The sequence below is a fragment of the Triturus cristatus genome, chromosome 11 (genome assembly GCF_964204655.1).
Source record: "Triturus cristatus chromosome 11, aTriCri1.1, whole genome shotgun sequence".
In the NCBI taxonomy this organism is placed as follows: Eukaryota; Metazoa; Chordata; class Amphibia; order Caudata; family Salamandridae; genus Triturus; species Triturus cristatus.
Window position 1 is genome coordinate 87,038,857 of NC_140594.1, and position 288,358 is coordinate 87,327,214.

At 46.6% G+C, this 288,358-nt stretch overlaps 1 protein-coding gene and 1 pseudogene across 1 annotated transcript; both read right to left on the reverse strand.

Moving 5' to 3' along the window:
• Positions 1-1,604: 1,604 nt before the first annotated feature.
• On the reverse strand, positions 1,605-44,645 carry LOC146783293 (uncharacterized). Its single transcript, XM_085633861.1, has 3 exons — positions 44,561-44,645; positions 10,426-10,784; positions 1,605-4,169 (listed from the first exon to the last, which is right to left on the reverse strand). Exon 3 carries the CDS (start codon positions 3,645-3,647, stop codon positions 2,571-2,573), a length of 1,077 nt encoding a protein of 358 aa, XP_085489987.1. The 5' UTR covers positions 3,648-4,169; positions 10,426-10,784; positions 44,561-44,645; the 3' UTR covers positions 1,605-2,570.
• Positions 44,646-62,251: 17,606 nt separating this feature from the next.
• Positions 62,252-122,119, reverse strand: LOC146783294 (immunoglobulin lambda variable 5-37 pseudogene; annotated as a pseudogene).
• Positions 122,120-288,358: the final 166,239 nt, after the last annotated feature.

The window sequence follows — 288,358 nt, forward strand, 5'->3', positions numbered from 1 at the left end:
ATGATGCCAGGTCTAACAATGATTCACAGCTGTGAACCACGCACCCGCCCCTTTTCTCTGCCTCGTTTACATGGCTTGTACCATAGTGCCAATATCAGTAACACTCCCCATCCCACCATAAAGCAATCTCCTGAATAAATGAACAGACAAGACACTTTGTTGTGGAGAAAATAGCTGCAGGTTTATTTGCATACCAAATATGCCAACATGGTGGGTTAGCTTACGGGCGATCCAAGGGCAGGCAGCCCCTCTGCCACCTGCCCACCTGATGAGCCAAATTACACCATGGTCTTAGCCAATCGGTGCTTACCAATTCTGGTGGAGGGGGTAACCCCTCCCACTGGTGGACCCCCAGTCCACCCCATTACTCACGCCCCCGAGGGGGCAGAGCGTTCCAGGCAACCCTGGTTGCCTGTAACTCCTCCTGCTACACAAAATAACAAGTTAGCACACTTCTCCCACCCCACCCCTGCACGTACGCTGGGTAAGCGGCAGGGAGGGAAACAGCATCACAGGCAGTGGAAAAGAGGACACCAGGTTGGCGGGAGAGGTACTTACACCTCAACTCCGCCCACTTCTGCCCGGAAATGAGTTAGGCGCCTGGACCCCTTTGAGGTCCCCCAACACTGGGCTGTCTCGTGTGCCCTCATGTGGCACTAAGGCAGCCGCCCTCTTATGAGGGCCCCTTTGTGGACCACGGGCAGCCAACATACTGCCAATATCAGCAACACTCCCCATCCCCCCATATATCAATCTCCTGAAGAAATAAAGAGACAAGACACATTTTTTGTGGAGGAAATTGCTGCAGGTTTATTTGCATAACAAATATGCCAACATGGTGGGTTCGCTTACGGGCGATCCAAGGGCAGGCAGCCCCTCCGCCGCCTGCCCACCTGATGAGCCAAATTACACCATGGTCTTAGTCAATAGGTGCTTACCAATTTTGGGGGAGGGGGTAACCCCTCCCAGTGGTGGACCGCCAGTCCACCCCATTACTCACGCCCGAGGGGGCGGAGCGTTCCAGGCAACCCCCGATTGCTCAGGTCCACAACCACCCATAGGACTGCCGCTCCTCCAGGGTCCAACGTGAGGACATCCCTTGGGAAATTTGGCCTTTGCACCCTTGTTGTACTCCTGCAGAGGGTACCCCTCTGTACCTTACAGCCTCTGAATCGCCCTGTAACTCCTACACAGCTCTGGGTGTGACCACCATCACAACCAGTGCCCCCCACCAAGGTAGGCATTCTTACCTACATCCTGTTGATTCCAGGGCCTCTCCCAGATCCAGCCAGAACATGTCTGCCCACTCCACACAGGTGAACCCCATCTTCTTAAAAACGCCCTGTGGACTTGGCATGCAGCAAGCCATGCCTGATAAAGCCAAACCCCGCTGTTCAGTGAATTTTACGCATGGCACTGTTAGCTCTCCTGCACAAGGTTTCCATGGCCTCCCCTGCCCGGGCTCCTCGTGCCACACTAAACGAGGGGTTGTCTCTGACCACTGTAGAAGTGGACCTCAGCTAAGCCTACCAGTGCAAGGGGTTCGCCCTTCTCTGCACAGAGTCCTCAGACCAATAGGAAGAAGTTGGCACAGAAACTGGAATAGAAAATACAAAGTTTAATAAACCTCATGAGGTGGAACTACATTCACACAGCACCCTTCGGTATTGAATGAAGTAGCACACCGAACAGAAGGAGCATGGTCCTTTTATACCCACACAGGGGCTTAAAAGAAGGCGGTACAAGTACAGAAGAAGGTTTTATGTACATATAAGGTCATATAGAAATGCACAGTCGACAGGTAGGAGGAGTTAACAGTTTTCCAATGCTAGTAAACACATCCTGACAGTTACATACTACTAACAGCTGCAAGGACAGCTGAAAACTCACTGGGCATCTGCAAAGGTGAAAGATGCTAAATATAGTTAGTTTCTAGGCAGATTACAAGAGCAGTCAACACTGAGGGAGGACAGAGCACATGGTGAGAAGGTGGCAGCACATGGAAAACAAAATGGCTGCCAGAAATACAAAATGGATTACACAAAATGGACAAAATAGCCTCTAAATACAAGATGGATTCCGCTAATGCTAACCCAATAGCTGCCACTTTACAACAGACGACCCTTTTAGCATTAGCTGAAGACATTCGTTCCTCAGGGGTAATCAAAATATGCATCCCGTACATCTATTAGCATTATTTCGGCCACCTCTTTATTCAACATTTGTTGGGCCTTTGTTTCTGCAACATTCCTTTTGACAGGTATACAGGCAGAGATACAAATGGAGCAAAGCATTGGTCCACATTGGATACATACACAGCATGTAAAAAGTATCGTAATCATTACACACAGGATAGTCAGTAGCTTCCAGCCCCAAGCAGAAACAAGAGTCAAAAACCATCCAGCAAAAGTCCAAGTACCAGTCTCTGGATGAATTTCTGCAGCAATCTTATGCAGTTTTGATATTGCGTCATATACTGAAGGTGAGTGATCCGGTATGAATACGCAACAGCTGCTACCGATGATGCGACATGCACCACCTCGATCAGCCAGAACCACATCTAGAACCATTCAGTTCTGGAGAGCTACAATCCTTGCAATTTGCAGCTCCTCGGTAATGTTGCCAAGTGCCATAGCTGTCTGATTGGTAACAGCTTCCACAACTCTAGTCAATTGTCTTATTTTCCTACGGGTGAATGCAGCACCCACAAAGAAGAACAAACCTAAATTAAAATCGACATATTGTTGCAGAGTGGTATCAGTTTGGTCTACTTCGTCAGCACTTATTGTCCTTTTGTATCTATTTCTAGAGATATCGTCAAATAATTTAAGGTCCCGGTGGTATGATGCAGGTGCCAGAAACACAGGGGGCAATAGAAAGGACACATAGCACACACCTGACCACCCAGCAGGTAGTTGATAATATCCATGGCTATCACAGATAAAGTAGGTATTATGTGAGGCTATAAAACTACTGTTATTTACACCTTCAATAGTCAGAATTACAGTACATTCGCTTTTCCCCACTGGAATTCTTCCAATACTGCTTATACATAGATCTGCTTTAGCTCTAGTAACAGAAATCACAAATTGTTCATTACTGGTAAACGTTCTCATATTTGTGAAGACATATGGTGTTGAAATATTGTCCGGTTGATACTCTTCCCATTCCCATTTGGTCCCTTTGGCTTGACGATAACCATCTTTATCTTGGTAGCATACTTTATTAAGGCGAAAAAGAAGCCCGCCTACTGTACGTCTTCCAGATGCAAACAAAAGCGCATACCAAGCTTGACTAGAACCATTATGAGAAAAGGGAAGAGGAATAAAAGGTGTTCCTCCTTTCTTTTGATGTGCAGGTATCATCCCACACACCCAACAGTTGGTAGTATTTGTGGCATTATGAGTATGATGCAACATCTGGATAAAGGTATTATTTAAGTAGGATTGTCGATGCTTCTGCTCATGGTAGGGAAGTGTAAAGTAGTGGCGTTCAACTGATACTGGAGTAGTGGCGATCAAAAGCTCTCGAGCAGGAGCCACTTTCTCAACGAACCAGGTTATTACTGCTACAGCCACCATAGCAACAACAATCCCTATAGCACAAATGATCTTTCTCTTAGCAACAGTTGATCTCATTGTGGACATGATCAGTTTGTCGTTGAAAACAATCGTTGGAGCTCTTATCCCTGGGCAGCCGTTGGTTTCTTCACCGAGGGTCAAGACGGGTGTCACTACACTATACAAGACTGATCCCCCCTTGCCACATCGGCATTCCGTTTCACTAACGCTTGGGGGTTGCTCAACCAGTCTATTTCGACAGTTCAGGCTCTTTCCGTTGTCTCAGTTGGTATCGGGATACTCCAGGAATCGTGTGGTCCGGGAAGACTTCCTCAGGTTCGTCAGGTGATATGGCTTGGCCTCTCTCTGTATCCAGGATGTCCAGATGGTCGATCAAGGCAGCAGGATCCACCAAGGTAGACAGCACTTTCTTGCAGTGGGTGGAGTGCACCCAGTTCCTCCTGTTCGTCACTCGGACCGCAGTTCTCGTTGAAAGGAGCACCTCGGTTCCAAGCTGCTCGACCTCTGGAATGATCGGATCATCACCTGGTCTCCAGGTCGAAGTCCATAGCCTTCACCTGCAGACCTATCAGTAAGGGCTTCTCGAACCTGTTGATGAATAGAAATCAAACTGTCAGTCAATTGTGATAGGTAGTCACTCATCAATACACATGCTACATCATGTATGGGACATGGTTTAGGAATTCCCCAAATGTTCATAGGCCTTCCAAACACCACCTCATATGGGGTAAGACCAGATCGCGAATGTGGCACTGATCTAATGGACAACAGTGCCAAAGGTAATGCTTCTGGCCAATTCAAGGATGTGGAAGCCAGTATTTTAGTCAGTTTCAATTTAAGTGTGGCGTTATACCTTTCCACTAGCCCTGCTGATTGTGGATGGAAAGCAGCATGACATTTCTGCTTTATCCCTAATCCCTTCAGGACATATTCGACAACTTGCCCAATAAAATGGGGTCCGTTATCACTCCATAAAAGTTTACAAACACCAAATCTAGGGAAGAATTCCTTCAAAAGTACCTTTGCTGTAGTGAGAGCTGTATTGTCCTTCGTAGGGTATGCCTCTATCCATTTACTGAAGACACATACCACTACCAAAACATACTTTAAGTTGTTACAGCGCTCAAGCTGGATGTAGTCCATTTACAAAACTTCAAAAGGTGCGGTTGGCGTAGCAAACCCTCCTGTAGGAGTTTGTGTCCCTTTACCAGGATTATGCTGAAGACAAATCAGACAAGACTGCACCATCTTTTTAGCTGTGCCAGCAATTTCTGGATGCTCCCAAACTTGCGTGAGCAATTTCGTTATCGAGGAGGCTCCAACATGTGCCGGCCCATGTGCCATATTAATCATAGGTTGTAAATAGGCTGTAGGCAATCTCCACTTGCTCATCTCTTTGTTCCTCCAACAGCCCTCATCGTCCAATGTTCCCTGCTTAGACCATTGCTCAATTTCTTCTGCAGAAACAGATCTCTGCATATCTAGCACTTCCTGTTTGGTATCATGCAAGCGTTCAGCCTGTGACTTTGCTACGTACATAGATGTGGTGCTTCGCTGCATGGCAGTTTCACGGGCTGTTTGGTCTGCAAAAGCATTGCCTTGTTCTATCTTATCAATTACTTTCTTATGTGCGCTACATTTAACAATTGCTATTCTCTTCGGGTATGTTAAAGCAGTCAAGAGATTATGTACTAATTCTCCATGCATTATTTGCATCCCGTGGGATGTAAGAAAGCCCCTCTCCTTCCAGAGTAGCCCAAAATCATGAGCCACTCCGAAAGCATAGCGGCTATCTGTATAAATGTTCACAGAAAAGTCAGTACTAAGTTCACACGCTTGTGTCAAAGCTATTAGCTCAGCTGCCTGAGCTGACTTCTGTGGAATACGAGCTGTCTCAACTACCGTCTGAAGTGTTGTAATTGCATATGCAGCTGACGTTGTGCCATCTGGTAACTTCAAACAAGACCCATCAACCCATAGTTCCCCATCAACACTTGAAAGGGGCGTGTCTTACAAATTGACACGACTCTGTCTGTTCCTCAGTAAGGAATATACAATCATGAGACTCCTGTGACTGAGTCACCGGGTATGGAAACAAAGTGGCTGGGTTTAGTGTCGCACATCTCTTTAGTGTAATGTGAGGGGCCAACAATGTCAATTCGTATCCTGTCAGACGAGCACTAGTTAAATGCTGATTTAAAAGGGCATCAACCGCATGGGGTACTAGCACCAACAGCTTATGTGACAAAACTATCCCTTCACTCTGACGTATTGACACAGCTGTTGCTGCAACTGAACGGAAACACCCAGGTAACGCACGAGCAACAGGATCAAGTACTGCTGAAAAATATGCACAGGGACGCTGTTTGTCACGGTGTGTCTGCACTTAAACTGGCAATGCGCATCCATCTTTCTCATGTACATAGAGTGTAAAAGGCTTCGTATAATCTGGAGTACCTAACACTGGTGCTGAACAAAGAGCTTGTCGTAACTGTCGGAAAACAGTCTCACATTCATCTGTCCATGGGAGGGGCAATGGAGTATCTTTAGTCAAAAGTGCTAGCAAGGGATGAACAATGTGTGAAAACCCTAATATCCATTGCCTACAAAAAGAAGTAAGAACAATGAATTCACGGACATCTTTCTGAGTACGGGGCACTGGTGTGTCTAAAATAGCTTGAATGTGATCTGGTGTGAGTGCACGTCCCTCCTTAGACAGAAGGTGACCTAAGTAGGTTACCTTCGGTCTACAAAATTGCAATTTCTTTCGTGACACTTTGTGATGATGGGAAGCAAGAAAAGAAAGCAAGGACAAAGTACATTTTTCACACTGTTCAGGGGTATGGGCTGCCAACAAGATGTCATCGACATATTGTATGAGAGCCATACCTTCAGGCAAAACGAAAGAATAAAGTTGTCTTTTTAATGCTTGACTGTAAATACTAGGACTCTCAGCATAGCCTTGAGGAACTCTACAAAGTCTATACGATCGATTATTCAAAGTGAAACCGAACAAATATCGGCTATCAGGATGAATAGGGATCGAAAAGAAAGCATTCTTCAAGTCTATCACAGAGAATGTAGTTGCTGTTGGAGGAACCAAAGTAAGAAGTGTTGTTATGTCAGAAACCACGGGGTATTCTGGTACTACAATCTTGTTAACTTCTTGCAAATCAATAATGAATCGGTAAATCCTAGTGTCTGTATCTTTTTTCAGACTAGGAAGAATCAGACTGTTACAAACATTCTAAGGAACTTCCTCAACAACCCCCACTTCAATGAGATCATGGACAATACGAGTGCTTCTTCAACTTCCTGTGAAATTTTGTATTGAGGCAAACGTGGCAGCACAGCGCCCTCCTTGACACTAATATGTACTGGTGGGATAACCATTTGCCCTACATCAGTGTCTGAAGTAGCCTACAAATTACTAGGGAGTGAAGCTAATGCAATATCCTCTTTAACAAGACAAGCTCTCTCCGTCACAGGATGGTTGTCATTCAAGATAACACGTACACCTTCTGGAGTATTCAGGGAAAGCAAAAATGGACAAGGAGCAGTAAATTTATCAACATGGAATGCAAGTGGTTGTGACAGTGGGCTAAGGGAAGGGGTTCCATCGAAACCTATCGATGTAATGGTTAAGCCAGACAGGGGAGCCCTTGGAACCAATTGTTTAGACAAGGCGCTACGAGTAGCTCCTGTATCAACCAGAAACTGATCATCAGAACCCAAAACGTGTGCCGTAACATAGGGACCCCTCTGATCTACTGGAACTTCAACTGATTCCTTACCCCATCCTAGGCAATCCTATGCATAAGCAGAATCTTGACAATCAGACGGCACATAGTCGGACATTTGATATTGGTTCCTTCTATCAAAAGTGTTGAACCCGTCCTGCCCACGTATATTAGCATTAAACCTAGCACGATCACCTGTGCTTCCTCTAGGGCCTGAATATCCTGAACGATTTCTCATTTGTCCCAGACCACGTGGACACTGATGAGCACGCAGTGCTGGACAATCGGAAGCCCAATGCCCACATTTCTTACAGTACGCGCACTGGTCAACAGACAAATTCGAACGAGTATAAGAAGGGAATGACGAACCATAAGATCCACGTCCACCTCTATCACTACCTCTAAAAGGCGGACCATAAGCCTGAGCCAACATAACCTTCGTTTTTAATTCTTTAGTCTTCTTATCCTCATTACCCTTTGCTTCTAATTCATGCCGTTCATAATACTGAGCCATAGTCAAGAGAGAAACCGGAGAAGAGGTAGTCCATGAACTCTCACTGGCTTTTAGACGACTAGCTATTCCTAGCAACAGGTTTGCGACATATTTATCGACAAACAGATGTCTGCCCGTGTCATCTGTCAATGACTGGCCACTAAAATCGTGGAATGCTTCTTCAAAGCGTGTAAAGAAATCAGAGACCGATTCATCTGCCTTTTGCTTACAAGACGCTAAAACAGTCCAATCAATATTTTTAGGGGGAATAATCGTTTTTAACTTAACTAGTATAGCTGCGGGAAGATCTAAAATTAACTGACATGGCTTCTGTGCGGGTTCCCTTTCTACATCCATTTCCTCTAAGTCTTTCCATAACGCCCCAAAAGCTGCACGATCACCAATTTTGCGAACAGTTCTCCGCATATCAGGCGGTAATATCAATCCGAAAAATAAATCAATATCAGGCAAAGTCATAGTACAAGAGCTAATAGCACCCTCAACTTCCTCATAAAAAGCGGCTGGATTTTTCCGCGGATCAGGCGATGCAGTTTTTAGTGCCATGACATCCGTCCTATTCCAAGGAGTGTAAACCCAATTATAAATAAAATAACCCTTTGCATCGATAGAAGCCTTATCATCACTTGTAAGGGTGGGCGTAGTTCGCGAAGTAGCACTTCGCGAAGCTACGCAAAGTGAAGTTCGCACTACGCGAGCTACGCGTAGCACTTCGCGAACTGCGTAGTAACATGTTCGCACTGTGCAAGATGTTGTTTTCAATGATTGCACAGTGCGGACAAGCAACCGGCAGTGTGCAATCATTGAAAATGGCATCTTGCACAGTGCGAGCTGTAGTTTTCTGCTGCTTGAGTAGATTTTTACTCGAGCTTCAGCTTTCTCAACGCGAACTGGTAGTTTCTCAACGCGAACGGTCGCGAGCATACGCGACCACTCGCAATGAGAAACCTGACCTCCTCGCGTTGGGAATCTCGCCGGGAGGTTTATTTTCCATGCTCGCGATCGCCAACTTGCAGTTGCTGATCGCGAACAAGGAAAAAGTCTCGCCGGGATGTCATTTTGCTTGCTCGCGGTCGCCAACTTGACGTTGAGGACCGCGAGCAAGCAAAAAATGACCGCAGCACTACGCAACACTACGCTACGCGTGTTCGCACTGTGCTACGTGCAGTTCGCGTAGTGCGAAGTAGCGCGAACTTCGCAAACTACGCGAGCGTAGCGTAGTGCTTCGCCCAGGCCTAATCACTTGTACCCTATACTTTAGGAGGAACATACAAAGGCGCGGCCTCCCGCATAGGTTTCGCATGAACTATCATAGTCTTATCTGTTCCGAAGATAGAAGCTTGTGCCATGCCGGTCTGAGATGTCTGTGCAGCTACGTCTGCAGCCTTTTTCTCTTCTCGCAAACGGACTGCATCAACACACAGCTTAACCAAACGCCTGATTGTATCAGTCACCTGGGAGAAAACAAAAACACCATCACACATTTGCTTACAATTAACTGCTACATCGTCGGGCTCTAACTCCTCAGAATATTTCCTAAACAGCTCAAGGACCTCTGCGGCAAACACCTCAGTAAAATACAGCTGCTCCCTTTCCTGCCACCCTTTCATACTATCTAGAAGTTCAGAGGCGGGGGCAGTGCTACGAACTGCTTTACGAGCAGCAGATCTAAGCTGGGACGCAGGCTCAGCGGTCAACATAGAACGAGTTTCTCGTGCCTTGTGTTCCTCCGAACTGGAGTCCTCATCTGACTCATGAGGGGCAGAAGGAACAGTATACAGAGGTGGAGGACGATCTAATAATAAGAAATCGTCTTGTGGTTTATTAAGTATAGGATAAATGGGCCGCCGAACAGCGTATTGGCCAGTTACTTGTAAATTGCGCTCCCTATCTTCTCTCTCTTTTAACTCTTTTATTTCTTTGTTTTTCAACTCTAATGCTTTCGCATAAATGTTATTTCGCTGTTCTTTTTCAATCAAGGCTTGCTCACGCTTCATTTGTTCACGCACTTTTTTCTCCCACATTCGTACACAGTCAAACATATCTTGCCTAGTCTTTCGCTTAAACATACATTGTTCCACATACTCAATCTTTCATAAATCAAATGACCCATGCATAGGCCAACGCAACTCAGGATCCTTACGAGTGTATTTATTCCATAATGTGCTATACATTATAGAAGAAAGACCATATTTAATATACATATCCCTATTAGGCCTCCCCTCCGGGCGGGCCGGTTGTGCTTCGAGTCTCAAATTGGTACCACTACAAAAGCAACACATTCTACGAAGTGTGCTAAAAACAGGCATGCCAAAGATAGTGCAGAATTTGCAGTATTATAATAATTTGCAGTATTATAATCAAAGTAGCACTTAAGGTACCTTTAGTACGATGTGCCGTTCAAATCAATTCAGATAGAGAAAATTCCCCTCATTACCTGCCTATATAAATTGCAATTTATATATGAATCACATAGAAATCCAAGTTGGCCAACACAAATTCCAAAATACAAAAGCCGCAGTAAGTGTTACTAAACTACCTTACCGATCCCATGCATAAAAACCAACAGCAAGCGCCGCAGAATGACTCTTACCAATCACTTGGTGCCCAGGTTCCAACTGCCAAGTTCTAAAATCGACCAAATGGTCACTGCACGGCGAATCAACAGAAGAGATATCAGTCGAGGTCCGGCACCACCTGGATGGTCAGATCAGAAAGAAAGGAAAAACGCCGTGGTTGCCAAGACTCGGGTCTCATCGGGCAGCGATTGCGTCCAGAGCGAGATTCCAATCCTTCGTCACAACCAATACTTTGGGCATCCGAGTCGCCGATGAGCCCCACTTGTTAGGAGCCAATTTGTAGAAGTGGACCTCAGCTAGGCCTACCAGTGCAAGGGGTTCGCCCTTCTCTGCACAGAGTCCTCAGACCAATAGGAAGAAGTTGGCACAGACACTGGAATAGAAAATACAAAGTTTAATAAACCTCATGAGGTGGAACTACATTCACACAGCACCCTTCGGTATTGAACCAAGTAGCACACCGAACAGAAGGAGCATGGTCCTTTTATACCCACACAGGGGCTTAAAAGAAGGCGGTACAAGTACAGAAGAAGGTTTTATGTACATATAAGGTCATATAGAAATGCACAGTCGACAGGTAGGAGGAGTTAACAGTTTGCCAATGCTAGTAAACACATCCTGACAGTTACATACTACTAAAAGCTGCAATGACAGTTGAAAACTCACTGGGCATGTGCAAAGGTGGAAGATGCTAAATATAGTTAGTTTCTAGGCAGATTACAAGAGCAGTCAACACTGAGGGAGGACAGAGCACATGGTGAGCACATGGCAGCACATGGCAAACAAAATGGCTGCCAGAAATACAAAATGGATTACACAAAATGGATAAGATAGCCTCTAAATACAAGATGGATTCCGCTAATGCTAACCCAATCGCTGCCAATTTACAACAACCACCATAACTCACCTGCCCCCAATTGGTTGCCTAACTTACACATGGAGGACTTTATTTCTTGAAAAAATCCCTCTTCACCCAGAGTGTCAGATCATTGCCTCGCCTAGGCCCCACAATACAGTCCATGCCCACTCTAGACAGGTAGACCAGTCCTTGTCCACTCTAGACAGGTGGTCCCTATCCTCTACCAAACACCATGTGGACTTGGTATGCAGCAGATCGTGCCTAATAAAGCCAAACCCATTTTGTTCAATAAATGTGCCCAAGGCATTGCTAACTCTCTTGCGTGAGGTTTCCATGGCATCCCTTGACCGGGCCCTAGCCACAATCAATGTGGGGTTATCTCTGCCACCATAACTCACATGCCCCCAATTGGTTGCTTAACTTACACATGGTGGCCTCAATTTCTTACAGCAGTGTTCTCTTACCCAGGAAAGTCCAATTATTGCCTCCCAGGTGTATGACCAAAAAGTTGGGTGGGGAGACACCACCCCTAGTCTGTGCCGCAGCTTCTTCAGCAAGCTGTTCCAGCGTAAGCCTGGCACCCCTAACCAAATTAACTTAGTGGAGGAAAAACCCATACCTCCCTTTCCTGAATTCCACCCCTCGCGCCATTTTCCAGACGCATGGAAGGCCATTCCCCAGACCCTGATCCTGGCAAAAGGAAGAGCTAGGTTGCCAACACCCTTTTTTGAGCACTGCACACCATCCTATACCACTACTCAAGCTTGCACCTAATTTCAACAATACCACTACACCCCATTACCTCTGGTGCAACACAGGGGTGCCTTTGGTATACTCCAAATTCGCTTGTACCTAATACACTTAACCTGTTTTCCGGCTACTCCCCTGTGTGGCTAAGGGCGGGAGTACCTTTAAACATTGGGATTCCCCTCGTCCTACTGGGTGATGCGCTCAGCTGACAAGCCCGCCCAGAACACTGGGTTTGCCACCCCTGCACAAAAGAGTGACTGCAAAAGGGCCTGCCAGGACCCGCATTGCCTGACATATTTAATCATGCCTTCATTACCCTTTCAACCCGAAATTGGGAAGTTGAAGCCTTTTAGTGTTTTAATGCCTTGTTTTTCCAACTATGGGGCAGCTGCACCCTTGTTAGATGTCAGCTTCCTCCCGGCCTATCTCACTGGCTATCCGGGCAAGTAATGTTGTTTAACTGACACAAACTGCAACATGCCCCCTGGTCCCGTGTGCCCTCGCTTTACTGAGTTGGACCAGACCTATTTGCAACCCTTTTAGATTGCTCAACCATGATGAACACATGAATGGTGTCAAATCTGGTTTGAGGGACTGTTCGTATTGTGCCCCCTATTGCAGCCACTGCACCCTATAAGGGGTGACAACTTACACAGCCCCCCAGGCTACCTAGCTCAAATTCTTATCCCAGGATTGCTAGCCCACCACAGAATAAAATCTATGTACAGTTTCCCTTCTAGTTGCCTTGTAATTCCCGCTGGAACGGATTTACTCCCAAGTACAACTTTGGATGTTCAGTGATGACCATGTGTGGTACCAAGAGAAATATGGAACCCATGGGGAGATTCAACTGGCGGGGACAGGGTGAGACTTGTGACAGATGCTGGGTCCCCTGCTGGAGTCCTCACCCGAGCCGTAGCCCACCCATACACACAAATTCATAGGTACTACGCAAGGTGCGCTTAGTTTGTTTCGAATCCACACTGCACACGTATTAGCACCTGGTGTTACGCCAGATTGCACTTAGATTGCTAGAAAGTCATACTGCTCACATATTAGCCCATGGTGTTCCCAACGCACCTAAGTTAATTAAACCACGTACTTACTTATACCCAAGCTTTGGGGTTGAAACTGCTAATCGTATACTGACCCAGCAGTGGAAGATTACTTGCTCCTTCTAATTAGAATTTCCCTTGTTAATGGACATGCCCAGAATTCATATTGTCATTTGCTCTACAATTCCCTCGAATCTTACCTGGCATTACTTCATGCCCAGATATACAAAGCAATAATGACTCTAACTCGGTCAAATGACCCGATAGACACATCATACCCTCAGAGACAAGATGTGGCCCGCTAACCAACCCCAAACTCAGTGGATACAACACATGAGCAGGTGATGACATAAATGAGGGAATCCCCAGTTGTAACGTGACATTTGTTACTGTCCACCCCGATGTGCTACGTAGCGAGCTATAAATACCAAACATATCTCTTCCCCCTGTAAAAATACAACAACCGCTTTGTATTTGAACCGCACCAAGCACAACCCTTTGTCCAGGACCTACCTCCAAAGAGGTAACAACCCCTCAGTCTCTGAACCTCATACTGAGATCAGCTGGCTGCAGCCACGGCTAAAATTAATTGCAATTGGTTGCACTTGGGCCTGTCGAAAGTAAATATTATTCCATTATTACTATTGTGCAAGACCATGAGGTCGAACCCAGCACATGAAGAGGTCCCGGTTTGCTTTGCCAATACCACGACCCCTCCTGATCCCTTTTGAGCTAATCATTTAACTGCAATGGCCATATGGCGGACACCCCAGCGGGACCTGGCAGTCCTGTTTAACCTTCTATATCCCATTCGATATAGTGTGTATGAATAAATGCTGCACAGGAGGTTGAGTTTTTACAGGCAGTGATGTGAAACATTTGAACTTGCCTGTCAAATTTACGTTGGTCGCCTTAGATCCAATTGTGTGTCCAGTGCCCGTGTATCAAACAGAACTGGGTAGGGACACTGGGTGACCCTACGTGAACTAAGGCCGGAGCTTAGTGTGGTGGTTGTCCGAATATTGCCTGGATGTGGCGGAAATACCCCTTCACCCTCTGTAAATTGCTGTACAGATCTGCTCCCACTCCCCAGGAGTGTAAATATGACAATGTGAGAGGCCCACTGACATCAATGTCGGACTGAGATTTCCAGTATATGTTCTGTCGCAGCCCGCATGTAGAGGGTCTTGCAAGGACCCCTCTATCATACTGCAAGTAACCTGGATACTTCTCACTTAACGCATTTGCATGACCTTCCTGAAAACGGCTGGCGACGGCTTGACGCACTGCACCTCAGAGAGTGGAGAATCTGTAGCACCCAACTCTTGACTATGCACCAGCAAGTCCCTATTGAGGGGGCAGCATTTAAGCATAATGCCCCCCAGGTGTGCGCGTGTTGTCCGTTTGGAGTATGGGAGGGCAAACAGACCTCGTAAAGCGTTTCCCATATTCTGTCAACTACTGTGTTGTTCTGCTCACACTCTTCCCCGGCCATATACGTTACACACCATAAAACTGCACAGGTTCTCTTTTCCCTCACCCATCCTATGCCCTTTTGAAAACCACATGTGGTCATCTGGCTGGAAGCCCAGTAGAACCTAGCCATGACTATGAGTTGGTAACTATCCTCTCTGTCAGGGCCTCACTTCCGGTGAGGGTAGAACACCTTGCCTTCCTGAAGGTGGGTTTCTTCGGTTTATCATATGACCGTTATTCTTTAAAGGAGCTCCCCATGTGCCGTTAAAGCTAACGTTTTAAGACCGAGAGGTCCGATAACATGGATATCGGGTAGGGCAGTGAGGTTGTTCACTTCCAATGCGCCTTCAAACTGCAATATCTTGGTACACCAACACCCAAACCTAGAGTCCCGCTTCTGTATCTGGTTGCTCCTGAGGTGACTGTGCTAGTGTTATCAAGGTGTGAGGATCTCCCCAGGTATTTATGCGCACCGTCTCAATGGAATGAGATGCCCTCCCTTCATGGAGGGGAGCGTGCAGTGCTTAATTTGAGCCGGTGGATTCCAGTGCTCAGCACTGGAACTTCTGACGGCCTGCTACAAGGTGGCGCGGCCAAGTTAATCTATAGATGACCACGACAAGAGTTAATCATTAATATTATGTTAATTAGATTCCTGTTACCTGCCTCCAACACCATTCGTACAGCTTAGGGAGACTGAAATAGGCCGAATTGTCACTTGTAGGAGTTATTAGTTGGGTTGTTACTATCAGTGGCAGGGGCAATGTGTGGTGCAAGCTTCAGGCCTCCCACAAGTATCCCCCTGAGAGGAAAGAGGGGAGTGTGGGGCCAGTGTTGGACAAAATACCCGTACCATGCCCGGCTCTGTGATGTACCCCTTTGCCTACGGGGGACCTATTAGGCCAGAATGGCCCTTACCCATGGCCAAGCCTTCCGCAATTTGGGCATCTGTATGCATCGAACCACCAAATTGGCGCTCAAACGCCCATCACACCACACAACTCCAAACAAATTGCCCCTGTAAGTACAATAGAGAGCGATGACCTCAAGTCACCCAGGTGAGATGCGACCAACGGACAAACCTGTTAATTACACTGACATGTCCAGCGGGTGAACCTACGGCGGTACAAACAGGCTGCGCCGCCCATCGCAAACGCACAAGACAGCAGTCCGCCGTTCTTATCAACAAATTGGAAGGACCGTGAACATGCACAAAATGCTGGCTACCACACCCCCTCCTCTCACTCCAAATAAGCTGAATAAATTCTTAACTGAAAAACGCTGTAAATTCGTTTTTGCTTCCGATCGCAGGTTGCATTTAATCGCAGACAATTCAATAACGCTTATGATAAACTGCTTAAAAAAAAATATGCAGAAATTCTGTTCTTCGCATAGTGTGCTGCTCGACACTTTGCTGCTTCTGTCATTGCCTCCAGATATGTAATACACATAACATTACACCTACAACAAGTCAGGACCATTGGCTTTATCAATGGTTGTTAGTTGCATAAGGTAAATAGGCAACGACTATCGCTTGTATATAATATTGCAAATGCTTCAGTTCTAAAAAGATGTGACTGAACGAACTAAAACGAGTCTCTTTCAAGTTCCCTCAAAGGCAGAGAAGAGTTGTACTGCTGCAGAGCGAAGTTTTTGTTTTTTTTCACCCTGAGGGTGAGGGCAAAATTGGGGAGCCCCATAGGGACCCGTCTCAGCACCCGCTTAAAGTCCTGGTGTTAAGTCATCTGAGCTGTAGTAAATCTCATCCACCTCGCACTAGTTATTTTGTACAGTACCGGCCTCAGTGCTGAGAGTAAATTTACATATGTTGGGCTGGTAATACCTTGTATTAAGATTTCTATTCCAGTTTGGACTGGTTGGGCATAAAAAGGCCACGATTGGGCTTTTAAGACGTAAAACAACCTCCTTCCAGTCGCACCCGTCCCCATTTGCCGTGGTGTAAAGGTTTAAAACGTATACATACACTCCTACGACCGGTGTGAGACAGAAAAGTATCCGTTTTAAAGAACAACGTTTTGACACGGTACAAGGGTGCCCTGAAATATATTTAAGACATTTTAAAAGATTGGGTTGAAGGTATGCACTCAATCACCTTATGAACAAATTAAATAAATGTGGCAGTGAAAAGGAGGGCTGTGTTTTTTAAATAACCGCTTCCTTTTTTGGAGACTAGAGTGCTTTATTCTTTGGCTTGTGTTTCTCTTAATCATCTGTGTTGGGTTCTTTTAGATTTCCACAGAGGTTGCCAAGATGCCGCCAAACAGGTTTCTTCCCCGGCCTGTGAATCACAAGACCTTTCTAATTGAATCTAAGTAGTAGGAAAACAACCAAACTACATCCCCGGGCCTTGGAAGCGCCGCCTGCCCCTTAGACATGTCAACTTCAATTCGCCGTGACCCAGGGCCCGTCTGGGGACCAGACAGGCCGCAAGGCAGCACCCCACGGCCACACAAGGAACTCACACAATAGGTCGACCTGACCTGGCCCCGTGCAGGCAATAACCCAGAAATCACACCTCCTTCCCTAGCCAAGAGACATTGACGGACACAACCAAAACGACCCCACACCCTGTGTGATTGTCCGACTTGGGCCAAAGACGTAGTCTGCTATGGCGGTGGACACCTACCAAGCTCCAGTGCCAAACACCATGACACCACCAGGCGCCATCACAAAAGAGGCCCGTATAGCCCCAGTATGTGTACCAACATTGGAAGCATGGCAGGGCAATGTGTGGTGGGAACTGCAGTGACTTATAAAGAGCACTTATTTCATTCCAAGCTGAGAACTTATGCCCCTGTGCATCTATCAGTGGGTAACATTATCGCTTCCATCGTGTCCTTCCACCTGATTTTCCTCGAGGAAAACACGACTTCCAAACCTACCCCTCGAAGTTACCTCCATATTGTTAGAAAACTGTACCATTATGGGCAGCTTAACCACCCACAAGGCCCTAATATGTGGAGAAGATACAGTGCTTATAAAGAAAGCTACTACAATGTGACGGACGCTTCAAAGCATTTCCCCACCAAAACAGGAGCACAAACGGTTGCTACCAGTAAGAGAAAACTGCCCTCGGCCGCGTGACGCATCGTCTGAAAAGCTAAAAGCTCGGTCACCGAATCTATGCATGCCTTCAGGGCTGTAACCATGATAAAAGTTTACAACTGCCTGCATAAATCCCTTTCCCTATCCACAGCCCCCTGTCTACCGACCTCGACGACCCAGTGGCGTAACGAAACTTGAGGGGGCCCCCCTGCAAAGCACATGGAGGGGGGCCCCCTCCCCCCCGCCCCCGGCGGCCCAGCCTACCACCTACCACTTTGCCCTACCACCGAGAAATCTAGTATATTTTGGTTTGAACCCTCCCAACATTTAAATTATATGCCTATATATTGTCTTTCTCTAAGTTCTAATGAGAAAATGGGAAATACTCTTCACATACAAGCTATGCCATTTGTAACAATACTGTCAAAAGCATATTATTTAACTGACCCAGCAATCAGAACAATGCCAAGGAGAGATCCTATTGTTCCAGGAACTGCCTATGGCTGAAGAACAAAGAACAACTATGAAAGGTCTGTAATAGAATTGGCATTAATGGACAATAACTTGAAACTTTGAAAGATAAACCCAAACCTGCAATTCCATAAAAACTCGACTGACAATATACATGAGAAGTACACAAGATATTACTCAGTAGCCTTCGAAAGTCAAGAGAAATAGACTGGTGAATTATCTGCATGCCACACACTAGCGACTGTCAAAGGTTGTGCATGATAACGTGAACTGAGGAAGCAATTTCAATTTCTACCATCATGTCTTTATCAGTAAGCATTGCAAAACAGGCAGGCAAACAAGGCTGAGGAAGAAAACTGTTTGGATGCTTCAGAACATTGATGCAGATGTTTGAGGACGTAATCACTCAAAAGTTGGATGAGGATGGTGAGAGGCAAGAATGCAGGAGTTGAAGGCAGATGCAAGAAGGCATGAACTGAATGGACGGCTGCAAGGAGGCAGGAGCTAAGGGACAGAGCCAAGAAGTCAGGGGATGGAGTGGTTTTGAATTGATATTGTATTGTTATATTTGTAGAGGGCCTACTACCCCTAGGTGGAGCATTGAAGCGCTTGCCTACATGAGTAGCAAGCTACAATAGGTGTAGTGTTAGACCTGGCACCTTGGCGTGAGTCTCCCTTCCACTTTTTGTCGCTGTGCCTCATGTGTTTTGATGGTGTTGGCCGCTCAGAGCACTGTGCCACTGCCAACCAGTGCCACAGTGCAAGTGCTCCCTATTTAAAATGTATATGTTGGTTGGATTCCATGATTGGCTTATTTGGTTTACTGTCAGACCCTAGTAAAGTGCACCAGGAGTGCCCAGGGCTTGTAAATACAAATGCTGCTGGTGGGCTTGCAGCACTGGTTGTGCCACCCACAGAAGCGGCCTAGTAAAATGTGACTAAGGTCTGCCATTGCAGAACCTGCATGCAGTCTGGTACTGTCATGCTGACTGGGCAAGTGCACCCACTTCCCAGTCCCTAAACCTTCCCTTAACTTCATATTAGTCACCCCTATGGTAGGCCCAAGGGCAGGGTGCATTGTAAGCATAAGGTAGGACAAGCCCTGATTTGTGTGGCATGTCCTAATAGTGAATTACAGCCATTTTCGTTTTTCACTATTGTAGGGCTACCTGTTCCCATAGGCCAGAATGGGCTGTTAGAATTGTTACATCCTATGATCCTAACAGACCCAGGGAACATGGTAGAAAATCGAGTTTAGTATGCCTGAACTCAGAATAATAAAATACATCTTTTAGTAAAGTTTATTTTAATATTCTGTGTTTGCAAATACCACTTTTAGAAAGTTGGTATTTGCTTGCCTAACCATTTCAGCCCGCCTCTGCTATGATAACATAACATAACATGTGTATTTGTAAAGCGCACGTTCACCACTATGGGTATCTTGGCGCTGAATAACAGATGTTTATTGTTACCCAACTCAATGGTACTCATTTTATCGACCTCAGATGGATGAAAGGCTGAGTGGACTCGCCGGGATTTGAACCTGTGGCCATGAGGTCGAACACAGGCCCCTGCAGCAGACGCATTAGTCCACTGAGCCACCAGATGTGTATCTGCCTGTCTGGTTTGTGTGAGTGACAGAGCTGGGGAAACCCAGAGGGGCACGGCTAGGGAGCCTGGTGGTGAATGGAGAGATTGACATCCAGATGGGTGGGAGGAGTGCACCTGGACTCTGAATAGGGCTGTGCTCTGCCACCACAATGCTGGCTCCACCTCCTGTGTAGCGGCTGATGTTTCTGCCCTGCACCCTGAATAGAAAGGCAGAGTCATGTCAACAAAGTGCTCAAGAACTGGTTTGGACTGGGCAAAGGCCCCTCTACCCCAGAGGAACAAAGGAATTAGGGGTATAAGTATTGGGACCCTGCTCCCAAGAAATTAGATCCTGCTTGACAAGAACCTCTGCCTGAGGAGAAGGAACTGGAAAAGCTGTAAGGAGGAGTACTGTCCCTGACCTGGGGGATTGGCCTGCAGTGGTTGCCTTACTGCTGAAAGGAGAGGAGAAAGACTACAAAGACTGTAATAATTCAACTTGTGCTTAAAAGATCTCCAAGGGCTTGTGCTGAGCTTGCCCCCTGAACGAAGTCCCAGGACCAGTGGACTTCACCCCCAGCTCCCCAGAGTCTTTTGGAAGTGCCTACTGCTGTTGTTGGGCCTTCTGAGGGACTGCGTGTTGCAAGGAGCTGGAAGCGCGACTCGAGAAGGAGAAGCGTGCCACCGTCAGAGCGGTTGTCGCATCTCGCAAAGGGTGTTGCCGCTGCAGCATCGCATCGAGCGGAAGCATCTCGCATCATTCTGGAAGTATCTCGCAACGCCGAAGAAGCGTGTCGCCATCGCAGCGGATGCATTGCACCGCATCAAGAGAAGTCTCTCGCATCGAGGAAGGAGCGTGTCGCCATCGCAGCCATCGTAGTTGTCGCATTGCACCGCATCAAGAAATGCGCCTCGCATCCACGGAGAAGCGTGCCGCCGTCAGAGCTGCTGTCGTCGCATCGCGTAAAGGGGTGACGCCGCTGCAGCATTGCATCGAGCGGAAGCGTCTCGCAAACATCGGAGAAGAGTGCCGCTGCAGTCGCATCACGTAAAGGGGTGACGCCGCTGTAGCTGACGAATCGAGTCTTCTCGCAACATCGGAGAAGCGTAACGCATCTGGAAGATCTTCACGTCTTTATTTCTTTGCACCAAAAACTTCATCGCATCAGCATCGTTGCAGCACTTTCGTTGCCCTGCGTATCGCATCTAAGGTACATTGACTTAAAGTGTCCCATTTAAGAACTTAAGTGAACTAAGCAAACTTCTACCATCTAAAGTAACAGTATTGTGTATTTTTGTCGTTTAATGGTCTTGTGGTAACTCTATATAAAGAATCCTTATTTTTAATATAAAAACCTGTGTGGTGTCCATCTGTAGTGTTGTCACTTGGTTGCTGTATGTGTTCACAAATGCTTAACCTATAACGCTCCGATATAAGCCTTGCCTGCTCGCGCCAAGCTACCTAGAGGGTGAGCAGGGGTTATTTTAGGAGTGTAACCCCTTACCCTGACTAGAGGAAAGGTTCCCTGCTTGTCACAAGTACCTACCTGTGCCAACCAGAGAACCCGGATTCTAACATGTAGGGTGTGTGGTTGGAAGTGCATTGTATTTGTTTTGATGCTATGTTGGAAGTGTTCCCATTCCATGTTGTGCATGAGGACCACTGACTGGGGTGCCTGCAGCTTATTGTGCAATAGGATGCAGGGCTTAGCAATGGCTTAAGAGGTGAGAGAAATGCACACTATTTTGTTTTTCATCTCTGCAGGTCCCTTTATGGTATTTCTTTTGATCATAATCCCACCTTGGTGATTACTGCACGGAGTCGTCAGTCATCAATTCTGGAAATACTGTGCCTACTGTTTAAAAGCTAATGGTCCTGAGTAGGCATAGATTAAAGAGTGCACGGTGAGTGATTCAACAGTGTGAGAGTAGGGTAAGAGGAGCGACATTAGGGTGAGTGAGGTGACCATATGCAAGTGCAGATTTGGACAAAAGAATGCATGGTTAGTGATGGGCTTATTTGAGTGAGATTGCAGATTGAGCAGTGAGGGGGACAGGTGAGTGAAGTGTGACATGAGTGCAGGGTGAGTAGTGTGCTTGTGTGACTGCAGGGTGAACAGCGCAAGTGCATTGCGAGTGCAGTGTGATTGCTGTGAGTGCAGGGTGAGCATAAATGTGAAGTGCGAGAAAGAGGAGCGAGTTGTCTGAATGTAGGGTGCATTCCCGGACACTTGAAGTAACTCAGCACGTTATTTATGGCGGCGTAGGGTTTCAGGTATAAGTTGAACTATTGTTATTCTGGCATTTGACACCTATGCACCCGGCTTCCCTGGGTTAGGTAACACGAGTACTCGGGTGCTCCCGTGGGTGTTGACATTATAACCTTCTAAGTCTGAAAGGGTTTGTTCCTAGTCCACCGCTAAGTGCCATTAAACTCTAATTTCTCAACCGCGACTTTCTCATAGCATTGTACGGGTATCGCGCCTCTGTTCAGACACTGCACTCGTCCCCCATGGGTCTCCTGTGTCACTACCTTGGGTGGTTCCGTGGGGTCCCAGCAATTCTACATGCTCTAGGCACTGTGTCTAGTCTAGTCGTGGTTCTTATACCACTCATTTAGTATATGGTTCGCCCCCCCCCCCCGGGGCCTGTCGTATATTGTTCAATTTAGTGTGTTTTATTGATTGCAACGTATGTGCTTTGACCTCTAATCCCTCAAGAGATTAGTGGGGAGTGTTTTAGAAATAAATACATATATTTTCTATATATACCTTGTGTGGCTCTCGTTTCATTTGGTTACTCAAGAGATTATAGACTGGTAAGACAAGCTGCTTTACATTCCTTCAAGACTTAGCCTGAAAGCTGCTCTCCATAGCTACCACTAGGATAGCTTTCAATAAAGGTTGTCTTTACCTACCATCAATAAGGGTTGTTTGGACTGGTACAAGGTGCCCACTAGAACTAGTGGACAGCATATACCAGGCCAACTTCTCACATGAAGGAAGAGACAGTGGGGGGCCTTTGAGAGGTTGTTCTGGTGCCCTGAGGGATGTGAGTCCCTGGCTAACCTTGTATGTGAAGGTAGAGACCGTGGGGGCCCTTTGAGAGGGTGTCATGGTGTCTCGAGTGGTGTGAGCCCCTTGCTAACCCTCTGACCTCACATGTGAAGGAAGAGACAGTGGGGGGCCCTTGAGAGGTTGTCATGGTGCCCCAAGGGGTGAGAGTCCCTGGCTAACCTTGTATGTGAAGGAAGAGGCGGTGGGGGAGGCGTGGGAGGGTGCATGGTGCCCCAAGGGATGTTAGTCCTTGGCTGACCCTCTGACCTCACATGTGAAAGAAGAGACAGTGGGACCCCTTGAGAGGGTGTCATGGTGCCCCAAGGGATGTGTCTCCCTGGCTGACCTTGTATGTGAAGGAAAAGACAGTTGGGGCCCCTTGATAGGGTGTCATGATGCCCCAAGGTGGGGTGTGAGCCCCTGGCTGACCTTGTATGTGAAGGAAGAGACATTGGGGGCCCCTTGAGAGGTTGTCATGGTGTTTCGAGGGGGGTGAGTCCCTGGCTGGCCCTCTGACCTTGTATGTGAAGGAAGACACAGTGGGGGCCCAGTTGTCATGGTGCCCCAAGGGGTGAGTCACAGGCTGGGGGGTGAGGGGGTTCACATTCATTACTTGGCCTTTCTGCTGAGACCGCCAGGTGAAGTGCCAGCTGTGATTCTGTGGGAGACGGAATACCGTGACCCCCATCATGGCCGTGAAGCCACAGTATTAAGTAGCCCTCGGCCCTGTCAAGCATCAAGCACACCGCCGCAAAACATTTGACTACCACCACACAGTGACAAAGTGCTGTGTAAACACCAGAGGCAGGTGCAGCCTTTATTGTCCAATGCAAAGCGCCATCAGCCCTCACAGACCCCCCCCCCGCCCGACCAGGAAGCACCGACGCCCCAGGAGACACAGCACCTCTGCTCTGGCAGTGTGGGTCTTACAGATGTCCTGCCCCCCCCCCTTCCCTCTTCGACCCTATGCGAGCACAGGCCCCAACCCTTCTGATCTTTGTGAGGCGCGATCTGAAATGACTGACTCTGCCCCCAATCCCCTGATCTATGACTCTGCTCCCACCCCCATGATCTTTGACTCTGCCTACAACCCCCTGATCGTTGACTCTGCCCCCAACCTCCCTGATCTGTGACTCTGCACAGTTAGCGCCATGCTCGAGGTGCCCCCACGCTGCCAAACCTCCTGCAAGAGGTGAGAGGCCTCCCCGTTTCGGCAGTGCCTATATGGGCAAAAAAAGTCTTCACAGAAGTTGAAGTGCAGGAAGCACCTGCCAGTGAGAGGAGCGGGCACATCTAAAGAGAAGTGAGGGCTGTACATAAAGTCAGACAAATATCTGATCCCCAAGTTGCCCGCTACATGCTGGAGCACCCATCAGCAGCCCAGCGTGCTGCCAGCCGTCTCGGGGAGAATGGAGGGAGAAACGCCTTCTGGTGCATGGCTAGTGTTGGCTACAGAGGTGGCTGCTGAACGCCACCTGTCGTCTCGTTACCCAAAGAAGCTGACCAACAGTGAGAAAGGCGTCCTGAAGTAGCTGACCACCGTGGTGGCCCTGAAGAAGCTGACCGCTGGGGCGTAGTGCCAACCGACCTGCCATCCGGGAGAAGACAGCTTGTAGCACCCTCCCGCCCCCCCATTAAGAGCAAGCAGCAGCAGAGGCTGTCGATGGAAGAGGCTGACCAGCTAGATGGCTCGGCCTCGGAGTGGACGCAGTGCAGACTCGGACTCACCTAACCCTAGGGCTGGGCCTCGCCTGCAGCTTCAGTTAGGCGCGAGCAGGATAGGGACAGGGCAAGGTTAGCCAGGTGTGGGGGGGGGCTAATAAATGTATTTAAATTATGGCCGCCGGTGACTGTCTTCGACAGTCCTGCTAGGAGCGGCTGCGTGGCTGGGTCAATGCGCATGTCAGGAATCAGACAAATTCAAATCAGGGCATTGGTCCAGAGCCCTGCCCCACCCCCCACCCTGAAGAGCGCGCACACGCGTCGCGGAAGCAACTGCGCGCCGCCTTTTCGCACCCACCCACGCACCATTTATTTTAAAGTGCCTCAGACTGAGGCCCCGACCAGGGCCGTACACCATTTATTAAGAGCCTCAGGGGCCCCGACCGGGGCCGGGCACCATTTATTAAGAGCCTCAGGGGCCCCCAGCGCGCGCGCTAGTCTGGGCACTGTGTGCAGCAGTTGTTGTTTCGCAACTTGCGCACCATTTAATGATTATTAGCTTCTGAGGCTCGGCGGGGACCCAGGCATGCATGCATGCCTTGCGCACCATTTAATTTATTAAAGCTGCCGTGGGCACTGCGCACCGCCACGCACCATCCCCATTATTAATGATTAAGTGAGGGGGCCCCTGGAGCGCGGGGCCTGTGTTACGCCCCTGCGACGACCGACCTCATGAATCAATCCGTCGCCGGCGGGTTTGGCCAAGATTAACTCTCTGGAAAATTGTAACGAAACAAATAATCTCTCATACTAAAATAAATGAATTTCCCAGCTCTGTGAACCAAACCGCATAAGTATCACTGTCGATGGGCAGGGGAAACGCACAAGGCCTCCCCGAGGGACAAAGCACGCAACCAAACGGCGTCACGGGCAGTGAAATTGAGGACGTCAGGTGGGCGGAAGAGGTACTCATACCTCACTCCCCTAGCACTCCTGCCCAGAAATTATGTGGGCGCGTGGACCCCTAGGGGGTCCACCAACACTGGGCTGTCTCATGTGCACTCATGTGGCACAAAGGCGGCCGCCCTCTTATGAGGGTCCCCTTTGTGGACCACGGGCAGCCAACAGATAGTGTATGGCGAAGAAAGCAGCAACAGTACAATTAAACATTAAAGTTAGCACGCCAGGACAAGTTAAAACCTGATTATGCATCGATCACAAACATACACAAAGACTTGTCTCCAAGGCCTTACAAGTGCCTCGTGTTGCCTGACTCAACAATACTCCTCATATTAACTTTGGAATGATAAACGGGTGAAACAGCTGCCATTTGAACCGGCGACCGACAACCTACACACCGATACTTACCTATGGTGCCCCACACTGTCGCCTTTCTCTCAGCTAGTGACTCGTGCTTTAGAGAGCCCGATTTTATCACGAAACAACACTGATTCTACCACTTCGCAAATGGGAGGGGCGTCACTTCCGGGCCTCCTTTGGGTGAGGGGGGAGGCTATATAGCCGTCCCCCACCATGCTGGAGACCTCTGTTCGCCTCGCACGCCGCATCCCTCCCTACCGCTTACCCGGCGTGGTGATTGCAGGTGGGGGTGAGAATGTTGTAATGTTTCAATTTTTCGTTGCAGGCGGAGTTACAGGGCGATCTGGAAGCAGGCCGGTACCAAGGGTACCTCTGTCTGGCACCATAGGGGGTGCCAGAGCCAAATCCGAGGAGCCTCATGGGAGGGTCCTGGAAGCCGTGTCGGCGCCCTGCTAGTCCTTTGGGCGGTTGTGGGCCTGAACAACCGGGGGTTTGCTATGCGACGCTCCGCCCCGGGAAGGGTCATGAGTAGAAGTTACCAACGGTTACGTGATCCTGTAAGAGAATCACTTGGACGGCAGCAAAGGTGAGGCTCGCCCCAGTGCTGCCCGGCTCAAAAGGCAGGCAGGCGGCCCAGTTGGTTGCCTGCCCTTGGATCGCCCGTAAGATAACCCACCTATTACATAATGGTGTATGTAATAAACCTACAGCAATTTTTACCCAATCAAACAGTCTGTGTGTGTGTTATTATTGGGTATGAATCCTGTTGGAGGGGGGACTGAGGGGTGCCAATGGCGATACTATGACGTTCTGGCTGCTGGTCCTGGTAAGTTCAAACATGTGTGTTCCTGGTTCTTTGTTATTAACCTCCCACACACTTCGGACTTCTTTCTGTAGGATGCCAGGTGTGGCCCTGGCTCCCTGCACAGCATGCCGGCCTTCTGCCTATTAGATCATCTCCGGAGGTAACTTGCTCTGTTTTTCCTGCACTGGCAGTTTTTCGTGCACTGGCATCCAAGCCAATGGCGACATCCATCAATTTCCTCTGGCGACATAGCTGGGAACTGCTTGTCCCAGTCGCCTTCATGGCTGTGCTTGTGACCAAGCCCTTTCTTCTTGATTGGGTCCTTTGAATCCAAACTCCCCCGGTCATTTGCTGACCCTTTCCTTTTTGCGCCCTTCCATGCCCTGCTGCTTCCGTGCCCTTTGTCTTCCGCCCACAGAGGAGGAAGGGGGGGGGGGGGGGGTTAGCCGCCCTCTCAATAGGGAAACAGGTTAAGTGTTAGGTGAACATTTTTATGTGTCCAGCATTGTCTTCAAAGAAATATGTAGGCAGTGCAGTGGTCAGAGTGGGGGAAAAAAAGTAGGGGAACTGTGGGCGGAGAATAAGAGGGCGGGAATAACCCGTGGATTGCATCAGTAGGCGGAGTCAGCAATGTGGCAGAAAGAGCAAAATATACCAATTTTTAGTATTTGTTTCCCATTTCACTAACCGGTTACAGTTTATTACATTATTTAATTTAACCAATGGATACACATGTTTATTTATGATTTAATATGAGTTATTGACATTAAAATACATCCACAAAGTGGGATACGTTTCCAATCACAGAATGTCCCAAATAACCTTAAAAGTGGAATCGCAAGCCATTTGTCTTTCAGCCATGGAGTTTCTGTCATCAGCACTTCTCCCTTTCTCCACAAGAGCAGTTCAAACATTAATGGAAAAATATTCTAGTTTGCAATCGTTTTCCACATAATTATGGATGTGCCATATTTGCCACATAATACATCATCTGCTGCATTATCTGACGATTTTAACTAATATATTGTTTATAGCTCAAACGGATCAAAAGTTACAAAAAAATGTGACTTGTGCTGCTGTGAAGTGGCGGACCCTTTGCAAAGGTTGGCTGGTCACCTTTCTCACTGCTGCAGTTGTATGTTCCACTGGTACTAAGAAGGAGAAATCTTTTCAGAGACTGTTAGCATGTGTAAACATGCCAAAATAATAGAGTATCAGAAAATTTACAGCCCCACTAATACTAGTGTAGGGTGTCAGAGCACTTTACATCACACATATTACACAGAGACAATCAATCGTACGTGTGTAAATCACTGTATAGGAAATGTTACATAACACAAAGGACTACAAGGTGTGGAACTCGCATGACAACCATACTAGTAGGCAGCATAGTTAAATAGTGATAGGTCTGGAGAAACACAGACTCAGAATTTAAAGCATAATATTATGGTTGGGGGTTCTCTTTAATGATTGGAATGGATTTCTACCCAAATGAACCCTTTTTTGCACCATTAGGATACTCAAAGCCTGGGGGAAAAACATAATGCTTTAATGTACACATTGCAGTTTTCTTACAGCTCTTACGTGACAGTTAATAGCTCACTGGTCTATGTTAGGATTTTAACTTATTAACTGCAAGTAACAATAGGGTCTCTCTGACCAAAGCAGTAACCCACTGACCTATTTACATTATGTGCACTTTGTGATCTGCATGGTACATGTTCTTAGCAGCAGGCACATTAACCCTCTATGCTTCCTTTCCATGAGTCAAAACGTCCACTACACAAAACACCATCTCTCTCTACAAAGAACATAAATCACTGGAGTTATCTTGACATTTTTAATGTTGCCGAAAATTGTTGGAGGCCAGGAAGGAGGCAGCAATTGCTTTTAAAACCATATAATAATAATAATAATAGGGTTTTGTAGAGCGCATAGTAACCCGTAAGTATCCCAGCGCTAAGACCAAGACAGTCGAGAGGGGGGAAGTGTGAGGGAGAGAACAGAAGAAAAGAAACGGGGATCAGGGGAATAGGTGTGTTTTCAGAAGAATATTATACTTGCAAACACGACGCCCCCACCTGAATTCAGCGCCAGCCGAGGTCGGTGCTGGTATCAGCAGTGGAGCGGTGCAGCCGGGTAAGTGGTGATTTCGAGGGACGATGCAGAGGGAAAATTAACTTTTTATTCAATTTCCCTCTGCATCATCCCTTAAAATCCCCCCTTACCTGGCCCCTCTGCCACACCGCTGTTACCTGCATGGACTGTGGCTGGTCAGCGCCTGGTGCTGTCTCACTGCCCTAGAACCACTCTGCTCAAGGTTCTTGTGACCTCAGTGACAGATTCACTGTCACTCTATGGTGTGCTGCTTCATAGGCCTGCCTGCAAGACTGGAGGTGAACTTCAGATTGAATTGTGGTGTACTAGCCTTTAAGGTTAACCCACACTTGCCACTGCAAGGGTCCACCTGCTGGTGCTAACACACCAGGGCTTTTAAGATCATGCGGGGCCTTTTAAGGTCTAGCATGGGAATGCTCCCTCAGGAGAGTGGTCTGGTGGACTGGTCATGAAGGCTGAACCTGGTTCCCCAGTTCAAAATTCAGCAGCTGTGACCATAGTGTCACATTCTCTCCCCCACTGAACACTATACTGCCCCACTGAGAGAAACTTGCACTGCACTGACCCGCTATAAACAACTTGCTGTGACTCAATTCAAATTACGCACTAGACAAGAGGAATATGCTACCTAAAAAAAAAATTAACAACATCCTATAAAAGGAAAATACGATTAGGGAATGCAAGGTTAAGTAAAGCATGTGAAATGTAAGCAGGAACAACATGGTTACCTTTTTCTTTTTACAGTCATTAGTCTGAAATGCCCATTGCTTATATCCTTACAAATCATAAGCAGTATGGTTTAAAAAGACCACATTCATGAACACACAGCCGCTGTACACATTTTGGGCCAGATGTATGATGGAAAATTCCATTCTCAAAAGGGTTTTGCGACCCGTTTGCGCTTGCAATTTTCCTCTGGGCCATCTACTAACACGATTTTGCGAGTCACAAATAATTTGCGGCTCACAAAATAGTGTTTTGCGACTCGCTATTAGAAAGGGGTGTTCCCTTCCTAATAGTAACTCACAAGCCATGTATGAATGTTTTGCAACCACAATTGCGGTTGCAAAACACTCGCAATTTACCACCCTCTTCAAGATGGTGGTAATGCAATCGCTAAAGGGAAGATGCAGGGGAAAATATTTTTTAGGGCTAGGCAGAGGACCCAGGGACCACTACCTGCCCTTAAAAAATGAAACGAAAACGTTGCATTTTTTTTTTTTTTAAATGGATCCCGTCCTTCTTTAAGGAAAACAGGCTGCATTTAAAAAAACACTGCTTTATTTAAAAGCAGTCCCAGACATGGAGATCTTCGGAGCCCAGCAGGCCACCATCCCAGTGAGGGCCAGCCATTCACAATGAGTAAGCAAATTGCGAGTGCCTCAATAATATTCATGAGGCTCGCATTTTGCAACCACATTGGGAATCGCAATCAGTGTCTCAGACGCTGTTGTACATTTGAAATTCCGACTCGCAAATTGTGACTCGCAATCAAGTGCAATTTGCGAGTTGCAATTTCAAATGGTCGCACATCTGGCCCTTTGTTGTCCAATTCAACCATCGAGCAGGTATTTCAGTACATCTAGGAATAGTGCACTTTCCCACCCAGGAAAAACAATGTTGTTCAAAGAGAGGCGAGAAAACAAAAGTAGTGCTTCACAGGCAAACACTGTAAAGTGGCGCTAATGTGTTTAGGTGTGAATAAATTAATCTGGCCACCTTGCAACCACTTTGCCTTGCTTTAGTTAGTTAGTTATTTAAATTTTTTGATTGTTTTATTTCTCTCCACCCCGAGGCTGCAGTTAGAAATTGAAAAATGTCAGAAAAAGACGATGTTTCCAGCAAAAGTGTTTTTCTTTTTTGGATCCATTTCACAGGGAAGCAAATAAAGGAAAGGAGGAAAGAGAAGGGAATACCCATTTCTTGAAGTCTTGGTTTTCACTAAATGAGGAAAAGCGAGGAGGGAAGAGAGGGGAAACAAAGGGAGGGGGGGCAGGTGCCAGCGGCAGGAGAACTAGACACTGTCCTTGTCTTCTCAGGGCTCAAAGGAAAAGACAGTCCTTTTCCTTCTCTGCCTGTTCCGCCCGTCCCCGAAAGCCGAGCCTTAACTATCGTCCTTGGCGATTTCTGCCGTCCGGGAGGCATAGTGCCAATATCGGCAACACTCACCACCCCGCCCCTTCTACAGCAATGTTAGAGAAATAACCAGACACAACACCTTTTGTGTGGAAAGAAATATTGCTGCAGGTTTATTAGCATTACAACAATGCCAAGATTGGTGGGTTAGCTTACGGGCGATCCTCCGGCAGGCAGCCCCTCGCCGCCTGCCACCTGACGAGCCAAATTATACGGTGTTTGCCATATTAGGGGGAGGGAAAACAACTCCCCCCCCCCGTGGGACAACAGCCCACCCCCTTTGCTCACGCCCCCTAGAGGGGCGGAGCCTGCCAGGCAACCCCCGGTTGCTCAGGTTAACAACCACCCGTGGGACTAACGGGGCGCCGTCGCTCCTCCAGGGTCCAACCCGAGGACCTCCCTGTGGATATTTGGCCTTTGCACCCTTGTTGTGCTCCTGCATAGGGTACCCATATGTCCTTTACAGCCTCTGGATTGCCCTGTAACTCCGCCTGCAACACAAAAGAATATATTAGATAAAAACCCCCACCCACACCCTGCTGTTACGCCGGGTATGAGGTAGGGTGGGAAAAGGCGTCAGGGTCACGGCAAAGAGAGCGCCAGGTGGGCCGGGTAGGTATAAATACCCCGCTCCCCCACCTCCTATCCCCGGAAGTGACGATACCCTACTGGACCCTAGAGGGTCCCAACGACTGGGCGGCTGCTTCCTGTGCCTTCTTGTGGCACGAAGGCAGCCGCCCTCTTATGGGGTCTCCTGCGTGGACCCCGGGCAGCCGGCATAGTGCCAATACCGGCAACACTCACCACCCCGCCCCTTCTACAGCAATGTTAGAGAAATAACCAGACACGACACCCTTTGTGTGGAAAGAAATATTGCTGCAGGTTTATTAGCATTACAACAATGCCAAGATTCGTGGGTTAGCTTACGGGCGATCCTCCGGCAGGCAGCCCCTCGCCGCCTGCCACCTGATGAGCCAAATTATACCGAGGCCTTGCCCAACGGTGTTTGCCATAATAGGGGGAGGGAAAACAACTCCACCCCCCCCCCGTGGGACTACAGCCCACCCCCTTTGCTCATGCCCCCCTAGAGGGGCGGAGCCTGCCAGGCAACCCCCGGTTGCTCAGGTCAACAACCGCCCGTGGGACTAACGGGGCGCCGTCGCTCCTCCAGGGTCCAACCGGAGGACCTCCCTGTGGATATTTGGCCTTTGCACCCTTGTTGTGCTCCTGCATAGGGTACCCATATGTCCTTTACAGCCTCTGGATCGCCTGTAACTCCGCCACAGATCTGGGTGTGGCCACCATCACCCCAGAGCCCCCCAACATATCCCTTACTTACACCCTGCTGACCTTAAAGCCTCCTCCAGGTCAAGTAAGAACAGGTCCATGCCCACCCTGGACAAGTGTACCCCATCATTCTCCCAACACCCAGTGGCCTTGGTGTGCAGTAACCCATGACGTATGAAGCCAAAACCCCTTTGCCCGGTGAATCTCCTCATGGCGCTGTTGATCTTCCTGCGAGAGACCTCCATGGCCTCTCCTGAATGCGCCCTCTGCCACACCAACCGTGGTGTTACCTCTGACCACCAGATCTCACAAGTCCCCAGCTGGCTGCTCAACTTGCACATGGTTACCGTCATTTCCTGTAGTAGTGCCCTCCTGCCCACAGATGCCAGATCGTTCCCTCCCAGGTGTATCACCAATACATTAGGAGGGGGAATCCCTCCCCCCAGTCTCTGTTGCAACTTCTCCAGTAGGCAGGTCCAGCGCATGCCTGGGTATCCTAGCCAGACAATGTCTGTGTCTTTGAGACCGTGTCTCCATTTCCTGCTCTCTGCCCACCGTGCCAATCGCAACACGCCTGAATGTCCAATCACCCACACCGAGGTCCCTGGCAATTAAAGAAATGAAAGATTGCAAGGTTTTATTGACTTAAACCACATTTAAAATTACAATTTACATATTGCACTTCAACGCACGCCACCGGCTTCATGGGCCGCAAAGTTGTTCCGTATGTCCATCAATTGTTCACCCAACATATATTGCCTTGTAGGCTTGTCTACAAAATTCCTTACAAATCACACCACCAGCCAAAATAGCCGCAAATTGTTCATGTTGTTCCACGGTCGTCACTGTCAACCCCTTCCTTAGACCCCAGCCACGTGAAAAGGTCTTCAGGGACGGATGAATTTTTTGTAACATTGGGACTCCCAATGCCCCACTTGCTTGATGCGTTCAGCTAACAGCCCTGCCCTAAATGCTGTGGCGGCTGCCCCTATGCGGAATGAATGTCTGCATAAGCATTTACCCTGTACATTATTTCCTGACAATGATAAACACGCCTGCATGATGCTATGTACTTGGAACTTGGTGAGAGGGGTACTGTCTTCATGTATCAATAGATAACCTTCGGATGCTGGGCGGAGCGCTAGGTAGGCAGACACCAGGCGCACCGGGCAATATCTGTCTATCTCAAGCTGATGCAGCACAATAGCCCTCCCTTCCCCAGCTTGGTCTGTCTTTGACCTCCTTAACCAAATTGTGAGGGCATCTCCGGCCAGGCTGGCATCTTGCCTGGTCAACGCAATACCAGATTTGTCCAGTTTGGACCTCGCAACCAACTCGCCTACTCTTAAGGCCCCAAAAAATGCCAAGCTGAATGTGGCTGAGAACAAAGCTGCTTCAAACTGAGAATTTATGGCCCTATGCACACAGTCTAACATCCCCTGTAGTGTTTCAAAATCAATCGGGGACCTAGTGTCTGGTGCTCGAGGATCGCACCTGGCCCATCCCTTTAGCGCAGCCCTGATTAAGAAAGATTTTGTTGGATCCTCCTGCCCCAGTAGTCTTGCATGGTGGCTTATTGCTGACAAATGGCTCGCTATCCAAGGGTGGCTCTTCCCTTCGTCTCTGGCCCAAATAACAAACTTCTGCACCCTGCACTGTAGAGATGCTTTCCCTCCGTCCCAGGTTCCAGTTACTACACAAAACTTTGCCACACGCGCATGGTAGCGCTTACTGGTCCTTGGCGCCAGGGACAGCATGCCCAGTCCCCCTCAGTCGCCTTAAAACTTCAGCAGGAACCAGAGGTGAGGTGGGAAAGGTGTCATGTTCTCTCTCGCTCTCGGCCACGCCTCCCGAAACCGGCACCACTGAAAACGAGAGAGAGCGTCTGCTGCAATGTTCTGAACCCCTTGGATGTGTCGCGCCCTGCATTCTACATTGTTGATTAGGCAAACTCGCACCAACTCCCTCAGCAAACACAAAACTAGGGGACAAGTCGCCGGCTGTGAATTGATGGCCTGGACCACAGCCATGTTGTCCAACCAGAAAACTACCTTTCGTGCTGAAAGAACTGTCGGCCAAAGATGCAGAGCTAACACGATAGGGAACAGTTCAAGGACTGTAATGCGGGTCGTGATTTTCTTTTTGCGCCAAGCATTGGGCCATTTCTGCGTGCACCACTCCCTGTCTAGGATCACCCCAAAACCTTCTCTACCTGGCGCATCTGTATAAAGCGTAAGATCAGTGCTCTCCGCCCAGGGCGCCCTCCATATCACTGAGCCGTTGAAACTTTCCAGAAAAGTGTCCCACATGGAAAGGTCCTCCTTCATACCTTTACTTAGCTTTACCACGTGGTGTTTCTTCTTACCTTTGCTGTTGCCCTGGCTAGTTTACGTGCAAACACTCTACCGGCCGGTATAACCCTGTCTGTAAAGTTAGGTTTCCCCAGCAAGCTTTGAATGCAACCCAGGGATGCCTTGTCCTGACCTCAAAAAAACTGAATCTGGTTCGCTAAGTCCTGGACATTGTCAAGTGGCAACCTGGATTCTCCTTTGATGGTGTCGAGTTCAATCCCTAGGAAAGTTAGTACCTGGGCCGGACCCTCTGTTTTTCCTGGCGCGAGTGGAACCCCCAGGTGACGAGCCAACTCCTCAAAGTTTTCCAGAGCCTCCCTGCAATCCGTAGTGCCCTCACCTCCTATGAAGAGGAAGTCATCAAGGTAGAGCGTAACGCCTACCACCCCGTACCTAACTTGCAGTGCCCACTGAAGGAAAGTGCTGAACGCTTCAAAATAGGCACAGGATACTGCGCAACCCATGGGCATGCATCTGTCATAAAAGTATCTGTCCTCTAGCCTGAAACCTAGCAGGTGTTGGCTGCTCGGGTGGACTGGCAGCAAGCGAAACACCGATTAGATATCCGCTTTTGCCAACCACACCCCCTTGCCCGCCCTCCTGACTAAGTCCACTGCTACATCCAGAGTACAATACGTGACAGAGCAAGAACCCTCCTCAAGCCCATGGTTGACAGATTCTCCCTCAGGGTAGGACAAATGATGGATGAGCCTGAATGACCCTGGCTCCTTCTTGGGCACCACTCCCAGAGGAGAAACAACACAATTCTCCAACGGTGGCCCCTGAAAAGGTCCCGCCACCCTGCCCATAGCCCTCTCCTTTTCCACCTTAGCCCTGACTACTGCTGGATGTTCCCTTGCTGACTTAAGATTGTCTGCCTCCCGACTCCCCAGCGTGCCCACATAGAGAATCCGGAAGCCTTTACTGAAGCCTGGCAGCAGTAGCAGGCCGTCCTGCTTGTTGGGGTACTGTCTAAGGAGAGGAGAGATGTTGGCCAGGCTGACTGGTGAAGGACCCTTGACTACCTGCCAGGTAACTGTGGTGGAGTCCCAAGGGAGGGGGGTATAGCTGGGGGAGACAAGGGAGTCAGAAGTGTGCTGTTGCTGGGAGAGGAGAGGCTTGTGACTTGGTGATTGGTTGTGCTTAGGTCCTCAACTATCTTGCTTGCTCTTTGTGGCAAGCAATTTCTCCTGTTGAGTGTGACACTTGACCGCAGGGTGTGATCCACCGCAAGAGTTGCATGCGTACTGGAATTTGCACGGTTTGCCCCAAGAGCATGACCCCTTTTTGAACAATCGGCATGTCCCTGGGGTACACTTCCTACCACCTCTGTGGCCACCCCTTCTGACCCCCCCCCCCAAAATGTTTGTATAAAACCATGTGATTCCCAACGGAAAGGACCTTTACCGGTCCCCCGGTCTGTATCTGCCTTGCCTTGCGTCTCAGTGGAATGGTGTGCACAGGAACCCATGTGGTCTAGCCAAAGCTGGACCTCCTTCTGGTCCCAAGACATTTCCGTACACATGGACATCTTCTTCCTGAATTCTCTGTCGTAATTCAACCATCCACTTCCACCCCACTTCAATGCCTCCTTGTGTATTAACCAACCATACTCCAGGAGCCCCTGCGCTACCTCAGGTTGTTTCTCTATGATGACTGCCGACAGAATCGAGAAAGCCTCGAGCCAATTTTCTATGTTCTTCTCAGACCAGGTCTGAAACTTTACCTTTTTGTCCTCTTCCTTTACCCCTGCTTTCCTGGCGTCTATGCCATCCTGGCCAAGTAATAACAGCGAGAAAATGTCTATCAGTTTGTGCCTCCAAATAGCTTCCTTGGGCCGCCTGAGGCACCTGCAATGCCAGGGAGCAACGGTCAGAGAGCAGTGGCGCTGCAGAAACTAACTGTGCGGGGCAGGGGGCTTGCACACTTGCTGTGGAGATACCAATGCTGGCACAGGACTAAGAAGGGACCCTGCAGTGAGATCGCTCGTTCCCGAAAGGGGACTACCACTAACAGTGCAGGTGGGCGGAAATGGCCCCCCCTTTGCTGCCGGGGGGTCTATGCCTGTGCTAGCTGTCTTCATGCTCGGTAGGCTGACTGTAGTGGGAGTACATACACCCCCCCCCCCATGCCCCAGCCTGATTAGGCGTAACTTGGTTAATCTCCCCTGTAGATACCAGGGGCGCAATAGCAGGGACCGCAAGAGGTGTTTCTTAGGCCGCAACCCTGGTTACCCCAGGCCGCCGCAGCCACCCGCGCCCGCCCTGTATCTAAGCCTGGCTTGCCCACCACCTGGGGTGAGCTGGACCCAGGATGACCTGCTCTGACCTCTGTCATGAAATCCTTCAACGTGTCCAAGATCGTACCCAGGTCTTCCTGGGTGGCGAAATTCGCTGCAGCCGGCACGCTGTCTGGAGAGATGGACGGAACCACGGGCGGGGAAGCGATCGGCTGCGAACCAGTGTCTCTAGTCGCAGGCGGAGCCCTGGTCTTGGGTGGTGGCGGATCAGCCGGGAAGTCTTTAGACGTAGGCTTGCGAGCTCGCTTAGGCCTAGAAGAACCAGACTCCAAAATGTGCTCTTGCTCGGGAATAGGAGTGTCGACGCCAATCCCAGAGTCTTCCGGGTCCCTTGCATTCAAGTGAGCCGTGGCCCTTGCCAAGCCTTTGGTCTTGGCCATCAAGATAAAAGATGCCCACTGAGCCTCCTGGGACGTTTCGGGCAAGGAGTCTTCGACCTGGGACGTCTGCGTGAATAGGGGGGGGGGGACCCTGGCCTTCCATGCCGCCTCTCTGGCCCGACCGACACCACCTATGCTTAGAATAATCCAGTGGACCTTTTTTCGTATGTGCCCTTAATCCAGATTCCGTGTGTGCTGTGCGTGCGGAGATGAAGAGAAGCAGGTTAACATACGCCCCCGGGTTAAAACCGGAGTCATCCCCCGCAAGTGACCTGCCCCCTTGCAGTGTTCGACCCCCCTAAATAGCCAAGTTTGCCTGCCTGCCTCCCCCTTCATTATCACCCTGTCCATAACTGTCCTTGATTTCTGTCAACGCTTCACTGCGTAGTGCCTCTCTCACACTCTGACCGGTTCTGAAATTATAATCAAAACATTACAACACTCTCTGCTTTATTGTGCCCCGGTCCTTGCGATCCAGTCCGGTTTTCACTTGGCACCCCTTTCCAAACTTCCTGATCCCTGGTCAGCCCAGGCTGTGACGTTTGGCGCCATGCTTGTCACTCTCTTGAGAGTGCTGAAATGCAAACCAACAGAAATTAACATACCTCCATACCTAACTGTTGGACTGAACCTTGTCACTTCCCTTTTCGTAGTAGAAAACAACTGTACCCCTTAACCCCTGTTCATGCATGGGAGACAAACAAAGTTTTTTTTTTCTTCTTATAGTTGCCCCCATTTGCCCCTTGCCAGATGTCCTATGTATCCATGGCATTGGCCATTCCCGCACAATAGCCCTGACGTCAGGAATAATTAGTGTGCCTGCCAATGTAGCAGGAATAATCTCTACTGTACTTTATACGTTTAAAACATGCACACATGACATTAGAAACACCACATTTCCAAATATTACCCTAACTAATGTACGTATGCCAATGTCAAACCTGCCCAAATCAGTTTGCTCCTAACTGACCCGTGCTTCCCCTCTAGAAGGCCCTCTAACACCCATGGTCAAGCCCACGCGCAGTAAAAGGAAGTGCTTTGTCAGTTAAAACGCTCCATTTCCCCCATATCATGATCTATGAGTGCGCATGCGCACGTGCCGCGCAGGCCCACTGAGCAGCCTCCCATACTCAACAGGATCTCCCGCATTTTTTTTGCGCATATTTATAAAGCGCGAACTCGACCCGAAGGTATTAAGCGCTTTACATAGCACCGTAATACATTACACATTCAGGCACGGGGAGATTCAGTGATTTGCCCAGAATCAGCTGGATGTGGATGCGACCGAGGCTCGATCCCTGGTTACATGCTCCGGAGGTGGCAGCGAAGGTATAGCGCTTACATAGCACCGTAATTACATTACACATTCAGGCACGGGGAGATTCAGTGATTTGCCCAGAATCAGCAGGATGTTGACGCGACCTCGAGGCTCGATCCCTGGTTTCATGCTCCAGAGGCGGCAGCGCAGCGATGCACCGCCCGCAGATAGTACCAGGCAGGCGCTCCCGCTGCACGCCTGCCCCACGCCGCCCCCGCTGCACACATGGCCGCTAGAGTAAAAGGCAGCACGAGAGGCAGCGGCCACATCCGCTGGATCCCCACCGAGCAGGGCAGCGCTCCCTGGTGAGTCTGTGGCGGCAGGGTGGGATAAGGGGATCGGATAGTCCAGCGTCGTGTGACCCTCGCTCCGAACGCCCGCAGAAAGGCTGGGCGCCTGGACCAGCACCCAGGACCCACAAGCCCCCCCCCCCCCCCCCCCCCCATTCCCTGCACACGACTGATCGACCCGCGCGGCAAAGTCCGCCCCCCAGCAAGGCCAAACGTGCCCCAGCACCGCCGCAACCCACCCCAATAGTGCCCGGGACACACGAGAGTGCCATGGCCCGATCCCAACTAGAGAAGATTAGTAATATACCTTATCACAAACCCCGCACCCCCCCCCCCCCCGCGAGCCCCGGTGAAACCTCGTCCCAGAGACCCAGCCCCGCCGCCCCCCCGCCCCTCATCCGCGAGCCCCCGAACCAAAACACACGCACAACACTGTGCAGGGAAGTGACGATACCCTACTGGACCCTAGAGGGTCCCAACGACTAGGCAGCTGCTTCCTGTGCCTTCTTGTGGGACTAAGGCGGCCGCCCTCTTATGGGGTCTCCTGCGTGGACCCCGGCAAGCCGGCATGTTTAAAATAAGAAAGTAGGGGAACGGACTGTATGAAATTAAAGAAGTAAGGGCATGCAGTGCCCTGCTGATCACGCACACTTCGACCACTGAGGCAGTAGCTATATCGTTCTTATTACTGCATGACTTTTCACCCCGAGACAGTTCATCTGGGAGGTGTACAGTTCAGAACGAAGGCATAAAAGATAAAACAAAGTGCGCCCATGAAGGACAGAGTGAAAAAGAGACCATGCAAGATAGAAGGTCCAAGGGCTGAGAGGCATTGTGAATGTCCCTGTGGTTAAATGGCACTTATTTGGTCAATCGGTTTTATAAGGGATTCGAATGCCTGCAGATAAAAGAACATAGGTACAGGTTCACACAATGTGTCAAAGGGGCGGAGCTAGGATTCAATTCACAAACATAGCTATGCACGTTAGTTCAGGCGTGCAATGCCCATTGGGCTCAAAGGGCTTCAGCCCCCCCTCCCCTCTCTTGTGTGTGGGCCCAGGCTGAGACAGCCTCCCAGGCACAGCCGCACCCGAGTACTTCACAGGACTTTAAAAGACAATTTACATAAGAGTGAATGGTGCTACGTCGTCCTTTTTTAACCTTCGCCAGGGTACTAGACAAGGGTGTCCATTGTCTCCTCTTTTATTTTTGTTGTCCATTGACCCTCTTCTCAGAATGATTGACGTACATCCAGACATTAAGGGGTTCTCTTTTGGTTCTCATCAGATAAAAACAGCTGCTTATGCAGATGATGTTCTCATTTTCTCGGACGATATTGCACTGGCCATCCCTGCTATTTCTAGTACGATTTCTATTTTCTCAAAGGTTTCAGGTTATACCCTGAACAAAGATAAGACAGAGATGTTCCCCTTAAATACTTACTGTTTCTCCTCTCATATGGGTTCGGCGGGCTTTAAGTGGCAATCTAAGCAACTAAAATATCTGGGTATTTATTTTTGTTCCACCCTTTATGCTACGGTTACTTATAATGAATCTCAAACTATTCTTAAGGTGCGAAGTCTTTTAGAAAATTGGTCTCCGAAGCATATTTCTTGGTGGGGTCGACTCCAAACTCTTAAAATGATGATAACACCTATTATTAATTTTGTTTCTTCTATGCTCCCGGTAAAGCTCTCTGATTCCTTTTTTCACGAACTTGATTTACTTACTTCCAAATTTTTATGGAATGACGGAAGGGCTAGAATTGCTTATAAATTCTTGCGGAAATCCTATGATATGGGAGGATGTAATCTTCCTGACTGGGGGAAATATCAATCTGCTTTTCTGGCTTCTCAGGGTGCGCTCTGGTTTTCCTCTCCCTCTATTCATGTTCCAGCTTGGTTGCTAATAGAACAGGAATTGGCCTCCCCTCTTCCGACTGCCTCTTTTTTAACCACGAATACCCTTTCTATTCCATTCTCTCGATCTATTATTCTAGACACTATTGCTGCGGTTCGCAAGGTTGATAGGAGAGTGGCGATTCCACTGCATAAAACTAGATGGTCATCTATTTGGCGGACTTCCAAATTCAAAGTTAATATTGATCCAGAGTTGATGTCTTATTGGTCTGGGAAAGGTATCTCACTTGTTAAACATCTTTATGATTCCAACAATGATCCTCTCCCTTTCTCTTCCCTGGCTCAACAATTTTCTTTATCTAAGTTAGATTTTTATACCTTTCTTAAGATAAAGGTAGCACTTGCTAAAGTACACCTTCATCCTTCTTCCCCTACGATTACGCTTTTTCAACTATGGATTAGGTCTGGTCATGTAGCATCTAGGATTTATAAATTTTTGTCGTGTTCTACACTTCCTTCTCAAACTGTTGCACAGCAAAAATGGCTGCATCATTTCGATCATAGTGTTACCGATCATATTTCTTCAGACACTTGGCAAGATATTGGTAAGCTCTCTCTTCGTAACAAAATCGCCCCCTCATTAATGCAATCTAAGTTTTTCTCTATTAATCTTCTTCACTGGACTCCCACTCGCTTATATTCGTTAAATCTCAAGGAAGATAATCGATGTTGGAGTTGTGGTCTTACACCAGGCAATTTTCAGCATATGTTCTTTGATTGCTCTCTTCTCCAACCCTTTTGGGGTTTAATTCACAAACACCTCATGATTATCTTTAATATCAAGTTTCAACTCTCTTTTCCATTAATTCTTTTAGGTCCGTTGGCGGCCTCGGTCCCTTTGCCTTTAGATTCCATGGATTTACAACTGTTGAATCTCTTATTAACTATTGCAGTCAAAGTAATTCTCATGGAGTGGAAATCTTTTTCTTCAGTTTCTTACCATACTTGGTGGGCATGGGTTTCCTTTTTACGAAGTGCTCATACGTCAGTTGATCATGCTCATCTCTCTCCTTCTATATCTAATGGTGTGTGGAAGGCCCTAGATACGTACATGGAATTGGCCTCAGAGGGGTTGGTGGAACAATATCCTTTTGATTTGTCTGGTTGATGTTGTCTTGAGTCTTGGGTGAATCCTTTGGAAATCCTTTTCTCTTCTTTCACTTCGTCTTGTCTTTCTTCATCTTTATCCTACTTTTTCCGTCTTTGCTTTCTTCCTTTCATCCCTAAAATAATATCTGATGGTGATACTTATGATAATCACTTCTCCCAGTTATAAATTGCTTCTTCTCTAATTGCCTTTTTTCTCTGATATTTACAGATTAATGAATGTTAAGATGATGCTTTTTATTGCTTAATCTGAATCCATCATATTGTGTGTTTTAGCTGATATCATTTGTATTACTCTTGCTTGTATCCTACGTTTTCATTTGCTCCTTTAAAATAATAAATTCTTTTGAATTAAAAAAAAAGACAATTTACTTTTTAAACCATTAACGGCATCTTTCATATAAAATATTTAGAAATATTCAAATGTTTTACTCCAGTTTGCGTAAATATGTTAAAAATTAGATATAGATTCATTAATGTGAGAAAAATGAGTTTATTAAACTCAAAACTGCAACTCACCAGTGGTGCTCGCCTGCAGTTTTGAAGAGTTTTTAATTGTGAGGAAACAAAAATGAGCCTGTAGGTTTGTAGAATACTTATGACAGGCATTTTACTGGTAGGAAACATGCTTAAAAAAACAATAAGATTATGGTGATTGGGAGAGGTGAGCCAGGCTTGAGTCTGATGTCTGACTCTGGCTCAGCTCGAAGTCCTCCTGTATCCTCAAGCTGAAAACGAGCCGAGCCCACATGTGGCTTCTGCCTTCCACCCACCCCATAATGTCATGTGCCGCAGACAGAGATGCTCATCTAGTGGCTGCGTTGGACAGTGTGAAACTAGAATCACTAGCTCAATTCTGGCTGCCCTAAATGCACAAATTGTGTGATTCTAGGTGAATGCTTTATTTACCGAGCCCTCTTTTTCATCATAATCATATAAGAGAGTAACTTCAAATATAGGAGTTTAGTATGTGCGCTGTACAAAAACCTCTTGTGTTTCATTAAATCGACTATAATTTTTCTCCATGAAGAATAAGAATCGAGTTCATACATCGGATGCAAGTGACAACAGATTCACATTCTTTTTCACTAATGGCAGTGTCAGGGGGGCGCGAAGTGTGTGAACGACTATTTCCAAATTCATGTTGAAAAATTATCACAATTATTAAATGCTTCTGAATGCAGTCATATGAGCTGCTGTGCTTAGGTGAAACACTTTGTTTTTTATCATAGTATATATGGAGTTTCTTGTGCAATTTACATGACCAATATTTTCAGGGCTCGGCTTGTGTGTGTGCACTTAGAATCAAACAACAAAGACCTGGCACTTTTGGGCACTCTCATCAAATTTTTATAAATAGTATATATGGAGTTTCTTGTGCAATTTACATGACCAATATTTTCAGGGCTCGGCTTGTGTGTGTGCACTTAGAATCAAACAACAAAGACCTGGCACTTTTGGGCACTCTCATCAAATTTTTATAAATATGTAAGATTGCTATGGGGCGAGATTCTTATCTTTTCCCAAACTCAGATGTTCTTTTTTAAACTCTAACCTAATCCTCTGTGCATAAATGATTAATATTTTAAAACAACCAAGAAGGGAGAAACCAGTCGTCAGTCAGATCACTCAGCAAACAGCACTCAAAACATGTGTATGTGTACCACAAAGAAAAGTGTGGAGAAAAGAGAAAGTTTCTCAAGTGCACACCACCAGAGGAGCTACTGGCAGGTTCTCACCAGCTTGCCCGCGTACTTGTCATCATCGATAACTTGCTCATATGAAAAGAAGTGTGTGTCCAGTGCGGGAAAGGTGTGAAGACTAAATATAAAGAAAAGATCTAGTGAGAGTTGAGACGCAAGAGGTCTCAAGTAAAAATTGAGCTAAACTCACACACGTGCTCGTGACTTTTAATCCAGAACGTGAGTTGGCCCAATATTATAAACACGGCATGTTGTTAACCACTTTAAGGACGGCCAACATGTTTAAATTTTTCAGGGCAACCGAGGTCGGCAATCACCTACCTGGACATCTAAACATCAATCAAGAGTGAGTGACAAACATACAAAAAGAGAAAAAACAGACTGGTAAACTCTTAAGAGAAACACCACCCAATTCAGACTTTAACTTCAGTACAAGTAATGGTAAAAACATGGACTGGACTACGTTATAACCCCACGTCCTTTTCTGTGGGCAAATAATGATATTTACCTAGTGAGAGCCATGGGCTCTCACTTAGTCGCAGGGGTGTATATCATTTACACTTTTTTTCCCCTTGCACTCAGTACTTTTGTTACTTATAGGTTCATCTGTGGAAACAGACACATCACGTTGGGTCACTCCAGACTGAATGCAACATCATTCGCGCAGTGTTCCATAACCGGGTTGATAGATTAATTCCAAACCCCATCCCATGCTCGATATTCCATCGCAGCACGTAATCACACTTTATTTAAAATTATATCCACTCACTCCTGCCCGGCAACATTGTATTTATAGTCTGTAGGCCACTTCATGGTGCACCCAGCCTGACAAAGAGAAACGCTTAGGAGCCTGCGTCTCTCTTTTCATTTGTTACCGAGTGCTGGACTACTCTGACAGGCATCCTTGCATCCTCATTCCAAGCTCGATATTCCATCGCAGCACGTGATCACACTGCATTTACAATTATACTCACTAGTGGCAGGCAACAACGTATTTAAAATCCATAAGCCACTACATGGTGCACTCAGCCCGAGAAACGAAAGACGCTGAGGAACCTGCGTCTCTCTTTTCATTCATTACAGAATGCTGACTTACTCCAACAAGCATTGTTGCAGCCAACATACTCTTACCGCTTTCCGACTACCTCCGCGTAGTCATTTGTCCCGGCGTCTCACTCATACGCGAGCGCCTTCCATTTTTGAAACACACGTGATTGTCATCCTATCGCGTCACAACGTTGCAGCAGTCACATGATTGCCGTCAAGCACACCAAAAGCATCTGCAACAATTCTGCCATCTTTGACTGTCAATAGATAGTGTATACCAACACATTGTGACCAAAGGAATCTATGATATTGTAAACACAAAAAACAATACAGAATTTTAAAACAGGAACAGATTAAAATAAGGCACATGTAAGATGCCATTTGTCTATTGTGCCCATATCCAAACCATTGCGGTAGTGCTGACAAACCGCCCTCAATATTGTGAAGTTCAATCTGTTCTTCGCCCAGCCCTCACTATCGGCGCCAGTGACTATAGCAACGTGTCAGGGTGCTCTAATCATCCACATCATTCATGTGTGCCAAAGTTTGTACACTCACCCTACAGGCGTCGATAACATCCAAACACGATGCATTCCCCAGGTCGTTGCTAATAGCGCAAGTGGCTCCATGCACCCTGTAAAGGTATCTGTGGTTTATCTACCCCCCTCCCCCCCAAATACATCAATACCACCAAGTGGGATTTAGGCCCTAATATATATAAACCGGGTATTCTGCCCTAAAGCCCAATCGGGATGTATGTATGCCACCACCAATGAGCACAGATCACCTAATTAATTTGTGACACGGCGAAATGGAAGTGGGTTTGTAACAAGACACACCATGATTATTTGTACTGAAGTTAAAGTCTAAATTGGGTGGTGTTTCTCATGTTAGGGTCAGGCACACACGTGAGTCATAACAAAACCGTTTGTAAAATATCTGCTGTAAAAGAGCAAAACAAAAAAAGTATTTCAAAGTACATGCATGTATGAGGTAAATAAATGAATGAGAAAACCCCAATTTTCAAAATGTATACTGAACCATCACACAATGTTTTATGTCAAAAATAGTCCAAAACTGGAATGCAAGCATTTATTTAAAGATTGAAGGATGCTCCAAACCAATCAATAGCATTAAATGAGAAATAATTATTCCACTGAGCAGAGGATAAACTTGCTTTACAATGTCTCTAGCCAATGGCTAATAGATTCTAGCCGAAGAAAGCCCAATGGCCACTCTATGAGTTTTGTGAGCAGTGGGTGTGTGTGACAGCTACACTGCCAAAACCTAGGCCTAAAAAATGGGGTTTTAAAGTAGATGTCAGAAATGCTTAAAAAAAGGAGAATTCCCATAGAAGCCCATGTTCACACCAGGACATGGGCGATAATTTTAACGCTGCCCTTGATAATATGCCCCCACAAGTTTACCAAGGGGTTCTCACTAACAAGGAAGGACACATCTGCAGGTATTCGAAAGCTTTAAATTAGTACAAATTATATAAAATAATTCTGAATTACAATTTCTTGAAAGAACAACTCATCCATAAATGTAAAAAGGATCAAAGAAAAACATGTCAAAACAAAAAGCAAAACACTAGAATGCTAGATGCAAAAACATTAGAACACAACTGAAAGTACTTATCTGTTTAGGAACAGCAAATAAAAGAGGATGAAGACTATATGCACAGAATGCTTATATTTTCTGAACATTCTATGGTTTATGATGTAGTAATGTTGGGGTGCATGTTTGGGCAGCAATAAAGGTTACTGCATAATTGTAGCCTCCGGTCTTGTAATGAAATCTTTAAAATATGGGGCCCTAGTAGGTGAAGATTGGAGAAAGAAGAAGTGCAAGCTAAAAAAACAAAGCGTTTGCTATCTACTTGAACTTTAAATATGTGGTAGTAGCACCTGCATAAATGTTTGATGGACTGATGGAAATAGCCATCACAACAGGAGCACAGCATGTATATCAGATTAGCTAAACAACCCATCCAAACTCATTAACCCCTTCGCTGCCAGGCCTTTCCCCCTCCTGTGCCACGCCCTTTTTTGGCTATTTGGGGTAGTGCGTGCTGAGGCCCCTGTAACTTTTTGACCACATAAGGTATCCACGCCAAATTTGCATCCTTTTCTTCCAACATCATGGGGATTCTGAAGGTACTCAGGGTTTGTGGATTCCCCTGGAGGGGTCACAGAAATGAGCCAAAATACAGCAAAATTTAGTTTTTTTGGGGGGGGAATGGGAAAAACGGGCTGCAAATGAAAGCTTCTGAGTTTTTCCATGCAAGTGTTATCAAAAAAGGGTTTGTGGGGCTGAAATCACCATTTTCCCAGCTTTTAGGGGATACCAGAATTTTGTCAGAAACCCAAAACTTTTTACACAGTTTTGGCATTTTTCTGGGACATAGACTATTTTTGCTATTTTTTGTGCTTTCGACCTCCTTCCAGTTAATGGTAGAAATGGGTAAAAAAGCAATAATGGATCCTGGAAAGCTATACATTTTAGAGAAGTAGACAAAATTCTGAATTCAGCAAGGGGTCATTTGTGTAGATCCATCAAGGTTTTTTTATAGAAACTAACAGTTAAATATAGGATAAATTGAAAATTTGTTGAATAAAAAAGGCTTTTGTGTCAACGTTTTCACCTGTAACTTCTTCTAATTATGACAGCTCTTTGAAAGCAATATACCGTTACATCCGCTGGACATTACTGGTTGTGGGGATATATAGGACTTGTAGGTTCACCAAGAACCCGACGAACCCAGATCCAAAAACTGAGCAGCAACTTGCAATGGTTTTTTATTATGTACCGGGTCGATAGTAATTATTCTGTAAAAATGTGTACATGGAAAATCGGTATGAAAGACACCTCTGAAATGGGAAAAAAATATAGAGTTTAGAAACAGTAGATATTTGCACATTTCCAAAATTGGGAATACTCATATTAGCATGAGAATTATCAGTCGTTTTTTAGAATGACTTCTTTTTTACACAATGTCTTTCATTTGGAAGGCAGAAATGCATCGAAAGTCAATAGGTAATAACAGTTCCTTTACAAATCTGAATTACCCTAAGTCTCCTGATAAAAATGGTACCTCACTTGTAGGGGTAGGCATAGTGCCCACGACAGGAAATGGCTCAAAACCCAACGTGAACACACCACATTTTCACAATGCAAAATTACCCTTTTTTTAGCAAAGTGCCTAGCTGTAGTATTTTAACCCTAGCTCTGCCGGCACCTAGGGAAACCTAGCAAACCTATACATTTCTGAAAACTAGACAACCAGGGGAATCTAAGATGGGGTGACTTGACTGCCTCCCACCAGGTTCTGTTACCCAGAATCCCTTGCAAACCTAAAAAATTGCCAATAAAACACTTCTTCCCCACATTTATCTGGTGGAAAGTTCTGGAATCTGCGTGGATCCCCAAATTTCCAACCACCCAGTGTTCCCCAAAGTCTTCCGAGAAAAATGGTACCTCACTTGTGTGGGTCGGCCTAGTGCCTGCGACAGGAAACGGCGCAAAACGCAACGTGGACAAACCTCAATTTCGCTGTGAAAAATGACCCTTTTTTGGCAAAGCGCCTAGCTGTAGTTTTTTAACCATAGCTCTGCCGGCACCTAGGGAAACCTAGCAAACCTATACATTTTTGAAAACTAGACACCCAGGGGAATCCAGGATGGGGTGGCTTGACTGCCTCCCACCAGGTTCTGTTACCCAGAATCTCTTGCAAACCTAAACAATTGCCCAAAAAACGCATTTTCCCTACATTTCTCTGGTGGAAAGTTCTGGAATCTACGTGGATCCACAAATTTCCACCCACCCCGTGTTCCCCAAAGTCTTCCGAGAAAAATGGTACCTCACTTGTGTGGGTCAGCCTAGTGTCCGCGACAAGAAACGGCGCAAAACGTAACGTGGACACACCTCAATTTTGTATCGAAAAATGACCCTTTTTTGGCAAAGTGCCTAGCTGTAGTTTTTGAACCATAGCTCTGCCAGCACCTAGGGAAACCTAGCAAACCTATACATTTTTGAAAACTAGACACCCATGGGAATCCAGGGAGGTATGGCTTGCGTGGATCCCCCAACGTTTCCTTACCCAGAATGCCCTGCAAACCTTACATTTAGCTGAAAAAAATCACCTTTGACACATTTTTGTGTGGGAAAGTTGTGGCATCACCGGGCTGACACAAATTTCCTACCACCCAGCGTTCCCCCGGGTCTCCCAATAAAAACGGTGCCTCACTCGTATGGGAGGCCCAAGTACCCACGACAGGCAAGGGCCCAAAACGTAGTGAGGCGACATGAAAATTGCCTATCTCAAAACGACCTGGTTTTGCAAGGGGGGTCACTTGGGTTTTTGGCCCGGTGCTTGGCGGCCACCTAGGGAAGCCTACCAAACCCACACAATTCTGAAAACTAGACATCCGGGGGATTCCAGGGAGGTATGGCTTGCGTGGATCCCCCAACATTTCCTTACCCAGAATGCACTGCAAACCTCAAATTTATCTGAAAAAAATCACCTTTTTGACACATTTTTGTGTGAGAAAGTTGTGGCATCACCGGGCTGACACAAATTTCCAACCACCCAGTGTTCCCCTGGGTCTCCCGGTAAAAACAGTGCCTCACTCGTGTGGGAGGCCCAAGTACCCGCGACAGGCAAGGGTTCAAAATCCCTGGCGTCAAGTGGGCTTTCGGCCCCCCCCGAAGGGGCAGATTAGGGGCCAATGCCCCATCTGCCCCCGGGGGGGCAGAAAGGCTGTAGTAATTTGGGGGGGGGGGGCATGGGCCTGCCCGTTTTGGGCAGCCCCCACCTCTATTTTTTTTTATTCCCTGGTGTCTAGTGGGCTTTTTGCCCCCCCCGGGGGGGCAGATTGGGGGCAGAAAGGCTGTAATGGTGGCAGGTGGGTGGGGGTATTGGCGTGCCCTTTGCGGGCAGCCCCCACCCTAAAAAAACCTAAAAATGAATCCCTGGTATTTAGTGGGCTTTCTGCCCCCCCGAAGGGGCAGATTAGGGGCCAATGCCCCATCTGCCCCCGGGGGGGCAGAAAGACTGTAGTAATTGGGGGGGGCATGGGCCTGCCTGTTTTGGGCAGCCCCCACCCCTATTTTTTTTGTATTCCCTGGTGTCTAGTGGGGTTTTTACCCCCCCCCCGGGGGTGCAGATTGGGGGCTAATGCCCCCATCTGCTCCCCAGGGGGGGCAAAAAGACTAAATGGTGCCAACGTCAGTTGGGGGGAGCAAAGGCCCTTGCCCAAGGGGCCGCTCCCCCCTCCCTGGTGTCTAGTGGGTGGATCCCTGTGGCGATCCCCAAGCAGGGATCCACTGGGGAGATTCTCCCCTTTCCAACAATACCTCTCCCGTCTTTCTACGTGCTCAGGGGGCTGAGATAGCCCCCTGAGCACGTAGAAAGTGAAACTGAAATGAGCCTCTTGGCTCATTTCAGTTTCACTTTCACTGTAATGACGTCGGCGCGACGTGCGCTCTGATCGTCATTACAGTGAAAGGGGGGGGGGGGGCCTCGGGAGCTGGGGAAGCTCTTCCCCAGCTCCCGAGGGTATTTTCACTAAAAGGGAATCCCTCTGGTGCCCGCACCAGAGGGATTCCCCAGGGAATGCCTTATGACGAGCTGGACTCGTCATGGGCACAGCGCGACTGTGCTCCATGACGAGTCCAGCTCGTCATGGGCACACAAGGGGTTAACACAATTGCATAAATGCATATACTGCATACCTTTCAAGTAAAATGAGAGGCAAAAAACTGGATTTTGGATGGAAGAAATGTATGTCACAAGTTTCTTAAACAAGGAAGTGGGTTATCTTACAGGTGACCCAAAAGCGGGCAACAATGACACTGGCTACCAGCCTGAATTAACTAAGGCGTCATGGCAACATTTAACTGAGGCAGCACTCAAATGGCCTCTAATCGGTTTTACTGACCTCTGGAGACCATAGTCCAGGGGAGCGTAGCTCCCAAGAAAGGTTGAGTGAACAAAGGCCAGACCCAGCTGCTCTGGCTTGCCACTGCCCCGGAGAATATAGGGACGCTGTTGCTTTCACAGAGGCTCCCCAAATGATTTCAAAGGTATTTTCATGAAGTACCCTCTTCAGGACACATTTTCTAGGATGATGTGAAGTATCAATAACCTAGGATGGTCCTATAACTCTGCCAACGCCAGGGGGTGGCAGCAGCCAGCACTGAAGCCTGCTCATTACATCAACTTAAATAGGCTCCCTTAATTCAGAGAAAAAAAGGGGAGCTGGTTCAGGTCAATGCAGCAATTTTTAATTTTGCCTCTAAAGTGGGTAAGAAACCGACAGGAGCTATGCTACAGGTGTATCAAGCAAAAAGCTTAGCCATAGCAACTTATGGTAGTGAGATCTGGGGATACGCGGTTATAGAACCCCTCCAGGTAGTGAAAAATGGGTTTCTAAAACGTCTATTATGTGTACCGAGAGGAACCTCGAACTTAGAGGTACACGAGGAACTGGGGGTTTCCTACCTAAGTGATACTCTTGCTTTGCGTCCACTGATCTTCTGGTTAAAGTGTTGGCTAAATGAAGATCTAATCCTCACCCATTTGATTTTAAGAGAATGCATGTCCCTAGATAATGTGGCACGCATCCCCTGGTTTAATTATGTAAAAAGAGGGTTTGAATGGATTGGGCGGGGTGTTTTATTCTCCAATCCACATGTTATTGTAAGAAAGGATGTGGAATTAACTAAGATAGCTTTTCTGAGCAGAAGGCGTGCAGACCGGGAAGCAGAAGAGATATGTAAACCCAGCGTCCGATCATATTTATTGCTTAAATCAACACCACTGCCAGAACCATATCTAATGGGGTCTCTGACATCACATGAAAAATTTCTTTTAACCAGGTTCCGGATGAACCTCTTCCATCTCCTGTTAGCAAGACACAAGGGGGCTACCAGAGGCCAAGTGCTAGCTTCCTGTGGCTGCGACGGAAAGTCTCCTCAGGATTTGCTGCACTTTGTTCTTTTGTAAACTGTATGCAGACCCCAGGAGGCACTTTTTAGTTCCTATTTTTAAAAAAATGAATTTTAATCAAATGAGACCAGCCCTTGTGTATCTTCAATTGTTGAAGGATGATTGCATTATTTTTATTGTTGGGTTTTTTAAAGCATCTATGAAATCTAGGCACTGTATGGACATGTAATGCCTGTTCATTTAGACATGTTTTAGAAGACATATTGTGTGGTAACGGAGTCTGTTTTTATTTAAATCCTGTCAATATCTTCTGTTTTTATGTATTGTATTTGTGTAACTTTTAAGGTTTTGCAAACAAAAACCGAATAAAGTTTATTGACTGACTGACTACCTTTGCCTCGAGTCTGCATTGAATGATGTTATTTAAGGAATCTTTTGTGCAACCACACGGTTACCTCGAGTCATGTACCAAATCCATATCAGTGCCTTTTGAGGAAACCTTTTGGGATTTGGAGAAACTAGTCCTGTTGCAATTTGACTGCAAGCTGAAATCCTGTTTAGGAAAGCAGGTCTGAAATTACCATCCAAGTGTGATTTATTTGAGCACATATATGGTAGACTGTCTTGACTACTATATAATTTTTACACCCTTGTAAATCTATGAGTAGAAATTTGCTTTTTAGTCTTCTATAGAACTATCCTTTTGCAAATAAAAGCCAGACTGTACAATCAATTTTTTTTTTTATAAACATTTTTATTGGCATTTTTGGTTTTCTTCTAAGCACAACATAAAACAACCTAACGAACAGGTCAGCACTGATCACCACACCCACCTTGCCCGCCCTCCACCCCCCCCCCCCTCTCTCTCATTACACAAGAAGTCTGTTCCGTACTTATTCCGCGGGTGGCACCATCATCGTCTGTACAATCAATTATTGAGTGTTAAACAAACTACTGAGTACAGAGTTTAGAACCTCAGTGTTAGGCCTTGGACCACTCAGCCTCAAGGGGAGAATGGTTCTTTGTTGGCGATTTGGAGTTTTATTCATCCAGTAACACAATGTTGGTCCAGTGTCGTGGAGGGCCTTGTGTGCTTGGGTGAGCATCTTGAAGGTGACTCTGGCCACTCCCAACACAGTTCATGGCCAAGGAATGATAACCTCAAATAAGGGCTTTCCCAGGAGGGAAGGGGGTTGAGACAAAATAATGAAAGAGACAATCACTTGCGCCTCTCGAGTGTTGTCTGGTCCGCTATCCTGCTCAGGAACACCCAAATGTCTCCATCTTTCTGGGTACGTTTTCTAAGGTATCAGGGAGACCAACTAGGAGGAAGGAACAGCATTGGTCTATGTAAAAACAATCAGTTCAAATAACATTCAAGCAATGAAAGCACTTACAATCGTAGATTTCTATAGCAATACAGAAAAACGTATATTGGACCTCTTGTGGGATGAATTACCCACTCTTTTCTCGAGTTTCAAATAGCAGTTTAAAGTCACCTCCAGGCAGCATTCTATGTTATATGCTTCCACCAATATGACTGTGTTCTTTCAACTCCACCTTTTCCTTTTTTAATTGTTCATAACATTGTCTCTTGAACTTCCAGCAGGTAGCATTGTTATCTTAAGTCCCGAAATGTTGTAGATTTGCAATGGTTGATATTTGAAAGAAAACAAAGAATATGTGCACTAACCTTGTTTTGTTTTCTTTTCCTTTGCTTTGTTTTCTCCTTCATCACAGATTCTGCCATCACAATGCTGGGATGACAAACGGGACCAGGAAAAACTCCAGTCAACCTGATCTTACAATAGGACGAAATTGGAGTAAAATGCTAACTAACCCTAACCTATATGTAACAGCTGAATCCGATAAACTTATCCTAATAGGGGACCCATCGACAGAGCCAGGGGCATAACACAGGCCCCCACATCCCTCGCAGTGCGGAGGGGCCCCCAAGCTGCAGGGGGCCCCCTCCGCCCAGTACTCGGGCCTTAGAGCTCCAGATTAAATCCGGAATGGGGGCCCCTCCGTGTACCTTGCAGGGGGGCCCCCTCAGCTTTCGTTACGCCAGTGGACAGAGACTGACCTGTTTAATGACTGGATGACTTCAGTAGCCAATACCTTGGTGCCTCCCACCCCACACAATAAAAAACTCCCTGATAAAAACTCTGCTCGTGGTTTAGCCCTATCTTAAAGAGCTACAAGGCCAGTGCAACAAAAACTGAATGCGCATGGAGGAAAAACTACAAACAAGAAGAGCTCACCACCTTTAAAGCAGCCCTTAAACAATACTACCAACAAATCAGAATAGGAGAGAGAGAATACTACTCCAATCTTATCAACCAGGCAGAGTCCAACCAGAAAATGATCTTTAACATCGTAGAATCTTATACAGACCAAAAGTGTTAGAACGCGAAATCCCGCCATCACAAATTTTATGTGACCAGATCGCAGAATAGTTTGACAATAAAAAAAAAAAGATCTAAAAAAAGATTTTAAGACAATCAATGCCCCTCCCACAGAAGCAAGGGCCCTAGAAAAAGGAACTGGGCTTAACTGTTTCAAGGAGATTAGCCTGGAACAGTCCCGGCAAGCCATTCTAGCATGTAAATCAGGGTCCCTCTCGATCCTTGCCCTCCAAAAATTCTACATGCTCTGACATCATACACCCCATAATCAATAGTATCACTAACTCCTCTCTCAAACAAGCAAAAGTACCGGCCAACTGGAAAATAGCATTGCTCAAACCACTCAACAAAAAAAAAAAAACTGCCAGACCCTACGACTCTCTCCAACCTCAGACCTATCTTGCTGCTACCTAGTCTGAGCAAAATTACTGAGAAGTTAGTCAATACAGAATTAAATGCCTATCTACAAGAAGCTAACATTCTACACCCCAAACAATCGGTTTTAGGCATGGACATTCAACAGAATCAGTGCTGTTTCATACATCAGAAACCTTAAAATTTGCCTTAGATCAAGGTAAAAATACAGTACTGATTCTGTTGGACCTATCGGCTGTGCTCGACATGGTTTCTCATGACATCCTGACAGACAGACTCGGAGAATGTGGTATATCTCTCAAAGCCCTGGCCTGGCTAATAACTTTCATGGATAACAGGACACAAATAGTAATCTTAGGCAACTTCAAATCAACAGAAAAACTGCACTTTGGAGTTCCTCAAGCTCTGCCCTGAGCCCAACACTTTTTAACCTTTATATGAGACCGTTGCTTAACCTGATTTCATCCTTCGACGTCGAGTCCATCTCATATGCAGATGACACCTAGCTAATTCTCACCCTGGACAAAGATTCCACAACAGCTGAAGACAAATTCCAGATCTGTCTTTCAGCAGTCATGGACTGGATGAAAGCAAACCACCTCAAATGTAACAGCCAAAAACCAGAGATTATGCTGCTTGGAAAATCCAACATCTTCATGCCCAATCAATGGTGGCCGGCCGATACAGCACCACCCCCTAACACAATAGATACTGTGAGAAACCTAGGAATCCGATTCGATCATAAACTATCCTTCCACCAGAAAGCGCTCTCGGTAGCGGGCATGTGCATGCACATAAAAAAAACACTAAAAAAGTTTTTCGACTTACTTCCTTTGACAGCCAGAAAATCAATGGCAGTAGCCCTAATTCTGTCTCGCTTGGACTACTGCAAAAGCCTGTGCACAGGAGCTAAGATTGTAGTGCTAAAAAGACTACAGACAGTCCAAAACAGAAAGCCTGGTTGGGATTAAGATTACCCAGGAGGTCCTTGTCCGTAACATCGCACAAAACCCTCCACTGGCTGCCCATACATAAAAGGATCCTCTTCAAAATCCTAGTACTAATTTTCAGAACCCTCAATAACACAGGACCCACATACCCAAGAAGCAGAATCAAACCATATATTAACCGAAGGCTTCTGTGATCATCCTCGGAAATTCTCCTGGCACCCCCCGCCTTCCACCTATCATCTAGAGGAGGAAAGTCAAAGGCAGTCGTGGGAACAAAGGCCTGGAATGCCTTGCCCACCCACCGGAGACCGGCTCAGTCTGAACCTTTGTTCAAGAAACTCCTAAAAACCTGGTTCTTTGCGGCCCCAGACCAATTAGTGCGATCACTTATCTGACCCTTCCACCGGTTGGTCCTTTTAATTCCTCACCACAGCCCCCGCCCACTTTTTTTTTTATAGCGTCAAGATGCTCCCCGGAGTGAACGTTGCGCTCTATAAATATCACTATTCCTTCATTCACTCATTAATTTCCTGGAGGGCTGCAGCTGCAGAGAGGATTCTCTGCTGTCGCTCAATGGTAGTTCTTTTCTGGAATGCGAGGATCGGAGACATCTTATGGGGAACACCCATCACAACGCATGCATTACATCGCATGTGTTTACGTCGCAAGCGTTACAACGCAAGCGACGTTACGACGCAGGACATTGCTACGGGGCCCTTGACATCGCATGCGCTTTTACAACTCATGCTTTTAAAACGCATGGGACAGAGGCGAGGAAGAGACGACATTGGGACCGGGACCGGGGAAGAGGAACCATGACGACAGAGAGGTAAGGGGGATTGTGCTTAGAGTAGTAGTGTACGGTAGTGTTCGCCATTAGGGCTTAGTGTTGTGTAGGGTACTGTTTTAGGCTTTAGGGCTTAGTGTTGTGTGCCGTACTGTTTTAGGGTTTGGGGATTAGGGTTTAGTGTTGTGTAGCTTACTGTTTTAGGCTTTAGGGCTTAGGGTTAAATGTTGTGTAGGGTACTGGTTTTGGGTTTAGGGTCGTGTCAGGGAGTCATATGGCAGGGTAGTGATTAAGGTTTTAGGCTTCAGGGTACTGTGTTGCTGTGGAGCGTGTGTTTTAGGGTCGGGTGAGGGGGTCGTAGTGTAAAGTACTAATTAAGGATTTAGGAGTTCGGATTTAGGGGGACGGGCGTAGGGTCGTGCTGGGGGTAGTCTGTTATTTCGGGAAAAAAATCACGACCTGTGTGCGTTGTGATTGTGTTTTGTATGCATTTCAATGGGGGGGCCGAAGTAATGGTTGGCGCTGTGAAAGCGTGCGTTGTGAATGTGTATGCGATGTAAAGGCGGCGTTGTGAATGTTCGCGATGTAAACGTTGGCGATGTAGGATCATCATGTTATGAGCCACTCAGAGATGTCTGTGGAGCGCAGATGTAATGCGGCCAAGCAAGGAATCGGGACTCGGGAAGGGGAGGGTTCGGGCTCCAGCAGAGTCGGAGTAAAGTGAGGATATCTCCGACTGGGGTATTTATAGATGGATTGTTCTTTCTAGAAGGGCACGTGCTTAATTATCGCCCAACGGTTCCAGAAAGTGCTTGGCCGCAGGCATGCGCATAATTACCACCAACTGACACAGGGATAACAAGCATTTACAATGCAATGGTCTCGGCATTGTTAAAGTTAGAGCTGTTGGCATTGCTCATGACATTATTCTTGTTTTTGTTTTTAAAACATTTAAAGAAACGGCATTGCCCTTTAAATGTGGCATTTGAGTTGGGCACGCCTAGAACTGAAAACGAGACTTCCCCCCACTTCTTGCAGCTTGCTGCTCTGAACACAAAGCAAGCAAAGTGCAGGCATAGCCAGACGTCTAGGAGTCAACAAATTGCACAGGAACAAAGTCAGCACGTTACACTATGGCAGGCACAAAACCAGCGCACTGAAAGCAACCAGGTACACTATCCAGCTAGATTCCATCTTTTCAAGCAACAAAGAGAAAATGTAGGATGGTGAAAAAAAGGAGCATGATGTGGAATCACAACTAAACAATCTTGCTCAATGGCAACACCAACAGTCAATCGGCTGCAACTTGCAAGCTCCTAGTGGGAAAAATTGGGCGCCTGCACTTACACCTAATAATTTTTAACAAATTAAACACTGTTGACAGCCCCTCCGATCGTTGTTGCTTGGTAAGAAAAGGAAGTTGACAGTCTTAGCGTTATTGTTCTCTCTGTATGCAGAAGCAGATGTAGACGTTTATTCCAGTGTCACCATCTGCGTGTCTGACAAAATAGGTTTTATGATCACTGCTCGATGGCTCCCAGACCTGGAGGGGAAACCTCGGATTCACTGATACATGCCAATGACATTAAAATACCTCATCTATCTCGGAGTCATTTATAATCAGGTGGCAAGGAGAAGACACAGGTGACAGCACCGTGTCAATGCACACAAAACAGCTAAAAGCTGAGGCATGCGTCAGCTGTAGGTGGTAATGGGTAAGGTGGAACACAAATAACTCAAAGATTACTGCTCTTTGGGGTGGTAGTCAGTGATAGGTGACAGCCCAGGATCGACACTCAACAGTATCTCTCGGAGGCCGATAACAATCCCACAGAGTTGTGGTGGGGCATTGAAAGGGTTCCCCCTCCCAAGCGGACTCACCATGCTGGCGGCTACACAGGCGTTGCTGTAAGTAGCTCCTCAAACTGTTGAAACAAGTACTAGGCAGCAGCACACTTTGGAAGATGATAGGAAGTAGGAGGAGCATAGAAAAGTAACACGACAATGGAAATAAAAAGAGGACTAAGTAACGATTCCGAAACGTACTGAGCTAAATAGAAACAGAAGAAGGTGTTATAAATATAGTGGCCATGTTTGAAATCTGCAGAGGTTTAGCGAGCCCCTCTCTTTTTCTACATTCGCTTTGGAAAAAATTATCAATTTCAGCAACTTTCCAAACATGAGGAAGGCGATAATTATTCAATACGTATCATATGTAAAAAATACTACTGTCCTCTGAAATGCCATAGTGTTTAAATATAATAGACTTCCAGAACTTAATAGTTTTTGTACCCTCTTGCGGTCTTCTTAACTCTTCCCTCCGCTCTGATTTAGCCTCGTACTCTGTAAACTGCGGCCACGGGTATTATTAGGGTGTATGTACCCGCACGGTAATTTAATTAGTGGAAACGTACTATGAATAGAAATAAACACACACACGCCTTTCCCCCTTGTTTAATGTAGTAATTTAGGCGTCTTTTGAAGTAACGGGGCATAGATAATTCGCATGTGTGCGGTTGAAAAGGGTGGGCTCGTTTAAATCACTGGTTCGTTGCATCAGGCGACCCGATCCCATCCGGTTGGTTTTGTACATACTCTTCCTTCGAATCGCTTATTTTGTGTGGCCGTAGGTTATTTTGTGGTCGTTTTCCAAATAATTTTCCTAATTAAAAGCATTGTTTGGTGTAGAAGAGACATGACATGCTAGAGGTCTCGATCGTGATGTAATATGGTGGCACGTTACTTTTTCGCATCAGTACATCGTCTTTCTGCTTGAAAACTGCGTGTTTTCTTGGCGATTTCAGCATAGACCCGAGACCATCTTTTCATGAAAGCACCACCCAGTCTCCCGTCCATTTTCCTATGCTCTGTACGACGAAACATATAATTTAAAGCTTCCTGCATTAAGTTGGAGTCGTGCATTCAGACGCCACCGTGGTGCGACCCGTTAACCAGTAGTGTTTGATGTATGGCCTAGTCTATTTATAAGCTTTCCCAAGGAAACAGTGGCACAGGGCGTGTGTGATCTTGGGCGAGTCACCCAGTTTTGTAATGAGAGAATGGCATTCAAATCACTGGACCCGATTCCCATGATAATTGTGTGGGGTCTGGCTCGCCCTCTAGCGACAGTGGATGTTTTGCAGCTTCTGCACTTGGTGATGGGCTAACATGTGGCTGCTGCCTTGATATACTGTGACCTCGGATGCCCCCCTCGGAATTTCCGTGCTGCGGATATGCAACGCTTGGCCTTGTATTCTTATTTTTGCAACAGCCGATGGTGGTTAAGTGTTCTTACTGTCTCGTCTTCCTAGCCCCAAAGCAGGAAAGATGCTAGCATAATTACGGAGTCGGGGAAACCGTGCGGCGCGAAGTGACATGCCTTCCTTTTATGGAAACGAGACCAAAGGGGTCTGTCTGCCTGCAAGGGCTAGTGTGCCGCCGCCCAATATCGCCTCGCCCTATATGGAAAGTAGTGGGTCGTAAGCTCGTGAAGTATCTGTTTGCACCACGATCTGCAGCTGGATTACCCTCTTCGCAGTGTTGTAACCATCCTGGAGTTTTGTGTACTGGCTACACAATTATATGGATTCACGTGTTGAGCTGTACAGTTAATCGCCGATTTTCGTCGGGTTTTCACACGCAGCGAACTAACACAAGTCCGCGGCGTTTAAGTGTTGGTTTTCTATTAAGCCTCTCGGCATATAGATATTGTCAGTTTTTCGAGCAAGTGGTAAAAGGTACGGAGGATAACTTAATCCACGTGGTTGCAATAGAATAGCATCGCCCTTAATTGGATCATGTCTTTTTTAACCGGCAGAACTCAGGCCGTACGCCTAGGCCCTTACACAGCCGGGAGAACTGCAACTACTTGTGGAGTCCCCCAAGGCTCCTCCATTTCGCCGTTGCTGTTCAACCTCTACCTTCGTCCACTCATCCAGTCACTCAGGAATTGGGATATCACGGTGTATAACTACGCCGACGACCTGCAAATCATCTTCCCACTGAACTCCCCTAATGCTGTTAATACCTTCCACTCTGTCATGATCCACATTTTGGAATGGATGAATATTAATCAATTAAAGTTGAACCCGGGGAAGACTGAACTACTTCTCCCTGGTTCCAGTTCTGGTCACTGGGGCCCACAGTTCTGGCCCACTGAATTAGGCCCTCTTCCGGTCCCGCTGAAAACAGTGAAAAGTCTCGGCGTGATAATCGATGCTGAACTTTCTCTAAAAGCCCAAGTGGGGGCTGTCATTTCCTCCTCTATGCACCAGCTCAGGAAGATCCGTAAGATCAGCCACCTACTCTCATCCCCTGCATTAATCCAGGTCGTCATCTCCCTGGTCCTGTCCCGCCTGGATTTTTCCAACTCCATCTATCATGGTCTTCCTCAGTGTCTTCTGCATCGCCTTCAGGTTGTCCAGAACCAGGCGGCCCGTCTTATCTATAAAATCCCCAGGTGGCAGTCGGCACAACCACTACTACAGCGACTTCACTGGCTGCCAATCAGTCAAAGGGCAGCTTTTAAGATGGCGTGCATCATCTATAAAGCACTTCACTGCACTAGCCCTGCCTTCTTGCAATCCTTAGTCACGGCATACCAGCCATCACGTAATCTACGCTCTGCCTACCTCCACTTACTGACTGTTCCCAGAGTCAAAACTAAAAAGTTTGGTGCCCGCTCTTTCGCCCTTCTGGCCCCTTCCCTCTGGAATTCATTATCTCTCCCCATCAAGTCTAGTTCCTCCCTCCTCGACTTCAGGAAACTGTTAAAGACTTCTCTCTTCCCCCCTCCCTGCTAACCTGCCTATTGCTGTCTGTCACCCTGCTGCTGCTCTCATTCTTCTGTCATTAGCGCCAGGAAGCCATTGGTGTCAGTGCGCTTTACAAGCTTCATTTAACATAACATAGCAAAACTACACCTGTTTACCCCCGACAACCCCAACAAGGCAGAGCAAAAGGCAAGCACACCACTGCCTTTCTCCGAGGCAGAGCAGAAATGCCTCAGAGAAACGCAGTGGCGGTTTCGAATTCGGGGGCGTGTTTTCCTTTACTCTCCTCTTGCCATTGGCTGGAGGAGATAATTAGACTTCTTGAAAAAAACACGCCCCCGAATCCGAAAAGGACGGGGCCTAATCGGAATGACGGACCTCTTCTCCAATGGCTGGCCAGCATTCAAGAGGCCAGCCAATGGAGAACAGGGGAGAAGAGGGGCGGGTTCAAGCACCTCTTCTCCAAGTCATTAAATCTCGGATCGAGACTGCGCAAGCGCAGCCTTCGAGCCGAGACCTAATAAACGGACATCAGCCGCTAAATAATGCTTGGCTGTAGACACGAGGCTTGATCAAACGCGAAAATAAGTGCAAACACATGAAACAGAAACATGAGGCTTAGAACAAACATAGGGATAATTACAAGCACGTGGAATATTGCAAACACAGATATAAGGTGAAAGTCTGGCACTTGGCCACAGTTAGCTCGCGCCCAGTGAAAGCGCGAGACCAGCTGAATTGTGAGCAGTGGATTCACTATACAGAGAAAGACAAGCCCTGGCTGCGTCTCTGAACCCTGCATAAAAGATACAGGGAACAACACTTAGTCTAAGATGTCTGAAATGAAGGAATGACTGCATGGTTTCTGGTGCGGTGGGTTGATGCACATATGGTGCATGCTTGTGCGCAGGAATTGGTAACCGTAGCAATGAGATTGTATACATTGGTTCTTGAGAACGTGCAACCCTCTTGCCGAGAGCATTGCCATTACGGAGAATTAAGCCACTTCAAATGACTGAACCAAGCATCTCCGCCCACCTGAACTACTAGTCCCAGAATGCAAAGCAAAAACCTGGACAGGATGAACTACTCACTCATGGAAATGGGAACCTTGAGAGCCCTTTTACTTCATGCAATATGAGACTCTTTGTTGTCATGCACTAACCCCCCGCCCTGAGTAAATTTTGTCCTAAGCATTAGACCCTTTCAGGGAGAACTTTGCAGCCACATGCGATCGTCACTGTCACAAGCTGGATCTGTTGAGCACATCACCTCGGCATTCTCGAGTAACCTTCCATGAGTACAAGATATTCATCAGGAAAACGCCTTTTCACCTCGGCAGACCTCTAATTATTACTTAAAATCTATTGTTCCAACCCCTGGAGGATAAAAAAAAAAGGTGCCCCAGGGATTGATCACTGTAAGTACTGTGAACCTTTACGCTGCTGGGCTGCTGGGAGGGAGCGCGCTTCTTTTACTGCTTGTTCTGCACCTGGTCAGGGTTCTTGTCTCACTTCCCCATCGCTCGGTGTCACCGTGACGTATTGTCGCTGTGCCAGACCTGACTGTAATAATCCGCGTCGTCCTCCCCCAGGGCCCCGGTGATGAGCAGGTGGCAGGTGTTACTGGAGGGGTCCTTGGAGGCCGAGAACCGGTCTGGGGTTTCGGAGGGTCTGCTTAAACCATTAGAGTAATACAGCAGGTACCTGGGGGGGCTCCCGGGCCTCTGTTGGTACCAGAAGACGGTGTAGTCGTTGATGCTGAACCCGCTGCTCATCACACAGGGCAGTCTGGCCGTCTGTCCCGGGGGCACCGACTCCGAGGCCGGCTGGGTCAGCACCGGCTGAGACCAGGAACCTGAAATATCAAGATTAAAAAGTAATATGTGAGCCACGAACACCACATGATTACATGTTATAGAAATAACTATTTAAGTATAAATTGATGTATTCATTTATAACTAGTAGAACAAAAGGCAAAGTATGTGCTCCCTTCACATGTTTTACTTACAGGCACAGAGCGCGCTGAGCGCGAGGAGGAGGGGGGTCCAGGTCATGGCGCAGCTCTGGTCTGAGGTGCAGACAGATCTCTGGGTGGGGCCCCCAAAGTCCTCCTTAAACCCTTGCAGGGGAGGGGTCAGCTAATCTATGCAAACAGACTCGCGGCTCATTGGCTGCTAAAAGACCCTTCTGACCCCTTCACACCCTCGTCACACCTTCCTGCATCTCTCAGGGGCTCCATCACTCGAGTTCACTCTAGGAGAGAGTCACAGTGCATAGTGACCACACCGTCATCCGCTTCAATCAACACGCATGCACAGACGTCACCCAATGATTACACTGACACTTTCTTTGTGGGTGAAGAACTGCTGCAGGTTTATTTCATACAACATAAGTATGACAATAAATGGGTTATCTTACGGGCGATCCAAGGCAAGCAGCCCCTAGCTGCTCCGCCCGCCTGGTGAGCCAGCACGCACGGTGGGTCGATGCCCGGCAGTGCGGCACATTTATTTTCAGATCATCCACTGGGTCACGTGATCTGTCTCCTACTCCCGCCCCTTCTGACAGGGGCGGAGCGTGTTGTGGCACACCCCCGGTTGGTCAGGCCCCCCAACCGCCCGAAGGACTAACGGGGCGCCGTCGCGGTCTTCCCAGAACCTCCTTCGGCTCGTGGACCTTGGCTCGGGCACCCTTACTGTGCCGGACAGGGGTACCCTTACTGTACCGCCTGTCGCAGAGGTACCCTTACTGTACCCGTCTGCCTCCAGATCACCCTGTAACTCCGCCACAGCTCTGGGGAGGCTACCGTCGCTGCCAGAGCCCCCCTTCCTCCCTTTGTTGTTATATGTGCCCTGCCCCCGCGAGCCAGCTTGTCATGGGCTGAATTAGGGGTCCTGTTCTGTAACCCGTAAAAGACAGCATTAATTTGCAACATTACTCAGAAGCCCAGGGCAGACGAACAAAGGATGTCTTTGGGCCCCACTGCCGTAAGCTTAGACGTGACCGGTGTTCCTAACCTTCTGAGCGATGCCACAGCAGATCATCCTAACGTATTTATGGGAAGATCTAGCACCTGCATATGGAGCCAGAACTGAACCATAGCTGCATTCCTCAATCCATCGCTTCCCTTCACATCCTAGCACGAAGGATTTAATTTCCACTCTATCTACAAAGGTGATGTATCGATAGCGTCGTGGTTCCTGAGTTGCTGCTGCTACTGCGAGAATTGCATGATTGCTCGGCTGGGCAAAACATTTTTAACGCCACTGCTAATCGGACGCCTATTATATGACTGACTGAGCTGCCGAAGAATACATCTCTCAGCTCGAGGACCCAAATTTGTGAATGTTTCCCAACTCCCTGGCTCCAGGAAAGGCTGAGCGGGAAGAGCAGCACCTAAATCTGTTTCTCAGGCTGGGAAATATGGCATTGGTAACAAGGCATAGGTGAAATAGGCACTTAGTAAGTTTTAGCCTTTCTACTTGCAAATTAAATTCCATAAAATTGGACGAGTCTTAGAGTCTTATACTAGTCCCGCTGTCCATCCCAATCTTTTCTTGCTCTCCACTGGGACAGCATATCCAATTGCCTCGCTTGTTGAATGGAAGGTAGCTTTTGGACTTTAATGCTGCTGGAAAGGGGTCAATAGGATTGTCTACAGTCCTTGTTATCCCGGTGTTGCTGTGCTATAGGTAACTTAATGGTGGAACTCACGAAATACCTTCAAGATGTTATGTATGACACACAAACCCAGGCCTACAAATTGCCTCAACACAGCACAGGCTGCTGACTTTCCTATATACACCAAGCTGCCACTATGACTGCTGTGAGGGAAACCTTACCCAGTTGTTCTCAGGCTGCTGGCTTTCCTGTATGGACTAAGCTGCCACTATGACTGTGAGTTGCAGAAAACCTTACACGGCTGGTTCCGAATAGCACGGCTAAAACATAAGGCAGCAGCATCTTTTGGCCTAAGCGTGTCCGAGTTGGAGGGGCGCGCGGGAAGCAGAGGAGGAACTGGGCAAGCTGCACGCCTAAGTAGGGGAGCTAGCCTCGCCCCCCCCCCCCCAACGGCCCGACTCCTCCTACACACTACTGGGAGATCTCCTCCCTGGGCGTGGCCTCCCTTGCGAGGCAGGAGAAGGGGGAGGGGGAAGGCTGCGACGGGCGGCCACTAGAGAGCTGCCCTCCTGATGTCCCACTGCGTGGGACGCGGGCAGCGGCAGAGTTTATAAGAGCAGCCAAGTTTCACGCATGTTCAAGCAGATATAATAATACATGTTACATTTTAAAGCTGCCTCCTGGTGACTCCTTTGACTGACAAGGCTGGTCCAAGTTCATCTTTACATTAAACTGATTATGAGTCATTAATGTTTCATGGAGTCGCAGCCAAAGACGATAGGAGAGTGTATGCAGTTTGAAAGATGCGCTCGAAATGGGGCGGACGGGTGTCAATAATAGGCAAATCTCCCATCTACCCTATCTAGAGTCTGTCTGCCAAAGTACACGCACGTGACTTCACCCCAGAGACTTTGCTCAAGACACTGATCCGGAACGTTAAGTCTCAAACATCGGTTAATTGAATGGTGAAGGGCGCCACCCAGTGGAAATTTGTTGAACCCGGGCTCCCTCGCAGAATTCTGCAGTGAATTGAAAAAGCATTAATTGACCATATACTTTTTTTTTTTGCATATTTATATAGCGCGAACTCGACCCGAAGGTATTGGAGCGCTTTACATAGCACCGTATTTACATTACACATTCAGGCACGGGGAGATTAAGGGATTTGCCCGGAATCACAAACTGGGACATAATGGAGCAGTCCCAGTGCACGCAACCCACGGATTCAAGGGCAGTGGTGGTTCCTCCAGAAGAGCGGAGGAGCATCGACCCCTCCCTCACCAGTGGCGTAACAATAGCCCCCACAGCTCCCGCGGTGAGCGAGGGCCCCCCAAGCTACAGGGGCCTGAGAGCTCCTGATCAGGTCTGGAGCATAGGGCCCCCCCTAACGTGCTTTGCACTGGGGCCCACTCAAGTTACGTTACGCCACTGTTCCCCACTGCTGCAGAAAGTGTGACAAATTAAATGGTAATACAATGATTTTATTACCATTTTATTTTTCCAGCTTTCTGCCCAAATGAGTGTGAGGGGGCGGGGCCAGTGCATCATTGCTGATCACTCGCTGCTTCCGCCTTGAGTGATCGCCCCCCTCGCTGCTCCTCACAGCGTGGTATCGTATTGCTGCATTGTAACCAAGTTGTGATATCTGCATAGCTCCATTTTTAGTAAGCTTCGTAATTTCATAGCGCTATTATCCCACAGCGCTTACATTGCTTTGATTGCATTGTTGTGTGTGATTTCCCCCGGCGCCCTGCTCTGACCTCCCCTCCATTTTGATCCTGCTGTTGTTGTGTTCCCCTGAGCCCGCCACGCCTCCCAGCTGAGCCGCCCTCGCCCCTCCCCCTCCGCTATCCATATATGACATCAGTTCCCGCGCGCAGCGTCCGCGCCCAACCCGCGCCGAAGGTGCGCCAAAGGTAAGCCCGTCTACGCCCGTCCGCGCCTGGACCGCGCCCAGCGCCAGACCCCCTGCCCCTCGAGCTGCCCAGCCCTCCCGCATTACCTACGATGCCGCCTCCCTCCTAGCCCTCGACCCCGGTCGCGCCCCCAACTGCGTCCATGCCGCTCCTGGACACACCCATGGCCCTTTCTCCTGCTACTCCTGCAAATTCAGCGGCACCGACAACATCTCTGCTACGTCCACACCACAGATTCCCGACCCCAACCACCTACAATGCATCCTTCTCAACACCCGATCGGTCCATAGGCATGCCATTGACCTATGGAATCTACTAGACACCATTTCCCCGGACATCGCCTTCCTTACGGAAACATGGATGAATGCTTCCTCCGCACCAGACATCACCATTGCCATCCCTGAAGACTATAAGATCACTCGCAAAGACCGTACCAGCCACACAGGAGGAGGAATCGCCATCGTCCACAAGAAATCTATACGCATCTCAACCAGCTCTGACGTCAATCTCGCCAACTCCGAACATCTTCACTTCCAGATCCACATCGACCCCAAAACAACACTCAGAGGCACTCTCCTCTACAGACCACCAGGACCCCGCGCAAAATTCAGTGAAGACATCACGGACTTCATCACCCCACACGCGCTCCCCTCCAAAGATTACATCCTTCTGGGAGACCTCAACTTTCACCTTGAAAAGACCAACGACCACAACACCTCCACCCTCGTGGACAACCTCGCCAACCTCGGACTTAAACAACTAGTCACTTCCCCCACCCACATCGCAGGTCACACACTCGACCCCATCTTCACATCCAGCAATCATATCTCCTTCTGCCACACTACGGATCTCCTCTGGACCGACCACAGCTGCGTTCACTTCATCTACAACAAGCCGAAACCCATCATCCACTCCCAACCTACCCTGCAAAGAAAATGGAACAAAATCACCACGGACCAAATCTCCGCATCGCTCCTTCGAATCTCCCCAGCCCTCTCTTCTAACGCCAACGAAGCCGCCGCCAACCTCACCCTATGGTTATCCAACACCGCCGACACCTTAGCTCCACTGAAAAAACGTCAAAGCAAACCTGGCAGCAAGAAAGCCTCATGGTTCAACGATGATCTCAAGAAGTCCAAGAAACTCTGCCGCTCCCTTGAAAAGGCCTGGAAAAAAGACCCAACCACCAGCACCAAGGACGCCTTCAAAAGCGCCACCCGCACCCACCACCAACTGATCCGAAAAGCCAAGAAAACAGCTTTCAAGGATCGACTTGACAACAACGCCCACAACAGCAAGGAACTTTTCAACATCGTCAAGGAATTTTCCAATCCCTCGGCCAACTCCAACGACATCACCCCCTCTCAAACCCTCTGCGACTCCCTAGCCTCTTTTTTCCACAACAAGATTGCAGACATCCACAACAGCTTTGACAACCAACCCGGAAACCAACCCACCCTACCATCTGCTGACCACCTTCCCCCCGTGAACACCCTTAACGCTTGGAACCCAATCTCCACTGAGGACACCATCCGCCTGATGAATTCCATCCACTCAGGATCCCCCACAGACCCATGCCCTCACCACATCTTCAACAAAGCAGACTCCGTCATAGCACCGCACCTCCGAGACGTCATCAACTGCTCCTTCAACTCCGCTACCTTCCCAGAAGACTGGAAACACGCCGAACTCACTGCCCTTCTGAAAAAACCAACAGCGGACCCCACCGAACTCAAAAATTACCGCCCCATCTCGCTTCTTCCATTCCCGGCCAAAGTCATCGAGAAAGCCGTCAACAACCAGCTCGCCGCTTTCCTCGAAGCCAACAAATCCCTCGACTCCTCACAGTCCGGCTTCCGAGCCAAACACAGCACTGAGACCGCCCTCATCGCAGCAACAGACGACATTCGAACTCTACTGGACAACGGAGACACAGTCGCCCTCATCCTCCTCGACCTCTCTGCAGCATTCGATACAGTCTGCCACAGCACCCTTCTACAACGCCTCAATAACATCGGAATCCAAGGAAAAGCACTTGAATGGATCACCTCGTTCCTCACCGGAAGAACCCAGAGAGTCCGCCTTCCTCCATTCAAGTCCGAGGCCTCTGAAGTCATCTGCGGCGTCCCTCAAGGATCCTCACTCAGTCCCACCCTCTTCAACGTATACATGAGCCCCCTCGCGGCCATCGCACGCCGACACAACCTCAACATCATCTCCTATGCGAACGACACTCAACTAATCCTTTCTCTCACCAATGACCCTAGCACCGCCAAAACTAACCTACACGAAGGAATGAAAGAAGTTGCCGAATGGATGAAACAAAGCCGTCTGAAACTGAACTCAGACAAAACTGAAGTCCTCATCTTAGGTACATCCCCCTCTGCATGGGACGATTCCTGGTGGCCTGAAGCCCTCGGAAAAGCACCCATCCCGACAGACCACGCACGGAACCTAGGCGTCATCCTGGATTCTTCACTCTCAATGAACAGACAAGTCAGCGCCGTATCCTCTTCCTGCTTCAACATTCTTCGCATGCTCAGAAAAACATTTCGCTGGATCCCCCTCGAAACAAGGAAAACAGTTACCCACGCTCTAGTCACGAGCCGACTGGACTACGGAAACACCCTCTACGCGGGTACTACCGCAAAGCTCCAGAAGAAACTCCAACGAATCCAAAACGCATCAGCCAGGCTCATATTAGACATCCCTCGCAACAAACACATCTCTGATCACCTTAAAGACCTCCACTGGCTACCCGTCAATAAGAGGATCACCTTCCGACTGCTTACCCACGCACACAAATCACTCTACGACATCGGACCAGATTGCCTCAACTCTCGACTGTCCTTCTACACCCCCTCCCGCCAACTACGATCTTCCAGCCAAGCCCTCGCCACTATACCTCGCATCAACAAGACCACCATGGGAGGCAGATCCTTTGCATACCTGGCTGCTAAAACATGGAACTCACTCCCCGCCTACCTTCGCCTCACCCAGAACCACCTAGCGTTCAGAAAGCAGCTTAAAACGTGGATATTTGACAAATAATCCTCCTCCCCTTCCTAAGCGCCTTGAAACCCTCTGGGTACGTAGTGCGCTATACAAATTTTATGACTTGACTTGACTTGACTTGATTGACAGCAACGACGAGTGGCTACTTCAGTTTGAGGAGTGCATGTCGGTTTGGCCAGCTACAGTGCTTAATTTGTAAAACATGAAATCCCAGGGCTCTCCTCAGGAGACCACTACCTCTTGCACCACCCACTCCCTGTGCCAGCGCTGCCAATGGCAGTACCTGTGTGTAAGTTTGAAAATTCAGATTACTTGAGGCCCCAAACTATAAAAATGGCTTGAACTGCATGTATTGGTCGTTTTTATTGTATATTGAATTATTTAATAACTATTGTCCTGCTCATATCTAAATAACACAAACAGTGGCCCATGTGGCAGCTGACATATATGTCCGGTGTTGAGAATTAAGTGCTCGTGCTGAGCATCAGAAACCACAGGCTGAAATTAAGCCCTGGTCGGCTATCTTGCTATGGCCAAACCAACATGCACAACTCACACCTTTCCAACTCAGCTTTCTTAGACAGCTGGGTAGGAGAGCAGGCACAGGCCCCCAGTGCGTTTTGGAGCGCTGAGCCGGCCTGCTCTAGCCAATCCAGATGCTTCATTCATGCAGATTACTATTATAAGCAGCATATTAGAAGCTCCTGGATAGGTTAGTTTGGGTATGGGCTTCTGCTCTGGGACACTAGGAGCCACAGTGTGACGTTCTTGTACGTTTTGAATTGTTCGTTTCCCCCCATGCTCAGGGCTGGACTGGTAATTCCGGGCACCGGGCAATCCCCCGGTAGGCTGGATGGGGTGGGGGACGGTTTTCTGACAGGGGGCCGGTTTTGTGGCTGGAGCCGATTTTCGGTCTGTGACGTCACGTGTGCCACTTCATCGATGTCTGCATTCACATGAGATGGTGTCATGTGACTGCAACAATATACATTGTGTCATTTGCCGATAGTGAAGAAAGGAAGTAGTCACTCGTGAGGTGGGCCACGGGCATAGCGCAAAAGAGCGGCAGTTGTGCTTCTTTAGTTTGCGCATGCGTGACGGCGTGCACTGCTCACATTGCTGCCTGTGCCGCCCGTTTATTGGTGCCTCATCATGCTGCAGCGACTGGACCGAAGTCAGAGTGGTCGCACAGTCTTCATCTCAGAGAGACTGCACACACACACAATCTTCATTACAAAGAGACTGCCGGAGACTCGTCATCTCCGTGACTCACTCAGGTCTGTATTACTTATAAATATCATTTAAATATACAGCCTGACTGAGCCTGTCGAAGCTCTGCTACTGGCTGCTCGCGCCTGGCTGGTGCCGCGGCGGGCCGAACTCTGCCATTGAAATAGTACTGGACTTGAGAATATATATTTTTTTACAGCCCTGACTGAGCCTGCATAACAGCTGCTGTTCTCGATCCCCTAAGGCTCTTAAGGAAATCTAAAATCTCATGTTTTAAAGATGAAAACCCAAATGTGAATTGTATTGATAATGGTTTTGCATCAGAGAGGGCACAGCGGAAGGAGTCACACTGGAGCTGACATACTAAAGCCCTGAAATGATCATGTGAGGTGTAGCTCAGTGGGTTTTTATGTTGTTTCGACTTCTAAGGTAGGAACCGTTTTTAGGTCTCGTCTGAGCCAGCGCTTTAGCGCTGCTCTGGCGAGAGCTATAGAAAGCGAGATTTGGAAGTGCAAACTAGTGCTTTTCAGGCCGCCAACTACAGTGCACGTGCGCCGGGCGCGCGCACCATTTGTCAGCCTGCTGATCACTTTCGCAGCCGCTTTGATGTTCTCAGTGGGCCGCGGGGGCCACTGAGAACATCAAAGCGGCCGCAATAGTGCTCACCATATGCCAGCCTTCCTTGTGTTGCTTTAGCACTCACCGCCCCCCCCCCACTTCCATGTCACCCGTGTGGCTCACTTTCTATTTCATGGCCGCGTGGCGTTAATTTCACGGCCGCGCGGCCAATGCTTGTTGTAGAAGGAGATTTTCAAGTGCTTTGAATCGAACCTGCCCGGACTGAAAGTCTCTGCGAAAGTCACCGTTTCTAGCCTTCACGTGTACGCCCTTTATGGCGAGAGAGGTTTACAAGATTAACTGTACTGGCATTTGAGTTATTTGTTTTATTTATTTGTAATTTCCTTGTTTGGGTGAAGTGATGTACCAGTGCAGCTGAGCTGTTTTCTTCGGAAAAAAAGCGTTGGCTAGCCTCACATACTACAGCCGTGTGCCACAGAAGTGCCTGCCCTGGTGATATTACCTGTCACATGAGGGTGATAAACGGTTTGATGTGCAATGTCTAGAACTGTTCGGGCAGATAAATGGAGCAAACTGATCTTCCCATCGGGCTGCGCTCTACAGACGCTGCAAAGCAAGAGAGAACATATCTTCTTCCTTTAAGCTGCTCAGCCGGAAGTTATCACTCTTTCCTTTGCCCACTGATTACTAGTCCCAGACAGAACAAGCATTTGCAATGCAATAGGTCTCGCATGTACGCGAGTTTGAGCTGTTGACATTGCAAATGATAATGGCTTTTATTTTTGTTTTCAAAACCTAAATAAAAGGCATAGTCATTTACAATGCCAATAGCTTAAAGTCTCGTAAATGCGAGTCCTATTGCATTGCAAATGCTTGTTTTAATTTGATTAATAGAGTGCTGTTTGTTACCTCTGCTGTGGTGCAGGGGCCCTTGCGGTGCATTATAGGCCCGGCTTCCCTCTCCTGAAGTTGTTTTCAGTTGGCTTTTGCTTTACACCATGCAGTGCAGCGGCCCGTGCGTTCTGTGTATTTATAAGCAGTTGCAGCCAGGGCTGGGACCGCTTACTTTTGATTTGCTGGTTCCGCCTGCGCGTGAGCATGACATGGGAATCGGACCTTTTAACTATGGCGATGTGGGGCCGCCTCTCTCCTCCGGTGCTGTATTTTCACAAATAAAAACCACATTCTGCCGATGCTTGTGTGTCCAGGAGGTTTATGGCAACAATTAAAATCAAGCCAACATAACTGTGTGAATATTGTTCCTGCTGGATCAAGATCGGTGTTTTGCATATTAGCAGTTTTCACCCATCCTGAAGCAGCACAGAGGGTTAATGTGCCTGAAGCAAAGAACGTGTACATGTAGATCACTAAAGTGCATTTTATATGGGTAGCTCCGTGGGTTACTGATTTTGTCACAGAGATCCTTTTCTTAATCACAATTCATAAGTCACAATCCTAATATAGCCCAATTACTTATGAACTACACCGAAGGGTCTGTATTCAAACTGCGTGTTATAGATTAGAGCTGAGCGCTATGTTTTCCCTCAGACTTTCATTATCAATAATTTTGATAAAAGGTTTAGCTTGGGTAGAAATGTATTGTTTTAAGTAAAACCAACCACGGTGGTACCTTTTAAGTCATGAGTTTGTGCTTCTCCACAAAAACACTTAAAATATATTGCATACTAGTATGGATGAAACGCGATTCTACAACTTGTAATCCTCAATGTTTTATGTAACATATCATTTAGACCGATTTACACATGTATGATTAATTGTCTCTCTATAATGTGCACATGATGTAAAGTGCTCTGACACCCTACACTAGTACGAGGAGCGCTATAAAATAAATGAAAAACATGGACGAGCGATTAGTGCCCTCACATTTCAGGTGCTTTGCAGCAGTTTCAAGATCCTTTTACAGTTTCTCGCTGCTCATATGGGTGTAACTTCTGATATTTATCTGTCTCCATGGACTTCATTGCTTGATTTTACTTGCAAGAAAGTGTCATTTTTAAGTGTCACACATTGGTCATTGAATGTCACTCATAACTACACTGAAACTATGAAAATGTCACACATAAGCAATCTCAAACCTTGGCAGCTATGCTTCATAGAGAGTCACAGTAGTCTGACTGTCTGTCTGAGTCTGACAGACTGAGACTACTACTCCCCTCCGTCTGTGTCTCAGCTCCGCGGTGCAGCCTGCAGTGAAAAAAGCACAACTGCATTGCCCCGGTGCACACCGTGCAGGCAGCCTGCTGCTAGTTGGATTTAACAATCAGGATGATAAGGAGGTGCCTGTGCGCAGCGTGCAGATGCATTGTCTCCTCCTCCGCCGCGTCTGCGCGCCACTCTTCAGTTCACCCTAAGGGTGGGGCTGATGGGTGACCAAGTGTCATGCCACATGCGCATTGTGCCTCACGCAATTAAAAGTGCACGTGACTGCCTGCATCCCAGTCGACTGATACAGAGAGGCAGAGGCACCGTTCGCAGGCCTGACCGTGCGGCCATAATTTAATTATTTCTAGACCCCCCCCTCTCTACTGCCAGCAGCAGGTTAGTTTTTCCATCCACTCCAGTCATCAGCAATGAATGATCATTCATGGTGGGCAGTGGTGGCACTGGGCGGGCATCACGCACAGTGTTGGATTTGATTGTTGTTGTGAGCAGGGCGGAGGCAGGGCGGTGCGAGGTGGCCTGAGCTGCGAGCTCACAGGACCGTCGCGGGCTGTGGCTGAAGGAAATAAATCAAAATTTGTAATCATGATGAATCCATGACGATTGTCCCCGTCAGGGACCGTGACAAACAATCATCATGATGATTAAAATGTTTGATTTGGTGCGCATGGTGCGAGTAGGAGAACGGAGCTAATGCAGGCTGGCTGCTTTGTTCGTTCTCCTACTTTAATCGTTGCTTACTGTGATTCCTAGGCCTCTTGGGGGCTGCATGGTGTGGCCAATGAAAGTAATACAGGCCCAATGAATTTTTTTGCACATACCATCAGATTGGGGCCTAATTTGATGGTATGTGCACATTATTTGGGGCATGGGTGGCCCCCCAGCCTCTCACTCACAAACTGGAGGCTCTGGTGCGGTCGGTCTTGTCTCAAGAGACTCACTCTCTCTGACTCCACTGCGCAGTGCAGAACCGGAGTGAATCATTTCCACAGACAGGACCAGGCCAGGGCTGTGGAGAGATGTTCCCAGAACAGGAATCATTTTCACAGGCATGAACAGACCGGGGCTGTGGATAAATGTTCCCAGAGCATGAATCATTTCCACAGGCAGGAACCGGCTAAGGCTGAGGACATGTGTTCTCGTGACATGGATACTTCCATGGTGAGTAGCAAACTAGGTTGGTGGAGAGATGTTCTTCTCTGGGACCAGTTCTACAGTTTCGAGGTAACTTTGAGGACATTCCTTACCTCCGCCTCCACAGTCTTTTCTGAGTTTGGCTCATGGTCCTTTCTTGGCTTGGCTGTGGTGGTAAAGTTGTGGCTGTGGTACATGTGTGGCTTGATATTGAAAATGCAGTTGTGTTAGTCGTCGTTGTGACTGTGCCTTGTGTCTGATATATGAGTCTGTGTGTGTGTCTGGCTATGTTAAGTCTGGGTGTATTAGATGTTGTGACAGTGGTGTCTTTGGCAGCAACAGGTGTATGCGTGCCACAGATGTGTGTTTTGCTGTGATGTGGTCTCTGCTGCATCCCTGTGCTGTGTGGTGTCCATCACTGTCTGTGCTGCACGTCATGAGTTATGTGCTTTGTATCACTATGAGCCTGTACTGTGTGTTGTGTGACTGTTTTCTGTGCTATGTGTCATTGTGCTTTTGATCTGTGTTTCACTGTATCTGTGCTGTATGCTGCAGTGTCACTATGTGCATGTTTTATGTCATTGTGTATGTATTGTGTGACACTGTCTTTGCTGTGTGTCACTTTGTTTCCGTGCTGTATATACGTCTGATTGACAGCATGTGTTTGACTTGTATACCACTGTGCCATCGTGTGTGTTGTTTATACATATTAATAGTAAGTAATTTATTCAATAAATTTATGATCATTTACATCACCTAGTAAAAACATACTCGTTAAAATACAAACCTAAAAGAAACATTTTACAGCATCATTAATTTCAAACTTACTATACAAAAATAAAAATACATTTTATACTACGTCATTAATATAAGAACAGCTATACAAAAAAGACAATTGCAGTAGTTTCCAAACTACTTAATAGCCATGAGGAGAGTAGTTCTCTTGGGTAGCTAACATTTTACTTACATATTAATATATTTCTTGGGATATAGACATATCTATGTTTTTCTGGCTGTGACGTGTATGTGTGTCTGTCATTGTGTGTACTCTGTCGGTCTCTGTGTGATTGCATCCGTCTGAATCTTTGTGTCTAGCCACATTGTGTGCTAAAGTGGCACCATGACTGTGTCTGCCTCTGTGTCATTGTCTAAATGCTTGTCTGACAGAGCTTCCAAGTGTAATTAAATGTCTGATTTCCTCTTGTATGCCTTTCGGCGCATGTGGTTATTTTTGTGTATCTGTCTGGTGCTGCCGTCTCTGATTGTTTAAGGACATTTGAGTGGGATGATAGTATAGATAAAGAATATTTGATTGATAGTAATAGCCGATACTCATGTTCTATACAGCTATGGCCACATTCTTCAGTACAGCCATGAGAACATTCTGTGGTACAATAATGCACATTTACTACAGTAGGATAACAGCATGTTTTGTGGTGCATTAATGCCTATTCTGTAGGGCAATAATAGCCATTCTCTGTAGTGAAATGATAACAAAGTCTCTAGTACAGTTGTGGCCTCATTTCTTTAGGAGAGTGATTGCATTAGTAATACAATTATAGCATATTCTGTAGTACAGTCATGGGACCCTTCTGTAGTACAATAATGAACATATACCATAGTACGAAACATCATTACATTATTGCCCATTGTACAGTGCAATAATAGCCTTATTCTTTAGTGAAATTATAACATATTCTGTAGTACAATAGCCTCATTCGGTAGGGTAGCAATGACATTCTATAATACACTTATTGCATATTCTGTACTACAATCATTGCATATTTTGTAGTACAGAAGCACGGAGATGGTCATATTCGGTACAAAGATGGCTACATTCGGAAGTACAATCAAGGGGACATTCTGTACTGCATTACTGGGCATATATTGCCGTACCGTAATGATATGTTATTCCGTACGTTGATACCCGTTTTGTTATTTGTATTTGTTATTAAGATCTATATTATCTAGTCCAACGATTCCCTTATTCTGTAGGGAAATAATATTGCATTATGTGGAACAACGATGGCGCTTTGGTGTAGTGAGATTAAAATCATAAGTAAATTAGTGGTATGTTCTGTAGTGAAATTATGGAAATCTCTCTCTCTCTCTCTCCCTCTCTCCGCTTTCTCTCTCTATATACCACTATCTCCTTCTCTCTCCTTCTCTCTCTTCCTCTCTCTCTCTCCTTCCATCTCTCCCCTTTCTTTCTCTCTCCCTCTCTCTGTCGCCAGTAGGTAGTTATAGTTAGGACCTATTTTCCATAGGAAATCCGCAACATTCTATTTTGAATAACGTTGGCGTCGATTGATGAAACTTCGCGAAAGTTTCCAAACTTTTGGCCAGCTCCGGTCCGCTCCTATCCTGAAAATGTCACGGTGATTCGTCAAGCGGGGGCCGAGAAAAAAGGGAGGTCCCAAAACACGTTTTCCCCATGCATTTTCCCATAGGACCTGTTGACGCAGCTACAGCCCGAAGTGCTGAACGGAATTACACCAAATTTGGCAAAGAGGTAGTCCTCAGTTCAGACGCGTGCCTTTTGCTTAAATGGTGTAAATCCGTTCAGTAGTTCCTGAGAAAATCAAAAGTAAAATCTCATATATATCTGGGCGGAGCCTAACCACACATCTCATCATGAGATCTGATTGGCTGTCAGCACTTCATCCAAGAAGTGTCGGCAGCCATCTTGGGACCAATATACATGATAGCACCTCATTAAAAAGCATTGCAGTTAATAGAAGGTTTTAAGACTTTAGTTACATTATAAATCATTTGTTGATGGTACCATACTCATTTTAGGAATTGTGATGTGTGCTAAGGTGATTTTACCATGTGAAAAAGTCTTCTTTGATATCATGAATCATGTTTGAGAGAACTATTTTCTCATGCTTTTCCCACAGAGGTTTGGAAGGTGATCTATAAGCGACACTGAGAGCATATTTTCTGTAAATTCACATTATCTTTCTCAGTCATGTGAGAATGAAGTCTGACATTCTCAGTAAAACATGTACATCCAACAAGGGCAGAGACTGTCAGTTGATTCCTTTGTGTTCTACTGCAGCTTCCCAGAGTGTTCTAAAGAGCAACTAGAGCGCTAACAGTCCTATTTATGACAAACGTATGCCACACCTGAAGCCATCTTGGTTGAAATAAAGTGGTAACTCTTAAAACATTTTATTCAAAAAGGAACAAAATGAGGGGGTTCATTTTGCCATACAAAGTATGATGAGTGCTGCAGAAAGAAAAATTAGGGCACATTTTGAGTGACTTCTCAAATCCTCTTCTATTTCATTAAAACATTCTGACATGCAGACTGAAACATGCACTTTGAATACCAGCAGCAGACTTCCCCGGTGAGCAGTAGCTTTACTACATTGATCTAATAAGCAACTAGAGTGCTAACATTCTGAATTTATGGCAAATGTGTGACACAACTGAATGCCTTCTTGATGGAATCAAAGTAAAAAACTGAAAGTATTTCCTACTGAGGAGACTGTAGTAAATTAGGAAATTAGGAAACATCATAACAAATAAGTCTCCAAAAATGGCCACCAGAGACAAAAGAGCCCAAATGTAGCCCAAATATCACCCAGATGTAGCCCAAGTATAGCCCAATGACAGAATGTTCCAGAGTGTTCTAACGAACAACTAGAGCGCTAACAGTCTTATTTATGACAAAAGTATGGCACACCTGAAGCCATCTTGATTGGAATAAAGTGGTAACACTTAAAACATTTAATTTACAAAGGAACAAAATGAGGGGGTTCATTTTGCCATAGAAATTATGATTAGTTCTGCAGAAAGAAAAATCAGGGCACATTTTGACATCTCAAATCCTCTTCTATTTCATAAACAAATTCTGACATGCAGACTGAAACATGCACTTTGAATACCAGCAGCAGAATTCCCTGGTGAGCAGTAGTTTTACTACAGTGATCTAATGAGCAATTAGAGTGCTAACATTCAGAATTTATGGCAAATGTTTGACACATCTGAATGCCTTCTTGATGGAACCAAAATAAAAAACTGAAAGTATTCCCACTGAGAAGACTGCAGTAAATGAGGAAATTAGGAAACTTCATAACAAATAAATCTCCCAAGATGGCCACCAGAGACAAAAGAGCCCAAATGTAGCCCAAATATCACCCAGATGTAGCCCAAGTATAGCCCAATGACAGAATGTCCCAGAGTGTTCTTAAGAACAACTAGAGCGCTTACTGTCTTACTTATGACAAAAGTATGGCACACCTGAAGCCATCTTGATTGGAATAAACTGGTAACACTTAAAACATTTAATTTAAAAAGGAACACAATGAGGGGGTTAATTTTGCCATAGAAATTATGATTAGTGCTGAAGAAAGAAAAATTAGGGCACATTTTGAGTGACTTCTCAAATCCTCTTCTATTTCATTAAAAGATTCTGATATGCAGACTGAAACATGCACATTTAATACCAGCAGCAGACTTCCGTGGTGAGCAGTAGCTTTACTACAGTGATCTAATGAGCAACGAGAGTGCTAGCATTCAGAATTTATGGCAAATGTGTGACATATCTGAATACCTTCTTGATGGAATCAAAGTAAAAAACTGAAAGCATTTCCTACTGAGGAGACTGCAGTAAATGAGGAAATTAGGAAACTTCATTACAAATAAATCTCCCAAGATGGCCACCAGAGACAAAAGAGCCCAAATGCAGCACAAATATCACCCAGATGTAGCCCACATGTAGCCCAATGACAGAAGCGTGCAAAACACTTATTTTTTGTGTATTTGCAGTTTTATATAGTGCAGACTTATCAAGTATTGGAGTGCTTTACATGAGCATTGGTTACATCACACAAGATCAAATTCATTTTGGTTGTAGACATGGGGAGATTAAGTGATTTGACCATAATCGCAGAATGTTGAGCTGAAGCAGAAACTCCAACCTGGTTCCCCAGTTGCAAAGTCTGCAGCTCTGGAAGTAACACCACATCCTCTCCCCTAGGTGCAACATTTAATCAAGTGGTCAACTGGATAAAAAAACATAAAGATTACAAATAATTTAAAAGTTCTTTGTCGCTATTTGAAAACTCTGAAAATATGTCCTCATTTTAGTTTTTTAGCGCACTAACCATAATTTTGATGCAAATAAGACCCTCTCATATATGTAATTTCTAAAGGAAGTACTCTAGGTATTACAGTTTTGATTACATCAAGATGACGTCAGGTGTTCCACACTTTTGTAATAAATATAGAATGTTAGCAATCTAGTTGTTCATTTGGATACTGTTGAGAGGCAGAGGCCAGGGGCATGGACTCTGAAAATTGAAGGCAGGTAGGAGAGTGCAGAGGCAACAATTTGACCACTCTGGGCTGGCAGGAAGGGCAGTGGCAGCACAACAGACTATGGAGGGCAGTGGAAAGGGGGCAGGGGCAACAAACCAACAATACAGGACTGGCAAGAGAGGTTGTGGCAATATAATAGACCATTGTGGGCAGAAGGAAGAGGCAGTGGTAGTACAACCATACATGCCAACAGACCCGTTTCAGCCAGGAAACGTCCAATGTTTTTAAGCTCAAATTGGCTTTATTTGATCTGTCTCATGTCTACAATCTCCTCTTTTTCAATGTAACTCAAAGGGGAAAATCAATACCACAGTTTTTTTTCAAAATCTCCTTCTTACCAAGTTCAAAATGTTCGCAAGTATGGTACATTGGATCATGGTAGGCAGGAGGAATAGGGGTAGGGACATGGACTCGGATAACAGAGGACAGGAGGGAAATGGAGAGGTGCACCAAACTGACCCCACAGGGCAGGCATCAGGGTTTGCAGCAGCACAATACACCACACAGCGCATGCGGGACAGGAGTGCAGCACAACAATCCACAGAAAGCAATAGGGAGGGGACAGGACCATGCACATGGACAACAGAGAACAGAGGGGAAAGAGGCAATGGTAGCTAGCTGACCATAATGGACAGACAGGAGAGAAAGCTTCAGCATAACAGACCATAAAGGGCAGGAGGGACGGATCAGGGGCATTACAATGGAACCGACAAGCCAGGAAGGAGCGAATAGGGGTCTGCACATGGAAACAGAGGGCTGGGGGCAAGGGGGCAGGGCAGGAGCAGCAAGATGACCATGGAGGTCAGGCAGGATGGGCACTAGAAACAAGACACACCATGGAGAGCAACAATGAGACTATGATGGCATACACACAGACCATGGAGGGAAGGTGGGAGGGGGTCAGGGGCAGCTAGCTGACCACACAGGGAAGGTGGTGGGGGCCATGGCAGCACAGAAGACCATGCATGACAAGCGGGAGGGTTAGTGGCAGCACAATGGCTATGATGGGCAAGAAGGTGGGTGCAGGGGCATGCACAAAGGACCATGGAGGATAGAAGGGAGGGTCAGGACCTGGGCACAGACAAGAGAGTTCAGGGGAAGGGGCCTCACAACAGACCGCGCGGGGCAGGCAGGAGGAGCAGTTGCAGCACAACAGACCAGGGAGGGCAGAAGGGTGTGGCAGTAAAATGGACCATGGAGGACAGGAGGAGTGGTATAGGGGCATGGCATGTGGACAGGCAGGGTGGAGGTGGCAGGGAGAGGTTACAGTCATCTGACAATGCTAGACAGGTGGGAGTGGCAGCTCAACAGAACACTAGATAGGAGTGGTAGGTCCATGGAACATGGTGGGCAAAAAGGATGGAGCAGGGGCATGCACAAAGACATCGGAGGGCAGGGGGAAGGAGAATAGGGCCAGCAAGCTAAGCACAGAGGCTAAGCAGGAGGTCAATGATGGGCCATAGAATTGGGCAATGGAGGGCAGGAGAAGTGGACTGGTACATCATGCTAAATGGAGGGCAGTGGCAGCACATCAGACCATGCATGGCAGGAGGGAGGAGGCTAGTCCATGGATTCAGACAACAGAGGATAGGGAGGAGGTGAATGGGGCAGCAAGCTAATTATTCAGGGAAGGTGGGTATTAGGAACTTTATTGTTTTTAAAATGTGTGTCTGTGCGAACTACTTAAAATATGAGCAAGTATACAGTATAATCTCACTTTTATTCAGGAAGAAGAGGACGTTTGTGACTGTGACTCCGGGCTCACTTGGCAGAAACTCCCCCTGACCCTCCAAGCCCCATCGCAAAATGTAATGCCCGTGAAAAGGGTAGGTGGACGCAGTGTTATATAGAACATAGTCCTGAGAGCAAGATTGAAAATGAAAACTAGATATAGTATATGGTATAAACTATGCACCAAAAAGTGGGATATAAGATGAACCGGGGCGTGAAATATAATATGCAATACATTGTGCGCAATGACAGATTCATTGGAAAGCGCGAGATAGCACAGGCATTAGCGTGTGCTATGCGATATGCGCCTTGGAGTGTAATATGCACAGGGCAGTGTTGTGTAACCTAACTAGTCTCTAAAGTTGTAATATAAAATATGTGCTGGGGAGTGTAACGTTGCATATGCACTGTGACAAAGATATGGATCCCAGATTGTAATATGTATGGCATAGCGCTGTGCGTTATAACATAGGCATCGAGGAAGGCACGTTAGATGGGGCAATATAACCCGTGCGAAGGCAAGTGTGGCATGACATATTCACGGGGTGGTGTTACAGTGCACACGGGCTAGAGAGTGTCATAGCATACGCACTAGCTGGTGGAATACAACACAGAGGTGTGAGGCACTCGGTGGGTGTAACACAGCATTGGGCTCACCCTGGAGCACGCTGTGACTCTCAAGTGAGGTTTGTCTCCTTTCCAGAGAGTAAAATAAAAAGTATTACACATCCGGCGGTGGATGTGTATTTTATTAACCGTGAGGGGGGTTTCTTGCATAGTTTGGTCGAATTTTTGTCGAATCCCCTTTGAATGGCTTGGTGTGCGTGAATATTAAATGTGCACGTCAATAGCTACCCATGTTTGTACAAATAAACGACAAGGGTGACTACTTGGAGAGTACCCACCGGCGGGGGCGCCGGGATTAGGCACGGTAGGGCGTCAGACACGTCAGAGCTTCACTAGCGGTGTAAATGCATTCCATGTGGATTCATTCTATTCATAGTCGCCTTTTAATGAATATCACGCAAATCGTCATGGTGATAGGTACGTACGGTTTGTCCAGCATGTCCTAGGTGTTTCTATAAATATAATTTTTTTAAATAATAAAAAACAAAGGCCGGCCCCGGGGAATGGGGTCCCCGGGGCCATAAATGGCCTGAGGAGGGGGGCAACGCAGCCCCCTCCTAAAGAATAAAAAAAAAAAGGCCATGACCCAGGGGGTGGGGTCCCTGGGGCCGATTAAGGCCTTGGGAGGGCCAAATTAATTTTTTTCAACAAAGAAAATTAGGGTGCAGGCCCTGGGGTATGGAGTCCCCAGGGCCAGTAAATTAGAAAAACAAAGGGGGCCACACATCCCTCCTTCTTAAAAAAATAAAATAAATTAAAGACCGGCATCGCACGCCCCCTCCTTGCAGCACTCTGCAAACGCGCCCCCTGGCCAGTTGTAAGTTGGGGAATTAATTCCCCTTCAATACTGAGGGTCCCTGAGGGCCAACTAGCCCAACAGGTATCTCCAGTATGCGCCAGGGAGCTGCGTTGCAGACAGGTGTTCTGAGGCCACGCCCCTTTTTACACCTCTATGCAACGCAGCTCTGTGGGGCTTACTGAAGGTACCTAGTGGGCTAGTTTGACCCTTGGGACCCTTAGGATTCAAGGGGACTTAATCTCTCAACTTAGAACAGCCACAGGGCGCGTTTACACAGTAGTGAAGGGAGGGGATGGGGTAACATGTGCAAACACGCCCTGTGGCACGTTTTAAGTTGGGGAAATAATTCCCTTTCAATCCTGAGGGACCCTGGGGGCCAACTAGCCCACCTGGTGTTTCCAGTAAGCGCCACTGCTCTGCGTTGCAGAGAGGTGGTGCAGGCCGTGCCCCTTTTTACACCTCTCTGCAATGGCACTTACTGGACGTACCTAGTGGGCTACTTTGCCCCTAGGGATCCTCAGGATTCAAGGGGACTTAATCTCCCAATTTAAACGGCCACAGGGCGTGTTTACACAGTGGGGAAGGGAGGGGACGGGGCCTGAGGTGAGGTGACGTGTGGAAACACGCCCTATGGTGCGTTTTAAGTTGGGGAAATAATTCCCCTTCAATCCTGAGGGCCCCTGGGGGCTAACTAGCCCACCAGGGGCTTCCAGTAAGCGCCACTGAGCTGCGTAGCAGAGAGGGGGTCCAGGCCGTGCCACTTTTTACACCTCTCTGCAACGCAGCTCTGTGGCGCTTTCTCGAGGTACCTAGAGGGCTAGTTGGACCCTAGGGACCCTCAGGATTCAAATGAAAGTACTCTCCCAACTAAAACCGGCCACAGGGTGTGTTTACACAGTGGTGAAGGGAGGGCACGGGGCCTGAGTTAACGTGTGCAAACAAGCCCTGTGGCGCGTTTTAAGTTGGGGAAATAATTCCCCTTGAATCCTGAGGGACCCTGGGGCCCAACTAGCCCAACTGGTGCTTCCAGTAAGCGTCAATGCGCTGCAGAAAGGTGGTCTAGGCCGTGCCCCTTTTTACATCTCTCTGCAACGCAGCTCTGTGGCGCTTACTGGAGGTACCTAGTGGTCTAGTTGGACCCTAGGGACCCTCAGGATTCAAGGGGACTTAATCTCCCAACTTAAAACGGCCACAGTGGGGAAGTGAGGGGACGGGGTCTGAGGTGACGTGTGCAAACACGCCCTGTGGCGCATTTTAAGAGGTAGTTTTAATCGCCTGCCCTAGGGGCTTACAGATGAGGTCATGCTGATCACAGGGGGACCCCAACGCATAGTGTTCCCTAGTGTATGTAGGTGTTTTCACTGTATTCAGAGTGTCTTTTAACATAGCACTGGCTCTAGGACTGGTTAGTCAGACTCAGTTACCACCAGTATCCGTTTGAAAAAGTTGAGGGTACAGGATGATTTTGCAACAAGGCTTCTTTCTGCTCTTCTGTTTGTTCTTTATGCACGTTATCCTTCTTCCTGCACTTTTCTTCGTCTTTGAGGACTTCTGTTGCTTCTTTCTGCATTTCCTTTTTTTCTTTCTGTGCGTTTTTCTTCTTTCTTCACATGTCCTATCTCTGTAGGCATAGTTAGAAATTAGCATTTAAAAAACCTTTGAAATTCACTAAAAAAACATAGGTTTCAGGCACGTTATAGTTAGGAATTAGCATTTAAAAAACCTTAGAAATTCACTGAAAAAAACCATAGGTTTCAGGGGCGTTATAGTTAGCTGGACTTTTCACTCGTACAAAACCATTGAAATTCCCCCGTTATAGTTAGTTCAGCTAACTATAACTCGCGCGCCCGCAATGCACTGCTGATGACGTCACATATTACATCACTCATGACATGGTCAGTGACATCACTCATGACATCACTGATGACATCTCAAATGACATCACTGATGACATCATCTTTGTGATAGAGTGGCAGACCTCCTCTCACCCTAATATAACCTTTGATACACACATTCAAAAATAGAAACTAAAATTTTCAAAACAATGGACATACCAATATCAGTTACAACAACCTATTCAGTAATTCTAAGATCCACATACACATCCACTCATTCACCAACAGTCCTATACAGTCACTCATACATGTACTCACTCATCATATGTACTCATACACCTATACATCCTGTTACACAATGCCACTCATCCATAGAGTTACTCACACACATAGTCACTCATGCTAATAAAGAATCAAACATCCATTTACTTGCATATACTGTTATACACACACAACCACACTTACTTCTACAGAAACTTACACATACTTAGTCTTTTAAACAATCACTTATAGAAACACATACTTATTCATATAGGAACTCTTTCAATCTCTCACTCTCACATATACTCACTTATATACACCAATAGTCACATATACTAGTTAAAAATATATGCAGTTACTCATAAAGACACTATTGAGACAGTCATTCACTCACTAACACACCGATGCAGACACTCATCCACCCATACATTCCTGCACACATGCTGTCTTCAACACATACAAACAGTGAGTCACTCATTCATGCACCTATGCACTACATAATACCCCCCACCGAACCATACAGACACTCAGACACTCATACTGATACTCAAACAAACCAACTAATAACCTATATAGACACTCATGTAGCTACTCACCAACCCATGCAACCACTTATACACAAAGTGAGAGACTGATACAGATATTTACATATTTAAACATTACTCACTAAGCCGTATATTCACTAAGATACACTTAATCAGTCAGTTATTAAATCAATTTTTCAAAAAGAAATCCTCCATTTAGACACTTATATACCCATTTATTCTTCCATCGACCTTGAGATATACATATATAAAACATATGTAATTTTCAGAAAAACACACATTCACTGGATGATGTCATCAGTGATGTCATTTGAGATGTCATCAGTGATGTCATCAGTGATGTCATGAGTGATGTCACTGACCATGTCATGAGTGATGTAATATGTGACGTCATCAGCAGTGCATTGCGGGCGCATGAGTTATAGTTAGCTGAACTAACTATAACAGGGGAATTTCAATGGTTTTGTATGAGTGAAACGTCCAGCTAACTATAACGCCCCTGAAACCTATGGTTTTTTCAGTGAATTTCTAAGGTTTTTTCATTGCTAATTCCTAACTATAATGTGCCTGAAACCTATGGTTTTTTCAGTGAATATATATATATACACCTCTCTCTCTATCCCTCTCTCTTTCTCTATCCCTCTCTCGCTCTCCCACTCTGTGTGTGTCTTTCTCTCTTACACCCCCTTTCTCCCCCTCCATATCTCTCTCCCCCTTTCTCTCCCTCCCTCTCTTTCTCTATCCCTCTCTCTATTTCTCTATCCCTCTCTCTCTCACTCCCTCTCACTCGCTCTCTATTTATCTCTCTCTCCTTCTCAATCTCACTCTCTCTATACCTATCCCTCTCGCGCTCTCTCACTCTCCCTCTCCCTTCCTCTCTATACCATATCTCTCTCGCTTCCTCTCTCTATATCCTTTTCTCTCTCTCTCTCCCTCTCTCTCTCTCTATCCCTCCCTCTCTCTCTTTTCCATCCCTGTATTTATCTCCCTCTCACTCTCTTTCTCTCACTCACTCCCTCTCTCGCTCTCTCCCTCACTCCCTCCCTCTCTCTCCCTCTCTCTCTCCCCTCTCTCTCTCTTTCTCCCTCTCTCTCTCTCTCTCTCTCTCTCTCTCTCTCTCTCTCTCTCTCCATCCCTCCCTCTTTCTCTCTCTCTCTCTCTCTCTCTCACTCCCTCAATTTCTACCTATCCCTCTCTCTCTCTCTCTCTCTCTCTCTCTCTCTCTCTCTCTCACTCTCTCCCCCTATCTTTCCCTCTGCTCTCTCTCGATCCCCCTCTCTCTCTCACTGTCCCCCTCTCTCTCTACCTCTCTCTCTCTCTCTCCCTCTCTCTCTTTCCACCCCTCTCCCCGTCCTTCTCTCATTCCTCTCCTTCCTCTATCTCTCATTCTCTTCCTCTTTTTCTCCCTCTTCTTTTCCCTTTCTCTTCTTTTGTCTCCCTCTCCCCCTTCCTCTCCTCCCTCTCTCTCCCCCCCTCTCTCCTCCCCACGTAAAAATAAAGCCAGACCTATTGCTGCGGTCAGTGCTTGTTCATGCTCCCAGCCTTTCTATATAATATTTTTTGTCAATGAATGTATTATGCAGACGTCTTCATTTATTTTTCATGAATGTTCAGACCTCTCGGCGGATTCGCCTGGGGGTTGGGGGAGAGGGGGCAAGGAACCTCATCACTATTAAGACCTGATGCTCTTTAAGGTCATCATCTACTATTTACTGTGCTTTGAAAGTTGATACAATTGAATATGTAATGAAAAATGTGCTGTAAAATTCACCATTTTGGTCTGTCTTTTTCCAAAGTTTTCTTGGGAGGAGGACGCCCCAAACCTCCCTAGTAGAGGCCGGGCTCACTTGCTGCGCTCGCTTACTCCGCACCGAACGGGGGCTGGTCTGGCAATACTTGCCAGTGCTGCTTTCAGTTCCCAGTCGAGCCCTGGCAATGCTCCTGCAAGTCATTATGTTTTAAGCACCTTTAGCAGTGCCTGCTGTTCTTCAGGGCCGGACTGGGAACCAAAACCGGCACTGGCAAAGTGCTCGGCCGCCCCCCCCCCGGGGATTGGGGGTGTGGCCGATCTCTTTGTCAGGTCCGGTTTTCGACCTATTTTGTTACAGGGCCGATTTTGCAGCTATGCTACAAAAATGGCCCTGTAACAAAAACGGCCCCCAGGGGCTCACAACCGGCCCCCACCTGTGTGGCCGACCGGGGCAATGTCCGGTGCCCGCTACGGCCAGTCCGGCCTTGCTGTTCTCTGTATCTCTACGTTGGAGAACCCACTCTGAAGACTTTTCTCCTCGTCAGCCGCTCTTTTCCATCAGTTTCACTGTCTGCTTCTGGGGCACCATCGTCTGATCCTGCCAGATCGTCTTTATTTTTATGTGGCTTCCAAAGCTTCCAGGCTGCATGACTTTGGGGTAAAAAAGAACGGCTTAGAATCAAACATTTTTATTGGGGTCTGCAGCTCAGCTCTGCAGGTTTTGATTTACATCATGTGAGTCAGCCTCCCCCCTTCTCAGCAGTGGGTCGATTACAATAAGTTTGATGAACAGATTCTTGAATGTTCGCAGAGCAGCTCTGTAGGCTCCCTGTTGGAGGTTGTGCGCTTCGGCCTTCTTAGAATGTTCTCAGTGCTTAATTTGAGCCGGAGCTTTCCGGTGCTGAGCACCGGCACTTAATTGGTTTCTGGTGCTCGGTACCGGGACCTAATTGTCAACACCACACTTAAGGCAGTCTGCCACAAGGTGGCGCTGCTCATGTAATTTAGAGATCAGCAGATTAACAGTTGTTTAGGAAAACAATATACATTAAAACATTACTAATACCTGCCTCTCCAGCCATTCCTTTAGCTTTGGGGACCTAGATTAATCTGAACTGTCGCATTTACATGCGAGAGAAATGGTTAGTTGTTGTTTTGGCAGCAATGACAGGGGTCATGGGTGGTGCAAGCTGCAGTGGCCTCCTGATCAGAGCCCTGGCACATAATATTTTACAAATTAAGCACTGAATGTTCTGTTACGTGGGAAAAGAGTTTCCAGCCAAATACAACGAGGCCGAGTGCATAACCTCCAGCCCTGTGGTCTACTTTGTTGCTCGGATCGCCTTCTTCACAGCCTGCTTAATCGAGCAGGGTAAATACACAACCGCTTGAGTGGTTAAGTAATTTAAAACTAATAGTTCCGCAGTGCTAATAAGAAAGAGTGCACAATATCTGTACTATAATCAGTGAAATGTTTGGGAGCATAAAGCAAGTTCAGTGCATTCGTCACAGTGAGTGGAATGAATTATGAAGGAATACAGAATATTTTCTCCTCAACGATGGTTGATTTTCTCTCTCGTCACGCATTGAGATCGCCGCATTACTGAACCATTTTATTGACAGATTATTTTTAAACTGTCCGAGTGGGTTGGGCTTCAGTAACAGAATGCAGCTGATTCCATTTTCATTCTCCAAGATTGAAAACGCAGAATGCAGCAGGAGACCAGCCCATCAGAGGGACTTCTTGCGTTTGCATAACAAATACAGATGTAGGATAGAAATGTTCTTGTTTTATGACTAGGAAAGGATTAATCTCGTTTTCATAATAGAAACTGAGCATCAAGACCCCAAGCAGGTTGCACGGTAATTTCGCGGCATAGGCAGAGAGACTGACTTAATTCTCTGGTCATTCATTTTTAGTGTAAGTAGGAAAATATTTAAAATGACAAATCTTGTACAGGAAACATTAAACAAATAAGTGAAATGTTAAAACAAACATCAAAAGAATTCAGCTACTAAAATGTGATCATAAGAAATTGTGCTGATGAACAACAGCTCAATAAAAAGTGCTTCAAAACACCAGATCAGGGGTCAGATATACTAACGTTTTTTGAGGGCGGAAATTGGTTTTAGACCCGTTTGCGACCACAAAAAACGAGTGGCCCATGTACTAATCCTATTTTGCAAGTACTCGTAAATTAGGATTAGCAACTCGCTATTAGGAAGGGGCGTTCCAAGGGCATCCCTTCCTAATAGCGACTCCTGAAGCAATGTATGACTGTTTTGGGACCACAATTGAGGTCGCAAAACAGTTGCAGTGTGGTAAACAACTCGCAAAGAGGAAGGAGTCCCCAGGGGACCCCTTCCCCTTTTTTGAGTGGGCCTAAACATATTTTTTAAGGGCAGGCAGTGGTCCCAGGGACCACTGCCTGCCCTTACAAAATGAAACTGAAAAGTTACATTTTTATTTTTAAATGCATCCAGTTTTCCTTTAAGGAAAACGGGCTGCATTAAACAACAAGCATTTACAATGCAATGGTCTCGGCATTGTTAAAGTTAGAGCTGTTGGCATTGTTCATGACATTATTCTTGTTTATGTTTTTGTTTTTAAAACATTAGAAGAAACTGCATTGTTATTTACAATGTCGATAGCTTAATCACTCTCCAATGCGAGACCTATTGCATTTGCACCCACACACAGAGCCACACACACAAAGCCACCCACACACAGCCACCCAAACATACAGAGCCACTCACATAGAGCAACCCACACACAAATAGAGCCACCCACACATACACAGAGCCACCCACACACACACAGAGCCACACACACACACAGAGACACACACACATACACAGAGCCACATACACACAGTGAAAGCTCCAAAGGTCCCACACACCCTCAGCATCATGCCCTTTCTGCCAAGGATATTAAAATGCATGCATCACAACAGGTAGGCAATGGGGGCCTGCACAGGCTACTAAACACTGAAGAGAGACCACACGAGCTAAGCAGTGTTTATCTCTTGTCTGGCTTTAAAAGCAGGAGGTTTCAACAGTCTGCTGCAATAGCCTGAGTCCGAATGCTCTAAGGCTGGTTGGGTCGAAACATGTTGGAAGGGCCGGGACTCCACGGGTGCTGCTGCAGCTTGAAAGATTGGCGTTTATGCTGTTGTCAGTACTCACCAGAGCTACTTTGTGTCGGTTGGGGTTACTGGAAGACCGTAGCCCGGCAAGTTGCTTTTTCGCAAAAATATGTGGAAAGAATTTGGCAGGAAAAGAGGACAGCTACACATTTCCACTGATTAAGCCGAGCTGAATGACAGCAGCGTTTGAAGGCCGATGGGGGATTCTGAAAGCCTTTTTCCCCGTGATTCAGACAGGAAACCGGAGCCTGCGGTGACACACTGCATCGTCAAATCTAGACCCGCCCCTGGTTAGCAGGAACACCTCTACTAGAGCCCAGGCCTGGCTTTGTAGCCAACGCAGTGTGTGTGCCGGGACTTGTCCTAACACACACACTGCTGGGCCTTGTCGGACCGTACTGCTGGGACTTGCCCATAGTACTTCTAACATGGAAAACAACACATTGGCAAGTGGCGGAATGCCTGCATCAAATACTAATCCTGGCCTTTCTATATAGGGTTTCATCGCACACCTCTGCCACTTCTAAGCGCTGTACATAATGTTACTATTGTCCAAATAATGGCACTCAGTTTATTGACGTAGGTAGTATGAAAGGCCGAATCAGACATTTAGATAACTACAGTCATCAGTGACAGGTATTTACTTATAGAGCCGTCCTTTACACGTCATTTGCATTTTGTCTGCCCGAGGATGCTTACTTACCAGAGGCAGGCTTGCTTTTAGTCTATTTTGAGTTCCCTGCAAACGCTCGGCGCCTCTGCAGTGCCAGTAGGGCTGGGCCAGAGTCAGACGTATGTCAGGCCCCTTCCTGCCACAAAATCTTTGCCCCCCGTCCCGCCTCTGTCCTCCGAGGAGCCCGCTTACCAGGCTGGCCTCCATTGTACCCGGCTCTTGGAACCAGCCCCCATTTTGTGGCCTCTTGTGCCGTGGACAGGCCTTGTTATTTTGCTTGCAGATTCCCCACTGTAGAAATGCCCAGAGGAGACATTCTTCGTGCATCAGCCGCAGACGCCTTTGTTTAAGGCAACACTTTCAAAACAAATGCCCTCCCTTTATTTGTGCACTTGGCAGGCTCCGGGATGTTTGCAGTCACAATGCACGCATTTGTGTCCCGTGGGAAGGGACGGGCTGCAGGTGTTCCTTTGTGTGCCTGTCTGAGGGTGACAGTCACACGTACGCGGTGCGCCAGCCCATCTCATCCGCCATTGATGCTGCCCACAGCCATCACCGCCATTGCAGAAGGCACTGGGCCTTGAATTCTGCAGAATATTTCCGCCTGCAGTTTATTCTCCACATTTCTTCGGAATGAAAATCATATTGATCGTTTGAATGGTGAACACAAGGGACTGGCATGTAGACTGATTGCACAATTACTAGCTCAATGTCTCCCATTTTACCGACTTCGGAAGAATGTAGGTTAGGTTTGTCCCTGCCAAGACTGAAACCTGCAATGTGTAGAAATTACTCTATGGCAGGCTCCCAATCCACTGAGCTACTTTCGAATGAAATTGGCAAGTCTCTTGGGTCATAGGAATCAGCGGGATAGAGAGGGAAAAAAACTCAAGTGCGCCACAACCTACGTGAGGAGAATGGAAGCAGCGGCGCCAGCCCGGCAACAACAAACGGCCCGTGGATGCGACGCTCGCGGAGGTAAGCGGGAGACAGTGCAGCAGCCGAACACGGGAGCCGACAGCAGGGGGAGAGGACGCCATTAACACCACCGCCTTTCTCCGAGGTGAAGCAGAAATGCCTCGGAGAAACGCAGCGGCGTTTTTGGATTCGGGGGCGTGTTTTCCTTTCTCTCCTCTTGCCATTGGCTGGAATGTTTACATTCCAGAGGAGAGAAAGAATCGAAAAAACACGCCCCCGAATCGCAAAAAGACGGGGCTTGTTTGGAGCAACAAAGCTCTTCTCCAATGGCTGACCAGCATTTAAGAGGCCAGCCAATGGAGAAGAGGGAAAAAAAGGGGTGGGTTAAAGCCCCACTCCTAAAACATTACATCTCGCGAGCGAGACTGCGCAAGCGCAGCCTTCGCTAGCCGAGACCTAAAAAACTGCTTTATTTAAAAGCAGTCCCAGACATGGTGGCCTGCTGACCTCAGCAGGCCACCATTCCATGGAGTGCCAGCCATTCCCAATCGGGTCGCAAATAATGACAGCCTCATTCATATGCATGAGGCATGAAATTTGAGACCACATTGGGAATCACAAACAGTGTCTCAGACACTGTTGTGAACTCAATTTGTGAGTCGCCAATTGCGAGTCGCAAATGCGACGCAATTTGCGACTCGCAAATTGATGGGTCATACATCTGGCCCCAAATTTTCTAAATGGGAGCAGATTACACCCACTTTCTTGTTATTATTAGTAGCTGAGTAACACCACTTGAGGGCTGAGGGCACTGCCATTGCTTGTTTTCTCTATGCCATTAATTCCATTATAGACAAGATGCACATATGAAATATCCAAAGGATGGCTTTATTTTGTAAAGTTTTAACATGTTCAGAACTTACTTATTTTTCAGTACAACTCAGCATTTCCAAGCAGTGTGGTTTAAATAGTTTTACCTAAGCCATTGTTTAGGAACAGATGGCAAATGAGGATGCAGAAAAGTGTAAACTTGTGTTTTATAAATTCTGGAGGCTGCAGATCTTAATCTTCTTCTCAGAGCTGCTCATCCAGCAGTCGAGGGCTCTACATGAATTTTGAAGCAACTCTGCTAATCCCACTTGGACCCTCATTAGTAGTGGCTGTTGTTTCCAGTAGCCCAGAAAACTGGAGCTACTGGGCCCGACGGATTTACAATTCGGGGTGTTTTCACAAAAGATCTTGGCTGTTGAAAAACCAGTGAAAAAATATGCAGTGACTGTCATTGGAGAATTGGCCAAACCCCTTCTTATAGTCTTGAATAAAATAAAATATGCATCAGTGCATTAAAGGTTTGCTGCAGAACGGATGACCATTGACTGTGGTTTTTGTGTATCAGGGAATATTTGTTCCATCGGCTCATTTGAGAAGCAGCTGAAAATGATATTCTTCCTGTGAATATTAAGCACTGCTAGGCAGTTATTAATTTTAGTGTCAAAAGATTATAATTAGTGATTCGCCTTGCATCTATGCAGTAAACACTTTCTTTCCTTTTTTTTAGATTAGGAGGTATTAGGTAGTGATGACTCTTAGTGTGAAGGTTTGTAACTATATCAGCTTTGCTGTTATGTATTCTAATAATCATATTCTATTTATCTCATTTTGATTGTTGAATATCTTGCCTTTAGCCTATGTACTATTGTACATCTGTTATTTTACATTTCATTGCTATGGTTTATATCAAACACAATAAACAATGCTCACTTATAAGCATCGAAGAACTGATTAACTCATGTTATTCCCCAAAAAGACTGAATACTTTCTCTGAGCTGTCTTAATCACTAATAAAAATAGCCATCTTGAGTCTGTGACTCGTGCCTCCAGGAGGATTGTGGGTAACTTCACATCCACTAGAGGATGCAAGTGCGGTTGGAAGGGTTTGCTTTGATTAACGATTACTTTTGGTTACACTGACAATGATTTTCTAAAGCAAAGGTTTATAACGTACAACAATTAGGACCCTCTTTGCTTAAAACAATGTATATAATAAACCAAGGAACACAAAAATTAAAGGAACACCTGCCTACATATATGCTCTATGTGACAGTCAAAAGCTCTTTAGGTAAGCACTACATTCAGGGCCAGCTTTAGTGTTGGTGGCGCCCGGTGCAACAGTGTTTGTTGGCGCCCTCCCATCCATGGTGGGGGTGCTGGCCACCTCCACCACGGATTCCCTCAGCACTACCTTTTAACAGTGTCCCTCAGGTCTCCATAACCAATTTCTTTCAGATGCATTTAATTAGCTACATAGCACCACTCGTACCAGTGTAGGGTGTCAGAACACTTTGCATCAGACACACATTACACTGAGACAATCAATCATACGTGTGTAAATCTGCATAGAGGAAATGATACATAAGCCAGAGGACTACAAGGTGTAGGAGTGACAAGTCTTTGATACTGGTAGACAGTATGGGCCCGATTCACAGAACTAACTTAAGACAAAATCCTAAACTTACTACCATTTTGGTATTCACAGAAGACACTTACTCATTTCAGTATTCACAGAAGTTAGGAGTCCTAACTTTGGGACTCCTAAATGCCTTCTGTGAATACCGAAAGTCTTAAAGTTAGGATTTTTCTCATTTTAGGAGTAGTAAAGTTGGCCGCACGGAAAATTAGGATATCCCCGATGTGACTGCAGTACGTTCCGCTTTGTCCGACCGCCACGATCACAAACAGTGATGAATGGGAGATCCAGCGGAAGGGCTGTAGCACAGCCATCGCTGCGGACGCTCCGTGAAAAAAAAGGCGGTCGACTTAAAAAAAACACAACAAGGCCACCAAGTGCACACAGCAAACTAGTCCTGCCCCAAAAACACCTAACACATCCCAATGACCCACCCCCTGGCAAAATCAAAAAGTACAAATCCCAGGACAACCCAAACAACACACCTGACCGCAATACCCCATCCTGACACACCCACATAGCTGAGCATAAAACCAGCCTGTAAAGATTCAAGTACTCTTGATCTTGAAGTTCAGATGAGGTTTATTGATTGATTAAGAGATTGTAGTCACAGCATCCCCAGCTGAGCACAGCTCACTTCTGTTGTTCTTCAAACTCTAAGTGACCACTGTGCCCTCGGCCTGGTCGCCCCCACACCTCCCGCCTGCTCCTTACCTGCTGGGCCTCCTGCTGCCACCTGCCGCCTGAGCCACCACAGGGCCGCTGAGCGCCGCCCCAGCCGCCACAGGGCCGCCGAGCGCCGCCCCAGCAGCCACCGAGCCCCCAGGTTACCGCCGCTTCCCACGAGACCCCGCCCCCCCGCCCGGCGATTGGGTCCCGTGCTCCCCGCAGACCCTCCCTCCCGGCTCCCCTCTTAAGGGGACCCTCTCCTCTGCCCCAGGAGTGACCACTGTGCCCTCGGCCTGGTCGCCCCCACACCTCCCGCCTGCTCCTTACCTGCTGGGCCTCCTGCTGCCACCTGCCGCCTGAGCCACCACAGGGCCGTCGAGCGCAGCCCCAGCCGCCACAGGGCCGCCAAGCGCCGCCCCAGCCGCCACCGAGCCCCCAGGTTCCCGCCGCTTCCCACGAGACCCCGCCCCCCCCGCCCGCCGATTGGGTCCCGCGCTCCCCGCCTCCCCGCAGACCCTCCCTCCCGGCTCCCCTCTTTAGGGGACCCTCTCCTCTGCCCCAGGAGTGACCACTGTGCCCTCGGCCTGGTCGCCCCCACACCTCCCGCCTGCTCCTTACCTGCTGGGCCTCCTGCTGCCACCTGCCGCCTGAGCCACCACAGGGCCACCGAGCGCCGCCCCAGCCGCCACAGGGCCGCCGAGCGCCGCCCCAGCCGCCACCGAGCCCCCAGGTTCCCACCGCTTCCCACGAGACCCCGCCCCCCGCCCGCCGATTGGGTCCCGCGCTCCCCGCCTCCCCGCAGACCCTCCCTCCCGGCTCCCCTCTTATGACGCCCCCAGAGCAACCGTGCAGCGGACGCGCGCAGCGGGAGCACCGAATGAGTGCCGAAGGTGCGCCAAAGGTAAGCCCGTCTGCGCCCGTCCGCGCCTGGACCGCGCCCAGCGCCAGAACCCCTGGCCCCCGCAGAGGCCACCCCACCCGCCGGACTTACGAGGCCGCCACCCTCAACGCACTCAACACCGGCCGAACCCCCGGGTGCTACCGAGCCACTCCGAGACGTACCCACGGACCCTTCAGCTGCCACTAGTGCTGCCTGTGTTCTCACCAGTAAGAAGGGAAGAGTGTCTTTCACCCCAGGCACTGCTGCCCCTGCCCTGGTATCCCCTGCTGCCATCAGTGTTGGGGCTATGGACTTTTTCCGCCAGCTGTGTGTGGGACAGACAACTCTCATCAATGCCTTCCAAGACCACAACAGAAAATTAGCACAGGTAGTTGCTTTCATGGAGGGCATGCACTCAGACGTGGCTGGTCTACACGGACTGTCCAATCTTTGTCCTCCGCAGTGACGGCAACCATTCAGCTGGCACAGTCTCAGAGACCAGGTCCAGTCCCTTTGGCCACACCCATGCCAGTGGGTACACCAGATTATGGTAACCACACACCACAGACCTCAGGCTCACAATACAGCACACACAGCACCCAACAGCAGCAGCCCAAGTGGGGCAGAGTGCAGACACCATCCCCCCCAAAAAACCAAAGCCACCCCAGAGCGCAAAGGCAAAAGTCCTTCAGGCGACACTCAGGGGCATAAAGCCAAGAAGCAGACCTCAGACTCACATGGCTCAGAGGCATCCACAGGAAAGGACTCTACTGTCCCCAAAGTGTCTCGCAAAGAAAAGCAGTCAGTTCCCATTCCTGCTGTGAAGCTGGTTCAAGCTAACGGTCCACAGAAAAAGGCTGCTAAGGCAGATTCACCCACAACCTCAACTCCCTTCCAGAGGCCTGTGAAGCAGGTGATGGTGGTCTGTGTAGGGGGCTCACCTGTTCAACAGGTGATGGGGTACAAAAAGCCAAGCCAGGCCAAGCGTACCTCTGGATCAAGCAGGTCCTCAGAGGGAGGGCCACCGTCTGCCCCTGGTGCAGCTTTGTTGGAGAGTGTGCCTGTTGTTACAGCACCAACTACCACTCCTCCCACTAGCAGACCTCCATTAAGAGTCCCCAAAAGTGGAAAGGCATCCTTCCACTTTCTCCCTCCCACACTGTGTCTCACGGCAGCATGACTCCACCTCCCCGTGCCACCTTGCCACCCGGTCCAAGCAGCCCTCCACCTTCAATAGGCACTGAATCCTCTACCTCAGCTGGGCCTCTCTCTCCCCGGTCCAGTCCTCCAACTTGCTCTGACCCTCAGCCACCTCCCAATCCGACTGACAGCCAAGTCTGAGTCCAAATCCCCTCACACACCTGTCTCTCCCACAGCGGTGCCTGGACTGGCCATTGTTATCCCCCTAACTGTTTTGCTGACCATGGCAGTGTACAGTCTCACACATCCCCTGTGCAGCTTCTCATGTACTTACTCTGCACCTTGGACTGGCCACTGGCCTTGCTGTTTGCCCCTTCCCTGTGCAGCTTCTCGTGGACATACTCTGCACTTTGTACTGGCCACTGGCCTTGTTGCTCCTTGCTGTGTTAAATTATTCCCTGTGTAGCTTCTCATGGACATACTCTGCACTTTGTACTGGCCACTGGCCTTGTTGCTCCTTGCTGTGTTAAATTATTCCCTGTGTAGCTTCTCATGGACATACTCTGCACTTTGTACTGGCCACTGGCCTTGTTGCTCCTTGCTGTGCTAAACTATTCCCTTTGCAGCTTCTCAGGGACATACTCTGCACTTTGCACTGGCCAATGGCCTTGTTGCTCCTTGCTGTGCTAAACTATTCCCTGTGCAGCTTCTCATGTACTTACTCTGCACCTTGTCCTGTCCACTGGCCTTGCTCTTGTCTACTTTTGGTGCCTAGCTGTGTAATATTTGAATAAAGACAGTTACTCCTGTTGTCTGCCTTGTCAGTTTCCTTGCTAAATAAAGCATTTTCGGTGTGGGTATGGTTTACTGTGACACATGCTCTATATGCCACTCCAACATTGCCAATGGCTTGTTTCATTTTGTAATGGTTTTAACAAGGTGACAGGCACTTGAGTTCTTCTTTACTCTGAGGCTTGGGGGTGCAATGATGTTGGTTTGCGATGAACTACTGGTATCATAATCACTCTTTGGTCAGGTTAGCTATATTGTACACAGGTCATGTTTGTATGCACTGCCAGCACAAAGTTGGATTCTATCCTCAGTATTGCAGGGTGGCTGGCCAGGGTCATCATGCCTGTGTGATCTTTCTTGATGTGTGCACAGCAGTGTTGGTGTATGCTCATCTAGTGATAGCCAGGCATCCTAGTCACATGGGTAAAATTCAATGTGTGCACTTGGGTGGTCGGAAAGTGTGCAGTGTGAAGGGGGTGACTTTGTCAGTAGTGTTGATGTGTGTGTGCCCCTGCAATGTCAACTGCACACATGTCACCCAGGAGTTGAGTGCCTGTTGTTTGGATTGTTCAGCTCTGTGCTTGTGATTGTGTGCACATGTGGGAGTTGTAGGTTGTGCACTGTGCAGTGTGTTGGTGTGTCCTTGCACTCCTGGGGGACACCTACTTGTTGTTGGTGGCAAATGTGAGTATGCAGAGTGTGTGACTTGCAAGTCAGTGTTGTGTTTTGTTGATCATCCATGTGTCTTGATACTGTTTGTATTCACTGTGCAGACCTGCTCAGCCACACTGACATTGTGGGTGTGTTTTCTCATGCATTGCTGTGAGTTGGTGCTTATTTTTCTCCATTATGGCATGTGGGGTGTGGAGTCATACATCCCATATCTGTGCTTCTGATGCCTACCCATTGTGAATCTGCACTCCATCAATTTTTGTATGGGGCACTCCTCACCTGTCCACTACTGACGTACACGCCACTTTACTCTCATGTCAGCTGTCCCCTTGGGTTGCCAGTGTGTGTGCCTCTCCATCTGTTCATTTGTTACAATATGCTTTGTGGTGCTGATCTGTGCACAGGACCAATGTGCCACTCAGGACAGTTTCCCAATTGGTTATATGTGATTTTCTTGTCTTGTTTTGCAGCCATGGTTGCTCATATGCAGTTCTACTGTTTGTGCTGCACAAGCCTCTGGTCATGTTGTTGTCACCTGGGAGTTCCAGACTTGTGCATCCGTGGGTGTTGGGTTAGCTGTGTGTGTTTGCTGAGGTACTGCTTCACTTCCTGAGTGTGATGTTTTCTGTGTGCTGTGCTGATTAGTGTTGTGTGGGTTCATGTTGTGTCACTCATATCTGTGTGTGACTGGTATTTTTGGTGTGCACACACTGCTTGTCATGCATGCAGTGCTGTGAGTGTATGTTGCCTTGTCCTTGCCTGGTGTGCAACCCCTGGTGTCCTGCTGTGTTTGCAATGTGATGTATTGGCATGTGCATCTGTTGTGTGTTTGGTGTTGACGTGTGCAGTGTTTGGGCTGTGTTGTGATTCCTTCAGATGTGTGTTTCCAGTGTAGTGTGCATTACTTGTGTGTCTGTCACATGTACTTAGGGCTATTCTTGTTCCTGAGCTTGTTTTGGGTGCATCCTTGGGCTTTTCACCTCTCATATGTGACCTGTCATTTGTCAGGATTGTGCATGTGCATGCATGTGGTACACTATAACAACATGTTGAATTGATGGGTGGTGTGGTATGTCTGTCTGTATTTCATTGTAGGCCCATTGGTCCCAGTTTGTGTCCATGATTGTTTTGAGATGATGCACTTCTTGTCTGTGTTGGGGAATGTTGTCTGTGCATTGTTCCTTGACTGATGAGATAGTGTTCTCCTGTTCTGTCTCGGCTCACATTGCCTTTCTACAGTTTTGCTGCACAGGTCAAGTCTGGTCTTGTTGTACTTCTGTGTATGCTGTTATTAAGTTTTGTGTTTGGCTGATGTTTTTGTGCCAGCATTGGTTCAGGCATCCATGAGTGTGTGTGTGATGTTTAAGGATGCCCCCAGAGAGTATGATTGTTTGTCAGTGTATTGACTGGACATTGTAGGCACCCTTCTGTGTGTTTGACACTGGTGTTGTATGCTGAAGGTGTAAGGTTGGGAGGTAGTGATGTGTGAAGGATCCTACTTGTGTTTGACAGCCATGGAGTGTAACAATGGGCCCTGTGTGTTGTGCTGCTGACACACACCTCTCAAGTAGTTGGATGCAGATGTGTGGCTGTTCTCTGTTTGACTCTAGAGACTTCCTTTCATTCCTGGGCCTATGCATGGTTTTCCTTGCTGTCTCCCTGAGTTGTTGCACAGGGGTGACTGTGGTTTGATTTCACTTGTGGATGTGTTCCTGTCCCCACCAGGGTGTCTGGTGTGGACAGGAACCGTAGAGTAGTTCCTAGATCCCTGATAGGCTCTGCGCATTGGAATAATATACACTATAGTTTTGACATAGGACTGAGGTCAGTATGTCTCTATCTAGTACATTAAACCTAATTACTTGTGTGTACCAGCTAACTCAGAGGTCACTAGAACCTTCTTGAATAAACAAGAAGGGATTAGTTTCTGACAACCGTATAAACATGATAACTTTGTTTCCCTTAGAATCTGAACAATCTCAGAATCGTGGAAACGATAGATAACAGTTTCACTCAGTTTATCGTGCATGCTTCGTTTCTACAGAGTTACACAGAAATAGATAGACAGGCTTTTCAATAAAAAGGGTTTATTGAACAGTCTTATGTCTCGTGCAAGAGATATGAACTGCTACCATCGTAAGACAGAATGCGAAGTATAATACGTACAGCGTTAGCAGTAAGATAAAATAATACTGCAATAGCATGGTTTGTAGCAATGACAGATATTCATAAAAATACATACATAAATAACACAGGCTAAAATGTTAATACTCATCTGATGCTTCTAGCTAGTTCTACCCCAGTGTACCTAACCTAAGTGTAGTACGAGGTAAGAATTAGATGCTGTTTGTCTATAGTCTAGTTTAGCTATAGTTGCCAAGATTTGCCAAAAGTCTCTCTAGGTTCTAGTCCGCTCCATACCTTAGAATGAGTGAGGTTGGAATCTCTTTCCAAGTCTCGATCTCTAACACCCCGCAAGGGGAGTCAGAAACACTGGAGCTGGATTCTGTGCGAGGAGGATGACAGCGTCTGGTCAGTGCGTCAGGCGGGGACTTGACTTCCTTCCGAACTTGCCGTGGCGAGCCTCATCGTGCAAGTAGGCAGCCGAACTGTGGTTTGCCATGGTAAGTGAAGGTATATTTATACCTTGAACGTTTTTAGGAATGCCAGTATTTTTTTTTTTTTTTTTTTTTTTTTAAAAACCTTTATTTCAAGGATCAGGACACAGCTATTCAGCCGACAGCCCGGGGGTTCGGCAGCATGGAAAATCAGGCACAATGATGAGTCCTCAGTACAGTACAAGGATTAGTGCAAAAGGTCCAATTTTAAATAAACACAGAAACACTAACAACAAACCCCAGCAAGGCAAGAAACAGTGAAAAAACCCATGGTGAAAGCCCCCAGGGGAGGTAGAACCCCACTCTTCTACTAATTCCAAGACAATGTACGGAGGAAGAAGGGGGACAGCAGAAGCCCAAAACGGTATCTAAGACCAAGCTATGCTGGAATGAGGGTCAGGGGGAAAGCTGTTCCTCTGGCAGATCCAGATCAGGGGCAAGACATATGCCCCCCCTGTAGTGGTTCCACCGCCCCCAGATAGCATGCCATTTCCGGGGGCGACCTCTGGAGCAGTAGACCGTCTTTTCCCTGAACATGCTCCAGTCCATGTTCTCTTTCCACGCGGTCAGTGTAGGGGGCCCCGAGGAGCCCCATAAACGTGCAATGTCCCTTTTAGCGATCATGTTACCCAGGGTCACCCATTGGGTCTGCGCCTCATCAAGATCAGTGGGTCCCCAGACGTTCAGGAGGCAACACCGCGCCTCCGGCTGCACTGCAATGCCCGTCACCTCCCCCATAACTGCATGGACTCTCTTCCAGAACTCCACAATGACACCACACTCCCAAATAATGTGGAGGAAGGTACCCACCAAACCACATCCCCTCCTGCACAGGCCGTCCTCCGAAAAACCCATGTGGACCAGCCGCGGCCCCGTCACATAGACCCGATGCAGTATCTTAAGCTGCACCAGCCTCAGGCGCGACGGGATCGCAACCTCCTTAGGGGAAGAAACCGCCGACTGCCAGTCCTCATTATCCAACTCGAGGCCATCCCTAGTCCACTGTTCTCTCAGCCCCGAAAGCAGGTCCGCCCGGACGTTGATCAATTTCTTATATATAAGAGAGATCGTACTCTCGGGCATGTGACCATCAAGGACCCGGTCCTCAAGGGGAGAGGACTCTGGCACCTTCTCGCCCTCCACGAGGACTGATCGGAGAGCGTGGCGCAGCTGAATGTACCTAAAATACTCGGAGGGCCCCAGCTCGTACTCACTCTGCAGCTCCTCAAAGGACTTCACCCTCCCCTTATGTAGCACATCTCCCACTTTGGATATACCTATCAGGTCCCACTTGTCGAATCCCTTCGTGTGCCTGAGCCTCCCCATCCTCTCCGACTCAAACAATGGGGTAGCGAGGGTGAGCCTGTCCTTCCAGCCCAGCGAAGCAGTCGCCATCTTCCACACCCGCACCGCCACGCCCGTGGGTCCCGTGAGGGACGAATCCAGGGACCGCGAATACAACGCCCTGTAGTAGTTGCCACCACGTAGCAACCACCTGTCCATGGCATATCCAGGGCTGAGGGCGGGGCCATAAAACCCATGGTTGATCGCGCTCAGCTGCGTGGCCCAGTAGTACCGTCGGATGTCTGGGAGCGCAATGCCCCCATCATACCATGGGAGCGTCAGTTTTGCAATGGCTATTCGCGGCCGCCCATCCCACAGCAACGTCCGTTGGAGGCCTTCGACCTCCCGAAAGTATTTGGCCGGCACCCAGTCCAAGGTGTTCTGGAGGGCGTAGAGGAAGCGGGGAAGAGACATCATTTTGAACAGGGCCGCACGCCCAACGAGGGAGAGCGGCAGCCGCCGCCAACCCTCCACATCGCGCCTCAAGCGTGCCAGGGGGGGGAGCAGGTTCCTCTCATAGCGCACTGCAGGGTCCAGGGATATGAAGATCCCCAAGTACACGAAACCCTGCTGGGCAACCTGTATCGCACACGTTCTAGGGATCGGGGGGACCTCGCCACGAAGAACGTACAAGTACGACTTGCCCCAGTTAATGACGAGCCCCGAGTTCCTTCCGAATGATGCAAGCACATCACAAACCACAATAAGCGACTTCTTAGGTGAGGCAAGGTATAACAGGATATCATCGGCGTAGAGCGAGATACGGTCTTCGTGATCGGGCGACCACCGGAGGCCCCGTATTTCAGGGTGCCAACGTATCCATGCCGCCAACGGTTCAAGGGCGAGGGCAAACAACAACGGCGACAGGGGGCAACCCTGCCGAGTTCCCCTTCCAAGCTGAAACGAATTAGATGCCCGACCATTCACCACCACATTCGCAAGCGGCCCCTCGTACAGCAACCTAACCCAGCTCACAAAACCGCGTCCAAAACCAAACTTTGCCAGCACGGCCCATAAGTATGCCCACTCCACCGTGTCAAAGGCCATCGTGGCGTCAAGAGACGCCACAACCGCCGGTTCCTGCAACGTGTCCGCCCTGGCGATAACGCCATGGAGACGTCTGAGGTTTAGTGCCGTGTTGCGGTGCGGGATAAAGCCGGATTGATCAGGATGGACCAGGTCGCCAAGTACTCTGATCAAACGGGTCGCCAGGAGTTTAGCCAGAATTTTCGGCTCAGCGTTGAGGAGCGAGATGGGCCGGTAGGAGGCGCACCTATCCCGGGGCTTACCCTCCTTATGTATGACCACGATCGACGCCAGTCGCTGGTCCAACGGAAGGATCCCATCCTCCCGCGCCTCCAAAAACATGGTGCGCAGGTGGGGGGCAACTCTATCCGGGAACAGCTTATATAGATCTATCGACAGTCCGTTCGGTCCGGAGGCCTTACCCGAGTGCAACGCACGGATAGCCCCCGCCACCTCGTCGACCGTTATGTCACCATCCAAATCGTCCCTATCTATGTCAGAGAGGCAGGGCAGCTCGATATCACGGAGGAGGGCAGCCGAGTCCTCGGGCGGCCTGTCCGACACAGAGGAATAAACCCCACGAAAGTACTCCGCAAAACACTGCACAATCCCCTCCGGTTCCACAATCACCTCCCCGTTCTCGCCTGTCAACTCCGGCACCACTCTATTGACCCGTTCTTTCCTGTCCAACCACGCCAGGAGTTTCCCTGCCTTATCACCGACGTCATACAGGCGGCCCTGCTGTTCCATACTGAGGGTCTTGGCGGCGTCCGTCACCAGGTCCCTATATTCCGTCTGTTTCAGGCAAAGCTCATGCAGCGATGACTCCGTAACCCCCTCCTCCATAGCCCCTTCAAGGGCCGCGATCTCCTCCTCTACCTGCCGTACCTCTCCTTCCTTCCGACTCTTGGCAGCCACCACCAGGGAGAGGGCTTCCCCCCGAAGCACGGTCTTAAAAGCTTCCCACAGCGACACCGCCGAGTCCACGGTACCCAGATTTTCTTTGAAGTAACTATCTACCTTCTTTACCAGGGCGCTGCGCATCTTGGGGTCTCGGAAGTACCATGGGTTAATGGGGGCCACCCTCCCTCCTCCCTCCCGACCTAGGTCTAGCCGGATCCACACTGGTGAGTGGTCGGAGATACCGCGTGCCATGTGCCTCGCCTCGGACACCAACGGGGCGTGCGCGGCCAAAGTGAGCAGGTAATCAATCCTGGAGAGGCTACCATGCGCACCGGAGTGAAATGTGTATTGGCTCTGTGTGGGGTGCCGGAGCCTCCAGCAATCTATAAGACCAAACGTGTCCAGGAAGTCCGGAAGCCATTTCTGAGCCCCCCCTGTGTCCCTGGGCGGGTATCTATCTAACAGTCCAGAGCCTACTGCGTTGAAATCCCCTCCCACTACCAGCGTGCCCCCCGGGAGAGTCAGCAAAGCCCCGCCCAGATCAGCAAATGTGGAGGCCTGCAGGGCAGGCGGGACATAGACCGAAACCAAAACCAAAATTCTTCCTTCCCACCGCCCCGCTACCGCCACAAACCTCCCCCTATCATCAGCAACGGTGGAGTCCACCTCAAAAGGCAACGATGCCCTGACGAGGATACCCACACCCCTGGACCCAGAAGAGAATCCCGAGTGTGCAACAAGTTTATACCCCTTCCTATTCAAGGCATAACACGTATTGCCTATGAGGTGCGTCTCTTGCAGCAGGACAACATCAGGCATCGAGCGTTTCAAGAATTGCAGAACAATCCCCCTCTTGATACGATCCCCCAAACCATTAACATTCCAGCTTATCACATTTAAGCCTCTACCCCCCATCCTCAAACGGAAAGAGGCCCACCCCGCACCCGAAGAGCCACCATGGAACAGTCCTGAGAATAGTCATCACGCCTTGCAAAAATAAACCCCCCAACAACAAACTCCAAACCCCGGCAACTCCCCCCACCCTGCACCCCTGCAGCAGCTTACAAAGCCCCCCCAACTCGCAGTGTGCCTGTCGCCCCACAAACCAAAAATCTACAAAAAGTACCCTAGGGGAGGAAAAGAGCCCCCTTCGTCCTCCCGCAACCCTCCACAGTTACTGCACTTAATTCAAGTTCCCAAGTATAGCCAAAGCAAGTCAGTTCAGCACGAGGTTGTCAGCCCTGTCCATCCTGGCCACCATCTCCATGCTCGACCGTGTCGGCACCCATCCCACGGCGGGGCAAAGCGTCCAGCCATTCGTCAGCCATAACAGGAGAGTCAAAGAAAAATGTCCGGTCGTCGTGCACCACACGTAGTTTGGCAGGGAAAAGCATGGCATACTTCAGATCCAGTTCCCGAAGCCTCCGCTTCACCCCCAGGAAACTCTGTCTCTGTCTCTGCACCTGCTGGGTGAAGTCCGGATAAAAATTAACTGATGCATTCTGGAAGGGAACTGGGCCCGCCACCCTCGATGCTTGCAGGATAGCATCCCGGTCTCGGAAATGGAAGAGCCGGGCGACAATCGGCCTTGGCGGGGCACCCGCCTTGGGTCGCCCACCCGGCACCCTATGGGCCCTCTCAACAGCAAAAAACTTTCCAAGGCCCCTCGGCTTTAGGTGGTTAAGGACCAAATCCTCTACGAGTAGGTCCACCGATGCCTCATCCGAGGACTCCGGGACCCCGATGACGCGCACGTTGTTGCGCCTGGCCCGGCTCTCAAAATCCTCCAGCCGGCGGGCGACGAGGTCACTCTCGGTCCTGAGCTTACGGACCTCGGTCTGAAGCTCCGCGACATCGTCAGTGAGGCCCGTGGTCTTAAGGTCCAGGCTCTTAACACGCTCGTTGGTCTTGCCCAGGTCCGAGCGGATCAGGTTGACATCTACCAGGATGGCATCCACCTTATGTGCCAGGGCCTCGAACTGTCTCCCCATCGAGGTCTGCATCCCGTCGAGCGCGCTCATGACATCCTGAAGGGAGAGCTCCTGTGCCACAGGCGAGTCCTCTTTCTGGGCCTCCGGCGCCTGGCTCGATCCACTCGGTGACGCTTTCTGGAGAGCATAGCGGTCCATGATGTTGGCCTGGGTATACGTCCCCCGCCTGGTCGACTTGGTCTTCAGCCGGTCCCCTTCTGCCTTGCCCGACATAGTGGGCTCCGGGCAGTCCAGTACAGTTAAGACCGATCCCTCTCAAAGAGAGGAGGAAGGAGTGTGCGGTACTGCCTTATGCTGCCAGAATAGCCCGCCGAGCGGCCTCGGGGCAATAAAGCCACCCAGAGCTCTCCAGTGTCCGGGCAGACAAAGGGAACGAAACCGAAAGTGAAAGAGCAGAGACCTCCGTCCGACCATTCACGCCTCGCCTGGCCGTTGTTGATCAACTAGGAGCCGGGCTTCCTGCCAACTCTGGCCCCTGGCATCCCCGGGAGACAGGCCGCAATCTTCCGCCAGGTGTAAGTCCGGTTCCCGGTGGGCGATCCGATCACAGGTGGCATCAATCGTCTCCCTGCCTTCTCAGCAACACGATGCCATGCATACCATCAGGATTAGAGACAGGATAGTCGACGGAGGGCGCGAGGGTCTCGGGAGCTCTAAGCTCACGCGACCATCTTGATCAAGCGCTAGGCTCCTCCCACCAGAATCAGGAATGCCAGTATTGACGTAAAAGTCGGGCAGAAGAACGTCATGAATGAACTCCTAAGGAATAGATGTTCATGCATAATAAATGAGTTCTTGGAGAAATAAATATCCAAGCAAGGGGAAGTCCTAAAGGCTTAAGAGTCTGGTTTTCCAAGAACTCGTTGTGACGTAGATGAAAGGATGTAGGTTGCCATGCCTGTATTTGATTAGCATGGATAATGCCTAAATAAGGGTAGGATTTCTATGCATAAATATGGGCAATATGAATTGTGCCTATATAAGGACATAAATCGGGAAACCTATATACGGTATCTAAATCGACACACAACACCCACTCCACTTTCGTATGAATGACATTACTAAATTCTAAACATGCTAAACATATTTGAAATATAGCTTCATATGGATGGCTAAGAACATGTATAAAAAGACATTGTAAAATGCATAAAAACTGTTGCCATGCATAAAAATGCATTGGTGTTGTACATATTAAAGCAATGTGTCATTCCAAGCATATATTTACATTGAATGCTAAATGAATGAACATACATATATATACACATTATGAAATGGCTCGTAAATACATAAGAAAAAAGGCCGAAACCATTTCATGTCAAGTTACATAAATAAATTGTTATTGACAAGGTGGCATATTGTCTCTGAAAGTGTATCAAAGAATTCTGTTCTCTATGAATAGTTCTACTATAAGCAGATTACTGTGATATGAAAAGAAAAATTAAAATTTTGGAAAAAAAAATCATAGGAAAAAGTTCCACGTTTAGTTTTGTTTTGAAAAATGAATGCCAAATTCAGAGTCTTCCCGGTTAACTGTGTGCTGAATCAAAAGTCATTGTATGGGGATGGAGAAAACATGAAATCTTCTAATCCTGTAGACAAAAAGTCATCTACTCTTGTAGGTGAAAGTTGGATTACCTCATCTAGAAGACTAACCGCACATAGATGAGAAGCATCGCCGTCAGCATTGGTCGCATCAGCAATGTTCGTATCGGATGTTACCTGCGTGACTGTTGTTTCCTCTCGTACCTCAGCAGTAGCAATTTGCGTCTGTGAGATCTCAATGAATGCCGTCATCAGGATTGGTAGCCGCTGGGGACAATACACAGCAAAGGCCGTTACCGGGTCCAGCAGAGTATCGATATCCTTAGGCATGACTCATGGGAGCGTTAGACAGATGTCTAGCACGCATTCTTCACCGCAAAACAGGCAGCGAAGTACAGGTAAGATGCAATCTTGCCAGATTGGTCTGAATGACAGAAACCATGTGGTATTTAATTCTCGTAGACACGGTAAACCTAAAATTTGGACGACGAGCTCACGACACTTCATCTCCAATAGAGCTCACTCTATGGTGCTTGGAGTGACGCTGGTGATGTGGCTTGCCATATCGGAGCAAAAATAGGATCCCTGCAACAAGTCCAAAAAGTAGTGGCAGTCCGCGAAACACAGAGTGCACAAAGTTGGGAATTATTCAGAGGACTGCTTGAAAAGGTGCTAACAGTCCTGAACACACGGTCTTAAATACATGTACAATACCGCTCGTATCAGACATGTTTAATATACGTTCTAACATTTCTGAGAAATGTATAGGGCAGTTTGTATTCAAAAGGGCTTGTATCTCGGCAGAAGCCTTATCAGTCCTGAAGGCAGGGTGCTTGGTTATATGTGAGAGGGTGCCCAGGCATGAGCTGAGCCCCTCTGCAGCCTTCGGAATCTCTTCTCCGGGGTTGTCAGTGGTGCAGCCTGACCATATCCTCTTAAGTGCATTATAACCAAACGGTAAATGCTAACTTTGGACTGGCGACACGGAAACATGTTGTGTTTGGTGTCAAACACCTTGAAATCATACCCCCACACCAGTAACTGGTGTGGGAGTATGATCCCATCCTTCTAGAGGGAGAGACATGGCAGTACTGGGTTACCCGGTAGAAACTTAACAGAGCCCTGGCATCACAAAATGGATGCTGCAGCCACAGACACGGGTCTGGCCTTCTGCTCATGACCAAAACTCCAGCAGGGGAGGCCTAGACAATAGGTTTCCTGTCACAGGAAGGTGTAACCACCCCCCAGACAAGCTTATGTGTATTGGGGCTGGGTGGGAGTACTCTCTGAGTTCTTTGAAGTCCTGCACTGGGGGCACATTTGGTGTCCCTGTGCATAGTCCAGCTCAAACCGGTTCAGGGGCTTCCAGCCCCTGCTCTGGTGCAAAACTGGACAAAGGAAATGGGTGTAGACACCCCTCTTTCCAAACCCTCCCATAGGTGGGTCCCTAGAGCTAGTCCAACCCCTTCCTTAGGTATAAGTAAGGAACCTCTGTAACCAGAACTTTAGATAACCCTGGATGAAACTCTGAAGCTGAATCTTGGAACTTTGATGCTCTGCTCAAGACCAGAGGACTGAAGAAATCTCCCTTGGGGTCAAGGAGTGACTCCCCTGCTTGGCAGGCACCAACAAAGCAATTTGCCAGCCTGCATTTTCGAAGCTCTAACTGGAGTCTGAAGTATTTGCAGCCCAGGAAGAGGATTTCCAGACATCTCCAAGGCCGACCCAAGTCCCTAGCAAAGCTGAGACCCGCACCCCTCGTGAGTAGCGTGGAACCAAAACTCCTGGTCACCGAGCACTTTTGCAAGTGGATTGACTTCTCGACGTCTCTTGAAGTCGTGCTTGAGCTGACTTATAGCCCCTAACTTGAGCACAGAATTCACCGAAGATTGTTGGCCTAGTCAACCCGAGTGACCCGTGGGCCGCCATTTTGTGTTTTGCCTTGAGGTCCCTTCGCGATCCCTGGTCTGTTGACTGGTGGGTCCCTGAGGGAGTAACTTTGAATTTCCTTGGGCTTCCCTGGTTTCGCCAGACTTCTCTCAACTTCCTACCAAGAGGTGAGTCCCTCAGACCTTGCTGGTCTGCACCGAAGCATTTCTTCTCTTTCTGCATGGGTTGCTGTTGCCAAGGCTTGTTGTATCCAATCCGGACACCGATGCTGCAGCACTCGACATCCTCTATGGGACAGCTGGAATCCAGCTCCTGGTCATCCTCGACACCTCTGGTCCTCGTGGATGAAGAGTCAAGCTTCACCTCCTTCACCTGAAATCACCCAACCTCGGTGGGCATCTGCCTATCACCTTCCTGGTCATTGGCTAGTGACACAGACTCTGTCCCCTCTGCTTTCAGGTTCTTCTCATCTTCGATCCAGGCTTGGATCTCTCCGGACACAATGCTCATCTCCCAGGCAGCAGAACTTCTTCACCAGCTTCCATTGAAATCGTCGACTCGACCCGACATCATTTGATACCTATGCACCCGGCTTCCATTAGTGAGGTAACATGAGTACTCCAGTGCTCCCGTGGGTGTTGATCCTAGATCTTCCTAAGTCCCAAAGGATTTGGTCCTGACTCAATTCTAAGTGTCCCTAATCTTTAAAAATCTAACCGCAACTTTCCCCATAGAAGCTAACGGGAGCTCCCGACTGTGTTCACACACTGCACACGTCCCCCGTGGGTCCCCTGTGTCACTACCTTGGGTGGTTCCTTGGGGTCCCAGCGATTCTACAGGCTCTAGGCCTTGTGTCTAGTTAAATCGTGGTTCTTATACCACTATTTTAGAATATGGTTTGGCTCGCCACTAGGGCCTGACGTGTATTTGTGCTATTTTACTGTAACATTTGAAGTGTAACTTATGTGTTTTAACCTCTAGTCTCATAAAGATACTAGGAGGATGTGTTTAGTAATAAATACATATATTTTATATATATTCCTGGTGTGGATGTCTTTCATTTAGGCACTCAAGAGATTATAGACTGGTAAAACAAGCTGATTTACATTGCTTCAAGACTTAGCCTGAAGGCTGCTCTCCATAGCTACCACTAGGATAGTTTTCAATAAAGTTTGTCTTTAACCTATAACCAATAAGGGGTTGTTTGGACTGGTACAGGGTGCCCACTATAACTAATGGACAGCATATACCAGGCCAACTTCTCACATCGACCACCCCTGCATAGTGCTATTACTTGCAGGTATAGGTATGGTTGGTGTGTTCATGTCTTTTATCTTAGCTAACCCAAGGCAAGACGTTTGTTGGACAGTGTCATTCATAAACATAATTTGCTCAGGGAGGATACAGGCTCTAAACAAAGCTTCTACCCCCTGCACTTCCCAATCGTTTGTACCCCAGACAGATTTTGTCTCAATGTTGTCTTTCCAAAAGTCTAACCCCTGTCTAGACAGTTGGGCAATAAAGGCTGCAGAATAAATCTGTTTTGTATTGGTTAACATATTTTTCGTTCCTGTGTTGTTCATATTCTTAAAATAAAACAATTCTGGATTTGATAAGTTGAACCCTGAAAAATATGGAAATTTCATTGCAAAAGTTTTTGAGCTACCCTTTGGAGGTGTAGGACAATGTTCCCATTGGTTATACATAAATACATTTCTAGGTGATGCAGTTTTATGAAAAAAATGATGACCATAGTGGGTATAACAATACATTTGTTCACAGTCGGATGAACCCTCTAAATATTCATGATTTGTGAATACTGCAGACCTTTCTAGATCAGACATCATGTTATTAATAGTCTCGAAGTCCCACTCATCAGAAAAGGTACTAGAGGTAATAAAGTCACTTAATGAAATTTTAAATAAGTTTGGAATCTTCAAATGTTCCGAAGGGCCAAAAATGTCATATTCAGTTCTGTCCCAAACTATACCATCTGGTATAGGAACGGCTGTGATGTTCACTGCTGACAAGTCTCTTGCTTCACGATGGGATGATTTGTGTGGTTGGAGAAGTAAGTTCACTCTTTTACTTGCTGTGTCCATTTGAATATATCTTCCATTTATCAGCATACCCAGAGTTATTATCAGAGCTAACCAAAGTAGAAAGAAGAATATTCCCAAAACAATCCATACTTCAATCCATGGTGAAACCAGATAAGTCTTTGTTAGGAGATGAAAAAAGTATGTTGCTTGTTCTTCGAAAGTTCTTTGTGCTGGCGTCATTTCAGGTTTGTTAGGATCCCCAGAAAACGTATCAAAGTTATTGAAATAGCTAGAGGCAGTTCTGTCAATGGTTGGAATTGCATCAGGATTCGTTGAAATCGCTGGAATCAGTTGATCACTTGTTACTTCATTGTAGACAGGTGTATCAGGACGAACTGTTATTTGGGTCTCAAAAGGGACGAGTTCCATAGCTTTGTTGCTTAGTCCTTCATTTCTCACTGTAGAATCTTCAAAGGTGATGAGTCTCTCAGTTTGAACCTCTTGGATTGTAGCTAGTGGAGTGAGTCTTCTACATTGTCGGAGTCCATTTGGCCTACTGCTTAATATCGGCCACATAGTATGGTTTGATCAGGTCGATGGACACAAATCGTTTCTCCTTTTTACCAGCAAGGGGTGGCAGTAGTATTGTTCTCGATCCATGGATTGCTAGGACAGGTACTGGTTGTCTGTAAGAAAGCCCAAATTATTTCTTGTCCGCGATCTTTTCTCTGACTAGATCACCAAGCTTTGGGATACAGACAGGCATTGCTGGGATGGTTGGTTTTTCCCCAGTGGATGTTGGCTTCAGGAACACGTTGCTTTGTTTCGATCTTAGTTCATTTAAGTCCTGTAAAACAGCCAAACGATCTTTGATATCAAACTTTTTATTTTCCACCACTGTGCCTTTCATGTCAAGGTCCGGAATCAACATTCTAGTTCCAAATAGGACTTCATATGGAGGGACACCCCCTAGAGAACTTTTTGGCAAATTGTTTAATGAGCATTGGACCCCATAAAGATGAGTGACCCACCCATCACCCGAACCTAATACCCTAGCTGTTATGGATTGCTTTATGTCCTGTTTTTTTCTTTCCACAACAGAATTTCCCTCAGGATCGAATGGAGTAGCATACCGTAATGCTACGCCGAAAGTGACCATGGCTTCTTTGTAAGCTTGAGTGCTAAACGCAGGACCATGGTCAGAATGTAGTGTGCCAATTGTGTATGTGCCGATAAAGACTCGCAAATCTTTTATAACAGTTTGAGCGTCAGCCGAGCTCTGAGGCCACATCCAAAGGAACCTTGAACACGAATCCACTGCGACCATGATATATTTATAGTTACCATCCTTTTGTAAGGTGCCGCAGTGGTCCAGGTAAACACATGCTAATGGTTTATCTGATATTAACAGGGGCGTCTGCGCGGGATGTTTCACAGTAGAGACTTTCTTCTTCTGGCATATTTCGCAGTCCAAAACATAATTCCTGGTTGTTTCTGTCAAGGGTTCAAGAGTATTCTTTCAGTAACCTTGCACAGGAACAGAGACGCTGATTCCCAACTCCCCTTCAAGGATATTTCTGCGGTCCAGTTTAATTTCTAGACCCACAAATCTACCCCCAAGGGAGAAGGGGGAGTGGATAAAATAATAAACAAGAAGAGACTGGTCCTGAAGCTTGTCTTCTCTCTTTCATCTACTTCTTCGTTTTATCTGCAGACTGCGTGTCAACTGAGAGAATCTAAAAAACCAAGCATTAAGTTATAATTTCTTACACTTAGCTGAATTTCTATATTCTATTTCGCTCCTTGTTCTTTACCTACCCTTAGCTCCAAGCACTGTGCCCCTCTTCTATTATTCTTGTTACTATCTCTCTTTCTGTTCTTTCTTTTTTCTTGAAAAGGCACCTCTGGAATTTACCTGTCAACAAGATATCACTAATGTATTTATTTCCTATTTACCCCTTGAAACTCTCTTACACTTTAGGTAATCTAATTCACTTACTTGAGTGTGTATGCCTTTATCTTTGTAAGGACTCTTCTTAATAGTATCTATTTTCTAACAACTTTTCTTAACTGTTCTGGAACTCCCTTTTGACGACCTTTTCCTTCTTAGCAGGATATTGCCGTTAATCTAGATTTTTCTGGTAAGTACTGTCTAGTCTCCAACTATATACAACATTTTATTTTACATTTCATTCAGAGTAATTCTATAATTTTCTTTGTGACTTAGCTTATGAGTTCTTTCTCCCTTCAGGTTCTGGTAGCGCTAGGTATCCATCGACGAGTTGCTTTCACCTGCTGAAGCCGAGAAATTGGGAAGAGGCGCCACAAACTGTTACCTCAGCAAACTTCTCCTTCTCAACCTTGCTGCGAACTTAGACTGCTTCTGACTACTTCCGACGGAGGTAGCGGACGAGAAACCGGGCGAAACCCGACGAGGTTGCTCTCTGACTAAATCTGAGGAGCCTACGAATTAACCTGCGTGCTCTGAAACTTCCTCAGTGAAGTGCACGTTGGTTCCAGCGCGCGCGCCTCAAGCTGCCTCTGAACACCTGTGGGGAATAAATAAACTAGACCGCTGCGATGATTAGAAAGCGGCGGCCCTTCTTCGGTTCCATTTCTGATTCAGCCTGGTCCAGCCATTGCCTCTGGCCCGCATTCTTCTTCCTGACCCATAACTTCTGCCCAACACTGTACCCGCTATTGTCCAAGCGCCCCTAGGAGCCCTGACAGTTTCCTAATGCCTGGCCACCAGTATCTCTGTTTTAATAACGATACTGTGGCAGAAACACCTGCATGGGCAAAGGCGATCCCTTCATGTGCTGCTAGGATTAGTCCTAATCTATGTTCCATGTTTGGTATTACCCTATCCCCCACTCCAGGGATTTGAGCAAACGGAACATTGTTCACATCAATTATATATGAGTATTTAAGTTGAAACCTTTTAGGTAACGCTGCACCGCTGCCTTTGCTTGAAGCATTGACAGCCAATATTATTTCACTGTCTATTTTTGTTTTTGAACGAGTGATTGCAGCTACGGAAGGCGTTTGCACAGCCCCTTTTGCAGTTTTATCAGACAATGAATTCCCTTCAGTGTGAACACCATCACGTTGATGACTCAGCGTGTGTATCATGTGAGTGTTTTGTAGTCCGTTTCGCAACTGAACTACTTGTTCCCAAAGCGTTTTATCCTTGATTGTGCCACCTTTTGAATCTCTGAAACCATTTTGAAGCCAATTCTGTAAATATTCATTGTATGATTGAACACAATAAAAAGAACTGCACACTATGAGTGTGGGGAATTTGCGATCCGTATTTTCAAGTGCCATTTTAAATGCTTGTAGTTCAGCTCGCTGAGCTGTACAATCTCCTAGAGATTGCGTTTTTGTGACCATTGGTCTAAATTTGCCATCGAGAATACGACCTTTAACGATCGCGCATGCTGCACTATAAGCTTGCTTACCAGACATAGCGGGTTGTGCAGATCCGTCAGTCTAAATTATAAATTTGTACTGGTCAAGAGGGAGAATTTCAGTAGGCAGAGGAAATTCGTGTTCGTATTGCAGGAATGCTTGTGTTTTTAAATAACGATCAAAAACATATTCAACATCAGTTGCAGCAAGAGAATTAACCCATTGTATCCATCTTGGATGTAAAGCTTTTGCATTCGGAATACTCGCTTTTGTAACTGCCTCTAAAGCTGGTACAGAGGTTACGACCATAATACGTTTCCCCTGTGCTAGGGCTCTCTCTTTTGCTACAGCGGTTTGAACTACTGTCAGAATGTTTTCCGTCGATGTAAATTTCATTTCTGCTTGCGTATACAAATGTGATTTGTATGCAATTGGTACTTTTTCACCTTCGTTAAAAGTTAAGTAGGTGAATCCCCATTGACCCAGAATGATTCAGATCACTAAGTTGCGTATGTTTACGCTTGTTTGTAAGTGTTTTGTTGCTAACATGTCAGCTTGAAGTGAACGCAGGATATCTGTGTGTTCCTGTGTCCAATGTGTGATTTTAAAATCAGGTTTGATTAATTCGTAGAGAGGTTTAACCCTTTCTGCGTAGTTTAGAATGTATTTTCTTCCAAAATTTAGGAAACCTAGAATCGACTGTAAGTTTTTCAGTGTTGTTGGAGGTTGCAGCAGCGCACACTTTTCTAAAAAGTTTGCTGCCAGACTTTTACCTTCACTTGATAGCTCATTTCCTAGGAAAAGGACGTTGAGATGGGCAATTCTTGATTTTTTTAAATTGAATTTACAACCTTCAGAGGTGATGCCCAGTATAATGGTATTCACCCTGTTCAAGTGCCTGTTCAGGTCGTCTGTCAGATAGATATCATCGACATATGACAATGCCTCGTCATCATAAATTTGTAGTAACTCTGTTACCCTTGCTGAGAATAACCCTGGACTATTCTTGAATCCCTGAGGGAGACAACAGATTTGACGCTGGGTCCCCATTATTGAGAAAGCTGTGAAATACCTAATTTCAGGTGCTATGTTTTGACAAAAGAAACCGTTAGAAATATCTAAAGTGGTTTTATATTTTTTACGCACAATATTATTCATTAATGCTGTACTATGTGCATTTTGAACTGCAAATGTTTTACAAACAGAGTTTAGGTGTCTGTAATCCAAAACTAGACGATATGTGTTGTCTGGTTTGGAAACAGGAAACAAAGGATTGTTCATTGATGAGGTGCATGTTTCAATCACCCCCTGGTATTCAAGTTGATCTAAAATCTCCCTGACCTGTTTTTTAGCTTCTTGCTTAATTGGATACTGCCTTTGTGCAGTTGGTTGATTTTGTAACTGGATCTTATGGTGAGGTGAGTCCTCATCCCATCCTACATGATTTTTGTATAATGCTGGGGCTTGGGCCACTCCCCATTTCCTAGCATAAGTATATTTTAAATGTAATGGAACATGGTTAGAGAAGGCTGGCATAATGATGTCTTTGCCATGTGGGCACTCACTGACAAATTCTGGCGGCCAGTCCCGTTCTGCTAGAAGTATATCTTAACCCTTTGAAAGTCGCTCCCAAAAGAGTGCTTTCACTTTTCTTGGTATGTCTCCCTCCATCCGGAGAGATATTTCATATAACCTTTGTGGAGAACTAACCCTTGTGTCTGCAGTCTCAACCTGAATGTCTTCATTTAGGTCCACTGTCTCCAGAAGTCCCTTCAGGTTCTGGCGAACTATTGATACTTCTGCCGCACTGTCCAACATTGTCTGAGCCCATTCTCCGTTCTTGAGTAGTGTTCTCAGAATCCTCGCAATGTCTAATCTTCAGACCTGCTATTTTCTTCTTGGAGAATTGAGGTTTTGGTTGATTTTTCTGAACGTGTTGATCGTCTTTGGACTTCACGCTTTCTTCTTTTTGATCTGACCGTCCTCTTCTTTTGGATGTCTGTGACGATATCTCAAAGGTATGAGAGGAACGTGTATCAGTATCTTGATACCTGTCAGGCTTTCTCAAATTATCCCTATTCCTGAGGTTATACCTCCTTTCAGAGGGCTCCTTTTGAGGAGACCTACCTCGGGGTTGAGAATCTTTCTCTGTTGAATGTTGTTTGTTATTTTACCACTTCTTTTTAGAAGAGGTAGGATTGTTTTTAGTAAAGGCCTTTTCAGGACTTTCAGACAGTTGTGGTTTAACTGTGTAATTCTATTAAATTTTGTATCTGATTAAGTAATTCTACGTTTGACATTGCTTCAATGTCAGGATGATGTGTATAGCCGGCTAAAATCGGCCATGTTGCTCCTGGTCTACCTAGTGGACCGAGCATGGTAATGTGATTGTAATGTTTTAGGGCGCCTTTAAACCAGAGATCATGCTCCTGGTATGTGAGTGGAATTTCAATATCCTCGAAAGGAATATATTCCTCAGGTGGTTCATCTTCTTTGTAGAAGTGAAATGTTTTAGTTACTGGATTTGATTCTGGGAATACCATCCATGAATAGAATACCTCTGTCTGGTGAGATTCATGTGCCTCTATCACAAAAACTGCTCTACCACCTCTTGCTGTTAGGCCATGTTTTATAAGTTTTAGAGTGATGGCTCTCCTTAAATTTGGAGCGATGATTTTCGCATTTTCATCGGTTTCATTAAAACCTGTATAATTAAAAGCTGCTGCGACATCGTCGGGTACAGCTCCACCGGTTCCGGTGTTATTATACCCGTTTAGGGACATTGTTTAATGAATATTGCAGAGCAAGTTTTAAGGGAACAAAGATAAGGTGCACAATATTTTGGAACACTGTATCCTTCAACGTTGAACAAACCAAACAGCTAATACATAGGATTTTTGTCCTACTCAGCTATGGCGGATATTATCCCTACCCACTCGAGACGTCTTATGGAGTATTATGAGTAGGGGTTTCTGAGAAAAGCACAACTGAGTTACTTCAGTATCCAGTGTTAAATTAGTGCCTTACCAAACAGTTGGGCGCCATGTAGTGTAGTTCCTATATCCCTGATAGGCTCTGCGCATTGGAATAATATACACTATAGTTTTGACATAGGACTGAGGTCAGTATGTCTCTATCGAGTACATTAAACCTAATTACTTGTGTGTGCCAGCTAACTCAGAGGTCACTAGAAACTTCTCGAATAAACAAGAAGGGATTAATTTCTGACAACCGCATAAAAATGACTACTTTGTTTCCCTTAGAATCAGAACAATCTCAGAATTGTGGAAACAATAGATAACAGTTTCACTCAATCGTGCATGCTTCGTTTCTACAGAGTTACACAGAAATATATAGATGGGCGTTTCAATAAAAAGGGTATAATGAACAGTCTTATTTCTCGTGCAAGAGATATGAACTGCTACAATCGTAAGACAGAATGCGAAGTATAATACGTACAGCGTTAGCAGTAAGATAAAATAATACTGCAATAGCATGGTTTGTAGCTATGACAGATATACATTAAAATACATACATAAATGTTATGTTATGTTATGTTATGTTATTTGGTTTGTAAAGCGCTCAAATCACCCTGGGGCATCTCGGCGCTGCATATTAGACTAACAACCAAAAGGAAGACAACAGGTCGACAGGGGGAACTAACAGAGGAATCAGAATAAAAAGGTTTTCAGTTTTTTCTTAAATAGCTCGTATCTGGGGATGGATCGTAAAGTGTAAGGAAGCTGGTTCCAATATTTTGGGGCCAGATATGAGAAAGATCTGCCTCCCGTTCGGGAGAGACGAAAGCGAGGGACTAGTAATCGGCCCTGGGAGCTTGATCTGAGGTTCCTTGAAGGAGACTATTTGAACAATTTTTTTTGTAGATAGATAGGCCCTCTATTATTGTATGCGATATAGGTGAAGCAGCAGATCCTAAAGAAAGATCTCTTTTTCACCGATAGCCAATGTAGTTCTCTAAGTAACGGTAAGGAAGGAGTTCCTGCAGGTTGGTTTAAAATCATCCTTGCCGCCGTATTCTGAACAACCTGTAATTTGGCTAAGAGGGTCAAGCCTACTTCTGCCATCAGGGCATTTCCATAGTCCAACCGGCTTGTGACCAAGCCTGAACTAAGGTTCTACGATGGTTAGTAGGTATAAAAGGAAGAATTTTCCTCAGAAGCCGTAGACAGTAGTAACATGTGGCAGATGTGTTGATGATATGTTCTTTCATCGACAGAGCCCTATCGATTTTTATTCCCAGATCATTGACTGAAGCCTTAGGAGTGGGGGCCACACCTAATTGGGTGGGCCACAAATCATTTGCCCAGACCTCCGCTGCTCTGCCTAGTAACATGATCTCTGATTTATCTGGGTTTAATTGAAGATAATTGGCCGTCATCCAGTCATATATAGTCTTTAGGCCGTTAGCAAAATGGATTTTCTCATTCTCTAAATTATTTCCAATAGAGAACATGAGCTGCGTATCATCTGCATATGAGATGATATCGAAGCCCAGCGGTTCAACTATCTTCGCCAGAGGAGACATATAAATGTTAAAGAGGGTCGGACTCAAACAGGAGCCCTGCGGAACGCCCCTCTTTAGCGGCATTTTTGGCGAGGAATAAGGCCCCACCGTAATTACTTGAGATCTTTCAGACAAAAAATGTATTAACCACTTCAAAGCCGTACCTTTGATGCCGCCATCGACTAGTCTCTCCGCCAGCTTTTTGTGCGAGATGGTATCAAAAGCCGCGGAGAGATCTAGAAGAATCAGAATCACTGAACCCCCTGCATCAACTAAGTCAGTCAGTTACTGCCAGTACCGCAGTTTCTGTACTGAAACCTTTCCGGAAGCCTGATTGTGAGGGGTCTAGAATACCATTCTGTTCAAGGTAGAAGCAAAGTTGTTTATTTACCATGCCTTCGAGTTGTTTACCCAATAATGGTAGTAGGGATATAGGGCGATAGTTGGAAAGAATAGTCGGGTAAAATGTTAATACTCATCTGATGCTTCTAGCTAGTTCTGCCCCAGTGTACCTAACCTAAGTGTAGTATGAGGTAAGAAGTAGGTGCTGTTTGTCTATAGTCTAGCTTTGCTATAGTTGCCAAGATTTGCCAAAAGTCCCTCAAGGTTCTAGTCCGCTCCATACCTTAGAATGAGTGAGGTTGGAATCTCTTTCCGAGTCTCGATCTCTAACACCCCTCAAGGGAAGTCAGAAACACTGGAGCTGGAGTCTCTGCAAGGAGGATGACAGCGTCTGGTCAGTGCGTCTGGCGGGGACTTGACTTCCTTCCGAACTTGCCGTGGCAAGCCGCGTCGTGCAAGTAGGCAGCCGAACCGTGGTTTGCCATGGTAAGTGAAGTATAGTTATACCTTGAAGGTGTTTAGGAATGCCAGTATTGACGTAAAAGTCGGGCAGAAGAACGTCATAAATGAACCCCTAAGGAATAGATGTTCATGCATAATAAATGAGTTCTTGGAGAAATCAATATCCAAGCAAGGGGAAGTCCTAAAGGCTTAAGGGCCCGATTCACAGAACTAAATTAAGACATAATCCTAAACTTACTACTTTTGGTATTCACAGAAGTTAGGATTTTGTCTTAAGTTTGTCTTAAGACAAACTTAAGACAGACTTAAGACAGTCTTAAGACAGACTTAAGACAGACTTAAGACAGTCTCAAGACAGACTTAAGACAAACTTAAGACAGACTTAAGACAGACTTAAGAAAGACTTAAGTTAGGATTTTGTCTTAAGTTTGTCTTAAGTCTGTCTTAAGACTGTCTTAAGTCTGTCTTAAGTTTGTCTTAAGACAAACTTAAGACAAAATCCTAACTTCTGTGAATACCAAAAGTAGTAAGTTTAGGATTTTGTCTTAAGTTAGTTCTGTGAATCGGCCCCTAAAAGTCTGGTTTTCCAAGAACTCGTTGTGACGTAGATGAAGGGATGTAGGTGGCCATGCTTGTATTTGGTTAGCATGGATAATGCCTAAATATGGATATGATTTCCATGCCTAAATATGGGCAATGGGAATTGTGCCTATATATGGACATAATTCGGGAAACCAATATACGGTATCTAAATCGACACACAACAATTTCAGCCCATGAGTTGTGTGTTGTGGTTGTGTGCGGAGTTGTGTGTTTGCGTACCTGCGGCATCGTCCGTGGCGGTCCATGACTTGCTGGTAATGTATCATTTTTCAAGTCTCACTTTTTTATATTTTGTTTTCGTTACCGTCTGGCTTTTTGGCAATATTTCACGCAGTTGATATAGATTCACTCATTCCAACATGGCCACTACACCATTGATGAGTAGCACATTCCCTTTTTCACTTTCTACTGCTTATAACCGCGGCAGTCAATGGCCGCCAAGTGAACATTTTCAAACAACCAGCAGCACACAGAACGGTATCTTATTCACATTGAGGTATGCACATTTCTGTTCATATATTTTCCTGTTACCGGATTGATATTAAGATTTTCTTCTGGGATTTCGTCGTTTTTTAAACGTTGTCTTTGCACGGTGGCTAACCTTTTTTTCGTGGTTCTGATACACTTTCTACACGCTGTGCTATTGATCTTTTAACCGCTTGCGGACTCACCTAACGGCCTCTTCACTTTGGAGCACTTCTTTACATTGCCAAGGCAAACGACTTTGGGTGTTACTATATCACAGTATGAATCACCTTTAGCACGCTTAGATCGGGTTTTAGTACTCATTCCTTCTATGTATTTTTTTCTAGTTTCTTTTTATTAACTCACGTGACATCCACCTATAAGGCACCAGCATGATTAACATTAGTTTGATCATAATAGGCCACCTCAATTCACTCCTATCTTTATGTTTTTTAGGACCATATCCCCTGACGAAGGGTAATCGCCATACCCGAAATGCTTTGGGGCTTAATCTTCAGCTGCTTACAGTAATTTGAATTTCTGAATCTTTACACCTTGGACAATCTCATGATTACAATGTGGATTATCCGACAGTGAATTATTAAGAATAAATTTTTAATTTGCAACTTTCGATTCAATTTGGTTTGCGACGTTTTCGCCTACAAGTGGTTGTGCTCAGGAGGGACACCACCCATCCCAGGGTGGTGCAACTTTCAATCGGTGCGAGTTCGCCCGAGGTTGTAGGACGCCTTAAACAGCCCCGTAGTTACCTTATCCGTCAGGGCACTGGGAGAATAAGTGATTTGCCTACGATCACAGGGTGTGGACGCGCCTAAGAGGTTCGCAGCCTGCAAACCGCACCTTTGGCGGCTGCGCGACATCCTCATCGCGGCGGGTGCGTCATTGCCCTTTTTTTTTTTTTTTTTGCGCGGGCATCAATCTCGCTACCTCTCGCCCGCTGAGCTAAGCACTGCACCGCCGTTTGGTGCTGCGCCCCCTGCCTTCTAAATTCTCAAGGTGTCTGACCAGAGCTATATGGTAATTATTGTTTAGGAATTACTGCGAGCCTGCACCCAAGGAGCAGCTGAGCTCAGAGACCATTTTTATTGGACATGATCACCTCTTACTGGGACATGTTCACCTAGACCGGAGGTGCCGTACAAACCACGCCGACACTGGGGTAAAGTGGAGAACAGAGTGCACGAAGCACAGTGTGATTGTCAGGTGAAAACGTCTTTGACACAATACAGATCCGCATACTGTACACCTGTTAGGTAACACATACTTATACAAGATGAGGCATACAGTGACAACATCATTTGCCCAGAATCACACCATTTATTGTACTTATCAGAACCAAGGTGGCCTGATACGAGATTACAAAAGTGATTTGAATAGAGCCACCAGGACGTTACTGTTGTCCACAACCAGACTTCAAGGTCATATGCATCAGATGGGGTCAGCAGGGGAAACCGGCCCACCACGTTACGGTTGGGTGACGCAACCGGTAACACGCTGCAAATCTAAAATCACTTGCTAGGCCCCTGGATACCTACCCCTGAACAACACCCTTTCGTTGAAACGGTATTGCCGCCTACGACCTACATAAGGCACGGTGCCGCCGCCGCGAGGCCCGTAAATTAGGCCTGCTGCCTACCCCCGCACCCTCGGCGTCCTCGCAAAAAGGGGGGGGGTGTAGTGCACAACTGGGCGACTTCAGCGCGGGGTGAGAAAACCGGAGTATCCATGTCCCACCCCTCCCCCACAAGACCTTTTACTGCATAGTGCCACAAAGAGCCCTGTAGGACACCAGGCGCGAACACCACTGTGGTTCGGCAATCAATGTGCGCGTGAACCGGTCGAGTGAGGGGGCAGGAACACTCCCTGATAATACGACGGTGTAGTGCATGGAGCCACCGGGCTTCTCAAATGTTTAGGGGCTCGCTCCCGTGAAAACAATTAAAGCCGTAGGGGGCGGGCATGCAGGCATGGGCATAAGAGCCTCCTGCTTTAATAGTAGGCCACTCGCGAGTGCAAGCCGCGCTGCCCCGAACCCCCCCTCAGGACCTAGCGCGATGCGCGGGTTGAGGCCTGCAGGCTTGATAATAAGAGCCTCAGGGGCAGGCGCGAAGTGCGGGGAATGAGTAAATGTTTAGGGGCTCGTGAATAACCAGTAAAACGCGCCGGAGGCGGGCCTGCACGCATGATAATTGCGGGCATTGGTCCCGATAATTAATGTTTGGGGACGAACCCATGACCTCACCATTTCCTACTCATAGCACTAAGCCACTGTGCTACCTTCGCGTTAACTATTAAAACGGGGTTACAATCAAAGTGGTGTATAGCGGGCATTGGTGCCGTCACACATCCCCCCCTACATTGCTCTAAGCCGTCCACCTAAGTCGCCAATCGTGCCTCAATCTTGCGCCCCCTCCGCCCGTGGCGATCCTCGCCACAGGGCCCCGTCGACCTGGTACTGCCCAGGGACAGGGCCGGGGCGGAGTGGGTGCTGCAAGACTCACCAGAACAAGAAGCGTGGAGGCGATGATGACCAACAGTGCCGCGGGGGCCGGAGGCGCACGAGGACGGCGCGGACGACAGACCGATGCTGCGAGGTGAGGTCAAAGGCGAGGTGGGCGACAAAAGAGGTCGCCAGTGAGGGTGGGGGAAGGCTAAATAGCCTCCCCCTCACACCTGGGCCCGGAAGTGACGCGCATTGCGCGTCACTTCCGGCCCTGGATACGGAGGGGGGCACCAGTCTGTGTCCCTGCCCCCACCCCCCCCCCCCGAAGGGAGGGAGTGGGGAGGGGTGACCGGGGCCCCGGGGCCACTAAGGCGCCGACCGCCGAGTGGCCCCCTGCGGGGGCCGCGGTCAGCGGCAAAGATCTGTGAACCCCGCTCGTTACACCCTATCTTTTTAGAACACAAATGATTACACATAACCAACCAGGGTATTTATCAAATACCTTCATTTCGAGGCCGTGAAAGGGCAATTCATTATGTTCTTGCAGAAATATTGCAGCAAAGCTTTTGATTCATGTTAAAGTTAATCAAACCAAACGTATTACTAACCCAAATAAATATGTTTCTGGCACCAATGAAGCCTTATTCGAGACTGTGCCTGCTGCACAAAGGAGCGCGCGATGTTTTATTAATGTGAAGATGATCGGATAAAGAAGAGAATTTGGCAAGCTGTCAAATGAAGAGTGCAGAATAAGCCTAAGTGCAGAATTATTGCAATCGTATTATAGGCGTCAGTATACGACGCCTTGCATATCATTAAGGAAGAGTGTGAACTTTGCTGTAAACGTGGCTCCCACTTTCTAAATCCCCTTTCCCCTCCCTCAAAAATGAAAGAAATAAGGGGCATATTATCAAGACAGGCGATAAAATTATCGCCGCTTTAGCGGCAGCAAACTGCCGCTAAAGTGGCGATAATGGGCTTGATAATATGCTCTATGGATTTCCAATTGAAGCCCATGTTAGACGTCCTTCACATCTAACATGGACTTCAATTGGAATTCCATAGAGCATATTATCAAGCCCATTATCGCCGTGGTAGCGGCAGTTTTCTGCCGCTAGAGCGGCGATAATTTTATCACCTGTCTTGACAATATGCCCCATGAATCTGTTCACAACACAGAAATCACGCAGGGTTAACCCTTCAGATCCTGTTTCAAGCACAATTCGGTGGGAAAAAAATCATGTCACATGACAAATTGGGCAGCAAACAAACAGAAGCTTGTACTGTTAAATTTAAACCCAGGAGAGGGCACGGTCACAGCCACGGCAGCCCAGAGAGAAGCAAACTCGCGGCAGCATCGTGGGCATGCAGGAAGCAATAAGCAACACTACTGCCCTCACTTATGTTTCACTTGGAGCATTTGTAATCATAATTATAATAATCAGTTCTCAACAGTCGCCCGCGTAACCAATGAACCGACACGAGCTGTAAACACTGCTCTGACTCGTGCGCAACAGACCTACATGGCTGCAAACATGAAATAGACAAACATTTACAAACAATTGTCTCTCAGGGAGCAGCAGCATGTTAGGTCAGCGCCAGCACCTCTCCCTGCTGGCTCCAGGCTCTCTGAGCCGTGGCTAATCCTCGCAACGGGAGAAGGGAACACACCCATGAAAATAACAAATGTAAGCTACAGGCTACATTTTGAGCTGAATGCTGACAGCTATGTGGGCTGCCCTCTCCAGCTCTGGACTCATGCCAGACTCACATCTAAATGCACAGACAGGGCCCGACTGGGAAAGGAAATGGCACCAGCGCCAAAATTAAAGTAGAATGTAGAGAATCAGATGGCTAAAAAACAAGCCCAATCCCTGTAAAAAAAGAGCCATTGTTGTAGTCTGACACCCTATGATGACCTCCAACCACCACCATTTTAATTGATTTTAGTGTGTTATGCTACCCTAGCCTTAATGTAGGATGGCCCTACATATGCCTCGTTCTCTTTTATTCTGTAATCTTGATGTCTTTTAGTGGGAGCTGTTATGGAGTAGAATAGTCTTGCCAAGAATAGAAGGTGTGGGATGTCGAAGTGCAGTGTTGTGGGTGGTGGTGCACACATGTGCTCAATGTTGTATGCTGAGGGATAAAGTCTATAATGTTATTTGGGTTATGTGAAAGTATGACTTGAAATACTGCCTTTGACATGGCCTTACGTCATTCGGTTTTCTGACTTTACCTTGCTTTATGGCAGTGCTTACTATTGGCTTTGACATGGTTTCATGTCATCCTTGCTTTCTGATTCCATCTTGCTTTGGGCCTTTCTGTGTGCATGGCTTAACTAACTCCATTTTCTTGACTGAAGCTATTTTCTGTGCTTGCACATAGTTGCAAAGTGAGAAGGGCATGTTCAGCTCCTCACTTGTTTTTCACACTTTAACGACTGGAGAAAAATGGATTTTATCAGAGGAATGTGCGTACTCTGTCTTGAAGCCATGGCAGAAGCCTGGCCAACGGATGCTGTGACCTTGGTGCAGACTGGTACAGGATCTCATGAGAAAAAGGGGCAATGCTTGCTAGAAGCTTCGCTATGTTTTAATTTGTATTTAAGCAAAGCACTTGCTGAGCTCGGTGGAAGTTCACGCTGTGGAGCAGACGTGTTGTCACGGAAGAGTGGGGGCTGGTGTCACCTCTGAGCTTTCACCCGGTTCAAGCAATGGACTCCCCTTGAGCGAAGTGGGGTGAAATGTTGAAGCAGTAGGTGAGGTGTCTCTGCTACTAACTGTCTCTTGATTCTTTACTGATTCTTTCCTTTCCTTCTTATTTTCTGATTCTTATATCCATACATATATATTTCTACATATATATAAATGCTTTGATTGTGTATTTCAATCGGTTATTTGATATGTGAGAGTCTGCTATGATCAATATATATTCGGCCTGCCCGTGATTGAAGTATTTTGTTAATAAATGGATATATTCCAAATGTTTGAATTTGTCTTTTCCTTGTCGTAGGAGGTGATGAGTGTGCCCTCCTGGCAAGTGATGTGCACAGTATATCTCGCTCTAGAGAAGTGTTGTGTGTGTTACCTTGGTCTATCGGAGACTCATATGATATTGTTTTCTTGCCTTGCCTTTGGGGGAGTGTTGAAAGTTTGCCCACCTTAGGAAGTGTTGTGTATATGTTATATTCCATAAGTTTGGAACTGATATTCTCGCCCTGGGAAAGTGACGGTATATACCTTGGTCCAGGGGAGATCTGAGACCTTTCATTACAATCCCCCTTAAGAGGAAGCCCAAAATGAAATAAATATCCTACCAAAAAAAGCCCAAATGCTGGTGCACATTGAAAACTGCAAAAAGGCAAAAAAATATACACGCAATGGAGCGAGAGGCATGGCGTGGGAGGTAGCACTAACACAACTGTGGTATTAAGAGGAGGTGGGAGGGAGGAATGCTATATTTACATGTAGGCAGCTTTGGCGCTGAGGCTGAACACACGCAAACAGTAACAAAGCAGGAAACAAAAAAAAAAATAGTTCCTCCAAAGAACAGATAAAGAACCGTAGTGAAATGAGACAGAACGTAGGGGCATATTATCAAGAAACGGCTTTAAAATTATTGCCGCTTTAGCGGCAGAAAACTGCCGCTAAAGCGGCGATAATGGGCTTGATTATATGCCCTTGAGAAATCCCATAGAAGCCCATGTTCTGGTGTCAACATGGGCTTCTATTGGAATTATCTGCGGCATATTATCAAGCCCATTATCGCTGCTTTAGCTGCAGTTTTCTGCCGTTAAAGCGGCGATAATTTTAACGCTGTGCTTGATAACATGGCCCTTAGTCCTTTGCTGCGTGGGAGGAAGGGAAGAGAGAAGGAGGGACAAAGAGGCAAGACTGACCACTAGCATGCAAGAATTTTTAAAGGACAGTGAAACAAACAAATCAAAAGCAGGGAGTGGCTTTAAGCCCACAAGAGAAGTATACTAAAGTATACAAGAGTTCCTACCCCTACAATTTACCTAAAAATGACAAAATAATGAAGTAATACTATAGAAAAATATGGCAGATTATGCCATATAATTTGTCTATTCTTGCTGCATAATTTTGTGAATGCTGCTGCTTTCATTCATTCATTAACAACTTTATTTGGAGGTATTAAACATCCATAAAAGTGTCATGCAGTGCAAAACAAACATCAAAATACAATTCATAGCATAAAACCAGAGTTTATACACAAAAGTACAATATAACAAACAGGCTAAAATTATAAAATGGCAGCAAAATTTCAGATAACATAGACCAATATACACGTGTAACTAAATTTTTGGGAGGACCCAATATGTGGTTCGATTTCCTCGTTAGATAATAGCTATTGAAAGTCTTAAAGCCAATCTATGTCGATCAATATTAAAATGTATAAGCGTGGCCCCCCAGCACCTAATACAATGGCACTAATATCCTCAAGACAACCTGAAGGTAGACGAACATGAGTCGTAAGACGCGCAGGGCGCCTAACCGGGAGTTGTCGAGATGGGGATATAATAACAACAAACGAAAACCAGGGTCAAAATTCAGGAGCCAATACCTTCTATATAAGCATCTTAAAAGTCAGGGAAAAAAAGTCAGGAAAAAAAGCACAAAAGTGAACAATATCATTGATATTGAATCCCATCAGCCACTAAAAGTAGCGTACATCATCATTTAGGATTCGACCATACACTCGCCTCCAGTCCAGGAGAACCATGTGATGTATGAACAGAGAAGAAGGATCAAATTCACAACTCCAGATCTTATATGATGTCGCTAAAGTGCATTTAGATGTGGTTGATGGTGTTTAAGCAGTGCAAAAAAACTAAATCAGTGAGTGCAAATGTTAAAAACATCTACTGGGTCCGTACAACCATTTTATTAATAACTGACCAAGTGATGAGACTAAAAAACAGTGCAAAAGCAGTTTGAAAGAATAACTGCTAGTGTCCTAGAATTGGTCTACATGTTTCAGCCTAATGATTGAAAGACAATCAGGCTTTCGTCAGGACCAGAATAACCATGCTACTGCTGTATAGTGCATTATCCCAAAATGAAATGAAAATACAAAACCTACTTGAATGCAGGTTCTGAAGCACTCCCGAGTATTCGTGGAGTAATTCTCAAATCCTGAAAATAACAATAATGAGAATTATAATGGAAATAACAATGGTGTTCACAAGCTTTTTTTCACAACATTATCTCTGAAAAAATATAGATGCTTACAAAGCTCCACTAGGTTAATAATGGTGTCAATCATTTAACTTAGATAGACCAGTCTGTAGCAAATTGTGCTAAATTCAGAAATTATTATTCCAAAGTGAAAACTTATTCAGTAAAACGCTTACCCCTCAACATTGGGCAGGACACTCTACCAAAGACTCTCTTTTCATATAAAAGAGGTACTAATCTGCGAGACACCCTTGTACACACTAGACCCAAGACTGTCTCACCTGTCAAAGTCAACACATTGTGGGATTTACCGAGGGTTCAAGGACATTTTCCCTGTGGTACATGTACAGCTTGCCCACAGACTACACCAACCAAAGAGGTGGATATTGGGACACAGAAACCTTGGGTAATTTGAAAACACACTAACTGTAACTCTGAAAGAGTTATATACCTCATTACTTGCCCTTGTTCATTGAGATATGTCGGGATGCCGACACGCAAAGTTAAGCTGCGCATCAATGAACACAAAAGCACCATCTTGTATAAGAAACAGGCGACTAAATTGACTCAGCATTTCCTCACCTATCAACACAAGGCAGAGGAATTACAATGGACGGTATTAGAACAACCGTTCATTCCGACACGTCAGCGACATTACTTGCTTCTTATTCAAAAAGGAACAAAAATGGATTTATTTACTCCAGAGCGACACACAAGAGTTAAACGATGATATACCTTGGACTAGCCTCTAAGTCTAGGAGGCAACTCTTTTTGTGGTTACACGACTCAAATAACCTTTAAGTCCTTGTTCTAACCTTTTTGCTAGCGGAGTATATTTAGCCAAATTGGGGTCTGACGTTTCGGTAACGATAAGTGTACATCGCTATATCGTGCCTTGATGTCTTCATAATGGTTATGCCTTGCATTTATGAGCAGCTGTTTACACTATGATCAATGCTGCCACCTTCGCAATGTCTGTTCGTATTTCCATTTTCTATTTTACATCATGGTATATTCCAATCATGTTGTGTCATCGACTTACATTGCTCTTAATGGGTAATACTCCATGTATTATGTTTGTCACAGTGTTCGAGTTCAACTGAGCACTCGACAATGTTTTTGCCTCTGCTTAAATACTTCAACTCCCATAAGTCTCCTCTTCTGTTGACGCATCGGTTACGGTGACGCGTGCTAATTTATACGCGTCAGTTTCAAAGGTCGGTGCCTCCCCGTCCAGCTCTACACAGCCAGAGGTACCGACGGATAGGTAAGCGTTTTTAGATATTGCTCCGCTTACATTTTGAAGCTACAGTTAGTGAGACTAGATTGTTATTGCAGCGGTCTCATGGGCACTTCGATTTGCCACTAAGAATCGATGCATAAATCCTTTTTGCTGCATAACACCCCTGCGAGACACGTAACATTAGGGCAGCAAGAACAGGCTTAAATTTCCACCCCTCTTTGCTCGACAATATTGATTTACTTTGATTTTTGACTAAAGGAACGTATCGACAAACAAAGAAGTAGCTTTATTTCTTTCAGCCTGATTCTGTCGGCATATTCACATATGAGACTATACTCGAGAATGCAGGCTCTAGAATGGTCCGTTGTTTTGTTCTCCATGTTCCTGTAGAAAGGACAAGCACGTAGTGATTTTTAACATTGACAGCAAATATTGTTTTGCATACAATATGTCATACCCGTTTATTTTAAATACAGAGTGGGGCCTCATTCATCTGAGCGGATGCCAGGTGGGGTGAGGAGAGACCCCCTACGTTGAGGGGTAAGCATTTTACTGAATAAGTTTTCATTTTGGAATAATAATTTCTGAATTTAGCACAATTTGGTACACATTGGTCTATCTAAGTTAAATGATTGACACCATTATTAACCTAGTGGAGCTTTGTAAGCATCTATATTTTTTCAGAGATAATGTTGTGAAAAAAAGCTTGTGAACACCATTGTTATTTCCATTATAATTCTCATTATTGTTATTTTCAGGATTTGAGTATTACTCCACGAATACTCGGGAGTGCTTCAGAACCTGCATTCAAGTAGGTTTTGTATTTTCATTTAATTTTGGGATAATACACTATACAGCAGTAGCATGGTTATTCTTGTCCTGACGAAAGCCTGATTGTCTTTCAATCATTAGGCTGAAACATGTAGACCAATTCTAGGACACTAGCAGTTATTCTTTCAAACTGCTTTTGCACTGTTTTTTAGTCTCATCACTTGGTCAGTTATTAATAAAATGGTTGTACTGACCCAGTAGATGTTTTTAACATTTGCACTCACTGATTTTGTTTTTTTGCACTGCTTAAACACCATCAACCACATCTAAATGCACTTTAGCGACATCATATAAGATCTGGAGTTGTGAATTTGATCCTTCTTCTCTGTTCATACATCACATGGTTCTCCTGAACTGGAGGCGAGTGTATGGTCGAATCCTAAATGATGATGTACGCTACTTTTAGTGGCTGATGGGATTCAATATCAATGATATTGTTCACTTTTGTTCTTTTTTTCCTGACTTTTAAGATGCTTATATAGAAGGTATTGGCTCCTGAATTTTGACCCTGGTTTTCGTTTGTTGTTATTGTATTAAGGTAAAGGGATTGGAAACCATAGGGTCAGTAAATATTCTTCCCTTTGACCCCCCACTCAAATTTCTTGTTGTTATAGAGATGGGGATATAGCCTTAAGAATCAGGCTGCTGGGGTTGAAGGTGTGCAGTAAACGCCAGGCGAGTAATCAACATAGGACGAAGGATTCCTCTCGCAGTGCGCTTTGCTAAAGTTTAGAAATATATTCAAACAAGCACAATGTCAGCTGATGCGCTAAAGGAAAGGGAAGCGGCGGCAGCACATATGTTTAATAACAAAGTCTTTAATCTTGACTCAACTCCCCAGCATGCATCACAGCGGGCACGCAATACCATCATAAAAGACAAAATTAAACAACTGGTTAATAAAGTTAATAAAATCGGAACAAAACGAATGGTGAGAGGCGAAATCCCTCCAAAGTTACCTAGATGTTTGAAGAGTGCCAGGGGGATTAAGAATTTTAACGGCCCAGAGCTACGAAAATCCAGACAGAGATATAGTGAAGGAGTGGGTGGAGACCAATCTGGAATCATCCAGGTGCCTAATAGTCATTTTAGTAAGGTATGCCGAAAAAGACCGTTAAAATTACAAGAACAAATTGAAATACTTAATGCTGAATTAGCTACAATGGAATGTAATGATGAAATCACACAACTAAAAGATGAAATGAATATAAGACTAGGAAAAGAAGAAGATGAAATACGTGAGAGAAAAGCATACAAATTCCATTGTGATCGCACTGATTATGAGACGGGGCGCATTTTGACGTTCGTCAAGAAGCATGATTCATTAAAGGTATCAAAATATGGGGAAACTGGAGCCGGTAAAATGAATGCAGGGCCAAACAAAGTGGGGCCATGTACATCATCTAATTCAGAGTTTAGCTCTGCATTGGAAAGTGAAACAGAAGATAGTGACCCCAAATTGTGAAATAAACAAATACCAGCCAAAATTTCCCGAGCGGAGGAGGTGAATTTTTTAGTTTACTAAAGGCATAATACATTGCACCCAAGAACTCAACAAAACAAACAACAAAAACTAGATCCACCAAGCACCGCGAAAGGCAACAAACAAAATCAAGAAGACTCAAAGAAACAACAGACAGGCTCACCCAGACGCAACTGGAGACTTCAATAGAAAAAACACATAACGGAAGCCATACTGCCATTAACCTTACCGATCTTGATCTGAACAAGGCGGAGGAACAGCTGCTAACTTTGGGACTCTCCTACTGCCCAGTAAGCTCTTTTGACTATCCGACTAGGAGACATGACGTTTTCAAAAGTATCAGGAAATTAAAACTCAAGACATTTTATCTTCTAAATAATAACAGAATCCCGGAGGAAAGAACGCAACAATCTAATCCTCTGACGACAAATACCCTGCTTTTCAATTTGACAGCTTCAGACCAGCCACTTCTGGATGATTTGAAAGAGTTGGCAAACGAAAATAATGCCTCTGACAAAAACATTGGGATGGAAAATACAGCCGATGGGGGAACAGAAACGACTAAAACCACCACTCCCTTCAAACCTGTTTCTAAATTCAATCCCATTACAGTGAGAGATTCAATTGACATTTTTCAAGAACCAATAGTAAGGGGCATTAAGCAATTAAATCATAAAGTGCAAAGAGCAAATAAATATAAAACAAACAAGAAAGAACTCCAATATCATCAACTGATGGAGAAACTAAAAACAAACAAAGACATCATTATCCGCAATGCTGATAAAGGCGGAAACTTGGTTTTGTAGAAAAAGAAAGACTATATAGAAGAAGCCATGAATCAACTGGCAGATACAGCATGTTACCGTAGAAGTGAACATCCAGAACTGAGATCTACGTACAGTGCATATAATATGAAATTGGCAGCATGGAAAAATGCAGAACTGTTAACTACCCAGGATTACAAGTTTTTGAGGAATGAAAAATCAGTCACACCAATCTTGTACTTCATCCCAAAAATACACAAGGATGCACTGAAACCTCCAGGAAGGCCGATCATTGCGGCACGGAACAGCCTCCTGGAAAAAATGTATGGATTATTATTTGCAGGACTTTGTGCAAAAGCTGCCATCATATATTAGAGGTACCGGTGACTTTCTTTGAAAGATACAAAACATTGAATGGCATCATGACTTTTTGCTCATTGCGATGGATGTGACATCATTATACACATCCATCAACCATCAGGATGGTCTTCGAGCACTACAACACTATCTAGGTAAAAGCACTTACGAATTTGTACAGCATAATACGATGCTTTTAAATATGGTTGAGTTCTGCTTGCAAAATATTGTTTTTTTATTTCAGAATGTTTTGTACCAACAACAACGAGGTGTGGCCATGGGTGCAAGCTTCTCCCCCAGCTAAGCTTGTTTGCATATGGGATGGTGGGAGGAGCTGGTACTCATGAAGGAGCACACAACTACAGTTAAGACTAAAATTAAATGCTGGTTGTGTTTTATAGATCACTTGTTTTTAATATGGCAAGGTAACACAGAAGAAGCAGAACAGTTTATCAAAGAACTAACCACAAACAGTCTCAATCTGCACTTTACAGCCTCCATCACAGCAACATCAATTAATTTTTTAGATGTTGAAATCTATGTTAAAGCCGGCCAACTTGAGACAAAGCTACAAAGAAATCCCACTGCTGGCAATTCAATATTGCACGCAGGTAGCTTCCACCCACAGCATTTGATTCAAAGCATCCCCTGCGGGGAGATGCTGCGACTCAAATGAATATGTAGCCGTGAAAAGGATCTGAGCTAAGCCCAACAAGCCTATGCAGCAAGATTTTGTGCAAGGGGTTACTCCAACAAATGTATAGAACAGGCCATTAAGAAAAGTTATGGGGTGACAAGGGAGAGTCTAATCAACAAGGATAACAGGGATGAGGATAATCAGATACAAGAATCTTCCTCTTTTAGATTCATCTTAAAATACAATAAGCAAGATAAACAAATTAGAAAAATCATTTGAAAAAATTGGCCTCTTATTCTAGATGACCCTATCATTGGCCACACACTCCCCAAAAATGCCTCCATAACATACAACAGGGCTACGTCGATGAAGGACATCCTTGTTCAAAATGACCCCTTTACTCAAGTAAAAAATACTTGGCTGTCTCAAAGAAAGATATTCTATCGCTGCAAAACATGGAAAGCGTGCCATTTTGGAGTTAACAAAACAACGTATGACACTCCATTTAGCGATCTAGAAAGACCAATAGGGAAGTCTTTAACTTGCAAATCTAACTTCGTAGTATATGTCTTGGAGTGTCCATGTGCCCTACGATATGTAGGTAGTACAATACTACAAGGGCACAAAAGGATACTGCAAGACATCAGAGCCATCAAAAACAAAGACACTACTTGCCCCGTAGCGAGACACTTTGGGGAAGCACACAATGCGGACCCCAAAGAACTCAAATATTTTATATTCGATTCTATCCCCCCACACAAACTGGGTGGGGACAGAGAAAAGGCACTCAGGCGGCTAGAAACTAGATACATTCTAGACCTCGATACTAAATTCCCAGGAGGCCTTAACATTACAGAGGAATTATACACCTGCCTATAGCATGGTTTAATGAAAAAAATCCCAGATTTACAGAAATATAAAGACTAAAGGACTCTAGGTTATTAGACATCCTGCTGCTGAAATCCCACTTTTTAAAATATATTTTACACTATTTGTACACGGTTTTTAGACGGGTTCTATAATCTTAATACACTTTTTTAGCATATTTTTACACTGGTTTTTAGATAAGAATTTTTTATATATTAAAGGCAAATTTTTAGGATGTAAACATTGTTTTGCAGGTACTGTAAATTGCACTAGCACTTTATGCATCCAATTGCAAATATGTTTAAATATGCATTTAAACCTGGATGTTACAAAAAAATAAAAAGTAATGGTACATGATTTGAAAAGGTATATATATATATATATATATATATATATTCCACATGTAGAATCGTGCCCAGCTTCCAGCACAAACAAAGTCCTCCTGTCGGAATAAAGGTAAAATCTGATTTTATTCATAGCAGACAAACCTTCTGGTGCAGCATTCTGATACAGCATGATGCGTTTCTACCTAATGGCAGTCTTAATCATATGCAGTGCCGAGCAACTGCCGTTCTCCACTTATATACACTGGATTAGTAAACAGCGAGTTAAGACACCATTCACAAAAGCTCGGTTACAATGCAACATTTACACTGTTGTGTTCATTACACAATATAACTTGCATTCGGGCTTCTATTTCATAATAGTTCTTTACGCATAGTGCAATCGTTTAAAATAGTGTCCAAATTCAAAATGTTCCACTCATAGTGATATCCGTGAACGGACTACAGCCCCCATGATGCATTGTAATTGTATTGTAAAGTACACTCTTGTGACCACATAGTCGGAACAGTCTCAAATTCATATCTCACTTAGTAGAATGGGAAGAGAATTGCACATCCTTATGTGCATCGCGGAATAGTTCAAATTTTGCTGATGACCATCAATTCCCATTTTACCCTGGCACGCTCGGTTTCGTTTTTGCGAGTATTCAATGTTTGACACCAGTGCGGCTGCCTGCTTTATCTTTTGCCTTCTCTGAAGTCTAGAGGTAAAAGCACTTACGAATTTGTACAGCATAATACGATGCTTTTAAATATGGTTGAGTTCTGCTTGCAAAATATATATATTTTTTTTCAGAATGTTTTGTACAAACAACAACGAGGTGTGGCCATGGGTGCAAGCTTCTCCCCCAGCTAAGCTTGTTTGCATATGGGATGGTGGGAGGAGCTGGTACTCATGAAGGAACACACAACTACAGTTAAGACTAAAATTAAATGCTGGTTGCGTTTTATAGATCACTTGTTTTTAATATGGCAAGGTAACACAGAGGAAGCAGAACAGTTTATCAAAGAACTAACCACAAACAGTCTCAATCTGCACTTTACAGCCTCCATCAGCACAACATCAATTAATTTTTTAGATGTTGAAATCTATGTTAAAGCCGGCCAACTTGAGACAAAGCTACAAAGAAATCCCACTGCTGGCAATTCAATATTGCACGCAGGTAGCTTCCACCCACAGCATTTGATTCAAAGCATCCCCTACGGGGAGATGCTGCGACTCAAATGAATATGTAGCCCTGAAAAGGATCTGAGCTAAGCCCAAGCCTATGCAACAAGATTTCGTGCAAGGGGTTACTCCAACAAATGTATAGAACAGGCCATTAAGAAAAGTTATGGGGTGACACGGGAGAGTCTAATCAACAAGGATAACAAAAACTGTTCAACAGGAACAAAAAATGAAAAAAATTATGGGGTGGAGCATGTGTGCTGCTGTATTTTGTTCTCTATTAGGTTAATGCTGCTATATTAAACATATTAAAACTGTTCAGAAACACATACTCAATGGATGATGTCATCGGTGATGTCATTTGAGATGTCATCAATGATGTCATGAGTGATGTCACTGACCATGTCATGAGTGATGTAATATGTGACGTCATCAGCCGAGGATTGCGGGCGCGCGAGTTATAGTTAGCTGAACTAACTATAACGGGGGAATTTCAATGGTTTTGTACGAGTGAAATGTCCAGCTAACTATAACATGTGTGAAACCTATGTTTTTTTCAGTGAATATATATATTATCTACTGGCGGTCGCCAGTAGATAGTTATAGTTAGGACCGAGTTTCCATAGGAAATCAGAAAATTCTATTTTGAATAACTTTGGCGCCGGTTGACGAATCCTCGCGAAATTTTTAAAACTAATGGGGCGCTCCGCTCAGCTCCTACCCTGAAAGTCTCGGGGTGATTTGTCAAGCGGGGGCTGAGAAAAAAGGGGGGTCCCAAAACGCGTTTTCCCCATGTATTTTCCCATAGGACCTTTAGTCGAAGGTACAGCCCGAACGGCTGAACAGAATTACTTGAAATTTGGCAAAGAGGTAATCCTCAGGTCAGGCATGTGCCTTTTGCATATATGGTGTCAATCTGTTCAGTAGTTCCTGAGAAAATTGCAGTTAAAAGTACATAAATATCTATAAACGCGCACCGTGCGCGCACGGTGCGCGCACCATAACGTGTGCGAGCGTAATTCTGATTGGTGGTTACATGTCAGTCAACATTCGAATCGGTCGAAATCAGGAAGTGTCGGCCGCCATTTTGTGTGTGACAGTGAAAAAGAAAGGTGGAGAACGTGAAAAGGAGGCAGGGTAGAGAGTTCCTGACCCCCTAGCCTTTGTCAGGGGGTCCCTGAAGGATCCCGAATGGTGAAAAAAAACATTTTATTTTTTTTCAAAAAATCGCGGGGTGCGCGCACGGTGCGGGCACGGCTGCAAAAAATTGGTAAATAACATAGAATTAAAAATCATGTGTAAGTGTTTAGATGTTGGTTGGCTCTAAAAAGAGCCGTTGTGTTCATTGAGTGTTTTTGGTACCTACAAGTAAGTACCGATGCACAGTCTAAAGTTCTAGAGGAAGACTCTGTTCCCTTCATCTGTGAAATGTACACCATCTTCTCTATAAATATCACTCAGAAGCATTAGTTCATAGTAGTTTCTGTTCCAGAATCTTCAAACACCACACCCACTCCCCTCACTATTTCTTCTTATTTGCTGGGACAAGGAGCTGAACAGCTTTTCCAGTACTTGAAAATGGCAAAACAGCAGTCTACTTCAGGGAGTGAGGAGGAGACCTGGATGCACTCAGAAGTCTGTGAAATGTACACCATCTCCTCTATAAATGCCACTCAGAAGCATTGGTTCATAGTAGTTTCTGTTCCAGAATCTTCAAACACCACACCCACTCCCCTCACTATTTCTTCTTATTTCCTGGGACCAGGAGGTGAACAGCTATCAATTTTACTTGAAAATGGCAGAACAGCAGTCTACTTCAGGGAGTGAGGAGGAGACCTGGATGCACTCAGAAGGTGTCTTTCAGTAGAATGGCAATATGAAAAGAAAGATAGCTGTAAAATGGAGGCTTACATACTTTGTTTGTAATAAAAAGAAATCATTGGCTGTTTCAGACCATTCAACACTAAAAACTAGGCTGTATGTTTACATTTTTAAAAGCATGTTTTGTATTGGTTCAGAAAAATTTGTTCCCACAGAACATTACTTTGGATTTGCTCTTAGGTTTGAAAAGTCAAGCAATCTTGCTCTTTGGATTAGAAACATTGTGTGCTGACTGCTGAACTTCTGACATCTCTGGTCACACCAGTGTTCCATGATCTGTTGCTATGCTAGCAGGCAGAAGTCATGCTGGGGGTAGGAATCATTTGGAAAGGGTTGAAATTTGCAACCAATAGAAATGTGTGTTTTCATTTAAAAGAAAGGTGGAGAACGTGAAAAGGGGGCAGGTTAGAGAGTTCCTGACCCCCTAGCCGTTGTCAGGGGGTCCCTGAAGGATCCCGAAGGGTGAAAAGAACATTTTATTTTTTTTTCAAAAAATCGCGGGGTGCGCGCATGGTGCGTGCACGGCGGCAAAAAAATTGTAAAAAAAATAGAATTAAAAATCACATGTAAGTGTTTAGATGTTGGTTGGCTCCAAAAAGAGCCGTTGTGTTCATTGAGTGTTTCTTGGTATTTACAAGTAAGTACCGATGCACAGTCTAAAGTTCAAGAGGAAGACTCTGTTCCCTTCATCTGTGAAATGAACACCGTCTTCTCTATAAATGCCTTGCATGTTGTACCGCAAGTTGTTGTGGTATATAGAACCCATACCATAGTCTCTGAGGAAAGCAGAAACAGACTTATTGACGTGCTTTCTTGCTTTCTCAATCTGTGGACAATATTGGTTGGACCAGTTCCACTTTTGCCTTTGGCATATATTAGAATATACAAAGGTAGTTTGTAGAAAAAGTGACATCAATTGCACAAAGGTGTCCTTAACAAGCATTTCCAGACCTACCCCAGTTAAAGTGCCTAGGTCATTTCCACCACAGTGCACAATTATAAGGTTAGGCTGTGGGAGATGTAGAAAGGATTTCACCAAAGGCATTAATTGGTGCCACTTTAACCCTCTCTGACCAATCCATTTAATGTCTACATTTGGCAAAGCAAGGTCTTTCACAATACCTCTTTTTTCTGCATACTTTTCACTCCAGAAGACATAGCTATGACCTACAATCCACACTGTGAACATCTTTCAAGGAGATCTGGATGCACTCAGAAGGTGTCTTTCAGTAGAATGGCAATATGAAAAGAAAGATAGTTGTAAAAATGGAGGCTTACATACTTTTTTTTTAAATAAAAATAACTCATTGGCTGTTTCAGACCATTCTACACTAAAAACTAGGCTGTATGTTTACATTTTTAAAAGCATGTTTTGTATTGGTTCAGAAAAATGTGTTCCCAGAGAACATTAGTTTGGATTTGCTGTTAGGTTTGAAAAGTCAAGCACTCTTGCTCTTTGGATTAGAAACATTGTGTGCTGATCTTCTGACCTCTCTGCTCACACCAGTGTTCCATGACCTGTTGCTGTGCTAGCAGGCAGAGGTCATGTTGGGGGTAGGAATCATTTGGAAAGGGTTGAAATTTGCAACCAATAGAAATGTGTGTTTTCATTTGAAAAAAATGTGGGAAGCAAAGTGATTTGAAGTTAACATGTATATGTGTGAAAAAAGAGAGGGAAAGTTTGACATTTACTGGTTCTGCTGGAAGGAGTACAGCTCAGAGATTCTGGCTCTGATAATCTGCTGTGTGAGTGCCACATTTCTTTCTCAACTAACTACTTTTAAAGGTGAGTTATGAATTTGAGAGGGGGTGTATGTGGTGCATTTTGATATAAATAATATAAATTTGTTTCTTCTTTTAAAGTTGTGTTTTACATTTTATGTTTTGGAAGATATTTAACTGCCTTGAACTTGTAAGATATTATGGAGTATGTCTTCACCATAACTTAAGGTGTACTGGTATCACCCAGGAATACTGTTTGGTGCCTAGAATCATATCATGAGTCTGTGTGCATACAGGAATTCTTGTCAGAGATTTAATTAGTGTTGCTCTTGTTCTGTAAGACTTGCACTCGTAGGAAAGGGGCAGCTTGTTTTCTTGAACTGTGATGGTTAGCATTCAGCACAAATCGATATCTCACAAATGAAAGGCAAATGCTAACACATTTGAAAACAACAGGATAGATTTTCGTTCCACTCCTGCAATGGATGAGGTAGTTCCTACATGTTCAAAACTCAAATTAACCCTTACCACACATGTACTCTTACATACATCTCTGCAGTCTTCATGCAGTTGTGCAAGCGTCCATGCAGATCTCTCTTGCACCTGACAATACACAGTCTTCAGAAACACACTCTTAGCACACAGGCAGCTGCTTCTCCTGCACTCCCATGCTTACTATTCAGCACTGTGTGATATTTCAGATAGCAGAGTGTAATGCTAACACATTCAACGTCAGCAAGGCTCATTTCCTTTGCTCTAGTCTAATCACTCACCCAGGTTTCACATGCTCATCGTCTCAAGTAGCTGTTAGGACATGTGCTCTTTTCTGCCTCTCTAAACTATAGGGAAAATGTGTCAGGCTGTTACAGTAATTATCACTTGCTCTACCACAGTAGTAAATGTGCTTTGAAATTGCCAATCAAATATCTTTTTCTGCCTAGAATCTCGCCATGAGTCTGTCTGCACACAGGAATTGTTATCAGAGATTTAATTCGTGTTGCTCTTATTGTGTAAGACTTTCACTTGTAGGAAAGGGGCAGCTCATATGATAGGATTTGAAAAGCTCAAAAAAATATAGTAATATATTTAAATTACATAAAGGTATTTTTTTTTTAGTTTCTTTTAGGTATTGCTGAACCACACTGAAATAAATTAAACATGCCTATAAAATCAAGAAAGAGAAAAGAACAGCAAAAACATCTATATTTGAAGACAACTGGAGAACAAAAATTAGTTGAAGAACCTCATGTTGGAAAAAAGAAAAAGGATTCTGGTAAGCAGACTAAAGATTTTTTTTAAAATATCCTCAAACATAGAAAAAATGTAAGAAATATATCCACTGCAAATAGTGTTTCAAGTAGAAAACAACAAGACAATAGAAAGAAAGTACTAAATGCTAATGTACAATCAGAAGCAAGAAAGAATTACTTTAAAAGAAAAACTGTATTTCAAAACGTTCGTAGAAAAATGTTTCAGAGAAGAGTGATGTTCAATTTGCTAAAGGATGTGAAAAAATATAGGAAGAAAGCACATTTTTATAAGAAAAAGAAACATATTGAATCAATTGTTGCAAAGGCTTTGGAATTAAAAAGACAACTATTCATTTTAATTTTGAACAGGATCCATACATTAGATAAAATAGTCAATGTAATGAAGTCAAAAAGCAAAAGGAAAAGAGTAGTGAAAAAAAAGAACTTTTGTAAAGTGTTCTTAGGAGAATGGAAGCATAGTTCAAGTACTGAACCATTTTTTAATGAAGAGAGTTATCTTCAAAGTAATAGTTTGCTGCATGCAGTTGACACCAGTGGTTGAGCTTATGAAGTTAAAGATGGTTGTGTAATGGAAAAGGAGAAAATGGTTTCAAGAAATGAGGAAGAAGTGTTAGCTGATGAGGTTATGGGAAAACGTCCTAAAGCCCCAGTGTACACTCGGAATTGTAGTAGTATTTGTACTGTACGACAAGAATCTATTGAAAAATTACGTGACTTTCTAAGAGAATATAGTAAAAAAAAGTGTTAAACAGAAGATTAAGGTGCTTCAAAGACTAGATCCATGCAGAGTGAGAAAGAATACTGGTTTGCAAGGACATTCTCTGGCTTGTATTTCTAGGAAAGTTTGTCAACGTGTTTTTCACCATTTTAGGATGCTGGCAGTACATCATACTGAAATGAGAAAGTTTGTGAGAAGATTGTATTTTGCTAAAAGTCCAGCACTAAAGTTAAATGAGTTGAATAGTGCTCTGTTCCGTGGATCTGTATCAGATGTAGAGAAGGTTACTGATGATATTTAGTTTTGTTACTTTGGTCCAGAACAAGAAAGTGCAGGAATTGACAAAGTTATTGAGGAAAATGTGGAAGAGAATGTAGAACTCACTGTTAGTAAACATTTTGAAGATCAAATGACAAAATTTACTATCATCTCTAATGAAAGACCAAATATTACTTGTATTTGTTGCCGGAGAAGCCATTATAAAACTCAAACAAGGAATGTTGATCTCTATAAAAAAAGTGAAAAAGAAAATAATTATGAGTGGAAGGATTTTGCAACATATTTATTTCTTGAAAATTGTTTTGATTTGGGTGAAGATCAGCGTATTTGTAAATACTGTTATAACAAGTTAGAAGAAAATAAAATGCCAGCTAGAGCTGTACATAATAATTTAGAATTGGTTGATATTCCTCCAGAACTTTGTGATTTAAATACGTATGAGTCTATACTCATTCAATGTGTTCATCCGTTTCAGACTATAGTTCGTATGGAGCCCAAAACAGGTAAATTACCTCCTTCAGATTTACAAAGAGGTTTAAAAGGAAGAGTTGTCTATTTGCCATTAGATTTGAAAAAAAATATTGAAACAATTGATGCAGATAGTTTGAAAACTGAACCATTAGTTATTGGTTAATGGTGTACCTACAAAGAATAAAGAAAATTTGGCAGGAGCTAGTAGATGTACGAAAAGTACAAAGAGCAAATTTATTTTTGAAAAGAAATAATAAATGGTATGAATCAATTTATATGGATGAAGATGAAGAAGTTTTACTAGCAGACACAGGAATACCAACTGGGCAAGTTGAAAAAGTGGATAAGTCAAAAAAAGAAGAAATTTATGAACATTTCAGCATACATCCTATTCATTCTAAAGAAGCTATGGGAAACACTATTGATCTGTTTCAGATGAAAAAAGCAAAAGGAATTCCCGTGAGTGTATGGGAGGAGAGCTTGGAAGCTCGTTGTTTTCCCCAGCTGTTTCCTACAGGAAAAGGTGGACGATATGATGAACGTCCAGTACAGATGCCTGCTTCTGAGTATTGGACTACAAGATTATATGCAGAAGATCCAAGATTTCGTCAAAGTATTCCTTATTTGTTCCATCTTTTATTTAAAAATGACTTGTCTGCACTATCTTATACAGTAAATCACATTTTAAAAACTGGAGTACATCTACATAATGTGTCTGCAAAGGATTTTATGAACAAAGTGCAACAGCGAGATGATCATTTGGAATCTCAATTGATTAATCTGATGGCTTGTCAGCGTGGGACTAATGAATATTGATACCGACGCCATGGAGAATTGAAATGTATGTTACGGAATTTAGGAACTCCTACATGGTTCCTTACCCTAAGCTGTGCTGAGTACGCTTAGGATGATTTAATGGATTTTCTTCGAGAGGCAAATTCAAATATTGAAAACATCCAATACAAGACAACAGGAGAATTGTGCTCATTGGATCCGGTTAATGTTTGCAGATATTTCAGTCATAGATTTGAGGCTATGATGTCCTTCATCTGCAATAAAAAAAATCCACCTCTTGGAGAAGTTGTGGATTTCTTTTGGAGAAAAGAGTACCAAGCAAGAGGTGCTCCTCATATTCATATGCTGTTGTGGATCAAGGATGCCCCAAAATTTGGAACAGATTCTGATGATGCAGTTTTATCTTTCATTGAAGAATATGCAACATGTGCTATACCTAAAAGCACAGAAGAAAAAAACTTAAAAGAGCAAGTTTTACGTTTCCAAAGTCATCGGTGTGGAAAATACTGTCGACGAAAGTACAAGAGTAAAGATAAATTCTACACAAAATGTCGATTTGGATTTCCACGACCTGTTCTTTCAAAAGGAAGAGTAAACAGTTTTATGTCAGCTGTGCGACATACCATTACAAGAAAATCTCCGAAAAATACCTACAACCTAAGAAGAAAAGAATAGTCAAAATATATAAATGACTACAACCCAGTCATTTTATCCACGTGGAATGCTAACATGGATATTCAGTATGTAGCTGACAATTCTATTGCTGTTGCTCGGTATGTCACATCTTACATCACTAAATCTGAGAAAACGGAATTGAAAGACATGTGGGAAGAGATTTCTCACGAGAAGACTGTCAGTAAAAAGCTATACAGTTTCAGTTTAAAGATGTTATCGCATCAAGAAATTGGGTCATACGAATGCTCAGATAGGTTATCATCTGCAAGTCTGTACTCCAAATCCAGAAGAATAATTTGGGTAAGCTTAGGCCTTGCAGGAATGCAAAATCGGGTACCGAAATCTATTCGAGAAATTGAATGTTTACCAGAGAACGAACCAGAAAGTACAGACATTTTGAAAACAAACATGTTGGACACATATTACCCAAACAGAAGTCATCATCTTGAGAACATGTGTCTCAATGAAATGCTGCAGAACTACATTTTTAAACGGAATGCCACAGAAGACATCAACAATGGAAAATATAAAGTCATTGGTAAGGAAAGATGTTTGGTGAAACAAACAAAAGGAAGTTTGATTAATCACAGGAAGCTGAGTTGCGACACTACTGACAAAAAGGAATTTTACTACTTAGCACTTTTACAGCTGTTTAAACCATGGCGTTCAGAGGGTGAATTACTTGGAGATTTTCAGAGCTATGAAGATTCCTTTAATGCATGCAAAGATAGCATAGAATGCAGTACTTTCGCAAATTATGTACAAATGTTAAATGAAGAAATTGAACAAGAAGCTACAATTGCAGCTGAAGTAGCTAGAGACAGTTCTCAAGACAGTCAAAGTTCTGGTACGCTCAGTCAAGATCCTCTAGGACAACCAATCGTAGAAAATGAAGCTGCAATAGCCATGACTGAAGTGGAAACAGCTATGAATCAAACTCAGGAAGATTTAATAAACTTACCAAATTTAGAACAACAACTGAATGATGAACAACAACAAATTTATGAAGAAGTCACAAAACAAATTGATCATGGATTACTACATGATAATAAAGAGTGCTCATGCACATCATTTGAACCAATCAGAATGTATGTGAGTGTACAAGCTGGAACTGGAAAAAGTTTCTTAATTAAAGTAATTAGAAGCTACCTACAGAAAAAAACGGATTCAACTTTGTCTTGTGTTGTTATTGCTCCAACTGGGTTAGCAGCATATAACGTAAAAGGAATTACCTTACATCGTTTGCTAATGTTACCAGTGGAGCATGAGAACAAAATAGAATACCACAAGCTAACAGGAGAAGCATGTTTTGAAGTTTCAAGAGTGTTGAAGAAAATGAAGGTTCTCATTATTGATGAGATAAGCATGGTATCAAACTTAATGCTTGCCTTTGTGCATTTAAGAATGCAGCAAATTCTAAAGACAGACTATGACGTGTTATTTGGAGGAAAACATGTTATAGTTTTTGGGGATCTACTGCAGCTCACTCCAGTTAAAGTACAACCAGTATTTAATACTCTTACACATGAAGACACGAAAAAGTCGTTAGGAAGTATAGGTAATGTGAATATTTGGTCATACTTTGAGTACAAAGAACTCATTACCAATATGCGGCAAGCAAATGATGATGATTATGCAAGTATTCTCAAAGATATCAGAATTGGACTACTCACAGAACATGGCAGAAAAGCTTTACAGAGTTGATTGCTATGTAATTTATTTCCAACAGAACAAATAGTTCCAGAGAAAATATACAAGAAAATTGCAGAAAAAAATACAGTAATCTGCTTAATGCCAACACTACATGAATGCTCTATATTCAATGAAGAACTTTTGAAATTGCAAAATGAAGAGATTATAAAAATGGAAGCCGTGGATAAAATACAGCATGAAGGAATAACTAATATATTGGCAGGCAAATTGAAAACTAAATTGGATTCTCTTGAGAAAAACATATTGAATACAGCTGGTTTAGAAAAGAATCTTTATGTATGTATGAACTGTCAAGTAATTTTAAGACGTAATTTGAATGTAGAAAAAGGTTTAGTGAATGGAGCTATGGGTAAAGTTGTGGGTTTTGTTAATTACCAGAAAAAAGATGGAATTGAATTTTTAAAAATAAAATTTGAACAGATTGAAGAGGTTAAAGACATTAGTCATTGTTCAGTTCGTTTTTTGCTTGTGAAAGACTCATATGTACGTAGGAAGCAGTTTCCGTTTTCTCTAGCATATGCTGTAACTATTCACAAATCTCAAGGATTAACTGTAGATAGTGTTTTTGTAAACATTGGATCTACTGTGTTTAAAGAAGGTATGGCATATTTTGCTTTGTCACGAGTGAAAAAATTATCTGGTTTATTTATGATAGACTTTGATGACTCAAAAGTTAGTGCTGATGCAAATTGTGTAAATGAGCATAATAGATTAAGAAGAAGCTATGCTCCTCATTTAGGTCAGTATCCTGTGTTTGAAAAACGTGTTGTGTGTCGGAAAAGGAGAATTGAGAATATCTGTAATGAGGATGTACAGAAGAGAAAACAAAAATAGAGTGATGTGATTGCAAGCAAAAAGAAAAAGGACAATGTTGAAGAGATTGTTGGTTGTCATTTTGAAAATAGCTCTGGTGTCAACTGCTACGCTAATGTAGTGCTGAATGTTTTATTTTATCTTGAAAGTTTGCAAGTGCAGATAATACTAAATCATGAAAAAAGATTTTGTTCTCTGCTGAGTTTCCTTTATGAGAAGCTGAGTAATGATAAAACTAAAATAGAAAGTGCTTCTGATGTTAGACATCTTTTAGATGTATGCTCTGGATGTACACAGTTTACACAAAATGTCCAGCGAGATGCACAGGAATTCTTAATGTATATGCTTATGGTACTGGAAGATGAAGGGGTAGAAATAGAAAATATGTTTGGTCTCTCTTATAAATGGGAACATTGTTGTGAAAACTGTATGAACACATGCAGCACTAATGTTGATTCTGAAAGGTTCATACATTTAACATTACCAGAGAGTAAATCAGTGACTTTTAGTAAATTAGTTAAAGATGCAGATCACAACATGGAATGTTCTCAATGTAAATCAGAAATGTTATCAACGTTATTTTTAAAGAAATATGGACAGTATATAATTTTAATGATACAACGTTGTAGAGCTGATGGAACAAAATTGGACACTTTAATAAAGAAGTTTGTAGAAAATCAATTATCAATATCAGGAAAGACTTTTGTTGCAGTTGCAATAATTTTCCATGATGGTCCTTCTATAACTTCTGGTCATTACACAGTTTATCTAAAATGTGAAAAAGGCTGGACACTGTGTAATGATTCTCAATTGATTTTCAAGCAACGTTTGCCAGCAGAATTACCAAATTGCTACTTAATTTTAATAAAACCAAAATTTTAGACACAAATTGCAGCATCTGAAGAAACCATTATTTCGATTTTATAGGATTACCATTGGATATTTCACTTAAAAAGGATTTAAAAATTACCATTTGGCCTCATGGAAAGGTAAATGTTTCTATTGTGGACTTCTTTGACAGATATTATTTTGGTGTATGTGCTTAAGCAACAAGATTTACAGACGTTATTTATTGCAAATAGTTATTGTCCTTAGAAGATAAATTGTGCTTGCATTATAACGTGAAATAAATCTTTCTTATGTATAACCAATACCCACAAGAGTAGTTAATAATTACATAATTCAGGGAAAATGTACTTAAATGTTTATAATGTAGAACATAGGTGTAAAAAACTTTTTGTACTAAGCTAGTTTAGGTCTCAAGATCCCACCATTTCAACATTTGCTGATAGCTTAATAAACGTTTATTTAGAGTTAGCTTAGCACCAGCACCAGGCTTATGAATTTACAGACTCATGCGATTGACTAGGCTTCCTCACTCCATATTAGATAATTTACCTGAAGACAATGAGAATTGGTGTAGTTGCTTTTTTAAATAAAGATTTGGGACATTTATGTATGTTCACTTAGAATATGTTGATCATTTGACTCATCTTTTCAAGACAGGCCTTTGTCCTCGTACTGAAACACATAGAGCATCCTTTAGCTTAGGTAAGAAGGTTCTCATGAAAACTTTACTCCATGTTTGCAACAGTATTATACTAACATGAATGTCTCTTGTGGGAATCGAGGGAAGGAACTTTGGAAGCTTGACGACACCATCGGAGGAGAGAATATCATTTGATTAGAAGGGTCAATGTCTACTAATGTTTGCTACAATATTTCTCAGTTAATATTAATGAGTGTTCCTATCTAGTTAGTTTAGATGAAGCTTTGAAGAAGCCCGAATGCGGAGCTGATAACCCTTCATCACATGTGTATTCATTTATGCTCTCACTAATGATTTCTTTATTGATTTCTGTAAATTGACTAATTTGAATAAAACTACAAAAACAATACAAATCTTTTAAGATTAATAAAGGTGTTGAAACTTTTGAAACTTCTCATCATTGACTGAATGTCTGAAATTCTAATTGTCGATGATATAGGCCGAATTTATGTTTTGTTCAAGCTCCATTCACATCACGGTGTCATTGAGTTCATTGACCTTGTTGAAAGCCATCAGGATTTCCCAAGGACGAAGTCTGAAAGTTGGGTGTTAAAGTTTGAAATCATGCCTTGCTAATCCTCAGGCTTTCCCGCATGGCCCAGATTATTACAGGGCAACTTTATGTTATAATAAATCACATACAGTAGGTGGTTGTACAACTGGTGTTCTGAACTCACATAATTGCAAAGGCTTTTATACATGATAATGAAGAAAATTGAGTTTTGGAGAAATACAATATTTGCCTATGATCACACAATTTAAAGTGGAGAAGCTGCAATTTATCCAGGTTTTCTTCTTTAACTTTGTAGAAATCAGCAGCTAAATGGGTATCTGTTTGTAGTTCCTTTTGTTAAGGCTTTGTTGTTACCTCTTTGTGAATTTTTCTGCAGTTTATATATAGAGTAAACTCGACCCATACGTATTGGATATGAGCACCAGTGACATTACACATGGTCACATTCATTTGTTACAGGCACAGGGAGATTAAGTGATTTGCCCAGAATCACAGGATGTTGAGCTGTTGTCAACACTCCAACCTGGTTTCCCATTTTCAAAGTTGACTGCTCTGGCTGCAACACAACAAACTGGGCAGAGAAAGGGAGGCAGGCACAAGCCAATGGAAGCTCAGCTCGTTATGTGCTCGATGTTCCAACCAGAGCTCAAGCCTAGCCAGATCCAATCTTCAGGCTCGAGCTTGGCTTGAGCCTTCCGATGGCTCACTCACCTCTAATGCTCCCCTCGGATCTTCACTAATGTCTCATCATTTGGCAGAGATATGAAGAAGAAACAGCTTTTCCGACAAGAATTTACTTTGCCTTAAACGGCAGAGATTACTACCTACCATTCCTGTACCACGGCCGCCATGAAGTTGCACTCGATGGCACAAGAGTCTCACAAAAAAAAAAATTAAAGCACTGGATGTGTTCTTCTTCCACCCCACAAAAATATGGGCAAACTGTGGGTCCCTTTAAAACAATTCCCACTTATAAATTAAATAATTACCTTATTGGTTAGCTCTAAATTATTCAAATAATATCCTATATTACAGATCAGTGTTACAAAGTCAATGAAGAATTAGACTTGCCAATAATACCTTGTTTTATATAGAGCATGTGAATTAAGATTTTTTTTAATGAGAGTGCTGTATTAAAAGCTACAAAGTAGCTACTTAACAATGACTCCTACATCAGTCCTTGTCTGTTAGCTAAGATCATTTTACACCTGAAACTAGAAATTTCACTTTAAACACCTTAACATGGGCTCAAAAGATCCAGCATGCAAACCCTGTTAGATACAACACCAGTACTGGCTGAATGTGTCATTCATCACGAGGCCTTATGCCAGCTGGTCAGCAATTCGTGAAAAATAGTTAAAAACCTAAATCCAACAAGGAGATTTGTTCTTTGTATTCAAGCATCTTACCACAAGTAAGGTCCATTGTTAACATAGGTTTTAAAATTCAATAACATTGGATAGAGAATAATCTAATCTGAACTGAATGTCTGGTCAAAAGCCTTTGTTTGAAAATAGTTTTCTTTCCTTAAACCCTGTCAATTTTCTGCATAAATCTAGAAGTGTTGATTAGTTCTGGATAACCCACTGGGAAATTTTGATGAACTTTAAATTAATTAAATTAAATGGGAAGGCCAATGTTATCATTATGAACATTATTAAAAAATAACCCTTTTAAAACTTCTGAGCAAAGCATTTATTAGAGCCTGTACAGTAAATGGAAATCACTAGCCATATCAAAAGGTCGCATTTGTCTCGTCCACTAACTGAAGGCATGGCATGGACTGTAAAAGACACAAAACCCTCTATATACCAGGCTATAGAAGGCCATGCTTCTTGTGAAATAATAGTACAAAACTGCTTAATGCACCCTGTCCAATATTCATCTTCAATTTTGGAATGTAAAAAAGCTGTGCTCTAAGAAATACAATTAAAATAATTGTCTGGGCATTCCACTACACTTTCCCTGCATCATGCGAATATCTAATAGGAACACGAAAATGGGGTAACGCTGTTGTTTAGGTTTAAATTGAATGGGCAGTCACTAAAAAGAGGACACACATTGGAAGAAAGATCCTTTATCAATGTACCATCACAGGTTTCAAGCAACCTCGTTCTACTCCCCACCCACCTCTCCCCACCAGCAAAAGAATGTGAGCAGGACAGCCTAAATGGCTGAACTACTGCTTGACCACCAACCAATTATTTTAAACCAAATTCTCAAGAAGGGTGATCTTCTAAAGTTAATTAAAACATAATTACCTTTAACAGTCTTGGGTTAGTTGGCAACCTGAAAAACAAGTACCACAGCATTCACTACAACAATCAATCAACATGAAGTGCTTCCACATTTCTTAATAATTTACAGATCCTACAATTCAACAACAAGAGCCAAGTATTTTTTTCTCGTTGAAGCTTGTATTTTCAGTCAGGAAAAACAGCCGGCACATGTTTCGGAACACAAGTGACTTTTTCAAGGCTATAAGCAACGGTTCAGTATAACTGGTCCTGTATTTGAAGACCACTAGAGCGGTCACGATGTATCATAGGATAAAGTCGTATATTCCAACGACCCCCTGACGGTGCATGTAGTTTGTCCAGCTGTACCAAAATAATATCCTGAATATGGGGAGCAGTTTTAAATGGGTGTCGTATATAAGATGCTGGTAGTCCTTGTACAAGGGGGATGCAATTACGTCCCACAGTTGTAAATCTTATCAATCACGGGGAGAGAAGAGAAGAGCCATTATAAGCCCCCAGTATTGGGTGTATTGTCTCTGCTACTAGCCCAACCTAATAGGCACGTTTAACCATGTAAATCTGATCAAAACTCACTCTTATGTATCTCAATTTATTGCTTGAGTTGGTTTTTAGGTCTCGCCTGATCCAGCACATGCGCTGGTCTGGCGAGACTTATTGAGAGGGCTCCAAAAAGTGCAACCAGGCCAGCCTAGAGCTACAGTGCATGTGCGCGGGCGCGCGCGCCACGCTTGACCGCGATTACTTTTGCGGCCGCACGGCCGCTTTGATGTTTGATCGCGATCACTTTTGCGGCCACACGGCCGCTTGGCATAGCAAATAGGTCTCACTTTTAGGACCTTATAAGTATTTAGTTATGCAACTGTTGCATGTCTAAACACTTATAAGATCCCAAAGGCGAGATCTATTGGCTATGCCAATGCTTGTTCCTCTTTCAGTGCGTGCTGCATGCTACAGCACGCATTGAAAGAGGAAAAAGCCTCTTGTGATTGTTTTTGTGCAGGAAGGTGTCCCTTCCTGCACAAGAACAATCTCCCCACCACGCAGGCATCCTTGCACCATGGTTCAAGGGAGCCTGCGCCAGCGCATGGCTGCAGTTTGTGCGCCAGCGCAGGGGAAGCATAGAGATGCGACATATTCTTGTAAATATGTCGCATCTCTGTGCTTCGAAACTAACGCAGCACGGTGCAGCAAAATTACTTGCTGCACCGTGCTGCGTTAGTTTGTTATAAATCTGCCCCTCTGTTTCTACCACTCCTCCTCTCTCCATCACTCATTTTCCATCTATGTTAATTTTTTAACCTTCTCCGTCATTCTCCTTCCCTCACCTTCCCTAACTGTCACTATCCTTTACTCATAGTCACTCCTATTCTTCTACTTCACTTCCTCCTGTCTGTATCTCACCCCCTTCACCTTTTCGCATTCTTTCCTTCACTCTCCCTCACTCTGCTTTGCACATTGAAATCCTGACTCCCTTTCTCTCACTCCAGTTTCCTAAATCCCTCCAGCCCCTCACTCCCCATCTCTCACTTTCCCTTAACCCCTTTTCTAATCCTCATACCTGTTATCTCACCATCACTCCACTTCTCTTACTTTCAATCCCTTTACCCTGCTGTACTTCATCCGCTTCATCTGTTACTGTCTTTTCCTATCTCCGTCCCTTACTCCCCTTTTCTCACTCCCCCCCTCACTCTCCATTACTCACTGCCATTCCCTTACTCATTCACTCTTCTTAGCTGTATCCTCTACCCTTAGTTCTTTTGTTGCAGTCAGTCGATACGAATAACTTTATTCGATGTAGAAAAACATCATAAAAGTATTAAATAAGTTAAAAAGGCTCTTCAATATTTACACACTTTGTACAGTATAATGAATTAGTGGCCACTTTCCCCAATGTAGCCATACTATACATTCGATAAAAAATATGATATACATGATGAAAGTAATACAGTGGACAGATTACAGTACATTAAAACCCAGCCACATCAGCTGAAATAAAATGAGGTTAGCTCACACCAGACTTATTTATCGATTATTTCATTTTGATAATCTTTTGTCTTATCCTCCATGCGTTTCCAAGAAACTTTGCTGTACCACAGATTACGCTGGAGATTAATGTCTCGTATGTTAAAATACGTAGAGCCACCCTATAGGATGAACAACCCAGATTGATACAGACTGGTTTTAACCACCTTGACCTCACTTGACTATATGCCCTACAAGCAATCATAAAGTGTGCAGTGGATTCCGTGGGGGAAGCACAGCCCGGGCAGCCCATATCGTTTTCCTTCTGGTCACTTCAGCCTCTTTGAAAATCGCGGAGAGGAAGTGTGCCGTACCTAAATTTTAGGTAAAGCACCCTGTCTCCCGGGGACTCAATGAGGTCCAAGAAAGGTTCCAATCTCGGGACAGGTTTAACATCTAGGAATCTCTCAGACAAAATACCGTTCTGGTTCTTACTAGCAGTAGCAGAAACCCAGTCCCAGTACAGCTTTTTTACTAGATGTTTAGGCGGAGGCATCTGGCTCTCCCATGCCGAGTCCAAACCGATTGCACCCACCAGTTTTTTCAAATTGGACACCCAACCAATTTTATAGCCAGCACCCAGATGTAACAATTCGGTTAGGCCAGAGGCATAGTGGCTTAAATCAGAAGACCTCCTAAGCCGGGTCCAGTATAGCAGGGGGCGCAGCCTTGCCACTTCATTTATAGGGTGTCTCCCAAGGTCGTAGCGGAGCGGAACTAGGGGGGTCGACAGAGGGAGCGAGACTAAATCGCTATAGAATTTATTCTCAGATCTTACTAGCTCAGAAAGATTTTCGAAACCCCACAGTTCTGCCCCATAAAGACACGCAGGCAAGGCCTTGCCCTCGTACACTTTAATAGCTGGGGCTACGAGCCGGCTATAGGAGAGTCTCTGGTGCCTGGCTATGGCTCCTGAAATGCGTTTATGGTTTAAAAGCATTTTTGTCAGATGGGGAGACCACTTCATTTTGTTATTCACCCTTACCCCTAGATAGTCAAATGCCTCCACAAGCTCCAAAGGGCAGTCATTCAACTTGATGTTGTTCCTGAAGCTTTTTGATGGTGCCAGAGCCATTAACTTGGTTTTGGATGTATTAATTACCAGGCCTCTGGCTTCACAGAACTTAGTGAATCGATCAAGGAGTTTCTGCAAGCCCATGGGGCTTTTTGAGATCAGGAGGGTATCATCCGCAAAAAGTAAAGTCGGTGTTTTTTCTCCACACAGGGTTTGGGCATCGGCCATGTCCTCTCTCAAATGGTCCGCCACCCCATTTATATATAGAGAGAGAAGAGGGTCGGCGCCAATACACAACCCTGGCGGACCCCTCTCTGGACTGCTATTTTCTCAGTCAGCTGTCCCTGGCCGCCCCACCTCACTCTAGCAAAATTATCTTCATGGAGACGTTTAACAAGATTCAAGATCAGGGGAGGGATTCCAAGGTCCAGCAAAATCTGCCGTAACTTGGAGAGGGGGACCAGGTCAAAAGCTGTTTTTAAATCAATAAATGCCAAGTAAAGGCTACCCATCTCGATGATTTCAGTTTTCCAGTAGATCAGGCAAAGTCTAAATACCTGGTCCATTGTACCAACGCCACATCTAAACCCTGCCTGGAAATGGGACAACACACCCTCCTCATCAATCCATTCTTTCATCCTCATTAGGAGGACCCTACCAACCACTTTTTGGGCGACATCAATTAAGCTAATCGGTCTGTAGTTGGCAGGGTCCTCTCTATCCCCCTTCTTAAAGATAGTCACCACCTCCGCCCCTTTCCAGGAATCAGGTACAGGGTGGCCATTCGCTATAAGATTTAAAGATCTACAAATAAATTGGGCCCAGAGATCTTTTTCATGGAGCATAAGGTCTCCTGGGAGACCATCAGGTCCGGCTGCTTTACCGGGCACAATCAGAGCAATGGCTGCTTGTACCTCATTGAGCCCAAACTGCTCTCCCTCAAGTGGGAGTACAATTGGCTCTGGATCACTCCCTTGCTCCAATGGTACGGGCCCTTCGCCACCCATGTACAGTTTCTGGAAATGGTCGTACCATTCTCGCCCTGCTATATGATTCGACATTGGGTCAGCCCCCCTCCTCGTGCTAACATTGATGAGGTCCCTTACTCCCCTTTTCTCACTACCCCCCTCACTCTCCATTACTCACTGCCATTCCCTTACTCATTCACTCTTCTTACCTGTCTCCTCTACCCTTAGTCCTTTTGTGGCAGTCAGTCTTTCACTTCCCTTTCATGACTGATCATACTTTCCTTTTCTCACTCATTCTGTCAGTCCTTTCCTCCTCTTCACTCAGTCGTTTCAATCATTGATGTATACACTACACATTCATTCAATAAAATTACAACACAGTATATTAGGAATATAGCTCTTCTTGGAGACGTGAAGTGAGTTCTGAAAAGAACTGTTTTTATTGTCTTTTTTGTTTTGTATGTTTTTTAAAAATTTCGTATTTTTTTTGTTTTTTTTACTGCAGCAAAAAAAAAGGGAATGAAAGACTGTTCAACAGGAACCAAAAAAAAAAATGAAAAAAATTATGGGTTGGAGCATGTGTGCTGCTGAATTTTGTTCTCTATTAGGTTAATGCTGCTCTCACCATAACAGAGAACAACATTGCACACATTGCACCATATATGAACCTTCTGGAACAGAGGGTGGATATCCAGAGGTCTTGAAGCAGGTGATTCTGCGGCCGCAGATGATGTGCTCGGCTGAGCTGCTGGAGGGTTGTCTCTTGTAGCTCGTGGAAACTCCTGAACAAAAGCCACAGGATGCACTGTTTTAAAGTGCCTTATCATAGAGTAAATACTAAAGGAGTATATTTTTTTAGGGTCTCCTCTAGATAAGACCACTCCACAAACAGTGCATGTGACTTTAGGAGCATTCACCTTTTTCTGGCCCTCTGGAAAAGTAAAAAATTTCCAAATGAATGAGTCCTTTTGTTTCCTCTGCCTTGGTGGCACAAAGGTCTCCTCCTCACTCCCTGTAGAAGACTCCTGTTCTGCCATTTTCAGGTGCAGGAAAAGCTGTTCAGCTCCTTCTCCCAGGAAATAAGAAGAAATAATGAGGGGAGTGAGTGTGGTGTTTGAAGATTCTGGAACTGAAACTACTATGAACCAAGAAAAGTGTTGTTTCGTAATCACATGAGTTGCCGTGTGCGCACCGTGCGCGCACGGAGCACGCACGCATGCGCACACGGAGCATGCACGGAGCACGCACGCATGCGCACATAGAGCACGCACGGAGCATGCACGCATGGGCACGCGGAGCACGCACGGAGCACGCATGCGCACACGGAATACGCACGGTGCGTGCACCATGAAAAACCCTAAAAAAAAACAACAAAAAAAAACTGTTTATAAGTTTATGGAAGATATTAACTATGCTGTTCAACTTTATCCAAATTTAAAAAAAAAGAGCTGAGCCATTCCATATTACAGGATACAGTCAATCTATAACTATATATATAGGTAGTTTATTGTAAAATACATATATAAAAAATATAATAATACATACATAAATTAGCATTTAAAAAAACTGGTAAATTCAGTAAAAAAAACCATAGGTTCCACACACGTTATAGTTAGGAATTAGCATTTGAAAAACCTTTGAAATTCACTGAAAAAACCATAGGTTTCACACACGTTATAGTTAGGAATTAGCATTTAAAAAACCTTGCAAATTCACTGAAAAAACCATATGTTTCAGAGACGTTATAGTTAGGAATTAGCATTTAAAAAACCTTGCAAATTCACTGAAAAAACCATAGGTTTCACACACATTATAGTTAGGAATTAGCATTTAAAAAACCTTGGAAATTCACTGAAAAAACCTTAGGTTTCACACATGTTATAGTTAGCTGGACATTTCACTCGTACAAAACCATTGAAATTCCCCCGTTATAGTTAGTTCAGCTAACTATAACTCGCGCCCCCGCAATGCACTACTGATGACGTCACATATTACATCACTCATGACATGGCCATTTTCTGTACGAATCATGCAAAAGACCGTACAGCAAAAAAATACCCATGATTTCGATCCGGAACTGCTTGTATGCGACGTCCGTACGTATTTCAGCAGCGTTTTCCGGCCCAGCAAGTATGATTCGTACCGACGTCACTACGTACCTCCCTGTGACTACGGGAGCGAAAAACTGCTGGAAAAGCAGAACCCTACGCCACAGAGCCTCGGTATGCAATGTACAGCCATGAACCCCATCGTACGTGTCATCCCAGTCCTCTTGGCCTATGACCTGGTGCACCGCACCCGACGCACACGCCGCAGAAGGTGAGAACAACACCCAGGGGCCAGGGGGGGTGAGGGCCAGGAAACATACCCCATAAGCAAACACAAACCTATAATATGGAGGCCATACATTTCCACCAGGGTCTGGTCACATGAGGGACCAGCAGCCCCTGCGTACCGCAACAAGGAAGTGGACGTGTACAGCACCATGACAACAGTGGTACGGACCGTACCCACACATGAATGCGTGGATACGGTGCGTACCACACGTACCCCTACGGCACCATTACAACAGTGGTATGGACCGTACCCATGCATGAATACGTGGGTACGGTCACGTCCCCATGCATACATGCGTGGGTACGGTGCGAACCCCTACGGCCCCATGAGTACTCAGGTACGGACCGTCCCCAGGCATTTATGCGTGGGTACTGTGCGTACCCCTACGGCCCCATGAGTACTCAGGTATGGACCGTACCCACGCATACATGCATGGGTACGGTCTGCACCACACGTAGCCCGTTACGGCAGCATTAAATTGTGGATATGAGGCGTACACACGCCAGGAATGTGGGCATAGAGGACTGGCCCAGCATGTTACCTTCATATTGTTGTGTGTTTAGGTCCTGGTCAGCAGTGTACAGCTCCAAGGGGGTGCGTGGGTGGGTGCAGAGAACTCCCAGCAGTGGACAGACATATGAGGGGTGGGTGCATATCACTACCAGCAGTGGACAGACATATGAGGGGTGGGTGCATATCACTACCAGCAGTGGGCAGACATATGAGGGGTGGGTGCATATTTAGTTTAGTTTAAGGGAGCTTGTAAAGCGCCTGGTGACGCCTCCCGGCGTGTCCCCGCGCTGAGGAGGGAGTGAAATGCGTAGAAGAAAAGGGCCTATCGCGGATCGAAAAGGAAGGTTTTCAGTTTTTTCCTAAAAGAGGTCTCGTTCACCTCTAACCTGATGTCCATGGGCAAGAGGTTCCAGGACTTAGCTGCCACTGTGCGGAAAGATCTACCTCCCATTCTGGCCTTTTTAGGACGGGTACTTCTGAGCAGCCCTGTACCTTTGGATCTAAGGGTTCTGTTAGGTTCATATGGCGAGGCCAGATCCGACATATAGGCAGGTGCCTTGTTATGGAGGATCTTGTGACACCATAGCAGAGCTTTAAAAGTTATCCTCTGCTTGATAGGCAGCCAATGGAGAGTTACCAATGAGGATCGAGAAGGGGCTCTGCGGGGCAGTCTTAAAACTAGGCGTGCTGCCGAATTTTGTATGACCTGTAGTTTCTTTATGTTTTTCTCCGATGTGCCTAAGAGTAAAACATTCCCGTAGTCAATCCGGGAGGTAATTAGTGCCTGCGTCATTGTCCGTCTGGAATTGAGAGGCAGCAAGTCAAGGGTGCGGTTGAGGGTCTTCATCACTCCGAAGCACTTGCCTACAGTTCTCTTAATGTGGCTATCAAAAGATAGCTTATTGTCAATCCATACCAGCAGTGGACAGACATGTGAGGGGTGGGTGCAGAGGACTCCCAGCAGTGGACAGACATATGGGGGTGGGTGCAGAGGTCTCCCAGCAGTTGACAGACATATGAGGGGTAGGTGCATATCACTACCAGCAGTGGACAGACATATGAGGGGTGGGTGTAGAGGACTCCCAGCGGTGGACAGACATATGGGGGTGGGTGCAGAGGACTCCCAGCAGTAGACAGACATATGAGGGGTGGGTGCATATCACTCCCAGCAGTGGACAGACATATGAGGGGTGGGTGCAGAGGACTCCCAGCAGTGGACAGACATATGAGGGTTGGGTGCATATCACTACCAGCAGTGGACAGACATATGAGGGGTGGATGCAGAGGACTCCCAGAAGTGGACAGACATATGGGGGTGGGTGCAGAGGACTCCCAGCAGTGGACAGACATATGAGGGGTGGGTGCAGAGGCCTCCCAGCAGTGGACAGACATATGAGGGGTGGGTGCAGAGGACTACCAGCAGTGGACAGACATATGGGGGTGGGTGCAGAGGACTCCCAGCAGTGGACAGACATATGAGGGTTGGGTGCAGAGGACTCCCAACAGTGGACAGACATATGCAGGGTGGGTGCAGAGGACTCCCAGCAGTGGACAGACATATGATAGTTGGGTGCATATCACTACCAGCAGTGAACAGACATATGAGGGGTGGGTGCAGAGGACTCCCAGCAGTGGACAGACATATGGGGGTGGGTGCAGAGGACTCCCAGCAGTGGACAGACAAATGAGGGGTGGGTGCAGAGGACTCCCAGCAGTGGGCAGACATATGAGGGGTGGGTGCAGAGAACTCCCAGCAGTGGACAGACATATGAGGGGTGGGTGCATATCACTACCAGCAGTGGACAGACATATGAGGGGTGGGTGCGTATCACTACCAGCAGTGGACAGACATATGAGGGGTGGCTGCATATCACTACCAGCAGTGGACAGACATATGAGGGGTGGGTGCAGAGGACTAGGCCTGGGCGGTAAATTCCGTTCCGCTCGCGGAATTTCGGTAATTTCGCGTTCCGCGGAGAACGCGAAATTGCCCAAAATTCTGCTTTCCGCAAAAAATTTTCTTGTTCGCGTTCTCAAAATGCGTGTTCGCGAGATATTTCTCCCCGAGCACGCAAACAGCAACTGTGAACAGGAAAAAAGCATCGCGAACAAGCAATTCCGCGTGTTCGCGGAATTTCTGCATGTTCGCAGAGATTTTTTACCGTTTTGCGGAGATTTGCGTAACGCAATTACTCAAATTCCGCCCACCCCTACAGAGGACTCCCAGCAGTGGACAGACATATGGGGGTAGATGCAGAGGGCTCCCAGCAGTGCCCCACTCCCAGAAGGATGGATGTCTTTCACACACTGCATGACACACCACATGTGGGTGTGAGGACATACAACACATGCATACCCACCCATGGCAGATGTGGCACAATACACACCCTGATTTCATGCCAACAGACTGTATAGTCATGGAAATGCATACTAAAATAAGTTAGCCAAAGGGAACACACACTGTCACGCACATCACAGGAGTGATAGGAATGTCCAGGTGCTGGTCCAGCCACCCAGATGTTGTCTCTCATGGAAGGAATAGGGTTCACTGCTACTACATACAATGCCCACAATTGCGAGTCAGGTGCACAAATACCCTGCATTACACATGCCATTTGTGTGTTAGGCCGTGATTACACACATGCATAGTGCTGAAAAGGGGCAATTGGTCCCTGAGGCCATTCCTACATACCCAAAACACAAGTACAGTGACTGGCAAGGATGGCAAAGATGATTCTGCAGGAAACATCGGGGAGCATGCATGGCCATTGTTGAAGGGAACCGTCACCAACAAAGGATATGTTGACACAGGTCAGCACAACAATTGTGCAACTGTTTGCAGGGAACATGTCAGGTGCCACAGAGGAAGGAACACTCCTTGGGACAATCCAAAGGAACACACACTACCAATTCATATTTTCATAGACATTGTGATGGCACACAGATACCATGGTCCACCTCATGACCATCATACTAAAACATTTCTCAGAACCCTAACACATTACCAGAACACGAACTTCATGGGCCTTATCACCAACATCAAGTACCTGAAATGCAATAGTGTTGGAACTAAATGAAAAGGCTTTATTCAGCACAAAAATAAAAATTTGAAGAAGACACTATTTACAAAGGCCAATGGCCAGTCCATAGTTCGAGTCCAAGGGTGGACGTATGCGACTGTGTCCACCCCTACCTTGCCTGCACAAAATCACCTCAAGGTTTGTCGACCGGGGGGGGGGGGGGTATCATCAGTGGGAGTACCAGGCACCGCAGGGACAGGAGTGGGTTGGGTAGGTGTGGTGGGTGCAGGGCCGGACGTATCCACCACAGGGGGTGGGGCAGCGCCAAAGGTGGTGGTGAGCAGCTCGCTGCACACTGCTGCCAGGGTGTCCAGAGGAACCCCTGCACCGGAAGGAACACCAGGGCCAACGGAGGGGGGTGGTCCAAGGGATGGGGTGCAGCGCTCTTGGGGGACGTGGTGGACATGGGGGGACTCAACTCCCCTGGCCAGAGACTTCCTCAACCGCTTGTGGGGTGGTGTCACAGTGGGGCAGAGGGACAGACTAGCCATGTAGGTCTCTTTGGGTGACATTTTGCCAGGGGAGCTAAGGGGAGTGGATTTGGAGGAAGTGGGTCGTGAGGACTGCGGACTCTGACTGTGGCTGCGTGTCTGCCGTTTGCCCCAGACCCTGTGGGTGTGACTACATCCCCCTGAGTGTGCGTGCCAGGAGGCGTGCGCTGTGCCTTAGTTGGGGGTGTGCTGGATGTGTCTGTTGTGGTGTGTGCCTGAGACTGTCTGTGTGTGCTTTGGACAGGCATGGGAGAGGGCAGTGTGGATGGGTTCGGGGTAGGGGGGGACGGAGCGCCACAGGAGAGACACTGCTTCTGTCAGTGAAGAGTCCATGGACCGCAGAAACCTGCGTTGCTCATTCATCGTTGATGACATGCCCTCCACGAACGACACCAACTGTATCGATGCCTGACCAACCTGCAACTGGTGCAGTGTGTCCACAGACTCTTCACTGAGGGCAGCAGGGGTGACAGGGGCAGGGGCTGCGGTGCCTGGTCCAAAGGAGACACGATGGGACCCTGCACGGACAGAAGGGACGGGAGCAACTGGGAGGGCAGAGATGGCAATGGAGGAGGTGGGTACAGATGGTGGGATGCTGCCAGATGTTGTTGCATCCTCCGCCTCCTCAAGGATGTCAGCCTGGGACCCGTCGGTGTCGTACATGCTCTCGCCTCCGGACAGGTCCTCTGACTGACTCCCCTCGCCCTCCGTGCCACTGTCTCCTGCTGACTCCACAGCACTGGTGGCACTGTCGCTGGGTCCCTCCTCAAGGTCCATGCAGGTGTCTCCCTCGCTTGTGGATGATGATGCTGTGGGCAAGGAGAAGAAACCAGAAAGCATCAGTCACCTGTATACATCTGACACATGAGCACAAGAACAATTGGTCACAGTGCATATCAGGCAATGCATCATGAGTAACAGCTGGATTACTCTGCACATTTGTAAGCCCTGTCCTGCCTAGTTGGTAGAACCACCATGCCACTTTGACACCAGGAAACTCAATACACAAAAGGCCACAACTTGAATGAGCAATAGACTGAGAAGCTAGTGTCTGTGAACCGGTGAGCACAGCAATACAATGAAGTCATGACACCTCTTGTTTACCCTGAAATAAACAGGAGTGGTGCACTCAAGGTAAACTAACACACCTCAATACTCAAGGTGTGACCACACTCAGAGGCCTGTAAGTCCCTTGGAACACAAAACGAACAAATGTTGGTACCTTGGGGCTTTAACCAATCTACATGTTTGGGATGTGCCAATTGGCCATTTCGTGAATAGAATACTGATGTACCTGCATGCAAGATGTTGCACAAGGCAGTGCACACAAAAGTACATTGACACTGTCATTGAAGAAGCTGGCACCTTTTCGGAGGAGCCACTGTTAGAAATAGATGGTGTTGCAGAAAGTACATATACATGGGCCCACGGAGGTCTTGACGTCTTGACACTCGTTAGTTTGTATCACCGACAACTAATGAGTCTCACAAAATCAAGACCACCGTGGGAACATGTATATGGAGAATCTGCAACACCATTTATTTATAACAGTGGCTTCTTTGAAAAGGTGCTAGCTTATTCAATGACAGTGTCAATGTACGTTTGTGTGCACTGCCTTGTGCGACATATTGTATGCAGGCACATTAGTGTTCTTAACACAAATCATCAATTTTCCACATGTTAAACATGAACAACTGTTGACAAGTGCTGTGAGTGCCAAGGTACAATTCATGAAGAGTAACAACTTGAATAATGTCAGTTGTCACCAGGCCATCCGTCACCTGATTACACAGTTGGCTACACATATGACCTACTGCCTGTCATCTGGAGTGGCACACATGTCCACACCCAGGACAATGCATAAGCTAATGGGCCTGCAATTGGGTGGTAAAAAAGACAAGCTGTACTGTGGGGACACCCTCATGGCAAGCCAGAATGTACACACAGATGTCAGCACACAAAGTCCAAACTGCGTTGCATCTGAACCACACACGTGCCAAAAATGTATGAGCAGGATTCTTGTTGGTAAAAAATATGACACAGGCTGCAAAGCAGGTACATTAAGCACTGGCCAGAATCAACTGCCCAGGGTATTTGAGTCCGGCCAATTCTCACACACAAGTCAGACCTCGCAATGAAAAATCAGGGTTGCACATGTGTGCCTCTCCTGCACCCCCCCCCCCCCCCAATACCTGAGTCAATGTGATTTATACAGATCAAGAAGTGACACCTCTTATTCAGGGTTATAACAACTGTGCTAGAATAATTGCTTCATTGACACCACACCACCTTGTGGGGCTGACAACACTTATTTGTGACAAACAACCATCAACAGATTGTTGTGACTAGCCACACAGGCACTGCCCAGTGTGAGTATGCACAAGCAAAATGGTGTATCCCTGTCCAGTGGACACGTGTAGCACTCATTAACAAAATCCAAACTAGGCCAGGGAACAATGCCACAGAGGCAGACCTATGCAGCACACACAGAGAATGTGAACAGTGTTGGATGACACACATGATTAGGAGGCCAGGGTGTCTCAGGGGACTGTAGTGGGCACACTGCTCCATGGTCCTGGAATGAGCTGACTCTACCATGTTCAACCGTCATGGCACTATGCATATCTCACACTCATGCACATCATGTCTGAGGCCACAACATTGCTCATGCATGCTGCAAGGGTGTCCAGTTGAAAGCTCACACTCCTATGTTGAGAATCAGCATCAGTGACAACAACTATGGACCCCCTACATAGTGAACAGGTCATGGCACAGGCAAGGTACCAACAAAAGTCACAGACCACCCTCCCACATGATGCAGAAAGCAATTTGCACTTAGATGTACTGGCACCCTAGATGACCATGTGCAAATGTGATTAGACACACACCAGGGGACACATGTCAAGGAGAAGAAGGGATGAAAAAGATCCCCAGGTGACATTTGGGAACAGAAAATGCACTGCACATATGAACTCTGGGAGTGTATTCATGCAAAATAGCACTTCCGAAAGCTGGCGACACATAACACAACAAAAAGCCATGCACCTAAACCCTCCTTGCTGCAGTCTCTCCTGGAACTGCCTATCGAGCTCAGGGAAGACCACCGCCAGGACACGTTTCATGTGGTGGGTCAGGTGTCGGCGGCCGTCGTGGGTGCGAGGGGAAGAGAGCTTGAGCTGGACCCGGGCGATCTGCCGGGTCCAGCACCGGATGTCCTGCCACCTCTTACGGACCTGGGCCAGCTGCCGATCACGCCCCCCGCAGTCCTCACGGCCCTGACGATGTTGTTCCAGATGACCCACCCCCTTCTCGTAGGCAGTTACCTGTCAGGATGACAAAGTGACACAACATCAATACACCTGCTCCATGTCCCGGAGACACACATTAGAACATCTTAGAAAAGTTGAATAGGGCATAGGATGGTGACATGAATAACTACCAGTGCGTACACGTACACGTACAACTAGTGCGTACACGTATGTGTACAAGTACGTGTACGCACTAGTTGTACACATACGTGTACTTCTAGTGACTACACATACGTGTACAACTAGTGCGTACACGTACTTGTACAAGTACATGTAGGCACTGGTAGTACACGTACGTGTGCTACCAGTGCCTACACGTACGTTTACAGCTAGTGCGTACACGTACTTGTACACGTACGTGTAGGCACTGGTAGTACACGTACGTGTACAACTAGTGCGTACACGTACGTGTACAAGTACATGTACGCACTAGTTGTACATGTACGTGTAGGCACTGGTAGTACACGTACGTGTACAACAACTAGTGCGTACACGTACGTGTACAAGTACGTGTACGCACTAGTTGTACATGTACGTGTAGGCACTGGTAGTACACGTACGTGTACAACTAGTGCGTACACGTACGTGTACAAGTACGTGTAGGCACTGGTAGTACACGTACGTGTACAACTAGTGCGTACACGTACGTGTACAAGTACGTGTACGCACTAGTTGTACACGTATGTGTACTACCAGTGCCTACACGTACTTGTACACGTACGTGTATGCACTAGTTGTACACGTACGTGTACTACCAGTGCCTACATGTACTTGTACACGTGCGTGTAGGCACTGGTAGTACTACCAGTGCCTACACATACGTGTACAACTAGTGCGTACACGTACATGTACAAGTACGTGTAGGCACTGGTAGTACACATACGTGTACAACTAGTGCGTACACGTACTTGTACACGTACGTGTACGCACTGGTAGTACATGTAAGTGTACAACTAGTGCGTAGACGTACGTGTACAAGTACGTGTACGCACTAGTTGTACATGTATGTGTAGGCACTGGTAGTACACGTACGTGTACAACAACTAGTGCGTACACGTACGTGTACAAGTACGTGTACGCACTAGTTGTACATGTACGTGTAGGCACTGGTAGTACACGTACGTGTACAACTAGTGCGTACACGTACGTGTACAAGTACGTGTAGGCACTGGTAGTACACGCATGTGTACTACCAGTGCCTACATGTACGTGTACAGTTAGTGCATACACGTACTTGTACACGTACGTGTAGGCACTGGTAGTACACTTATGTGTACAACTAGTGCGTACACGTACGTGTACAAGTACGTGTACGCACTAGTTGTACACGTACGTGTACTACCAGTGCCTACACGTACTTGTACACGTGCGTGTAGGCACTGGTAGTACTACCAGTGCCTACACATACATGTACAACTAGTGCGTACACGTACTTGTACATGTACGTGTACGTACTAGGTGTACACGTACGTGGAGGCACTGGTAGTACACGTAAGTGTACAACTAGTGCGTACACGTATGTGTACAAGTACGTGTAGGCACTGGTTGTACACGTACGTGTACTACCAGTGCGTACACGTACAGGTACGCATTTCACGCGCTTACAATGGTAATACAGCCATACACATGCCAGGAATGGAGGGCTACGAGTCGCACATGGATGTCCATCAAGTACTTGTCATTGCATACTTTCATGTGCAGGCCCTAGGTGTGTTCACCAGTGATATTGCACAGGTCCTCTCCTCTAGTTGCACAATTGATGTATTCTGACCTGTGGACACATGTCATGTGTGATGGGGCACGATGTGGCACACATCACCTTGACACTTGCCACATGTGTGTCTGTAGTCCAACTGTGTCATGCATAGCAGCAGTGGGTGGCACAGTCATCAACACCTGCACCTGTCTCCTGATGCCAGGGACAGGGACACTTTATCAACTGACCTGTCATGATCAGCATGCCCCTTTGGGACTATGTCAGGTGTGTGTCATGTGTTCCCATGAGCTCCATGTCAGTGTCCCGTCAACGGCATCTGCTGTTGGTGCATCCAACAGGGGTCTGTGTGGAGATGGGCATGTAACACATCTACGCACACCATGCCACATGTGGATTCCCAAGGCTGTAGGGTCTGTGTGCATGGGACAGTCATACATGTGTTTGTTGTGTCAATGGCTGTGTCTTTGTGTTGTCACGTGTACCCCTTCATCGCACTGTGTATTATATGTACATTTGACATTCCATGTGACCTGTGCGTGTGCCTTGCAGTCAGCTGTCTGGATGATATGACATCCTTCAAATGCAGCTATGTGGTTGTGTGTCACTCCGGTCATATCTGTGGCTCTTCACTCAGACTGGCCCCCAAATCATTTCAGGGCATGTCATGTAGACTTGACAATCAACAGGTGTATCAGGCTTTGTGTAGGAGTGCCAGCAGGCTGGCATCTGTGTCCTGGATGTATTGCACACACAACTGACTCCATAGTTACCTGATGTGTATTAGCAGTGTAGCATGTGCTACGTTCATTGACATTGATGTTTGCCGACTCTCAATCTTCATTCTTCAAAACTATGTTTTGCAGGGCACCACCTGTCCCAAGACTAATGCCAGACTTGGTTGCCATGAGGGAACGTGCCTGCATCCGCCGTTACCGATTCACTCAACAGTTGATTGAGGACCTGACAAACAAGCTGGCACCACACCTCCAACCGCAACACAGGTATCCTACTGCGCTGACCCCCAAGATGAAGGTGATGGCAGCCTTACATTTTTTTGCCACAAGTACGTTTCAATTGACAATAGCTGATGTGGGTGAGATGTCCCAGACTATGTTCAGCCATGTCCTGCGTGATGTTTTAGCAGCCATGTTGGAGCACCTTGATGAATTCATCAAATTTCCGACTCAAGAGGGGTTGAGGGATGTCAAGGGGGATTTCTATGTCCTGGGTGGGATGCCCCATGTAATTAGGTCCATTGATGGTACACATGTGGCTTTTGTACCACCACAGTCACAGGAACAAGCCTATCGCAACCGCAAACATTACCACTCAATAAATGCCCTTGTGGTGTGTCTTGCTAACATGCTGATTTCCCATGTCTGTGCACGTTTTCCAGGATCAGCACACGATGCCTACATCATGAGGCGTAGCAGGGTGCCACAAATGATGCTGAGGCTGCACAACGAACGAGCATGTCTTGTTGGTGGGTATAGACTTTTGTCCTATGTGTTGCAGTATCTTTGTCTCTTACGGCATCTCGGGACCCACTTATTTACATGATGTTTCTATGTAGGGGACTCTGGCTATCCCAACATGCCATGGCTGATGACACCTCTCCGCAACCCAAGAACAGCTGCAGATGCAACGATGCACACGGCCAGACCAGGCGAATGATTGAGAGGACGTTTAGACTCCTGAAGAGCCGATTCCGGTGCCTGGACAAGACAAGCGGGTCCCTCCCTTATGCCCCGGAGAAGGTCTGCAAAATCTTCCTTGTGTGCTGCATGCTGCACAACATGGCAGTTGAGAAGGCAGTGACACTCATCCTGGATCCAGATGAGCAGGAGCATCCACCCGTGGAGGATCAAGGGCTTGGTCACGAGGCTAGTGATGAGGAGGAGGAGGGGGATGATATCGGGAGTCAGCTCATACGCAACTTCTTCTCATAATGGTGAGTCACTGGCTATGAGTGTGCAAGCTTGTAGCATTGATTGTCATGTGTTGCACTGTGTGTGTCCAGCTGACTGAATGCAAAGTGACTTGGATGTGTGTTCTGATGTGTCACTCGAGTTATGATGTCATGCAACACAGTTTTGCGGAGAGACTTGATTGGCAATTTACATGTGTCCAACATTGTTCATGTTTTGTACACTTCCATGTGTGCGTTGAGATTTTTTTTAGGTGACTTCTCGTGTGTCTGTCATTCCCAGGTATTTTGCACCTGTTGTCTGGTCGTGTCATCGTTGTCCTCCTGCTATTCCTCGTGAGGATTGCAACGTGTGCTGAATCAGCATTCCATGCACGGACATGTGGAAATGTCTGTTTGGGTAAGTATTGCAGCAAGGCTTTTTGGTGGTGGTACAGGTTGGGAATGTGTGGTGACTGCTTCTGTGCATGTTGTGGTACCATGCATACATGTCTTCTCACCATGGGGCATATGACATGTAGCATCACTCCCATGACATGATAGTCAGCCTTCTTGACAGTCATCTGTAGTGGAATATGGCGTCTGATGAAGGCATCAATGTGTGTGAACCTTGGCTCTGAAACATTGCAGATGCTACGGGTGGACATAGTGGGGGACATCACAACAACAGGCTCTAATGGGGAATTGCAGCCTCTCCGTGTGCAGCAGGATGTATTTTGCTCATCCCCTTACCTTGTGTGCCAGTTCATTGGAATTGACATCATCCGTGTTGTGAAGGGGGGGTCCAGCGTATGTCCCACATGTTCTGTCAACTGACCTGTGAGTCTGTTAATATGGATGCATATCCCTTTGTGTGTGTATGTAGAATAAAGGTGTTCAGCACAATCCAAAGTGCCTCATCTTGGTCACTGCAGATCTCTTACCAGTTTGCATGCGTCATCTATGGAATAATTGACAATGATTGAGCATATGGGTGTATGTGTACTTTGGCAACATGCATGCAGTGCTTCATGGCTAATGATCTCTATTGTGCATGAAGTACCTGGTTGTGAATGTATTTGTGCAGGTTGCTGCCCACAACGGGACGTGAATGCCTGCTGTTGTTCGTGTCCCCTTTGCGCAACTCCGCATTTTGTTGCCTGATACAGTGGCTGTAATTTATGTTGATTGATCATACACTTTCTGGGAGTGACCCATGAGTGAGCTGACACTCCTTCCTTGACATACACCTGTTGCACTGTGCTTTGCAGACGTCCTTGTCTTTGTGTGTTGATTTTTGCATGATTTCTAACCCCTTCCGCCTGCTGCTGCCTCACCTGCGGCCCGCCACTCTGAGTGCCATGATTCTGCAACCCCCATGCCTCAAAAATGCTCAGCCCTTCCCCCTCCACCCATTTGAAATGCAGCCAGCAGCTTTTCTGTGCCACTGTAGCCCCAGCGCCGTGCAAAAGGCCGGACCGTCTGCGCCTGCAACATGCACAGTGCACGACCCTGTGACAGTACAACCAGGTTATGTGCCTCCTACTCTACACCCGCTCCATCCACCAGCACGACATTGGACTCTGTTACCTCTCCAACACTACAGCCCCACACATCACCTTCATGACAGTAAGCTGGACATAAGCATCCTCAGCACATGACGTCTTCATTGCCATCTCAGACGGATCCAAGATCACCCGCAGGGACGCCAACACCAATCCCGGGGGCTGAATTGCTAATTATTCACAAGTACACCCTCAGAGTCACAAGTCCGGGTTCGAAGCAACTCCCTAGCAACCCTCGGAATAACACTCATCTACAGATCTGCAGGCCTACATCCACAATTCCGCTAAGCCATCAACATGTACATCTGCATGCAGGCCCTCACCTCCACAGGCTACATGTGGCTGGGGGCCAGTAACTTCTTGCTGGAGGGGACACACACCACCATCCATCATTGGTCCATCAACATTTGAATCCACGTCTCCAACAAGCAACACAGTGCCACACACCCCGCTACCGATCCATCAAAGATGCTTGATGTAAGTCGCCACAGACAAGCTGTGTGGGACACTCAAAACAACACCACCGCCACACCCTGCAAACTCACACACTGGATCAGCAACAGCTGCAACAATCTTGCAACATTGACGGACTTAACTGTGAAGCACAACAACAGTTAAGGTACCTGGGACAAGGCAGACCTACTGGACTCCTACAGACTCTTGTGCAAACCTTGCAACACAAAGAGACATAATTTTCCTTACAGCCCTGGAAAACACCACACACAGCCATCACCATATCATCGGCAAGGACAAGTGGAGATACTTCAGATAGTGCTGAGACAATGTACTGCTCGATTTTCCCGGCCTTCCGGTGTTGCAGGGCGATCCATATGACTTCAGTCTATTTCCATCCGAGTCTAAGGACTGGAGTAGTGAATAGGGCCTATCTATTAGACACTTGTGACACAATCCCGTGCTCCTACCCTTAGCTCAGGGCCTACACACATAGCCTAGGGGATAGATTCGTTAGCCTTGAGGATAATTTGCCCTATAGTAAGGGTATTTCATGGAGCTGAATTTAGGCCTGGTAGGCCTTAAACGGGAGAGATATTATTCACTTCGACATGATCCTGTGTCCTTCCCCATAGATCAGGGTTTGCATACATATCCTAGGGGATAGATTCGTTAGCCTTGAGAATAACTTGCCCTATAGTGAGGGTATTTCATAGAGCTGTGTTGAATTCAGGCCTGGTAGGCCTTAAACGGGAGAGATATTATTCCTCCACCGATGTTAGTCATGTTTATTGAATGTATAATAGACTGAAGTCAAGGGTGGAATGTACTGCCCGATTTTCCCGGCCTTCCCGTGTTAAGGGAGGCCTAATGTGACTTCAGTCTCTTTCCATTCAAGTCTAAGGGTTAGAGTAGTGTATAGAGCCTATTTATTAGGCACTTCAACATGATCCTGTGTTCTTCCCCATAGATCAGGGTTTGCATACATATCCTAGGGGATAGATTCGTTAGCATTAGGGGTAATATGTTCTGTAGTAAGGGTATCTAATGGAGCTGTGCTGCATTCAGGCCTGGTAGGCCTTAAACGGGAGAGACTCCATCTTTCCTCCTGCTCTGGCAGCTTGGGAAGTTTCTAGGTCATAGGCAGTGTTTTAGTTAGGAGGTGTTATTCGCTTGGAGAGAACCGGTTCAGGCCGGCCCTTATCGAAGGATTGTATTCTCCTTCATGCCGAAGACACTACAACAGGCCGGCCGGCTGGGAACGTGTCCTTGGCACGGGGAGGTACAGGAATTTGGTGGGCGGCAGGTTTCGAGCTGGAAATTTCCATGAGAGAATGCACATCTATATTAGTGGAAGTCTGAGGCAGATACTGGCACTTGCTTCTAGACCATAGGCGGCATCTGGCCGTTAGCAGTAAAGCTACTACTTATTCCAGGGAAGACAGATGATGAACCTGAATCTAAAGAGGAGAGATTAGCTGATGAGGAGGAGGTTCCAGTGACTAGGAGAAAAAGAGAAGGGAGTAGATCTGTGACTACAGAGGTGTGACTTCCAGGCGAAGCCAAGGCGCAGACGGGAAGGGAACCTAGATGACCTTTGAGTACAGGCTGAATATAATCAGGTGACGTTAACCCTTTACTATTAGAGTATACAACTTAACCTTTCACTTTCCTTGCAGGTTGTCTATATATATATAATGTATTCTGCGAATGTGCATGTGGCATTTAAATAAAGTATTTAGCTTGTTGTACGTTAGCATGTGTTGTGTACTTTTGTATAGGAGGATAGCCTATTCTTTAGTCAGAGTTGCCTTAGAATGAACAGAGGTTAATCCTGGTCAGGTAAGTGGTAACTGGATGAGGGGGAAAACAAGCCCCTCGAACTAAGAGAACAGGTTGTGCTCCGCTAATGGTCTTTGTGTGATCTGATATATAGTAATCCCAATTCCCCTGTCGTGTACTACGGTAATAATAGGATGAGCTCGTGCTAAGGCTGCCGAATGGGTAGGAGATTCTGGACCTGACTGAGGTCGCGAGATCGTGTGTGTCGCTGCCGAATGGGTAGGAGATTCTGGACCTGACTGAGGTCGCGAGATCGTGTGTGTCGCTGCCGAATGGGTAGGAGATTCTGGACCTGACTGAGGTCGCGAGATCGTGTGTGTCGCTGCCGAATGGGTAGGAGATTCTGGACCTGACTGAGGTCGCGAGATCGTGTGTGTCGCTGCCGGATGGGTAGGAGATTCTGGACCTGACTGAGGTCGCGAGATCGTGTGTGTCGCTGCCGAATGGGTAGGAGATTCTGGACCTGACTGAGGTCGCGAGATCGTGTGTGTCGCTGCCGAATGGGTAGGAGATTCTGGACCTGACTGAGGTCGTGAGATCGTGTGTGTCGCTGCCGAATGGGTAGGAGATTCTGGACCTGACTGAGGTCGCGAGATCGTGTGTGTCGCTGCCGGATGGGTAGGAGATTCTGGACCTGACTGAGGTCGCGAGATCGTGTGTGTCGCTGCCGAATGGGTAGGAGATTCTGGACCTGACTGAGGTCGCGAGATCGTGTGTGTTGTTGTGATCGTAAGGCTGTGAAACCTTGGTATAGATATATAATAGGAATTCCCTGTCCTTAGGTGGTACATATATATGTGGTTATTTAGGTGTAAAAAGGCCCTAGGGAGGGGGTAACGTTCTGTTTTGGGTCAGAAGGGCTCTGTGGAGCAGGTTCTATCAGGAGGAAAAACCAAAGCAGAACATTTGGCGTCGTGATCCGTTTACGTATTCTGTGTGCGTTGTGTTGTCCCGTGTTTGCTGCTGCTGTGTGCGTGACTTTGTTTGTATGTTCTTTGTGATATACTGGCGTGTCTAGCCTTTCTTCTTCTTTCTTTTCTTTCTCTTCTTCTCTCTTTTTCGCGATCTGTTCTAAACAATGTATATATGCTTTTAAGTTGCTCATTGATACTCCCGGCTGGGATTCAATGCCTTGTGAAGACTTAGCCCGTGAGTGGGCTGAGTAATTGGAAGCAGACTGTTACACATCACTTGATTTATTTGAATGGGGGCAGACGGTATGATGTGCTGGCTCGTGAAGTGAGCTCATTGTGCTGATTTAGAATTGGTATGTGTATGTTTCAGTGTGTCTTGTAAAGAGTGCTTATAAATAGCTTGCTACGTGAGGCAGAGAGGGCTGGATCCCTTTCAAGTGTTAGTTAAGGAATGCATATCTACTGTTTTCAGTTGTAAAGTGCATGTACGATCTCAGAGCATGGCTCTGAAACGTGAGACTCCCTTGAAATTCCAGTCTCCGTAGTTGCAAGGACGGGTGTTATTCAGCAGATGATTGATGGCATTTTGGAGAGAGACAGCGGTGTTATTTTCATGTGTTGGTTACCATGCATTACACATGTGGGCATTTGCAATAAGAACGTAGTGAGTTGAACACAGAGCTGGTTGATGCCCAGTTTGCTAATATATCTTTGACGACTAAATTAAACGTGTACCAGGCTGTGATGTTGTTCACTTTGCCATGCCAGAATGATTCAGGTGTACTAAGTGTAACAGAGAATGCAGGCAGGCTATGAGCTACACAGGCGGTTTTAATTAATTCCTCTAAGGAGCTTTCTCAGCCTGCATGGAATGTGCATGAAAGTAAACAGACTAATGTTGTAAGCTTCACGATCACCGGTTGCGGACATAAATTAGACATGACAGTGTATGATATATTTTGCTTTAAAAGAGAATTGCAACAATGTGATTTTGGATGTGTACAGCTGATTGTGTACAATAAGTATAATATGTGGCCACTTCCTTAACATGAACATTTATTTCGTGAGATACTTCTAGAACACTGTGCCCTTTTTAGTTGCAGGAAAGTGCAGGGAATTAATAGGTCGCTTTTAATTTCAGATGCTGGACACATATTGTGCTTTTGCGCCCCAACAAATACTGAACAAAACAGGGTTAGAGGCAATGTGATTTGCCTATGGGAGAGCATTTTCAGATTAAGACATGTGCAGTCTTGCTGGAGGTAAGGAGTGGTTACAGCTATTTTTCCTCTCAGACCTGTAAAGAGTTGTTCTGGAAGTGGGTCCTTTCACAGCGTCTTTTAGATTGCTGTTTGGGAGTCTTGCAATGTGATCATCCAGCAACGCTAGGCAGGGCTCAGGCTTTCTGTGAAGTCCGAGAAGGAATTCCTACGGGAGGGGTCATCTCATCTCAGCTCCTCTCCTCCGTAGGTAGGGACTGCTTCCTGGACATAACTGTCTGGGAGGCTTGCACAGGCGCAGGTCCCCCCCCCCATGAGGCGAGTTGCAGACAGTCCGTGAAAGTTGGCAGGCGTGCAGTTCTCTCCGTCCTTGACGGAGATAAGGTGTGTGCTACAGACAGCCAGAGAAGCCTCTGCTTGTTATCTTTGGCGAGAGGCCATTTGGTGTCCGCGGAGATTTGTGAAGGGGGGCAGCACCTGTGAGGGGTGCAGTGAGAGAAGTGAGAGAAGGAGACTGCCCCAGCCCTTCTTGCTGTGTATTGAAACAGAGGGATTTTTATCAAGACTTTAGAGGCTAAAGCGTTAGTAGTATTATTACACGATTCCCCAGAGTTGGAGGAGACCTATATAGACGGAAATTAAAATATTGTACTTTTGAAAATGTTCTTTGCAAGAAAAGTGATGCTTGTTTCTTTTTCAGATTCACCCAGTTCTCCGCGTATGAGTGGGACTCCCTTCTCCCGTGTGAGTGGGGCCCTCCCTCTCCCCTCCCCTTCCCTCCCCCCCCCCACGCCTGGAGTGATACGAGACGGTGGCGGCTGATGCCGGTGGCTATCCAGACTGGATGGGGTCCTCCCTTATCAAGAAGATACAGCTGCTGATGTGTACCGGAGAGCATGATGGCCTGCTTCTTTCCAAGCGACATGGGATCGGCGAAGTATGGAACTGTTTCCTTCACGTGCGGCCAACGTTGTTTGCATGAAGGCGGTGTGTTTTTTCATACTGCAGGACTGTTTTTTTAGGGATGGACATGAATAGAGACGCTCTGCAGCACTCTGAGTAGATATTTTCTGAGTTAGTGGACAGTGATAACTTGTAGCTATTGCTACTATATCTGAGTTTGACAGTGGAGTCTCCAGTTTAATCATTAGAAGCATTAGGTGCGTTCAACAGCTTGATTGATTTATTTTCTGTATCCGTTCAACATGTATCCGGATGTCTATGAGCAATTTCTAGCTGCACCTGAATTATGGCTACTACATGTGTTTGGAGAATGCGAACTTTATTTGCTCTATAGTGATTATCACATACCTTTGATGAGTTTTTTGCTGCTTTTCAAGTCATGCTTTGTTTTGAACTATGTATTTTTGTGTAGCAGCTTCGAAATATGAGTTGCTGTTTCAACATGTGCTTTTTAGTAGTTGTGACTTTTAATTTAGACATGTGGTTTTCAATGGTTTTTTGCTTTTAAATGCGATATGCAGTACTTTAATGATCATTTTGCTTTTCGGTTATGTAATACAGTTGCTATTTGCTAGATTTTGTTTTTGACATATGTGAATGGTGATGATCAAGGGTCATGGGGTGCAATGTTGTGAATCAGCCACTTGTGGTCTGACACTCTATGGTGACCCTCAACCACCACCATTCTATACTGACTTAAGTGTGTTCTGCCTTTTAGTGAAATAGTCTTTTCAAGAATAGAAGGTATGGTATGTTGAGGTGCAGTCTTGTGGGTGGTGGTGCACACATGTGCTCAATGTTGTATACTGAGGGATTTAGCGTATAATGTTATTTGGGTTAGGTGAATTATGATTTTGACCTATCGGCTTTGACGTGGTCTAATGTGATTCTGCCTTTTGACTCTACCTTACGTCAAACTTCCCTGTGTGTGTAAGTTGTGTGGATGAGAATTATTGGTGTTCCTGCTTTGGCAGTCTATAATGCCAAATCTATTGAGAAAATGGCCTGCTGGATGGTGAAATCCATTAATAATACTTCTACAGCCCTGTCTGACATGCTATCGGACGCCCAGGGTGAACGTAGGACCATTTTGCAAACTCGAGCGGCCATTGATTATCTTTTGCTTAAACATGGACACGATTGTTAGGTATTCTGATTATTATCGGCATTTTGATTTCTATCTGTTGCTTTATTCACGTGTATTCCTTCAATGCTTCAATTCTGCACACTTGGTACTAGACATAGATCAGTTCGTTTTGTTTATAATAGACTGAAGTCAAGGGTGGAATGTACTGCTCGATTTTCCCGGCCTTCCGGTGTTGCAGGGCGATCCATATGACTTCAGTCTATTTCCATCCGAGTCTAAGGACTGGAGTAGTGAATAGGGCCTATCTATTAGACACTTGTGACACAATCCCGTGCTCCTACCCTTAGCTCAGGGCCTACACACATAGCCTAGGGGATAGATTCATTAGCCTTGAGGATAATTTGCCCTATAGTAAGGGTATTTCATGGAGCTGAATTTAGGCCTGGTAGGCCTTAAACGGGAGAGATATTATTCACTTCGACATGATCCTGTGTCCTTCCCCATAGATCAGGGTTTGCATACATATCCTAGGGGATAGATTCGTTAGCCTTGAGAATAACTTGCCCTATAGTGAGGGTATTTCATAGAGCTGTGTTGAATTCAGGCCTGGTAGGCCTTAAACGGGAGAGATATTATTCCTCCACCGATGTTAGTCATGTTTATTGAATGTATAATAGACTGAAGTCAAGGGTGGAATGTACTGCCCGATTTTACCGGCCTTCCCGTGTTAAGGGAGGCCTAATGTGACTTCAGTCTCTTTCCATTCAAGTCTAAGGGTTAGAGTAGTGTATAGAGCCTATTTATTAGGCACTTCAACATGATCCTGTGTTCTTCCCCATAGATCAGGGTTTGCATACATATCCTAGGGGATAGATTCGTTAGCATTAGGGGTAATATGTTCTGTAGTAAGGGTATCTAATGGAGCTGTGCTGCATTCAGGCCTGGTAGGCCTTAAACGGGAGAGACTCCATCTTTCCTCCTGCTCTGGCAGCTTGGGAAGTTTCTAGGTCATAGGCAGTGTTTTAGTTAGGAGGTGTTATTCGCTTGGAGAGAACCGGTTCAGGCCGGCCCTTATCGAAGGATTGTATTCTCCTTCATGCCGAAGACACTACAACAGGCCGGCCGGCTGGGAACGTGTCCTTGGCACGGGGAGGTACAGGAATTTGGTGGGCGGCAGGTTTCGAGCTGGAAATTTCCATGAGAGAATGCACATCTATATTAGTGGAAGTCTGAGGCAGATACTGGCACTTGCTTCTAGACCATAGGCGGCATCTGGCCGTTAGCAGTAAAGCTACTACTTATTCCAGGGAAGACAGATGATGAACCTGAATCTAAAGAGGAGAGATTAGCTGATGAGGAGGAGGTTCCAGTGACTAGGAGAAAAAGAGAAGGGAGTAGATCTGTGACTACAGAGGTGTGACTTCCAGGCGAAGCCAAGGCGCAGACGGGAAGGGAACCTAGATGACCTTTGAGTACAGGCTGAATATAATCAGGTGACGTTAACCCTTTACTATTAGAGTATACAACTTAACCTTTCACTTTCCTTGCAGGTTGTCTATATATATATAATGTATTCTGCGAATGTGCATGTGGCATTTAAATAAAGTATTTAGCTTGTTGTTGAAAAACCAAAGCAGAACAGACACCCAAACACACGACATTAAGGAGCTCATCAGCATTGTGAGTGAACTAACAGCAGATCTCCATCCAAGACACCCCACCCTTGCAAGGCAGATCCCATCCCTTGCAACTTTGTACCACTGCAAGCTCATGGCCATACACAACAGCCTTGGCACACAGAGGCAGACAGCACTATTATCCGCTGGACAAACCCCCCTCAGGTCATGGACTCCCGTCAGCAGCAAGTACACAACCGGGATCATGTGCACCATCCACTGTGGCTCTCCATCAGGCCCCTTCCCACACAACATCTCAACCACATCATTCGCCATCCTAGAAGCCCACATCCTTGCCATCATGAATGTCTCCTTTGAGTTAGCCACATTCCATGGCTGCAGGAGGCATGCAGAGCCCCAGGCCCTTCTTAAACAACGGATGGCAGTACCGCAGGATCTCCTGGTACATCACCCTACTTCCCTACCCAGCAAATGTCACCAGGAAGTCACTCAACAAGCAACTGACCAATTTCCTACATGCAACCAGCTCCAGCCAACCGGCACCAGACCGTTTTACACAGTAATCACACCACTGCAACCGTCATCATTGCCACCACCAACGACTACTTTGCCCTGCTCAACAATGGAGAGGCCACCACCCTTGACCTCTCAACGGCATTCTACACCATGTGCTACCAGACTGTCAGCTCACACATCACCAACACTGGTATCCAGAGGAGGGCCCAGGATTCAATCAGGAAGCAGCTCACCAGCAAGGCACAGGGAGCCTGCCTCCACCCTGCAACATGTAGTACACTGGGGTCATCTGGCCCATGCCCCAGGGCTCTTCTCTCAGCGTGACGATCTTCAATGTCTCCACGACCCCCCTCTCCACCATCACATGCGCACACAACCTCATCATCATCTGGTATGCCATTGACACCCAGCTGCTCCTCAAACTCACCAAAGAGCCAGCCATTGCCAGATCCAACCTTCAAGAAGGCATGAGATCCGTTGATGAATGTCTGAACATCAGCCATCTGAGGCAGGACTTGGACAGGACAGAGGTCATCATCTGAGGATTGTCCCCTTATGGCTGGGTCAACTCCTTGCGACCCACTGGTCTGTGCACCGCACCAGCACCCAGTGGCCACGCGGGCAAGCTGGTGTTCATCATGGACCATTCGCTCACAATTAACATGCAACTGACCAACATCTGTACCTCATGCTGCAACACCCTCCACATGCTGCTGATGACCCCCAGATAGATCCACTCCAAGGCAAGACAGACCGTCCCCCTGGTCCAGGACACCAGGCAGCTCAAATACAGCACCGGCCTCTACAGAGGACAACAGCAAACATGCAGGAGAACTTATCCACATCCAGGGTGCATCCGCACACCTCATCTGCAACATCCCCCGCCCCAGCCACATCACCGTCCACCTGAGAGAGGTACAATGGCTCACTGTGTGCTGCAGGATCACCTTCAGACTCCTCAACCACACTCAGGAGGCAGTCCACAACCCCAGACCCAAACCGACCTTGGACGTGTGTCATCCGTTGGCCCAACTCCATGCAGCCCACCTTGCCCTGGCCACCATTCATCACATCCACATAAAATCTGCATGCAGGAGATAGTTCTCCCACCTCGCCAAACAGACCTGGGACTCCCTCCCCGGACACATCAACATGACCCATGACCTCTACACCTTCATGTAACTCTTCCAAATTGGTCTGTCAGAGCAATATAGCAAGCCCCCCTCAGCAGCTTGAGGCCATCACGGGTGAGTGTTGAGCTCCATGTCTGTATTTTGTGATACATTTTGAGCCATGTGTGTCCTCGACCGGACTCAGATCCAAGTGAATGGATGGCTGGAGTTAGTTCCACACTCAGGCATACTTTCACATATCCCCACTCGTATGTTGTGGACTCATGCTAAATGACTGCAACATGAAATTTCAATTATTAATTTTTTTATTTCTAGCTCTGGGGCGTGATTTGTGCACAGAAAATGGGGAAATGCAGGGACCATAGAATCCAAAGTTCACAGGGGGAGATGGGATCCTTGGCATTTGAAGTCATCAGAGTCCAGCCCACAGTGTTTGGCATCATTGGTCAGACTGTGGCCAGCAAGTCTATGTGGCAGATGATGTCAATCAATGAGGTGATGCTGTCACACATGAAGGCCAGGTGCCAGGCCAGGTGACCTGGGAGATGTGGATGGCCCGCTGCCTCTCACGGTCTTTTCCGTGGATGACCAACCTTCCTCCGGGGACCCTCAGATGCAGGCCTTGACGATGTTTGGGACGCTCCGTCGGACGAATCCTCCTCCTCCTCCCTCCCTGTGGCTGGTGCTGGTCTGCGACTGGTGTCACAGGGAGGGTTGCCCATGTTGTCGGCGATCCGACGGAGTGAATGGCTTATGTCCCTTTGCACCGCCAGGTGCTAAGCCAGTCTTGTCTCCATCCGTCCTTGGTGTTGTTGTTGACTGGCGTGTTGCTCGGCCTACTGGTTTTTGATCTCTGTGAGGGTCACCACTACCTGGCAGATCTCCCTGGTGTAACGCCGGTATGCCTCCATGATGTTGCGGATGGGTGCCATGCCGGTCCCTTCAGCTGGCTGGTCAGGTTCTCGCCTCCGCCTGCCTCCACTCCCGCCACCCCTGCCCACACGAGCCTGGCCTGCCGTTGTGGGCACATCGGGTTGACGGGACCCCTGAGGGATGGCAGTGGCGGTGTTGTCTGCCTCCTCCTGGGTGCCCGCCGCACCTTGTCCCTCCTGGTCAGACTGGCTCTGTTCACTGCGGGCAGGGCTCCTGGGTGTCTCCTGTGATGTGGCAGGAATGGGGGTGGTGGGGGTGGTGGTTGGCACGGATGTTCCTGAACCAGGTGCTGCAGGTGCTTGGACACCAAAGGGTCCAGGTCGGTTGGGGTCATCCGCGGAGTGTTGAGAGGTGTTGCTGCTGGTGGGATCCGGTTCCTCCCGAGCCTGTGACTGTGATTCTTCATCCCCATTGTTGGGGGGATGTTCATCACATTGCCCTGTGTGTGAGAGACAGACGATGTTAATGCTGTTTCATGCAACATGCATGTTTCATACACATTCAAGTTGGCACTGATCCTCCAGGCAGTTTTATGTGCCTAGCATTCTCCTCAATGTTCACTTGTGTATGGGTATGTTGCGAGGGACAGATTGATATGTTCTCCTGAGTCTTTGACATGTCCATTTGTGGCTTGGGTGATTCTTCGGCTATGTATTGGTCTTGTTGTGTTACATGTCCATTGTGGCAGTGGGTAAATCCATTGCCTGTCCTGGTGGTGTCTGCTTGTGTAAGGGGTGTGTGTGACAGGGCCTGCTGGTGGGTGTAGTTTGATTTGGCACTGGGGCTCCCAGGTGATGTAGCTGTCCCCCCATGGAGCATGCTGCCATGACAGTGAGTGTGAGTTCCTGTCCTAGATATCTGATCTTGTTGTGTTGGTGTTTGTGTTTGCACTGGTCACAGGAGGGCCTTGTGCTGCCTACACCAGGGCCAAGTGTGAACTATGTTGTCAGTACTTTCCCAATCCCTGGTCATTGCGCATGGTGCATGGGTATGTAGCTGGGCCATATGGGATGAGGGCAATTGTGTCTGATTTGGAATTCAAACATGCGTTTTGGTGCACCCACCCTCCCAGCATACCAGACATCCATTCTTGGGTTGGTGCTTCGTGTAGCATGGGACGTAGCATGGCCTTGCTTTCTCAATGGGGCATACACATGTTATTGGCATTCGCTTTGTTTGTGACTGTGGTTCTGGCGGGTGAGGGCTTATGGGTAGTTACGTGCATTTGGTGTAGTTGGGGTGTTGATGCCATTACCCCATGTTACGTAAGTTGTTTGTGTACTCACCAGGCTCTGGAGGTCCTTGGAGTCCATGTACTCCCACCAGCAGAATCATGGCCATCACCTTCTCCTCCCAGGGATGGTAATGTACTGGTCTGTGTGGCGCAACACCTCCAGTGATGTTGGTCTGGGGTGATCTTCATTAATTTTTCTCTTGACCGCCCTCCGCAGATCATACCACCTGGCTTGGCATTCATTCCTGGTCCTTCTGATGGGTGCAACAGCATTCACCCTCTCGACGATCCTCTGCCACAGGCGTGATTTTTCAGCTATGCTGGTCTGTCTGACCAATGTTCCAAACAGCTGTGCCTCGACTCTGAGGACTTCGTTGACAAGGATGTCCAGCTCCTCCCTTGTGAACTTTGGATTCTTTTCGGTGGGCATGGTGAGGGGTGAGGGTGTGGATGGTTGTGGGTGTGTGGGTCTGAATGTGACGGTGTGTGTGTGAATGTGGAGAGGGGGCATGTGTGAAGGGTTGTGTGTGAAGGTGTATATGTTAAGGTGGATGGGTGCAGTGGTTTGTGTGTGCTCTGTAGCAGTAGTGAGTCTGTAGCAAAGGCTCATGGTTTGTGTGTGTGGTCCCTTTTTATTGGTCCAGTTGTGGGTGGGGCTCAGTTTGAATTTTTGGTGGGTGTGTTATAAGGGGTGGTTGTGAGGTTGCCCCTCTGTTTGCCTGTTTGGATGTGTCCAGGTCAGTCCTTTTCATTTTTTGTGCAGTGTAGACGTGTTTTGTGGTGTTGTGCGAGTCGAATAGGCCCTCCCTGTGCTGTTTTACAGTGTCCGTGGTTCAGTACAGTACTGGGGTACGAGTCGTACAGCCACACACCCCCATGCGTAGTGGATGTGAGGTGCGTACACGGACATTGCTATGTACGGTGCATACACCCCATTGCTTCTGTACGGTGCGGGTGCATAGACCGCCATCACGTATGTACGGTGCGTACCCACTACATCGCGTACCCGCAATATCCGCCGTACATACGCAATGTTGGGAGTACGCACCGTACATGCGCAATGGGGGTACGGTGCGTACATACGCGCTGGGGGTACGCACCGTACATACGCGCTGGGGGTATGCACCATACATTCGCACTGGGAGTACGGTGCATACCTATGCACTGGGGGTACGGTGCATACCTACGTGCAGGGGGGGGTATGGTGCGTACCTACACGCTGGGGGTACGGTGCATACCTACGCGCTGGGGGTACTCACCATACATTTGCGCTGGGGGTATGGTGCGTACAAACTTCGCTTCATAGCAGCCAATGTCATTCCCCGTGTACGGGACGTTTTCCGTACGAATCGTAAATTGTAACGCCGGTCCGGATCGTACTAGTACGGTCGGACTTAATTTTTACGATTTGTACGGAGAAGTGTCCGGGTCTGTCTCGTACTAATTTTACAGGTACGATTCGAATGGATCGGGCTGATCGGTATGTACTTTTCCCCGTATGGATCGTACTTTACGGGTCGGACGTGACTTGTACGATTCGTACGGAAAAAATACGGATACGAGTCGTACGGGAAAAAAAAATACAGGATCGGAATCGACCCCAAAATCTATTAAAAATACATTCTATTATAAATGAAACATTACACTTTAAAAAATCCTTTAAACTTACATTTCCCACTCCAGTCAGTGCAACAGAGGGGTAACTGTTGGCTTGTGTGAGGGATAGAAATTACTATTCCCAATCCAGTGAGTGCAACAGTAGGGAAGTGTTGGATAGCGGAGGGGTAAACATTACTGTTCCCACTCCAGTAAGTGCAACAGTAGGGAAAGTGTTGGATAGTGGAGGGATACAATTTACTCTTCCCACTCCAATCAGTGCAACAGTAGGGAAAGTGTTGGATAGCGCAGGGGGTTAGAATTACTATTTACTTTTATTTATTTATTTATTTGAGTTTTAGATTGCGCTGGCTAGACCCGGAGGTATCACAGTGCTTTACATAAGGTTCCACAAAATTACATCAGTTACAAGTTACATCAGTTATTAGCAAAACATTTAAGGAGCGTAGAAGACAAGATAAATGGAGCTTAGAAGGGTAAGGGGGTGGTGTAAAGGGGTAGGAGGGAGATAGGATGGAGAGACGAAGGAGGGTTTGCCAAAGTCTGGCTGGGTAGGTGATAGCCAAGCGGGAAGTCCACAGCCCAGCTCCTCTAAAGCTATCAGGTAGCTCCAACGGGCATCAGCCAAATAGCTAGGTCTCAACGGGAAAACATTTAAAGAGCATAGAGGACAGTATAAATGAAGCGTAGAGGTGAAAGGGGGTGGGGTAAAGGGGTAGGAGGGAGAATACAACGGAGAGATTAACTAAGGTCTGCCCAAAGTGTGGAAATATGGATTTTCATGATCAGTTATGTCCCCTATCTTGGACCCCAACGGTTCTATATGCATGTTACAAGTACATGTATGTTCCCTCCAGTTCCAGTTTTGAAGACGCAAACACATGTGCGTCCACCGTCAACATGTCCTCTGTCAGATCCGCCATGAATGGGCTGGATATTCGATTCCTAAGTATGAAAGGCCACCGACTTTATATGGCTCAGTTACTCCATTTTGCAGTTCGGGCGAGTAGGCCCCGATTCTGCCATCAAGCTTTTTCTTTTCCTCTGCCTCTGACAGCTACAGCTTGAGCTCGCATCTGTATCCATGAACTTTGTCCTACTCCCTGTGCAGCTAACGGTGCCTGCCTCGGCCGGTTCTGCCTGCCTGCCAAAAACTGTATTTCACCTTCGAGTTATCTGCTTCGCTCCTCAGCCGATGCATTCCTGTCTAGTAGTTTAGGTAAACATTTCCTTCAGCTACCGAGCAAAGGGCCCGGCCTCTCTGTCCTCATGCAATTAATTCATAGCCCTGTTACCATGGAAGGTTTCTGTCCCTTGCATCTCATATAGACACTTAGACGCTTGTGCACGCACACACAGTCAGTATAGAATAGATTCTGTCCGAGAGTCCTTCCTTTGTGGATACCATAGTTCTCTAAACATAGGATGTTAGATATGATTTGGGATTAGGTTGACTTGACCCCCCAGACTTCTTGTCTCCACATGTAGAGCTAAATGTCAAGTCCCCTTCACCCCCTAGTTGTACGTCAATCACACGTCATGCTGCTGCGCGCGCATCTATGTCAAGTATTATCTTATAGATCCACCTATATGTGACATCTTGACCAATTATGTTTCTTTTACTCCTCATTACGCCCATTTTCGGTTATGCATGTGAATTATCATCTTTCTTATCAATTGTTACGCCTTCTGCATTTGTTTCATTGTAATGTACATTCTATAAAAATGATTGTCTGTCAATAAAATATTGTACTTCACTTCCTGAACCCCCGTGGTGACGGAACCTGAAGGCCGCGACTCGAGTCGGCCATTTTGGAATAAAGCCCATTCAGAAACCTCTTATACCACGGATTCTGCCTCTTATTTTTCTGAGCTATTTTATTTAGATTCCGTATCAAATTCAGTCCCGGTAATTTAAAATATTTACCACATGATTGGCGCCCGAATAGGGACACTTTCTCATCTCACGCGCCGGTGGTGCGTTGCAGGCCCGGTCTCCTGCCACAGCTGGACGGACCATAACGCGTACCAGCAGGATTTCCTGTAAGCTCCCTCCGGTCAAGCGGGGGCGACTGAGGCTGCGATCAACCCAGACGAGGCGGTGAGAAGTGCGAAGTATCCCGACCAGAGCCTAGCTGAGAGAGCAAGATCCGAGGTATACAGAGGCCCACCAGATTTCGAAGTCCCGATGTCCAGAGAGTTCGATGTCCGCAGTGCCCGAAGTTGTTGAGTCGAGTCCAGTCCAGTCCCGTTCTGAGGCCTTCCGTTCCGAGCTACCCGGTGAGTACCATTGCTGGGGAGGCGTTCTGACGTGCACATAGGTTGTGCCGGTCAAGACGGATTTGGGTACACAAATCCGGTCTGCACTGTTTCAGCAGTGTATATGTACTGTTTAGCAGTATATCAAGTATTCCGAAGTATCTAGTTATTGTCAAGAATTATACTTGGTGATTAGTTATGCAGACGATCATCATTGTTGGTCATTTTAAAGGTTAAAATGTTTAATGTTTAATGTTTAATGTGTTAAACGTCCTGCATATTGTGGTATGAATGGTTGTTCATTATTGTGCTTTTTGTACTAAGTGTGTTCAAGATTAAGTATCGGATCAGTTGTCAATATGCCGCTCTTTTCGAAACTAAGACAGATCACTACTAGAAAAGGGGTACTCGAAGAAGCCGTTCCTATTCCTCCTAGGGACACTCCAGGGCACTTCATGTATCACAAACATGGCTTAGACGCCATATTATTTCTTGATTTATGGGTGGACTACACCAAAGAATTACCAGAAAGTCAGAGATGGCCCGTAGCTGGGACCTGGGATGCAGAGTGCATTATGAAAGTAGAAGAAGAGTTGTGGAAAAGGAAAGCTAGACAGTCACAGAAAGACGCTGTTGAATTATGGCGTAAAGAATCGCATAGACGTACCGAAAAAGCATTAAGACAGGAAGAGAGAAGTAAAGAAAGTGCAAATAAAGTCCGAGAAAGTTTGTTGATTGAAGAGGGTATAAGAGTAAAAGCAGAACAAACTGATAGACAAAGAAATGCCCTTATGAAAGGTATGTATCCCCTCCTGGCCGAAGGATTACCTAAGGCTACTACGGAGATACCAAAAGACTTGCCACCCCCATTGTTTCCAATAAAGGTACACCCCAAAGGACATCCCAGAACCGCAGAAGATGTTTTTCTTTCCTCATATTTAGATGACGCAGCTCCCGAGTATGCTAACCCCGCACCACATAGACCGTCTGCTGGGGGGGTTCAACGTCAAGATCAGGTGTCTGTATCTGTGCAACAACAAACTCCGGCACAGGCTTCGGCAAGCACATCTGTCTCCGCATCTGTTCCCGCAGCCGATTCCACAGTGGTGTCCACACCTGTAGTTGCTGTAGCACGTTCAACGAATCCTTTTGCGCCCAGTACCCCAGAGGGGGCTATCGGAGGTGCTACTAGCGGTTATTCTACGCCACCCAGAGTAAATAAATTTACTTTTCTAGAGCAAGCACATTCACGTACGCCCAAACTTATAAACCCCCGCACGCTTAAGGAGCTTCTAGTAGATTGTAGATATGACCCGGTGCCCGGCAAAGAGGACGAAATGGTCCTGGCATCATTACGCATCAGAAGAGCTGCAACGTTTCTAGGGAGGCTACCAGGAATGACTATGCATCTGGATAACATATATCATTTTGTACAAACAGGGAGAGATCCTGAATGCATTAACAGAGCTATGGAATATCAGAAAGTGGAAATACAGGGGGAATTGTTACGTTTTCTCGTAAATTGTGTGATCAGAAATCAAGACCGACCGGGGGTAAACCCGGAGGTAATGCAAACCCTTACGAGATGGAGTCAGAATATATCAGACGGGAGACATGACAAACAGGGATGTATAGTAGCAATGTGCCGAAAAATAAAGAAAGAATTAGAACGAATACATGAAGAGAGATTGGAGGTAGACGAGTTTGGGCAAACCGAGGGGGGGGCATCAGAATTTCCCGCAGGACAGTCGGACACCATAGCCTATGTAGGTAGAGGAAGATCCTGTATTAATACTAGGTGTTTTACTGATCCGATACATCCGATATGTCCAGATAATAACAGAACTTATCCGACGCCCATAATAAATATGAGGTCTCCCGAACATTCGTTCCAAGCCGTTGACAAGGTACTCCGAGAACGAAGAGGTTATCACCTCCTCGATTCTATGGATGAACAAGAATTAGCTAGGTCAGCCGTTCACTGGATTGACAGTCCCAGAAAATACGGTGATGAGACCGTAGCACACACGTTTTTGAATCTCAGCCCAGATGAACAGCGTTTAGCTGGAATTTATATGATTCAGCAACTTCTTATATTATATAAGAACCAACATTCCGATCCTGGTCCCTTACCTGATATATTAACTGAACTACTCACGAATAGATGGAGAGGTTCTGGTAATAAGTTAATTAAAGAAATACTAGTATCAAGAAAGCAGTACATTCTTTTTGTAAGCCCAGATCCTTTCTCACTGCCCAACAAGGAAAGAACGCCGTATTACATGGATAGACAGAATCCTTTACGAGAAGTACACCCAATAAAGGGCGAGGACAATAATTTTCATCGTGTATTTGTATATACACCCATATCTAAAATGGAATTGTTAGAAATGAAGAAAGTGGTACCCAGTCATGACAAAGACCCAGCGGGTTTTCACCGAGAAATTAAAGACATGCTACTGATGGGAGAGTATACCTATCCTGACATTATGACGATATTAAAGGTGCTAATGCCTGCTGGCATTTATGAAAAACTTAAGGAAAAAGAGTGGGAAGTGGGAGACCAAAAGATAGACTGGACAGCATTAGAAACCGAAGAAAGAGGCCGAGCTGCAGGTTCAGGGCTCGGGGATAAAGTTAAAGCATTACCAGGTTTACTAGTACAGGTACTGCCACGTTTATTAACTACGAAAAAGGAAGATTGGGGTGCAATCTCAGCCTGTAAACAAAAACAAGATGAAGACACTAGTGATTTCTATGCCCGATTTGAAAAATGCTTTGGCATAAATAGTGGTATAAAAGCAAATAGTGAGTCATATCCACATCTATTTGTGACAAAATTAGTGGAAAATTCCTTGCCTCAAGTGAAGAATAGAGTATTGAAATTCGAGAGTACATGGCAAGGTAACACTCCGTCACAAATGTTACAAATGTTACAGTATCATCACAATAGAATTAGAGATGAACAAGAACACGAACAAAGACGTATGAAGGACACTAAAATGAAAATGCTAGTTTCCCAGACAGTTCCAGCGGATGGTCACAAAAAGGGTGTGACACATTCCGGAGATTCAGCAGTTCCTGTAAAAGGGACATGCAATTATTGTAAACAGCCAGGTCATTATGTACACGATTGTCCAGTTCTGAAACGTAATATAGCTGTAGGTATTGCAAAGGAAAGACCACGATCACTCAGACAGGATCAGAATGAACAAGGAGCTTCGCAGCATGCACAGTCCATGCCGGCTCCGCAGCAGTCCATGCCAGCCTCACAACAGTCTATACAGTTTGTGCCAGCTGCACCACCGTTGCCTGTTGCCGCCACACAAACAACAACACGACAAATGTATCAGACAGCACAGTATGAATATCCTGAGTATCAACGTTACGCATGAACAAGCCTAGAGAGGGAAGTTGACTTACCCCTTATTGAGATCCCAGTAGATCAAGAAGGACCTTATGTGCACAGTGAATTATTAGGTCAAGACAGAACATTTTTACTTGATACAGGGGCAAGTCGAACAACCATAAAACGTAGTGAAGTTCCAGGGGCACCCCTCTCAGGCTCTCAAAATGTTTCCCTTGGTTTTTCAGGAAAACCTATTGTTAATGAAGTATCACAGCCACTTCCACTTACGATTGGTCCCTTGACACGAACTACAGATTTATTGCTTACCAAATCATGCCCAGAAAACTTGTTAGGTATAAAGACATTGAAAGCTCTAGGGGCTATTATATGTTGTTCTCCGGAAGGAGTAAGGTTGTTTTTACGTGATTTCAAAGGTCACTATGTATCCAGAGACATGGATCACCGATTGCAGACTTTACCAGCACATTTATGGGCACAAGGCCCTACTGATGTTGGTTGCATGAACATTACACCATACCGAGTCACATTAAAGGCAGGAGTGGTACTACCACGAATGCGACAATACAAGTTACCACCAGATGCTGTAATGGCTTTACTGAAAATCATTGACGAGCTTATTGCCCAAGGAGTGGTTGTGGAAACCGACTCCAATGTATGTAATTCCCCGATAATTCCGATTCTTAAACGAACTGATCCAAAGGCCCCGCCAGTATATCGATTGGTTATTGATCTGCGCGAACTAAACAAGTGCATTGTGCCACAATTTCCTGTGGTCCCCGATATCTCATCATTATTGACAGCCATTGATTCACAAGCAACGTTCTTTACTGTAATTGATCTTAAGAATGCCTTTTTCAGCGTCCCAATAGATCCGGAGAGCCAATATCTGTTCGGATTTAGTTTAAATGGACGAAGTTTTAAATTCACACGCGCACCTCAAGGATTTACAGAAAGCCCCAGCATCTATAGTCAGGCACTGAAACGAGAACTTGACAGTATACACATGCCAGTTTGCACTGCACTGCTTCAATACGTCGATGATCTGCTGATCACCGCCCGAAGCGAACCTGAATGTGAAAAAGCATCTCTGACAGTTTTACAATTTTTAGCCAAAAAGGGGCACAAGGTGTCCCCTTCTAAACTGCAATTCTGTGTACAGCGAGTTGTTTATCTTGGTCACTCGCTGTCCAAGGAGGGAAGGCAGCTTACACCCGACCGCATTCAGTTAATTGCTAACATGCCAATACCCAAGACACAAAAGGAGGTGCGGGCTTTCATAGGCCTCACTTCATATTGTAGGCAGTGGATCCCTCAATATGCATTTCTAGCAAAACCACTCATTCAGTTGACAACTCAGGAGGCGGCCACATCGACTGTCCTCCCTTGGACTCAGGAACACACACTAGCTTTTGAAAGCTTAAAGAAAGCTCTATGTCAAGCACCTGTTTTAGCGACACCATGTTACTATAAACATTTTACACTCTTTGTTACAGAACGTGAAGGTACTGCTTTGTCAGTACTCACTCAGGAACAAGCAGGATCACGCAAGCCATGTGCTTATTTCTCTAGTACATTAGATCCCGTAGCTCAGGCTTTGCCTGCGTGCCTGAAATCAGTGGCAGCAACAGCCTTAGCAATCAGACAAAGCGATGCCATAGTGTTAGGACATCCGTTGACAGTACAAGTACCACATGCAGTAGAGGTTCTTGTGAACCGAACGCAAACACAACACTTGACCATAGCAAGACTTACAGGGTATGAACTGACATTGTTTCAGCCACATATAGAAATCCGACGCTGTAATACATTGAATCCTGCTACACTTTTACCTGTAATCGGAACAGACCCACTAGCTCATGATTGTGTTGAAGTTATTACAATAACAACGAAACCCAGACAAGACTTGACAGACGTTCCATTGTTAGATCCAGACCTGACGTTGTATGTAGATGGAACATGTATGAGAACAAGTACAGGAGATTTGGTGGCCGCGTATGCAGTCACAACAGATACTGAAGTCATTGAAACGAACTGTATAAATACCTTGTCAGCCCAAGCAGCAGAGCTTATTGCTCTGACACAAGCCTGTATTCAAGCCACAAATAAGAAAGTTAACATATACACGGATTCCCGTTATGCATTCGGAGTTGTACACGACTTCGGGGTGCTGTGGCGAGAGAGAGGTTATTTAACTTCTCACGGTACCCACATTCAGCACGGGTCCCTCATTCATGCTCTGTTAGACGCAATTCATCTGCCCACTGCTATATCGATTATGAAATGCAAAGCACATACGAAAGTCACTGATATCATTTCTCAAGGCAATGATTTAGCTGACAGAACAGCTAAACGGACTGCTCAGACTCGCACATCCGACATGACAAAGCCAATAGTTCCGGCACCAACACATTGTATGACGATTAAGGATCCCGCACTTGACATAATTGACATACAGACACATGCTACAGCAGACGAAATAAAGAAATGGACTGAACTAGGAGGTATCCAAACAGATCAGGGATGGATGACGAAGGAGAAATCTGTATGGTTTCTTCCTGATTCTATGGTCCAAGCTATCATAACTACAATTCACAGTCCGGCACATTTAGGAGAGAAAGCTATGCTAGACAGCATTCAACACATTTGGTTCAACAAACATTTACGAGCAGCAGCTAAACAAAAAGTCCGTACCTGTATGATATGTTGTCAGTTTAACCCAGGAAAAAGCATCCCCGTAGAGCAAGGTGGATTTCAGCCTCCTGATCACCCTTTTGAAGTCCTTCAGATGGATTACATCCAGATGGAACGATGTCGAGGATTCAAATATGTTCTCGTAGTTGTCTGTGCTCTTTCCCGTTGGACTGAAGCATACCCAGTATCAGATTACACTGCCCCGACTACTGCCAAACAGTTGGTTCGAGAATTCTTCCCACGGTACGGTTTACCACGTGTTGTCTATTCAGATAACGGCCAGCCTTTCTCATCCGAACTGATGAAACATGTCTCGCTTTTGCTAGGATATCAGTGGAAGTTTCATTGTGTCCGACACCCCGAGGCAGCAGGTCTCGTGGAACGGCATAATCAAACTTTGAAAATAAGATTGTCCAAAATATGTAGAGAGAAAGGGGTTGACTGGGTAGTAGCCTTACCAGTGGCACTCTTTTACATGAGAATGGTAGCACACTCTCGAACAGGGCTATCCCCGTATGAGGTGATCTTTGGCAGACCACCAAATATGTGGGGGACGCCTATACCCCGTAAAATAACTGATGTTGATTGTAATATGCTGACAGATTACCTGGCTTCCTTGATGTCTGCACTACAATCTTGTCGTTCACAGGTAGCTGCAGCCTTTCCTGACAACACTGAGGTGAAACCCCATGACATAGTTCCGGGGGATCTCGTCCTAGTGAGGAATTTTGACCGAAAGACTCAGCTGGAGCCCAGGTGGAAGACGCCCAAATTGGTCCTGCTCACCACAAGGACAGCCGTGAAGATCGAAGGCAGGAAAGGATGGATGCATTCAAGTCATATTAAGAAATTTCATGGACTTCCTTCGGATGTAAATAGCCCACCTCGTGTGTCTTCACCCATTGACTCAAAATTACCTTTGGCAGAGGCCAACAGTCAGGAACTTTATAAACTGAAACTCAGGCCTAAACCGTCGGACGATTTGATTGTTTAAGTCCTTTCCAAGGTGAAGCGGTTGAATCTGTCTCCGACATGTATCCCTTAGACCTGAATCATGGAAAATCGCGAAAAATGTTGAAACGACATGCGTATTGTAAATCACTGCGTAGCCACTGTATAGTGACGTTATTAATTTTGTTTTTCTTGAGTTTTATAATAATAACTGCAAGTATATTGTTGCATATATATTATCCTATTTCTAAACATGTTTTCAATATAACTGATGAACATTCCTTTAGTGACCTACCCCCACATGAGTTGTCCTATAGACTTGCGCTGCGCAATAACACTTTCATTAGTATGTTACATCATTCCCATCAGACTAGTAATGCTACTAATTGTTGGGTGTGTGGCCGACTCCCTCCCTATCAGAATTATAAAGGAGTTCTGCCTTTCTTTCCACATCCGTTTACACATAATGGCTCCTGTGGAGCATGGTTTAGTTTAATCAATTCAGTAGACTCAGACACAGCAGTTTATCAAGACCATTGGATATGGGGAAATCTGAACCTAGTTTTACTCAAAGTCTGTTACCCTGACAAGGAGGGTCGCCCCAAAAGAACAGGAACTGATCTAGAAAATGAAGTATATGGATTAGGTAATTTTACACCTAATCTCATGATTCTGAATGTCGAATCCGAAGTTGAACTAATTTTGCCCACCATGTCAGTATTCCCAGTTAAGGGTGAATTGTGTGTAAGAAAAATTGGTTCCATACATATGGGCCATAGTAAATGCACTACTATAGTAGAATTCAGTGATCAAGGCAAATCTTCATTTAAAGCTTCTCGCCATTCCTACTTTATATGTGGTCAGACTGCATATATGCGTTTGCCTCTAGATTGGGATGGTACCTGTTACGTTGCATTCCTTTTGCCACCTGTTTTCCTAGCTCCTCCTGATTATTACAGAAATATTCATTTAGTACACAATAGAGAGCGGAGAGATCTCCCAATTGTCGATTACACTGAGACGGCATGGGACAAGTATGTAGATTTCAATAAAGGCATCTTTCCCTATATAGGTACAATTTCAAATAGTAAGCTAATACGTAGATTAACTAAGACTCTTGAAGCTGTAGTGAATGAAACTATTGCCGCCCTAGGCAACTTGACAGAGGAGCAATCTGCGATGAGGATTGTTGTTCTTCAAAATCGTCTTGTCCTTGACGTCATCTTGGCCGATAGGGGCGGAGCTTGTAGGGTCATCGGATCAAGCTGCTGCGTATTCATACCAGAAAATTCGCCATCTGTATATAAAGCTATAACCCACCTTCATAAGATTGTGAGCCAGATACACCAGAATCCAGGCACTTGGACTTGGTCCGGGTGGTTTTGGAGTGTGATATCAGCCTGGGGATGGAGAGTTCTATCCTTCCTAGGTATTGGCCTTCTTATACTATTCAGTTGCTGCTTATGTCTGCAATGTGGACCAGCGATTTGCGGCCTGTGTGCCACATCGTGTATTCCACATCAAGGTTTTCACTCACGATCCCGGAAGAAGAAAGAAGAAGAAATGATGCTCCATGAACTAATCGATGGATTAATGAAGATTGATATCTCTTGATGGGCAAGTAGGGGACAAGGAGGGAATGTGGAAATATGGATTTTCATGATCAGTTATGTCCCCTATCTTGGACCCCAACGGTTCTATATGCATGTTACAAGTACATGTATGTTCCCTCCAGTTCCAGTTTTGAAGACGCAAACACATGTGCGTCCACCGTCAACATGTCCTCTGTCAGATCCGCCATGAATGGGCTGGATATTCGATTCCTAAGTATGAAAGGCCACCGACTTTATATGGCTCAGTTACTCCATTTTGCAGTTCGGGCGAGTAGGCCCCGATTCTGCCATCAAGCTTTTCCTTTTCCTCTGCCTCTGACAGCTTCAGCTTGAGCTCGCATCTGTATCCATGAACTTTGTCCTACTCCCTGTGCAGCTAACGGTGCCTGCCTCGGCCGGTTCTGCCTGCCTGCCAAAAACTGTATTTCACCTTCGAGTTATCTGCTTCGCTCCTCAGCCGATGCATTCCTGTCTAGTAGTTTAGGTAAACATTTCCTTCAGCTACCGAGCAAAGGGCCCGGCCTCTCTGTCCTCATGCAATTAATTCATAGCCCTGTTACCATGGAAGGTTTCTGCCCCTTGTATCTCATATAGACACTTAGACGCTTGTGCACGCACACACAGTCAGTATAGAATAGATTCTGTCCGAGAGTCCTTCCTTTGTGGATAACATAGTTCTCTAAACATAGGATGTTAGATATGATTTGGGATTAGGTTGACTTGACCCCCCAGACTTCTTGTCTCCACATGTAGAGCTAAATGTCAAGTCCCCTTCACCCCCTAGTTGTACGTCAATCACACGTCATGCTGCTGCGCGCGCATCTATGTCAAGTATTATCTTATAGATCCACCTATATGTGACATCTTGACCAATTATGTTTCTTTTACTCCTCATTACGCCCATTTTCGGTTATGCATGTGAATTATCATCTTTCTTATCAATTGTTACGCCTTCTGCATTTGTTTCATTGTAATGTACATTCTATAAAAATGATTGTCTGTCAATAAAATATTGTACTTCACTTCCTGAACCCCCGTGGTGACGGAACCTGAAGGCCGCGACTCGAGTCGGCCATTTTGGAATAAAGCCCATTCAGAAACCTCTTATACCACGGATTCTGCCTCTTATTTTTCTGAGCTATTTTATTTAGATTCCGTATCAAATTCAGTCCCGGTAATTTAAAATATTTACCACAAAAGTCCGGCTGGGTAGGTGACGGCCGAGGGGGTAGACCACAGCCAATCTCCTCTATAACTATCAGGTAACTCCACCGGGCATCAGCCAAAAAGCTAGGCCTCCACGCTCAGAGGTAAATTCATAGATGCAGTATCCTGATGGGTGGGCCGGATGGGGGATGAGTTCGAGGTCTGGTCGATGTCCGGTTATTTCTCAGAGTAGTAGCACGGCGTGATAGGGACCACTGTGGCATCCATCTTAGGGTCAGGCAAGGGATTTTAACCTTAAAGTTAAATTCAGCCGGTCCCCATTTGTGTCTTTCACTCAAAAAGGGGGGGTTTGTTGTGCAATGGAGCAGCTTGAGGCCGGAGCCAGTGTCCGCTTGCCTCCCAAGTAGGAGCGTATTTCAGCATTATAGCTGTCAGGGGGAGAGACAGCCGCCATAGTAGGATCAGACGGGGAGCCTTCAGTATCCCTCTTGGTTAATTATGATGCTAATTGAGGTCTTCCCTTGAGGCCTGAGCTGTTGCTGCTGTTTCAATCAATTGTGCGGCCTCTACGCTGTAGATACTAAACGGGGCCTCCCTTGGGGTGATTGCTTTAGACCCCTGGCGACGATCTTCAGCAGGCCCCATGTTTCTTGGATAGTATTGATTTTAAAAGCCATAATAGTCCTAGCAGGACAGTGTCGGGAGTTTCCAGCCTCCCGGGCTTACCATTGGGAGTCGTGGTGCTCCCGTTGATATTAACGATGCCCCGCAATGGCGGGCGGGATCCTCCTGGGATCGGTGCTGTCTCCTCCCAGCGTCGGGCACGCCACCTCCATACCGGCCAGCTTCACACTACGCCTCAGCCGTGTCACTCTTGAAGGATTGCTGCTCTAATGGAGAGAAGGTGTTGTTCTTCAACTGCTCCGCTTTCTCGGGACAGACGAGTCCGGCGGTGCCGATTTTGCCGTATGCACGGATATCTCCGCAAAGCTCGATCGGATACGGGTCAAATTTATTTCCATTAATCCGCTTGTAATCCAGTGGCGGGATCGTTGCTTTAGGAAGAGAAATAATGCCAGGGGTGTGGAATTTAATAAAATATCTACTTGTCCATGGGGCAGGTTGCTTCATAAATCTACTTGTCCTGTAACTAAATCCACTTGTCCCTTTGGTGCGATGTAGCGTGGCAACAAATTATGGCAGCAATCTCATTATATAAGAGCTCTGATATGGCCTCTCTGATTATGCCAGGGCTCATACCATATTGCTGTTTGAAAACCTGCAATCCCTTTATGTTGCCGCAAATCTACATACTGGAGCTAAAGGTGGTGGTAAGCAATAGTTGCAAGGTTAGAATGCCCTTTTGAGTCCGTGCAAACCTACTAACTTGCATGTTTTAAGGGTTTCCAACAACTCTTCCCTAATCTTTTCCATACTGAGAAGTGTTGGAAATTTACTCCTGATGATGGCAGACATAAACCTCCCAGAGTTGGGGAAAAAAGTGGTTTGCGGGAAAGTGAACTTGCAAGCACTCAGATTTTCCCATGAGCAAATTTACACATGCATATTTGCTCATGCTAAAATGCAGTTCACAAATATTTTCTAAGAGTACTATTTCTTGTCCTAATTCTGTAAATTCTTGGTAATCCACGAAAGCTGTATAGCTGCACTTAATGTAAGGACATATACCATGGGTGGACTTTTGAGATGATCTGTAATAATTGAATCCCTGATTTGGTATGGCGTTGATATTGACCTTTTGTGTTTATTAAAATTCTGACTCTCTCTGTATCGACTGACTTCACTGTGAGTGACAGCATTCTGCTCTTTCACAAGGACCATATCGGCACAGAAAGTAGTTTTGTTCAGTGCCAGTAACTACTGTGACAGTGCGTGCTTTTTGAGACCAAAAACAATTTTTGATTTTGCCAATGTTTGTTATAATGGTGAGGGCCTGGCAGCTCCCACACCAATAAGGTTTTACAAAAACCATGCCCAAACAAGTCACACATTGACAAAACTAAAAAGCTGGCCATCAATTTCAGACCTACTGGCTTTGCCAATGCTGTAAATGTAAATTGATACTTGTATAGCGCACTACTCACCCGCAAGGGTCTCAAGGCGCTTGTACGAATACCACTGTGGAACCCATCCTGGCTTTCCCTGTGAGGCATCCACTCCTGGGTACCCCCAAGGTGGAGGCCAGGCATCCTTAGCGTTGTGGGGGCCATTGTGGAGATTAAGCAAGCTATTGCCCAGAGTTGCAGAGTGGGACTCCATGATTGGAATAGGCACCGAGGCAAGAATTATCAGGTCCGTGGAATTTTTGAGCCCAAGACCCGCCAAGGCGGGGAATTGAACCCTGGTCCCAGGCTAGACCTCTGCATCAGGGTCTGCCACTCTAATCATTGAGCCACACTTCTCCAAACAATGCTGGTGTTTTTGTTTCCCATAATCTTCTTGAAATTGGTTACACTAATTTTCTATTATGAATATTTTTAGGAAATACTAGCATGCATTAAGACATGTTACTAAATGATGCTGCAAAGAAATGGTACCTGACATTTTACAGTAGTTTAGCAAAATGTTTTTTCCTTGCTTTCATTTTTTTATGAACATTTTATTTTGAAAGCAAAGAACAATCAATCTTGCTTTCAAGCTTCTGCAAATATTTGCATCAAATCAGAAAGCATTCTGAGAACATTATACATAGCCTCATGTTGCTAAACTTTGAAAACGTGTACACACATTTTTATACTGGAACCACTGTCAGTAATGCAGCCAGAGCTTACAAATTTACTTCGAGCAATCACCCTAATAATTAAATCTTTCAATTAATGAACCATAAATACAAGTTTGAACAGCATTAACAACTCTTTCCTCCCTCCCTGTGTCCTGACATCGGTCCTTCTCCCACACCCTCCTGTGAGAGGCCACTTCCGTGTTTGTTCCTTCTCCATCTGCAGCCCCTGTGCCTGTCCTCGGCCCCTGTACCCTTTTATTCCTCCAGGCTCCTGTACATCGTTACTCCTCCCGTGGCCCCAGCCTTCTGTACGTTGTTTCCATTCCACCTCCTCCCTGAGCATTTCAAACGCTGCCTACCTGCTGGCTAACTTTTCCTGGTGTCTTGGGGCTGGTGTTGTTGGCGCCGCTACCGGGGACCTCCTTGCTGTGTCCTCGCTGTGTCTCCCCGCCGCCATTGCCATCTCCCGCGGCCGGAGACCGAAGACCGGAGACCACAGCCCCCAGAGTGCCTTGCGCCCGGAGGCGCATAAAAGCGCGACGCTCGCGTTACAGAGCGGGAACCCTGAGCATTTCAAACGCTGCCTACCTGCTGGCTAACTTTTCCTGGTGTCTTGGGGCTGGTGTTGTTGGCGCCGCTACCGGGGACCTCCTTGCTGTGTCCTCGCTGTGTCTCCCCGCCGCCATTGCCATCTCCCGCGGCCGGAGACCGAAGACCGGAGACCACAGCCCCCAGAGTGCCTTGCGCCCGGAGGCGCATAAAAGCGCGACGCTCGCGTTACAGAGCGGGAACCCTGAGCATTTCAAACGCTGCCTACCTGCTGGCTAACTTTTCCTGGTGTCTTGGGGCTGGTGTTGTTGGCGCCGCTACCGGGGACCTCCTTGCTGTGTCCTCGCTGTGTCTCCCCGCCGCCATTGCCATCTCCCGCGGCCGGAGACCGAAGACCGGAGACCACAGCCCCCAGAGTGCCTTGCGCCCGGAGGCGCATAAAAGCGCGACGCTCGCGTTACAGAGCGGGAACCCTGAGCATTTCAAACGCTGCCTACCTGCTGGCTAACTTTTCCTGGTGTCTTGGGGCTGGTGTTGTTGGCGCCGCTACCGGGGACCTCCTTGCTGTGTCCTCGCTGTGTCTCCCCGCCGCCATTGCCATCTCCCGCGGCCGGAGACCGAAGACCGGAGACCACAGCCCCCAGAGTGCCTTGTGCCCGGAGGCGCATAAAAGCGCGACGCTCGCGTTACAGAGCGGGAACCCTGAGCATTTCAAACGCTGCCTACCTGCTGGCTAACTTTTCCTGGTGTCTTGGGGCTGGTGTTGTTGGCGCCGCTACCGGGGACCTCCTTGCTGTGTCCTCGCTGTGTCTCCCCGCCGCCATTGCCATCTCCCGCGGCCGGAGACCGAAGACCGAAGACCGGAGACCACAGCCCCCAGAGTGCCTTGCGCCCGGAGGCGCATAAAAGCGCGACGCTTCTTCCGCATCGCGGGACGCGCGCGGGCGGCGCCGGGCTAAGCCCGGACAAAGGGCGGGCCCTCTGAGGCCCTCAGAGGCAAGAGGAGGCTGGGCTGGGCCACAAACTATAGTCGGTTGTACTTCGCTTTCTTGTATTCCTACTGGTAGGTTGTGTCGGCCATGAACTGTCGTGAAACTAGAAGCATGACTGCCGTAGGAGCTAAAAAACTTACAGGAACCTTGGATGACTTTATTATTCGCACAAATGCGCTAATTGATGAGGGTATAACTTTGATGGATAGGAGAGTGTCCCAAGACCTGGCCAAGGCCAAACGATCCTCTTTGGGCCTTATAGCACAGGCACAGACACCTAATACTGACTCTCGAAGAGATATACAGGTCTTAGTACATAGCACTGGAGAGACTGGGGATTTTGATGCTTTAAACACCTCACAGGATCTGGAGGCTTCTCCTAACCTTTTGTTCCCATCAGAATGCGGAGTGCAACAAAGCGAGTCAAATACCTCTAACAATATATCTGTCACAAAAGAAAGGGGCCGGATAGAAGGGGCTATCCCTAAGCAAACCCGAAAAATTAATAAATCATCCATTCACAAAGGAAAGAAGGCTCGTATCCCCCCCAACCCCCCTAACATGGATAAACTGCCAGTAGCCTTACCTAATTCTATAGAAGGATCTCATGTTACTAAGAGTGGCTTATCCCTGAGCCTTCCTGATGACACTATTATCGATCACAGCTTGGAGGAAATCCTGGAGTTGACCGGGGATGCGGGCAACCCAGTAAAATCTCCATTACAGGAGGGCCATGGTTTAAGCTTGAACACCACTATTTTTAATATATTAAAAACATTGCTGGAACCTTTAGAGGCTAGATTACGCTGCTTGGAAACTGTCTTATCAAACATACATAAGGACATAAGTGCCCCTAGCTTTACCCTGAATAATAGAACTGCCCAGGTTACTATTCCAGCTAAAAAGGTCAAAAAGCCTTCGGTGACTGTTAACAAACCGCTGGAGACCGAAAAAATGACCCCCAAGAATTCCAGTAACGCTATAATTCAGGATAGCACTACTATAATAGCCCCTAGAACCAACCAAACTCAGATAATAGATCAACCTCTGTTAACCACCAAGAGCATTTCTGCTCAGGCTACATTAAGTGATCGCTCACCCCAGCCTCTAAATTCTGATGTACCCGACAGAGTTAAGGGCATGGCCCGCAGAAATATTCATCTTCCCCCTGATGCCTGCCCTTACGTAATTATTCTCACTGGCGTCACCGAAATCTCTACGCAAGAAGTTGAATCGTACCAGGCTCTAAAAAATAAAGTATGTTATTGGTTATCTAAAAATTATCCTCTTCCACCAAACATACCGTGTAATATTTTAATGATTGAGAGAGCTCCGTGGGTAGGAGGCAATAGAAAATACCTACAAGGGGATTGTGTAGTAGTCACTTTTGAGAACCCTGAGGTTGTAGAGTTTATTTGTAATAGTGGATCCCCTAGATTCCAGACGAGTACGGTGGTTGCTAGACCTTTGTCTTATTTTTATCTCCCACAAAATCAAGCAGATAACCGATGGAGTTGGTTAAAAAGACCCCATGACAGTAAATCTAGACAAAGATCTAACCCCCCCTGGGAGATACAGCCCCATGGGTGGGAGGAGGGGTGGAATGTGGGATGGAACCAGGTAAGGAGTAGAAGAGGTAGATTACGTCAAGGCGGCCCTCTTGTTGGTTCACACTATAGCCAACCCTATCATTACCAACAGCTTACAAATGGTATAGATAACCCCTTGCACCTTCCATTAGCCAATCGTTTTGAATGTCTGTCAACTACAGACTGGGTCGACTGACAAACACAGAGCTTGGAACTTGATCGGAGTGCCCAGATTATTCCTACCCAACCAATTAAGACCGTTGCTAGGGAGGATTCGATTAAATCAAACATTTCTTATATTCCTGATAAAGACATAGCGGTGGGTGGTTGTCGGGGTGCGCTTACCCCCTCAAATGCAGATTCACCATACTGCAAATTTTTAACTTGGAATGTGGCAGGTCTATATGCAAAGGCTCAAGACCCCATATGGCAAGGGTTTGTAAAACAATATGACGTCTTGGCAATCCAAGAAACATGGGATACCACTAGAAGCTTCTCATTGGATGGTTTTTGTAGTTTTTCAACTCCAGCAGTCCCAGGAGCAAGAGGCAGAGCAAAGGGTGGCTTACTTACACTATGTTCCCTGAATTTAATGGGAGTTTTTAAAAAATTAGATTCCGCACCCAAGAACACGTTAGTTGTGGAGTGGATTTTACCTGATACTAAAGTTTTTTTGATTATTAATTTTTATTACTCCAAGGATGTTTCTTATGCGAATGAGCACTTGACTTCCTTGTTAGATTTCCTGTCAGTCTATAGACAAGATTGCAATTCCGTCCCAGAGATGGTAATCCTGGGTGATTTTAACATTCACCCCTGTGACGGAGACTGTTTTAATGATAGATATGGGGGCCTACCGACCGAGGGCATTCCCCATTTTGAGCATACAAACGAGGGTGAGTGCCTGGAGACTTTTCTCGCAAACTTAAATCTATTTGAAATTGAGCAGGGCAAAAGCGAACCCAGACCGCCAACATTTATTGGGAGAGACGCCAATACTGTCATAGATTACATTTTCGTATCATCAGGGGTCCTGCCTAGGGCACGTGAGTACAGGGTTGTTACCGCTAGTTTTAGCGATCATCACCCTATCCTCTTAATGCTGGAACTTGATTGTTTCCGGTCTAGTAGATCGACAAGTGTGGCAGCTCCAGATGCTCTGATAACTAAGGATCAGGGAAGGCGCCTTAAGTGGGGGACGATTGTTCCTGAGCAATTCTTCCACACATTAGCCCAAGAAGCGGAGGCTAACTTGGCAGTGTGCTTAGACCCAACTGCCCCTGGCCCTGATGTTATGGCAGCATATGAGGAAATATGCATAAGGATCGCTAAGAACTTGGAGTTAAGGCCAGGCGCTCCAAGGAACGAGAAGATCTTTAAATGGTTCAATAAGGATTGCTCGCTAAAACATAGTGCCCTGTTGAAAGCATTAAAACATAAACCCAGAGATAGGCCCTTAGTGACCAAATTAAGGAAGGAATACAAAATCGCAGTTTCCAACCGTAAAAACCAAATTAAGGAGGAAGCTTGGGATAGCTTACTATCCATTGATGTACTGAGAGATAGTAAAAAGTTTTGGGCCTTGGTGAACCAGCCTTTCTTCTCCGAGGATGGGAAAACTGATATGGACTGTGTGATCGAAGATGGTAGATGGCTTGGCCACTTTAAACAGATCTATGAATCCACAGCACCAACGCCACCAGTCAGTACCCATGCTACACCTCACTTGAAGTTTAATGTCACTGAGGTTGAGAGGGCGATTAAAGATACAAGTAAACATAAGGCCCCAGGCCCGGATGGGGTCCCCGCAGATCTTTTTATTCAGTATCCGCAATTTTGGTCAAAAATACTAACCAATGTGTTTAATGCGATACCTGCAGCTGGTTTTCCTTCCTCTTGGTCCACCTCCATTATTGTGCCTATTTTTAAAAAAGGGAATAGGGGGGATCCCGCCTGCTATAGACCAATCTCCCTGTTGGACTCTGCCGTTAAGATTCTGGGCAGAGTCATTTTGCAAAGAATGGGGGATTGGCTAACGGAGAGCAGGACCCTTTCGGATTTACAGTACGGATTTAGAGCACATAGAGGGACCATGGACCAATGTCTAAACCTTCACCTTATCATTAGTAAATACACTGTGGTGAAGGGTGGGCTTCTTTATTTGGGATTTATGGATTTATCCTCTGCTTTTGATTTGGTAAATCGCTCAAAACTTTGGATTATTTTGCGAGATTTGGGTTTGGATAGCACCTTGGTTAATTTTTTGCATGACCTTCATCAAAATTTGTTTGCTTCGGTCAGGGTCACAAGAGAAGGGAGATGCACGGCGAAGTTTAGGTCAGGAAGAGGGGTCAGACAAGGATGCATTCTGGCTCCTCTCCTTTTTACCTTATATATTAATTCCTTGGGGAAATCCCTGGACTCAGCTACCTTGGATGTACCGTATATGGGGGGGTTACCCATTCCGGTACTGTTGTACGCGGACGATGCCGTCCTTGTAGCTCGGACAGGCATTGGCCTCCAAAGATTATTAGACCATTTTGGTGGCTTCATGGAAGCATTGGACCTAAAGATCAACACCACTAAATCCCACGTTATGGTTACAGGCTCACGGAGGAAAAACATGAAGATTAGGGCCTTTAGCTGTAACAACTCCCCAATTTCGAGGGTACCCTCTTTCTGTTACTTAGGAGTGACATTTGACGAGAAAGGAACTTGGGGTGCCCAAATAAAGCTAAAGGAGAATGGTGTTTGTAGATCTACTACAGCTCTTATGCATTTTTCTAAAAGATTAGGCTCAAGACCCATGGAAGCCATGACTCGTATTTATAGAGCCAAATGTGTGGCAATTGCATCATATGGGGCAGATATATGGGGCTATGTTTCAGCCCCAGGCATTCAAATCGTAGAAAACAACTTTATACGAGCCTTGTTATCACTCCCGAAATCATCTCCCACATATTCAATACATAACGAAATAGGCCTAGGTTATGTTACTGATCTCCTTAAAATGTCCCCACTGTTATGTTGGATTAAAACCTGGACAAATGAGGAGATCACATTGAACCACTGCATTCTCAAAGACTGCATGTCGTTGGACAAAGCAGACCGCATACCGTGGCTGGCGTATGTTAGAGCGGCATGCGCTAGGCTAGGTCGTCCTGACATGTATTCCTCACCACAGAACCTTAAAAAAGAAGATGTAAGGTGGGTCAAGCAGCACTTTAGAAATATGTTGGAAATTGAGAGGGAAACGGCTGAGCTTTGTAAGCCAATGGTAAGATCACTTTACCAACTATCGTCCTCTTTGGCCATGGAACCTTATCTAAAATATGTCACTAAACCATATCATCGTTTCCTACTCATAAGGTTCAGGTTCAACCTGATACATTTTGTGCTTGGCTCGTATATAAAGTGGGGTACCCCAGAAGAATCCCCACCCTGCACCTGCGATTCTTTCTCTACACAGGATACCCTGCACCTAGTGATGCTTTGTGAACACTATCTGGTGGCCCGCAAAAAATTTCTTTTGCCTATTTTGAAAGACCTAAACTTTGTGCAAGTACGGCCGGCTTTATTATATTTACAGATGCTGAACTCGGTACAGGTTACATATGGTGTAGCGTGTTTTTTGGTAGCAGCCGCTAGACAAAAGAAATTCAGTTTGGATACAAGGATCAATCATCAAACCTGAAATTTTAAATTGCCACTCCTTATTTTTATTGATATGTTTCTCCTCAGGATTTGCAATCACTTTTTAAACTTGTTTTACTGTCATTTTATGTATTTTGTACTGCTTTTATGGTTTTTAAGTAACCGAATAAAGTTCTTTGACAAAAATATTAACTTAACTGCAGACAGTGCATTTCCCTGATCCATAATGTGGTACTGCAAACTGGCAGCCAAAGGGTTTGTGCTGCAGGGGGTTGAGCCTACTTGTCCCAAGGACAAAATACACATGGAAACTTGTTGCCCTTGACCCCAAACAATATGTCCTGGGCGTCGGGCTATAGGAATTCCACAACCCTGAATGCGTCGGAGCGCTATTCAGGGGGTTGGAAAGAAGGTTTACTACGGAGCAACAGCTCCGAGCGGCCATGATGGGGATGGCTCCTCCTCCTCCCAATAGCTCCTCCCAATAACTATTCCCACTCCAATGAGTGCAACAATAGGGGGAAAGTGTTGGATAGCGGAGGGGTAAAAATTTCGAACAAATATTTTTATTTACATATTTTTTATGAACAAAAGCATTCATTATCACATAAATCTAGTTTATTTACTTTCTACCCTATAACACCACACAATTCACAACCCACACATGTACTTCCATAACAAACATAATTAAATATAAATTAAAAAATATTATTAATTAAAAAAATAAAATTAAAACACATAAAAATTAAGTAACGTCCCACCCTTTACCCCTATTATCCCCACAACCCACACCTAAAATTAAACTATATAAAAATGAATTACACAATTAAAAATGTTTTTCAATTAACAAACTAATAGTATTTAACAACTAATTAGACAGTAAGTAAAATTAATTTACTCCCCACCCTTTAACCCTATAAAACCAAGACCCATGCACAAATTACCCTAATAAATCATCAATTAATTAATATAAATTATCAACTAATTAATAATTAATTAAAAATAACTTACTTCCCACCCTTTACCCCTATAAATCCCACAACCCATGCCTAAAATTGATTACACAGTTTCCATATAAAATTCTAATTAATTAATTAATATTAATTAACAACTAATTATTAATTTAAAATACTAACTTCCCACCTTTTACCTTTTTTAACCCAAAACCCACAACCCCACAACAAATTCACTTTCAATTATTTATTAATTATCAACTAATTATTGCTTAATTACAAATAAATTACTTCCCACACTTTACCCCTAAAAGCCCCACATCCAGCACCTTATTTTCTTTACACAATTACCATAAATAATTAATATTTATTAACAGTCAATTAATATTTAATTAAGAATAAATGACTACCCAACTTATACCCTTATAAACCCCACATGCCACACATAAAATTTACAAAAAAAATAAAAACACAATTAACACTATAAAATCTCAATTAAATAAATAAATTCATTATAATTAAATTACTTCCCCTATAAACCCACAACCCGCTATGGAACTAAAAAACACAACATGTAATTACAATAAAATTGATAACTAATAAATATTTAACACATATATTAAAAAACATAATCAATATTCACAGACATTTAAAAATATATACTAAAATAGATAAAACTCATTAAAAAATCGATATTTTAAACAACTATATTTTGGCAAACTATATTAATGACTTCTATATTTTTTAAACAATATTTCTTACCTTAAATTCGATATTCTTGACCACGATATTCTTGCTGTCGATATTTCTGTCTCATGATATATACAACTCGATATTTGTGTAGGTTGACGTTTCCAACTCAATATTTTGTCTAACTACCCTATGCAACGGCATCATTTACCTGGTTTGCCTTGAAATGCAGGAGAGTTTGTATAGATTGGGAGTCTTGTGGATTAATGAAATGTGATTTTTGAAAAGCTCAGTTTTGTGATGATGCCTTTTCTATGGTATTTTAATGTCTTAATTTGGGTATATTTTTATGGTTTTACTTTGTCCTAATTTATGAATCAGATTTTGTATAGATTGTTGGTGCTGTTTTTATCTTGTGTACTTTATATGCTTTGGAAACATTGCAAATTGAAGATTTTCTGATTGGTAGTTTGAATTCTGCCTACCTTCAGGGTCAGAGTTAGTGCCCTAAATCCTAATTTATGGACAGACCGAGGTTTGCGTCTGAAGCGGTGGTCTGAGATTTGTGGTAATTATCATATTCACAGGGTTGACCTCACACACGTTTGAAGGTGGAGCCTGGTGGAATCTGCATGGAGAAAATCTGCAGCATTCCAGGTCTAAAGGTTTGAGAATGGGGGACCACTCTCCCAATCCCAGATATGAAATTCAGAATGGTGCAGTTTTTGAGCGTCCGAGAAATGCCACAACTGGGAAATTGGTATTTACCAAATGCTGTATTACCACCTAGAGTAGAACGTCTCATTATGAGCCCTTAATATGTTAATGTAAGACACACACATTTATTTATGTATATTCATGGGCTGGGATATATACCCAGTTATACGATAGGAAAAACATTGAGAGATGGTAAAAATGTCAGATCCGAAATCTTTTACTTCAGAGAGTTTGGAAATCAATCAAAATATCTGTTAAAGAAAAGAATTGAAGAGACAAGTATTATTACATATAACATGGCACTGAACATATCTCAACAGTACTGGGCAAGGGGTCTATATAGACTTTCAAAGCACATCTGCTGGTGTTCTGTGCTTGTTTATTGCTGTTGCTTCATACATATATCAAACATACATCCATACATAGATAGTCTTGTAAAATTTTTAATCAATTCCCATGTGTTGAATCTCAGCATCTTTCTATGGTCTCTTACTGCTGTCTCATATGTATGTGTGAGAGAGCATAACCTGCTTCGCCATCAGGGAGTAACAATGACTTTCTTTGCCACAACAAATGGGAGTCTAGACAATGGTCTATGTCCTCTGTGTACACTGGATCAAGCAGCAAGAAAGTGTACCTGCATCTATTGAGTATCCCAGACCAAATACCAGTATTACTCCAGTACCCTCAGCATACATGTAGACCTGTAATTGATACTGAGAAAACATCTCTGCCAGAAGAGACATGTATATGTAAGAGGCAAAAGGTGCAGCACCCTGAGGTACAGTTTGCACCATTGAACTTGCATTGCTGAGTTTGTCCAACTAGCTTCAGTATGGCAGATCCACTGAAGGGATCCGCCTAGAATGTGACTATTTAAACTTGGTGAATCAAGACACTCATATATATGGAGCAGAAAGGAACCCCCTGATCTCTCAGTATCCAATGGATACATTTTTCATCCTGTAATTAATTATATTATTGGCCACATCCATTCTTTAAATCATTCTAAAGAGTTGAATAAAGCCCAATTTTCTCTCTGCCTCCAGTTCTCGATAAGAGCTCATTGCTTCAAGCTATTGACCCTACTCTTGTGTGCAGAGTGTCAATAGGGATAGAATTTCCTTCTTTTACCAGGTGAAACATCTGGACAGTATCCTTTCCCCAGACAATTGATTTATGGTCAAGGTAGTAACTGTGCCTCTGACCCCTCAGCCAATTATACACAATCTATAAACATGACTCTTTAATGTTGCTTTTACTGCACAGGTGTGTGGTGTTCTCCAATAACAAAGAAGCAGGAACACGATGAGTAGAAGTATGCAGGTAAGGTTTATTGCACCTCATCCACCAACAGCCAGCATAAACTGACCAGTATTGAATCTAACAAAGGTATTCTAATACAAGCATTCTTTAAGGGAATATTAAGTACAATTCTATATTCTGGTTCTATGTGTGTGCATGAACAAGACAACAACTAATATCACACATCTTCCTCCTTAACAATAAAAATGATATGAAAATAATATAAAGATCAAGACTGCGAATACCTAAATAAAAAACAAGAGAAAAATATGCATCAAAAACAAGTGAAACAAATCACACATAATCTTTCATGAACAATATGCATGAAAAACAAGTGAAACAAATCACACATAATCTCACATATACAGTGGAAGTCTGCGCACTCTTTGACTTCTCTCTCTAATGAAACTTGGAGCCTTAGAAGGACCAGTGGAAGAAGACAGAGTACTAGACAATTTGGAATAAGAGTTAATGTCATCACCATGTATGTCCGTTGAAGGGACATCAGAATTGACCACCACTATACAACTCTTATTCCACAATCTCCCATCACTGGTCTTGACAGCATTCCTGAAAATTTTAACTACAGGTCTAACATTAGTATATTTAGACCAAGGTCGACAACCAACAGGAGCTTTAATCTTTACATGATCACCTACTTTTACTTCCTGAAATTGAGCACATTTTTTATCATCAAAATATAATTTCCTATTAAGTTGTTTATCCAATTCTCTCTTCCTCCAATCTCCTATCTGGTTGTCAACAAAGCCTTTATTTAACTTCAACCAACCAGGACACAATTTAGAATTGGGAATTCTACCTTTAAAGCGTTCATAAGGAGATCTCCCAGTAGTCGAATGGAGAGAAACGCGGTAAGCTGTAATCCTTTCCTGAAGTGCATTTTTCCAACTCAAACCATTAGCCCTAGCAAGTTGTATGCTTTCTTTGAGAGTTTTATTGACCCTTTCTACAGCTCCGTTAGTTTCTGGGTGATAAATGGCACTTCTCTTATGAACAATGCCACAGTTATCTAAAAAACATTTAAATTCATTTGAACAGAACTGCGGACCATTGTCAGAGAGAATACTGTTTGGAAAGCTCTCCCTCTTAAAAACTTCCTCTAAGAATTTAATAACAACTTCAGTGGCAATTTCTCTAACAGCACCCACCTCAATCCACCTGGAATAGAGATCCAAAACAACAATTGAATAAGGAGTGTCACTCACACCATTTAAAGGACCAACAATGTCAATAGAAATTTCATCCCAAGGAAGATTAGGCAACTTCCTGCAAACCATAGGTATTTGTTTGGTCTTCAAAACTTTATCACTGGCACAACATTCTACACACTCTCGAACCATCCTCTCAATACCTAAATCCATGCCAGGCCACCAGAATTGTAATCTTAGTAACTCTTTTGTCTTGACTATTCCAAGGTGACCATTGTGCACAAAATTGAGTATTTTACTCCTAATACCCTCTGGAGGAACCAATTTCATGCCACGAGCAAGCATACCATCAACAACTAAGAGTTCATCACCAACAAGAGCCCAAGGCTTCTCCAAACATTTGTTGTTCATCAACAACTCCATCACTTTCTTTATCTCATTATCCTTTTTAATTTCATACTTTCAATCAAATTCACTAACAACTGCACCTTCTCTTAGCTTAATCCGATTTGTTTGTACCCTTTGAGACAACCAAGACTGTCTTTAAATACATCTGTGAATTTCTCAGCAAACATAGAAGATGGATCATCCACTTCTTGAACCTGAACTTGTGGTGAAGCATTGGGATTAAGACGTACACCAAGTAAACGTTGATGAGGCCAACCTAGAAGTGAATCTCCACGTTTAGCCACATATATTTTTCCTGCAATCATTCGTCCACACAGCTCAATAGTAGCTAAAAAATATCCTGACATCTTAATTGGAATTCCCCCATACACTAAAGGAGAAAGGTCACTTTTGACAAGCTTAACTTTGTTATAAAAGTGTTGACGAAAAACATCCTCTCCTATCATTGTTAAATGAGAACATGAGTCAAATTTAAAGTTTAGTAATATGCTTCTATCCCCACCATATGAGAGGGATGTTCTACTCTTTGCCCATCAACTTGAAAGGTAACCACTTTCACTTGTGGTTGATTTTTTGTGATTGGCAAATCACCTCTATTAACTTTGCTTTTACACATTTGGCAAAATGACCTTTCCGACCACAGGTATTGCACACTACACGTAAAGCAGGACAGAAGGAAGCATTTGCAAGATGTCCTAAATGTCCACACCTAAAACAAATAGGTTTTCCTCCATATGTAGAGATACCAGTACTAGGAGACAAAGAAGTATTTTTGTCTTTGTCCGTCGTGTTTTTCTTCTGCACCTGGCATACAACTTCTTCCACTTTAGTTTCAGTTGTGGTAGGTTTATTCTTCTCAGCATTAAGTTCATCAACACATTTCATCATGTGTTCTACTTGTTTTGCAATTGTTATAACCTCCTCTAAAGGAGGTTCATCTTTTAACCATAGTTCTTTTCTAATATTGTCATGGGCACACGTCAAAACAAATTGATCTCTAATTCTCTCCTCTACTGCAGGACCAAACTTGCAAGATGATGCTAGTTTCCTTAGAGCTGATACATATTCTTCAACTGATTCATCTTTTTTCTGTTCACGAAGACCAAAGTGATACCTTTCCATTATTGTACTTAACCATGGAAGATAATGACGATCTAGCTGTAAAATACATATTTCATACTCATTGAGATTCCAGCTGCACTAAGTTAAGGTAGATGTTCTAATACTTCTTGCCCTTCACCCCCAAGACAGTGTAACAATAACAAATGTTTACGTTCAGCACTTAAATTGGTACCACAAACTCTGGCATAATTTACAAATATCTTTTTCCATTTCTGCCATTTCACATTCGGTTCACCTGGACTAGTTAAAAAGAAAAGAGGTTGAGTTACATTCTGCATAATGCAATAATTTCACGCTGCAAGCACTTTTAAAAGAGAAAAAAAAAGTTAAAAATACAAACAAATTGTTTTCAGAATGAACTTATTTTCTCCTTTAATAGAAAATGACATTTAGAAGATAAAAACAATAAATTCTGCACATGAAGTACCAAAGAGAAGATCTACTGTCTGTTTGAATAGAATTGATACCTTCTTTAGTCAAAGGTGTGCCAGTCACCGAAGACACTGGCTCTTAAAGCAGGCTCACAAAGAAATAAATTCAAGGTTGAGTAACATAAATAAATAATCCCCGTGTTAAATGATAGGTTGAGTAGGATGAGGATGCAGAGTGGCCATGGTCCAGGAGGATGCCGATGTCATCTGTGGCAGTGAGTAGGGCGGTCTCTGTGCTGCGGTTGCTTCGGAATCCGGATTGGGACGGGTCCAGGACGACGTTTTCTTCGATGAAGCATGTCAGTTCCCTGTTGACTGTTTTCTCTGTGACTTTGGCTGCGAAGGGGAGGAGCGTGATGGGCTGATAATTCTTGAGGTTGGTGGGGTCGGCTGTGGGCTTCTTGAGCAGTGGTCTGACTTCTGTGCGCTTCCAGTCATCTGGGAAGGTTCCTGTTTTGAAGGTGGTGTTGATGGTGCACTGTAATTCGGGTGTGATGGCGACATTGGCTCTGTGGTAGATGTGAGGTGGGCAGGGGTCGGTAGGGGCCCCCGAGTGGATGTCTTTCATGGTCGAGGCGGTGTCTTCGGTCGTGATCGGTGTCCAGTTAAAGATGGTGGGCCGGCTGGTGTCTCTGGTGGATGTGGGGCCGTCTGTAAGGCCTGGATGGTGGTCAAAAATTTGTTGTAGAGGTTCTTGATTTTGAGGTGGAGGTACGTTCCAAGCTTGTCGCAGAGGACTTGGGATGGGATGATGTCTGTGGCTTTGCTGCGTGGGTTGGTGAATTCTTTTTTTTTTTTTTTTGAAAATTTTTATTGAACAATAAATCGGTTACACGCATGGGCCTACAACCACCAGGGCCGGCCGCTAGATTCAGAAAGGATCATACATTAGTTAAGGCAGTAGTCGACTCCTGGGGCCCAGCCCCAGAAATGGCTCCGGATAGTTCTAAGGAAGCAGGAGACATAAGTTTAACATAAATAACAACTAAAAACAAAAGGCGAGGCATAAGGGCAAAAAGTGTGGGTCAGGCTACAGCCGGGGGACTCTACTTCAGACCTTCAAATAGCTATCAAGAGGAAGGAGTGCTGATAGGTCGGGGGGGGTCACGGGAGAGGAACGTCTATATTCGGTTATTACAAAATTTGCAAGGAACCATCAAGGGTCAGGGGGACAAGGCAATATCGGTGTCCACTAGGGGGGGCGTACAGATACCCCCACGATACGCGTTCCATTGCCCCCAGATTCTACCCCATGCCCCCGGTTTACCACGAGCCACATACACAGTCTTCTCCCTGAACATGCACCAGTCCATGTTCTCCTTCCATACGGACATGGTGGGAGGCCGCTGGGAGCCCCAAAGCTGCGCTATATCTCTCTTGGCAATCATGTTCCCCAGGGCCGCCCACCGAGTCTGAGCCGCGTTATAGTCATTGGGCTCCCACACATTCAGGACACAGCGACGCACCTCCGGCAGCAGCGCAACCCCGGTGACTTGTCCCATGACCACATGAACCCGACGCCAGTATTCCGCCACCTCGCGGCACTCCCAAAGGATATGGAGAAAGGTGGCACTGAGCCCACAGCCCCGCTTACAGAGCCCGTCTTCAGAAAATCCCATCGAGACCAGACGGGGACCCGTCACATACACCCGGTGGAGAATCTTTAGCTGGACCAGGCGGAGACGGGCTGGAATGGCTACTTCCTTGGGGGACGACAGTGCGGACTGCCAGTCCTCGTCGTCCAATTCCACCCCATCCCCCGTCCACGTCTCCCGAAGGCGCACCAAGAGGTCAGCCCGATTATTAATAAGTTTTTTATAAATTAAAGAGATAGTACTGTCGGGGACATGACCATCGAGTATGCGGTCCTCGAGGGGCGAAGAGGCAGGGATCTTGGTCCCCTCCCCAAAGACAGAGAGCAGGGCATGCCGAACCTGGGCGTAGCGGAAGAACTCCCTTTCCGTGAGTTCGTATTCGCTCTGGAGCGCCGCGAAGGTCTTAACCGCGCCCTTCATCCATAAGTCTCCCACTCTACTAATACCAATCGTGTCCCAACGTTCAAACCCTTTCGTTGTCCAGAGGCTTCCCAGTCGGTCGGAGGCAAATAAAGGAGTAGCACATGTTAATCGCTCACTCCAGCCCATGGCTACATTGGCCGCCTTCCAGATCCGTACCGCAATCTTAGTAGGGCCCGTAAGGGTCCGTCCAGCCGAGCGGGAGTAAAGCGCCCTGTTATAATTTCCGCCGGGAAGCAGGAATTTATCCATCTCATACGCCGGATTCAAGCCAGGCGCATACGTGGCATGGTTAATGGCCGATAGCTGTGAGGCCCAATAATACCTGCGAATGTCGGGAAGCGCGATGCCCCCGTCGTACCAGGGGAGAGTAAGCTTTGCCAGAGCGATACGCGCCCGTCCGTCCCACACCAGTCTCCTCTGCAGGCTCTCCACCTCCCGAAAGTAGGCCACAGGAATGACATCGAAGGAGTTCTGAAGTGCATAGAGGAATCTGGGAAGGGACATCATTTTAAACAGTGCTGCCCGACCCAGCGGGGACAGGGGCAGCTTACACCACCGAGCCGTGTCCTCCCTCAAACGCCGAAGTGGAAGCAGGAGATTATGCTCATAGCGAGCCACCGGGTCCAACGAGACGTATATCCCCAGGTATTTAAAGCCGGACAGAGATAATTGGATCGGAAGCCGAGGCGGCAAGAGAGGAGGGCCACCGGAGATAGGATAGACACAGGATTTAGACCAGTTAATCGTTAGACCCGAATTTCTCCCAAAGGAAGTCAGAACATCAAAGAGAACGGTAAGCGACTGCCGCGGCGAGGTAAGGTACAGGAGAATATCGTCCGCATACAACGAGACCCGATCCTCGAAGCCCGGGGCCCACCGGATCCCTCTGATCGAGGGCTCCCAGCGGAGCCAAGCAGCGAGTGGCTCCAGGGCGAGAGCAAAGAGCAGAGGGGACAACGGGCACCCCTGCCTCGTACCCCTACCGAGAGCGAGGGGCCGAGAGACCCGCCCATTAACCACCACCTGAGCCATGGGTCCCGTGTAGAGAAGCTTCACCCAGCCAAGAAATCCTTCCCCAAAGCCGAATTTGGTCAAGACAGCCCAGAGGAATGGCCACTCGATGGTGTCAAAGGCCATCGTGGCGTCTAAAGAAACCAGCACGGCTGGTTCGGAGAGGTGCTCCGCCCTGGCGAGGGCGCCGTGAAGACGCCGCAAGTTAAGAGCGGTGTTGCGATGAGGGATGAAGCCGCATTGATCAGGATGAATCAGATCGCAGATGACGCTCAACAAACGATTGGCAAGGACTTTAGCCAGGATTTTAGGCTCTGCGTTTAGCAGTGAGATAGGCCTGTAGGAGGCACAGCGGTCTCGTGGCTTACCTTCCTTGGGGATCACGACTATTGTAGCCAGTCGCTGGTCGGCAGGAAGGGAACCTGCCTCAAGGGACTCCTGAAACATACGACGGAGGGTTGGTGAATTCTTGACTGAGGCTAAAAAGCTCCTTGGAGTTGGTGGAGTTTGTGAGGATTTTGTTGTGGATAAAGTTCCTCTTGGTGGCTCTGATTTGGTTGTGATAGTCCGTCATAGAGTCCTTGTAGGTGGTGTGGTTTTGGGTCTTGTATTTCTCCAGTTCTTCTCCAGGCGTCTGCAGGTGTGCCTGGTTTCTTGGAGAGTGGTGGTGAACCAGGCAGCTTTCCCGTGGCGATATATGCTGGGGTTTCTCAGCGGGGTGAGCTCGCCTGCGCAGTTGGTGATCCAGGTGTGGAGTTCTCTGGCTGCTTTGTTTGCATTTGATGACCAGGTGTGGTTGTTTCAGGTGAGGGTGGAGTTCAGTTGCTCGTCGGTAACCTTGCTCCAGTTCCTTCGTGGTGGGCGTGGGGCTGGTTAGGGTGCCTTGGGTTTGTCGACGGCGAAGTGTACACAGTGGTGGTCGGTCCATGGTGGTTGCTTTGTGTGGCTGAAGTGGACACTGTTTCCTGCTGGGAAGATGGGGTTGAGGGTGTGTCCTGCTCTGGGGGTTGGTGTTTTGACGAGTTGTTTCAGTCCGATGCTGGCGAGGTTGTCACAGAGGATTGTGGAGTTGGGGTCGCTCGGGTCATCGAAGACGAAGTTCAGGTCTCCGATGAGTATGTCGTTTTTGACGGCGATGGCGTGGGGTGCGATGAAGTCAGTGATGGTGGTGGCGAAGGGTGTCCAGGGGCGGGGGGCCTGTAGACGAGGGTTCCACGGAGTGTGGCTTTGGGTGTGGTCTGGATCTGGAAGTGCAGGTGCAGGTGTTTGGCAGAGGGGAGATTTTCGCTGGAGGTGGTGAGGCGGAGGGTACTCCTGTGGGCAATGACGAGGTCCCCACCAGGGCAGTTGGGGCGGTGTTTCCTCTGAATCTTGAATCCGTCCGGGATGGCGGTGTTGGCATTGGGGGAAGTGGATGCGTTGGTCCAGGTTTCTGTGAAGAAGGTGATGTCGGGCAAGAGGGACTCGAGTAGGTTCCAGATTTCCACGGCGTGTTTGTGTACAGAGCGTACATTAAGGAGGATGCATTTTAGGGTGTCGCCGGTGTAGGTGGTGTTGGAGTCCGGGGTGGCGGTGAGGGTCTGTTGGCAGTGGAGGCAGGAGAACTGGCCGTGTGTCGTGTTCAGTGAGGCCTGATGGCATTCCCTGTGTCTTCCGGGGTTGTGTGCGAGGAGGCTGATGGCGTTATAGTGATGGATGGTCGGAGTTCCAAGGTTCCTGGCGCTGGCCATGGACGGGTCGCGGACGGGCAAAGACAGGCTTTCTTTAGGCTCGGCTGAAATGCCAGAAACCGGTCCTAGGAAGCTTGTTTCCGGTCCAGGGAAGGCATGGCTTGGCAGTTCGGGCTGGACTGTTCCCATGAGGCACAGGGTCAGACTGATTTGCATATGGCCATGTCTGAACTGGGGTGGCAGAGTGGGCTGAAGAACGGTGATGGATCAAACCCAGATCTGTTGACTGGGTGTGAGTGTTTGATTGGTTCTGATGCTCCGTCCATCACCACCCCCTTTTGTACCGCTTTGTTCACCATAAGTTGGCAGGGTATGCTCAGACGTGAGTCCCTTGCTCACTTTGCCACTGGATTCAAGCAAGCCTGGCTGAAGACGGCTGAAATGCCAGAAACCGGTCCTAGGAAGCTTGTTTCCGGTCCAGGGAAGGCATGGCTTGGCAGTTCGGGCTGGACTGTTCCCATGAGGCACAGGGTCAGACTGATTTGCATATGGCCATGTCTGAACTGGGGTGGCAGAGTGGGCTAAAGAACGGTGATGGATCAAACCCAGATCTGTTGACTGGGTGTGAGTGTTTGATTGGTTCTGATGCTCCGTCCATCACCACCCCCTTTTGTACCGCTTTGTTCGCCATAAGTTGGCAGGGTATGCTCAGACGTGAGTCCCTTGCTCACTTTGCCACTGGATTCAAGCAAGCCTGGCTGAAGACGGCTGAAATGCCAGAAACCGGTCCTAGGAAGCTTGTTTCCGGTCCAGGGAAGGCATGGCTTGGCAGTTCGGGCTGGACTGTTCCCATGAGGCACAGGGTCAGACTGATTTGCATATGGCCATGTCTGAACTGGGGTGGCAGAGTGAGCTAAAGAACGGTGATGGATCAAACCCAGATCTGTTGACTGGGTGTGAGTGTTTGATTGGTTCTGATGCTCCGTCCATCACCACCCCCTTTTGTACCGCTTTGTTCGCCATAAGTTGGCAGGGTATGCTCAGACGTGAGTCCCTTGCTCACTTTGCCACTGGATTCAAGCAAGCCTGGCTGAAGACGGCTGAAATGCCAGAAACCGGTCCTAGGAAGCTTGTTTCCGGTCCAGGGAAGGCATGGCTTGGCAGTTCGGGCTGGACTGTTCCCATGAGGCACAGGGTCAGACTGATTTGCATATGGCCATGTCTGAACTGGGGTGGCAGAGTGGGCTAAAGAACGGTGATGGATCAAACCCAGATCTGTTGACTGGGTGTGAGTGTTTGATTGGTTCTGATGCTCCGTCCATCACCACCCCCTTTTGTACCGCTTTGTTCGCCATAAGTTGGCAGGGTATGCTCAGACGTGAGTCCCTTGCTCACTTTGCCACTGGATTCAAGCAAGCCTGGCTGAAGACGGCTGAAATGCCAGAAACCGGTCCTAGGAAGCTTGTTTCCGGTCCAGGGAAGGCATGGCTTGGCAGTTTGGGCTGGACTGTTCCCATGAGGCACAGGGTCAGACTGATTTGCATATGGCCATGTCTGAACTGGGGTGGCAGAGTGGGCTAAAGAACGGTGATGGATCAAACCCAGATCTGTTGACTGGGTGTGAGTGTTTGATTGGTTCTGATGCTCCGTCCATCACCACCCCCTTTTGTACCGCTTTGTTCGCCATAAGTTGGCAGGGTATGCTCAGACGTGAGTCCCTTGCTCACTTTGCCACTGGATTCAAGCAAGCCTGGCTGAAGACGGCTGAAATGCCAGAAACCGGTCCTAGGAAGCTTGTTTCCGGTCCAGGGAAGGCATGGCTTGGCAGTTCGGGCTGGACTGTTCCCATGAGGCACAGGGTCAGACTGATTTGCATATGGCCATGTCTGAACTGGGGTGGCAGAGTGGGCTAAAGAACGGTGATGGATCAAACCCAGATCTGTTGACTGGGTGTGAGTGTTTGATTGGTTCTGATGCTCCGTCCATCACCACCCCCTTTTGTACCGCTTTGTTCGCCATAAGTTGGCAGGGTATGCTCAGACGTGAGTCCCTTGCTCACTTTGCCACTGGATTCAAGCAAGCCTGGCTGAAGACGGCTGAAATGCCAGAAACCGGTCCTAGGAAGCTTGTTTCCGGTCCAGGGAAGGCATGGCTTGGCAGTTCGGGCTGGACTGTTCCCATGAGGCACAGGGTCAGACTGATTTGCATATGGCCATGTCTGAACTGGGGTGGCAGAGTGGGCTAAAGAACGGTGATGGATCAAACCCAGATCTGTTGACTGGGTGTGAGTGTTTGATTGGTTCTGATGCTCCGTCCATCACCACCCCCTTTTGTACCGCGGCTTCAGAGCGCCAGCAGCGCAGCCACACAGCGGCTGGCATTTTATAGGGGAGGTGGGAGGGAGGTACAGCTGGGAGGCGGGAGCAGGAAACAGCGGAGAGGAGGGGCTGTGGGGGCAGCAGCGGCGGGTGTGGGAGCGGGAATGCCGCTGCCCGCGTCCCAAGCAGTGGGACATCAGCAGGGCAGCATTTTAGTGGCCGCCCGTCGGAGCCTTCCCCCTTGCTGCCTCGCGCGCGAGGCCTACGCCCACTAGGGTTATGACCCCCTATCGTGTGGAGCTGGAGGCAGGCCATTGGGGGCGGGGGGGCGCGGCTTGCCCCCCTACTTAGGAGGCCCTCTCGCCCAGTTCCTCCTCTGTTTCCTGCGCGCCGCTCCAGCCTGGACACGCATTTCCTTCGGGCGGTTGGGGGGCCTGACCAACCGGGGGTGTGCCACAACACGCTCCGCCCCTGTCGGAAAGGGGCGGGAGTAGGAGACAGATCACGTGACCCAGTGGATGATCTGTAAATAATTATGTGCCACACTGCCGGGCATCGACCCACCGTGTGTGCTGGCTCACCAGGCGGGCGGAGCAGCAAGGGGCTGCCTGCCCTGGATCGCCCGTAAGATAACCCAATTTTATTATCATACTGTGTTGTATGAAATAAACCTGCAGCAGTTCTTCACCCACAAATAAAGTGTCAGTGTAATCTTTGGGTGACGTCTGTGTATGCGTGTTGACTGAAGCGGATGACGGTGTGGTCACTAATGGGCTGAAAGGCACAAAAGAAAAAACAATAAGGGCACAGTGAATAAAAGCCAAAAACAGCAGCAACAAGGCGAGAGACAATCAAAACAATAAAGGTACAATGTGGTCAAAAAAGCGAAAGAAGTACAACAGGAGGCAACCTAGGCTCGAAGCCCTACCTGCCTGGGCAGAGGCACAGCACGGCAGACCGGAGCCACGGGGGGAGAGAGCAGGTCCCTGGCCCAGGTCAGAGGTCCTGCTCCCGATTTCACATTCCATTCTCCACCCTTCTCAATTGTCCCGTCAGTGTAATTTGTTTTTAGACTTTAACAGGGTTTATAGGAACAGCTGCATTTCCCCAGGGGCATAAAAAACACCATACCTCATCCCTCAGTAGTGCAGGCGGGCCCTCATCCTCTCTATGCTGGGGACCCCCAGCCCCATGGCTTGAATGTTGACCTCGTGCATCAGGCTGCAGCCTGCTTTGTGCTATTTGCAGAGCCAGCGAAACAGGAATGGCGCTACTCTGCAAAAACAAGAGCACAAGTTACTGCTACGACTTTGTGAAGGCAGCAAATGAATATAAAAGCAGGCCAGGGTCATCCTCATGACTGGGTGGGGGGCACTGGAGATGCGCTCGGTGGGCCTCACTTTAGGGGTGTTGGCCAGAATCAGAAACTGCCATCCAGACTACAGAGAGAGCCAAGCTGAAGATTGGCTGTGATCGTATTGTGTGTGTGTCCTACTGAACACAAGCTGGAATGACACACACTAAATGAGTGAGGCTGTGGACTGTGAACCACTTGATGTCCCCACAGTGAATGAGCCTGGCAGTGCTCCATGGAGTGAGACATAGAAACAATTGGCAAGAGTGTGCTCTGAGAAGTGATACAATCAGTGAGTGGTGAGAGTCACACTCACTTAGGGAGGCTGCACGTGTTCCTCTCTCCTGTACCTCTGCACCCTGTAGCCCTCTGGTGAGTGACATTCTTCTCAGCTCTCACTTACTGTTTGACTGAGGTCTGTGAGCTGCTCACTGCTTGGGTCACGCATTGTTTGACTCTGGAAATCTTTCGACTCTACAGGGACGGCTTCAAGGCACTAGAAACAGTAACACTATCAACAACACATAAAAGTTAATGATCTTTGAAAGTGATGTTTTTTCTGTCTCTGGAATTTCTTGCGAACACGCTTCAGGAGTGGGGCCTGGTCCTCATTAGTAAATTTTAATAGCTTGGAAGTTCAGTCTTTACTGTTTTTAATACGAGCGACTGCAACGCAAGATGACTGCACCTTGGTGCCACCTGGTGGTGGTACCCAACTACAGGGAAAAAGGAATGTGAAAATGTATAGAAGTGTCACAGCTGGTAAAATGCAGTTTTACTTGGAGCATTGAACATAGTTGCATCATTCCTCTGGGAACTTGCCATTCACAAGTGTATAATTTCTTTTCCCTTATTGCAAATCACCTGAAAAGGGGTTTGTCCCATCTGTAAAGAGTCACAGATAGAGAGCGCGCACACACACACGCACGCAAACACACCCACACACACGAAAGCCCGCACATTCTGATCGCGAGGGATTTGTTTCTGAGCAGAAATTATAATCCCTCGAACTGAGCCCATTTTCTGAGCAGCGTATCCTGTCCACAGACTGTGCGTCTCCTTCCTGATCTGAGCCCAAGTGCAGCTGATCCCCCACCTACCCCCACCCTCTGATAAGGAATTGACACTTGTTTCTCGCCTCACCCCACCATAGGGCTCTTACTGTCTGCTGCACCATCTTTCAAGTGTTATTCTTAATCCTACCTGTCCAAGGGACCCCTCTTTTTTAGGTGTCGCCTAGCGACGCAGCGCATGCGCTGCTCGCTTGGTGAGATCTATTGTCGTCGATTTTTCTTCTGAAGGAGGACAGGAGATGTGCACGCGTACGGACAGGAGATGTGCACACGCACAGGTCGTGGCGTTTCAGCACAACATGTGTATGGCACGCTTTCGCTTTCCCTCCCTCCCCCCGTCGGGCCCTTCTTCTTCCTTTGTGTGCCAGTGCTGCTCAGAGCCCGAAGCGCCGTGCCTGTTTGGACAGGAGATTGTGTGCGGGCTCCGGAAGGAAGAAGATGGGAGGTAAGGTACCTGTGCGATAACCCCTTTTGAGTCGAGAGTTAGCGGGTGGGGGCTCCCTTTGCAACGGAGGCAGAGTATGGGCTTTCTTCGCTGCTTGTGACGCAGTTTTGAGGAGGCTATGCTCCCCAATGCTGCATCACTCCCCAGGTAGATGGTGGAGTGGGGTGGGCTCCTTTGAGGCCTCTCCTCTGAGTCGTGCGGCAGAGTCAGTCTGTCCTGTGTAGGCAGCGTTGTTTACCATTGATGTCCTTGGCTATTGTTGGCTGTAGGAAGGGGTGGTGGGCTTGGCATTCGGATATAGTCTGACACACTTTATTTTTAAAATCAATGGGTGTTTATTTGCAGCGAGGTAAAATGTATGCAGTTTAATTTAAACACAAAACAAAAGGGGCTAAAGGGTTCTGGTCTGAGATACACATTACAACTGTTTTATAGGGCTCTCACAGTAAGGTGCAAACACAGTAAGGCGCTATAATCAAATTAACTTTGGGGCCATTCTACAGTGATCATCTTCTAAGGTACGGAGACTGCAAGTACTTCGCCATCTCTGCAAATCTTTGGGTCTCGGTTTAATGTAGGCAATGTTTTCAGTGTCTGAAGGTGCCAGGCAGACTCTTACAAATGTGTCACGATCGGTGTGATATGTCTGCATTTTGTCTTAGTTTCACCACATCACTGGGTGCACTGTCGTTTTTGTTTGTCATTCCCGGAAGCATTTTAGGGCATCCTTCGCTACTTTTGGAGTCTTTGTTTTGCTTTCCACACTGCATAGTGCCAGCAGGAGGCAACACTCCCCACCCCCGCACAGTAGCATGCATGTCTACACATAAATAAAACACACCACACAAATTTTGTTTGGGTAAGAAACTGCTGCAGGTTTATTACATACACCGTTATGTAATATGGTGGGTTATCTTACGGGCGATCCAAGGGCAGGCAACCAACTGGGCCGCCTGCCCGCCTGATGAGCCAAGCAGCACTGGGGCGAACCCCATCTGTGCTGCCCCTTCGGTGATCCTCTTCCCGGATCATGGTCCCTTATTACTCACACCCCTTTCAGGGCGGAGCGTAGCAAGGCAAGCCCCCGGTTGTTCAGGCCCACAACCGCCCAAAGGACTAACGGGGCGCCGACGCAGTTTTCCAGGAACCTCCCATGAGGCTCCTGGGCTCTGGCACCCCCTATGGTGCCACGCAGATGTACCCTTTGGTACCCATTTGCTTCCAGATCGCCCTGTAACTCCGCCTGCAATGAAAAAGAACAACATTACAACATTCTATGCCTCCCCGCTGCTTCCACGCCGGGTAAGCGGTAGGGTGGGAGACGGCGTGTCCGGGGCGCAAAAGAGGAAGGACAGAGGGTGGGGGAGGCCTATATACCTCCCCCCGTTCCTCGTGCCCCAGAAATGACGCGCCATGTGCGCCGCCGCCACAGGCTGCCTGAGTAGGGGGACCCCTCCTCGAGGGGTCCCCATAATCAGAGGAAGGGGGGTGGGCTGGTGCCTTGCTGGCACTAGAGGCCCGCCCTTCTAGGGCACCCTGCGGGCGCCAGGGCAGGCGCATAGCGCCAGCAGGAGGCAACACTCCCCACCCCCCCCACAGTAGCATGCATGTCTACGCATAAATAAAACACACCACACAAATTTTGTTTGGGTAAAAACTGCTGCAGGTTTATTACATACACCGTTATGTAATATGGTGGATTATCTTATGGGCGATCCAAGGGCAGGCAACCAACTGGGCCGCTTGCCCGTCTGATGAGCCAAGCAGCACTGGTGCGAACCCCATCTGTGCTGCCCCTTCGGTGATCCTCTTCCCGGATCAGGGTCCCTTATTGCTCACACCCTTTTCAGGGCGGAGCGTAGCAAGGCAAGCCCCCGGTTGTCAAGGCCCACAACCGCCCGAAGGATTAACGGGGCACCGACATGGTTTTCCAGGAACCTCCCATGAGGCTCCTGGGCTCTGGCACCCCCAATCGTGCCGCGCAGAGGTACCCTTTGGCACCCATTTGCTTCCAGATCGCCCTGTAACTCCGCCACAGCTCTGGAGGCGGCCACCGTCGCCGCCAGAGCCCCCCACCAAAATAGCTATAGTCTTGCCCGCTAGCTCTCCTGTCGAGAGCCTCCTGTAAATCTAGATGCAAGGGAACATCCCTGCTGGTTAATGCTGCCCCATCTATATCCCAGTAGCCCGAGACGTTAGCATTGATCAGCTGTGTCAGAAGAAACAAAACGCCCTTTGTGCCTGTGAAGTTGTGCCAAGCACTATACACCCCACGCCGCAAAGGTCCACTGCGTCACAAGACTCAGCCCTGACCCACTCAGGGCGGGACAGTTTCAGACACCCTGGCTCAAGATGCCCCACCTATTTGCTGATCACACTGGATGCCGCCCTTCTGGCACCGTGTGTGGCTGGACACATGTGTCTCCGATCTCTGGGACAGCAGCTCGCCGTTACTACCCCCGCTAGCCAATTAAGCTATTAGGGCGGGAAGGGTTATACTTAACCTTGGCACCGTCCTTTTCCGTGCTAAATCAATGAGCACATGGATGTCCATAATGGTGTATGAACATTGAGCACGGCAGCACCCCAGCAATTGCCCTGCATCCCATATACTTTATAGGAATTTCGACCGATCAGCTCCCTCTGGGAAGCCCCCTAGGCATACCCGCTAAGAGAAACTGCTGGTTCGATACAGGGCGCACTGTCTGTAATCTATTGCCTAACCTTTGATGTAGGAGATGCCACACACCGCCTAGGTCATGGGGATCTAAAGGAGCACACCCTTATCCCCCGGGCGTACCTCTATGTGGGACTTGGCACCCTTCTGGTTGCAGCTTTGTGCATTTGTAAAGCACGCATGCCCCCGGGGCGTGATGACGCTGACTAGCCAGTGTATGTTACCCACTCGCTGATACTTATCTATCCTAACTGCCCTTACATGGATTGAAGGGTTGCAGGATGCTACCCCAGGACTGAAGACTTAATGCTCCAACCCACTTTGACCCCAGAACTTGGGGACAACCCCAGTGGTGACCATGCCTTACATTGTACATCTACCCCAGCGCTTGGCTATCAATGTGTTAGGGACCCCAGTCCCAAAAGATGCCCCTTCTATTGTCTGGTTCTAGCCCGCAGCTGGATAACCCGGGGGGTGGGGCAGACAAGTCTGTGTAACCAGAGGGGAAAGTGTGTGCAAATACCTGCCCTTTCCTGAATTTTGGGATGCCAAAACGTTGAAAATACCCTGTCGCCATTTGGCACTGACGCAGTGTTTGCCACACTTTTCCGCGCCACAGCACACTTGTTAGCTGACAACTACCACCACCCGCCTGCTGCCCTGGTTAAAGCGCGGGTGGATATGTCTTACTGAAGCTACCTGATACCGGCCCTTGGCTGCAGGAGAATGCCCACCCAGTGTACATGGTACCTGATTCTATATGGTGTGTAAAATTATACTTTCCCACCATTGGGTTGTTAACCGGTGGCAAAGGCAGACTGCTATTTTGCTGCAGCTGGCATTGCCTCCAGATATATACTACAAAACCACAGTACCTATTACACGCCAGTACCCTTGGCTTTAACACTGCTTTTTAGTTGTATAAGATAACTGAAGCCACAATTCTGGCTTCCCTGCGTAGTATTACCTGCACGTAAACAAGGTGCCGGAAGCGGAAAGCGGGAGCCCTTTGGAAACGGAATAGTGGCGCACAATCCCCGCTTTGGAGACAAAATTGACCTCGTTGTACTGCGAAAGAGGCACATGCAGAGACAAATTAACTATTCTTTGCAAAACAGAGCCTGTCCGTAACTTTTGTCTATATTGGGACATGGATGAACCATGATAATATCACTGATCTAGTCTGAGATTTCATACACGCTACCTTAGCATATATCTCATGATTTGCCACATCTGACTGACACCAATCACTCATCCTGTGCTTTGTGGGATCTTGGCCCACTTTGGTGTGAGCAGAGCCCTGTGAAGTATACTTGGCTTCCCCACATCCCCTCCCCGAAAACATACATTTGAAAGTATTTCAACACATACATTTAGAAAGGTTTTAGCAGAGTACGCCGAGCTTGCAGAGGTGTCAGGCAGCAACAAAGTGGGTGATTAAAGGACTCCTACTTATGGGAGCAACGTCTGCAGCCAATGCTTTTAGCTGGAGAGGTCCATTTGGGGTTTCATGCTTTTATCTGTAAAGCCATAAGTCTGGCAACCATTATTTGCTTAAGGCAGGTTTTCTGGCGCGGGTGGAGGGGTGTGGCTGCGGGCCTAGGAGCTATGGCTGCCTGACTGTGTCAAGGTAAGATGTTTCCAAGCCCGTGATGGTCAGGCGTCCTTGAGTGTGCCCAGGGCGCTTCTTTTCAAGAGTCTCCTCGTCGATTTGTTTTTAGCGCTACAGGCGAAAGGTGGAGCCTTTTTAGCTGCATTTGGTCAATTTAGAGAGAGATAATTGGTCTTTGATGATGGCTTGACCAACGGTTCTCTGCGGATTCGAAGATATTCTGAACCAGTTCCTTTCATAAAAACAGCCTGTCATAGACGCCTCCCTGATCTGACGTGTCCCTACCGTGGCCAACCACGCTTCTTCACCAGAGCCTTGTCCTTTGTAACCTCTCCGAAGGGCCACATGGATTGACCTCCCCAGGCTTCTGTCCTGTAAACTGTGACCATGACTTTCTGCTGCTGAACTCGTCGTCCGCGTGGCGTAGCAAGGAAGCCACTGGTCCAAGTGCGAGCAAGAACAACCAGCACGTGGCTGCTCCTTGGGCGATAAAATAGAGCAGGGGCCCCTTAGGCCTCTGTGCCACTGCCCCACTACTCAATTGATAGCCACACCTGTCAGTGCTCCAAAGTGGCTAGAACAGTGAGGAAAACACAATGAGCTGCGTAAAGTGAAGAGAGAAAGATGAAAGGGAATCGTGCTCTCAAAGTCCGGTTGTCATGCTTCTGTCCTGTGCTACGATTTGTAATGTTTTCAGGCCCCAGAAGCACTCTGTACCAATGCAAACTTCTTCAAAACACATTAAACACAAGTATTTGCAATGCAGTAGGTCTCTCAATTACGAGATTTTGACCTTTTGGAATTGTAAATGAAAATGCCTTTTATTGATGTGTTTAAAATAACCTGCAATAATAAAAGGCATTGTCATTTACAATACCAGTAGGTCAAAGTTTCTAAAATGCAACACCTATTGCATTGCAAATGCTTGTTTAGTAGATACAGCTTTGCATCAAAAGTATAAGTGGTTAAATAGGAATGCCCATGCACCACCCTTGCTGTCTCCCTCGATGCAAAGTTACCCAATTTTCCGGTACTTTGTGACTGCTATTCAGCGCAAAAGATAGTTTGCGCTGACGAGTCAATGCCAATTAAACACTTTGCTCGGGTTGTGTCACTTTTGTGAAGCATACTTGGTTCACGGTATTATTAATTTGGGGACCTTGGTGTGTGAGCCAAGGAGATCTTTCTAACCTGATGAACAGACCCACTCCCAATGACTGAGATTATGTGATCTGTGTAACTTTTTAGGTCTCGCCTAGCGTAGCAGCTCATGTGTAGCTCGTTGGTGAGATCTATTGTAGTTGATTTTCTGTCAGGTTTCTTTGGAAGTGGGGTGGAAGCTCCACCCATGCTTTTAATTGGCGCGCGTCATAAAAGCTCGCTTTTCATTGCAAGGGAGGCTGTTTGTTCCCTCCCTGTCTCCTGTTTGCCTCGCCCACCCAGACTGGAGATTTTGTACGGTGTTACATCGCCTTCTCTGCGCTCCGTGTGAAGTATACACCTCCTTCAAACAAGTAGCATGGAACGTGAGGGGCCATGTGTAAGTAAAACATTTTTTTCTTTCATAACGTGCTAGGACCAGCTTTATCATTAACATGTGATGCCCTATTTAGTTTTATATGCAGGGGGGGCCGCATATTATTGTGGTGCACGCTCAAGTTTAATATTCACGGGTGCTGCACTTGATCACGGTGCCTTCTTAATTTGATATGCACGGATGCCTAATATGCACTGGCACCACACATAATTTTGTAGCACGGCGCCCATCTGATCATTATGTTCTGCGCGCTGTGCACACTTTCAGTTTCATTTGGCCGCTGCCACACCACCCGCGGAATGCCCGAGTTTTTTGCAACATGTGATGCCCTATTGAGTTTTATATGCAGGGGTGCCGCACATTATTATGGTGCACGCTCAAGTTTAATATTCACGGGCGCTGCGCTTGATCATGGCGCCTTCTTAATTTGATATGCATGGGTGCCTAATATGCTCATGCACCACACATAATTTTGTAGCACAGCCCCCATCGGATCATTATGTTCTGCGCGCTGTGCACACCTATGCCACGCCCCACACTGCTTCCAGCTGCCTGACCTCCGCTCGTTGTCGCAGTGTTTACAACTGCGACACCCGTGACTAGAAACACACGCCTTTACAGCAAACTCATTAGCCTGTCTGTACCAACCACAGCGCTAAGAAGTTCCAAATCACCAGCAGCCACTTTGCCACCGGTGAGCCCTTCTGTCCCTGCAATAAAGATTAACTCCACGCCCCTAGCTTCTTTATAGCACGGGCCCCATATTTGAAATATGGGGGGCGCTGTATTGAGCAAATGGCTTTCATTTGTGAAGCAGAGGTTGCGTTTCCAATTTCCCCGAATTTTACATTAAATCATGCAACCAAGTTTCTTACCTTGAAATAAGGGGTAGGCACTTTTGTAGTGGAGAGGATGTGGTTTACGGCTACGATGGCCGACTCTGAAGCTGGGAAACAGGTTTGAGTGTGGCGGGGCACCCGGCCTGAACAACTGGTGATTGTAGAAAAATCACAATCTCCTGGTGCTGAAAAATGCGTCCCTCTGTATTGCAATTGGTGCTTATGTAAAGTGCGCTGATACGTTCGGGTCGAGTTTGCGCTATATAAAAATAAAAGGAAAAAAAAGACGGTAACGTGCATCTTTTAATATTGTTATATTCTAGCAGTGGAGATGCTTCTTTTATTTCCTTTAAATGATGCCGGCTAGCCAAAATCGTTGTAAACATTTTTTTTAGCATTCAATAATGGAGACCGCCCAACTTTATTTTTTTTTTCTCACTTTAACACTAAATTATAGCGGCAGCGCGTCTTTTTGCATGTGGGTTGCCCAACTTTTTTTTTGTTCTTTAAAAATAAATCATGGCGTGTTGTAACTGCATCTACAGTAGGGCGCATCGCCATTACTAAGATCATTACAACTGTGAGCTTTGTGCAGGGAAATCCCAAAGCACTGTGTCTGGAGGCTAATGAGAGCAAGAGGCTTAGTTTTTAAAAAGAACATAAATGACTAGAAATACTGTTACTGGAGCCAATATTCTCCCTTAAAGTGTGTATACTTGCACTAAGGAATATTTAAAAAGGCTATAGAATGCTTAATAACATAGCAACAAAAGGCAGTGGAAGTTATATGCATCTGTGTATTATGTGTTGGAAAAGATACATTCCCTGTGCATTTTTATTGTGATGCTAGGTTTGCACGAGGGCGCACAACTTCATTTTTTTGTTCCTTAACAATAAATCATGGCGGCCCTCGCGTATTATTGCACGCGGGCCGCCCAACTCTTTTTTTAAATTGTATTTCATTAAATAATAGCAGCCGCACGTCTTGTGCGTGAGTCGCCACATCAGCTGCAAAGCATGGATGGGGCTGTTCGTCCATCAGAGCAGCTGTTTGCCCGGGGCTGTACATCGGCAAAATACAGACAAGGAAGCATTCATTTTCAAAATGCACGCAAGTAAAATGGGAGTTGGGGGGCATTTGAGATAGTTTGAGCTATTGGCATTGTAAATGTCTTTTATTTATACGTTGCTTTTTAAAGCACATGAATAAAAGACATTCTTATTAACAATGGCAATAGCTTAAACACTCGCAAATGCGAGACCTATTGCATTGCAAATGCTTGTTTCTCGCCTCTCAAGGGAGGGATGAAGTGCCTCTTCATCTGGTAACTCTACTGCTTGGGCCTGGAAAGGCCTTGGGACAGAACCCCTTCCCCGATGTTCTCCACTCATATCACTGAACCTCTCCTCATCACGGAACCCCTCCCAAGCAAGCCTCATCCAGGCCAGGCCCAGACTGGGAACCGAAAGCAGCCCTGGCAAAGATGTTTCAACCAGCCCTGCCCCTTTCTTCCTCTCATCTCCCTCTGTCCTCTATTTTCCTCTCTCTTTTTCTGTCTCTGCCTCATCTCTGTATCTCTCTCTCCTCTTTCTCCCTCTCTGTCTTTCTCTCTCTGTCTTTCTCTCTCTCTCTTTCTCTGTCTTTCTCTCTCTCTGTCTTTCTCCCTCTGTCTTTCTCTCTCTGTCTGTCTCTATCTCTCTCTCCCCTCACTCTTTTTCCTTTATAGCCTCTCCTGTGTCTGCAGTAATTTCCCCAGGCGGATGGAGACAATTCCAGGGACTCCAACAAAGACCCTCAGCCTTCGGGAATTGGCCTCCATTAGGGCCAGACCAGCAGGGAAATGCCCAAAGAAATAAAACTGTGTGGTCCAGCGCTGTCCTCATCTTAAACCTGACCACATTCCTCCCACGGGATCATTGACTGAAGCCTCTGGGCTGTGTCACCCCACTTCTGGATCGACCCGGCCATGTCCTTCCAAAGGGAACTAGGGAACTCAGGAACTCATTGCAGATCGGAGCACCTTGAAGCCTTTTCAAGGGTACAAGGAGCTATATACTAATTATTCTAACTATCAAAAACAAGAAAAGCAATATAAACTCGAAAAGATCTGTTGCTAGAACCTCGTTGTTTGCAAGGAAAGTAAAGGCCGGGGTAAAAGGTGAGACGTGTGTACCCTAATTATCAAAATCACACCACTCAAAAGTATTTTTGTCCTCATGGGCCTCGGGAAATGATTGTTGCCACATGATATCTGTACCTTGCTTACATCTTGCCAGGCCACGGATTGAAATAGCAAAACCAGAAACTATGTTAAAATCGTTCAACAGGAACATGTCAGATGTTTTTACACAATAAAGATGAAATGCATGGGTTGTGTTTATTGTTCATTCATTCATCCATGTGTATGGTTGCCTTCAGGCACATGTCGAAGTGACACAGGAAGGCAGGCTGGGCTTTTTAACCCACAGAAATGTGTGTTCTGGGGTTTGTCATTTTGCTATCATCAGTATACATGTTGGTGTGTAAATCACGGGTTTGAACATTGGTTTGTCCGGATATCTTGGGCTGGGGGTGTCAGTCACACATGACATGTGGCACATTGACGTTTCCTTTTACCACCTGCCCCTTTTATACACCTCCGAGTCACATACCCCGTCTCCCGCGCTCGCATTATTCACACAATCCTTGTGCACTTTAACTGTGCATAATCTAGTGTTCCTTGATGCACAACACATGTGCTCCCTCAGCACCTCAGCCCCCCCAGTGCTTGCACGAAGCACGTCACTCAGTGTGAACATAGGTGTGTAAATCACAGCTTTGAAAATTCTACTGTTCAGATATCCCTGGCTGGGGGTGTCACACATGACCGGTGGCTCAGCGACATGTTCCCTTTTACCACCTGTTCCTTTTGTTCACCTGCGTCACACCCTGTCTCCCGCGCTCGCATTATTTACACAATCCTTGTCCACTTTAGCTGTGCATAATTTGGTGCTCACTGATGCACAACACTTGTGCTCCCTCACTCAGCACCTCCCCCCTGCCCCCCAGTGCATGCACGAGACACGTCACTCAGTGCTTCCCCTGGAAGCGTCACCATGTGCTCCCTCGGGTTCAGTAGTGCTCTGTGCTCCCCTGGGGCGTGGCCGCCTGTGCTCCCTCGGGTGCTCCCCTGGGGTGTGGCAGCGTGTGCTCCTGGGGTTCACATCACTCTTTTCACCCGGCAACACTCTGTGCCCCCTGGGTGATGGTCTGTGTGCATTGGTCCGTTGATGCTTGTCTGTGTGCACTGGGGCCTGTATTATTGTTTGTGTGCACTGGTGCATGTTTGTGAGACCATGTGAAAACGGGTGTGTGCGGGTGATTTGGTTATGAATTTGTGCAGCCTTTATTTGTATTTATGCCAGGATGCTGCGTGTCTATGCCGGCCTGCGGGGAGAAACTATTGACTTAGTCAATGCTTGTTGAACTCAGACCTGCCAACTCCCGTGGTGACGCCGTGTGCCTGTGATATCGGCTCCTTCACACAGTACATGGTGAAAAGATGACGTCACACACGGACCGTGAGTTGTGTTTGTGGCTGGGGTTTTTGTCTCACTTCCCCATCGCTCGGTGTCACTGTGACGCATCGCTGCTGTACCTGATCTGACAGTAATAATCCGCGTCGTCCTCCCCCAGGGCCCCGGTGATGAGCAGGTGGCAGGTGTTACTGGAGAGGTCCTTGGAGGCCGAGAACCGAGCGGGGACCCCGGAGCCCTGGCCCTTGCTAGAGTCAGAATAATAATACAGCAGGTACCTGGGGGGGCTCCCGGGCCTCTGTTGGTACCAGCAGATGGTGTAGCCGCCGATGCTGAACCCGCTGCTGATCACACAGGGCAGTCTGGCCGTCTGGCCCGGGGGCACCGACACCGAGGACGGCTGGGTCAGCACCGGCTGAGACCAGGAACCTGCAAGAAAATATATATAAATCTTTCATGTAAAGCTAATTCTGGAATGATTAGAAAAGACACACAGCCCGCGTTTACAGGCACAGAGGGCGCTGAGCACGAGGAGGAGGGGGGTGCAGGACATGGTGCAGCGTCCAGCAGGGCTCCGGTCTGAGGTGCAGACGGATCTCTGGGTGGGGCCCCCCCGAAGTCCTCTTTAAACCCTTGCAGGGGAGGGGTCAGCTCCTATATGCAAGTAGGCTCGTGGCTCATTGGCTGCTTCAGGGCCCTCCTGCCCCATTCGAACCCTCCTCACACCTTCCTGCATCTCTCAGAGGCTCCATCACTCGAGTTCACTTTAGGAGAGAGTCTCAGTGCAGGGTTTATAAGAGCAGCCGCGTTTCATGCATGTTTAATCAGATACAATATTAAATGTTACATTTCAAAGCAACTTCCTTGTGACTCCTTTGACAAACAATGCTGGTCCAATTTGATCATTGCATTTAAACTGGTTATAATTAGTTTATGTTTTGTGGAGTCACAGCCAAAAACGACAGGATACTGTTTGCAGTGTGAAATATCCGCTCTTAATAGGGCGGACAGGTGTCAACAAGCATTTGCAATGCAACGGTCTCGCCTTTAGGATCTTAAAAGTATTTAGCCATACAACACATTATCCTGGGTATTATATTAACTCTTCTCATTTAGCCTACAAAACTGCTGTAACCAGATGAAAAGAGCATTTGTTCTCAGTGGGGCGCCATGGAAAGGGGTTAAGGTAACTTAGTCCCAAACAATAAAGTTTTACAAAAACCAACATGCATTGACAAAGCTAATGCATTGACAAAGTCAAAAGGCTGGCAGCATAAGTCGGACCAGCTAGCTTTGTAAATGCCTGTGTTGCTTTGTCAGGGACGTGGGGAGCAGCAGAGGAATGTGGAGGTAAAGAACAGTGTGGTGTGAAACTGAAACTGATCATGAGCAATAGCTAGACTGAAACAGAAGCGTGTTCTGTACTTGAGAAAGACACGAGCCGAACTTGAAATATGGTCTGCGATGATCTGCAAAACAATTATGATCTGCAAAACTTGTTATGGTTTGAGATCGAGCTAACCTCCGCTGGAATGTCAAGGTTGAACAAGCACTGGCAACGACATTAGGTCTGGCTTTAACTTTAAAAGAATGTTGTATTGTATTGTGAAGCATTACAAGTTGATAGCATGAAAATGGATATGTATTTGTGTGGATGCAGAGAATTGTAGAAGAATATTAGTAAGGGTTAAAAGGTTGGGTGCCAAACCTGACTATCCATGTAGGTTATTGACTGCCCTCCTACTATCCGTGCTGATGCCAGAGAAAACCACCATGAATTATTTTGTTATCGGAGACATGTTAATATACGCGGTCATGTGTGTGCCCCTGAAAGCTGAATTCCAAGCAGCTGGATAAATAAGCAAAATTAATGCAGCTGTGTGGAGGGCAAGCACTTTTTTGTGGAAGTACACAACTTCTGTTCAATCAAAACATGTACTTTTGGCTCCCAAGATGTGGGCGGAGCCAAAACCCCATCTCCAGGTGATTCTTTTTCACATAATTGTCTGACGATAGCTGTGCTAACCAGCCAGGCAAGGCCATAAAACTTTTTTTAAAAGAGAGCTGACCGAAAGGGTGGTATTTTAGTAGTGAAAGAACCATGTGTTAATATACCAATATTATTGGTTGTGGACTAGATTGTGAAACTTTCTATTTGGCTTTAGTGATATTAAGAGACATTCTGACCAGGGCAAAGAAGCCTGGACACCAACTAAAGGCATGGTCCCTGATTCTGCTAGGTTTGCTTATCTCTTGTATCATCAAGTTGTTTTAAAACCTATTTGCATATTGCGGACATCAGGCAGTGAAGAGCGAGCCACGAGCCAGCACGTACCTGGGGTACCTGGGGTCCCGCTGCAGCACTAGGACCACCGACGCTCTTTCTTGCCCTGCCACCGACCTGACATCCACGGCGGCAGCGGCAGCGCTGCACTACACTTCCCAGCCTGCTGAGAGGCACTGGGGCACTTCCGCCCGTCGTCGCACCCGGAGGCGTTGAAAACAGAGAGGCTCCCTCGGTGGAGCGGAGGGCATATTGCGGACATCAGGCAGTGAAGAGCGAGCCAGCACGTACCTGGGGTACCTGGGGTCCCGCTGCAGCACTAGGACCACCGACGCTCTTTCTTGCCCTGCCACCGACCTGACATCCACGGCGGCAGCGCTGCACTACACTTCCCAGCCTGCTGAGAGGCACTGGGGCACTTCCGCCCGTCGTCGCGCCCGGAGGCGTTGAAAACAGAGAGGCTCCCTCGGTGGAGCGGGGGGCATATTGCGGACATCACGCAGTGAAGAGCGAGCCACGAGCCAGCACGTACCTGGGGTACCTGGGGTACCTGGGGTCCCGCTGCAGCACTAGGACCACCGACGCTCTTTCTTGCCCTGCCACCGACCTGACATCCATGGCGGCAGCGCTGCACTACACTTCCCAGCCTGCTGAGAGGCACTGGGGCACTTCCGCCCGTCGTCGCGCCCGGAGGCGTTGAAAACAGAGAGGCTCCCTCGGTGGAGCGGGGGGCATATTGCGGACATCACGCAGTGAAGAGCGAGCCACGAGCCAGCACGTACCTGGGGTACCTGGGGTCCCGCTGCAGCACTAGGACCACCGACGCTCTTTCTTGCCCTGCCACCGACCTGACATCCATGGCGGCAGCGCTGCACTACACTTCCCAGCCTGCTGAGAGGCACTGGGGCACTTCCGCCCGTCGTCGCGCCCGGAGGCGTTGAAAACAGAGAGGCTCCCTCCGCGTCACGGGACGCGCGCGGGTAGCGCCGGGAGAAGCCCGGGACAAGGGCGGGACCGTCTGTGGCCGTCAGGGGCCGAGGAGGCCGGGCCGGGCCAGTACTCTAACGTCTGGAAGGAGGTCGCTGAAAGTTGAGCGAGGTAACGGGCTGTTTGACTCATTACCGAGGAGGGGAGGCTTGTAACATTTGACTCGGGATTAACAGGAGAAGGCCTAACTACTGTTATAAACCATAAAACCTATAGTAGTGGCGTTATGCCTGCAAAAACCCGAACACGCCTAGTAAAAGCCAACACAATGGATCTAACAGATACTAGGAAAACGACTAGAACACTAAAGACCCCCCCACATGTTTCAGCGCCACAAACGGCAATCAATCGAATGTTGCTTAAAGCCATTGGTGAGGTCTCCTGCGAAATTGCACACACGGAAAGGCGTCTCTCATTAACACCTCAACTGAGCCAATTGATCTCGCCCTCCACTACTCCTTTATTGACAATTCAGGACTCGGCTTTGGAATCTCCAGAGATTGTTAGTTCCCCCGTACAGATATCCCCGGATAAGTGTCCAAATACTAGGGGTAAAGGGGTTATTACGCCAGCTGGCAATAGGAAAGTGAACAGTAAAAAGAAATCCAGACTTAAGAAATGTAGAGGCCGCCCAGCCATCAACAACAATAATGAGACAGTAACTACTGTGGCGGAGGGAATAAGGGACCAAGCAATGGGTGTACAGGTCCCCCCGGCCTGGGCATCAAATATTATTAGTGACTTTAAGTTATACGTTGAGCAACTGATCGGTGCCCAGACAAAACAAATCCTGAGTAGGCTGGATAAAGTAGTGTCGCTAGTAAAACAAAAGGGAGGGGGCAGTAATACGGCTGTTACACCATTGTCCTGTATTTCAACTGACAACATAGCTCCAATACACTCAGCACCCACTCAGAGGGAGAACCTCAAGGAAGCTGAGTCACTAACAAATAAGAATCCACCCACCATCCCACTAGATCACACCGTAGTAGGGCCATCAAGTGGTCATATAGGACCCCCACTTTTGCCCATCCATAACCCCCTTGCACTGGTGGACGAAACATAGACCCCAGTCAGAGCATTAGAGAGGTACCTTATGTTAAAGTAGGTAACAAGGGGCCATTCTTGAATTTACCCCCAGAAGCAGCCCCTTATGTCATTATTCTTACAGGGGTCCCAGAACTAAAAGCTGCCCAAATAGAGACGCATGACGAGCTCAAAAATAAAGCCACGCATTGGCTGAATAGGAATAGGCCATTGCCAAGGGACGAACAGGGAGAAATTCTGCATGTAAGAAGGGTCAGGTGGATTGGAAATAAGGTAAAAAATAAAGCGGGTGACTGTGTGGTGATAAATTTTAGGGCCAGTAGAACAGTAGATTATATATTAAGATGGGGACCGGCAGCTACGTATAGTAGTATTAGCCTTGCACCCTTAGGGTCCTTTTATGCCATTGATTTAAATCCCCAGACTAGGAATTGGCTAATGCAAGACAGTGAGGAGGGCTATCAGACCTGTAATAAGGGTTATGGCACAAAATTATATGTCCCACACAGAAATTACGGTAGAATTACCCTGTCAAACAGGTTTGACCCCCTTCTCCACATGAATGAGTGGGATTGACTGCAAAGGGTGGAAGATCAAATGGAGCAAACTGTACAGGAATTGTCCTTTGTTAAATCCCCCCCCATGGGTAATGACCAAGTCCATTCCGCAGGGAGTAAATCAGGCCATGGTTATCTGGTGGGGGAGAGACCCCGGAATAATAACATTACGGTAACTAAACTCACACTAATAAGGTAGGCGCGCAAGAGGATAAAATTAGTGAGTTGGAAGCACAATCATATTATACACAAGTGGTACATACTGAGAGTGCATTAATGAAAGCCACTATTGATTCTAAGGCCCTCTTGCCTATTACTCAAATAGAGCCTTCAGGTCTGGAAAGGAAAGAGGGTATTGAAATGATTTCCTGGAATATTGCGGGGCTGGCTTCCAAATTCCACAACCAGGAGTGGAGACAGTACATCAGCAAATTTCGCGTAATCTGCCTACAGAAAACCTGGGTGGTGGACAACAATCCTTTTCATCTTGAAGGGTTTAAGTGTTTTTCTGTGCCCGCAAGGAAAACGGCACCAGGAAGACCAATGGGAGGGTTAATTACATATGTGGATTTACAGCTTGAAGGTGTGTGGGTCGGCTTGCAATGGAACTCAGTTAATCTACAAGCTATTGGATTTGAAGCGAGAAAGATGAACATTGTTCTGATTAATGTATATAACGCTGCTCCAGGGAATGGGAAGAGCTCTACAATTCAAAACCTAGACAGTTTACTAACTGATGAGCTAGCGCAGAGAAAGAGAGCAGTAGCCCCATATGTGATTTTAGCGGGGGATCTAAATTGTCACTTGTGTCCCAACCTAAGATGGATGGAGGGGGCCTGGACCGGTTGTACAGTGGAAAAAGGCCCACATCTTGAACACACCCCTGAGGGACTGGAGCTAGAAAGGGTCCTGAATAATCATGCACTTAGGCACACAATAGATCTGATGGGGCGTAAAGTCGGTCATAAAATAACACCAACATTCAAGGGAAGAGGGTATTGTACTATTATAGATTAAATAGCAGTCTCTATCCCCTTTGTGAATTGGCTATATAAGGCTAGCATTGAATGGAGCATATTTAGCGACCCCAACCCCCTAGTTCTGTGGATAAAGAACTGGGCCCCTTGTAAAAATAAGGAAAATGATAATGCAAATAGTATATTGAGGGCTATGGACCAGGGGAGAAGGCTCAGATGGGCCCGGGTGGATGGGGACGCCTTTTATAGATCCTTAATGGAGGACGGTAAGGAAATGATTGTTTTTTTTTTTAGACCCCTCATTCGAGGGACCCATGGTGGTTAAAGCCTTTGAGGCAATGGCACGCCTCATCGATGGACTATTAAAATCACCCGTGCCTGGCCCGATGAAATGCTCCCCCAGATGGTTTAATAAAGATTGCTCTAGGGCCCATAATGAACTGAAAGAAAGTTTAAAAAAGGTCCCTAGAGACAAGGGGCGCATTGCACAATGCCGGATAGTATATAAAAAGGCCATTAAATTAAGGAAACTGGCTCTCCAATCACAGACATGGGAAAACTTACGGGAGGCTGCTGATAGAAAAGATTCTAGGGCATTTTGGGAAATAATAAACAACCCTTGTTTTCAGGATGCGGCTGCGCCGGTAATTGGCACTACCATTCTCCCTGAGCAATGGTTTGACCACTTTAAGGTATTATACAATCATGCTAATGAGCATCCGGTGGGGGGTGAGGTTATTTGCCCATGGATGACAAATGTAGAATTCACGGTAGATGAATTGGTAGTGGGGATTAAAGGGTTGACACAGAATAAGGCCCCTGGCCCGGACGGCATTCCCCCGGATCTCTACTTAAGTAAAGTTGATCTCTGGGCACCTATCCTCACTAGAGTAATAAATACGGCAGTCTCTACAGGCATGCCAAGATCCTGGTCTGCAGCCACGATAGTCCCAATTTTTAAAAAAGGGAAAAATGATGACCCCCGGTGTTACCGCCTGATTTCCCTAATTGATGTAACGGCTAAAGTATTGGGGAGAGTAGTCCTGAACCGTCTCTTAGACTGGGCGGAGGAACACCATATAATAACCGACCTGCAATATGGTTTTAGAACAGGAAGGTCAACTACAGATCAGTGTCTGAACCTTTATTTATTAACGGCCAAGTATACTATTGCAAGCAATCAGTCGATTTACATGGGGTTTATGGACCTCTCATCGGCTTTTGACCACGTCAATAGAGAAAAGCTTTGGAATCTGATGACCAAACTAGGGGTAGAAGAAGGCTTGGTAGTTATTTTAAGAGCACTCCACTGGAACACCTCCGCTATAGTGCGCTATAATCTGGAGGGTGATACTACAGCTCCCTTCCCTTCCACTAGCGGGGTGCGCCAGGGTTGTATCCTGGCCCCATTTTTTTTCTCATTATATATAAATGGGCTAGAACAGGCACTATGCAATTTAAATGCAGATACCCCTAGAGTAGGCGCACGAGCAGTACCGGTGTTGTTATACGCTGACGACGCGGTACTTTTAGCCCGAACACCGAAAGGCCTCCAGACCTTGCTGGACGGGTTTGTTAGCTTTATGGCCAGTTTAGATCTATCAGCTAATTTAGCCAAGTCATATGTATTGTTGGCAGGGCTCAAACCATGTAAAAAGTTTTGCTTCAAAATCGGCTCACACATAATGGAACAGGTTAAAACCTTTTCCTACCTGGGAGTTTTATTTGATGGGCTTTTAAATTTAATGGGGCAGATGTATATTGCACTTGCGCCACTTTTGCGCCGCCGTTGCGTCACTTTTGTGACGCATCAGCGGCGCAAATCTTGCGCCATGGTGCGGGGTATTTACAACGTGACGCATCTGGGAGATGCGTCACGTTGTAAAGCCCTGCGCCACATGTAGGCGTTCCAGGGCAGGTGGGGGCGTTCCGGCGCAGGAACGCCTCCTAAAAGTGGCTGAGTGAAATCTACAAGATTTCACTCAGTCACTTTTAGGCCCATGCTGCGTCAAAACCCTGTGCCTGCTTGAAGCAGGCGTAAGGATTGACGCAGCATTGTAAAGATAGGGCCCCCCAGATCATTGCTGGAGCTGCGTCGCGCTTGCGACGCAACTCCAGCAATGCGCCACTTTTCGGCACAGATGCGTCACGCATCTGTGCCGTTTTTGCCCCATGGTGCGCCGCATTATAAATGCGGCACATCCATGGTGGCGCAGCAGTGGCGCATAATAACTGGCGCATCCCTGCTGATATGCAGGGATGCGCCAGTCGTCATAAATCTGCCCCTAAGTTTTTAATGGAAAGGAGAAGTGCAAAAGTAGTGGCCTCTACGGGGGCCATAATGAGCTATGGACATAGGCTGGGTAGGTGGTCGCCTGAACAGGTCACGCACCTTTATGGCTCAGTTTGCTGCCCCAAAATAATTTATGGGGCAGAAGTTTGGGGTTTCGCAAACCCCTCACAAATTCAAACTGAGGAAAACAAATTTCTTAGCAAGGTCTTACAAATCCCACAAAGTACGTCAGCTGATATCACACATACTGAACTGGGAAGGGTATACATGGAGGACCTGATTAAAGTCAGACCACTTATGGCCTGGCTAAGAATATGGACTAATAGTGAGGCGGGCCTGAGCAGGCAAATAATTAGTGATTGTATGGGTAGAGATAAGGGGATGGACATCCCATGGTTGAACTATGTAAAGGGTGTTCTAACTAGATTAGACTGTAAGAACCTTTTTACCGAACCCACGACAATCACCACTGAGGATAAAACCAGTATTAAAAGAATTTTTTTGGCAAAGGAGTCTGCTCGCAGAGCCGCCTCAGAAGAAAGCAAGTCTACCGTCCGTAGTTTTAGTCTAGTTAAGCCAGTAGAAGGCATGAAACCCTATCTTGCCTTATTATACAATGCACAAGATAGATTTTTAATTACTCGTTTTAGGCTCAACCTTTTACACCACCTTTTGGCTGATCCACCTGGTTTTACGGCCACGGTTGAGCAGAAGGGTACCTGCGGCTGCGACAATAGGTCTCCGCAGGATACCCTTCATTTTGTACTTCTCTGCCCTTTTTATTCAGTTCCCAGACGCCGCTTTTTAGTAAGGTTCTTAAAACAAATGAAATTTAGACATGCCAAAGTTGCTCTTCTATATTTACAAAAGGTTGGGAATCCATTGACGCTAGCTTGTATTATGAATTTTATTAGAGTTGCAATAAGATTGAGACACACTAGAGGGCTACTTTGAAGGCCTTGATGTAAATGGCCCCCTTTATGTCAATGTAAAATGAATTGTATTGAATTGTTTTTAATTGTAATATTGTACTTTTATGATATTTTTTAAATATCGAATAAAGGATTTTGATGATGATGAGCAGGTGGCAGGTGTTACTGGAGGGGTCCTTGGAGGCTGAGAACCGGGCGGGGACCCCCAAACCGTGGTGCTTGTTCGAGTCAGAATAGAACCTGAGGAGGTACCTGGGGGGGCTCCCAGGCCTCTGTTGGTACCAGCAGATGGTGTAGCCGCCGATGCTGAACCCGCTGCTGATCACACAGGGCAGTCTGGCCGTCTGGCCCGGGGGCACCGACACCGAGGACGGCTGGGTCAGCACCGGCTGAGACCAGGAACCTGCAAGAAAATATATATAAATCTTTCATGTAAAGCTAATTCTGGAATGATTAGAAAAGACACACAGCCCGAGCTTACAGGCACAGAGGGCGCTGAGCACGAGGAGGAGGGGGGTGCAGGACATGGTGCAGCGTCCAGCAGGGCTCTGGTCTGAGGTGCAGACGGATCTCTGGGTGGGGCCCCCCCGAAGTCCTCTTTAAACCCTTGCAGGGGAGGGGTCAGCTCCTATATGCAAGTAGGCTCGTGGCTCATTGGCTGCTTCAGGGCCCTCCTGCCCCCTTCGAACCCTCCTCACACCTTCCTGCATCTCTCAGAGGCTCCATCACTCGAGTTCACTTTAGGAGAAAGTCTCAGTGCAGGGTTTATAAGAGCAGCCGCGTTTCATGCTTGTATAATCAGATACAATATTAAATGTTACATTTCAAAGCAACTTCCTGGTGACTCCTTTGACAAACAATGCTGGTCCAATTTGATCATTGCATTTAAACTGGTTATAATTGGTTTATGTTTTGTGGAGTAACAGCCAAAAAAGACAGGATACTGTTTGCAGTGTGAAATATCCGCTCTTAATAGGGCGGACAGGTGTCAACAAGCATTTGCAATGCAACGGTCTCGCCTTTAGGATCTTAAAAGTATTTAGCCATACAACACATTATCCTGGGTGTTATATTAACTCTTCTCATTAAGCCTACAAAACTGCTGTAACCAGATGAAAAGAGCATTTGTTCTCAGTGGGGCGCCATGGAAAGGGGTTAAGGTAACTTAGTCCCAAACAATAAAGTTTTACAAACACCAACATGCATTGACAACGCTAATGCATTGACAAAGTCAAAAGGCTGGCAGCATAAGTTGGACCAGCTAGCTTTGTAAATGCTTGTGTTGCTTTGTCAGGGACGTGGAGCAGCAGAGGAATGTGGAGGTAAAGAACAGTGTGGTGTGAAACTGAAACTGATCATGAGCAATAGTTAGACTGAAACAGAAGCGTGTTCTGTACTTGAAAAAGACACGAGCCGAACTTGAAATATGATCTGCGATGATCTGCAAAACAATTATGATCTGCGAAACTTGTTATGGTTTGAGATCGAGCTAACCTTCGCTGGAATGTCAAGGTTGAACAAGCACTGGCAACGACATTAGGTCTGGCTTTAACTTTAAAAGAATGTTGTATTGTATTGTGAAGCATTACAAGTTGATAGCATGAAAATGGATATGTATTTGTGTGGATGCAGAGAATTGTAGAAGAATATTAGTAAGGGTTAAAAGGTTGGGTGCCAAACCTGACTATCCATGTAGGTTATTGACTGCCCTCCTACTATCCGTGCTGATGCCAGAGAAAACCACCATAAATTATTTTGTTATCGGAGACATGTTAATATACGCGATCATGTGTGTGCCCCTGAAACCTGAATTCCAAGCAGCTGGATAAATAAACAAAATTAATGCAGCTGTGTGGAGGGCAAGCACTTTTTTGTGGAAGTACACAACTTCTGTTCAATCAAAACATGTACTTTTGGATCCCAAGATGTGGACAGAGCCAAAACCCCATCTCCAGGTGATTCTTTTTCACATAATTGTCTGACGATAGCTGTGCTAACCAGCCAGGCCAGGCCATAAAACTTTTTTTTAAAGAGAGCTGACCGAAAGGGTGGTATTTTAGTAGTGAAAGAACCATGTGTTAATATACCAATATTATTGGTTGTGGACTAGATTGTGAAACTTTCTATTTGGCTTTAGTGATATTAAGAGACATTCTGACCAGGGCAAAGAAGCCTGGACACCAACTAAAGGCATGGTCCCTGATTCTGCTAGGTTTGCTTATCGCCTGTATCATCAAGTTGTTTTAAAACCTATTTTTTTATTAAAGATCATCATGAGACAAGAGTTTTAGCATTTGCTCTGAGGCCAGCAGAAGTCTGCAGTATTTTCATGTTTTGCCAATGTAGAAATGACAAACAGAGAGCGAGCGAGAGAGAATGATACGAGGTAGAGACTGATAGAGAAAAGTGCGTAAGAAATAGAGAAGAAGGAAAGTGACTGACAGAGAAAGTGTGAAAAAAGAGAAGGAATTCATAGACTATGGTGATAAAGGAAGAAGACGAGGCCAGATTGATAGAGAAAGAGTGCGTATGGCAGAAATTGAGACAAAGCAAGAGAGAGAGCGACTGATACATAAATAGTGAAAAAGAAAAAGAGATGGAGACGGAAAGAGTGTCAGGCAGAAGCTGAGGTAGAGTTAGAGAGTGAGAGAGTAGCAAGCAGGTTCAGAGCAGCATGGAGCAGTGACGGTGCGGGGAAGACAGGTGGAAGAGGGGATGGGCTGCAAGGAGCTTTAGAAACAGAATAAGAAAGGCGAGTGAGAAATCAATGATATGTTGTGTTAAACTGAAAGAGTCCAACAAATATGGGACGTGGTAGACGGAGAGATGAGATGACTGGAAAAATACACACCAGGGAATAGAAATCGTTTTCTCACTTTTAGACACGCACTCGTCTGTTACGGACACAGTGCATTCAATCAATCAATTTTTTTCTTTATTCGGTTTTACAAAATAAGAAAACCATAAAAGCAACACATCAGTTAAAAACATTTTCTCGTAATGTTAGAGTTACTGTAACTTGTCTTCACTATCTGTACATAAAAATCATCCAATTCACAGATAAAAGACTGTTCACAAATTTGCTCTATTTTTAAAAATACATTTTAAAAAATTAACAACATGATAGCAGATACATTCGGAATCTAGAAACTGGAGTCGTAACATAGCCGGGCGACAACGCCTAAGGCCCCAGAATTTCAACAGAGGTAATAACCAGAGTATGCGATGGCCCTGATAGAACTTACAGAACAGGACAATGTGTATAGTCGTCTGTTCTGTTATTTCATCGCAGGGGCATGGCGAAAGAATTATTTCTTACAGGAAAAGCGACTAATCGGTGGAAGAGATTTAACCTGAATCTCGTCAGAAGAAGTCTCTCAAAAATGTTGAGGTCAAGTGTCAGGTAGGGCTGAATTAGCAGGGTGGTCTGAACCGCAATTGCATGTTGGGCAGAAGCTTTCGTTGCTTCATTCGTGAGCCTTACATTTTCTAAATGGCTCAGTGCCCTAGCTTTCAGATCTTTCCTTGAAATCTCACTGATTGTCTCAGGTGATGTATAGTAAGACTCTAACCCTAGGTCAGTTAAGAAATTTCGCACATAGAGGAGCCAACTAATTTGCACTGAGTGATCTAATAACATACAATCTGTCATGATTTGTTTAGTTATTATGTTCTTTTCAGAGATCCATGTTCGTCGCCAAAGAAGGAGTGGTTGAATTTTTGCCAAATCCCCTAAATACGGGATCCCCAGTTTCATGTGGCATGCTAATGTGGAAATACGTTTGGGTGCCGCTAAAAGGAACCTTAAAAAAGTATTTTCTGCCACCTGCAGGGCACTTGTGTCAGCGTGCCCCCATACTCCCGCCCCATACAGGGCTATTGCCTGGCATTTAGCACTATACATTTTTAACAGTTCTACCGGGGACCTTTTACCCAGCCTTTGGGAGAAACTTATAAGTGCAGCGATGGCTCTCATGAAAGAATGTTTTCGTGCCTCAACTGCGGCTTTCCAGTTCAACTTATTGTCTATCATGATGCCTAAATAGGGATAATGGGCCGTAACTTCAAGTTTTTGTTTACTAAGAAATATATCTTTGACCCGTTTTTTCCCTATACCTGCTGCCATTACATATGTTTTTTTTATGTTTATATGTAAACCAAGGCTCCCCATAAAGTCCACATACCTGTCCAAAGCCTTCTGCAATTCGCGTGGGGTACGAGCCAGTATCACGGCGTCATCCGCGTAGAGCAGAACGGGGATTGGGCGTTTTTTTACCAGCGGAAGGTCCTGGCCCCCCCCAAACAACTCCACCTCCAGACCATTTGTATACAGTGAGAAGAGAAAGGGGGCCAGGACACAACCTTGTCGAACCCCATGCTCTACTCCAAACGACGCAGACAATTCGCCTTTTACACCGAATCGTACCCTCGCGGATGCCTTGGAATATAACTCCCTCAAAAAATCTACAAGGGGGGCGTCAACTCCTGATTGTGACAGAACTGACCAGAGTTTAGAATGGGAAACACAATCAAAGGCAGCGGACAGGTCTACATAGTGAAGGACTGGGCTGTTCTAAGGCCCAGCGGTGCCAGGGGACAACACCTGAAACCTTCGTGGGTTACCTGTTCCGGCGTACAAAGCACAGAGACACGGGACACTTCCTGCGGCGTCAAAGATCAGCGTTTATTACTGCAGGGATACAGAAGTCGCAAGAAGTACACAACGTGTAGGTTCTGGGGGACTGCTTCAAATTGTACAAGTGGATCGCTCCTTTTATACACATTTTCGTCATTGCACAACATGACGAACAAAGGTTACAACTCAGTTCCCACAGTAAACTTCAAGAGGGTCGCATTCATGTTTCAGAAGCCCGGAACATAATTACAGCAGCATTGCCGGTTCCCAACTGTAAAAGCACATTATCCCCACATTAAGCACATTCCGTTCTGACTGTAAACGAATTAGGAGAAAGGACAGGAACAGATGCAAAGGAAAAACAAGGATGCACACAAATAGAGAGAAAGAGTGTAAAAAGTAATATCGGAAACTTGATTGCAGGATCAAAGGACTCGTGCCTAATACATGCATGACTGAAACAATACACTGGCACGGCAGGATGACCCTCGAGCGGAGCCATCTGCCTTTGCCGTGTCATCCCCCTCATCGTAAAGACACCTTCAAAGGAACACGTGTCCTCCACAGGAAGCTCGGGAATCCCAGGGTCACGAAGCGGACAGTGTCCGTTCGCTGGCTACTTGAGGGCAAGAAACAAAATGGATGCCGTATCTAAAATGGAACCCGAGGGTTCGGATGGACATACCTAGGAATGAGACGAACCGTACATAGTAGCGTAGCAAAAACGCGTACACCCACAAAACTCGTCATTTGCGGTTCGTAGATACCAAACTCGTCCATATTCGAACACACCCAAAAAGTGTCGTTACGATTCCCACGGAACCTCAGACGCTCCTTTTGCCCTCATGTAGGCAAGCACTAGTCGAGATCAGAATCGATTTCGATATTCATCAAATCGTTCAGCTGTTGCTGGAACATCATTCTATCCATCAATGTCTCCTTGGTAACAGATGGCCGTCTTATACACGTTGTAGCACAGAGGCCACATAAGGCAGGGCCACACTGCACACAAAGACAACACGTGAACAGAAACGTCACAACAACCCCTACGATCATCAGAATCTTCCAACCCCAAGTTGATATCAAACCCCAAAACCATCCTAGAAGTGTCCAACCACCTTCGTCCACGTGTATGGACTCGGAGATCTTATGTAACTTCGAGATGGCTTGGTAAACAGTTGGAGCGTTGTCAGGGATGAAAATGCAACAACTCGAATGGATCACTTTGCACACACCACCTCTATCTGCTAGAACAACATCTAGAACCATACGGTTCTGGAACGACATAAGTCTATCCGCCTGAAGTTCCGCTGTTAGATTACCAAGAGCACTTGCAGTTATGTTAGCAGTCGACTCTACCACCCTGGTCAACTGTCTCAGGTTCCTACTATTAACCATAGGTCCCCAAAACGGCAAGAAACCCTTAAAGACGTCTCCTGCTTCTTGACTAGCAGTGTCCTCTTCACTAATAACGCCTCTCACAACTCTAGTCTTGTGATAGTCTGAGGCAACTGTAAAAGTCGGTGGCAAAAGATTCGCAATATAACAGGTACCCGAGAAGTCACGGGGCAACCATGTATACGCGCGCTCATAACATACGAAATAGGTTCCCTTGGCAGTCAAGAAAACAGGGGAAGAGAGCGTTGGTAAAACATACGTATCAGTACAAGCACTCTCCCCAAGTTGTGCTCTCGGATTTCGACCAAGACCTTTCAAGCAGAAGTTACAGAGGTGGGGTACGATCCATATTGGAGACGAGCTCTTAAGCTGTCTATCACCCACTGACATTCTATACTCAGCCTCACTCAGATCTTTATAGGCTTGCACCTCTTCCTCCGGAATAAGCGATGCATCAAAAATATCTCTATCTAAATCAGCAATCGCTATCGCCAAAGGCTTGTGGTATGGACCAGGACCGAAGTTTGCAGAACGTGGCTCTCGACTGGGGTAGGAATCTAGTGCACTACGGAACATAGTTTGGAATGCTCGAGCTGACCCTTGGGAGCTATAAGGAAGAACCAAGTACGGAATACCCCTATCCATGGTATGTGGCATTAACCCACACACCCAACAGTTGGTAGTATTCATCACCAACTGATGCTGATGTAGGAGTTGAACAAAGGAGTTATTCATGAATTCCGCACGTCTAACCTGTTCATGTTGGGGCAGAGGATGAAAGGAATGTGGAGAAACAGTGGTGACAGCACTTAGTTTAGGAGAAAAAGTAGGTGAAATAGAAGGTAATAACGACTGTATTCCAAAATACACTCCACCCACCAACAGCATAGAAACAGTCAGAAACAGCAGGAATACCTGAAAAAAAATTTTGTCCGTATGATCTTATGAAATTTTGATCTTTGCGCCGACATCCTTTCCACTTCCAATAGCTTAGAGAATGCCATCCTCTAAAAACCGTCCGTGACGTACTTGACGCACTTCGTTCTGAGTAGCGATTATCAATTCCCAGGAGTTCCCAGGAGTCGACAAAAGTAACCGACCTAGTGTCAGGAACCTGCTAAACAGAAAGGAGTACCCGCACGGGCCTACGGTTAACCCGGATGATAGGTTTTCCTAAACAAACACTCAACTTAATAAAATCTCTTAGCTGTAAAGAGTACACATAAAAAGTAACTCAAAAATCAGAAAAGGATGTAATTGTTCATAATGTTTGTGGTAACAGTAAAGGAAAAGATGAGGAAAAATGTATTAGTCTTTGTTATGTGGGCGAAGAAAATATCGATTTCTTCTAGGTCGAGTCTGCTCCTCAAATAAGTGTTCAACTGGTGTGACAGTGTTCAGTCGATCAGATGACAATGCAGACTCTGAGTTCTCCAAAACTGATGACTCAACAGATGCGTCTGGCTGCGATGAATTGTCTCTTACAGGTTGAGCATCACTGAACGGCACAAAGCATAATGGGGTCTCAGTTTCTGTTGCCGCAATACCAGTTCTCACCCAACCGTCTGTTGGTAAAGGGATCGGGACTTTCTTGGTATGGGTGGCGTGAACCCAGTTCTTTCTGCCTTCCAACCGAACTGCAGTCCTTGTAGCTAGCAGCACTTGGTAGGGTCCCACGAATCTCGGCTCCAAGTTACGCTTCCTGCCAAAATTACGGGTAACCACCCAGTCACCCGGTTGAAGCCGATGTCCAGGACCCTCTGTCTGTGCCGGTAAAGCTTCAAAGACCTGTTGATGAATTAATCTCAGTTTAGCAGTCAGATCATGAAGATAATCAATTAGCATTGGATACTCAAGACTGTCAAAGGCCTTAGGCCTCGGGACTCCCCAAATGTTCGCAGGGCGGCCGAACACAATCTCATATGGGCTGAGCCCTACTCGAGAGTGTACAGTCGCTCTGGTCGATAAGAGAGCCAGAGGCAAGGCATCGGGCCAGGACAAACCAGTCGTAGCTTGTATCTTCGCAAGTTTCAGCTTCAGAGTACCATTGTACCCCTCAACCAAACCCGCTGCTTGGGGATGATTGGCGCTATGGAATTTCTGTTGAATTCCAAGGCCCTTACACACACTCTGCATCACACTTCCCACAAACTCGCTTCCATTATCTGACCACACAATCCGTGGCATCCCATACCGAGGAAAGTATTCCTTCAGTAGGACTTTCGCTGTGGACAGGGCAGTATTATCCTTAAGAGGATAGGCCTCGATCCATCTGGAGAACGCACAAACCACAACTAAAACGTACTTCAGATTATTGCATCTCTCCATATGAATGAAGTCCAGCTGGATAACCTCAAAGGGACAGGCAGGAGGAGCAAAATGACCAGGTGGAGTGGGGGTGCCCTTGCCAGGATTATGCATCAAACACACCATACAATTCTTAACCACCCTCTCAGCACATTTAGCAATACCATCGTTCTTCCATACAGGGGACAATAACTTGTATATACCTTTCGCACTAATGTGTGACAACCCATGAGCCATAGTCACGACGGCTAATACATACGCATCCGGTAACATCCACCTTTGACGTTCCGACAAGTCAACCCAACATCCATGCATGTCCAACTTTCCCGTGCTTTCTTTCCACTTGGTCCTTTCAGTCTCAGTGGCCTCATTCTGAATTGCTTTCACACTCTCAACAGTGTCTTCACACAGACCAGTCTCCGTCGGCCACCTCACTGAACTCGTAACATACATTCGGGTTGCAAGATTCTTAGCCGTTTCCTTGGCAATCTCATCCGCAAACGCATTACCACGACCAAAGTCATCCGTAACCTTTCGATGCGCACTACATTTAACGATCGCTACCTGTTTAGGCAATGTAAGTGCATCCAAAAGATCATTCACGAGCTGCCCGTGTTGGATCTTCGTACCATGCGATGTCATAAATCCTCTTTCTCTCCACAATCGACCAAAACTATGTGCAACACCGAATGCATACTGACTATCGGTGAACACATTCACTCGCTTTCCCTTAGACAAAACACACGCTCTTGTCAGCGCAATCAATTCTGCCGCTTGGGCTGAATTCTGACTCAATCTCGCAGTTTCCACAACCGTACTCAACGTCACTACAGCATACGCAGTCGTCACATCACCATTCGGCAACTTAAAACATGAACCATCAACATATAAAGTGCCATCAGGGTCCGTCAATGGAGTGTTTTTCAGGTCCACACGACCCTTCATTTCTTCCTCAAGTCGTAAATAACAATCATGTGGTGGTACATCATCTGATTCCATATTAGTAGGCAACAATGTCGCCGGATTCAGCACATTACAACGCTTGATCTGTATATGACTTGCCAAAAGTGTCAACTCATATCCGGACAACCTTGCACTCGTCAGATGTTGAGTCTTTGTCCGATTCAGAAGAGTGTCAACTGCATGCGGAACCATCACTATGAGCTTATTCTCCATGACCAGACCTGTGGATTGTCGAATAGACACCGCAGCAGCCGCTGTCGCTCTCAAGCAACTTGGCAACGCTCTAGCTACCGGGTCTAAGGTCGAGGAAAAATATGCACATGGACGCTGCTTACCACCGAATTGCTGCGTCAAAACACTCAACGCACAACCTTCTCTCTCATGAACGTATAGTGTAAATGGCTTACTGTAATCAGGAGTACCTAACACAGGAGCCGAACACAACGCATCACGTAGTTCAGAAAAACTTTTCTGACATTCTTCCGTCCATGGCAAAGGAGTCGAAACATCTTTGCACGTGAGAGCTATCAATGGCTTCGCTAACAGTGAAAAGTTCGGGATCCACTGCCTGCAGTATGACGTGATACCTAGAAAGGCACGCACATCTCTCTGAGTTGTTGGCACAGTCATTCGAGCAATTGCTGCAATTCTTTCAGGGGTCAACCTTCTTCCCGCCTTTGACAATAAGTGACCTAGATAGGTTACTTCTTGACAACAATATTGCAGTTTAGAAGGTGACACTTTGTGATGTAAGTCACATAGATGCTGTAACAGTGACACTGTAGCAGTTCTACAAATCTGTTCAGTGTCAGCAGCTACCAACAGATCATCAACGTACTGAATCAAAGCCGCACCAGCCGGCAACACAAACGCATCAAGTTGACTCTTAAGAGCTTGGCTGTAGATCGATTGACTCTCACAGTAGCCCTGGGGTGCGCGTTTGAACCTGAAGCTACGACCACCTAATGAGAAACCGAATAAATCTCTACTTTCCTCAGCAATCGGAATGCTAAAGAACGCATTCTTCAGATCGATTACCGAGAACCACGATGCAGAGGCTGGAATCAGAGTCAATAAAGCTGTAATATCAGGCACCACGGGGAACTGTGGAACAACAATTTTATTCACCTCCCTTAAATCAATAACAAAACGATACACGGGAGGCTTGGATGGATCAGTTTGTTTCAAAATAGGTAACACAGGACTATTACACACGTTACCCCGAGTTTCTTCAATGACATCTTTATCGATCAAATCGTAAATGATCGCTAATAGTGCTCGTTCTCCATCAAGAGAGATACGATACTGGGGAATGCGTGGCAGTCGCACGTTGGATTTCAATTGAACGACATAAGGTGGTATATCCAGCAGGCCCACATTATTGGGACCTGTCGCCCACAAAGAATCAGGAAGAGAACTCAATTCCGGTGGGAGCTTATCAGTCGACAAATACATAGGAGAGATCACTCTCTGACCCAACGTAAGCTCCACTCCCGCAGGAGAGCAGTACAAAGTCGCATATAACCGTTTCAACAAATCCAAGCCCAAAAGATTCTCACCACAACCAGTAGTCAAAATCAAAGGAGCCTCCAACTCACAAGACCCAATGGAAAGGGGCAAAGGGCTAGAAACTGGATTGCTAACAGGGGCGCCAGAGAATCCAACGGAAACATTCGTTAAGCCAGACAAAGGTGCGCCAGGGAGTTTCGAATGCATGATGGAACTTTTAGCTGCACCAGTGTCCAACAGAAAAGGCTCAATTACGCCCGATGTGGCAACTGCGACATAAGGCCCTCTCTGATCAACCGGAACTGATACTACTCTCTTTCTTTGTCTATGGCTGTCCTAGTAAGTACCATCAACATCAACATCATGCTCGACATAATAGTCGTCCACACGATACTGTGAAGATCTACCAGACGATGGATCGCGCCGATCAAAGCAATTTTGCGAGTCTGATGAAGTGGCAAAACGCTCAGTCTGATTCTGAGTAACACCACGACCTCTACCACGTGACGCTTGTTGAGGACCACTACGCCCTCCTCGAGCCGAAACACCATTGTTCCGGTCACGCAAAACTGGACAATTAAACTTCAAATGGCCCTCACCCCTACAATATGCGCATTGATTATACCCCAACACAGAGCGAGGTGTAGAGGAGTCAGTACGCAACTGCGATCTAGAAAACTGCGATTGTAATCGATTTGGCCGCTGCGAGTCATTTTGATTCGAGCGCGGAGGATACGCTTGCTGCAATAAAACCTTTGTTTTAAGATCCTTCGTTTTCTTATCTGCGCGTTCGCTTTCTTCTTTCTCTCTATTTTCGTAGTATTGGGCCGTGGCTAATATCTGAGCAGTGGTAGAAACGGCCCACGAACTTTCAGAATTCTTCAACTTGTTGCTCAGTTCAGGCAACAAATTCGATACAAATTTATCAACGAACAACCGCTGACCTCCCTCAGAGCTCATATCCTGACCACTATGATCAATAAATGCCTCCTCAAATCTCTTAAAGAAATCGGAGACACTCTCATCCTTCTTCTGCTTGCACGCAGACAATTTGTCCCCATTAACGCGTATAGCTGGCATAAGTGTCTTCATAAGTGTAATACTCCTCTGGGGCAGATTCTCAATGAGCTGTTCAGGTTTAGCCCCACCAACTTGCCGTCCGTCAGCCGCCGCAAGAGCAGCCCAATCACCGCCTAACTCAGCTGCGTGATTCTCTTGACGAATTTTTGCCCAAATCGGTTGAGGGACTACGTTACCAAACAACATGTCAATATCGTCAAGATTCATAATAGTAGCATCCACTAATTGGGACAACTCCTTGTAATAACCTGCAGGATTTTTGCGGGGGTCAGGCAAGGTTTGCTTTACCTGCAAAACTTCCGATCGCTTCCACGGGAGGTGTATCCAAACTCTCTGGAAATGTGGTGGAATAGCAGGATTAGCAGCAGGATCACCTGGCATCCATACTGGGGGAACTTCCCGCATAGGATACTGACCTGGTTGTGCCATCCACTCCTCAGTGGCGTCCTTAAACAATGCTCGAGGTTGCACTGTAGATCGAAAAGATAACAGACGCCCTAAAGCACGTCGGACATTATCACCTACAATCATACCAGTCGAAAATTGGTTCTGAAGCTCAGTGATCTCGGGCGGTACATTATCTACCTCCTCATTATCCCATTCTTCTCTCAAGAATTTACACATTTCCTCGAACACGAATCTTTGCGTGGGCTCATTGAACTGGGAAAATGTCTCAAAAACTATACGCGAAGTGTACTTCGCAGGATGCCTAATCCATTTACGCGCCAATTTCACTAACGACTCTCGTTCCCTACCATCAGGAATTTGACTGCGCCTCTGAGCGACATCAGAAAGATCAGACCCGAGTATTGGTCCGAAAAGTGGAGAATAGAGATTAGCGACAGCATTAAATATACGACTACGAACAGAAGGAGAAGAGGAAGGAAGCGCAGGAGCAACAACAGTAGGAGTGAACGTAGAAGCAGTAGCGGTAGTCGGGATAACGGGAGTAGTAGCAAGATGGGGCTGATGAGATACTGACAAAGGAGCAGTAGGAAAAAGAGCGGGCAAAGGAGGATGAACAATTTTTGGCACAAGGGGATTCGGAAGAACAGGAGGAACGACAGGCTGACCAGCAGCCGCCAAAACAACAGGTTGAGGAACAGGAGGAATCACAGGACCCACAGTATCTGGTGCATAAGGAGGTGGTGATTTCAATAGATAGGACAATATAGGATCTTCTATCGCTTCTTCTCCCGTCTTATCAGAACTAGACGGTAAAACCGGATAACATTTATCCACTGCCATATGATGCAGTCTAGCAGAAACTTCCTGCTCCTTCTCGTCTTTGTCTCGCTGATACTGTTCTGCATTTTGCATCACCGCTATAACACCTTCTCTCTTATTTTTCTTAATCTGTTTGATTTCTTTCTGCTTGGCCTCTTTACGCCATAACCGAAAGGAATCAAACATGGCCGGCCTAACCTTCTTTTTAAACAATTTAGCTTCAAGATTATCTAATATTGCAGTTTCGAAACTACAGTGTGATGGCCAACTAAGAACACCATCCTTTTTAATATAACGAATCCAATAGTCATTGTATACAATAGGACCTACTCCATGGCGACTATAGAGCTCATAAATTGGAGTTCCAACTGGAGGTATCGGACATGAATCCTCCAGTCGGGAATCCGCGCTGCAACATTTAAGGAAACCAAATAAAGTACTACGGCCAGGCATCATGCACACTAACCGAGTTTACAAACTTCAAGGGCTATCGAATTACGATGTCCTCGCAAAAATGCAAGACCCTTGGTTTTTGGCAATTGCAATCGTCAAATAAAACCCAACAACTAAGAACCAACAACTAAGAACCACAAATGCAATGGAACCATGCAAACAACCAGGTTTAACCAAGAACTCTGGGAGCTACCCACAAATACTTAACTGAAAGAGCAATGGCGTCACCAGGAAGGCCCGTCTATCATCTCGCCGTACAAAGGACTACGCCAGGCGCCAAAACAGGTCGACAGTCAGGGCATCAGTCCGTTGCAGCCGTCAGGAGGCGGGAATCTTCGCGGGAAAAGTCTTCAGGCCACTTATTTCGACAACTGGATCGATGAAGCGGGGTGCACCTTCCCTCGGAGATTTCACACGAAGTTCCTCACGATCGTCGGGCTTTGGACCGGTACCACTGATGTCGCCCCACGTTGGGCACCAACTGAAGGACTGGGCTATTCTAAGGCCCAGTGGTGCCAGGGGACAACACCTGAAACCTTCGTGGGTTACCTGTTCCGGCGTACAAAACACAGAGACACGGGACACTTCCTGCTGCGTCAAAGATCAGCGTTTATTACTGCAGGGATACAGAAGTCGAAAGAAGTACACAATGTGTAGGTTCTGGGAGACTGCTTCAAATTGTACAAGTGGATCGCTCCTTTTATACACATTTTCGTCATTGCACAACATGACGAACAAAGGTTACAACTCAGTTCCCACAGTAAACTTCAAGAGGGTCGCATTCATGTTTCAGAAGCCCGGAACATAATTACAGCAGCATTGCCGGTTCCCAACTGTAAAAGCACATTATCCCCACATTAAGCACATTCCGTTCTGACTGTAAACGTATTAGGAGAAAGGACAGGAACAGATGCAAAGGAAAAACAAGGATGCACACAAATAGAGAGAAAGAGTGTAAAAAGTAATATCAGAAACTTGATTGCAGGATCAAAGGACTCGTGCCTAATACATGCATGACTGAAACAATACACTGGCACGGCAGGATGACCCTCGAGCGGAGCCATCTGCCTTTGCCGTGTCATCCCCCTCATCGTAAAGACACCTTCAAAGGAACACGTGTCCTCCACGGGAAGCTCGGGAATCCCAGGGTCACGAAGCGGACAGTGTCCGTTCGCTGGCTACTTGAGGGCAAGAAACAAAATGGATGCCGTATCTAAAATGGAACCCGAGGGTTCGGATGGACATACCTAGGAATGAGACGAACCGTACATAATAGCGTAGCGAAAACGCGTACACCCACAAAACTCTTCATTTGCGGATCGTAGATACCAAACTCGTCCATATTCGAACACACCCAAAAAGTGTCGTTACGATTCCCACGGAACCTCAATAGACCATATATAGCTTGCCCCGTTTTACGTGTACGTATTTGCTCACCATCAATGATAGATTCAGGGCCTGTTCTGTTGTGCCAAAGCCCTCCCGGAATCCAAATTGGAGATCAGAGAGGACCCCACCATCCTCCGCCCACTGCTGTAGACGCTCGAGCACCACTCTACCCACAACCTTGCCCAGCGAATCCAGCAGTGAGATTGGACGATAGCAGGATACCTCTTGCCGGTCTCCTTTTTTAAATATAGGCACCATGATGGATCTGGTCCAGGAATCCAGCAGGCCCTTCTCTGTTACAGCCATGAACACCCTGGTCAATATTGGGGCCCAGAGATCTGTATTGTACTTAAATAGGTCCACAGGTACCCCATCGGGTCCCGGAGCCTTCCCGTTCTTACTCGCTTTTAATGCACGAAGCACTTCCGGAATGTCAAATTCCAACGAGATAGGATATGAGACCGGAGAAGGGCTACTAATATGAGATACCTCAGTCCCTATTTGTGCTGGGCCTTTCTGAAATATTTGAGAGAAATGGACCATCCAAGCTGATTCCTCAATTGCTACTTCTATTTTTGGGAGGTTTGTGTCATCAACTAGAAATGGGGATTTTACCACTCTCCAAAAGGCCTCGCTGTTTTTCTCTAGGGAGCTTTTATGGAGTTGGTCCCAAAGGGCTTGTTTTAGTTCACCCTTTCTCTTCTTCCGTACAATAGTATACTCCTTTCTGAGCATGCTGATTTCCTGTCGATCTCTATTAGATTTATTCAGTGCTGCTTTTAATTTGTTATTTGCTGCCGTACAGTCATAGTTAAACCACCCTACAATGCATTCTCGCTGGAACTATTCAGGTGAGACGCTGCGTGTTCTGGTGATTTTGTGTTGTTTGTCGGTAGGGAATGTGTTTACCTTTAACAGTTGATCACTTGCGCCGAATGTCTATATCCACTGCTATCATACAGTTACTACTAAGGGTATTAGTGTTCTACGACGGGCTGTCAATATTGCAGATAGCGGACCCGAGGCTCTAAAACGATTTGCACAAGATTACACAATAAGGGAACATGGGGGCACGGGGATTGGAGCTCAGGCTCACCTGGTACACGAACAGCTAGGAGAGGAGAGCTAGCTGCCAGAGGAAGATGCGCAGTGGGGCCATTCGGGTGTAGCTTTAATTTGTGCTGTAGTTGCAGCGGCACCAGGGCCAGAAGCCTGGTGAATCCTGGTTAATGCTGTATTTTACAACTCAAACACAATTTCCTCCCTTGCACTGGGGATCATGGTACAGAGGCTAATACCACAGTCACTTTCGGGGTGCAGGGATGCTTGGCATATGCAGGGGCCGTTAGACAGAGTGGCCACTTGTAAACCGATCTCTTGGCCCCGCAACCAGCATTTTCTCCATGAGCCGGAGGAGGATCTCCTAGCCCGATAGGTGTCCCGCGCCCTTGGCTCGAGTGAGCGCCTCTCGACACGCCGCCCCCACCCCTCCCCTGGGGGATGCCATTGACAGCGCTCCGGCCAACTTGTGACCTCTCCTTATACACAGAGCTCTGCTTTCAGCACATTAACCCAGTGCCCTCAAATACCTTACTAGCGTTGGTACAAGTGACTGGGAAGTTTCACACAGATTTGTGCATCGGGCACTTTAACCCCCTCAGCGACGTTACAGGGAGTGCGGAAAGTTATGTAAACATGCATGTCAAAAGTTTACAACAGAAAAGTGGTACATGCTAAATAAAATAAAAAAAATCGGGACAACGTAATTGGGACAAAGTGGCTGCCTTTGGGGCAACTCCGCTCTGAATAAAACCCCCAAAATAAACATTACTGCGCGTGGGTTTTACCACATCAGCCAAAATCCACTTATTGTTTGCAAAGCGCCGTTTTGCTTTTAGGGGGAAGCTGTGCTTTCATTCCGAGAATGGAGCAAATGTTCCGTTTTTTGCTCACACCCATGTGTCAACACTCCGCACGCGAAACTATGCATTACAAGAATACCACGTTTAGTTATAAAACAAGGTACAGGGGGAGTCAGTGACCACTTTAGGGCCCAGAGGGACACACTTTAGTTAGTACATGTGAAGGCAAAAGGTGTAAACTGTGGCCAGTGAGTTTGAAACAATGAGCATCTGATAACGGCAGGGGGTGATTTCTGGGGTGGTTGGGGACATATGGAAGGATAAAAGGAGATGGTTATTTAAGAGGTGCTGGTTTAAGTTAATCCTTTGATACAACGGGAGAGCAAACAGTGAAGACGCGGTATACAGCACCCCCTACAGCCCTGCAGAATAGAAAAAACAGCAGCACCTAGATGTCACTTTGGCAAACGTGGGAAATGAATACACCTTTGCTCTCAGAGTTGAATTCGCCGCGTTTCATGACACTGGTAAAGCTGTCTTAAGAGCCCAATTTCCCTCTCATGAGACAGGAGTTTTGAAAGGAAGTCATCACCCCGGGCAAATCAAGTAAGAGAATGCCAACACTGTCCTGGACAACCTGGGTGCAGTGTTTAGAAAGTGGTAGCACCCCCCCTTACTTGTGAGTGAAACAACTACCGCGTTTCTAAAGCCTTGAGGTTTCAAACAACTTTATTTAAAAAACAGAAGAAACCACATTGACTGAAACGTAGCTTTTATACTAAAGCCCGAAATTGCGATTACAAACATGACTTATCGCATGTATTTAAAAACATATACACATGCAAATAGCATTATATGAAATGCGTCGGGTCATACAACTTAATCCAACAACACTCCTCTACCTTAAAGTACTGGGCATGCGCACACATGCGGGGAGGGGGATAGCGCTTACAGACGGGAAGCTGGAAACAACGGAACACCGGCGACGAAGAGAGCACGTGATTGTGTGCATGCCGTGACTTATCGCATGTATTAAACACATATACACATGCAAATAGCATTATATGAAATGCGTCGGGTCAAACATCTTAATGCAACAACGCTCCTCTACCTCAAAGTACTGGGCATGCGCACACATGGGGGGGGGGGGAGCACTTACAGACGGGGAGCTGGAAACAACGGAACATCAGCCAGGAAGAGAGCACGTCATCACCAGTGGCGGCTGGTGTTAAGGGGCGTAGGGGGCGTTGCCCCACCTAGCAGCATCGTAGCATCGTAGAAAACTAATAGAAATTGAATGAACACCAGTCACAGTGGAGCAGTTTAAAGAAGTGCTCACTGCTTGGTGCTCCCCCGTGAAACTTTAAGTTAAAGTATGTAAAAAAGATATATATTTACTTACTTTAACTTCTTTGTCCCGGAGTCTTCCGGCGCATGTGCAAAAGCTGGGCGAGAATTGTTCCTCGCCCTCGAGGCACAAGTGAGGAGCGAGGAGGCGGGTGACATCAGCCTTGTGGGAGTGGCTGAAAAAAGCAGCAGTAAATAGGTTTCAAACGGGGCGATAATGAATTGGCCCAGGGCGCGGTCAGTGGAGCGCTATTCAGAGTAATGGGAAGGGGCAGGGCTGGCTCACAATGCACTGAGTGCAGGGGGTGGTATCAATTACAGCACTCCTTTTGCCTCCGTAAATGAGGCTTTCTCATTGGGTAACGGGAGTGGCTATCCATTTAGTTTCAGTTTGGCAGGCAGGCAGCTCCTATTTCCGGGAGGGGTGTATTTCTGTTGCTGGAAAAAGGCGCCTGCAGCCGTGGTTTCAAACGACACGACACATGTGCAGGTAAGCTTTTTCCCTTTTTCTGAACTCCCTAGTAGTTATAAGTCGAACAGTGGTTAGTGCTGGATGGTTAAAGTAAAGAAACGGATGCGTGTGAAGTCTGCGAGTCGCATGTTACAGAGGGCCCAGCCTTTCTTTGCTTAGGTCTGTTCACCCGCATCCTTTGAAGAAGTTAGCAATATTTGTACAGGCATTTTTGGTTGGCGTTTTTTTAAATGTTTGCTGTGCGCAAGCTGCAGGCACATGGGTAAAACGTTTTTTTTATATTGCCTTGACATAATTAAATGTGCACCTTTCTCTGCCAAAGGGGTGATTTTGTTCTGCTTTCGCCTGTGCCCAACCACAAATGTTATATTTAAACTGATGAAATAGTACAAGGTGATCAGGACTAGTGTACAGATTGAGTGAGACTTCATCTTCACCCATCCTCTCCCCACGCCCGACCCAGTGCACAGATTGTGTCTCAACTCTGCTGTCTCTGCTGGCACACTTCGGTAAAATCATGTTAATGAAAAATTCTTTACTTTTCAAACAGATGTTAATTTTTTTTGTAACAGCAAGCCAAGCTTCGTTCTTCTACAGAGTGATGTGGTAGGAGTCCTAGGACAAATTTAGAAAAAACAAAAAGCCGGAAAGCCATTCTGAAATTACTGCGTCCAACATCAGCATAGAATCCTGGCATCGAGGAACAAAGTGTTTTAGGGGCAAGACCTCGGCGCACTACGTGGGTGACGCCACTGCACAGTCCTGGCTTTTCTTTTTAGCCAATAGCACTTTGCATGCTGTGATTTTCGGGCTGGTACTTACGATGTTAAACAAGAAACTACAAGTACCAGAATGCAACATGATGTAAAAAACAAGAGCTAGGACAAGCTGAAGGTCCACACATGATAACAATTTGCCAGTGTGTGAAGCTAGCTGATCTCTAACAATGTCCGCGCGCTATATAAATACAATACTGTATAATAAAGTGACCGATACTGACTGACGTTTTGCGCTATTTAGCAGGCCGCCGAAAGAGCAGCGATCATCAACTGGTTGTCAGGCAGCCGGATAAATAATCCCTTCCTTGCAGTAAAGCTGGAACTGGGCTGCTTGTCTTTAAGAGATCTACTCAAAAGTCGCTAGTTTAAGGCAGAGTTGCTGTGAATGTCATCGCAGCAGTCACATGCCTGCTAGTAACGGCGCTGAGTGTTTGTGCACAGCTGAACGAGGGAGATGAGCTGGCGGTGAAATCACCTCCAGTAAGTGCAGATGTATTCAAATGCACTGGTTGTGGTAAGCCTTGCCGCATCTAGCAGAGGCACCTGTGTTTATTTACTGAGCTTACACTCCTGTTGATTCACATGGTAACTAACGCTAGATCCCTGTAGATATTTTTAATTTGAGCTGCAGGCGGTTCAAAATGATTTAATCAGTTACGTTTAGTATGTTTGCGTTGCAGACCTCTCGAGGTTCCCAGTACCATGAGTTTGGAGTTTGATATTTTTATTCTGGTGTTTGTAGTGCTCTTTACCCCATTATACTGGGACTGCAAATCCCACAATGCAAAGAAACAAATCTGGCCTGGATGGGCTACTCACATGGACCTAGGAAATGCGAGTGCTGTCAGTACTACTTGATCTGTTCGCCCTGCTACAAACCCAATACTGCAAGTACCAGAATGCAGTGCAAGGAACTGGACCGGAAGACCCGCTTTCCATCTGTGATGGGGCTTGTTGAGATCCGGTGCCAGGAGCCGGGTGCCTTCTGAACGGGCCTGTGATTAGTGTTGGGGGTGAAGGCACCAAGTTGGCAGGATGCAGCACGTAATGTGCGCAATTGAGGCTAACTGGCCGGTTTGGACAGTGTCTGAAGGGAGACTGCCTGTGAGGCAGACTTCCAGTTTAGAGACGCAAGACCTGACTGGCAGCCTCTCACTAGCCTAACACTTATATGAAATACTGGCTCTGGCATTCAAGAACAATCTTACAGAACGCTGCGCATGATGGTGATGAATGTTTCTGTACATTTATTGTTTTTTGCACAACTTAATCCGGAGGTATGCCGCTTTCAAGCTATCAGCGGTTTATGAAAGCGTTTGAAATGGCCGCTGTTTCTGGTCCCAAAAGCCTTGAATCAGCTTCCCACGTGGTCATCTCTTTTGGGGTTCGGACCATGGCTATGCAAGTTTACAGAATTGGCTATTGGCAACAGGTGGGTGGTGGAAGTCAAGGGAGGATTCCACGTTCTATGAAGACTTTAGAGTGACGTTTGTGTATCTCTTAGAGGCATCATATATCATTAATTTGCTCAATAGATTTATAATAACAAGTAGAGTGCTTCATGTAACTGTTTTGTTGCTCCTAAGCGCTGTAAAAAAGAGGTGTTAGTTTTACATAATTATTTTTACTCCCCTATCGTCCTCCAAATGATAAAAGGCTGTTTGCTTTAACAAATTCAATTTTACTCACATGTTGAAGGCAGCGCCTGTTTCATCTAGGTGGTAACTATATGTTGGAGTTGATTTGTGCACCTCTTTATTTTGTGTTACCACCCATTTGTCTCAATCTGTTGCAATGGGGAGTCGTCATATATAGAGTTCTGGAACAGTAGCAAAGCCAGAAAATAGAAAAGACTGACGCTAGTTTTGTAGGGTTTAGGCTTGAGAATTGGTAGGGTTCCTGGAGTCTAGGGCTCTGGGCCCATTTGAGGTTGGTGCATATTGGAGTTGCCTGAAAAGGAAACATTTGCCCACTCTTTTTTCAAAATGTTCCCTGAACCCCCCGTTGGTGGTTCAGACTCGCTCGCCACAGTGAAGTACGACAATTGTTTTACGCCTCACCACTTTCAAATGTCACCAGCCGCCCCTGGTCATCACGTGCGCTCAATTGTGATTATTCCCCGGCCAGAAGAAAGTGCGCGAGTGAAGGGGCCAGTAGCCTTGGAAGGTTACAAATGACGACATAATCGTCATGAGGAGGGACTAGCAAGCCTTAAACAAATCGGAAGGCAGTATTTACTGACCTAAGCCAATGAAAAAGATGGGCAGCGAGTGGGCGGAGCTTCCACGAAGCTTCCACACTAAAGTGTATACTGCATGTCTCGGAGACAGTGCAAGCACTGTCTAGGCGAGACCTAAAAAGCATTAACTGACCATATACTTACTGAAGTTTATGCCGAAAGAAGATGGGTGCAGCAATAATTGCCATTGCATCATGTGGGCCCAAACCTCTGATAAACTGGGACATGGAGCAGTCCCAGTGCACACTCCCCTCGGATTCAAGGGCAGTGGTGGTTCCTCCAGAAGAGCGGAAGAGCATCGCCCCCTCCCTCACCAGTGGCGTAACAATAGCCCCCACAGCCCCCGCGGTGAGAGAGGGCCCCCCAAGCTACAGGGGCTTGAGAGCTCCTGACTGTGTCTGGATCATAGGCCCCCCCCTAACGTACTTTGCACCGGGGCCCACTCAAGTTACGTTACGCCACTGTCCCCCACTGCTGCAGAAAGTGTGACAAATTAAATGGTAATACAATGATTTTATTACCATTTTATTTTTCCAGCTTTCTGCCCAAGGGAGCGTGAGGGGCGGGGCCAGTGCATAATTGCTGCTGATTGGCAACAACGACGAGTGGCCACTTCAGTTTGAAGAGTGCATGTAGGTTTGGCCAGCTACAGTGCTTAGTTTGTAAAACATGAAATGCCAGTGCTTCCCTCAGAAGACCACTGCCACTTGCACCACCCACTTTCTGTGCCAGCGCTGCGGATGGCAATACCTGTGTGTCAGTTCGAAAATTCAGATTACTTGAGGCCCCAAACTATAACAAGCATTTGCAATGCATTATGGCTCGCATTTGCGAGAGTTTAAGCTATTGGCATTGTAAATGACCATGCTTTTTATTTGTTTTAAAAACCAACACGGCAGTAAAAGGAGATGTCATTTACAATGCAATAGCTCAAACTCTTGCAAATGCGATACCTATTGCATTGCAAAAGCTTTTTTTGTTATGATCGGCTTCATAGAATTGCGGCAACCAGGACAAAGGATTCAGAGGGGCAAGTGAAAAGGAGGGTGGCACTGAGGAAAGAAGAGAAGATTGGGATCCGGGTAGGAAAAAAGTAAGACGACCCATGGAGACCTCGAATCATTCATGAAGATTTTAATAAAAACTGAGTGGGCGCTTTTAAGCTCCAGGCTAGAGCTCAAATACCCCCAAAACAGAACACTTGTTAGCAATTGCCACATACCCGCAATATTTCCCAACGCCCTCACTGCGTGCTCAGAATATCAGGAAAAATTTGCAGTGGCAGCTGCGAGGGAAGGCAAAATATGTAGGTTGTTTATCTTCATTACTGCAACCACACGAAAGGCAAGCTTCGCAAAGATATTACACCCTGGCCACTGCCTATAACAAGCATTGGCCGCGCGGCCGTGAAATTAACGCCGCATGGCCATGAAAGAGAAAGTGAGCTACAAGGGTAACAAGGGGGGGGGGGGGCGGTGAGTGCTAAAGCAACACAGGGAAGGCTGGCATATGATGAGCACTATCGCGGCCGCTTTGATGTTCTCAGTGGCCGCGCGGCTCACTGAGAACATCAAAGCGGCCGCGAAAGTGTTCAGCAGGCTGACAAATGGTGCGCGCGCCCGGCGCACATGCACTGTAGTTGGCGGCCTGCAAAGCACTAGCTTGCACTTCCAAATCCCGCTTTCTATAGCTCTCGCCAGTGCAGCGCTAAAGGGCTGGCTCAGGCGAGACCTAAAAATGGCTTGAACTGCATGTATTGGTCGTTTTTATTGTATATTGAATTATTAAATAACTATTGTTCTGCTCATATCTAAATAACATAAACAGTGGCCCATGTGGCAGCTGACATAAGTGCCGGTGTTGAGAATTAAGTGCTCGTGCTGAGCACCAGAAACCACAGGCTCAAATTAAGCCCTGGTCGGCTATCTTGCTATGGCCAAACCACCATGCACAACTCACACCTTTCCAACTCAGCTTTCTTAGACAGCTGGGTAGGAGAGCAGGCACAGGCCCCCAGTGCATTTTGGAGCGCTGAGCCGGCCTGCTCTAGCCAATCCAGATGCTTCATTCATGCAGATTACTATTATAAGCAGCATATTAGAAGCTCCTGGATAGGTTAGTTTGGGTATGGGCTTCTGCTCTGGGACACTAGGAGCGACAGTGTGACGTTCTTGTACGTTTTGAATTGTTCGTTTTCCCCCATGCTCAGGGCCAGACTGGTAATTCCGGGCACCGGGCAATCCCCCGGTAGGCTGGATGGGATGGGGGCCGGTTTTCTGACAGGGGGCCGTTTTTGTGTCTGGAGCCGATTTTCGGTCTGTGACGTCACGTGAGTCACTTCATCGATGTCTGCATTCACATGAGATGGTGTCATGTGACTACAACAATATACATTGTGTCATTTGCCGATAGTGGAGAAAGGAAGTAGTCACTCGTGAGGAGGGCCACGGGCATGGTGCAAAAGAGCGGCAGTTGTGCTTCTTTAGTTTGCGTGCGTGACGGCGTGCACTGCTGACATTGCTGCCTGTGCCGCCTGTTTATTGACTAGGCGCCCCCCTCGCCTAGGGGAGGGGCGCCCTTAGTCGCGCCATGAAACCCGAGCTTCAGTTGCAGAGGCTGGTTTGGGTGGCCAGATTTCGTGATGACGTGTGAGTACACGTTTGGAAACTGAAACCTAGCTCATTTTTGGTATATAAGGCAGCGTCCCTGGGGTCTCCTCCTCTTTGTCTCCTTGGACCCAGGGAAGCCGCAAGAACGTTGGAAGCAGCGAGGCGTGTGGCACGGTGGGTCTAGGGAGGCCTGGCGTAGCGTTATGAGCGGTTAGCTCACCGCGGTGAGCTTTAGTCTTGTGTACGGGTTTCGACCCTCACGTGTTTAAAAAGTAAAAGTAAGAATAGATAAGTTTGGGGGCACATGGGGCAGAGGGTACTTCACCGGATACAAATTTGCCTTCGGTAAAGTTCCGCGCTGGGTATCGCGGGTGGTCAGTTCGGGTGGCATGTTCCAGCTTCGGGAGTCTCGTGGGGTCGCGGCGGTCATCGGGATCGATGGTATGACCGGCAGCTCCAGATGGCGGCATTTTTCCCAGGGGGGCGGGGCTTCGGTGCCTTGAAATAAGCGAGCAGTGCATTACCGTGGTTTGGTGTAGCGGAAGTCCAGGAGTGATGGTGTGCACAGGGAGCGCATGTACAGCACTCCAATACCTCCCGGTGGAATTCGCGCTATTGTTATGCAGCGCAGCCAGGCACGCAAAACCCATTGATCTCACCGAGCTTCACCCCCCCCCCGTCATGGGTGTCAGCACGGCAGGGATCACTCGCCGAGTACTTCACAGGTCTTTAAAAGACCATTGACTCGTTAATGATGCTTTTATTGTGTCTTTGTGAATCTCTTTCAGCCCCCCACCCCCGAAATGTGGCTCTAGTTGCCTGCCTGAGCGCTTAAGCGACGGGTGTCAATGCCCAAAAACAAAAAACAAAAATGATGATCAATGCTGGGTTTAAATTGGGCAATTATTTAGGTGCGGGTGGTGCCGATAGGGGTGTACAAATAAACAAATAAATACTGAGAGAAAGGAAATGAAGGAGGAACTAAAGTTTATAATAATAAATTATGCATTTGCAAATGAGTTAAACACAGGGGCGGCTGGTGACATTTGAAAGTGGTGAGGCGTAAAACAATTGTCGTACTTCACTGTGGCGAGCGAGTCTGAACCACCAACATTTTGAAAAAAGAGTGGGCAAATGTTTCCTTTTCAGGCAACTCCAATATGCACCAACCTCAAATGGGCCCAGAGCCCTAGACTCCAGGAACCCTACCAATTCTCAAGCCTAAACCCTACAAAACTAGCGTCAGTCTTTTCTATTTTCTGGCTTTGCTACTGTTCCAGAACTCTATATATGACGACTCCCCATTGCAACAGATTGAGACAAATGGGTGGTAACACAAAATAAAGAGGTGCACAAATCAACTCCAACATATAGTTACCACCTAGATGAAACAGGCGCTGCCTTCAACATGTGAGTAAAATTGAATTTGTTAAAGCAAACAGCCTTTTATCATTTGGAGGACGATAGGGGAGTAAAAATAATTATGTAAAACTAACACCTCTTTTTTACAGCGCTTAGGAGCAACAAAACAGTTACATGAAGCACTCTACTTGTTATTATAAATCTATTGAGCAAATTAATGATATATGATGCCTCTAAGAGATACACAAACGTCACTCTAAAGTCTTCATAGAACGTGGAATCCTCCCTTGACTTCCACCACCCACCTGTTGCCAATAGCCAATTCTGTAAACTTGCATGGCCATGGTCCGAACCCCAAAAGAGATGACCACGTGGGAAGCTGATTCAAGGCTTTTGGGACCAGAAACAGCGGCCATTTCAAACGCTTTCATAAACCGCTGATAGCTTGAAAGCGGCATACCTCCGGATTAAGTTGTGCAAAAAACAATAAATGTACAGAAACATTCATCACCATCATGCGCAGCGTTCTGTAAGATTGTTCTTGAATGCCAGAGCCAGTATTTCATATAAGTGTTAGGCTAGTGAGAGGCTGCCAGTCAGGTCTTGCGTCTCTAAACTGGAAGTCTGCCTCACAGGCAGTCTCCCTTCAGACACTGTCCAAACCGGCCAGTTAGCCTCAATTGCGCACATTACGTGCTGCATCCTGCCAACTTGGTGCCTTCACCCCCAACACTAATCCCAGGCCCGTTCAGAAGGCACCCGGCTCCTGGCACCGGATCTCAACAAGCCCCATCACAGATGGAAAGCGGGTCTTCCGGTCCAGTTCCTTGCACTGCATTCTGGTACTTGCAGTATTGGGTTTGTAGCAGGGCGAACAGATCAAGTAGTACTGACAGCACTCGCATTTCCTAGGTCCATGTGAGTAGCCCATCCAGGCCAGATTTGTTTCTTTGCATTGTGGGATTTGCAGTCCCAGTATAATGGGGTAAAGAGCACTACAAACACCAGAATAAAAATATCAAACCCCAAACTCATGGTACTGGGAACCTCGAGAGGTCTGCAACGCAAACATACTAAACGTAACTGATTAAATCATTTTGAACCGCCTGCAGCTCAAATTAAAAATATCTACAGGGATCTAGCGTTAGTTACCATGTGAATCAACAGGAGTGTAAGCTCAGTAAATAAACACAGGTGCCTCTGCTAGATGCGGCAAGGCTTACCACAACCAGTGCATTTGAATACATCTGCACTTACTGGAGGTGATTTCACCGCCAGCTCATCTCCCTCGTTCAGCTGTGCACAAACACTCAGCGCCGTTACTAGCAGGCATGTGACTGCTGCGATGACATTCACAGCAACTCTGCCTTAAACTAGCGACTTTTGAGTAGATCTCTTAAAGACAAGCAGCCCAGTTCCAGCTTTACTGCAAGGAAGGAAGGGATTATTTATCCGGCTGCCTGACAACCAGTTGATGATCGCTGCTCTTTCGGCGGCCTGCTAAATAGCGCAAAACGTCAGTCAGTATCGGTCACTTTATTATACAGTATTGTATTTATATAGCGCGCGGACATTGTTAGAGATCAGCTAGCTTCACAAACTGGCAAATTGTTATCATGTGTGGACCTTCAGCTTGTCCTAGCTCTTGTTTTTTACATCATGTTGCATTCTGGTACTTGTAGTTTCTTGTTTAACATCGTAAGTACCAGCCCGAAAATCACAGCATGCAAAGTGCTATTGGCTAAAAAGAAAAGCCAGGACTGTGCAGTGGCGTCACCCACGTAGTGCGCCGAGGTCTTGCCCCTAAAACACTTTGTTCCTCGATGCCAGGATTCTATGCTGATGTTGGACGCAGTAATTTCAGAATGGCTTTCCGGCTTTTTGTTTTTTCTAACCTACCACATCACTCTGTAGAAGAACGAAGCTTGGCTTGCTGTTACAAAAAAAATTAACATCTGTTTGAAAAGTAAAGAATTTTTCATTAACATGATTTTACCGAAGTGTGCCAGCAGAGACAGCAGAGTTGAGACACAATCTGTGCACTGGGTCGGGCGTGGGGAGAGGATGGGTGAAGATGAAGTCTCACTCAATCTGTACACTAGTCCTGATCACCTTGTACTATTTCATCAGTTTAAATATAACATTTGTGGTTGGGCACAGGCGAAAGCAGAACAAAATCACCCCTTTGGCAGAGAAAGGTGCACATTTAATTATGTCAAGGCAATATAAAAAAAACGTTTTACCCATGTGCCTGCAGCTTGCGCACAGCAAACATTTTAAAAAACGCAAACCAAAAATGCCTGTACAAATATTGCTAACTTCTTCAAAGGATGCGGGTGAACAGACCTAAGCAAAGAAAGGCTGGGCCCTCTGTAACATGCGACTCGCAGACTTCACACGCATCCGTTTCTTTACTTTAACCATCCAGCACTAACCACTGTTCGACTTATAACTACTAGGGAGTTCAGAAAAAGGGAAAAAGCTTACCTGCACATGTATCGTGTCGTTTGAAACCACGGCTGCAGGCGCCTTTTTCCAGCAACAGAAATACACCCCTCCCGGAAATAGGAGCTGCCTGCCTGCCAAACTGAAACTAAATGGATAGCCACTCCCGTTACCCAATGAGAAAGCCTCATTTACGGAGGCAAAAGGAGTGCTGTAATTGATACCACCCCCTGCACTCAGTGCATTGTGAGCCAGCCCTGCCCCTTCCCATTACTCTGAATAGCGCTCCACTGACCGCGCCCTGGGCCAATTCATTATCGCCCCGTTTGAAACCTATTTACTGCTGCTTTTTTCAGCCACTCCCACAAGGCTGATGTCACCCGCCTCCTCGCTCCTCACTTGTGCCTCGAGGGCGAGGAATAATTCTCGCCCAGCTTTTGCACATGCGCAGGAAGACTCCGGGACAAAGAAGTTAAAGTAAGTAAATATATATTTATTTTACATAGTTTAACTTAAAGTTTCACGGGGTAGCACCAAGCAGTGAGCACTTCTTTAAACTGCTCCACTGTGACTGGTGTTCATTCAATTTCTATTAGTTTTCTACGATGCTACGATGCTGCTAGGTGGGGCAACGCCCCCTACGCCCCTTAACACCAGCCGCCACTGGTTAAACAAGTGTATTTATTAACTTGTAGTAGCACGCAGGCAGGCTCATTTGGCTGGTGTAATCTGTCCAGCATGTTTAATGTGCCGGTGTTGGGTCTTATCTATCAGTGTGGTTATATCGATCAGGGAGGCGCTCCATGTTACTGAGGAAACTGCGGAAACACGAACTGTTCGTACTATACCCGTCGTTATGTCTATGTACTTACCTGTCTTTAAGGAGGCCCGTACTACTCACTGTACAGTCTACGCTCCATGTGGCCGAGGAAACTTGAACTGCTGATGTTAATATTATACTGGTTGTTTGTCTATGTGTGCCTCATTAAGTGTGCACTCCTCCTGCTGCACACGCGGTACCGGTAGGACAGGCGCATTTTCACTCAATTGAACAGGACTAGAACGGCGCAGCTCGTGTCATCCTCCAACGCTCCCCGGTTTTTGAGCGAGAACACCTCCCTCTTACATTCTTCTCAGGGTCAGACTCTTGGACACGAGCCAGATGCGAGAAGTCTCGGCGCCCAGGAACCAGTTTCTTAGACACTTCGGGCCTCATTTATGAAAAGTGACGCATCACTGCGTGAAAACAGTGATGCGTCACTTTTCACTGCGCCCTCCCTGCGACTCCAATGATGCGTCATATTTACAGTATGACGCATCATGTCGCAAGGAGTCACAGATACGTCAGTATTTCTGACGTATCTGTAGGCGCAAAAGTGACGCATTGCTGGAGTGTGTCACAAAAGTGACGCAACTCCAGCAATGTGTCCTTTCACATGGGGCAAGCCCCATGTGAAAGGGCCTGCGTCAGTCTTACGCCTGCTGTGAGGCAGGCGCAAGATATTGACGCATTTGCACCCTAGAAGTGGCGCAGTGAAATCTCGTAGATTTCACTGCGTCACTTCTACCATGCATACTTACGTGGGAACGCCCACCCTGCATACATTATACCTGACGCAGGTATAATGTAGCGCAGGGGTTTACAAAGTGACGCATCTAGGTAGATGCGTCACTTTGTAAATATGGCGCATCATGGCGCATGTTTTACGCCACTGGTGCGTCACAAAAAGTGACGCACCGGTGGCGCAAAAGTGACGCAGGGGCTCATAAATGAGCCCCTTCATTCCCATCCCCGTTACTCACCGGGTTGTAGATCGGTTGCTGATAGGCCATGCAGGGGGCACTGCTGCTTCACCTCACTGCCTCTGCCTGTTTCTCGGGAAAGATACTGAACTCTAGTGCTCTACAGGAGACACGCTTTTGCAAAATCAGACCAGCTTCTTCGTGCAGTAAGTTTCGTTTCTCTGTTAGAGGGCTGTTGCGCGGGTGGCTTTCTCGAGGGAAATGAAGCATGCATTGTTAACCCCAGAGATGCTGAATCCCTGTGCTGAATTCTAAATCAATACCCAGGGCCACTGGAGTTATGCGGTAATGAAAAACAGCATTATGCGGCTGGGCTGACTAAATTATAGGACAAGAAAGACAAATTAGTCCAGGACAATGTGATATATCCCGTGTACTGAGGCATCCACTACTTTGCCATTTAACACACACATTCATATTTTTCATCTAGACAAATGTTTCACCTCGTATGTATTTTTGTTGAAATCTGTAAAGGTATGCATCAGATGGTGGGCTGAGTTCAAGTGCACTAAAGCCATAATTACGTGGAAAGCACAGCGGCCACACAATCCCATATTTCAGTGCCCCTGGCTTTGCCAGACCCGCCTACACGCAATTAATCAGCGTTTTGCATTGCAGAAAAAATGAATGGTTTTGCTCCACACTTTATGGTTTTAACACTGTAATGGGTTCAACAAACAACATACCGCAGTACCATTCATAATAGATGTTTTGACCTGAAAACATGCCTAAAAGCATATCTGATTGAATATAAAGTAATATCCTACATAATACCACCCAGAAAAAACTACTTATTTTGGATATATTGGAGCTTCCACATTATGCTCAATTTAAACATGTAATGCGCGCTTAAGTGCAACATTTCGTCTATAAGAAATATTACAGTTCTAGAAAACTAATTTGAATGCTTGATTTTAACAATAACAAATTGAAATGATGGTGCAAAACAATAATGTTAGCGTTTTTTCTGGTGATGCTAGTTATCGTTCTAAAGTATGTTGTGTTCGCGAAAGTGATGTCATAGCCTGAGATTAGGCGGAGCACGATGTAGAAACATGCAGTGAAAACTTATGCATGCAGAATGATGCATAACGGCTCGGTGGGCGTTGGAGACTTAACCTCTGTCAAGGAATATTTTGCAAACAAGTAACTTTGGAGGTTACATAGTCACAATTACTATAGGTGGCGTTACAGCCAGACCTGCCGAGTAAGCATATAGGAGTTCAGGGTTCGAGTCTCGGCGCTGGATCCGAGTAACATTTATGAGGCTTAGTGTACATATTGTATGTGTGCAGTCGTAGGGCCTAGCCTCCTCATTGGTGGGTAAATTAATGCATCTTATTTTGTGTAATTAAGGCGGAAGCACGCCAAACATTAATGGCTTGTTATTTTCTTCCATTATATGATCGTGGGAGGCGCACCGCGCGCGCATGGCGGCAGCCTGCTCTCAAGACGGCACCTAGCAGGAACTTCAGGATGGCCAACATATCGGTACCAGCAGACATGGGAAGGATTCCGTGTCCCGTGGGGTATCTGGTTCGTATGGTGTAGGAAATTGGGATAAAAAAAAATAAAAATAAAAAAAATATATATATATATGTAAATAAATAAATAAAACAATAATAAGGGGTAGTTATAGCCTGGCCCGTGGGAGCCATGCAGTCCCCCTCCTTGCACACTAATGAGGTGGAAACACAAAAGGCGTTCTTTCTAATATATCCAAGTTCCGGTCCCCATGGGCAAGGATAAGACTGGGGTGGTTGGACTGCCACTTTAAGTAACACTATCAGACAATGCTGGGGAGGTAGATCCAGCGGAGTCTTGCTTACAGATGTAATATGGCTTGCAGGGCTGAGTGCCCCAGCAGTAATAACATCAGCTGTTGGTCACTGACGTTTGCAGTTCTTCGGTCCTAATACTTCTGCCAGTGGCGATGGTGGCTAAATTGCTACAGGGTAAGTAGGTCCGGCCAGTGTCGTCTGGGTCAGTTCGGTACCAGCCTACATACCTATGCTTACATCTAACAACATGGCTGGGGTGATACCAAAAGGGGTGAACTAATTCCCGGCATTAATAGGTAGTTTCTCATTGGGTTCTCATGGTCCTACTACTGCGTCTAAATAGCCAGTACCCGATCCTTTTAAAGGCGATTGTCGCAAGAGGACCAGATCCTTTTAAAGGCGATTGTCGCAAGAGGACCGCCCTACACCCAAAGTTGGGATAATCAGTCCGTGACAATGCGGAGCAGAATATATTCATTTCCTCAAGGGTGGTTAGGAAAACTTTCAGTGCCACCTTACTAGGGACAGTACATGTACACAAGCTCAATAGCGGGACCACGTACTGGGGACATGAGAAACATCTGGGTATTGTATATTGTTTGGCTGTACCGGTGACTTCTCTTTGAGTGGGTACATGATCTGGCTAGTCATCAGGTAAAAAAAAAAAAAAAAAAAAAAAAATTAATAATTATTATTAATAATAATATTTTCTACAGCTACTGCTGGCCTGGAACAAGGGCAGCACAATTTTCTTATTCATGGCACTTAGTTTCAAGAAAATTAATAAGCACTTGGGTTAAATAGAAGTAATAAGCTTCAGAGACTGAATAAGTGTCACCAGTCAAATGAAATACACTGGTCTTAGCAGGTAGAGGGAAGTATTTTGCTAGATCTACGCTGAGCCACTTACCAGGGGACAATGTAGCAGGAGGTGGTGTATCAGTTGGATTAGACAACGGGTCCAGCCTCTCTACAGGCCGCTTGGTAGAGGTGGCGTTTAGGTACCGTATTCATAGGCTTCATCTTGTGTGCGGAGGAATTGCACAACATGAGGTATATTGTCATAAGTAAGCCAGCCTGGGATACCATCGGTAGACATCTTGCCATTTGGTCTTAACTGTGTATAGACAAGCACCAACCCCCACATAGGGAGCAGCCTCGGTCAGCAGGGGGAAGCTGTATATCAAAGGAAATATTCTCAACTCACGCAGAACATTTAAATGGCAGGGCGTGAGTAAGGGATCCCGACAGAGGGGACACCTTAGAGTTTGGTGGGCTCCGGGCAAGTGAGGGGGCTGACCTGCTGTTGGTTGCGGCGGACATGTCTCTGGTTCCGGTCACTTGTGATGCTCAGTGGATGTTCTTCGGGTTGCGCTGGGCTCCAGGCACCCTGACTAGGACTATGCGTTATTGGAGGCTTGGGTGGGGTCGTTTCCTCCAGCATGCAGGGTACTGGGAATACAGAAAGTGGTACAGATGCGGACGTGTCTCTGGTTCCGGTCAAGTTGGCATGGATTCTAGACTGGGATAGGGAGCAGGAGTCTTCGTAGTTGGCTGGGAAGCAGGTCGAACGCAGGAGTAGGTAAAGGGTGTGTTACCCTCTCACTTCCAGTACAAGCTGGCCAGATGTGGGAGATTACACCTGGGAGCAGGTGTTCTAGGGGCAGTGCTTACGTTGTAAAAGAGGGAGGGCAGGTCCCCAGATTTCTGCTGCTGGGAAGCACACTAAAAAATTGTAAGTGCCGGTACCCGTAAATAACGTTAGTGGCCAGCACGGGCTTCCATTGACTCAGAGTAAGCACTGCCCAGTGCGCCAATGCGTTGTGTGGTGCTCCTTCCCCCCCACCTCCGTGATGGTAGAGGATATGGGCATGTGGTGAAGTTGTCACAATAATTTCCCGTACATTCACTTTAAGAAGGAGCAGGGATGCCCTGAGTGGAACATGGGGATGGTTGTTGCAGGGTGGGGCCTGCTGGCACACTGCGCACAGCGGCTGTCACAATAAGTATGTGCTTCACCCCTGATGGGGAAGGAGTTGGACATGCGGTGAAGTTGTCACAATCATTTTCTGGTACATTCCCTTCAAAGGCGACAATATTGAGGTCGAAAGTGATTCCGCGAATGGCCTGGGCCGGTGGGTTTCCGGTAAAAGCCATGAACGAATCGGTAAAGAAGTTGAACCATTCCATAGAAAGCATTTTACCAAAGCCCTCCATGGGTACTATTAGACACAAATTGTTACATCCCGGGATGAGGGAGTTTGTTCCATGAGGATGGGGTGTATCTGTCTGCCAAGGGATGGCGATCTTTATCCACGCTGTACTGGGGGCTATTGTGGAGCACAGCCAGTGCCAGGTAGAGGGGGGGGGCGAGTGCGCCAGGGACCTTCTCGCCCTGTGGCGGAGCACTGGCAGTTAACACCAAAGGGGGCATGCGCAGCAATGGAGGTTCAGCGACTGGATGGACCCCAAGAGGGGGTATGATGGAACTGTGCAGTGGATAGGCGGGGAGGGGACTGACCTACTGGTGGTCCTGGACTCTACTGCCAAGGGTAGGTGTGGGGAGGGGACTGACCTGCCGGTGGTCCTGTCTCTACTGCTCTATCCTGCAACGTATGGACTGTGTGGACTCTTTGGGAGGCTGCCTGTGTTCAGGTACCTCGGTGGGCCGGTGCGCTATGCGGTGCCCAGTATTTCAAGCAATTCAATGTTTGCTGTAGCGTGTTGGGGCTTGCCGGCACAATGTGCGCAGCTGAGTGGGTCGGCCGAGTCGGCCAACGAATTTAAGTACATGTGTATGGCAAAGCTAAAATCAATTATAATGTTATGCCTAATTTCCTTACTGCCTTTGACATGTGGCAATGTTTGCTGTAGCGCGTTGGGGCCTGCCGGCACAATGTGCGCAGCTGAGTGGGTCGGCCGAGTCGGCCAACATATTTAATTACATGTGTATGGCGAAGCTGAAATCAATTATAATGTTATGCCTAATTTCCTTACTGCCTTTGACATGTGGATGTTGCAAAAAGTATGTTGCTGTGGATCCTGATTGTTGGACTTGGCCCTTCTGGCAGGTTCACCCCTGAACTTTTTTGCGTTTTACTGGTGACTTGGTGTGGTAATTGTTTGGTCTCTGCGCACTTTCCCTGTGTCCCAGGGTAAAGTGCGTGCGTGCTCTGAGTGCATGTGGTGAGATAGGCCTGCCCTCCCATAGGAATGCATGGGGAATGTATGTGTCCCTAGTAGTTCCTGATGCGTGGGGTGTGCAGGCCCGAGTTTGGTATGTGCGGACTCGTGGGAGTGAATGCTGCGCGATGATGTGTGCGGCGTGCATGTACCTAGTGTGGAAGTGCCACTTCTAGAAGTGGGCACTTCTGTGTGCAGTGTGTCTGTCGCGTGATTGGCTGGTCATGTCATGTGACGGGCTAGGGATTCCCAGAGTCAGGATGAGTCACCCAGTGGTGAATGGGGAGATCAGCAGCTAGATGGGTGGGAGGAGTACACCTGGGTCCTGAATAGGACAGGGTTTTCCACACACAATGCTGGCCCCGCCCCCTGCGGTGCGACTGACGACCCTAGCCCTGCCAATGAATAGAGTGAGGGGCTGAGCACATCAAGGGTGCTCCCCAACCAGCTGCGACTGGTTTTCCCTCTCACCCTGAACCCAGAACAAAGGGGTTTTGCTGTATAAAAATGGGGCTGTGTCCCCACAGAAACTGTTCTCTTCTAGGATCACATCTGAGGGGGGCCTGTTGCTGCTGGGCACCAGGAGAGACCGCCACTGGGGACTGCCTCCCTGCTGGAGGGCCCTGTGAGCTGGCCCCTGGGCCCAGTCTTTGCCCCCCCCCCCTGCTTTTTGGAGACTTATTGCTGGACCTGTGGCTCTAAGCGCCTGGGAGCGCTGGACTGGCCTTCAGCGCTGAAAGCGCTTTCATTTTTGGCCGTAGCGCTAGGAGCGCTTTGATTCTGTTAGCCGGTGCCCACCCGGCGTGTGCCCCGCTTGTGCCGATTCTAGAGTCTTCTGGCAGGTGCCCACCCTGCCAGGGACATTGCAGTAACTGAAAGCGGGTGCCCACCCCGCGGGATAGTGTTTTATAATCGAGGGAGCCTACCCCTCTTGCTGCCCGAAAGTTGGAATCACCGTCGCGGCCCGGGCTTACCGGAAGTCAGGCGGGCTGGCGGGCGGGCCTCCGGGACAACCGGAACTGAGGAGAGGAGGGCGGGAGCCTACCCCGCCTCCTACGGAGCGACGCGGTCGCAGCCTGGTCGGAGGAGCCGGAGATCCAGGCGGGAGCCCACCCCGCGCTGGACCGTGAGGAGAGCGCGGCCGGAGCTTGTGTGGAGGGGGGCGCGAGGCACGTTATCGGTGCCTGCCCCCTCCGCGGGGCAGGAAAAGCCTAGGAAGCCTTCTTCCCCCCCCCACCCCCCCCCCCCGGAGCGGAGAGAGAGACGACGCGGGAGTCCCCTGCAGGCAGCCCGGTGAGTGTTTAAGAGGGCTGGGGGACTCCACGCATGTGCTGGGGGTGCGGGGGCAGAATCAGAGCCCCGTGGCTCCAACGTGTACAGGGCATCCTTGTGCTCAGAGCGCCCAGAGCGCTCCAACGAACAGGGGCAATTTGTTCAGAGCCGTGAAGGCTCCAACGAGCGGCAGATATTGATCAGAGCCTAGAGGGCTCCAACGTTACCGGGGCATTGCTTACGTGTCCGAGTGGCCCCAGATGGCAGCGGGACACTCCCACCTTGCCCCACATTAGTTACAGAGCCCGGAGAGGCTCTAGGGGGCATATCTTGTGGACTTGAGCCCACGTGGCTCCTACGTTGCCCCCAGTAACATTTTCCACAGCTGCCCAGCACTTAGTGGGCAGCTGCAACGTTTAGGTGGGGATAATTTACATTCTGGCTGGCGCAGCTGGCGCAGCTTTGCTGGGACGCAGGGCGTCCTTGCCCCGACAAGGCCAGTTGGCCTAGGGACTGCCACAGGTGGTGGCTTATGTGAGTTCTTGCGCAATTGGGTTTCCCTGCACCTCTGAATGTGTTGTTATGCGTCATGTGCCTTGTTTTACACCGCTGAATGTTTTTATGCATCATGTGTTTTCCTTCCCTACACCTCTGAATGTGATGCATCAGGTGTAATGTGCGTTTACCCCTACAGGTATTGTGATACTTAGGTGGTTGTTTTCTCTCTAGTACAGGTGGTACTAGTGAGGTCCTGATTCCCTGCGCAGTATTTTCCTAAGGTGGTTAGGGTTGCGTAGGTGGTACTTACCTGATACCAGTAGTTACTGGTTGTGTGCTACATTTGCTATTTTGAACTAAAGTATTATTCCTATGTTCCAAAAGTGCTAATTCCTGACAGTGGTCCATGTGGCCCTGTCCCCTGTATATATAATCCCTTGTAAATTCTGCCCGTGCCTGTTGGCACATTGTAAAGTGTGTGTTTTCATCTAATGTGTTGTGTATAATACAAAGGTTATTTTTATATAATACCTTGTGTGGAGTTTCCTTTGTGGTGGGCCTTGGGTGTTGTTGCTGGGTGCGCGCGCAAACGCTTTACACATCGCCTCAGAGATAAGCCTGACTGCTCGTGCCAAGCTACCAAGGGGGTGAGCAGGGGTTATCTTTGGCGTGTAACTTCCTTGCCCTGACTAGAGTGGTGGTTTCTGCCTGACTTTGGCACAAGCCTTAGCCAACCAGAAATCCCATTTCTAACATTGGTGATCAGCGGTGGGATTTGGACATGCGTTTGCGCTGTACCGCAGCGGCAACTGGCCGCACTACAAAACTCTGCATTTAGATAAATCACATGGTATAGGGATTATTGTTCTAAGTTTGTTTTTAAATGTCATTTCTTTGGAAATGTGTTTCTTGTGCACTGTGAGTTAGGTGTCCCTAGCTCGGGAGGGTAGATCATCCCCCTTAGTGCATTGTGTTTTCTGGATTCACCAGAGGGTGGGATCAAGTGGTGGCAGCGTAATAGTGTCCAGTACATCTGTCCCCCGCCCTGCGCCCAGAGTTGGTACCTGTGTCACGTGGTGGTCAGGTTGAGGAATCAGGGGTGGTAGAAACTGCCTTACCAGTCCGAGGGGAGGGTTGTGTGTGGATGAGTGGTGTGTGGCACTAGGCAAGTGAGTGTGAGTTCTCTGGGATAGAGAGCTTGCTGAATCCTTTGTGACTTGTGTGTTCGTTTTAAGCTCAGACCCCTAGGTTCCCTGTGTGATCTTTTCTCAAGAACGTCCGCCAAAATGGAGCCAGCTTTTGATTTCTGTGATCTGTTTGGGTACAGTATGTTGGAGTTGGTAAGGTTCTGTGAAGAGAGAGACATAGGGGTGGATGAGTCAGACTCTCAGTCCGAACTTAGAAGCAGCCTGATCCTATGGCAAAAGGGTCAATGGGGTCTTGAGCGCAGTAGGATAAGGGCCCGGGCCTCACACCAGGAGGGTGGTGGGTCTGTGGGGAGCCCTGAAGATTTAGAAGAGGAGGAAGAAAGTAACCTGACAGGGACGCCAGTAGATAGTGGAGACCCCATAGATAGGGAGTCCCTTGCTGGGTCCAGTGTCAGGAGCAGCACCCCATCCCTTTCCCTGTCCCCAGAGGAGTGGGTAGATAGGAGGGAAGAAAGGGACCATCAGCTGGCCATGGAGAAGCTCAGGATAGAGCATGCCAAGCTGGAGACCGAGAGGATCTTAGCTCAGAAACAGATGGCGGAGGCTGAGCGGGCCTTTGCCACAGAGAAATTAGCTCTGGAGGGTAAGTTGTCCCCTGAGCGCAGTTGTAGTTGTCTGGGCTCCCCAGGGAGGGTTGAGTCCAGTGGTGACAGCGAGATAAAGTCCAGTGCAGGAAATCCCATTCCCAGTTTACCCAGTCTGGTACCTGTTTCCCAAGAAGAGGAGTATAGGTTGAAATTCAGGGGCAGTAGGAAGCTGTCTCACCAGTCTTGGGACACGTTTGTGAGTGAATGCGAGGATGCACTGGATGATTGGGTAAGAGTAAACACGAAACGGGATTTTGAAGGACTGTATGCTCTGGTTATCAAAGAGCAGCTACTCAGTAGTTTTTACCCCGGGTTGCGCCAACACCTGTTGGGATATTACGATTTGGATGCTTGGGACCTTGCAAAAAGAGCAGACCGATGGGAAGGGGTCCCAAGTTCTGATGAGGAATGGGAGAGTGATTCCAACAGTAGTGGTTCAGAGATCCTCCAGCCCAGCGTGGTGGAGGAGGCTCAGTGTAGCCCAGCTAGGTCCCCGGATAGCGAGGAGGGTGTAGGGGCTTACGGCCTGGCTCAGTGGAGCGGGAGTAAGTGGGTGACCGAGGGTCCCCAGACGCACGAAACCCTGCCTCATGACTTGGATGGTTTCATGAGGGAACACCAAGTCTGGGACCTAGGCTGTCCTGTTAGTCCATTTGAGGAGGATCACCTAGTGTATGGAGGACCTGGAGCGTCTGTAAATAAAGCTCCAGTGGTTCTGATGTCTGGCAGTACCGCTCCAGTAGGGAGGGTACAGAAGTCCAGCGAGAGGAGTGGCATGGGGCGGTGTTCCCCGGTGGAGGAGCCAGTGGGTCAGGGACCAGCCGGGAGGGCTGAGTCTCCTCGAGGTGACCATGGTGACCACACGTCTGTCCTGGGGGATCTTCGCGCACTGTCAGGTGGACAGGGGATGGGAGATCTGCGCCAGGCAGACTGTCATGCAACATATGAGGCATATGTTCCTCTTGGGGGGATGGTGTGTAAGTCCCCCGAAGTCCTGGAGTGCCAGGCAAGTATTCCACCAAAGGTTCTAGACCCGAGGTTGGGAGGCCAGGTTCAGGATCAGCCTGACCTGAAGGGTAGGACGACTGTAACCAGTGTCCTGACCGGTTCTTCTTCCAGAGGTACCGCCCCAGTTGGTAGGGAGCAGGACTCTGGAAGGGGGTGCAGAGGGTGGGAGAGCCCACCTCTGACCCCAGTGCAACCTGAGGGGTTAAGTCCTAGGTTGGGAGACCAGTTCTAAGGGAGGGGTCCTGAGCTGGTAGGTGAATTGCGTTACGGGGTCGCCTCTCGGAGGAAGAGAGGGCGGAACCCCAGAAGAAGAGGTAGGGGGAGGAGAGCCTCACCCGTGACTTTTGGTCAGCTTGAGGGTACAGACCCTAGGCTGGAGGATCAGTGGCAGTTTAGAACTGCCCTGATGAGGGGTAGAGTGGAGAATGGCTGCTATGTGCCAGGGGTTACTACCCCCCACTCTATGGTTAGGCAAAGACCGGTGGCACCTGGGTGGCCTAGGGCCTGGTCTTGGAGCGCAGACAGCTTGGGAGTACCAGTGGGGTAGCCCAGTTGGTCCAGACAGTGGTGTTAGAAAGAATTCCATGGGTTCACCGTGGCGTAGAACCGGAGGGTGTCCCTGCAGTTGCGGGCCTGCGTCCGTGTTCTATCGCCCCAAGCAGGGAAGTCCATCACGGTGGTGATTGGTCTTCCCTGCGTTTTGGCTGGAAGGGGGTTGTGTTGGACTTGGCCCTTCTGGTAGGTTCACCCCTGAACTTTTTTGCGTTTTACTGGTGACTTGGTGTGGTAATTGTTTGGTCTCTGCGCACTTTCCCTGTGTCCCAGGGTAAAGTGCGTGCGTGCTCTGAGTACATGTGGTGAGATAGGCCTGCCCTCCCATAGGAATGCATGGGGAATGTATGTGTCCCTAGTAGTTCCTGATGCGTGGGGTGTGCAGGCCCGAGTTTGGTATGTGCGGACTCGTGGGAGTGAATGCTGCGCGATGATGTGTGCGGCGTGCATGTACCTAGTGTGGAAGTGCCACTTCTAGAAGTGGGCACTTCTGTGTGCAGTGTGTCTGTCGCGTGATTGGCTGGTCATGTCATGTGACGGGCTAGGGATTCCCAGAGTCAGGATGAGTCACCCAGTGGTGAATGGGGAGATCAGCAGCTAGATGGGTGGGAGGAGTACACCTGGGTCCTGAATAGGACAGGGTTTTCCACACACAATGCTGGCCCCGCCCCCTGCGGTGCGACTGACGACCCTAGCCCTGCCAATGAATAGAGTGAGGGGCTGAGCACATCAAGGGTGCTCCCCAACCAGCTGCGACTGGTTTTCCCCCTCACCCTGAACCCAGAACAAAGGGGTTTTGCTGTATAAAAATGGGGCTGTGTCCCCACAGAAACTGTTCTCTTCTAGGATCACATCTGAGGGGGGCCTGTTGCTGCTGGGCACCAGGAGAGACCGCCACTGGGGACTGCCTCCCTGCTGGAGGGCCCTGTGAGCTGGCCCCTGGGCCCAGTCTTTGCCCCCCCTGCTTTTTGGAGACTTATTGCTGGACCTGTGGCTCTAAGCGCCTGGGAGCGCTGGACTGGCCTTCAGCGCTGAAAGCGCTTTCATTTTGGCCGAGCACACGCTCGATGGCATCTTCTCTAACGACCCTAGGCTGACAGTTGCCAGCCCCTTCCATCTCTCCTGGTCGGACCATCTGGCCGTTCCCTTTAATATGATGTATCCCTCACGGGGCTATACTAGAAGGGCCTCGAGCACCATGGAAGTGCGAAGGAACCTCAAAAAGATCAGGGAAGATTCCTTCCATCCATGGACAACCAGTCTGTCCATTCCTCAGGAGGCAGATACCTCCACTGCGGTCTCTATATTTGAAAATACCATTGCTGAGGCCTTAGAGGAACTTGCTCCTGCAAGGTCCTGCTATTCTGCTAGGAAAAGACCTTCAGCTCCCTGGTTCTCCGAACAGCTCCGGCTTCGGAGACAGGAAGTAAGAAGGCAGGAACGCTTATGGCACTCTAGTTGGGCCCCTAAGGATAGAGAAGCCCATAGGGTCCTGCTTAAAAATTACAAACTGGAAGTTATTAAGACCAAGCAGGAATACTTCACGGCACTCACCTCCTCATTGTCATCTCCTAGAGAACTCTTTAGGATTGTCGATTCCCTTACGACCCTTCAGACACCGGATCCTGTGGTTGCCTCTCAGGACCTGTGCAACAAGATAGCCGCCTTTTTCCAGTCAAAAATCGCCGACATCTATGCTGCTCTGGAGGTCCAAAAATCCCTGACCGCCGTTCCTTTGCTGCCTGCTCTCCCTGAGCCCAGTGTTGCTGAATCCTCTCAACATCAGGATTTGATTTCCTTTCCTCCCCTTTCCTATCAGGATCTTGAAATCCTGCTTGATAAAACCAAATCTGGCTCTCCGTTGGATGTCTGCCCGCTAAAGATCCTCAAGCAGTGCAGAGAATCTCTCCTTCCTCCTCTGGTTGACATCATGAACAGAGCGATGAAGGAAGGCATTTTTCCCCAGCAGTGGAAGAATGCTGTTGTAAAACCTTTGCTTAAAAAGCCTTCTCTGGACCCCGGGGTGTTAAAGAACTTTCGCCCCATTTCACTGCTCCCGGCTCCCGCAAAGATGCTCGAAGCCCATCTAAATAAACATCTGGCTGCATTTGTGGAGAGCTCGGGCTGTTTGGATCTCTCCCAGCATGGTTTCAGGAGGGAACACAGCACTGAGTCTGCCCTCACCATAGTGCTGGATACCATCCGCACTAGAGTTGATGAGGGTCAGACCTCCCTCCTGATCCTTCTAGACCTCACTGCGGCCTTCGATACCCTGTCTCCTGTGGTGTTAACATCTCGCCTGAGGGAGATTGGGGTCCGCGGGCCTGCTCTGGGACTCCTTTCCTCTTTTCTCGACCATAGAGAACAAAGGATAATGCTGGGATCGTTTCTATCTCCATCCCTGTCTGTGCAATGTGGGGTCCCTCAAGGGTCAGCGCTCAGTCCTACCCTTTTTAATATCTATGTGACCCCCCTTGCCAGACTCATTAGATCTTTTGGGATGGAGGTAGTTTCCTACGCGGACGACACCCAGATCTTAGTCTCTCTCTCCCAGCCAGCTACATCAACTGCCGCCAATTTTAGATCTTGCATGGAGGCAGTTGGCCAGTGGATGATCCACAATTCACTAAAACTGAATGGGGAGAAGACGGAGGTGATGGTCTTTGGAGGAAAGGAACCGATCTGGTCGGCGGAGTGGTGGCCGAACTCGCTGGGCGTATGTCCCGAGCCCACCTTGTCAGCAAAAAACCTGGGAGTTATGATCGACCCCAACCTTAGTATGTGCCAACAGGTCAACAGGACTGTTTCGACCTGCTGGGGGATTATCCACATTCTGAGGAAAATCAGGCACTTTTTGTCACCCCAGGCAAGAAAGCAACTTGCTGTCGCTCTTTTGGGCTCGCGACTGGATTACTGCAATGCGCTGTATGCAGGGCTGAACAAGAGTCTTCTACAGCGCTTGCAGGTGGTCCAGAATGCGGCAGCGAGATTTGTTCTTGACCTACCAAAACGTGCCTCTGCCACCGAAGCCCGAAAACAACTGCACTGGCTCCCCGTTGAATACCGGATCCTCTTCAAATCCATGTGCCTGGTGTATAAAGCCTTAGCTAAACCCAGCCCTACAAGCATGGGATCCATTCTTTCTCGGCATAACCCCAGTAGAAATCTTCGCTCCAGTCACAAACTTCTCCTCTCTGTACCCCGTGTCAGAAAAGCAAGATGGGGAGGTAAGGCCTTTTCCTTCCTGGCACCTAAGTGGTGGAATGCCCTCCCTTTGGAAGTAAGATCCAGTCCCTCTCTGCAAACTTTTAGATCCGCGCTTAAGACTCACCTTTTTACACGTGCATTCCCGTAGTGGTGCTTTGTATATTCTGTTTATTGTTTATTGATTTTGATAGGCGCCTTGATACCTTCGGGTTTAGTCTGCGCGTTATAAGTTGCATAATAATAATAGCGCTAGGAGCGCTTTGATTCTGTTAGCCGGTGCCCACCCGGCGTGTGCCCCGCTTGTGCCAATTCTAGAGTCTTCTGGCAGGTGCCCACCTTGCCAGGGACATTGCAGTAACTGAAAGCGGGTGCCCACCCCGTGGGAAAGTGTTTTATAATCGAGGGAGCCTACCCCTCTTGCTGCCCGAAAGTTGGAATCACCGTCGCGGCCCGGGCTTACCGGAAGTCAGGCGGGCTGGCGGGCGGGCCTCCGGGACAACCGGAACTGAGGAGAGGAGGGCGGGAGCCTACCCCGCCTCCTACGGAGCGACGCGGTCGCAGCCTGGTTGGAGGAGCCGGAGATCCAGGCGGGAGCCCACCCCGCGCTGGACCGTGAGGAGAGCGCGGCCGGAGCTTGTGTGGAGGGGGGCGCGAGGCACGTTATCGGTGCCTGCCCCCTCCGCGGTGCAGGAAAAGCCTAGGAAGCCTTCTTCCCCCCCCCCCCCCCCCCGGAGCGGAGAGAGAGACGACGCGGGAGTCCCCTGCAGACAGCCCGGTGAGTGTTTAAGAGGGCTGGGGGACTCCGCGCATGTGCTGGGGGTGCGGGGGCAGAATCAGAGCCCCGTGGCTCCAACGTGTACAGGGCATCCTTGTGCTCAGAGCGCCCAGAGCGCTCCAACGAACAGGGGCAATTTGTTCAGAGCCGTGAAGGCTCCAACGAGCGGCAGATATTGATCAGAGCCTAGAGGGCTCCAACGTTACCGGGGCATTGCTTACGTGTCCGAGTGGCCCCAGATGGCAGCGGGACACTCCCACCTTGCCCCACATTAGTTACAGAGCCCGGAAAGGCTCTAGGGGGCATATCTTGTGGACTTGAGCCCACGTGGCTCCTACGTTGCCCCCAGTAACATTTTCCACGGCTGCCCAGCACTTAGTGGGCAGCTGCAACGTTTAGGTGGGGATAATTTACATTCTGGCTGGCGCAGCTGGCGCAGCTTTGCTGGGACGCAGGGCGTCCTTGCCCCGACAAGGCCAGTTGGCCTAGGGACTGCCACAGGTGGTGGCTTATGTGAGTTCTTGCGCAATTGTGTTTCCCTGCACCTCTGAATGTGTTGTTATGCGTCATGTGCCTTGTTTTACACCACTGAATGTTTTTATGCATCATGTGTTTTCCTTCCCTACACCTCTGAATGTGATGCATCAGGTGTAATGTGCGTTTACCCCTACAGGTATTGTGATACTTAGGTGGTTGTTTTCTCTCTAGTACAGGTGGTACTAGTGAGGTCCTGATTCCCTGCGCAGTATTTTCCTAAGGTGGTTAGGGTTGCGTAGGTGGTACTTACCTGATACCAGTAGTTACTGGTTGTGTGCTACATTTGCTATTTTGTACTAAAGTATTATTCCTATGTTCCAAAAGTGCTAATTCCTGACAGTGGTCCATGTGGCCCTGTCCCCTGTATATATAATCCCTTGTAAATTCTGCCCGTGCCTGTTGGCACATTGTAAAGTGTGTGTTTTTATCTAATGTGTTGTGTATAATACAAAGGTTATTTTTATATAATACCTTGTGTGGAGTTTCCTTTGTGGTGGGCCTTGGGTGTTGTTGCTGGGTGCGCGCGCAAACGCTTTACACATCGCCTCAGAGATAAGCCTGACTGCTCGTGCCAAGCTACCAAGGGGGTGAGCAGGGGTTATCTTTGGCGTGTAACTTCCTTGCCCTGACTAGAGTGGTGGTTTCTGCCTGACTTTGGCGCAAGCCTTAGCCAACCAGAAATCCCATTTCTAACACTGATATATATCCAAGTAGTACTTTACACCTGTAATGGTTGTGTAGATTTATATGATTTGATGTGAATAAAAGTCTACGCCTTGGACAACATAACCGATGTTTGGATATTCTTGGGCCAGTGGGCGCTGAGGGGTGTCAGAAGTGAGGGGGAGTGAGTGTTTCATTGTGCGTGTACTATGACTAGGCGCCCCCCTCGCCTAGGGGAGGGGCGCCCTTAGTCGCGCCATGAAACCCGAGCTTCAGTTGCAGAGGCTGGTTTGGGTGGCCAGATTTCGTGATGACGTGTGAGTACACGTTTGGAAACTGAAACCTAGCTCATTTTTGGTATATAAGGCAGGGTCCCTGGGGTCTCCTCCTCTTTGTCTCCTTGGACCCAGGGAAGCCGCAAGAACGTCGGAAACCACCCACCCACCCGGCAGGAGAGCAAGGCGGAGCACTGGCAGTTAACACCAAAGGGGGCATGCGCAGCAATGGAGGTTCAGCGACTGGATGGACCCCAAGAGGGGGTATGATGGAACTGTGCAGTGGATAGGCAGGGAGGGGACTGACCTACTGGTGGTCCTGGACTCTACTGCCAAGGGTAGGCGCGGGGAGGGGACTGACCTGCCGGTGGTCCTGTCTCTACTGCCCTATCCCGCAACGTATGGACTGTGTGGACTCTTTGGGAGGCTGCCTGTGTTCAGGTACCTCGGTGGGCCGGTGCGCTATGCGGTGCCCAGTATTTCAAGCAATTCAATGTTTGCTGTAGCGCGTTGGGGCTTGCCGGCACAATGTGCGCAGCTGAGTGGGTCGGCCGAGTCGGCCAACGAATTTAAGTACATGTGTATGGCAAAGCTAAAATCAATTATAATGTTATGTCTAATTTCCTTACTGCCTTTGACATGTGGATGTTGCAAAAAGTATGTTGCTGTGGATCCTGATATATATCCAAGTAGTACTTTACACCTATAATGGTTGTGTAGATTTATATGATTTGATGTGAATAAAAGTCTACGCCTTGGACAACATAGCCGATGTTTGGATATTCTTGGGCCAGTGGGGGCTGAGGGGTGTCAGAAGTGAGGGGGAGTGAGTGTTTCATTGCGCGCGTACTATGGTGCCTCATCATGCTGCAGCGACTGGACCGAAGGCAGAGCGGTCGCACAGTCTTCATCTCAGAGAGACCGCACACACACAATCTTCATTACAAAGAGACTGCCGGAGACTCGTCACCCCCTTGACTCACTCAGGTCTGTATTACTTATAAATATCATTTAAATGTACAGCCGGACTGAGCCTGTTGAAGCTCTGCTATGGCTGCTCGTGCCAGGCTGGTGCCGCGGCGGACCGAACTCTGCCATTGGAATAGCACTGGACGTGAAAATATA

Bases quoted from the DNA above. Each gene is read 5' to 3' on its own strand.
- LOC146783293 (XM_085633861.1), bottom strand. From the start codon at position 3,647: ATGTCCACAATGAGATCAACTGTTGCTAAGAGAAAGATCATTTGTGCT.